At 48.0% G+C, this 273,341-nt stretch overlaps 24 protein-coding genes across 36 annotated transcripts in view; 17 read left to right on the top strand and 7 right to left on the bottom strand.

Moving 5' to 3' along the window:
- The window catches only part of SLC16A3 (solute carrier family 16 member 3), a 12,777-nt gene extending 8,459 nt beyond the window's left edge, over window positions 1-4,318 (bottom strand). The window contains exon 1 of the mRNA XM_066200598.1: window positions 4,230-4,318. The gene's annotated coding sequence lies outside the window, so the exon portion shown is untranslated. The remainder of the gene's footprint in view (window positions 1-4,229) is intronic.
- Window positions 4,319-7,364: 3,046 nt separating this feature from the next.
- CCDC57 (coiled-coil domain containing 57) lies at window positions 7,365-33,751 on the top strand. Its single transcript, XM_066200853.1, has 10 exons — window positions 7,365-7,870; window positions 10,678-10,782; window positions 12,854-13,016; window positions 15,937-16,123; window positions 17,017-17,117; window positions 18,580-18,808; window positions 19,465-19,601; window positions 25,736-25,855; window positions 26,222-26,450; window positions 32,949-33,751. The coding sequence occupies exons 1-10, from the start codon at window positions 7,365-7,367 to the stop codon at window positions 33,170-33,172; spliced, it is 2,001 nt and encodes a 666-aa protein (XP_066056950.1). The 3' UTR covers window positions 33,173-33,751.
- A 3,216-nt stretch (window positions 33,752-36,967) lies between these two features.
- On the top strand, window positions 36,968-78,662 carry FASN (fatty acid synthase). The gene is made up of 43 exons (XM_066200871.1): window positions 36,968-37,094; window positions 42,777-42,923; window positions 43,722-43,874; window positions 45,426-45,599; window positions 46,423-46,623; window positions 47,026-47,148; window positions 47,773-47,888; window positions 48,128-48,262; window positions 50,646-51,105; window positions 51,454-51,641; window positions 52,468-52,657; window positions 54,099-54,193; window positions 54,586-54,720; window positions 55,009-55,212; window positions 56,775-56,890; window positions 57,334-57,509; window positions 57,860-58,051; window positions 58,332-58,412; window positions 58,512-58,697; window positions 59,009-59,188; window positions 59,406-59,609; window positions 60,781-61,091; window positions 61,243-61,632; window positions 63,371-63,535; window positions 63,742-63,860; window positions 63,959-64,113; window positions 64,454-64,657; window positions 65,715-65,865; window positions 66,336-66,514; window positions 67,048-67,167; window positions 67,312-67,434; window positions 68,223-68,446; window positions 68,764-68,965; window positions 70,006-70,157; window positions 70,656-70,747; window positions 70,897-71,048; window positions 71,348-71,590; window positions 73,061-73,249; window positions 73,784-74,011; window positions 74,412-74,632; window positions 75,173-75,271; window positions 75,401-75,652; window positions 76,736-78,662. Exons 2-43 carry the CDS (start codon window positions 42,797-42,799, stop codon window positions 76,871-76,873), a joined length of 7,545 nt encoding a protein of 2,514 aa, XP_066056968.1. The 5' UTR covers window positions 36,968-37,094; window positions 42,777-42,796; the 3' UTR covers window positions 76,874-78,662.
- Window positions 78,663-81,351: 2,689 nt separating this feature from the next.
- DUS1L (dihydrouridine synthase 1 like) lies at window positions 81,352-97,114 on the top strand. 2 transcript variants are annotated; one of them, XM_066200820.1, is made up of 13 exons: window positions 81,352-81,704; window positions 85,150-85,258; window positions 86,149-86,199; window positions 88,394-88,446; window positions 89,214-89,296; window positions 89,460-89,563; window positions 90,507-90,651; window positions 91,258-91,354; window positions 91,717-91,805; window positions 92,597-92,763; window positions 93,322-93,359; window positions 96,361-96,436; window positions 96,769-97,114. In XM_066200820.1, the coding sequence occupies exons 1-13, from the start codon at window positions 81,468-81,470 to the stop codon at window positions 96,918-96,920; spliced, it is 1,401 nt and encodes a 466-aa protein (XP_066056917.1). In that variant the 5' UTR covers window positions 81,352-81,467; the 3' UTR covers window positions 96,921-97,114. The 2 variants fall into 2 exon arrangements, with proteins under 2 accessions (XP_066056917.1, XP_066056916.1); XM_066200819.1 differs by having other exon boundaries at window positions 88,334-88,446.
- Window positions 97,115-100,720: 3,606 nt separating this feature from the next.
- On the bottom strand, window positions 100,721-110,191 carry GPS1 (G protein pathway suppressor 1). The gene is made up of 14 exons (XM_066200817.1): window positions 110,107-110,191; window positions 108,401-108,493; window positions 107,912-108,093; window positions 106,960-107,124; window positions 106,656-106,791; window positions 106,442-106,519; window positions 106,077-106,137; window positions 105,611-105,696; window positions 104,968-105,062; window positions 103,762-103,867; window positions 103,333-103,413; window positions 103,070-103,207; window positions 102,717-102,851; window positions 100,721-101,971 (listed from the first exon to the last, which is right to left on the bottom strand). The coding sequence occupies exons 1-14, from the start codon at window positions 110,137-110,139 to the stop codon at window positions 101,897-101,899; spliced, it is 1,464 nt and encodes a 487-aa protein (XP_066056914.1). The 5' UTR covers window positions 110,140-110,191; the 3' UTR covers window positions 100,721-101,896.
- Window positions 110,192-110,197: 6 nt separating this feature from the next.
- RFNG (RFNG O-fucosylpeptide 3-beta-N-acetylglucosaminyltransferase) lies at window positions 110,198-116,491 on the top strand. The gene is made up of 8 exons (XM_066200821.1): window positions 110,198-110,735; window positions 111,567-111,615; window positions 112,130-112,232; window positions 112,612-112,765; window positions 113,818-113,906; window positions 113,997-114,162; window positions 115,488-115,573; window positions 115,821-116,491. The coding sequence occupies exons 1-8, from the start codon at window positions 110,385-110,387 to the stop codon at window positions 115,885-115,887; spliced, it is 1,065 nt and encodes a 354-aa protein (XP_066056918.1). The 5' UTR covers window positions 110,198-110,384; the 3' UTR covers window positions 115,888-116,491.
- A 1,997-nt stretch (window positions 116,492-118,488) lies between these two features.
- Window positions 118,489-122,103, top strand: DCXR (dicarbonyl and L-xylulose reductase). Its single transcript, XM_066200823.1, is given in 12 exon segments — window positions 118,489-118,590; window positions 118,592-118,639; window positions 118,642-118,704; window positions 118,706-118,780; window positions 118,783-118,867; window positions 118,935-119,032; window positions 119,124-119,278; window positions 120,494-120,536; window positions 120,852-120,951; window positions 121,091-121,155; window positions 121,244-121,361; window positions 121,815-122,103. Coding segments are annotated over 12 exon segments (1,056 nt in total). The 3' UTR covers window positions 121,919-122,103.
- Window positions 122,100-129,154, bottom strand: RAC3 (Rac family small GTPase 3). Of its 4 annotated transcripts, XM_066200825.1 has the most exons (7): window positions 127,190-127,307; window positions 126,723-126,800; window positions 125,032-125,103; window positions 124,648-124,765; window positions 123,953-124,015; window positions 123,311-123,470; window positions 122,100-123,200 (listed from the first exon to the last, which is right to left on the bottom strand). In XM_066200825.1, the coding sequence occupies exons 1-7, from the start codon at window positions 127,222-127,224 to the stop codon at window positions 123,070-123,072; spliced, it is 657 nt and encodes a 218-aa protein (XP_066056922.1). In that variant the 5' UTR covers window positions 127,225-127,307; the 3' UTR covers window positions 122,100-123,069. The 4 variants fall into 4 exon arrangements, with proteins under 4 accessions (XP_066056922.1, XP_066056923.1, XP_066056924.1 ...); XM_066200826.1 differs by lacking the exons at window positions 126,723-126,800; window positions 127,190-127,307 and adding an exon at window positions 129,065-129,154; XM_066200827.1 differs by lacking the exon at window positions 126,723-126,800 and having other exon boundaries at window positions 127,190-127,304.
- On the bottom strand, window positions 127,963-139,177 carry LRRC45 (leucine rich repeat containing 45). 2 transcript variants are annotated; one of them, XM_066200815.1, is made up of 17 exons: window positions 138,952-139,177; window positions 138,353-138,414; window positions 137,432-137,502; window positions 136,931-137,109; window positions 136,114-136,242; window positions 135,411-135,523; window positions 134,827-134,885; window positions 134,638-134,715; window positions 133,534-133,669; window positions 133,163-133,240; window positions 132,874-132,985; window positions 132,634-132,704; window positions 131,670-131,762; window positions 130,998-131,090; window positions 129,952-130,125; window positions 129,712-129,859; window positions 127,963-129,317 (listed from the first exon to the last, which is right to left on the bottom strand). In XM_066200815.1, exons 1-17 carry the CDS (start codon window positions 139,175-139,177, stop codon window positions 129,121-129,123), a joined length of 2,019 nt encoding a protein of 672 aa, XP_066056912.1. In that variant the 3' UTR covers window positions 127,963-129,120. The 2 variants fall into 2 exon arrangements, with proteins under 2 accessions (XP_066056912.1, XP_066056913.1); XM_066200816.1 differs by lacking the exons at window positions 137,432-137,502; window positions 138,952-139,177 and having other exon boundaries at window positions 138,353-138,606.
- A 94-nt stretch (window positions 139,178-139,271) lies between these two features.
- CENPX (centromere protein X) lies at window positions 139,272-142,431 on the top strand. The gene is made up of 6 exons (XM_066200773.1): window positions 139,272-139,333; window positions 139,410-139,461; window positions 139,544-139,597; window positions 139,852-139,940; window positions 140,076-140,376; window positions 141,604-142,431. Exons 1-5 carry the CDS (start codon window positions 139,295-139,297, stop codon window positions 140,088-140,090), a joined length of 249 nt encoding a protein of 82 aa, XP_066056870.1. The 5' UTR covers window positions 139,272-139,294; the 3' UTR covers window positions 140,091-140,376; window positions 141,604-142,431.
- On the bottom strand, window positions 140,562-185,362 carry ASPSCR1 (ASPSCR1 tether for SLC2A4, UBX domain containing). 2 transcript variants are annotated; one of them, XM_066200772.1, is made up of 16 exons: window positions 185,346-185,362; window positions 178,321-178,376; window positions 177,518-177,629; window positions 173,724-173,824; window positions 167,323-167,380; window positions 166,419-166,492; window positions 165,230-165,647; window positions 160,543-160,682; window positions 159,113-159,194; window positions 158,176-158,242; window positions 157,417-157,479; window positions 157,075-157,127; window positions 146,223-146,274; window positions 145,443-145,512; window positions 144,932-145,107; window positions 140,562-144,096 (listed from the first exon to the last, which is right to left on the bottom strand). In XM_066200772.1, exons 3-16 carry the CDS (start codon window positions 177,554-177,556, stop codon window positions 144,083-144,085), a joined length of 1,407 nt encoding a protein of 468 aa, XP_066056869.1. In that variant the 5' UTR covers window positions 177,557-177,629; window positions 178,321-178,376; window positions 185,346-185,362; the 3' UTR covers window positions 140,562-144,082. The 2 variants fall into 2 exon arrangements, with proteins under 2 accessions (XP_066056869.1, XP_066056868.1); XM_066200771.1 differs by lacking the exon at window positions 185,346-185,362 and adding an exon at window positions 178,460-178,556.
- Window positions 184,728-192,043, top strand: NOTUM (notum, palmitoleoyl-protein carboxylesterase). The gene is made up of 11 exons (XM_066200770.1): window positions 184,728-185,056; window positions 185,339-185,391; window positions 185,543-185,638; window positions 186,189-186,249; window positions 187,126-187,184; window positions 188,207-188,309; window positions 189,088-189,279; window positions 189,611-189,711; window positions 189,810-189,957; window positions 190,098-190,145; window positions 190,256-192,043. Exons 1-11 carry the CDS (start codon window positions 184,743-184,745, stop codon window positions 190,560-190,562), a joined length of 1,482 nt encoding a protein of 493 aa, XP_066056867.1. The 5' UTR covers window positions 184,728-184,742; the 3' UTR covers window positions 190,563-192,043.
- A 2,266-nt stretch (window positions 192,044-194,309) lies between these two features.
- On the top strand, window positions 194,310-198,463 carry MYADML2 (myeloid associated differentiation marker like 2). Its single transcript, XM_066200749.1, has one exon. The coding sequence runs from the start codon at window positions 194,376-194,378 to the stop codon at window positions 195,279-195,281; it is 906 nt and encodes a 301-aa protein (XP_066056846.1). The 5' UTR covers window positions 194,310-194,375; the 3' UTR covers window positions 195,282-198,463.
- A 1,040-nt stretch (window positions 198,464-199,503) lies between these two features.
- On the top strand, window positions 199,504-202,662 carry PYCR1 (pyrroline-5-carboxylate reductase 1). Its single transcript, XM_066200710.1, has 7 exons — window positions 199,504-199,663; window positions 199,773-199,843; window positions 199,940-200,119; window positions 200,720-200,941; window positions 201,413-201,505; window positions 201,887-202,050; window positions 202,150-202,662. Exons 1-7 carry the CDS (start codon window positions 199,597-199,599, stop codon window positions 202,298-202,300), a joined length of 948 nt encoding a protein of 315 aa, XP_066056807.1. The 5' UTR covers window positions 199,504-199,596; the 3' UTR covers window positions 202,301-202,662.
- A 2,111-nt stretch (window positions 202,663-204,773) lies between these two features.
- MAFG (MAF bZIP transcription factor G) lies at window positions 204,774-212,717 on the top strand. Of its 5 annotated transcripts, XM_066200805.1 has the most exons (5): window positions 205,226-205,325; window positions 207,757-207,881; window positions 208,575-208,636; window positions 208,722-209,117; window positions 212,586-212,717. In XM_066200805.1, the coding sequence occupies exons 3-5, from the start codon at window positions 208,601-208,603 to the stop codon at window positions 212,715-212,717; spliced, it is 564 nt and encodes a 187-aa protein (XP_066056902.1). In that variant the 5' UTR covers window positions 205,226-205,325; window positions 207,757-207,881; window positions 208,575-208,600. The 5 variants fall into 5 exon arrangements, with proteins under 5 accessions (XP_066056904.1, XP_066056902.1, XP_066056906.1 ...); XM_066200807.1 differs by lacking the exons at window positions 205,226-205,325; window positions 207,757-207,881 and adding an exon at window positions 204,774-204,885; XM_066200809.1 differs by having other exon boundaries at window positions 208,722-212,628.
- A 62-nt stretch (window positions 212,718-212,779) lies between these two features.
- SIRT7 (sirtuin 7) lies at window positions 212,780-216,912 on the top strand. The gene is made up of 10 exons (XM_066200802.1): window positions 212,780-212,875; window positions 212,951-213,088; window positions 213,561-213,665; window positions 214,545-214,615; window positions 214,713-214,785; window positions 215,239-215,337; window positions 215,817-216,053; window positions 216,297-216,377; window positions 216,508-216,614; window positions 216,702-216,912. Exons 1-10 carry the CDS (start codon window positions 212,780-212,782, stop codon window positions 216,910-216,912), a joined length of 1,218 nt encoding a protein of 405 aa, XP_066056899.1.
- Window positions 216,913-216,970: 58 nt separating this feature from the next.
- PCYT2 (phosphate cytidylyltransferase 2, ethanolamine) lies at window positions 216,971-227,701 on the top strand. 2 transcript variants are annotated; one of them, XM_066200804.1, is made up of 13 exons: window positions 216,971-217,056; window positions 217,534-217,622; window positions 218,397-218,558; window positions 220,350-220,416; window positions 220,891-220,975; window positions 221,997-222,041; window positions 223,303-223,441; window positions 224,030-224,112; window positions 224,295-224,372; window positions 224,972-225,037; window positions 225,276-225,341; window positions 225,794-225,882; window positions 226,545-227,701. In XM_066200804.1, exons 1-13 carry the CDS (start codon window positions 216,971-216,973, stop codon window positions 226,633-226,635), a joined length of 1,146 nt encoding a protein of 381 aa, XP_066056901.1. In that variant the 3' UTR covers window positions 226,636-227,701. The 2 variants fall into 2 exon arrangements, with proteins under 2 accessions (XP_066056901.1, XP_066056900.1); XM_066200803.1 differs by lacking the exon at window positions 221,997-222,041.
- A 333-nt stretch (window positions 227,702-228,034) lies between these two features.
- On the bottom strand, window positions 228,035-230,169 carry ANAPC11 (anaphase promoting complex subunit 11). 2 transcript variants are annotated; one of them, XM_066200897.1, is made up of 3 exons: window positions 229,851-230,169; window positions 228,964-229,095; window positions 228,035-228,510 (listed from the first exon to the last, which is right to left on the bottom strand). In XM_066200897.1, exons 1-2 carry the CDS (start codon window positions 230,028-230,030, stop codon window positions 228,985-228,987), a joined length of 291 nt encoding a protein of 96 aa, XP_066056994.1. In that variant the 5' UTR covers window positions 230,031-230,169; the 3' UTR covers window positions 228,035-228,510; window positions 228,964-228,984. The 2 variants fall into 2 exon arrangements, with proteins under 2 accessions (XP_066056994.1, XP_066056995.1); XM_066200898.1 differs by lacking the exons at window positions 228,035-228,510; window positions 228,964-229,095 and adding an exon at window positions 229,637-229,850 and having other exon boundaries at window positions 229,922-230,125.
- ALYREF (Aly/REF export factor) lies at window positions 230,143-234,210 on the top strand. The gene is made up of 6 exons (XM_066200895.1): window positions 230,143-230,407; window positions 230,574-230,705; window positions 232,517-232,664; window positions 232,802-232,865; window positions 232,987-233,164; window positions 233,933-234,210. Exons 1-6 carry the CDS (start codon window positions 230,180-230,182, stop codon window positions 233,945-233,947), a joined length of 765 nt encoding a protein of 254 aa, XP_066056992.1. The 5' UTR covers window positions 230,143-230,179; the 3' UTR covers window positions 233,948-234,210.
- Window positions 234,211-234,492: 282 nt separating this feature from the next.
- ARHGDIA (Rho GDP dissociation inhibitor alpha) lies at window positions 234,493-242,183 on the top strand. The gene is made up of 6 exons (XM_066200896.1): window positions 234,493-234,591; window positions 238,634-238,843; window positions 239,201-239,284; window positions 239,762-239,838; window positions 240,015-240,078; window positions 240,524-242,183. Exons 2-6 carry the CDS (start codon window positions 238,654-238,656, stop codon window positions 240,721-240,723), a joined length of 615 nt encoding a protein of 204 aa, XP_066056993.1. The 5' UTR covers window positions 234,493-234,591; window positions 238,634-238,653; the 3' UTR covers window positions 240,724-242,183.
- A 2,877-nt stretch (window positions 242,184-245,060) lies between these two features.
- P4HB (prolyl 4-hydroxylase subunit beta) lies at window positions 245,061-253,344 on the top strand. The gene is made up of 11 exons (XM_066200424.1): window positions 245,061-245,260; window positions 245,526-245,732; window positions 246,512-246,645; window positions 246,846-246,983; window positions 249,174-249,278; window positions 249,553-249,678; window positions 249,915-250,115; window positions 250,776-250,896; window positions 251,102-251,283; window positions 251,694-251,780; window positions 252,318-253,344. Exons 1-11 carry the CDS (start codon window positions 245,104-245,106, stop codon window positions 252,402-252,404), a joined length of 1,545 nt encoding a protein of 514 aa, XP_066056521.1. The 5' UTR covers window positions 245,061-245,103; the 3' UTR covers window positions 252,405-253,344.
- Window positions 253,345-255,482: 2,138 nt separating this feature from the next.
- On the top strand, window positions 255,483-257,576 carry PPP1R27 (protein phosphatase 1 regulatory subunit 27). Its single transcript, XM_066200587.1, has 3 exons — window positions 255,483-255,974; window positions 256,956-257,106; window positions 257,299-257,576. Exons 1-3 carry the CDS (start codon window positions 255,758-255,760, stop codon window positions 257,420-257,422), a joined length of 492 nt encoding a protein of 163 aa, XP_066056684.1. The 5' UTR covers window positions 255,483-255,757; the 3' UTR covers window positions 257,423-257,576.
- Window positions 257,577-257,683: 107 nt separating this feature from the next.
- Window positions 257,684-259,649, top strand: MCRIP1 (MAPK regulated corepressor interacting protein 1). Its single transcript, XM_066200475.1, has 4 exons — window positions 257,684-257,862; window positions 257,941-258,059; window positions 258,144-258,242; window positions 258,350-259,649. The coding sequence occupies exons 1-4, from the start codon at window positions 257,855-257,857 to the stop codon at window positions 258,412-258,414; spliced, it is 291 nt and encodes a 96-aa protein (XP_066056572.1). The 5' UTR covers window positions 257,684-257,854; the 3' UTR covers window positions 258,415-259,649.
- A 4,220-nt stretch (window positions 259,650-263,869) lies between these two features.
- Window positions 263,870-267,552, bottom strand: GCGR (glucagon receptor). The gene is made up of 13 exons (XM_066200474.1): window positions 267,345-267,552; window positions 266,969-267,065; window positions 266,667-266,774; window positions 266,364-266,485; window positions 266,160-266,266; window positions 265,916-266,069; window positions 265,571-265,730; window positions 265,434-265,494; window positions 265,140-265,209; window positions 264,901-264,989; window positions 264,685-264,823; window positions 264,551-264,592; window positions 263,870-264,484 (listed from the first exon to the last, which is right to left on the bottom strand). The coding sequence occupies exons 1-13, from the start codon at window positions 267,411-267,413 to the stop codon at window positions 264,191-264,193; spliced, it is 1,512 nt and encodes a 503-aa protein (XP_066056571.1). The 5' UTR covers window positions 267,414-267,552; the 3' UTR covers window positions 263,870-264,190.
- Window positions 267,553-273,341: the final 5,789 nt, after the last annotated feature.

Here is a 273,341-nt window from a genome sequence, read left to right as displayed (position 1 = left end):
GAAATAATAAGGAAGTAGTGCAGAGGTTCCTGTGCAAAATGTACAAATGAGAGGTACCACCTTTAGAAAACGCAGGTTTGTGGTTGATCTGCACAGGCAAAATTTTTACTAAGGATTACACTGCAGTGCTGGGATGCTATCAAAGCCTGCTAAGACAGAAGGCTACTGCCTAACTACTGCAACAGCTTGCTCTGCTTTCCACTTTTGCTAGCTCAGCCCTGTTTAGAGGCAAAGGATTACATTTAACTGGCTGTGGCTCCGTTTCATATCTCCACAACAGACATGATAGTATTGTCAGTATCTATCCCAGATTCCTTCTGCCATGAATGGGTTCTTGCTTTGGTATTGTGTAAAATAAAGGTAGCATCTGGGGCTTCATCTTCCTGATATTATCTTCTTGTTGTCATGGAAACTAATATAGACTCAGTTAGGAGGAAATATTAGGTAGCATTGTGGGTGGTGTGACGGTGTGGTTTCTGGGATGATGTTTATAAAAGGGGAACATCTGTATTATAAAAAGGAGCACCTAGAAATGGCAAGAATCTATTGTTTGTGTTTAGCCAACACTCTTATTGGCAACATAGTTGTTCTTCATGGTCAACACTATGGGTAGGAAGGACATTTATGAGCATGTACACTGACCTATATCCCTTGAGAATTTCCTGTTCTCAAGAAGAATTAATTTCAAGAATTCTCAAGAATAATTAATTTCTTCTAATTATGGCTGAAATCTACACAACCTTGAATTACTATGATACAAATAAAAGATGGTTATCAAAAACAGAACATAAGCTTCCAAGCAGGGAACCCAGTTCAGCCTAGACTTCAGTCTGGAACCCCACCCAGTTGAGAAATGTTTAACTACAAAATAAGGAAGATGGTTTAAGCTGAGCAATGTAGACATCCTCCTTCAGTTTTTTTATCTGTGAAACAAAGAAAATAATAATTCTTTCTTCATAGGATGTTGGGGGTATGAATACACTGAAAACCATAGGCTGCTCAATACTGTGTTAATAGGAGTTATAAACCTCCTGTATTTGCCAAAGGGTATAAAAATCTAAGCGGACTAAACAAAATATGCATGTTATTTTTGGTTTTAAGTGAGGATTCCTGAGACTAACCAACTCTACTAAAATTTTTCAGGAAATGATACCAGAAAAAAAATTATTTTAATATTCTCCAGACCCTTATGATAGCCCTCTACATATAGAACAACTACCCTTAGTGTTGACATCACTGACACCTACCTATTCAGCATGACTTTAACTCCTTCCTGATTCTCTAAAGTACAAATGCATCTATCTTCAAATCAGATTTTATTACAACAGATTAATTAGAGTAAAATTACAGATTTTATTTCTATCAGGTACCTCATAGAAGCCATTTAGATGGGCCACTGGTATAACCCAGTAGTGCATTTCCTGTAGCTTACCTGCTTAAATATCAGCCAGTTGAATCATCTGTTCATTCCAAAGGCTGCTGCAACCTTCTGTTCCCTACAAAATCATTACCACATTTACCAATGCCTATCCTGACCTCCTGTTCTCCCTGCAAGGCCCACCAGTGACTGCCACTGTCCCGTTTTGGCCTCCTCTGTTTCAACTGAGTCAATTTTCCAGATCTGCTGCCTTTCTTAAGGGTTTGCCAGTTTTCCCCATTCTCTCCTCTCCCTCTCAGAAATCATAGGATAATTCTGTGCTGTCTGGAGCTGCAAGTGATGATCCATACCAAATCTTGACTAATAATAATTCTCCAGTCCCCATTTAGCCTCAAAACATCTTAACTGTTCACTGCTGCTGCACAGTGAGTAACATTCATCACAAGTTATTAGCAGACTGCACTGACAGTAAATTCAAACTGCAATTTTATGGGTAGCACATAACACTAACCAGTCTAAATTCTATTTTCTGGGTAAAGTGCTCTATAGGGAAAGTTCTGACTATTTGTCACGACAGTTTAAAACAAGCACTATTTACTTGTTTTATTTTATATCATGAAAATGTTAGAATCCCGCTCTTTATATTATTTGGGAAAACAAATATACTAGTCCTATTACAATAGCATTGTCGACCAACAGAGTTACTGTGTCTATATCAAATGCTCAGTTTCTGGAGAAGTGGATTTGTTTTGCTAAAAGTCTGTGGTTTTTTTCTTACACCACACCCGTCACCATAAGTTCTCCATGTCAGCATCACAGCAGCACCTTAACACCAGAGAGCACATGCCCTTTCTGTGTTCACAGAAAAGTGACAAACATGCCTTCAGTTGAGTTGCAATTATCTGGCTGTTTTCCATATGCTTTCAAAACTGTAAGTTGCAGAATCCCAACTTCATTTAGGAACAACTTACAATTAATTTTCATGTGTCAGGAAAATAAATTTCAGCCCTGCAGCTATGATGGCTTTGCAATGTGTTGAAGCTTTAGAAAAACAGAAATGCTTGACAATTGCTTATAGTGAATATGTGTCCTTAAATTGTTCAGTATAAAACCAAAAAGTGACAGAGCTAGATAAAAACTAATTAAGGGTCTAGTCCTGTCGCCAGCTGGACATCTGCGTTTATTCATGCAGAATACCATGAAACCACCCTGATACATAAAGCGCTCGCATGCACATGCACTGTGTCTCAAGGAGGTGAGCACATGTAGCTGAATATAGTGAGAAAAGGTCGTCTGGCTCACAGTATCATTTTACACAATCACTTTGGAAAGTGCAGCTGCATGATAGGTTGTCATACACTGAGATATGTGAATTGCCAATTCAGTTACAATTTAAACTGCCACCTTTTTATTTCTATAATATACCTTGAGTTATACTTCTGACTGGACCACAAGAGGTGTACTGTACTAACAGATTCTGATTTACATTTCAAAACGGCTGCCACACTGTTTCTTCTGAAATAAACACTGCAAAACCGTACATGACTACTCTGTGACATCCTAAATTGAACGGTTTGCCCAAGAAGAGTGCATTTCCACTAGTGCTAACGGTCTGCGCCTGTGAGGAAGCTGAATTACTGAAATTCAACTCCTCCTTTGTGGATTCCACAGAATTGCTTAGAAGACAAGAGGCAGACCACTCCAGGTGGATTGCGAGCAACATCCAAAAAAGGCTCTTTCCCAAGAGATGGAGAGGGGCTGCGGAGACCGTTGCACGGGATGGGGTGGGAGAGGGGTTGGGGACACAATGGTGGCGGTCGCGACGCCGCCGCGGCCACGACGGCTCGCGCGGCGCTCCGGGGCGGGCACGTAGCCCGCGCAGCCCTCAGCCCAGACGGCTCCCGGCGAGAGCTCGGGCCGCCGCCGATGCTCACGTAGACCAGGGAGACGCCGCGCGATTCCGCGCCCGGGCTCCCCACCGTGCTTAGTGTGCTTGCTGAACCGAGTAGCAGAGTTCGTGGCCGGGGGAGCTGCGACCATGTCCTTAGGAGGGAACAGTCCCTCAGACTGCTCGTCGCTCGCTCTGACGGACCTGAACGGTCACCGCTATGATAAAGAACTCCGAAATTCAATTCCCGGGGCTCGACACTGAAACAGGAGGTGAGCAGTAGCGAAAGGACGGCGGAGGCGAGGCTCCCGCGGAAACCCACGTCCCCCAGTAGCGGTGTGAGGCCACGAATGGCGGAAACAAAGCCCGGGCTCGCGGGCGTCCCACGAGCCACCGGTGTGGCACTGTACGTGCCCTCGGGCCGGCGGCACGACGCGCTAGGCGTCACCCGGCTGCCAGAGGGGAAGCCGGGGGCAGCGCTCCCTCGTAGCAGCCGGAGCGGGGCTCGGTGGCCAGCACCGCTCAGCGCCCGGACAGCGCTTTCAGGCGGGCGGCGCTGAGGACGTCGGGCGACCCGTACGGCATCGCAGGTTTCCCGACGAAGAGGTGCGCTCGCGTGGCCCCATGAGCGAGGAGAAACGCAGCCGGCGGGGCGACGCTCGTGGGGCGGTGCCAAGGGGTGCGAGGAGAGTCGGCATCGTGCCCACGTCCCCACCGGCACCCAGCGCAGCCTCTGGGCAAGGGATGAACCCGCGACTCCTACGCCACGCTTTGCCCAAAGCTTGGGCGGCGCTCGGGCGCATCCCGGAGAGCCCCACGTAGAGAAGCTCCCTCGGTCAGCCCGGCGCTCTGGATTCCTCTCACCCGGCTCCGGACTCCCCATCCCGCGCTCCCCACGGCGTTCGTCCGCCTGGGCCAGGCAAGCACTCCGAAACATCACGCACGACGGCTCCGCATCAGTACCTGAGTCACGTCCCGCGCTTCAGCGTGAGGATGCCCCTGGTCGCACCGGAGCGCAGCCCGCTGTGCCCGTGTGCCCACGCAGACCCGCCCCAGCCCGTCTGGTCCCGGCGGCGGGGAGCGCTCCCGCGCGGCGGGTCTGTGGCCGCTCGCCCCGCCCCGGCACACGGGGCGCGCCCCGGGTCCTATCGCCGCCGCCGCGCTGGCGCTCCCTCCTCCACAGGTTCTTCCGCGCAGGGGCCCCGGCGGCCTCACAGGGCATCAGCATGAGCTTTGCGCTGCTTGCGTAGAGTGCAAGGCAGGGCTGGATCCTGCCGGCGTGGATGCTGCACTGGCTGTCCGGAGGAACAGGACCCGAGCGGTGGACTTCGACTTATGAATGGGTTTATGCGGTTGAGGTTTGTTCTGTGCTGCCATTTTTGTTTTCCCGGGAGCGATCACAGTTTCTTCACTGTCTCCTTCCGTGAGAATTACTCTTACGAGCTTCCTTGCTGCGTTGTTTTCTTCTTAGTAATTTTGAGTGTGATATTGTGCATTCTGTAGACAGTCCTCAGGCTTTCCTCCTTATCCTTTACCAAGGGAGCACTCCCTGCAAATATGATTTCATAACATACTCCTCCTTTTAAATCAATACGGAATGAGATTTCTGCATTCATCTCTTGTGACTCAACTGCGACTCATACAAATGTTGGATTATAAAACTGAGCGTGTGCTGATATTGCTCTTTAGCACCTATGAAAGTTGTGGCGGGGTTCTCAAGTGCCCCACAGAAAGTAGCACTCCTATGGCTACCTGGGGTTTAGGAAATTCAGGAATAGGTGCTCCACTCTTTTGTGTGCTTCTAGCACACAATCCGGTATGTAGGGGAGTGACACCACACCTTAAATCCTGTGTTCAGTTTTCGGCCCCTCAGGACAAGACAGACATTGAGGGGCTGGAACATGTCCAGGGAAGGGCCACAGAGCTAGGGAAGGGTCTAGAGCACAAGTCTGATGGACGGTAGCTGAAGGAGCTGGAGAGACTCAGCCTGGAGAAAAGGAGTCTCAGAGGACACCTCATCACTCCCTACAGCTGCCTGAGAGGAGATTGCACCAAGGTGGGTGTCTGTCTCTTCTCCCAGGTTACAAGTGATAGAGCAAGAGGAAATGGTCCCAAGTTGTGCAAAGGGAACTTTATATTGGGTGTTAGGAAAAATCTCTTCTCCAAATGGGTTGCCAAGCATTGGAATGGCATGTCCAGGGAAGTGATGGTGTCACCATCCCTGGAGGTTAACAGTTGGATTAGATGATCTAGGAAAAAAATTCTTTTCCAATCTAAACGATTCTATTATTCCTATAACCTATGTGGAGAGACACAGGGGTAGGGTTCTAACTAGAAGAGAATAGGTAGAATACAATATTGTCTTTTGAGAACTATGATATTGCACAGATTAATAGCTTCCAGTATTTTAAAACCTACTTGCTGAAATCATGTAATACCAAGGCAGGAACTGAAGCTCTTTCAATGACTTAGAAATTTTTCTTTTCCTTGCACATTATGTTTGCATTGGCTATTGGTTCAGTTTTGCTAAAAAATAGTACCCATTTGTACATGCTTAAGGATTCATTGCATTAATGTGTGAAGATGAGCAAGGCCTTGTGGTTTATTTTGCGTAGATAACATACAGCCAATAAGACCGATGCTGCTAATCTTAAAGACTAGTAAAACCAGTTTTTGACTGTCCACCGTTATCTGAATTTAGGCCATTCACTAGCACACTAGGTGTATTCAGGTTTCAACACCAATCTCCAAATTGACATTGTATAGACTGTAATCTTTTTTCTCACCATTAAAGTTTGTCTGTTTGGGGCACTATTGAATTACTGGAAGTCATCAATTACTGTTTGATGGTACACTGGAGACAGCTAATTTGAAAGGGGGGGCACGGATGAGGAAGGGTTGCAAAAGATAATGCAGTTGATAGGTTAGGCAGTGGCTGATACAAAGATGTAAATAATGTCAGCAGTCAGAATGGTGTATGGATTTAGACATTCGCCTATTATGTGCTGATTCTGATGAGTGCTCTTAGGGGCCCACTGCAGAATATAAATTATGCTGGGACTTGCACTATAATTTTTGCGTGTTCAGATGTAGAAAGTCGTTCAAAGCCAGTTTTCACTATTGTATTTTAAACCAGAGGTGATTCATATAAATAAATGAACTAAATCCCTTTAATAATTGCAGTATTCTGAAATTACAATAAGGTAAATGGAACTTGCTTTATTTCAAAAGTCAAATTGTTAGTTCTGATTCTAATTTTCATTGATAGTTACTGGTGAAAATAAAACCCTTCCTTCTTTGGCTGGTATGGGGCTAGGACACACAATTCCCTTCTGATGACATCCGGCATTATTGATAATACTCTATCTTCTCTAAATTAGTGTACTTCAGGTATCATTTGGGTGCAGCATTCAAGTTTCTGGAAGGCAAAAGCTGTTTATATGTCTATATATAGCTGCTTATATAGAAAAACAGAAGAGTGACAGAACATTACAGGAAGTTTGCCTCATGACTTCCAGACAAGCACGTCATCTAGAGTGACTAAGGGAAAATCATGCTTTAGGCCTGCTTCACATGTTACATCTCCCTCTGTCTCACCTAGACAATGCAAGGCAGTTTAGTTGATGGATACAGTTTTTAATAATTAAGGGCCTTGGCAGCAGAATGTATCTATCTGTTCTGCATGACCTTGTGTTACAGTTGGCCTGAGTTTGTTTTGCAAGCTTTTAAAGTTTTCTCACACGATGCAGTGGGAGTTCAGAGAGGATGGGAAGTTTGTTCACATCCCTACTGTACTTGAAAGGGGCCAAGTCTTCTTCCTGATCTGTGCTGAGGAGAAATTGTTTGATACTAAACAATTGGATAAACCAAATGTATAGGAAGACAAGTGAACGAAAGAGTGAGATCTGAGAGTATGGGACAAGTACTAGCTGTGTTTTGGGATAAGGTGGCCTTTACTAAACGAGACCGGGACTGCAAAGGAGCGTGCCCGTGCTCACACGGTGCAGAGAAGAGGCTGCTGCATCAAAGCAGTGAGGGTGGAACGGGGAGAATGTGAGGAGGGGAGAATACGCTGCCGGGTTCCTGGAAGTGAATGCAATGCGAGGAACTGAGGAAGGCCGGCTGGTGGATCAGGAGAGCAGCCGGACGCGGCCCGGCGCTGCCGCCCCGAGCCGGGCCGGGGAGGAGGCGGCCTCAGCCCCAGTGGGCGGAGCGGGCCCTGACGGCGGCGCCGCGGGCCCCATGGCGACGGCCCGCCCCAGGGCACCGGCCCGAACCACGGCACCGGCCCGAACCACGGCACCGGCCCGAACCAGGGCACCGGCCCGAACCACGGCACCGGCCCGAACCACGGCACCGGCCCGCCGCACGGCACCGGCCCGCCGCAAGGCACCGGCCCGAACCACGGCGCCGGCCCGAACCACGGCGCCGGCCCGAACCACGGCACCGACCCGCCGCACGGCACCGGCCCGCCGCACGGCACCGGCCCGAACCACGGCACCGGCCCGCCGCACGGCACCGGCCCGCCGCACGGCACGGGCTCCCCACAGAGCCGCGGCCTACAGCCGTGAGCGGAGGGACGTGCGGGTTCGAGCCGTCAGCAGGCGAGTCGTGACTGCGCGTCTCCGTCAGGAGGCGGTGCGGTCGCACGGCGTCCCGCCGTGCTGCAGGTTGTCCTCCGGAGCTCCCGGCGCGTCGCCTGCGCATCTCGCGCTCTTTTTTCTCTCTGGGGAGCCGCTGTCTTTCTGCGCCCTTCCTGCTAAGCGCCCTCTCTTGTGCTGTCCCTGAGTCCAAAGCATTATCTTGTGCTGCTCTTCTACTGCCTTCATCTAACGGGTTCGACCTCGACAGTCCGCCTGCCATCTTCTCTTCTGCCTCAGAACATCTCACCCTCGGGCCTCTGCACGGAATCCTTCCTTGTGGGCTCTGCGTCCTGCCAGCCAGGCGTTCGGTTGGCAGCGTTGTCTTTTGCCGACACTCGTTCGGCTTTTCCTCCCTCTGTGCACTTCAAATTTAATTAATCTTTTAAACTGTGGCAGGTACCTGATGCATTTGGAAGAAGTGTAGCTGAAAGTGTGATACAGAAAGAACAGATCTTTCAGTGTTGCATGTTATAGGCAGGGAGGCAGTACTACTCATGAATATCCACGATATTGTCTTTTTAAAAAGCCATCTACTTTTCCTTACACAAAAGAAGAAGATATTACTTACACTATCTCTGCATAGTAGCATGATTTGAACACTGCCAACAAGAATCAGAATATAATGAGAAAACACTATTTTAATTAACTTAGGGATAAATGTGAAATCTTGGCCAGCAGAATTAAAAGACCATCAGATCATTGTGTCCTTAAGCACGTTTTGTTCCTCAGTATACCTGGGAAGAGCAAGCTTGAATTTTTTTATACTTCTCAGATCTAACGATCAGTGACTCATGTTTTGATCCTAGAGAACTCGAGTTGTCTGGATTGTTTTTGCAGAAAAATGTTGTTTAAATTATGACAACCTTTAGCACAGAGATATTGCATAGCATTTTCTGGTCTGAAAATCTCTTTCATTTAAAGAGATTAAAGAGCCACTGTTTGAAAGACATGTTTGTCCGATTTGTTCTCTGCATCCCTGTGCTTATTCAGAAAGGATTATCTGCAACCAGTGACACAGAATAATAATGTACAGTGAGAGAAGCTGTATTGACTCCAGAGATTTTCCCAGATCTCTGGAGAGAGCTGAACAGAAATAACTTTTTTTTTTAAGCATCCATATTGCTTAAAAAAAAGTTGTGGGTTTTTTTTTTCTTCTACAGAATTTATAATTAGATATGAGGCAAATATGGAGAATAAACAATAGGAAGAGGTGGATGTGAAGCAAATAAAGGGTTTTGCCTGTAAAAGCACAGGCTCTCTGTTGGTCATTTTATTTTTAAACTAAAAGCAGGCAAATTGGACACAGCAGTTAATATTGTTAATAAAAGAGAAAGCTGAACAGTGCCTTTACTCATCATACTTATCTCAAAGAAAAGAGAAATATGTATGCAAGCTAGCAGGGTGGAAGGAATAACCACTCCTTTCTTGAGTTCTGTCTGCATATAATTCTTGTTTCATGTAACTACTGTCAGCAGCAATAACAGTCTCTTTGGGATTGTTCTCTGCTTAAATTGTATTTGTTGTAAAATGCTGTAAACTGTGCTGAATCCAACTACATTTATAATGTAGAGATGGCTGGGTAAGTTTAATTTTTTTGTTGTTGTTATTGTGGGTGATCTGGGCAAGACTCTTGAATTCATCAAAGATTATTAAATGTTTGATGTTAATGTGGTGTGTATGCAAGTTCATTTAAAGCCAGTTCAGGAGTTTTACGTAGAGCATATCCTTTGGGGATGGAAGGAGTTTGAGTCTCTTAAACCCGGCAATTGCCTCTTTGCCAGGCTGAGCTGGATACTGATCACAGTACAGCAATCATTCTGATCTGCCTTGCCCTTAGGGTTTGGGGATGAACAAGGGATGTATAAAAATGCATGTCTAGACTACACTGAGACAGCACTTCTGGTAGACTTGGTTTGTATGCATAAATGCTGGCTATAGGATTCAGATTACGTCAGGCGAAGTGTAAATTTAAAAGCAAAATCTAGCAGAATATGAAGGTGAGTATGCATTTAGCTGTTTGTTACTCTCCAGTTTTAGTTCTCTGTAGGTATTATATGATCAGTCTTATCTAATCAAATGCAATGGTCGTTCAGCTACTCAAAAAACCTGTAATATAGAGTTGAAAGTAAATAGAAGGTTGCAGAACAGCACAATAGCAATTGCACAATCTAGGTTTGTATGGCTGTGTGATGGGCTGCAGCAAACCTGTTAAGTCTTTAAGGGGTTAATGCAGAGCTTCAAAGGTTCAGTGTATCATTAGAGAACTTACTGGTCTTGGTAGCACTATCAGCTCCTCAGATTTGTTGAAATCCTGACGTTACTGGTACTCTTCCACCGGATCTCAGAGAAACTTTTTTGTTGATAGCAATTAAAAACATTGGGAGAGGAGGGGAAAAGATACAGCGCTGTGTCTTTCTATTTTTAAATGTATCTAAAAGGTTTCTGCTGGTCAGACCTTGGTTTGCATTTTTTTTTCTTATGTAACAAATTTTTGAGTGGAGGAAGAACTCAGACTTAAGTGGAGGTCTTGCACTACTTTTCAGCGGTTTCTCTATATTCTGTCTGCAACTAACCTTTTGAAGGATTGCTTTGGGAAATAACATATACTGTTATAATTGGTTTCCACTAACTTGTGAGAAAAAGGTGTTTGGGTGCCTGTTTCTTTAGGAAATTACAGCATCATCTATTAATAGTTACATGTTCTTGTTCAAAAAATTTTACATGTGGATCTCTCATGCTTTTTAATGTAAATTTATTTTTGTTTACAGCTCTAGGAATGGTTACACAGATCATCTGCCTGAGGATTATGTGAACCTGGAACTTCAGATGGAGCAAAAGATTCAAGAACTGGAAGACGCTGATGCCAGAAACTGGTATAAGACTGTTGGACAAGCAATGTTATGTTGCTGCAGTGCCATTTAGCAACAATTTTTTCAATTTTATTTTTTTTAGTTAGCATTGTCTGGGTTTAACATTGCTATAGTTGTAGGAGCTTTTTTTTTGCCTATTGTTTAATTCCTCTAAAAATTGATTACAGTTGTAATTACACTTTGGAAAATTATGCACTGCTTGTGTAGTAGCTGTTGCTTGGTTGGTTTGACAGCTGCCCCTTGTAAGGAACTGCCAAGAATATGTTTAGTAATGTGAGATCACATAAGATTATTTTATGTAGTAAGCACACTGCTAAATTCGTTAACTGTGAGACTGCAGGAAAGGTCAGCATATAGAAAGCAGAGGTAGCCTTAGGCAAGATGGATAATGTACAAAATGTCCACTGTTTATCATACTACTAATTACAAGACACTTTTTCCCCCCTTCTGCTTCTTATATTCGTGTCATTTCACTATAAAAGGATCATCTTACTAACGGTGAAATTTGATCTTCAACTGTGATACCCTAGGGAGGCATTACACCACCTCTTTCTATATAACAAACTTTAAAGAACAACAAAACTTTCCTTCTTTGTTTTTGTATAAAAATGGTTTTGATACTGGAATTACTTTTACTAATTTCCATATGAAGGTGTTCTGTTGTTAGAACTAGAACACTTAATTTTTGTCCTGTCAACCAAACCAATATATAAAATAAGTGGAAGTGGTAGTGTTAAGCAATTGCCTCTTCCACCCAACTCCTGCCAATCCAAGTCTTGCTGCCTTCAGTATAGTAGTCCTGCCAAAATAATTAATCTTCTTCCAGAACTCTCTTTCTCATGGGCTTCCCAAAGACAGTTTATGAACCTACCCAAAGAAGTATGAGAACCTGAAGAATATTTGATAACTGGCTTGGTTTGGAATTGTTTTATGGTGCATTCTGTGGTTCAACTGGTTCACTAATCCAGCATTACTTGGATTGTTCTCTGATGCCCATGTCCATGTGCTTCAGTGGCGTTGTTATTGATACCATAATAATTTGACAAATGGAGTTATAAAGAGGGGGAAAAAAATCCTCACATTAAACCAACTGATACCATTGAGAAAAACAGACAAGCTTTCAGGAAGAGGGCTTGTATACCTAGAAGTTTGCTGTCTTTTTCCAGCTGTGTTGGCTTTTGTGTAATAAAATAAATTATTTTTGCCTATAAACTTTACCTTTAGGGTAGCAAAAGGTTACCTGGCCATTAGTAGTATCCATGAATTGATTCCTGCATCTTGAATGTTGCACGATTGGAGTTTAATTTCTGGTTTGGTTTACTTGTCTCGGGTGTTTTTTAAAGGATGCTGCTGTAAAAATGGATCTAAAACCAGTTTGTCCTATTGCAGTCTTGACTATAAAGATTGCATGACCAACTGTTGTTCACTCAGCAAGAACTAAAGAACTGCAGCTGCATTTATACTTATTAAATGTAAGTTTGCCCACGTTGCTTACTCTGTGTCATGCAGTTTAAACTCTGATGGGCACTTCAGAAGAAACCTTTGATCTTTGCAATTTTCTGACATGATTTCTTGATTAGAGATCTCTAATACTGTTTCTAAAACTTGCACCTTCTAAATCTTTCTACACTGTGTTTTCAAGGTATGTAAATGCAGCAGCCTTTTAGCCTAGAAATTTTACCCTGACAATGCAGCAGTTTTATCTACTAGCTCTTTTGTATCTCATTTCTGATATCAGCAAAACAGAAACATGCTCTGGATGGAAGTACTGAGAGCAGTATGGGGCAGTTTATGCCACTTGAGCTGAAGTGACCTCCAAAGCTGATTCTAAATACCCATACAGATGGACCCTCAGAGACTACTGGGCTCTAAGCAAATAAAATGCACTAGCTCAGTAAAATGCTAAGAGTAGAATAGAACCAAGTAAAATGGATAATTTGTAAAATAGAACAAGGAAAGAAGATGAGGACAATAAACAAAACAAAGCCACACAAACAAACAAACAAAAAATATCCACAAAACATCCTTAGTATTTATTCTGCTGAAATCAACAGCTTTGCTCTGTGTATCATAGGTCTCACCAACACCTGTCTCTGGCAGCTGCGCGAGAATGGATTCTGAAACAGAGTGAAATGCAAACAGAACTGAACTGGCAGCCACTCTGTGAGAATGCTGGATGTAATTGGTATCAGAAATCAGAGGAACTAGCACATGGCCTGTCTTCATCAAGAGAGGAGGTGAGAAATTCAAATTAACACTGATAAGAATCATCTGTTGCACAGAGAGCTATGGAATCTTCCCACCATAGTGTTTCTTGGGGAAATATGTCTTTAGCCTTCTTTCAAAAATCCGTAAAACAGTAATTCTGTATTGTGCACAACAGTCCATCACATGTATTTTATCAGACCAGATTAATTTTCATGAACAATCTCTAATAGTGGCCTTTTCTCCCTTTCCATGTAATCAAGTCGGCTTGAGAGATGTTTTTCTTTTGCCATTGTAGCAAAAGAAGAAAGATGTCTTTTAGAGCAGCCCCAGGGAAGAAGGAATTTCAGATCACAGTACCACCTGAATTCTATCATGGGAACAATACTAGTTCTGAAAAGCTCTTGGGTATTTTTGTATGGCAAAAACCCCCTATTTTGTGTGGTGTACAAATTTTATTAGACAATGGTCTAACAGTTCTCAGTGCCCTGTTGTTCTGAACTCACAGGTACAGAGGAAACACTTGTTTGTGAAGTTCAGAATGCTGGCATTTACTCTAGTGTTTTATTTTATCATTGTCTTTCCAAAATGATTCATAGGCATCAATAGCTGTACCATGTGAACACATGAGGGAGATGAATCAGCATTTTCCATTTCACATAAAGAAGATAAGGGAATGATGCTAAATTATTTGTCTGTTAGGGCAGTTTTTGACAGAGAAAAAAGGGATGTGCTTAAGTCCCTCTGCAACAATTTAAGATTAGGGTTAAATATAAGGAAATGTTTATGGTGTCACCGTCCCTCGATGTGTTTAAAAAAAGACTGGATGTAGCACTCGGTGCCATGGTTTTGTTGATGAGGAGGTGTTAGGTCATAGGTTGGACTAGATGATCTTAAAGGTCTTTTCCAACCTAGTTCCTTCTGTGATTCTCTTTTAGCAACATTTTGATACAAATACTGGAAAGACATTTCATGGTCTTTTCCTTGTGGAAAAACATCTGATCTGAACGGCTTGTGAATTAGGATTTGTTTAGTGTCTGTAGGAGGATATATTCCTCCATTGCATCGCTTTCTAATATTCCTGTATCAAATATCTGAATTTCTTAAAAGGATGATGACACATTTCTGTCAGTGGAAGATGGTTTTACAGGGGTAGAATCTAAATTTTATATTCTCTATTTGGATGAAACTGGAGTTATAATACATTACCATTGATCAAACAAAACATTTAAAAATCCTTGCAGACACACTTTGAATGAAGAAACAGCAAAAGTAATTAATATTGTGACCCTAATATTCTGGTCTTTATATCTCATTGGTCCTACTACATATTTTTTCCTGGAGATTGTGCTGGAATTTCAAGTGACCAGGAAATGTGTTTTCCAATCAATGTCCATGTTTTCTAGATATTGTCCATTGTCCGGGTTATGTGGGTGTAATCCATACACTCCTTTCCCTTTTTTTGGTTTTGCAGAGGACATCCAGCTTCTTTGTGTTTACCTAGGAGTAAAGTGGGTTAAGTGTGGGGTTTTTTTGTTGTTTTGGGTTTTTTGGGGGTTTTTTTGTGAGGTTTTTTTTTTGAGTTTTTTGTTTGTTTGTGGCTGTTGTTGTTTTTTCCCCTCGGGAATTTTCTTCCCATTTGTTGTCAGGGTGATGGTGAATAGACAGCGATCCAGAGACAGACTGTTGTAACGGTTCTGGGGGAATGGGGGGGAAGGGTGGGGAGGGGGGCAGAGTTATTTTGGCAGTTTCTTAGCTGGGGGTGGGTAGTCTTTGCCCGGTTGGAAGCAGAGACGGTCGTGTGTTTTTTCTCCGCCTTGGACCTCTCCTGCGCAGCGGTGTTTCAACACTGCCGTGGAGCTCCGCCTGCCGCCGGCTTCTGAGTCTGCTGCTTGCAAGAGAGAAAGGGAGTCCCGGCTGTTCCACTGACTGGGACTTCGCCGGCTGCCAGCGCCGCCAGAGACCAGCCCAGTCCATGTGGGTGCGTGAGGAAGTCATTCCCTCCGCCCCCTCCCCGAACCGCCGCATGGAGCGCCTCCTGAAGCTGGAGCAGCACGTCCTCCGGACCTCTTCTCTGTACGACACCGCGGGAAAGCCCTGCCTCCCTTCCCAGCGTGTACCGGCTGCCGCTAGCGATGCCGACGACCGATCACCGCTCGCGTGGGTGCCTGGGCGAGGCACCCCTTCTTCCCTGTCCCCTCTGAGCTGCCATCAGCACCAGGGAGATCCCGGTCCTGCAGCTGAAGTGGCTCCGCGGGGAGTCACTGCGGCCCCTCCGCCTCGGCACCAGCCTACAGCGCCTCCTGCCGGTTGTCGTCGTAACTACACCAAAGGGCAAATGCTGGATGGGCGGGGAAAGGCTGTTACTGGGCTTCCTTCTTGTAGTTGCTGTTGTTTTTTGTTGTTTTGCATATATATATATACATATATATATGTATAAGTAGTCTAGTAAAAAACTGTTATTCCGTTTTTCTATATCTTTTTCTGGAAGCACCGTAATTTCGAAGTCATAATAATTTGGAGGGAGGGGGTGAGTCTTTCAAACCAGGACAATGTTATTGTCAACAGATGATCTCCAAAGACACTTTCAAGAATTTGACAGGTCAGAAAGGGGACTGCTGTTACTGCTGTTCAGCCCTTAAGTTCCTTGAGGAGAGGGATTACCTGCACATGGAAGAGAGATAAACCACACCTGCAGAAGAAGAGTAATAAAACAGATCTGGTGCCATGGTCCTCCCCATGTGCACCTCCTCCTAGGATGTTCTCAGTATAGCACTTCTTTCCCTGGCAAATCCTCAATAAACAAACACATTTACTCTCCTTCTATGGTACTTTTCTCCCACATATGTTCATGGGTTGAAAGCATTGGGATCTGTGTGTGTGGTGATGTGGAGAGAATATGTGTCGATTATTAATGAAGTGTTCTTTTTGTCTTGTACTTTTATTTTCCAGATGTTTCAGGATGATGATGGAAGTTCTCTGTGTAAAGATATCCCTGCTTTGGAAATAAAAAAGCTGCAGGAACAGAATGCCAGCCTTCGGGCTGCTATTGCACAGATGAGGAAGGAAATGGAGAGTCTTGATGAGCAGATGTTGTCTTCTCTTCCTCTAACAGAAGACAGACAGCTTGCAGAGCAAGGTGACCACTCTTGACAAAGAGCTTTAAATTCAGTTAAGAAGGTTTAGCAGTCAGGGTCACAACCTATGAGGACTGTCCAATCCACGAGTGTGTAAAAATTGTTATTGTGGGCTACTCAAGATTGCACCATACACAAGCACACAGTAGTTTGAGAGTTTGTATTACAAATTACTACAAAACAATTATTAGTGAAAACAGATACACACACGCACTATAAGTCACTACAAAATTATCAATAGAAAAGCAATCATGTATATATTTTGCAGAAGTAAAGCAATTATATGTATATTACAAATTATGACAGAATTCCTGATAGTGAAGCCAGTATATAGAATCACAGAATGGTTTGGATTGGAAGGGATCTTTAAAGATCTCCTAGTCCTAACCCCCCCTGCCATGGGGGTTTACAGTATATCTACTGAAGTGGTATACAAGAGGAGGTTCAGGGGGAACTTACCACTGTCTACAACTACCTGAAAGGGAGTTGTCATGAGGTAGGGATCAGTCTCTCTTTCCGAGTAATAAGCAACAGAAATTACCTCAAGTTATGCCAGTGGAGGTTTAGATTGATATTAGGAAAAATTTCTTTTGAAAAGTCTTATTCAAGCAGTGGCACAGGCTGCCCAGGGAAATGTTTGAGTCACCATCCCTGGAGGTGTTTAAAAGGCATGTATGTGTGGGCATTTGAGGACGTGGTTTAGTGGTGGACTCGGCAGTGTTAGGTTCCTGGTTTCACTTGATGATTGTAAAGGTCTTTTCCAACCTAAGTCTATGGTTCTTTGATTCTGTAACTAGATATATATATGCATGAGACAGTGTTCTGAAGCAGCTCTGCTATGAAAACTTAAACTCTCTATAAATACAAATACATTCATATTATCCTCCTCTCCTAGGTTCATTGAGCACAAACAAAATTTCAACTGGAACCACACTGAGCAACATCCAAGTCAGTTCAACTAAGTTGGATTGTATAGTAAACCCAAACACAGAAGAGGTATGTTGAGGTTTAAACTACCTAAAAATATCTGTATGTATGTCTATGTGTGTGTGTAATTAAATACCTAGCATATTATTTTTGAGTAAATATTATAAATGGAAGTAATATGTGCTTATGTGATTGAGAGCCAGCAAAGATTTTTCAGCCAAACTTACTCTTATTCTTTCTAGGCAATAAATTTTTACTAGTCATCCCCTGGCACAAGTCACTTCTGATCTTACAAGCCAGTCTTAATGTTTGGTTTTTTTCCCACTTGCAAATGCTTAAGCCCCTGTGTATCACCTCTTCAGGTTTTCCATTGTAAATCCATCTCTTTATGTTAAGCTTTAGTATGTCAATTTCACTGACAAAGGTAGACTCTAATAATTTGTGGCTACTTGTATTACTTGCTTTTACACAAATTACTAGGTGTGTGTCAAAGTCCAGTTCCTTTTCCCTTTCACTTTGGTGTCTGTCTTAGTATTTTTAGACTCTAGTCCTGCACTAATTTCTCTACCTTTCTCCCCCATACTCTTTGTAGGCCTGCATGCTTTTCCTGTGTGTTCTCAAGAGCCTTCCTTTTTATGTTAAAACTATCCAAAGAAATAAGAGCATGGGAGTTGCATGGCCCAATAAGGCAACAGTGATTTTTCTCAGTATGAATAATAGCTTTCAATGTGTACTTCTTGAATCACAGTGTTTAGGATGATTTAGTTGAAAACTGATTTGGATTGCACAGTTAGTGTAGTATGCTTCTAACTAGTTTATATGTAAAAAAGTGAACATACCAGTGAGTAATTGTAAAACAATTTTAATGCATATGATACATTTAGATACTTATAGCTATGTGTGAAATGTAAAATGTTTACAGGGACATGACTGTTCAGTGAATGATGACTATTTAAATGGATATCAAAAAGTCTCCTCTTTGGGGGCTGAAAGGAGACAGTACATAGGTCTTGGAAAACAAGGATGTGATCTTTTGGGTATATACCTTATCATTATGTTTATGTGCAGGTGGACTCAGGTTGACAGAAACAGAACAAATTATAGAATCTTTACTTTTTGGTAAATGTTTTAAGTCATATCTACCCCTTTTGTGTGTATGTACAAATGATTAAACAATGTACACAATGATCGAACAAAGAAGGATTTGTAGCAGATTGCTATTTGGTATGAAGAGGTTTTTTCCACATTTTAGCTTAAGATTAAGTGCTCTTTAGTTTACAGTTATACAGTGTTTATCCTATGTGTATTATTTTACACTTACAGTTTACAATATCTGTGGGAATGTCTCAGGCTGTTACAATGTTTTGCTCCACAGTTTAATTTGCCCTATACTGCTAATAAAATCTTGAAAATGGGCCCTTAAAAATTGACTGTAGCCTTCAATTTTACACTTTTTCTTCAACTGATCTCTCATGAACCTGCAGACCTCACTTTTAAAGTATTTATTATAAGCACTATCTGTTTTATTCAGGGGCCAGAACCCAAAGTTCTTGAAGAAAACATGGTAGATTTTGGACAACAGCTACCTGATGTAGGTACTGGTGTTGGTTGTCAGTATAGTGTCAAATGCACTCAACGAGGAATGCAAAATAAACTCAAGGAAGCAGCAAGAAAAATCTCAGTTCTGAGCCAAGAAAAGCGGCAGCTGATTGAAATGGGAAACAGACTCAGGGCAGAACTTGGAATGGTGTTAAAGGAAGGTAAATTTATTCTAAAGAAAAGTGCTAGCCTGTATATTTAGAATAAAATGGGGGAATCAGTTCATCTGTTGAGCTGGAGAAAGCTAGGCTTCATTATAAAAAAAAAGGTGCTGAACCTGACGGTCCTTGATCTGTAAAGCTCATGTGAGACTGGTACTTATCCTTGCAAGTAAGATTATCCTGTGATAGGAGATGCTAAGACAGAACAATAAGAGTCTGTATGTAGTGACTTTTGTTGATAAACATCTTAGATGAACTCCCTGGTGCCTACATGTCAGTGTGGGAACTGGAACTTTACTTTAAGACTTTGTTTATGAGCAGAAAAGAGGTAGTGTATCTCTTGGAATAAAAACTAATGCTTTAGGAAAGTGGAAGAGAATGCAGAATAAGCTTACTGTACAGTAAACTTCAATTAAGAATATATATAATATAAAAAGATTTCACTGTGGATATTTAAGTTCCATAGTTTTTCTGGCAATGAAGCAAAGGGAAAAAAGTACAAGGCCCATTTCTGCATAGCATTGAAGCCGTCTGCTATGAGAAGGCCTGTGTTCTGTGGTTCATTTATAGCTGTTGTAAACACTTCCTGAAAATGTAATATTGTTGACAAAATATCAGCAAGGAATGCCTTCCTCAGTATTTTGTCTCCTTTATAGGACTCCGGCATCCCGTTAGATCTAAACACTGCACGGTTTGTATTGCCTCTGGTAGTCTTCTTCCAAGAGAACTTGTCAAAAGAACACAGTGTCAGCTATCAGTTCTAAAGCATCTACAGCACAGACTCTCAACACAGGTAATTATATGCTGTTTGAAATCTAGCAATAATAAGCCTTAAAGCCAGTTCTAATTCCATTAGTATAACTTAGTAAGAGTAATTTAAATGCAGAATTTTAAGTTTAGCTCAAATCTATCTTTGGAAGATTCCATAGAAGCATTGCATATCTGGAGCTGGAAGGAACCCATGAGGATCTTTGAATCCTGATGTCACACGGGACAACCTCGAAGTTAAGCCATTTAACTTAGGGGCATTGTCCCAAATGTTTTTTTGAACACAGAAAGGCTTGGGGTCATGACCATGTCCTGCGGAGATTGCTCCACTGCTTGACCACCCTCTCAGGGAAGAATTGTCTGAATTTCCCGATGCTGATTTAAGCCATTCCTCCACATCCTATCACTGGACACAACAAACAAAAATCAGCTCCTCCTACTCTTCTTCCCCACCATGGAAGGAAGTTATAGAGAGCAATGAAGTCATCCACCAGCTTCCTCTTTTTTAAGCTGAACAAGCCAAGTATCCTCAGCCACTCCTCATAGATCTATCCATCTAGTCTCTTCACCATCTTTGTTGCCCTCCTTTGGACATATTTTAATATTTCTATATTCTTCTCATATTGTGGAGCCCAAAAATGCACACAGTACTTGAGGTAAGGCCATACCAATGCTGAGCATAGTGAGACATTCACCACTTTTGGCTGATTAGCTGTGCTGTGCTTAACACACTGAGGACACAGCTGGCACTCCTGGCCACCAGGACACGCTGTTGACTCACGCTGGGCTTGCCAACAATCAAAACCTCCAGATCCCTTTCTTCAGGGCTGCACTTCAGCCTTCTGTCCCTCAAGTGTATACAGACATTCATGACTATAATCCCCGGGTACTGAATCCAGTTTTTTTGCTCTCATTAAATTTCATGCAGTTGGTCATTGCCAAGAATTCCAGTTTATCAAGATCTCTTTGTAAGGTCTCTACCCACAAGGGAATCAATGAGTCCTTCTCATTTAGTATCATCAGCCAACGTAGTGTACACTCAATTCACGTGTCCAGGTCATTGATCAAAGACTAAAATTGAGCCCTGGGAAACACCATTAGTGACCGGCCACAAGCTAGAGGACTCCCCATAAGTTTAAAGGGTTTAGGACTCAAAAGTGGTATTTTTAAACATGATCTTCAACCTAGGTATTTCAGAAACGTGTGTTTATGCAGTGTAAATGCAATCCTAAATAACAAATTTCATAAGGCTTAGTTTTAACCAAGCAAGAAAGGCCTTCTGAAGGATTTGCACTATGTTCTAATATAAACTTTTAAAAGATTAATCAGTGAGGATATTTCCAAATACTCACAGTGGTGGGATTTTAAAGCACCCATGTCCAAATGACTGTAATAGCACCTTTTCCATATATGAAAGCAGGATATATAGTTAACCTGTCTCATATTTTGTAATTAAAATACAACCTTTAATAGTTAAATTGCAGCTTTTATCAGAGAGACTAATGAATAAATCCTGGCTTCCCTAGAATTTAGTGACCGACCTCCCAGTAAATCCGATAGTCAGGATTTCATTATGTACTTTACTTAATTGATCAGGAGATTTGTTCATGTGAGGATTGAGTCAGAGCAGTTGATTGTCGTCGTAGTTTTGAAGGTAGTAAACAGTGTTCTTTAGAGAGGGTGAGGTATAAAACTCCAGTAGAATTATTAACCAAGTTTATCTGGGGAAACACTTCCTCTGGGAACCACTCTGGGCATGCTGTTCTGTTGTTTGGTCACACTCGCAATAAAGAAGGCTGCCATGTGGTTGGGGTTTTCTTTCCCCTTATACTTAAGCAAGGTGTCTTGTACTTAACCTTTTTGCCCATTGTCACTTGGTCTTCCACTGTATACCACTGAGAAGACTCCAACTCAGTCATCTTTATTGCCTTCTAATATCCTCATGAGATGCTTTTACATGTTGAAAAGATCACTCTTAATCCATTGCTTCTGGAGGCCAGCAAGGCCAGCTGCCCTAACCTCTCCTTCTATGTCAGATGTTCCAATTCACTGATGATCTTTGTGGCTTTTTGCTGTTTTGCCGTTTGTGGCTGCTGCATTACGTTCACGTCTTTTTCATGCTGGGGACCCCAAAAGTGGACAAAATACTCTAAATGTGGTTGCACCAGTGCTTGGTAGAGGAAATAATCACCTCCCTTGACCTGCTGGCAGTACTTTTCTTGGTGCAGCTGAGTATGCTGTTAGCTGAAGGCTTCATGAATGCATTGCTGCTTCATCCACTCGTAGTCCACCGGGTTTCTTATTTCTTTTCTGCTGAGCTGCTTTCCAAACAATTAGCCTCTAGCATATTAGTTTGAAACTACAGTCTCCTCTGCCTTTGGGGGGAAAAATCAGCTTAATTTAAGCTAATGTCCTCTGTTTATGTTTAGCTCTCCCTTTACAAATTTCTACCTGTCTTAATTGAAACGAACAAATATTTGAGAGCCTAGACTAGAGCGGATTTTGTGGATTACTAAAGTTCATTTGGGAATATGTAAGAAATTAAAAGTTTAAGGTTTCTCTTTTCACCTACTAAGACCTGTAGAATTATCTCTAGATAGTATGAAACCATACAGGAAATAATCCCACTATGTGGTCAGATTGCACTCAGAAATCACAACTTTCAGCCACCTACTTGAAAATTTTATCATCTGAATACATTCAAAAATTGTCTTAAACATTTTCATACCTAGACACATTCTAAAAAGATGGAATAACCATGAATTTATGTTGAGCATGCCATCCTGTGCAGTTTTTAGCTTGTAATTATCACTAATTCTTCAGATGTTATCTGGCTGGCCTAGGTATATTAAGTATATGAACCATCTGGCCTGACAGTTTGAATGATAAAAGTGTTTAAAAAACAGCCAATGTAAATAAATTCTAATTAATATTTTATTTTTCTTACAGTTAAGAGTAATGCTAAAGAAAAAAAAAAAAAAAGAAAGAAAAAGCATATTAACCTCTGTTGCTTAGAATAAGTGCTACAAATCAGGTAAAGGAATGTTAAGTGACTCAGCTGGCCCAGCTAAATTTTTGGCAATTTAGTTATGCCAAAAGCAGATATATTTATTTTCCTGTGAAGTAAAACAGCACTACAGATTAGCCACATGATTGTACCCATCAGGGCTGTTAGCTGTAATAATTACAAAAACTTCTGGACTAGTAGATCTTAGAAAATACTGTAAAAGTTTGAAGGGCAAAGATCATCCAGCAATTAAATATGAGAACAAGTACTGACAGGGTCAAGTTCCATGGTGTTTAGGCAATCAGGTCTTTAGGCAAACAACTATACAGCTTCTGCACAGGATTGGTCTTCTCTTGGATAAAAAGCAGTAGTAAAAAAAAGTAGTACTTTTTTGGAGGGCTCACACATTTTAGTCTGAAAGGAAAAAGCTCTCCAAGCATCCAAAATATTCAGGAGTATTTCACCCACAAGAGGCATATTATTTGGGGAAGAAAATGAATACATATATTTCTTGGCTAAGGTGAATCTATCAGATTCAATCTATGGCAACATTTTCAAATATGTTCCAAGGGAACCTGGCAGGGACAAACACTGCATTTGGACATCCCTTCACAGGTACTTGAATTTCTCTTAGCTTCTTCATAGCAGAAGGTATCCAACACGAGGGGAACTCCTGTCTGGTAGAGAAAGGTTGCCTGAGATCCAAAAGGGTGTGCTGCTAAAGTCAATTATAACCAAATTTATAACTGATAAATAACTGATATAAATAATAACTGATTGTTTGAGTGAAAATAAGTCCCTGTTCTTCTTTACTACCCATTAGTCAATGAAGAAGTTTTAAAGGTTGCAGTGTGAGCAAACATTGTAAACCATCCATCTGACAGTGATAAACTGAGAACGCCATCCTCCTGTAGCTTTCCAGAGCTAATGGAGGCTTATTCTTCCCCAGATATTGCAGATAGTCTAAGAAAACAGAAATTGAGGACTGTAACAGGTCAGTCAGATAAGTGCAACGTGAGCTGGAGATTATGGTATATTTTATCAAATTTATCTAATCAAGTTCTTTTGATGTCAAAAGTATTAGTGAGTGCATCAAAAATGTGAGTGAAGACCTACCATAGTAAAAGCCATCTGGACTGTGAGAGTGGGGAAGATTCAAATTATTTGAGTTCTGTGACAAAACAGGAATGCACCACTGTTTTTAAGCTCTTCATTGACAGCCTGAGGACTTGATCAAGAGTTGTCACAACAGCACTGCCACAAGAAGTATTAGCATCTTGCTGTAGCGTGGGGAGGGTTCTCAGAGAAAAGAATTAGGGAGCATCAAATAGCCTCACTGGCATATCAGTGCTACATCCTAGGGCACGGTGGCATGGGCTGCTTCTGGAGCAAGAAACCTTTAACTTCTTGTGAAGTCAAACTCCAAGGTGAAAAGTTGAACTCTGTCCTAGGTGAGAGTCCTGAGCATTTGATTCTGACCTCCCTCTTGTGGGGTTTCAAAGAGAATAGGTGAGGCAGCTGTTACAGTGTGCAGGATGCCGGAATGTGGTCTGCCAACAGATGAACTTACTGTGGAATGCCTCAGCATGCTTGTGGATATATAATTTTTTCTGGATGCTTGTGATCATCTCATTAACGTAAAGTCACAAGCTTGGCTTTGTTCACTCGAACCTTCAGTTCTCTGTTTCAGAAATAGTGATTTGTTTATTAAATGTTAACACTGGAAATAATTTTTACAAAGGAAATTAGGGTTTAGCAAAACAGTTGAGGAGACCACTTGTAACCTGCCTGTTTCATCTGTGCACTGCTGGGACTGAGGTCTGAAAAAGATTAGCTAAATGCTTATACCAAACATATATAAAAGTGACTTCCAGATCTGGACAAAATTGCCACAATTCAAAACCACTCTTTTTTTCCTTTTCCACCTCTTTAATTATTCTTTCTTCCATAGCTCCTCTTAGAACTTAGCTGACCTAAGAACTTAGCTCAAATTAAGACCAATGAATCATATCCATCCATCCCAGCCTTCTCTTGCTTTATTTTTAATGAGCAAGATACTGTATTTGTAGTTTTCTACATATCTCATGTCTCCTGTGAACTGTTAAAAATCATTAAAGATGATTCTTGCTTATGTAAAAATAAATAGATTTTAAAAATACAGTGTGACCATGGAGCTTGGAGAGGTAGAATTTGACTGTGAGTTTCCAGATGGTGAACTAAACTCTGGGAATTCAACCTCTTCAGCTGATGGGTTGCTTGGAGGTCGTGGCTGAAGTGGCTGTCATCGAGGATCTTTCAGCCTCTGGAACCTTTGAGTTCATCATTTGTCCAGACTAGAAAGGATAGCCCTTCTTACATCCAAGCTGTTCTGTACACTCATTCCAGGCTGCTCTTTACTCAGAACATACCTGCTGAGGCTTCAGCTCCTACACTAAAGCTGAGCTCCAGGTTGACTTTCCCAAGACAACTATTATTGTAGTTTGGGTGTTTTTATTCTAGGTGATGACTCTTCCTGGCCAGGCTACATATGCTCCTGCATTCCAAGATCTTCATCCTTACAAAAAACCAAGATAATTTGTTACTTTCAGAGCTACAGGAATTTCACTGTCACTTATTTTACATAATGGGCTCACATTTTGTTTCTTTAGTCTTAAATACATAGAAAAAGACTTCGATGTTTATTTGCATCTCCTTTGACACGGCTGAAGCAGTTTGCTTTTCATCAAATCTCACTAGTTGCTACAAGTTGAAAGTTGGTGAAACTTCAAGAGGTAGTTTATTTTAGCTGCTGACAATTTACTTTTCCATAGCTGCTTCATTTTAATTGGGGTTTTAGGTACTGTTTTGGAGTTTTTCTTCTGTAATTTAATCATGGGAAAATACAAAAGTGAAGAAGGACCCTGACAATATAAGCTTGAGCAACAAGCAAGGTGATAGTAACAGCACCAGAAAACGTAGATTTTGAACAGATTTGATACTAGGTTTATTAGAAAGCTAGTTTGGCCCTGTTGATCTGAAGGGAATATAATTTTGTTTAATATTATTTATAACTGATTTTTTAAATCTAGCAGTGTAACAGCAAACTGAGCTATAAGAGTGTTAGTTTTAGGGACCGTGAGTTACTCATGTTAATGTAATGTTAATCACATTAGGAGCTGCAGTGTGCAAGGCAACAGCAACTTTCAAGGTTCTCTTCTCTTACTGCCTGCCCTAGCTTAAAGGAAGAAGTTCCAAGCAGCTGTGGGGAAGAAACAGAATTACCATCTGCTGAGGTACAGTGCAGTTTTATGATAAATGTAATTGACTTTCATTGGGATTTTTCAATTTGAATTGCTCAACAGTCATCTCCTGGAAGACTTAAAAACCTGTGTCTTTTTTAAATTATGCATTGTTCCTGTACAAAATAGTATTTGTTAATACAAAATAAACTAGGGTTTCTCAATCACTGCCATGATGTTGTAATTAATCTTTTGTACAACCTTTCAAAATTAAAAATAATAATTTTCTTTTGTCTTGCCTCTTGCTGAAACCCTCTGTCTTGCTAAGTCCAAGATGCCACTATGAAACGTAACCAATTTTCTGATGTCTTTGATGTGAAAAGTATGTACATCATTAAGATTGTGTTTGAATTTGAACAGGTTCAGCTAAGGTTCGACAATTTCTCTATTGAAAATGATGAGCCAGATACATTCTCAGGAGCAAAGGCAGATACATCCACAAAAATTGTTCAAACTCAGCTGCTCAGTCAGAGTCCTAGTCAAGTCCTGCAGGTCCAGCTTTCTTCGTCTAGAGCACATAATTTCTGTCAAATTTTAGACACGGGATCAAGCCTTTCTCTACTCAGTCCTCGAAAGAACAGCAGCCAGGGTAAGCTTTGTAAAGCAGTCACAATATTTGACTCTTGTGGAAGTGTGGAAGTACAGTGGATTCTGTCACTGTTCACTAATTCTTTTACGTACTGCTCCTGTAGTTACAGTCCTATGATCAGAATCTGAACAAGTTACTTGAAGGGAATTTCACGGTTGCCAGCAGAAGTAAGAATTAAGAGGAATGTCTGTTTAGCTGTCTGGTTTAAATGCCATCATTGCAAATACTTATTCACTTTTATTAAGTACTCCTGTAAAATGGAAATTCTGTTTTGACATACTCTAAAACTTAGCTGGGCCAGATATAAAAGTGTCTGTTTGAGAACTGCACACTTCATGTGTTGACAAGTAACTGTTAGATCAAATTGTAATTTGCAAATCCTTACTTAATTTTTGGGCTGGTTTATAGCTACAATACTGCTTAGAGTGCTAGGCCCTAAAAGCCAAAGGTGACATCACAGGCATAATGCTGATATATGCAGTGGGGATTCCCTAGAATTTTATAGCCCACTGCTACAAGTTGGAACAGGGAAAAGTAGAAGCAGGCACAATTTTTTATTTGTGAGACATTGTCCAGTCTTTACATATGAGACAATGTCGGGGTTAGGATTACAGGAGAAGGTAAACCTAGGTCATAGACTGAACATGAATTAGTGTTATACTTTACAAAAATCAACACATGTTCTTGGAAATTTTAGCAAGAACACCATTTGTAAGATATGTGCAGTAAAGTGTAGCTTCTTTACAGGGCAAGTTGTTAAGGAACTTTTTAATGGCAGCTATTATGTAATGAAGCTTAATGTTACATATTTCAAACTGCTGGTCTGTTCATTAAGTAATCCTTCATTGGCTAAACTTTGGGAAACTAACACCTGCTTAGATAGGACAAAAAATAATGGACTTATATTGTAATATGGGAAAAATTTTAGGGATGGATAATAGTGGAGTAAGTTCCCTAGGGGGATTGTAGACCTTTCTTTAATCTTTATAAATGGACAAACATTTCTCCAGAACGTTCCAGTAAAAGTGGGTTTTGGTTGTTTTTTTTTAATAAGAAGTGTAGCTTTCAGTAAGTTATTTCTCAAAACACTGTAGGGTTTATGTGAAGTGCTTGGGCTTTTTGCCTTGATATTATTATTTTTATCCTAATCATTACTCCTGAGATCTGACAGTATCTGTATAGTAATATGACAGCCATTTAGACTTTTCAAATGAGCTGTATTACCATTACATAGATATTCCTATGCTATTAATCACATACAAACTTCAGGAACAAGAATGCAATCACTGGATTAAGGAAAGTGATTTGTTCCCCTCAATTTGGTACTTGTGAGGCCACGGTGTCCACCTTTGGACCCTCTTGTACAAAAGATTGACAAACTGGAGTCCAGTGGAGAGCCACAAAATGGCTGGGGCATGGGAACACAATACACAAGAAGAGATTTACAGAACTGGGTTGTTCAGTGTGGAGAAGAGTCGGTGAGTGGTCTGACTGCTGCTTTTTAACCCCCCAGTGAGGGATTTTGGAGAAGACAGAACCAGACTCTTAGTGCTGCATGGTGAAAAGTGGCAGTGAACACAAGTTGTGTCAAGGTACATTCTGAGCAGGGAGTGATAAGCACTGTGACATTTCACCCACAGGTCCTATCCAACCTGTGTTACATCTATTTTTAAACCAGTGTATGGAGGCAATGAACCATCTTTAGTAGCTCACAAGAAAAAATAATACTTGAAAGGGCTTTCAAAATGAAGAGTGGATTATAAGTCTATTTATTAACAACAGCAGTGCATTGCAGGGACAAAGTAATGTGCACTGACAGACCTGCAGGACTGGAATGGACATAGTGCTGACACTCATGATTCATGTGCTTTTTTTGTGAGGCTAGGACTGAAATAGGAAGAGTATTTCACGTCAGACCTATATTGACAGGATAAGCAAAAGGATGTATTTGAAACATTACTGATAGTGCCATGCAGTTTCGTGGTGTTGTATGTGTGGTGCAACAGCTCTGGCAGCCTTACAAGGACATCAGTTTCTTAATGTCTAGAAATTTCCAGCCACTGTTGCAAAACTTAATGTAGGTTTTTGAAGATCTAGAAATAGCAAAAGGGACAGAGGATACTGCCAACGTGGAACAAGTGAAATGTGAATCAATATGGGATAATATTTTCCTGAGACCAAGTTTAATTTGATCTCTGCATCCAGATTCATATGAGGCACACCAGAATGGAACTTCTTACTCAAAATGCAGGCCCTGAAATACTGCATTGCAAGAATACAACTTTTTGCTCCTTCGCTTTCTTCTCCAGGAAAAGGTGTCCTTAATTCCACTGGACTGAATTCTGTATTTCAGAAAAAAAAAAAAAAATTATGAAAGCAAAATCTTTCTTTTTTTGAAACAGCATCACCTTAGAAGCATTATATACAAAATTTTCAAATTCTGCTTCTGACTTTTAGCAGAGGTTTGTATTATTTTTCAGGCTTCAGCTGTGGAAATTAATTCAATCTTTCCTGTTAAAAACCACTCACTTGAATTTAATACATTCATCAAAGACATTGGTACAATGGATAGAATTCTCATTGAGACAGAGTGACTTAGAACTGAGCTTTCAGGTGCAAGTGACACACACTGAGACTTCCAAGCTCAGTGACAAAAAATTATTTGCAACAAAGCATGCAATTTAGTTTCTTTATTCAAACCTTTTTTTTCCAAATTCAACTCCGTCCAAATTGATAACACCAATACATGTGTTTTGTGGGAATTTCCAGTTAAACAGAGAACTGTAGCTTGAAAATTATTTTTCTGAACTGGATGAACAGTTTCATTTTTTTTCATGTTATATATACAAAAGAGCCTACTGGCACTCAATATGGTTTGCTTGTCAAGTAAGGCCTGCAATTTGCTGTATTTCCAACATATTACACAATGCAATGACTAAATGTGTTTTGAAGAGTTAATGACTACATCTGAAGTGGACTGTTATATACTTTATTCATTTCACCATCAAATTCGTACCTTGTGTAAGCTTCCAAGCAAGTCAAAAGGCTATGAGATATCTTCTCTCTCCTTACTCTATGTGCTGATTTTCAATTTACTGTAGAAATTAGATAGATTTCATAGCTTGTATGTTAATTCTGAAGATAAGTAGAAGGAAAGTGTTTAGAAGGATCATAGGTCCCTTCTTCAGGTGTTTTTATTGTTCTGTATTATTGAAAGAAAAAGAACCTCCTAGGGATAGATAGGTACAAGCCGTGATGATATTGAAAGGCTACATAGGATGCATAGGCTGTACAAGTAAGAAATACACCTCCATATTTCTTCGCTAAATGTTCTATCCCGGAGGTTGAAAGCAGGTGGAGATTTTAATTGGTGATCCACATCATATGTACCTTGAATGCTGATGACAAGCCACCCTCAAAGGAAAGAAGAGCCTTTTTTGATTTTAGAGTAGATGATAGGCAGGAGGAGGGGAAGCTTTGTAAAACCTTTAGAAAATGGAAATTTATTTTCTTCTATTTATCTTGATAAGCTTACTATTTGCTATTGAAGATAGTTACTAGTTTTTCAGAGGGGAAAAAAGTAAACATCACCTACTGAAGTTCAGCTGTAATACTGCATTTAGCATGAAGCCAGTACTCTGAAGGGTGCTGTGTGGTACTGTGTGAAAACCTTATCAGCTCCACTCAGCTATCCTTGGGTCAGCAGAGGCTGGGGGCAGTGCAGGGGGAATAAGGGTCTAAGACAAGCTGTGTCCCCACTAGTCATTTGACTTATACATATTTAGAGTAGATGAAACTTTGTATTTTCATGTCCCACTATACATTTTTGAGAAACTCTACCACCACAAGTACTCAGAACAGTGTCCTGGGTTTAACAATTTGGGTTTACATTGTAGCCTAACAAAGAATGGGAGTGAGCTGCTTTGAGGTAAAGTAACTTTTTTGATTTACTATTTCAGCTTAGGTAGGGGAGTTTCTTGTACTGTAATTCTCACTGTAACTTGCAAAGCTCTGTCGTCTGAAATTCCACACTTCATGGATCAAAAGTTACCTTAAGTGTTTCCACACTAGACAGAATTTCAACAGCTTTGACATCACTGACAGTTCTACGAGCCAATCCGTGTGGGTAAAAAGCTGGCCAGAGAAAGAATCTGGTAAAATATTAACAAACAGAAACAGTGGTCTGGCTCTGGCTTCATTGCAGCTCCAATCAGAGAAAGACTCCTGGATCTCTCTTCTGCATTACATAGAACTTCATCTCTGAAGTGTTTCACAAATATTAACTAATGCCCTGGCTACATTTTCATTTCTATGTTCTTCTCCTGAATAGGAACTTGTTTGAGTTGGTGTTCCTTCAGAAGCACTTTTAGCCATAAGCAAACATCTAGTGACAAATTTCTTAAATGAAACTTCCTTCTGAGAAAATTTCAGTTTGCCTGTACAACAGGTCTACATATATCTCTTTCATTCTGGAAAAAAAAAAAATCTCAGAATGTTAATTTCTGACTGAAGTCAACACACATCAAATAGAAGATATGTTAAGCAGTTCAATACAATAAACATTTAGTTCCATTTTCAAAAGCAGTTTAGGTGCTTAGCTACACTTGTGAAAGTAAGTTGCAGGCCTGTGAATTTGGTGTGCTTTTTCATTGATGTGCAAACCAAACAACTGCATTTAAATAGTATTTCTACTTCTGGGGTATTGATTCTTTTCCTAATTTTTGGAACTAACCTTACAAGTTTGCAGTGGTTGGTTTTAAACTTCTGTGTTAGCACACATTTTTGATGGTCCAGAACTTAAAAATAGCCATGTAGAATGCTTGAGTTCTCTAGTGTCGTTCCAAATATGAGTATTTAAAAAACCAGACTGTCTGTAAGCAGTGTTAACTGCATGCTATGTGTGGATCTGCTCATTCCTGTTATTTAGACCACAAACCAGAAGCAGTATTATTCTGCTGTTGTTCCTGTTCAAGAAAGTAATCTCTGAAGCAATACCTTTCAGACACTGCTGCCTGCACTTTTCTAAATGGTCGATGTTGGGAAATTCTGCTTTCTTATATGCCAGACGTGGTAGAGGTATTCTAATGATTAAAGTCCATTTCCCAGGCAGGAAAATACACCCAACAATCTTCATGGGCCCGAGCATGCTCTTCCATATCTTCTACATCTGTAGGAAGCCACTAGGTGGCAAGCTGGACAACAGGATTTTGCATCCACAGCTCGAGTCCACTGAGCTTTTGTCACCTGTGATTCTCTGAGATCACACACACAAGAGAACAGCTGGTTCAATCTAAACCTGTGTATAAAAATTATTTTGAAAAGTGTCATGTTTTAACACTAGCCACAATGTCATGCTTTGCATAGAGCTATAAACCTTCAATCAATCAATTCATTCTGTAATTCAGGAACATGTATTTCCTTTGATGTAGAATTTTGGGCAGACTTTCTACCATGTTCAGTTGACTTTGAAAATTTACCTTCTCCTACTAGTAACTGATCTTTGTCAATTTGTGCACCTTTTATTCTTGCTGTGATTAAGTAGTATCTGGGACTGTAGCATATGATGCTTATAAAATTAAGCTAATACAGAATACTGTAGTGTGTGTTATCACAAATTTATTAGCACTACTTCTGCTGCCCACTTTGGCTCTCTATAGAAAATCTGAAGTTAAAGTCTCAATGCCTTGAAAAATAAGGGTTAAGTGGCTGGAGCCAAACAGCTGTAAATATTACCTGTAGTTTACAGTGAATAATGCGACTGAACGGTTCCCCTTATCTCACCTAAAGAAACCTGTGATAAGACTGAAGTTCATTTAGTTGGAGATAATAGTTTTTGGAGAATTATGTGAGGACTGCAAGATGGACTCTGACTGGTATTAGGACCAGTCCCACTGCTTCCCAAACAAAAATGTTTTTTTTTAAGTTAGTCCTCTCTGGAAAGACAGATATTTTAGACAACAAAAAGATTTACATACTCAATGCTTTCCAAAGTGAGAGAAGATTGAAAAAAGACCCAAAAGATAATGGTAGTAATGCAGCTTTGTCAAGGCAACAGAGTTACCTCTGAGCCTTTTATATCATGCATATCCAAACACTTTTTCACACAACGGAGAGAAGGATAAACTTGTAAAATACGATGTTTTAAAACAGCTGAACAGATAGGTAGTGCTTGACTTGAACTGTTACACCGACCTTCCAGCTGTCTTCCTCTCTTAAGCGGTCTGATGCTAATGGAGAATGAACATGTACAGATGAAGTGAGGATTGAACAGAAGACGCTCAATCTGCTGTGTTATACCCTCAGTATGGCAAGCCTTAATGGGCTCTTCTGGGCCTCCTACGTACAGAAATGGTCCTGGTAATATAAGATTTTGACAATGTGGCACTATGGCAGCAGTATAGAGGGAAAGAGTAAACCAGCTCTCTTCAACTATCCAATCTCATAATTGAATTATGAAAACATAACTACAAAGTATTTTTCTGTCTGTTTTTTGAGCAGTGGAGTTTGAAGTTGTACATTCTATCGAGCAATCTGAAGAATCTCAACAAAATATCAAAGCCAAGGATAAACTTGAAACGTCAGCTGAAGATTTGACAGTCAGAGGAACAAGACTGGAAGTTCAGCAGAAGTTAAAATCCAGGAGTTTATCTTGTGCTCATCTATTAAAACCAAAAATCTCCTCTAGCATGGCAAAAATCCGCAATTATAATATTAAAGACTGATTTCCATGTTAACAGCATGTTGTAGTTTTGTGCTTGCTATTAACTTACTTTAACATCTCTATATCAGGTCTAATTATCAGCCTCAGTTTTGTATGTTAGGTTAAGATATTTGCAGCCAGAAGAGAGAACAAAAACCCTGCTTCATACACTGAAGCCTAAAATAAAGGGTTAATCTGTGTACATTATGAGATTACAGTCTTCACTGTTAATACTGATTTATTTTAATTATATATGTTAAGATTTTCTTGCATCATGGATTTAGAAATGCCCAGTTAACACATAGGTAAAGCCTTGTGCCTTCAGGCAGGGCTTGCAGGATTTTAGCAGATATTTTGTTGAGAAACTGTAGATGTGACTTAAGCTTAGAAGTGGGATGCCTCACCTACTTGTCTTCTTCTAATTAACAATGCAACCGTTAATCCTGTGCAGCTATCTTTCTACTTAAGAAAGAAAGGGGTTTAAAAACATTACATCCGAGTCTGTATCATTTCTCATCTTCTGTAGCTCTTTCCACTTGTTCAGAGAGCATGAAAGAGTAAAAAAATTAAATTTTTACTGTCACACCAGATTGTATTTTCCCTTGACAACAGATTGTATGGATTTTAAAGCAGTGAGAAACACTGCTATCATGTTAGAATCATATCCTGAGAAGAATACAGACATGTCATAAGAAGTAAATCTTAAAACAGATGAAACTAAAAGAAAACTTGAATGAGTTGTGATGTAACAAAGGATAGCTACGTAGTAATGAACATGTCAGGACACTAATACAAGTAATCAGTGTACTTTTGTAGCATTTCCAGTAATGCTGAGCTGTCCTGGGATATTACAGAGATTAACTTTCCTATAAGTAAAGGAAATAAACATGAAAAATTCAAGAAAAAAATTTTAATTGTGAGAATGGTCAAGCACTGGAACAGATTGCCCAGATGGGTTATATGGAATCTGTCTGTGGAGATACTCAAAACCCAACTGGACGTGGGCCTGGCCAGACTGTTCCAGCTGACCCTTGAGTTGAGGGCTTGGACTAGGTGATGTCAAGAGGTACCTTCCAATCTAAGAGATTCCGTGATTCTGCAGGTGGTATCACTGAAGTGAATAATATTTCTCGGTTGCCACTAAACATATAAAATCTAAAAAGGATGAACGAAGGAAGAGAGCTACTTACCCGTGAGTGTCTTTTTTTCCTGGAGCTTTTTTAATAGAAATGCTTTCTTGATACTCTTTACAAAGAGGTTCTCTCTTCAGTACCTGATAATGTGGTAGTAATCCATTTGAGAATTTGAGTAGTTATTTTGTACTACCTGCTGAAAATATTTTGCTTTAGTGCAAAGGTGCAGTGATATTATAATCAGATGCCAAATCTGCAAGAAATTTCATGAGATGTTACGAAGCCAATATAAGGCCAGAGAGACCTTGTGAGCTTCTTTCTAAATATTTTCATTACTTGAAAATCCTGTCATTTGATTCAACATTGTTCATGAGCCAGGACAACATGATGCACTCCCTTGAACCGGCCCTGAAAGAGCTCTTTCTGTAGCACAAAGCATAGTGGTTTCTAACAAGTACAGGAATTTTGGCCCAGATCACACCAGTTAAAGCACTCACTGGTTATTTCTAGAACTCAATGTGTAAATTCCAAATTTTATAATAGCTGTAGATCATCCTGAATTTTTTTTTGTTATTTGCATGATTAATACTTACCTACGGAGATGCACAGTAGTTCGGTGGTACGAGATCCTGTGCATGTCTTAAAAGCAGTGTAAAAGAGCAGTTTGCTCCATGATATTTGTAATACTGCATCTGAACCTGGAAAACATTTCCCTTTATTCCTTACACTGTGGGTGTAAGCTGATGGGATGTAGACTTCAGAAATGCCTTTGTGTAGGTTTGATGCAGGTTTCTATGGTTTTTTTTCTTGTTGTTTGTTTGCTTTTTTGAAGGTTTTCTGGGTTTTTTTTGTGGTTGTTTGGTGTGGTGTCCCACTTACTCCCCATGTCCCCATGTCACCTGGCATGCCTGTTTATGCAGACCTCTGCCAGTAACACAGCTTTAATTTATTGAGTTTCCCTGAGAAACAGGTTTCTTTAAGTCAACTGTAGGTAAGGAAATACGATAGCTGGGTAGTTTCATTTTATTTTACTTGTGTTACAAAACAAAAGTAGTTCAGTTATTGTACATTTGTTTCAGAATATCTCTAAGAACATAGCATGTAAGTATGAAAATTAACAAAATTATTAACAAAAATGAACAAAATTTGTTATATAATAATAATATGAACATACTGCTTATATCCTCTGTGGGGAGGTTGTGCTAAGGGTGTACTAAATACAGCAGGAAAATTCTCATTTATTTCTCTTATGAACAAAGTATTTAACAAACTGGGCACTGATTTCTAAGAACCAGATTAGAAGAGTGGCAGCAAGGTAAAACTGTGGATACTATTGAATTGTACAAAGAAAGGAACTCCTATAAAAAAGAGAATTCAGGCAGATCACAGAGTACTGAAAAGGCAAACCAGGACATTATTTAGTGTTATCCTTATAAAAGGGTTAAAGCCCTGTTATGTTGAGGAATATGTAGAAAAAGGCAAGAGGTCTGCCCCGAGAAGGTCGAAATGGAGCTGTATTGCGAAGCGGCAGTGCAAGCGCTACCCGGGAGAGGGGCCGCTGCCCAGAGCCAGCGCAAAGCCATGAACGAGAGTCGAGGGGGACTTTCTTTCGTCCCCGCGTTCAAGCCCGCATTTGCCGACCGAAAGGCTTTTTTGTTTCGGAGTCGCAGTCGTAGGCAATACAGAAGAAAATTCAGCTTCGTTACTGTTCGGGTTTAGCTGAAGGAGTGCAAGTTTCAGGGAAAGTGGATGAAAGGTGCCCACACGCGGAGCGATCCTCCCCGTTCCGTCGGTGGCAAGGGGGGCGTAGCAGGGGCACGGCGGGGAGGGGATCTCCGGCGCCCGCCCCCCGCCTCCGGACTCGCTCTGCAGCCGCCACTCAGGGCGGCGCGACGGGCCTGGGCACGGGGCAGCGCATCCCTGGCCGGCGTGCCTGCTGCCCTGTGGTAACCCCGGGACCGCGCTCTGCCGGGGTGAACGACCGCCGCCACCGGAGAGCGACGGGCGCTGCTCGCTCTGCCGGCGGCCCCAGCCGCCCCTCAGCCGTCACCACATCGCCTTATCGCTTAGCAACACCGCACGGGCCGCGCCATTGGCAGGGTCGCGCCCCCGCCCACGTGCCCCCGCCTCCGCACTGGGTGCCGTCCCGGGATTGCGCGTCCGACCGCGCGTCCCTTCCCTTTGTGCGCCGCGGGTGCGCGCGGGCGCTGCGCGCTCCGGCCGCGCTTGGAGCGGCGCCCGCCGAGCCACGGTGCCGGCACGGCATGCTCGTACGCCCAACAGTGTACCTACCCGCGGGGAGGTGGGAGAGGGACGCGAAAAGGTCCGCGCCCACGGGGGGTCGGCGCTGCCTCGTCCCCGGCCGGGCCGGGCCAGCCCAAAGCCAGGCACGCCCGCAGCGCCTGGCCTTCCACGGCCTCCAGTACGGGGCGGGGCGTCAGAGCTTGGCCCGGTGCCGCGGGCGAGGGGGCCCGCCTGGGTCCACCCCGGCCTGGCCAGGGCCCCCTCCTCCCGTGGAGCGGCTCCGGCGGGCAGGGGTTGGCATCACCCCGGCTCTGACCGGGGCGGCCCTGCCCCGGCTCTCATTGGACTGCGGCGAGGCGTAAACTGTCAGCCCATGTGGCGTGGCCGCCGGAGGTGGCGACTGCTTAAATAGCGGTGGGAGCTAGAGGGAGATAGTGAGGGGAGCGCGGAATATCGGCCGTGCGCAGCTCGGCAACAGCCGCCGCAGCGTCCACCCGCAGCATCCCGATCCCGCACTGAGCTGACGACATTAATCTTACCGACACGAAGCCACCCGCAGCTGTGCAGGTATCGGCGGGACAGCGGGTGCGGCGTGGTCAGGAGAACGGCAGCTTCTGCTCCAGGCTCCGCGGGCCGCTGCGCCCCGCGGGTGCGCTGGGGAGGCTCCATCTTGCCCTCTACGCCGGGTGGGCGATGATGAGGGTCCGCGGGCTGGGCCCGCGCGACCGGAACGTTCTGCTTCCCGGCCCGGGGTTGCCGCGCCCTGTTGCTGAGGGCCGCTCTCCCGTGGCCCCGCGCGGTCGTTCCGAGGAGAGTCCCCCACCTCGGCGGCTGGTTACCGCGCCGCAGCCTCCCGCTCCGCCCGCCCGGCAAGGTGGTGCTGGCGCTCGGCCATCTTGGCGGCGGGCGGGGACCGCCGCAGCCGGGAGCGCTCACGGCCGGGCCGAGCCGGGATCGGGGTCGCGGCCGGGCCCCGCTGCCCGCGGCCCTCGCGCGCGCCCGGCGGCGTGAGGGGCCGCGCACACGGCGGCGCCGGGCGGCCTGGCCCTGCCGCGGTTCGGGCGCCGAGCTCCGCGCTGCCTCGGGTGGGCGCCGGGGCCGGACGGGCCCCTGTGCCCGGGCGGCGGGGCGACGGCGCTGAGCTCCCCACGCCGTCCCGGGTTAGCGCGAAGGCACGGTCGTGGCAGGCTGAAGAAGCTCGTACGAGAGGAGATCGGCGCTCGATGTTGGGAAGGGAGACTCGCCGATAGGTGCTGGGAATCCATCTGTAAAAACGTGCCGTGTATATTGCTAAACTATTTTTTCTCACTTCAGTAAAAACCAATGGCCCAAACGAAATCGGCCGGTGGTCGTACACCAGTATGGGTTTGCTGATGCGATTCTGTTTCGGACGTGGTCATCTTTTCTCTTTGGCTGTTATTGCACCTGTTTGGTTCTTATTCCACATTTCTTCCCTGGCGTATGGCCCTGTAAGATGCTGAATACATATTTTCCTAGGTAAAAGCTTTGTTTGTGTGCTTAAATTTAAACAGGCAGTATTAAGGCTGTGTAAATTAACTTGCATGCTACATCGGACCACCTTTGCGGGCTTTGGAGCATGTCTTGTCTTAAAAGATGGGAGAAGAAACCTCAAGCCACATGAGCAAAGGATTCAGCTTTCCCTGCAGCTTCTATCCTTCCTTCCAAACAAAGTGAATAGTACATTGTGAAAGGCTGCATTTAGTGGGTGAATTCAGAGAATGAGGGCAGTTATGAACAGATATTTTACAAACGTGGTATAGTCATACTTGGGACTTAGATTTTTTATAGTGGTAATTTCTGACCACTTGGGAATCAACCAAGTTGTGTTGACTCCATGAGCAAAATCTGACTTACTTCTTCTCCAATAACAGCTTCGAACCAGATAGTGTTTCCCACTAAGTAGGGGGTTTTCAGTACAAACACACTCTACTGTTTTTCATTTGTGCTGTGGTCAACAGGGCAAATACTTACCTGAAACAGAGGCATTTGAAAGGTCTTTGTTAAATTGAATCTGTAACATACAGATTGATGGTAGCCAAATGCTTTCGAAAGAATGAAAGCCAGACTGTGATTGCCTCTGTTCTGTGAAGGGGTTTTTGGAGGTAAGCATTATAGCTTTTCATAAGTGAAGTTTCTGTGTAAGGACAGCTTTTTATTACAAATTTTAGAAATTGTAGCCAGAGATTAGGAAACCTGGGTTGTGATGTAATCATACTGAAAAACAAAGAAAATAGTCCTTTTGTCAATATCTGTACTGAAAAGCTGTGGAGGAGTCATGAGTGTTTCGTTTTACAGTAATGAGAGCTCCAAAAAAGGTGAAGATTTGGACTGTCTAGAAACAATAACAGAACTGACTTTAAGAATTCTGCCCCACCATTATGACAGCTATCAAATAATAGTGAAATAAATATTTTTATCCTGTCTAAGAAATGTGCATCAGGCAAAACAGAGTTTGTGTTTTATTTGTCATTTCTTTGCGAACAGCTGTTTCTCCCTCCCTCTTCCCTTCCTTTCTTCACCAAACCCTAGGTGAACAAGTTACAGCAGAGTAAGTTTATATTCAGTGGTTGGCTAGTCATGTATGAGCGGGCGAAGGCACCAGATTTTACCTTCACTTTGATTTTTTGTTGGTTTTGGCTTTGGATTTTTTTGGCTTTTCTTTCCCTCTATAAGCTCATATGCTTAATGGTCAGGGAGTTATTTCTGTAGGGAAACATTAGATAAAAGTATGGTAAAAAAGTTGTACAGCTGCCAGGCATGGTGGAAAATGATGGTTTATACTTTCTTGATTAATTTTTTGGTGCCAAATTAGTGAGAAAACAGTATTTCAATTTAAGAGAAGCTTTGATACCAGACAGGATTGTTCATTATTACAAGTTACAAACTGAACGAGTCAGCAACACAACAGAATTGCTGAAAAATATTGTGCAAATCCAGCGAGATGGTGGTTTAGGCTTGACTGAGGTTTCTACTGCACTGATACTTCCGCAGAGGGAGGGAAGGTTGGCTGTGGTATGGTTGCTCTCTACTCAATTGAAAACACAAGCTGTTTGAGGAAAATTGCACAATTCAATTTAAACAAAAGCCTGGGATAAACTGAGGAAGAGGAATGTCAGATGTCTGGCTGGATTCAGAAAATACAGCCTTAAGAAATAGAAGACTCCTTTTTGTCCCTCTATCTTTGTCTCCTGATTTGACCTGTTGCTTTTGCACACTTTGCTCATCAGAGGTAGTAGGAGCAGTCTGTTTGTATGTTTGCTGTAGTCTAATCTTCTTTAAAATATGTGGAAATAAGTGTTCTTTCTGGATCTGTGGTATGCACTGTACTTGAAAATCTGTCAATCTACTGGGTTGCTGTGTATAGTCAAAAAATGCGCTATGGAAAACGAGTCTCTGATAAAATAATAACGCAATGCACCATACATTTGAGGGCAAAGTCAATCAACTTTAAAATGATCTACCTGCTTACTATCTGCCAAAGAAGAACGAAAACATTATTGGTACCTATAACAACTGCTGTAATCACTGTTTAATCAGGGATGACTTAATATTAATGACTTTTCTTCTGACCACTCTTATTTTCCAACAGCAGATCCTCTCTGCTGTCTGCTACCTAATCTGTAATTTGTATCCTATGTTAGATGTATGGATTTGGAGCTCTTTGTGGCAAGTCTAAATCTTTCTGGTTCTTTGTGTATTAAAATATTTTAACTTGTGGCTCTTCTTACCCACTTTAAAATTATCTTCTTGGCTCTTGTTCTTCTGATTTTGATTACTGCAGCACCTTTGACATAGTCTTGCTCAACTACATTCATAGCAAGTTGGCAAAAATTGTTTTGTTGATGAATTTCATTACTTCACTGTTAGAAAGGAATGTTTTGTTGATTGGTTGTACCTGGATAGAGTTTTTCTGATGCTCCAGGGAAAGAGATGTGGGATGGGAGGGAACAATCCCAGAAGTCATGTTTCCATCCCGTGAAATAGAAGTTACATTTCTCTCCCTAGAGATCATCACCCAAAGATCTGAGGTATAAAATTGAGTCATGCTTAAATTATCATTTGCATGTCTCATATCTTGAGCTTAAATAGTAAACTTTGTGCCCAAGATATCTCTTTCCCTGCCTCAGCACAGAAATGCTGAAAGTGTAGTAGAGTTGTGGCCCTTGATTGGTTTTTACAGGTACAGTGGTGAGGCCAGTAATAACACTGACTTACTAGTGTTGTGTGAGTGGAAAAACTGAGAGGTTTCTCCTCACTGAGTGGACTGGTCCTATTACTACCAACTTAAGTTTTGGGGACTAGTTTCTCGGTAAGGGCCTTGCTCAATTTGGGCCTTAGTGTTTCCTTTTTTAAATGAACAAGTGTGGCATAGACCTTCTGTTGTTTGGGTGTTTAGCACAAGACCTAGAAATCCAAGATGTCCTTTTGGGAGCACTTGTGTTTCTGCTCCCAGGAGGAATGGACTGGGTGAAGTAATCATCTCTTCTGCTCCAGTGTTAGGTGTTGCATAATTCCACAGTTACTCCACAGATCTGAATCAAGATTACTGCTGAAGGAAAGAAGGGTGAAAGAAATCAGGCAGCCTCTGTGGTGCTGGGTTCTGGCAGAGCTAAACCTCAGTGGTGCAGAGGGCTCTGCTGTCCTTCTGCACACCCCAGCAACCTCATGCAGCTGTGGGAAGTGTCACCATGTCACCTTGCCTGAGCAGTGTAGTGTGTGGATGGAAGAGGGGCCTGTTTCTTCGTCAAAAGCATGAGGAAGTCCCGAAAGAGGCTGCTAAACGATGCCCAAACATCTTGGGCTAGAAAACAGCCACTAAGCGCTCATCAGAGAGTATCCATTGGTGCTGTGTTTAAAGAAGACGATCAAGCACCAGCAGCACTTAAGCAATGGGCCTGCATGCCACTATGTAGCGTAATACCTTATGGAAGTCAAACTTCAGCTCTTTCGTAACAGACCTTTTCCTTCAAAGTTATTAAGGCAGACTTGTAGTTGTTTGAATGCCTAGTTTTCTTTGTGTTTTTTACTTGTTTTAAATCCCAAACATTAAAGAATATTTTACTCCTACTCACCAGAAGGATTATTTAAGGAAGTACTGTGAATGCTTACTATCTCTTTGGTTCCTGCAGCCGTACTTTTATTTATTTTCATATTAAAAAACTCCCACCATATATGTGGGAATTTACCCTACTCCTTTAACTTGTTTACTTAGGATCTAAAATTGTAATTTGAATTTAACTGAAGCATCAAGTTAACTTGCCTCGTCTCTACTTAGTTGTTAACATACTTTTGCTGTAATAGAAGATAAAGGAGTTTTGTATACGAGCTATCATTTGGTGCTGTGGTCTGATACAGGTGCCCTGTCATGCTGTGTTATGCAGCATCATGCTCTCTTGTGGTACTTGAAATTGGGGTCTTGAATGCAAATTTCTTGGGACAACAGCTGAAGTTTTTCATCCTGTCTGTTTTCCAGATCTGTTCTGCCAAAGCAGATCTTAAAGCACCACCCTCTATCATGTGTCGTCAGTTCTATGTTCCCAGTTCTTTAAACATGTGATATTGCAGGGTCCAGTTAGGAAACACTTCAGGTGTAATACTTACTTCTTCGGTTTTGGCATTTCAAATTATGCTAAATTGGGCGGGTGGGGGGGTTAGGGTTGGGTTGTTTATTGGGGGGGGGGGGGGTGATTTTGTGCAATCTTGCAGTTTTGTTTGTTAAAGGTTTCTTTTTCTTTTTTTTGGTGTCCAACAAATCTTTTGATTATTGATTCTTAAGTTAGCATTTAACTTTGGAATGATTGTAGAACTTGTTTTGCTACCTGTTAGGTTTGCCTTGTAATTATGTATTTTACTATGTGTGTATTTCATAATTTCTCCACCCACCTCTGCTCCAGCATGTTAATCTTTCTTTGCTGACTTCACAGAGGCTCTGCATTTAGTAGAGGTAGACTTACTCATTTTCTGGCTGTCATATAGAAACTGGTGGTTCTCAGACTCTAATGCTTCTTCAGGATCGTTTTTTTTCATCCTTATCAACTTCATGGATCTTGTGGTCTATTTGATTAGTTGGGATTTTTTTTTTTTTTAATATAGTATAGACTCCATGGGCTGTTCCTGTGTGGGTGTTCCTGCAAATACACTTGTTTGTCACAACATGTCAGGAAGACAAGACACATATACTTTGCTCTGTGTGAAATCTTACTAACCTTACTGCTTTGTGGATCTCAGCAACAGGGAGAAGTTAAGAGATGGAGGACGTGGTGATTGCAGGCATAGCAGGAAGGCTGCCAGAATCTGAGAACTTGCAAGAGTTTTGGGAGAACCTGCTTAATGGAGTTGATATGGTCACAGAGGATGATCGGAGGTGGAAACCAGGTGAGTGCTTATTGTCCCTCCTTTTGGAGCCCTGAGTTCTGAGTGTTTTAGAGGAATTATCCTATGAAAAGAGAATTTATAAGATTGAAATCCTGCCAGACGTGAATTAACTTCTGATAAATCATCAAGAAATTCAGTTACAGAGTACTTTTATGAAGGTCTCACGCAATCCATTTCATAATGTTATGTCCTGTGCAGTAGCAGCTTATAAATAATATGTAGCTTACTTTCAAAGGAAAGAGCATTCTGACAGAGCAGCTCGGCAACATTAATCCTGTACCTGCTCCTAGTAGCTGTGACAGTAAGACAGCTCTTGATGTTTTTTTGCATTCAAAAGTAGCACAGGGATTCCAGCGCTGTGGTTTGTGACTTTTTACAATGTTCCTTTTCTGTCTGGTGTACTTTTGAAGTGTTTGGCACGTGTCTACCTAATTTAAGCTAGTGATTTGCAGAAGTCAGAAGTAGCTTTTGTTTTTCTTCTAACTGGTGACTGACTGGAACGACCATTTAGACTATATGTGCTTGGTACAACTTGCCAAAGCAAAAATGGTTAAACTAGGATAGATGTCTTTTGCTGCTATATCCAGGAGATCCTAAAAATTACAGTTGTTTCTGCTAATGCATCATTCTTATTTCCAGATGAGGTAGATACTCATGCAGCCCTCTGGGTACTGCACATGGGAGTGAGGTTTCATGTGTAATTGAAAATCAACTGTAGTCATTCTCTACTGTGTCTCAGCTTGCAGCTGCTTTGCCATTGATGTATTTTGGGACTCAGTGTCAAATTTTTCTTTACAGGAATTTATGGGCTGCCCAAGAGAAATGGGAAGCTCAAGGACATAAGCAAATTTGATGCATCTTTTTTTGGTGTTCACCCCAAACAAGCTAATACAATGGATCCTCAACTTCGCTTGCTGTTGGAAGTTTCTTATGAAGCTATTTTGGATGGAGGTAAGTGGATGAATGACTGAAGAGGGAGAATTAAGCTGTATTGTCTTTCTGTAACAGGTGCAGACATGCACCTGTGTGATGAGAACTCCAGCAAGGGAAAGCCATCATATTAAAGAGGAGATCCAAGACATGGTATGGGGGTTATCACATCCCAGTATAAGGGTTAGAACAAAGCTGTTGTCTCTGGAATGCAGACAAGGAAATCAGTGCTGACTGCTAGGAAATCTGTACCTGCATCATATGGTACAACCAGTATGACAGAATCACTTTAACAGTCAACAGTTCTAGAGCTTTTCAATGTTCTGCTCTACCCTAATATTCTATAATAATTCCTTTGTAAGAGGAAAAGAAGGATGACTTGATTACAATTCTCATCCATGGTCTAAAAGAATGACAGATGTCCCCATGTATTCCTGTCTATTGGCCAGTTTCTTAGAAAGCCTGTAGCATTTGATCTGTTTCTACAGAAGGTTTTCCTAGGAAGTGTGCTTTCAGAAATAGGAGGCTCTCTCTTCTATCACTGCCAGTGTTTTGAGATTTTGAGTTACTTATCCACTGAGCCAAGAAGTTTATTCTTCATTTTAATCAGTTTGTTGTCAGAACATAAGCACATGAGGAAAAAAGTTGGAACCACCTCACTGGTACTGATTAGTTACAAATTGAAAGAGGGCAAATTTAGGTTTGATATGAGGAAAAATTTCTTTACTGTCAGGGTGGTGAAGTATTGGAACAGGTTGTCCAGGGAGGTTGAGGTGCCCCAACCCTAGCAGTGTTCAAGGCCAGGTTGGGTAAAGTCTTGAGCAGTCTGGTCTAGTGTAAGATGTCCCTGCCTATGGCAGTGGGGGTTGGGACTAGATGATCTTTTAAGGTCCCTTCCAACATTTAACATTCTGTGGTTCTGTGACTTACTGAAATGAACTTCTGCTTCTCTGCTTCTGAGCCTCCATCTGGAGATGGAATATTCTTTTTGTCTCCAGGACACCTGAAGCTCAGAGAAGTGACAGCAGAAATTTCTGACAGTTGACCTTGCTATGAGTCTTTTTTTTTAGAGCAAAATTGTTTCTTCTTCTGGTTGTTGGCTATTTTTGTACTTAAGAATTCTCATTTCTGTTTTGTACTCCAGATCTGGGCTGGAGATAGATATTGATGCGCTCACGTGACACTTCATGTGCCGTAATTTTTCTCCCGTTCAGTCTGCTCCTTTTCTCTGTACTGGAAGTCAGCTGTTAGCTTCTTCTGTCAGCGTTTGTACTTTTCATAGTCCATGCACTTTTTCACACAAGACTTTAGCAATGCCCATCTAGGCTGAAACCTTTGTCACGGGACAGTATGTTCTGGCCAAAAGCCAATACCAAACTTCTGATTGACTCTGTAGTATGACGTGTAAGGTCTGCAGTTGAAACAGTTAAAAGGTTTGTAAAGGTAAGGGAACAATGCTGCAGGCCTGCCAGAAAGGGACAATAAGTAGTTTTTGGTGAACTGGTGCTGGTGTATCTGGTATTTGTCCAGTTTGCCCCTCATTTACTCTAATCTACCTTCCACTCCCCGTAGGTATTAATCCAGGCACCCTCCGTGGCACAGACACAGGTGTGTGGGTTGGTGCCAGTGGGTCAGAAGCTGCTGAAGCCCTTAGTCAAGATCCAGAAGAGCTTCTGGGGTACAGTATGACTGGCTGTCAGCGTGCTATGCTTGCCAACAGGGTTTCCTACTTCTTTGACTTGAAAGGTAAGTGCCCCCCAAACCTATTGATGCTGATCAGCAATTGCAATTTCCAACATGATTGTACCACGGCACAGACCCCTTTTGGAAAGAGAAAATAGCATGTAGCTATTCTAAGAAAGCCTGTGAGAAGTAAAAAATACATACTGGCTATATGATAGGACTCCCTGTAAGGCTTTAACTCAGCTGCTGCTGCTAGGCATAGCTGGTGTTCAGTTGAAAGATGGTGATGTCAAGAAGCCTTTATAATAAAGTCCTTTCTGGTCTTTAGACTGCTATTTGGTATCAAGATGTGTGGAAGTTGGCTATACCAGAGATAAACTGCTACTGACTGTAGCAGTTGGCTTTATTTTGGGGAAAGAGGAAGAAGTAGGAGAGCCATGAAAATAATGTGATTGAAGGCATGGGTGTTATTCAATCCATGTATGGTATTGAAAGGAACAGAGAGGTGGAAATTGATGTGGATTGCAGCAGAGAACAGAGATAATGGCAAGGGCAGCAGCATCAGGAAGGGCAAGGGATTTTTATTGATGAGAATGGGTAATTAGGTGAGACTTGCCTGTAAAGTGTTCTCTTTTAGATGGAGAGACAGAATTTTTTAAAATGCCCTTAAAGCAATTCTGTTCACAATTTTTCCCCATTTTTCTCATGCCTTACCTTGTAAATAGGCAGAGGTGGTGGTTCTAGCCTCCCGTTGCATCGGGTTTGTCTGCTGTGTTCTGAAGCAACTCTTACTTAACCTTGTTTTTAATGTTTCTTGGAATCCCATTCTGTAGTCTTTGGAGAAGAATCTAGGAAATAAAGGTTGTTTTTCCTTATGTTTCTTAAGGACCAAGCCTAACTGTTGACACAGCCTGCTCCTCTAGTCTCATCGCTCTGGAAAATGCTTATAAGGCAATTCGAGGTGGGCGGTGCAGTGCAGCCCTAGTAGGAGGGGTCAACCTCTTGCTGAAACCCAACACATCTGTACAGTTCATGAAACTGGGTATGCTTAGTCCTGATGGTGCCTGCAAGGCTTTTGATGTTTCAGGTAAGGCATTAGTAAAAAAGCTTCTGTTGTATGAGAGTAACTTTCTGTACAGTCTGTGACCAGCTGCTCTATAAATACAGCAAAGAGCTAACCTTGTAGTTGTTCCAAGGTGCACTGTGTGGGACATACCCTGTACCTGATCTATGTTGCATCCTCTTGAACCTGGAAAACTGACTGTGGGGAAGAAACTGATACCATATGGTTCATCCCTCTGTCTCTGGGGAGAGAAATTAGCTGTCTGTTGACACTGTGTCTTTCTAGGTCATGACGTTTTTCTTTAAAATAAATAGATATATCAAATTCTCAAATCAGTCTATTGAAGAGGTAATCTTACTGCGTGGTGTTTGGCAACATTTTACAAAGCGGAGCAGGAGTCATGACTTGTTCTCTCTCTGCTCTCAGGAAATGGATATTGTCGCTCTGAAGCTGCTGTTGTCGTTCTTTTGACCAAGAGATCTCTGGCTAAGAGGATCTATGCCACAATAGTAAATGCTGGAGTGAACACTGATGGCTTTAAGGAGCAAGGTAGGTCTTGAGCTGCTGAAAAGTGAGATGCCTCCAGAACTGTTCAGTCTAGAGTCTTTGCCATTAAAAATGGTCTGTTGTAAGGTTCTTTAGATGTGTGAATGGTTTTTTGTGTTTGAGGGGTTTTTTTTCATTTTCTGATTTTGCTAATGCAAAGTTCAGGACCCTGTTTTGGAAGTGATTGTTTGTACTGAAGTAACAACGATGTACTCTTGCTAGTTTAGCATTCCTCATGACATCTCTGCAGTAACTTCTGCACTGATGGCAGAAATGTAGGTACAGTGTTTTAACTGTAAAGCTCTTACCGAACTGTTGTCCAGCTTCTGCTCTCCAGTTGTGGTGACACAAAGCTTCACGTTTTACTTAATCTAGACATCTAGTATTCTGCTAACCAGTATCTTTGCACCCTAGTCTATGTCATTGCTTTAGATTAATTTCTGGTCCCTTTGCTCCTCTTAGAAAGAGCCTGAGAGTTTGGTGCTAAGGACATGGTGAAATAGTCTTTAGTTTAGTTTTTTATTGGGGGTGGAGGGACCTGGCAGCCCAAAGCAAATGAAAGGATACTAAAATCAGAACAGGAAGTGCCTGATAGGTGAGTGGAATTGATGGCAATTCTGATCCTAGGTGTGACATTCCCATCTGGAGAGGTGCAGAAGCAGTTGATCACATCTTTGTGCAGGGAAAGTGGTATCAAACCTGAAGAAGTGGAGTATATTGAAGCTCATGGAACAGGCACCAAGGTCAGCATGGTCCCTTAGGGACTGAACGTTTTCTTCCCTTGCATCACTTGCCACACTTTTCTGTTAAATTATTCTTTGTTTTCCCAAAGTGAAATCCTTTTGCCTTCTACCAATTAGTAGAATATGTTCTGCTTCAGTACTTTTGGACTTTGCCCAAACACCATAATCTTCTGGATTTCTCTTTTGGGGTGTGTTTTGGAAGTGCTGCTTAATAGCCATTCTGATTCTCTTCATACTAGGTTGGAGATCCACAGGAAGTAAATAGCATTACAGATATCTTCTGTAAGTGTGAGCGGGAACCACTGTTGATTGGATCAACCAAGTCAAATATGGGTCATCCAGAGCCTGCCTCAGGGCTTGCTGCATTAGCCAAGGTAACAGGAAGCTTGAGAAAGAAAATTTGGAATGGTGGGGAATGCCGGTGTGTGGGGTTTTGTTTGGTTGGTTTAGGGAAAATCTGCATTGATTCAGGGTAAAATGTTCAGTGATAATGATGAGAACTGAGATGTTTCTCATGAACTACTTACTTCACATGTGAATACTTTTAAAAGCTCAGGTGGCTGTCCTGCAAACCACCAGATGCTCAGGTTGCCCTCTGCTGTGTGCACACATTGAGTTCCCACTTCCTGCTGAATTCTATAGAAACGTAGTTCTGCTCAGAATGAAGGCTTTGGGATCCTTTTGTTAATCCTTATTGATTACTTTGTCAATCCTTACACTGGACCTTCCAGCAGAACTCTGCTGCAAGTCATTTGGGTTTGAGGCACATACACATAGAGGGATTTAGATGTTTAGAGTAGTTGACAGTGAACAAAGATGAGAGGCAGTGTGGGCTTTCAGTGCCAAAAGAGCAGCTGATCCTTCTGGCTTTCTGTCAGGGATGTATCATCTCTTCCTCTTCTCTCTTAGGATGGCAAGAAGCCAGGTGAGTTCTCTGGGATGAGGCTACCAGCATGAATAACTCTGTCTTAGCAACCAGCTTGCTAACTACTGCTGTAGGCAGACAGTCATCTATTGGCTCTGGCTGCTAAACTGCTTAGCAGAGAGCTAGCTAATGTTCACACTTGCTTATAAGCCTATTACCATAGAACCCTGCAAACCAAAGTCACGTACACTGCCACTGCTAGAATTTTAGACTCTTCAAAGTGGTTACTTGTGACCCAAATACAACTTACTGTGAATAGCTTCACCTGCATGGCGATAGCAGTGTCCATCTCTCTGTAGAGAAAAGTTTAGGGTTTTTTAGTGCCTTTATCTCTGACTGACACTGTTCTTCTTAGAAAGACTGATAGTTCAGTCATAAAATAAACTTCTCAATCCATATTGTGTTTTATGTAACAAACAGTTTGTTTAGTGTGGTTCTGTGATCTGTCAGGACAGGATGATAACTTTGAGGTACCGTTGCTTCCACCTCTATACCAAACCCAGTGTTTCTTAGACAGTGACTGTCTCAGGATGTCTGCAGTTTGTGTAAATGTTTTCTTCCAGAATTCCATAAAATGCTGCTGTGTGAGGTGTCAGGAAATTAGATCTTGAAAGTATCAGATGTCACACTTGAAGAGAATCCATTAATTACATAGATAGGTAGGAATGAAACTAAGGCTTGCCAAGGCCTCTTCAGTCAAATTCTGGTAAGGAAGGGAAAACTCACCTGCATATTTGAATTACTCAGCCTGTCTAATCACTTGCTTTGCAACAAAGACAAAGCTTTTTGTTGGCACTGGTGGTATGCTCACTGTACTGTGCTCTCAAACCTAGAGAAATGGCAAACTTAAAAGTGCAATATGTATCAGTGTAAAGCAACAGCACATTCGAAGTGCATAGTATTGTAGGTGTAGGACAATATGCATGAAAATATTTAGACTACAGCTTTAAATATGTTGGCTGTGAGTTGAAGTTACATGTTTATACTGGTTGTTCTCCCAGGTAAGCTGCCATGTCTGATAATCAACTTGGAAGAACAGTTCCCAAGACAGCGTGTCTCTCTGACCATTCTGGGGTGATGAAGGAACTGTCAAACATACAGAGCACACTGTGTTTGCAGCTGACCTTGTAGTCTGCAATTTGCTGGGCTTGTTTCACAGATGAATGTGGGCTTGGTGTGATGAGCTGCATGTGGAGGGAAGCTACTGAGAGAAGGGAGCTCTTGCTTTTTTTGGCACAGATAATTTGTTCCTCATATTGTTTCAGTACTTTCCTTTGGCTCTGCCAGTTCTGCCCAGTCTGATGTTTCTGCTTTTTTGAATGAAGAAGACAACAAACGGGTGTAAAGCAGCAAAACAGCCTTCTTAACTAGTGCTTCAGCTTGATTCTTTTGCCACAAAGCAAGAAATAGAAGCATTTTGTTGTGATAAGGAAGAGGATTTGTGACTGTTCGGCTGGGGAGGGATGCAGTAGAGTGTGATAAAGAGATGGGATCTGAAAGGGGAAAAAGATGATGTGATAATCTTAGTATCTAGGCTGCTTTTCCAGCAAGACTGCATGGCTTGCCAGTTAGAAAGAGACTGGAAGCTAAACTTTGTGCTACTACACTCAACTTCCCTGCTGACTTCCTGCATGGTCGTAAAATTTGCCTAGGTGATGCAGATACTACCTCAGTAACATCAGTAATGCTGTTCTCTGAAATGTCCCTTTATCCAAACACAGAGAACTGCTTCAGAATATGCTACATGGTCATTTGTAGTAAAATAATAACAACAAAAGAGTGTTTGTTACGAGACAGTGTGGAGCAGAGAACGCTCTTGTTTTTTCTTTCAGGTCATTCTCTCTCTGGAACATGGACTGTGGGCTCCAAATCTTCATTTCAATACCCCAAATCCAGATATTCCTGCCTTACAAGATGGCTCCCTGGAGGTAGTTTGTAAACCAACACCAGTGAAAGGTGGCCTTATCGGTATCAATTCTTTTGGCTTTGGAGGTGCTAATGCTCATGTCATTCTGAGGCCAAATAAGAACAAATGCCAGCCTCTGAAAACTTGTAACATCCCAAGGCTGGTTCAGATTTCTGGCAGAACTCAGGAAGCTGTGGAAACACTAATTGAAGAGGGCAGAAAACATGGAGAATGCGGCCCATTTGTGAGCCTGCTCAGCGATATCTCTGCAGTTCCTGTGTCCTCCATGCCCTACAGGGGCTACACACTGGTTGGCACCGAAAGTGACATAAAAGAGGTTCAGCAAGTTCAAGCATCTGGTAGACCACTCTGGTACATATGCTCAGGTAGGTGTGCAGCACTGAGTCCAGGCTTTTCCATTCCTCTTTAGATCTAGGGCTTGAGCAATTGTATCCTGTGTTCTAATGTTATTTTACAGTGTAGCATGAGGAAATACTTTGCAATTCTGTGACATGTCTAGGAGTCTTGTGTTTTCTGTATTTTTTCAAAACCTCCTAACTGTCTTTGATTATAGCAAAGTCCAGCAAAATAAAAAGCAGTGCCTAATTTAGAGAATATAAGAAGTGTACGGTGTTTTGCTCTTAGAATTCTTTAACTGCCAGAGGAATTGCATTGTGTCTACTCCCGTTTCAGAGTATTACTAAAGGCTCACTTTCTCCTTGCCTATCATGCAGGCATGGGAACACAGTGGAAAGGCATGGGCCTGAGCCTTATGAAGTTGGATCTGTTTCGCCAGTCTATATTGCGCTCAGATGAGGCTTTGAAGAACACAGGCCTGAAGGTCTCAGACCTGCTGCTACAAGCAAATGACAACACTTTTGAAGACACTGTCCATGCATTTGTTGGACTAGCTGCTATTCAGGCAAGACTCAAAGGGCTAGTGGAGGGGGGTAGTGGACTCAATCCACATTAAGCACCTTCTGCTAATGTGTCTGTTTGGCTGGTAACACTTTATACTGATTAATGGAAGCTTGTTTTATGTAATCAACAAGTGGTGGCTGTTGGAAAAATTTCTCTGAGAAGAGGGAGTGTATTGTGCCCTTGACTGTTTTGGGCTTTGCCACTTACAGACTTTTTTTATGAACAGTCTTGGCCTCACTGTTTTCTTAACAAGATATTTGGACTAATATTGGTCTGAACTGATTTGCATGTGTATCTGTGTGTATATGTGGCACAGTTTCTTCCTTTAAGAGATTTAAGAACGTCTTTAATTTTTAGGCAAATGTTTGTGTCAAGGGGCAAGATTCCATTTAATGTCTTCTAAAATTTGTTCTGCAAATGAGCAGATTTCAAGTCAAGCTAAATGAAGCCTCTTCATGATTCTAAGTGTCAGTGTGGGATTTACAGTTTCTTGATAAACTAGAGGCCAAGCTTTTAAAGTGATCTGGAAAGCTGGTCTTGCCTCTTACTTTGTACAGACACATTCTTGGCAGTCTCATGTTGTTGGAAATACTTTCTTAATGGAAAATTACATGGTGAAAAGGCCCAGACAGTACTGGGGTTGCATGATGATCCTTGGGATTGCTTTGAAAGGAGGGTGGAGCTATAGTTGTGGGGTAAAAAAAAGCAGTGAGGCCAAGAATGTCTGTACCAAAAAGTTTATTATGAACTTGCTACTGCTGTCTACCTTTGAGGCCTGACACCTGTTTACTCTGGCATGGAATCAGTAATCTTACTTCTGCTTGCAGATTGCTCAGATTGATATGCTGAAGGCTGCAGGTCTGCAACCCGATGGGATTTTGGGCCACTCAGTGGGAGAACTAGCTTGTGGCTATGCAGACAACTCCTTAAGTCACGAAGAAGCCATTCTCGCTGCTTATTGGCGGGGACGATGCGTTAAAGAGGCCAAATTGCCTCCAGGAGGAATGGCTGCTGTTGGTAGGTACACCCTTACCAAAAGAGTGATACAGGAAAGTGCATCTGATCTCTGTTGTATGCCACTGCGATAAAATTGGTCTCTGAAATGATCAGGTCTGTAAAATCTTGGCCACTATTGCCTCTTCTTTGTTTTCCTCTGGTATCGAACAGGTTCTTACATACTTAAGTGGATGCAATGGCAGTGATGTCTGTTCTGGAATACATCAGGATTTTGGTAATTTAAGTGGAAATGAAGGGATTTATTGTCAGGTAACCAATGACAGGCCTGATAAATAACCACCTTGAAACAAGGTGAAGATCTAAAGCACTGAGTTTTTTGCCTCTTGATAGATATATATCATACATAACACAGATGTGTATATTTTTTGGTTCTTTGGTCTTTTTTTGTAATTTTCTTCAAGTGGAGACTTCTGATTGTCTGCAAGAGTAATGAAATGTGAAAACAGTAAGCCACTGTGATGTAGCAGGCTGCTGGCTAGTGGAATTTACTACAGCCTAATAGCACTTAGGAATAAGCTTTCTCCTGAACAAGCTTTGCTTTGTGTTTGTGCAAGTCATATAGTTTTGCCCACTGTCGGGTAAAGTTTTGGATCCAACAGTTTTGCTTTGTGGTGCGGCTTTATAGTAATTTACTCTAAAGTAATTTACTTTTAAAAAGTAAAATTATTATTGGTAGAACTGTTGTTCTTCTGTTTCTTATTGGACACAGTAGTCAATTAAAACCTGAAACGTTTGGGAGAAAAGCTCTTGGAGGTATAATGCAGTATATTGGGCTAGATCGCTTGTTACAATCTCAGATTTCTTAATTTAAATAATGCCACAAAGGACTGCCTACCTAATTTAGCTTTTTTCCCCCCTTGAGATTAAATAAATGACACTCTTATCATATAACTTTGAAAGCTGCGTATAGTATGTTTTTGACAATCTGATGTTGAGTTCAGCTTCTTCCTGTGACTTGTATCTGCGTAATGTATGACCAGATGCTTCATATGTCAACCTAGCATGCCACTAGAGTTACTGTTTTCTATGGATATTTTGTGTCTCTCAGCAATCCAAGCTAGAACAGGGGAGAGAACAAGTGGGCTTGACTCCTAGAAACCGAATGACAACATGAGACTAGACAACCAATTCTGTAGCTTCTTTGAAAGTGTGGTGGTTACCTTCACCTCATTTATTAATGGGATGGTGCAAAGATATGGCCTTCTGTTCTTGTGTTCAGCATAACTGTGATAAACGTCATGTTAAAGCTTTAGAGTAAATATTCTTAGCTTTTGCAGAATTACTTTGGAGGGGAGGGGGAGATACCAGTCAGTCTTTTGCAAGTACTTCCTAATTTGCAAAGAGCTGAATTGAGCACAGTGACTGTGCAGTTCCGATTGCCTCCTCTTATCAGGCTCATAACTAGAAACACTTATGTTGTCCTGTGGTCTTCCTTCTGCAGGTCTGACATGGGAGGAATGTAAACAACGCTGTCCTCCAAATGTGGTACCAGCCTGTCACAACTCTGAGGACACTGTCACTGTTTCGGGGCCTCTGGTGAGCATGGAACTGATACAGTGCGTACTGGGGATTGTGAGTGAGACCTGTGAAGTTGAGGTTTGAAGAAAGCAGGAAGCTTACTTAAGAGTTCAGCTGCTTGCAAAGGGGAGCTGAATTGAGGTGGCGGAGTGGACATTATACTTTGTATAAACTTACACACTCAAATAGCCTGTGAGAGGAAGTGATACTAGTGCCTCAGTAAGCTGGTAATAAAATATCTCTTATATCCGTGGGCATAGAGGATGATAAATTATAAGACTGTGAAAGGCAATAACCTCATCCCTGCTGTGGCACCCCTTAGATGGCCTTAAACTGCTGAAGGGTATGGAGGGACTACAGTGGCTCGTACAGATCCCAAGTATTTAGTTCATTTCTATTCCTCTTCTTAGGCCTCTGTGAGTGAGTTTGTGGCCAAACTGAAGAAAGACGGTGTGTTTGCAAAGGAGGTGCGCAGTGCTGGCGTCGCGTTTCACTCCCATTACATGGCATCTATTGCACCAGCACTGCTCAATGCGCTGAAAAAGGTAATGTTGCCAAACCATGGCTTGCATGGCCTATGCTCCAGCACCTAGGCTATGTTGAGCTTAAGGGGACTCCTTTCTTCAGAAGGAAGAGAAAATCTCTTGAGGAGCATGTAGACCTCTGTGAAATCTAATGTTTGAAATCACATGGTCTTGAGCAGAGCAATGTCCTCAGCAATCAACCTGGGAGAAATGACCCGTGAAAAGGTGGAGCTGCTTGCTTTTGTCTACTGTGTTGTTCTCTGTGACTTGTAACTCTTCCTCCTGTCCTTCTTTCTTGACTGTCTGTAGGTCATTCCACACCCTAAACGTCGCTCAGCACGATGGATCAGTACATCTATCCATGAATCTCAGTGGCAAACTGATCTGGCTAGGAATTCCTCTGCAGAGTACCATGTGAACAACCTGGTGAATCCAGTGCTGTTCCACGAAGGTCTGAAGCATGTTCCAGAGAATGCTGTTGTAGTAGAGATTGCTCCACATGCTCTTTTACAGGTATGATACTTGATCGTTTTAGTATGACACTATACTGATAGTATCATGCTGTTGCAAGGAGTTTGAGGGTCTGAGTTGAGGGTTTGAGGACTAGGGAAGACTGTAGGGTTTGTTTTGTTTTGTTTTGTTTTTTTTTCCCTAATTCTAAGAACATTTGCTTCCTTCAGTACTTTTGAGCTTTTCCCAGTTTTAGTGTTTGGTTTTTTTGTTTGTTTCTTTGTGGTTTTTTAGGGGGTGGTGTATGTTAATATTAAAAATTAAAAAATCCCTAACACATTACCATTTCCTCACCCAGACATTCACATCACTGCTGTTATTTGTTCCTGTGCACTTCAGATAACTGATAGCCAGCTTTCTGAACTGCATAATGAGTAAGGAAAGCATTTCATTGTTTGGATCTAATACAGAGTGTGTGCAAAAATTACAGTAGTGAGGCATGAAAAGACTTAACAGGCCTTCTCTATGAAAAAAATCTGTTACCATCTGTACACTGAATTTGGGTTGTTGTTTTGTCGTAAAAGGTGGTGCATGGCAGTGGTGTTTTCCACTCTTCTCCTAGACCAAGTAGTCTGAGACCGCAGGAGCTTTCTTTCTTCTTAAACTCCTTTCTCCCCACCCTATAAAACTTGATTCTTGTGGAATTAGCTCCAGAGTAGAGAATGCAGAACACGAGGTGCATTGGGAAATACTCGGTCCTCAGGATCAGTGGTGTGGTGTTGTCTCTGTCCCTTAAGTCTCAAGGACTGGTCTTTTATATTTGATCAGTGGCACGCAAGAGGAGAAGCCTTAGGAAGAACAGTAGTTACTCATGAATCAAGATAAATAGTTATACAGTACTTCTGAGTCTCAATCCTGTGTATTTTTACTACATCATGTTGGTCTTATGCTTTAAAAGTGACTTGAAGGGAGGATCAAGAGTACAGTTTTTAAATTGGGCAGATTTTTTTCTTGATAAAAATGAGACTTGATGAGACTATATGCCTCATATAGTCTCTTTGACATCATTGAACCATTTTGGACTCTGATGCAAGTGACTAAGACTTCATTGTCTGGGTTTGAGAGTGTTCTGATTTTCTCTTTCATTCCTTTCTTTTCTCATGTAAAGACCATGGGATCAAATTAAAGAGAAGATAAAAATTGGGTCAGGTGTTCTAGGCTGAGTTTTTTGGTCTAATAGCTTTTGCTTGAAAAATGCTCTAGGATACTTCACACTAGAAGGTGCTGCCCCTGGGAAGGGAGTGTGTGCAAGTGGGAGGCATGAGAAGCTGGCTTTGCAGTTCTTAAAGTGCAGGTTTTGATTTCAGTTCACAGTCTGCTTGGGAAAGGGGTATTTGTGTTTTGGCAGAGTTACATTAATATTCTGTAGGCTCTGCTCTAACAGATGTGCAGCAGCTTGGGTTGCTGGAAGGGTACTCTTCCTGTTAAAATGGTGTATGTGCCAGCAGCCAGCAGAGAACTCTTGGCACAGATGCATAAGTGGTTTGAGACCTATAGACAAAAACTAAGAGACAGAGTAGTAAGTAATGCCTTCCACCAGTGATTTATGGATTCTGCTTGACCAGGCTATCTTGAAGAGAACTTTGAAACCAACTTGCACCATTCTACCTTTGATGAAGAAAGACCACAAAAATAATTTGGAGTTCTTCCTAACACAGATTGGAAAGATTCATTTAACTGGGTAAGAAGACTAGGGGAGGTGGGTGAGTGGGATAACGGAAGGGAATTCAGGTCTCTTCTCTCATATGCATGTCTTCACATGGATTCAAGTACTCCTTTAAGAAACCTTGAGAAAAATGGGGTGTACACTTGTGCTTTACATACTTAGCATGCTCACTTGTGAAGTGTTCCTGTGGGTTAGAGACTGCTTGGACAGGGAAGGTGCCTTCTAAAGACAAGTCCCATTTTAAAGGCCTAGGAACCTGGAACTAGCTTCTGGAAGTAAACTTTGCATCTTATAGAATGTTAATTACAAAATTGGCTGCAGTAAGTGTTCATGATACATCTCAGACATGGAGTCTGAGACCAATTACTGCCTGACCTCTTAAATATTATACCCAATTTTTTCCTTACATTTTCTTCCCATCCCTTCCTCCACTGTCTTGATAATTTTTGTCTTTCTAGGATAAATGTTCTTGGAAATAACTTGTTTCCATCTGTGGAATACCCTGTCCCTGTGGGAACACCCCTTATTTCTCCATACATCAAATGGGACCACAGTCAGGACTGGGATGTTCCAAAAGCTGAAGACTTTCCAGCAGGTTCCAAAGGCTCTGCATCTGGTTCAGTCTACAACATTGGTATGTTGGTTTGGGGTTTATTATGTTTGTCACTCTCCTGCTTTACCTGTGTGTTTCCTTTTGTAAAACTAAGAAAAAGAATACTCAAAACAACATCCTGGAACCCATCCAAGCTTAAATGTTTGATTTGGATTGAGAAAAACCTGTATCTGTTTCTGAAATGGGATGAGAGAACATGAACTAACCAGGAACCTGAACCTCTGTTGCTTTAGACTAAGAGTAATTTTAAGTGCTCCATATTGCCAGGCAAGATAGTTGGGGAAACTAGCACCTCTTGTAGATACTGAGGGGTAAAAACCTCTCTATTAGGTGTTTTTATTATTTTTATTCTGCTCTTTGTTCTTTGACAGATGTGAGCCCTGAGTCTCCTGACCACTACTTGATTGGTCACTGCATTGATGGCAGAGTTTTGTACCCAGCGACTGGGTACCTAGTGCTGGCTTGGCGAACACTGGCACGATCTCTTGGCATGGCCATGGAGGAAATGCCTGTTATGTTTGAAGATGTCACAATTCATCAGGCAACTATCATTCCCAAGAAGGGTGAGTGAGGAGTGCTGGTATAACTGCACGACTTTGTAGTGAAGATGGAGGGAGTGGGAGGGAAGGAATGCATGGGAATAGTGAGGAGGAATGCAGGAGAGGGACTGTAAAGAAGAATGCAGCAAAGGAATGGGTTCATACAGTGAAGTAGTATACATTATGGTCATCTTTACTGTGTGTTGTGAGCTGTGAGTCTAGAGATAGTGAAAGAAGTAATTCTGCTTGAGGATGGTAGAAGTAAATGAGCTCACATTCCTGTCTTCCTTAATGTTTCTTGCAGGATCAGTACAGCTGGAAGTAAGACTCATGCCTGTGTCCCACTTCTTTGAGGTCTCAGGAAATGGGAATCTAGCTGTGAGTGGTAAGTGAAGGAAGTGTAAGTGTATATATATGGTCTTAGTAAAATCCATTATTTATAAAGATTGGTAATGATTGTTATTCTTGTTACTGTGCCCTTCAGGGAAGATTTCCCTCCTGGAAAACACTGCTGAGAAGAATGTCTCTAACCAGACAGATGGCTTTCGGACTCAAGCAGACAGGAGCTCAAAGCCTGGGCTCTTGAAAGAAGATATTTATCAAGAGCTGCATCTGCGTGGATATAATTATGGACCAACTTTCCAGGGTGTTCTAGAATGCAACAGTGAAGGTGAATTTCCTGTTAAATGAAGCACAATGAGCCTGGATATTGTAATGATTATTATTTGATCTTTTAATTCCATTTGTATTATCAGTTCAGATGACTGTGCCTTGTGAGGTAACTATACATTGTGTGATAAGAGAGAACAACCAGACGTTCTAATAGAGCATTGGGAAAGCTGTTCTCTCCAGTGTATAACTGTCTGGTGGAGTTTACAGGGGAAGCTGGGTACTTACACCAAACTTGGCATTTAATAAGCAATGACATTCCAGCATCTAATGAATGATGAAGTAGTGAGGCTTTCTCTTCCTCTTCTGCAGGAAGTGTAGGGAAAGTTCTGTGGAATGGGAACTGGGTGACATTCCTGGACACTCTGCTGCATGTGCTGATCTTACCTGAGGCTGGCCGCAGTCTGCGCTTACCCACGAGGATTCGCTCAGTCTGCATTGATCCAGTGCTGCATCGAGAGCACGTGTGCCAGTACAAGGACAACATGGAAGGTAATGTCTCTCATGCTGGATCTTTTGCTGGTTACTTTGGCTACTGGGTGAATGTGTGAATTCTGAAGTAGTAGGATGGACTTTGAGGGAGCCCTCTTAGTCTGCAAACTATTCTAAAACCTCTCTATGTAAGAACCTGAAATTGCACTGTTCATCAGATCACCTGGAACAAAGTATTTTTTTGTTTTCAAACTTACATTTCTTTCCTGACTTTCAGCTTTGGAAGTTTTTGTGGACCACTGCCTTGATAGCCTTAAATCAGGAGGTGTTCAGATCAATGGTCTTCATGCTTCTGTGGCACCACGACGACAACAGGAACAGATACCTCCCACCCTGGAAAAATTCTGCTTTGTGCCCTACACTGAAAGTAGCTGTTTGTCTTCCAGTGCCCATCTTCATGCTTATCTGGGGCGCTGCAAAGGTAGAGTGGGATTGCTTTCTTGTCATACTAGGAGAGTATTCCAGGCTGAGAGAAGCTGTTCATACTCCTTCTGAACATCCAGGATATTAAGTGTTGGTCTCTGTAGAAGACTTCAGCAAGGGTTCTCTGTACAATTGCTGGAAGCTAAAAGCTAGTTCTGCCTGAGATCTCTAGAATGTGGGAAAGAGTAAAAAGCCATGAAAAACATCTGTCCTTCTGTAACAGTCAGATGTGGTGTCAGATGGCACAGCCCCTTCTGCAAGCAGAGAGGCAGAAATCATCTTTAAGGAGAAACCCAACCCAGTTGCTTTAGACACTGACAGGAGAGCTTACTTAAATGAGTTTTTAACCTTGTTTTGTTTTTCCCTGTGAACTGCCAAGATAGGCAAGGTGACATCCTTGTTCCCATTTGATTGTGGGCACATATCCAAACAGGGAAAATTATATAGTGAAGCACACATCAAAACAATTGTTTGCTACAGGAATAGAATAGGAGCAGTTCAGTCCGTTGTGAAACTGGTAGCTGAATACATTGTTTTTGCATGGGGAGACATCTACTAAACTAATCACCTTAAGTGCCTTTTCATCAAAGAGAAAAAAGTTACTTGTTTAAAAAAAAATTTACTCTAGTAATTCATTCAATGTTGGTAGTGTCTTCATGCTCATCCTTAGATATGGCAATAGATTTTAAAGATTTCCCCTTTTTTTTTTTTTTTCTCTCCTTAGTTTTCCCCTGTAGTGTCCAAATACTGCCCCCACAGGGTTTTTTTCCTAGGCTGTGGTGGGAATATTTTATTTTTTGTAATCCAGTTCCTTATCCTCAGTCAGAATGAACTATTTCCCATCAGTTTATAAAGCAAAAAGGCATTTTTGTATCTGCAGAAACTTATAATTTTCCTCAGCTCCCTAACTCAATCAGAGGTTTTCTGTTAGTTGTCCTCTTTCAGTCAATCTTACCACAGGTAACTGTGGAGGTTTAGTTTGTTTTACTACGAAGCCTACTTACTTGGGGCAACTACTGCACAGTATGTAATCATGTGAATGTACAGAAGCTGCACTGTATCTGTAAGGTATGTGATGCTGATCAGCTGGTGTAGCAAGTGGAGGCAAAGAGGAAAAGAATTCTTGGAAAATCTTGACTCTTCCCTTCATTTCCCCTTCTATTCCGTAGGTCTGATCCGGAACTTACAGTCTAAGGTGGCAGTGCATGGGGTCAAATTAGTCATCCCTGGACTAGAAACTGCAGTGGCTGCTCCAGAGTCCTCATCCACAGAAAAGGGCCTTCAGCATATCCTCACTGAGATCTGCCGTCTGGAACTGAACGGAAACCTCCATTCTGAGCTGCAACAAGTTGTGATTCGAGAGAAAACGCACTTCCAGAATGACCCTCTGCTCAGTGGGTTGCTGGATTCTGCAGAACTGAGGACTTGCCTGGATGTGGCATTGGAGAACATGATCAGTCACAGGATGAAGATAGTAGAGGTTAGTTGGAAGCCTGGGGTGGGACCATAGCTAGTGTTTCTAGGCCTTCCAGTAACCTGATTACATAGTGCTGTTGTTCGGGTTATAATTCTGGACATCACTCATGTTTTGATTTGGTTTCTCCTTTTCCTTCCCCTTCTTTTTCCCACAGGTTAATGCAGGAAGTGGACAGCTGTTCTCTCGTGTGAAAAGTATTCTGAATGCTCAGCCCCTGTTGCAGGTGGACTACACTGCCACTGACTCCGTCCTGGAAAACCTTTCAGCTATTGAAACAGAGCTACAAGAGGCTGGTGTTGACTCTAAGCAGTGGGATCCATCTAGCCTTCCCTCTGGAAATCTGACCGATGCTGACCTGGTGGTATACAACTGTTCAACAAGTGTTTTAGTGAATACCACTGAAATACTCTCTAATTTGGCAGCTGCTGTGAAAGAAGGAGGGTTTGTTTTGCTACACACTCTTCTTAAAGGAGAAACTCTTGGAGAAATTGTCAGTTTCCTTACAAGCCCAGATCTGCAGCAGAAGCACAGCTTCCTAAGTGAGGTAAGCCTCCTGGAAGAACAGATACTTTCACCATGGATAGTCTGAGTCTGCTGCTTGCAGATGCCCTGATAATGAATGTATAGTAGGTGTTGCTTGCATGCCTTTCCATTGAGGCCTTCTGCAGAATTACCTAATAAATGCTTCTTTAGAGGAGAGGACTTGCAAATTACTATATATTAGGTTGAGAGAGTGAACTATAGGTTCAGTTGGGAAAGCCTTTCTTAATGCACTGAAAATTATTCATTGTCTTTTGTATATCTGTCTAACTTGTGTGAAAACACTGGCCAGGACAATTCCTTTATCGTTAAAATTGTGTGCTGTGTTGCTGGGTGAGGTACAGCTTTACCACTGTAGGATCCTGAAATGCTTCAGTATCAGAATCTCTCTCTTACTTTTGATACTACTGCTTGGAGTGCAATTGTACAAGGTAGTTAATTTCTTCTAACATTAAAGTGCTCCCAGAAGGAAGGCTTTTCTCTTCTATTTTTCTTTTCTTCCTTTCCTCTTCCCTACATTATCTGATCTCATAATGCGATACAGTAAAATAAGCCCTGAGAAGTTGCAGGAGGGAGAGAAGAGTCTCAGCATTATATCCTCAAACCAGTATATAATGCAGATAAAGTAATGCCAAAGCTGGCACAAGAGGAGGAGAGTGAATGGCAAGGGTAAGGGTGGAAGCTGGCGCATCATCTTCTCTTGGCAGCTGTTAGACCAAGCAGTAATGGAAAAATGCCCCTCTACAGAACTTAGGTATTTTTCCTGATTTGAGGGCATGCAGCCTCTCAGCTCTCTTCTTCTAGAATAAGAGGAGAGTAGTACTTCTAAGAGTTTGGGTTTTGTTTATAATTCTAGAGTGGGGTAGCTGGATTTTGAATTTTGCAATTACATGGATTCTAGCCCTTCACTTCCTGCAGACGTTTTCCAAGGGCATTTGGGAAGAAAGAGTAAGTTCTTTGCTCTACATCTTTCCCAGTAAACAGGGAGTTAAAGAGAAGACACTGAGATGTTACTGGCACCAATAACAAAATAATAGATCTGTCATTAGTGTCAGCAGCCTGGTATTAGCAAATCCATGGGAGAAGATACATGTCAGTTGAATGCACCTTCTCTGAAGGAAGTTATGCAAGCCAAGCAAGAGAGTACAGGACTTAATTTAGTTCTCAAAGTTTTCTAGATACAGACCCTGTCCCTGGCCGTTGATATAAGGGATCACACTGTAAAAACCTTCTGCTGGTCTGTGCCTGGCATATGAAAAGCAAATGGATGCTTTTCTGAGAGCCTGCAGTCATGTTTATTTCATTCAGACAGTAGATCCTCAAGTGTTTCTGGATATGCCATACATGTGTTTTCATTCTTTTATTTTTCTGAAAACGCCATTTCAGTGTAACTTAGACATATGGGTGCTCCTCCCCGTCTCCCTGTAAACAGGGCTTATGTGACGTAGGGTAGACACATTCAAATACCCTGTGGAATCTGATGGCATGGTCACTGCTCAGGTTTTTTGCACACCTGCTAGTCTGCTAAGACTGGTTCCCTTACCAGGACTTTGAGATACTTGTACTCCCTCTTTTGGAAGATCCTTTAGGAAAGAAGGAGTAGTTTAGATGTGGATAAAACACTGTTACATTAATCAAACATGTACTTGTACTGAGACAATGCAAAACAAGTTTTCAAGAAAAAGCAAGAAAATTTGTCTTTTTGACTTTGCTGTTAATTTGTTGCTTTGCTGATTTGACAGGCACAGTGGGAGGACTTATTCAGCAAAGCTTCATTGAATCTTGTTGCCATGAAGAAGTCGTTCTTTGGCTCAGTTATTTTCCTGTGCCGTCGGCAAGCTCCTGTCAAAACACCCGTTTTTCTGCCAGTAGATGAGACAAACTATAAGTGGGTTGAATCCTTAAAGGTGAGAATTCCTGTGTCCTAGGTATCTGAATTTTTGATAATAAAATCATTATTCTTTCTAAATGAGATACTTAGGAATGTTAAAAGAAGAATGTGTGTGTGTGTTCAGTTACTTTTAATAAAATAGAAGTTACTAATCTATGCCAAGGATTTGAGGGCTATTTTCTTTGTGGTTCCTAGTAAAACAGTTTGGGGTTTGTCCTGTAGGAGATCTTGGCTGACCCATCAGAGAAACCTGTGTGGTTGACTGCCACCAGTTGTGCAAACTCAGGAATTTTGGGAATGGTGAACTGCCTTCGCCTTGAAGCAGAAGGCCACCGAATCAGGTACGTAAGCATGCCCTTGAGTCGCATTTGGGAGACAGGATATCTGTTAGCTTCTTCTCAGGCCTATAGCAAAACAAAATGACAACTCTTGTCTTCAGGTGTGTGTTCATTTCCAACCTGAACCCTTCATCTACTGTCCCACCCACGAGTCTTTCTTCCCTGGAGATGCAGAAGATTGTTCAGAAGGACCTGGTGATGAATGTGTATCGTGATGGCAAGTGGGGCTCCTTCAGGCATCTCCTATTGGAGCAAGGTACAGCCTTTGAGAGCTGAGGATCATTTGCAAAGCCTTGAATCTGAATGAACTTTTAATAGAAAATATGTAGTTATTATTCCCATAGTTATCTTTTATTACTATTTTTAATGAACAATTTTGAATTCTTCTGCTCCATCTCGAAGTGAACAGTGGCACACTCCAGTGCCAGGAGGAAGGGATAGGCTATTTAGGGCATCAGTAGTATTGCAAAGCGAGAAAGGGCTCTCTGGGTAGCAAATGGAGGAGGAGTTAGAAATTGCACAAGGAATTGTCTCATTTTGGAAATCACATACCTTTGTTAATGTGTATTAAGTTCTTACTGTTCCTTCTTCTGCAGCACAACCTCAGGAGCTGACAGAATATGCCTATGTAAATGTGCTAACTCGTGGAGATCTCTCTTCTCTTCGCTGGATTGCCTCCCCACTTCGACACTTCCAGTCCACTGATCGCAATGTTTTACTCTGCAAAGTCTATTATGCATCTCTCAACTTCCGTGACATTATGCTGGCTACGGGGAAGCTTTCTCCAGATGCTATCCCTGGTGAGTTTAAGTTGCACTAGAAGGAATTGTATTTGTGTATTGTTGTTCTAGAATTAATCTCTTGATTGCTAGTTTAGCACTGGCTAGATTGCATGCTAGTATGCCAGAAGCATGCTTTGTAGAAGGAAGTACAGCCCTGCTGCAGGGCTGTACACCAAAAGTTTCCAAGTTCTACTGCCAGTTACAGTTCAAATTTTTTATATGGCACAATTAACAAACCATGCTCTGAGAAATGCTGCTTGCAGCATTGCATAGATAGCAAGTGTGAGGTAAAAACAAGTTGATGGAGGTTCCAGAGATGGGCATGGTAAATACCAGGGTGAGACTGTTGAAGTTGCATGCTGCCATGCTGTTGGACATGTTTGGATTTCAGGGAAGAAAAATACACAATGAAGTGATTACCTGTTTACAAAATGAAGGTGGTATTATCTTGCCTCATAGCGAGGTGAGAATTAATGTAATCTCTATGCAATGGTTTTAAAATTTGTATTTAAAAGAGAGGATGTGGAACATGTAAAAATTCAGTGATTTGAGTAAGTCTGGGTTCCACTTCACGACTGAACCACCTGGCACAATGGAAGGTGCCCTTACCCATGGCAGAAGGTTGGAAGCTGATGATCTTTAAGGTCCCTTCTAACACGAGCCATGCTATGCTTTTGTGACCGACATAAGTGTCTGCCTAAAATGTGACTTAGCAAAAATTAATATTTTGCAGTGTATTTTTGCAGTGTTGATCCTTTCTAGTTTATGTATTATTCTTTTTCTGAGGGACAGAATTGCCTCTGAAACAAGATGTTTTCATGAAATTTCTCAGATGAAAACTGGAAACTAAAGCAATGTCATCAAGGATAAATGCTTCAGATTTAATGAGACCAAGTCCTTTTTGGCTGCTCTTGGAGTCAGACATTAACTATGGCAACTTATGATCTGTGTACAGAATAGCCAAATCCCAGCACTCTTCCTGTCTCTGGGGTTTAGACTTTAACAGACTGCTGCTGTAGTAAAGGAATTTTAGAAGATATTTTTGTTTTTGTAAAAGGTGTTTATGTTCTTTCAGGTAACTGGGCTTTGCAGCAATGCATGCTGGGCATGGAGTTCTCAGGTCGGGACCTGGCTGGAAGAAGAGTGATGGGTTTGCTGCCAGCAAAGGGACTGGCCACAGTGGTAGACTGTGAGAAGAGGTTTCTGTGGGAGGTGCCTGAAAACTGGTAGGTCAACTTCTGTTTTCTAGTTAAGATTTGCCTTCCTGCCTGAGGCTGATGACAGCCCTGATCAAACCTGAGTGCTGCACAATGGGTAGATTCCCCTCTGGGAAATGTTAAGAGAGCTATAGTGTCCCAAACAGCTGTAGGATTTACTGCTGGGGTTCAGCACTAGTTTTCATACAGTGGCTTGCACAAGTTTCTCATCTTTTTTTGGGCTTTTACCTTCACATGTTTCAGTATACACTGGGATATCAGTGTTGGTCATGTTACTGGTTAGTTACTGAAATATTTTTGCAGAATGATGAAACCTGGCTATGCCTGGTACCTGTGGTAGACTGCTGTATGATTGACAGCCACTTACACTTTATCTGTCTCAGCAACAGAACCTTTCCATTGCATAAAGACACATTTTGTCAGGAGAATCTAGTAGTCTTTCCCAAGGCTAAAGATACCTCTTTCACTTTGCTCCTTAGGACTCTCGAAGAAGCAGCTTCGGTGCCTGTGGTTTATGCCACTGCTTATTATGCTTTGGTGGTTCGAGGTGGTATGAGGAAGGGTGAGAGTGTCCTTATTCACTCTGGCTCAGGAGGTGTGGGTCAAGCAGCCATTGCCATTGCCCTGAGCATGGGCTGCCGTGTCTTTACTACTGTGGGTGAGTACTGAGGGCCCAAAGTCATGGAGAGAAATAGATAATAAATAGAGGAAGCATGTGTACACACCTATAAGCATATATACGTGTTTAGGTATATGCTTATTCCCCCCAGTATGATCTGCTGTGGCTTTGATCTAGTTTCCAGGCTTAAAACAGGTTACATGGTAAATACAGCTACTGCCTATGTGCTTGAAAATTCCACAGCACAGTCAAATTTTTCTGTCTCTGTACTATATAATCAAAAGTATGGAAGAAGATCATGGCTTCTTCGTTTTAAATTTAGTAATATGAATCCATTTCCTGTCCATTCAAAGGCTCTGATCTGTTTCTGGTCCTTGCTCTAGCTCATAAATGAGCAATAGCAACCAGACAGCCTTTGTCCTAAAGTCTGACCATCTTGAGAGACTAAAAGCTTGGAGAGGGCTTCTCAGACTTGCAGTCCTTGGTGGAAAGGTGTGCAGCAGCAAATGGGCTGTTTCATCATAAAAATGAAATTAGTGACATCTTTCAACCTGTCTTCTACTTACTTCCAGGTTCCACTGAGAAACGTAAATATCTCCAAGCAAGATTCCCACAGCTAGATGCTAATAGCTTTTCCAGCTCCAGAGATACTAGCTTTGAGCAACATATACTTCGAGTTACCAATGGAAAAGGTGAAGTTCAAGAAACATTTTTCCTTTTTTTGTCAGCTAAGCCACATTTGGAATGCAGTTGTGCATTTTAAGACAGGATGAATCTCTAGAAGACAAGGTTAGGCTCTCAGCAGAGTTAAGTAGGTGCTTCTCTTTTCATTGCAGGTGTCCACCTCGTGTTAAATTCCTTGGCAGAAGAGAAGCTCCAAGCCAGTTTGCGTTGTCTTGCTCGACATGGGCGCTTCTTGGAAATAGGCAAATTTGATCTATCTAACAACAGTCGTCTTGGTAAGATGGGAAAACACCTTTCATTAGGTTTTAGCTGCTGCCCAGCACCCCCAGGTCCTTTTCTGCAGGACAGCTGTCCAGCCTCCCCAAAATTTATGCTTTACTTGGTCTCAGGTGCACAATTGGCATTTGTTAAATTTTATATCACTGATGATTGCCCGGTGTTCCAGTCTGTCCAGACACCTCTGCAAGGCTTCTTGTCCCTCAAGGCAGTTAACAGCATTTACCAGTTTTGAAGGCACAGGGCAAGATAACCCTGATTTCTTCTGCATGGGAAAAAATTTTTGAATGTTGTAAGGTGATGTGTTAGTGAAAAATTACAGCAATGTTCTCGTGTTGTAGAATGATAGCGTATAGACTCGACAGCCTGCTTTCTTATTCTAATTAAATTTCGAAAGTTCCTATCATGTTGGAACATCTTGCTATGAGGAAGAGTCTCCTGTGGAGATAGACATGATGTAGGATTCTAGCTCCCCTGTGACTCTGAATCAGTTGTCACTAGACAAAAAAGAATGTCCTTTTTAATATCAGACTGACCACGATAGAGCTTGTCCTCTCAACACACAATTTTTTTGGAGTGGAGTTTCTGTAAAACTGGTCTGCTTGTAAGAGAACAACATAATGTTATGTGTTGGAGACTGTGTGCAAGAATGAGTTTGGAAAATGTAGAATTCAAGCATCTGACTGCTTTATTCCTGTGACCTGCCCAGAAATGTTTCTGAAGCAGAGGATGGGCTCCATTTTGAATTGTCAACAGCGTCAGGTCATAACCAAGTTGCTTTTTCTAGGAATGTCTCTCTTCCTCAAGAATGTGGCATTTCATGGGATCCTACTAGATTCAATATTCGATGAGGGAAACCAAGAGTGGGAAGTAGTATCAGAGTTGTTGAACAAAGGCATAAGAGATGGTGTAGTAAAGCCTCTGAAGAGTACAGTCTTCAACAAAGAAGAGGTAGAAGCTGCCTTCAGATTCATGGCACAAGGAAAACATATTGGCAAAGTTATGATCAAGGTAATGACATCATGATTTTGATTCTCTGGTGTGTCTTGCCATCCTCTGGTGACTATTGGATATTTTGATCCATTTTGAGTTGAAGTTCTATGAGTAGGGCAGCACAGGGTCAGTTTTTACTGCTGACACTGTCACAATTATAACTGTCAGGTCTGGTACTGATTCTACAAGGTTCATTCCCATTGACTGGAGGAGCATAGCATGAAAAGATAAGACATGCATTTTGTATCTGATTATCTGATTGTAACTACCTTTTTTTTGTGTGTGTTGTTTCTGATTGATGGTTGGTTGTTTTTTTTTTGTGTGTGTGTGTGAAGGTCAAAGAAGAGGAAAAGGAGTATTCTTTAAGAAAGTCTGATCCAGTTAAAATCTCTGCAATCTCCCGAACCTCCTGTCCTCCTACCAAGTCTTACATCATCACAGGGGGCCTAGGAGGGTTTGGGCTGGAGTTGGCACAGTGGCTAGTTGAGAGAGGAGCACAGAAAATTATACTCACGTCTCGTTCTGGCATACGAACTGGTAAGCAAAAATTGTAAGGGAACAGGGAACATGACTGCCTTTAAACAGACTTCAGTTTGTAGTTTCTCCATTTTTAAGTGTCCTACTGGTGACTAATGATACCTTAATCTCTTTCCTTTCCTGTGTTATCTCACTTCAAGCTGTTGTCTCCTTTATTGTAAAGGAGGATCTATCTTTTCACTTGACCCTTTTTTTTCAAGTACTACTTTCCCCCTTTTTGCTTCCTAATTCTGTCAACCCATTTTCTCTTATACAGGGTTTTTTCTGTAGCCTTTCTTTTACCTTTATGGCCTCTGTAAAGTGGCTACTTCACTGACTTGTCCACTGGCTGTAGCATGTTGGATCACATGCCACAAGGGAGGGCCTAAAAACTCCTTCTAAGATACTTTGTCCCTCAAGTTACATGTGTGGATGCTCACTCTTTTGCCTTAGATAGCACACCTCTAAATATGGACCTTGCTATCTGATAGCATCCATAAACATTTTTACTCAGATTTAAGGCATTAGTTTGATTACAATGGCAGCATTGAGATTTATCAGTGGTAGTCTTCAGTATTTCCTCATACAAGTTCAGTCATAGCATAACTTCTGGCTCTACAGGTTTCTTCATTCTTTTGGCAAGTTCACAATCACACCACTTGGGTGTACAAATACATAGATCAAATACTACTTCTCAGGTTCTGGCTGTGCAACTATGATCTGTTTCTTTGCTCTAATCTAGCCAATTTTCCCAATCTTAGTACCCAAATTTTTGTTCATCTCTCTTCACAGTTGTATTTTTCCTTCCTTCCCCCCGACACTACTCTAACCCTTAGGTTCTCCCGGTGCCGTTCTCCACTTCAACTGTTTAGAATTTCTGAAATTCAAATGATTTCTAGCTACTGTTCAAGTTTTGTCCAATTTTTATCTCGTAGTTGAATCAGGAATTATTTAGCGATTCAGTCCCTATCTAGTCAGAAAAGCATAAAGGAGCAGTTTAAACCAAAGCCTTATGGTTGGGATGCTTCATCCCAGGACCTGTCCATCTTTATTTTTTCTAGGCTACCAGGCTAGACGTGTTGAAGAGTGGAAGGCACTGGGAGTCAAAGTATTGGTATCTACCAGTGATATTGGAACACTAGAAGGAACACAGCGATTGATAGAAGAAGCTTTGCAGCTTGGACCAGTTGGAGGCATCTTTAATTTGGCTGTGGTAAGTGACAAAAATGCTCAGGACTTGAAAGAGGCAAGATCCATTCATGTGACTTTTTTACTAAAGGCAGTCAGGCTTCATACAATTTTAGTTAAGTTCTCTGTGTTTCAAAGGACACTATGCTTTGGTCTTGCCTGGTGACCAAAGGCTTCTAGGTCTATTCCCGTGACCTGAGAAACAACAGTATTCAGCAAGCGAGTTCAGATCTGTGGTAAGACAAATGTTGCCCTAGACTCCTATGGACAAGAAAAGTCCCATGTAGAACTTGCCAGAATTTCTGCAGTGTCAATGCAGAAAAAATGCTGAAAAAAACAGACGTGGCAAAAGCTATTTTGTAATGTTTTGGGATATTCAGGATATGTCTGTACTGCGAAGTTACAAAAATACATTGAGTAGCAATATCCTCTCATATCTCACGCTATGTGGCATGTTTAAACAGAGAAACTGGAGATACTGAAACTACACTTTTTTTTTAATCCCTCTCCCCACCCCCCATAGGTTCTTAGAGATGGCATGATTGAAAATCAGACCCCAGAATTATTCGGGGAGGTCAACAAGCCGAAGTATTCAGGCACCCTTCATTTGGATTGGTAAGTGTCTGTAAAAGGGACAAATAAGAACTGCTTTTAAAGTCATGGACCTGATCAAACTTAGTTATTTTAGTCTTGCACTGGCCTTTTACAGTAATACAGTTAGCAGGTTTTCCTGATGGAGTTTCTCTCTCCTGCTCTGCTCCAAGGGTGACTCGTAAGAAGTGTCCAGACCTGGACTATTTTGTTGCGTTCTCCTCTGTAAGCTGTGGAAGAGGAAATGCTGGGCAGAGTAATTATGGCTTTGCCAATTCTACCATGGAGCGTATCTGTGAGCAGCGACGTCACGATGGGCTCCCAGGTGAGATGACTTTACTCATTGCACAATATAAACTATCTTGCCAAACATCCAGATGAGGACCAGTTCACCAGGAGCCTGTGCACTTATCTGGAGTGAAAAAGTATGTTGAAGGCTGTTTTCTGTTCCTAGATGTTACCCTGAGCCATTCATGTCTGAATGAATACTGACCATTTAACAGTACAAAGGAAATGCAGGCCTTAGCATAGCTTGTTATTAAGTCCTTCTTTTATTAACTCACTCCTGTTGCTGCCATGTGCTTTAGTTAGCTGCTTAGTGTGGTCTTCTAATTTCTTCTCCAGGCCTGGCAATCCAGTGGGGAGCCATTGGTGATGTGGGTATCTTGATGAAGACAATGGGAAACAAAGACATTGTGGTGGGGGGAACGATTCCCCAACAAATGAGCTCATGCCTGGAGGTGCTCGATGTCTTCCTGAATCAACCTCATCCTGTCATGTCCAGTTTTGTCCTGGCAGAGAAGGTCTCAGCAAAAGCTGAAGGAGGTGGTCAGCGGGATCTTGTAGAGGCTGTTGCTCACATCCTGGGTAAGTGCTGTCCCTCAGCCACTACAGTGGTGCTGCTGTAGGTGCTCTGTTCAGCATCTTTTCCTGAGCTCCTGTGGTGTGGCAGTGTTGCTGTTGTGAGACTGTTTGCTTTTTTTTTCCCCCCTTTACACTGCTCTTTCTCTCAAATAATGACTGTTTCTTATATGGGTTTTTCTCTGTTACTGTGTTTAACATAGATATGCTTATATACTCCAGTGTCTTGGGTTTTATTTAGAGTGAACTGGTACCTTTCTCCAATGGAGAATCAACAGGAGCAGCCCCAAGAGCAAAATTCTGGGACAGCACACACATAACTAACTTTCTGAGTATTATTTCAGCTTTCAAACAGTCACCTTGGTATGTCCCCATGCCACAAAAAGTAACTTTTCTCTACTTATTGCCTAACTGGTAGTGTATTCACTTACCAGCTCTGTCATCCCATGTGAACATCTAGTAACCATAGTTTAACTATGCATTACAAGTCCCACATCCTTCTGTCTTGAATCTACTTTCTTTTACCATTGTGTCTCTTATTTTTTTGTTGGTAGTGAATAATTGCTGTCACCTCTATCTACTACTGCCCACTTCAGTTGTCTCTTTTGCAGACAGAAAATGTTGATACTTTGTTTTCTACCAAAAAAGGTACTGATAAATGAAAGACAGTCTCCTGAGTGTTACCTAAGGAGTTGTGTGCAACTCACTGACAGCAAATCTGATCTCTCAGAGCAGATGTGGCTTTTAGAAGCAATAGAAAAGGGTCCAGAATACTGCACTAGCTATAGGGTTAGTTTGGAAGAAGAAAGTATGAAAGCAACAAAGGGAGGAGCTAGTAATGAAGACTAATAGTGGGAGGAGTGGCAACGTGGGGCAGCACAAGGTGGAGGAGGGGGCAAAGAGCTGTAGATGCAGCTGTTATATTATGAGAAGCTTTTTACGGGTAAGGAAAGGGTGAGAGATAGAACAGTGTGAAAATTGTAGGGGAAAAGGCAAATGAATCCTGAGCGTATCACCTCCTCCCCCAGTGTCATAGATATCAAGTGTTGCAGTAAACCATCACTGACACTGGTAACTTTCATGTTGTTGTAGCTGAGGACTAGTTGCATTAGGTCTAGGACTGCAGTTTTAATTAGAGCCTCCAGTGTGTGGAATTTGTCTAGCTGACTGACTGTTCTGATTGGTCTAGAGCTGATGTGAAAATACTCACAACTATTTAGTTAGGACTGATGTATCCACTGTCATAAATCTGTGCACATTTAATGTGTACTTTAAATACTAGATGCCATATGACAAGGTGGGGGTTGTAGAAGAGATGACTTATGAAAGTATTAGATGATCCTGGAAGGTAAACTGCAGCTCTGCAGCAGCAGCTTATTGAGGTTTTAGGAGAAAGAAGAAGGTGGAGAAGGCTGCTAGAAAGGCCTAGAGCTGAAAAGAAATTGGCCTTTTACTAGTATGCTCTTTTGTTCTTAGGGGTCCGTGATGTGAGTAGTCTGAATGCTGAGAGTTCCTTGGCTGACTTGGGCCTGGATTCCTTGATGGGTGTGGAGGTGCGCCAGACGCTGGAGAGAGACTATGACATCGTCATGACCATGAGAGAAATCCGACTCCTTACGATCAACAAACTGCGGGAACTTTCTTCCAAGTCCAGGACAGCAGAGGGTAGAGTGTCTGGATTAGGGTTGCCGTCAGTCACCTGAGTCCAAATAATTAAGCTCTTAATCCATTGCTTTCATCTCTAGTGACATGAACCTCTATCAGTTCATGAAATAAAGTTATAATTGAATAGCTTTTAAGTGACAGACATGTCACAGAAGTGTATTGACCGCTAGGGACAGGCCCATCATTTCTGGGGGCAGGGTGTACAAGCAAGGCCAGTGTGAAAGCTGCTTTCTTGCTTGGCTAGCAGCTGCATGCATGAGTACTCTTATGGAGCTGTGTGTGGGATGCAATTTGAGACCTTTTACTTGTCTGGGGAAAAACAATGTAATGTCATGCTTACAGGAAGCTAAAAGCATATGCAGTTGCTGCAGAACAACTGACAGTAGGAAGATCCCTGTGTCTATGATCTGGTGATGTAGTGAGGCAACAGGCTAATCTAGGGCAGGCTTGAAGTTGTCCTTTAGGATTATGGCTTCATGACCAAGATTGACCCTGAAGCTAATTGGGTTTTTCCTCGTGTGCTTTCCTTCAAAGAGCTGAAGTCATCCCCACTGATGAAGGCAGGCCCAGGCAAATCTCCAAAACTAGATTTGAACAACTTACTGGTGAACCCAGAAGGACCAACAATCACTCGTCTCAATGATGTTCAGAGCATGGAGCGCCCTCTTTTCCTTGTTCACCCCATTGAAGGATCCATTGCAGTTTTCAACACTCTGGCCTCCAAACTTCATATGCCCTGCTATGGGCTCCAGTGCACAAAAGGTATCTCAGTTCTTCAGTATCTTGAATCTACAAACATAATGTTCTGAACTGTGGTTGCTTTTAGAGAGACCTTTGTTTCTAGACTATTAAACTTGGAGGAGCAAGTATCAGGCCTATTGGTCTGCAGAGGGTCATGTCAAACATCCCTGGTATCGAGAGGAATAATACATTAAATTGAAGAGTGTATGTGTGCAAAACTCAAAGCATCCTGTTCAACCTGTCCTTGGAAAGCGGGAATATTACTATTACTTGTCCTAAATGCAAGTTGTTAACCCTAGTTTAGTAGTTTACCTGCAGAGTAACCTGGATGTTTCCAACGGGATTATTTGAGTGCATGAAAACATATTTGTCTCTGCCAGTGTCTTTTCACCGGTCTTTCTAACTCACTTCCATGTTCCAGCCGCTCCTTTGGACAGCATCCAAAGCCTGGCATCCTATTACATTGGTTGTATGAAGCAGATACAGCCTGAAGGACCTTACCGCATTGCCGGATACTCTTTTGGTGCCTGTGTAGCCTTTGAAATGTGTTCCCAGCTGCAAGCACAACAAAATGCTTCCCATGCACTCAACAGTTTATTCCTTTTTGATGGGTCTCATTCCTTTGTGGCAGCATATACCCAGGTAAGGGGCACAAAGAGAATCTTCTTTCTGGGAACCATCCTCTCTCATCAGGGCTTGTTTTACTCGAAACTAACTATTCTAGATAGGAGCAATCTGAAAAGCTGGCAGACTTTTATTCAGAGGGATTTTGGAAGACAGCTGTAGACAGTGGAAGCTTAGAGATGGCTGAAGGGTAGAAGCACATGAGAGGTGGTCTTCGTTAAATGGCAAGAGTTCAGGCACAAATGTTGCTCTTGCTATGATAAATCATAATATTAGTATGTCTTCTGGAAGATACTGGCACCTGCAAGTCAAGATCCTCTTGTAGTGGTGTGAGGAAACCTTGCTTCAGGCTTCCCTTTCATTTGCATTGTACTTCAGAGAATACTAGGCTCTTGGTAATTACCCCCTATAGATTTGCTTTCCAATCTGTCCTGAAGGGATTGCCCCCCTTCCTTTTTTACCCAGTTCACACCTTTGGTTCTGGTTTTTGGTTTTTATCTGACTTCTAACATCAGGCACATCTCTCTCATGTTCACATTGTATTCTGTTCTCTTCCAGAGCTACAGAGCCAAACTGTCCCAAGGAAATGAGGCTGCACTGGAGACTGAAGCATTGTGTGCCTTTGTTCAGCAATTTACAGGCATTGAATACAATAAGGTACTGTTTCTTATTTCCAAGATCTATATATCTTGATATTGCACAGGAGGGTGTATGTCTTTTTGTTTAGTGGGGATGGATTCTCAGCTGTTGAGACTAATGTGAAAAAAAAAATGTTAATATTTCCAGCTGCTGGAGGTTCTTCTGCCCCTGAAGGATCTGGAGGCTCGTGTGAACGCTGCTGTAGGCCTAATAACTGAGGTTCATACAAACATCAATCGTGAAGCACTCAGCTTTGCTGCTACTTCATTTTACCATAAGCTGAAGGCTGCTGACAAGTATATACCAGACTCCAAGTATCATGGGAATGTGACACTGATGCGGGCAAAGTCTCACAATGAATATGAGGAAGGTCTGGGTAAAGACTACAAACTCTCAGAGGTCAGTCTCAGGCACACTGGTAACTGTTGAGTTTCTTCTGATATTTGGGGAAGCCAAAGGAAAGCATGGGAAACCATCCTTACTGAGAAAAAAAGGACAAAACCAACCTTAAAGAAATTAAGTTCTGCAGTTGTTGTGCTCTAACAAGAATTAGCAGTCTCCAAAAGCAAATGAGTTGACTGGTTCCAGGCATTTTCTGTGGTTAGTGAGGGCCAAAAAGTATTGCCTGTATATAGGATGTGTTTTCTATAGCTGTTTCTTGCTGCTCTCTAGAATGACTTTGGATAATAATGATATTAAAAAAGAGCACCTTTCAGTCTCTCTTTGCTGTGGACCTAAAGTTAGTTCACTGAATGAGGGCAGCCTTCTGAGGAGCAAGTGTCAGTCTTCTGACAATAAAGGCTGCTTTTTCTCACCTTTTTTTTTCACTTAGAAGCTAGTAGTTAGAAGTGGGTTTCTTGTGGGCTAAAAAAGGTTGAGGTTTGGCCCATAGTCCAGATAAGGTCACTGTTCGTTAGCCCCTGATCACATACAAGGCTTAAGTTGGTGCAAATACTAGGGAAAAGGAAGTGATTTTCAAAATTCCCTTCCTGTTTCTGGCATCACCTATTCTTTCATTAGACATCTTAATTTAGTCATTATTGATTCCAGGCTAACTCTTATGTTATTAAAGTTACATAATGACCTTAAAGGAAGTTTCTGGTGGTGGGAGAAAGATGGGGGGGGTGTTTATTTGGTTTTACTTAAGGGCTTGGAAGTAGCTACTTTATCATTCATTCTTTCATATTGTAGGTAAATTAATCTTTTGGTATTAGGTTGATTAACTTCCTCCCCAGCTTGTATTTAAGTGAATCACCTGTCAGGCTGTCAAATTATTGTGCTTTAAAACACTGGTTCCAAACAGTGCCCCACAGCTGACCTGTGAAAATGTGTCAGAGTAAAAGTGGGGATGTTTTCAACTGAGTTTGATAGAGACAGTGGTCTAAATTATGAGTAACTTAAAAGACTAACAAACCCAAAGTGGCTAGGTGACCAGCTGGTTGTAAATTGTGAATGAAAACTTTTCTTTTTGTACTTACACAGGTATGTGATGGGAAAGTATCTGTCCATGTTGTTGAAGGGGATCACCGCACCTTGCTGGAGGGAGTTGGCGTTGAATCAATTATTGGGATCATCCACAGCTCACTGGCAGAGCCACGTGTCAGTGTCAGAGAGGGTTAACTTCTCCTTCCTCACTATCAGTGACGAAGAAAATGCCAACAACATTCCTAGTTATGACAGGCCCCAAGGAACTCTTCCTGTTCAACATCTCATCTGCTCTGCTGCCAGAACTGGGAAGTCCAGCTGGACTCAATTGGTGTTTTTCTGTCTCTTTCTTGCTTATCTTTTCCTTTTCCAACTTTTATGAGTTCTATCTCCTTCTTTTCCTATGGCTGTTTTTCCCCCTAGTCTCCTTGTCCATGTTAACTGTAGTGCTGTGACTCTGTCACTGTGCACTGCAGTAAGGGTTCCCACAGATGGTTGCTTCCTACATCCTTGGCAGTATAAAAACAGATTTAGGAGTAGATTTCTTGTGCTTTATATTGTTTTTGTCTTAACAGTATTCCAAAGGGTATGTGATAGCACTTGTTGACCAAGCCTAGTGAACAGGGAGAGGAGAGGAGCTGCAGCTGATTTTGGAGATACCTTTTATCTGTGAAGAATCTATCTGCAGTTTAGGTCAGAAAGATAATTCCATTGAGGGTTTTGTAACTATATTTTTTAATTTGCTATATTCTAAGTATTTATTGTGTCAAACCAGAGACTTCTTACTTGGTTTTAATTTATCGTGGGTTATAGGAGCAAAGAAACATCCCTTTTTGGAGGGGAAGGTTTATTCTACAAGGGAAAGTTGCCCATCTTTGAAATAAATCGGTTTCTTGTCTGGGGTTTTTTTTTTTCTTCCCTTTCTCCACTGCCCTGCCCTTTTCAGAAAGGAAGAGGTAGAAGGAAGGATTCTTGCCATCATGTGCTCTTCAGAGGAGAGAGGGGCCTGGGGGGATAGGGTGGATGGTTTGACAGATGCTGCTGTATTGAGCAGCCATAACTTCAGCATGATGAAAACAGGCAAAGCTAAAACAGGCAAAGTACCTAGGCAGATACTTCGTTTATATTTGTGCAAGGTTCTGTGGCCTGCTCTATCAGAACCTTAGTAAAGCATTAAGAGTATTGCTTTACCTTATTCCCTCTCACCTCCAGTCTTGCCACCCAATGAAAAATTTGGAATGGGGAAGGCAGGGAATAGAATTCCTTAACAATAACTGAACAAATCCTCCCACCCCTGCTCTCCCATAATCAAAGCTCAGGCAAACATACAAGTGTCTACCCAAAGCCACTATATATTCTATTTAGCACAGGGCTTGCTTAAGCCTTGTGTATTCATTTTCCTTTCAGTAATGAGACTGGAAATCCCACATAAGTTAGCTAAGTAATCAGTTTGATGGTCTGATTTTAAAATACAGTAGTACCTTTTTAAAGGAAAATTGCATAGAATTCAATTGAAAAAACTCTTGGCTTTGCTATGCTGGATCTGTCCTTTCTGAGATCAGTAAATCCTTGTTACACTTATGATACAGAGGAGACCTGGGTAGCAACAAAGCACCAACTAGGAGGAGCTATTGTGCTTCTCAGAACTGCTGTAACACCCCGGTTCTCTCCATCTTCATCCCCCAGTAAAGTATTCTGGTAGTACAGGAGCATTCCAGTCACAGGAACAGATGGCTCTTCACTGCAAGTTCTGACCTAGTGTCTTTTGCTTACACCACCCTCTGTTGATAGTGGCTGGGTTAACTGATTTTAGTTTTATAAAGTATTTCTTTTGTGAAATCTGAAATAAAACAACATAATGTCAGCTTAAACCATTTTGAAATGTCTTGTTCTTTTTTTCTTTTTTTTTTTTCTTTTAATTAATACTTTTTGGTCTGAAGAGTGTCTTTTTGGCTTTTCTAGTATTAAACAGAATTCATCACTGGTTGGCTTTTGAATTATTTTCTACCATTATTTCTTAATCCCATGTTTCACCTGCAGTCTCTCACTGCTTGGTATAAAGCACAACCTGCTGCTGACATCTGATTTGTAGTCTGTAGAAATAATAATAATAATAATGAAAATAATCATAATGAAGGCTTAGTATTCTGAAGTGTGGCTTCTGGTTGCCATGATTTTGGTACCTTAGATACAACCAAGTTACAACCATAATACTGAAGTAGAAACTTTTAGATGGGCTTTTATTTGCAGTATTGGACAAGCCATTAATACTCCTGCCTCAGTTTTCCCATCTGTAAAATGGGACAATAGTGTCTACCTTAGAGTCTCTCTGAGGGTTAGATAGGCAGTGGATATAAGTGCTCCAAAGAAAATTTTAGGTACAATGTCTAAGTGTTAGTAACAGAAGAAAGAAAGAATGTGATGTGTGAGGGATACTGAAGTGGCTGTATGAGCTGTGTGCATACAGCATGGGACTTCATTCCATCTACTGCACACTGTCCCTGCACCTACTGGCATTGGATACTACATGAAACAAATGGGGACTGGTTAGTTTGGTTTAATTACTGACAGTTGTAGTGAGCCTGAAAAAAAAAAAGGTGAAAGAATCCTACTTGTGTTGGTTATATTTAAAACTGGAAGGAAGAAAGGATTAAATGTAAAGCAAACGGGTACAATAGTGCTCTGCTAAAGTGTGTAATATCTGAATGGGCTGTGTGGAAGGAGCAAGGACTAATGCTGTCCCATCTGTTGAAGCAGGAGTTCCCTGTATAAACAAATATGCATGGTTTCATGTAAGCAGAGCTTGTTTTAGTCATAGAAGTTGCTGAAGAATTACTTGCAGCTTATATACTGTTAATGTTCTTGTGGTTGTTATTTGAAAAGCAGAAGGTTTTGTTTAGGGCTTTTTTTCCCCCATAATGATCTGATTATGAGCTGCTGCCATGTAACCCATTATATAACTGGCTGCTGAACACAGTGTGCCAAAAATAAAAACCTTGTTAGTGCTTGTATTGCTTGTTGTTTCTCAGTAGCCCATCAGATTAGACAGATATAGAATAGTATCAGAAGGCAAAATCCAGTATTGCAGTTTCTTGTCTTGAGAAGACAAGGACAGAAGTGATGTCCCTCTGTGAAACTGAAGTGGGGGTTCTTGTCAGCTGATGCATTCCATCCTTTTCAGATAACTTCTCAGAGGCTAAAACCATGCTGATCTTAATCTCAAAACTGAAGAACAGGACTCTGACCAGGGAACTGTTTAGGCTCACAAATGCACATTGCCATTTTGAAATGATAGACCTTAAATCTGCAGTAGAAAGAGTTCAAGAATGTATGGCACACAGCATATGCTGTCACCAGTATTAAAGCTATTATTTTCCTTTTCTAGTCTACCACCTCCCTGAAGGCAAAGAAATACACCTCTTTTGCTGAAGATAGCAGTAAAAACAACTAAGAAGAGCCACAGTTTAATAGAACTGATTACTTAAAATAGCACTGCAGAAAGTGAAGTTCTCTGGTGCTGAGATGGAGATCAAGTAAACCCCAAAAGATTTAAGGTAGAATAGGAAGCAGGTATTTGTTTCTTTCGCACTTAAATAAGTTACCAGACATCCTGCCTGCAAATCAGGGTCAAAAGAAAGAAAAAAATATCCCTGGAGCAGCTGCATCAGAGGAAAAGGGAGTGTTGCTAGCGGGGGGCAGAGGCTGTATATTTCAAGTAGCAACCTTGTTCTTTAGGCTGTGGAGAGGTAATGAAACATGGGAACACGTAATTAGAAGTTTGAAACATAATTATTTATTGCAGCAAGTTCATCACGGCCAAGAGTGCTAGAAAGCTGGAGAGTGGAGGAAATACAGGCTTCGACAATTAACTGGAAATGTGAAGGCTTGTCAGTGGACAGACTAACAGGCTTACTGAGCAATGGGGAGGGTACATGGAACTCTTCTTAGGCTATGGTGCTTTGTTATATGATTTTGTTGGAGTTTTTCTCTTCTGAAGAAAAGAAGTCCTGTAACTCAAGTTACATTGCTGTTTTGACTGGTGTAGACATGCAGCATTTTTTATATGCTGGAAGGTATTGGCCAAGAGAGGCAGAAATCCTCCACTGTGCTTATCCTGGAGATGGTCAGTAGCTTTATAAAATGATGGAGAATGAACGATTTTGTCATGGATGATGTCTTCGGTTCAGTCAGGCGGACCATTTTCCCCTCTCTGCCCCGACCATCCTGCACCAAGGACAGGACTCTGACTTTGTCCGAGCTCTTGCCGTGCTCAGTCACGGCGTTCCCCGTCGGCACCGGCTGCGGCGGAGGCCCAAGTGCTCAAAGTCGGCCCGGCCCGGCTCGGGGCTCCGGGACAAAGGACGGCAGGTGCTGCCAGGCGCGTATCGGCCGAGTGCCGGGGCTCCCCGCGCCGCCGCGACACCTTGGGGGGACCGCCCCGGCAGCCGCCCCGCAGCCGCCCCTCAGCCACCCTTCAGCCGCCCTATAGCCGTCCCTCAGCAGTCCGGCAGCCGTCCCTTCAGCCGCCCCGGGCAGCGCGGGGCCCAGCGGCCGCTGCTTCTCTCCCGCCCGCGGACCCTGCTGGCAGCGCCGCGGTTTCTGGAGGGGACGGAGCGCCGCTGCACCGCCGAGCCAGCCGGAGCGAGATGGCGGTGGCACCGTCCGGCGGCGGCGGTGCCCGGCCCGGGCGCGGCGGTGGCGGCAGCCTGCGGGCTTCAGGCCGCGGGCCCCGGGGCGGCGGCGCGGAGCGGCAGCTGACCGCCACGCTGCACAGGCGAGCAGGCGGGAGATGCCGAAGCTGCGCGGGGAAGCCTTCTGGAGGGAGACGCTGCGGAGCGCCCACTACGTGGTGGCGCCCATGGTGGACCAGAGCGAGCTGGCCTGGAGGCTGCTGAGCCGCCGCCACGGCGCCCAGCTCTGCTACACACCGATGCTGCACGCCCAGGTCTTCCTCAGGGACGCCAACTACCGCCGCGAGAACCTCTACGGCGAGGCCTGTCCCGAGGACCGGCCGCTCATCGTGCAGGTGAGCGCGGCCCCCGCCCCGGCTCCCCCTGTCAGCCCCAGCGCCGGGAGGAGCTGCCCTGGGCTCCCCTCGCGGTGCCCTTCTTGGCTAGCGTTGGGGACGCAAGTCAGCATCACCCCCGCGCCATCCACCCCGGTCGTGCTAACAAATCCCGGCGTTCTCCAAATGCGCACGGGTTGAAGGTAGTCAGTCTCATCCACGTTTTAACGTGGTTATATAGGATGACAGAAACCTCATTTTCTCCGTCTAAATACTGCTGAGAGTACTTAGCTCATGAAGATGTGTGGTTTTCGGTTTATCCCATGTTTAGCAGAGGTCTTGCTGTCTTAACCACGGGGGCCTGGAGCACTGGACTTCTCCCAGGTCCCCTGCACCTCATCTTTAGAAACAGATTACAGTTGGTCCTGTAGAGTCAGGGTGTGTCCTGAATCTGGTACCACTCAAGGAGGATCACAGCTTTTCGAGTAGTTCTCTGAACCCCTGAGCTCAGTGTTTAGCTATAGAAAAAGGGTGCAAGGAAGATAGGACAGACTTCAAAGCATGTGTTGCTTCTGCTTCTGGACTACTGTGTGATGTCCAGGCACTTCACTCTATCCCAAAGAGGGAAAGTGGTTTGCGGAGCTGGAGAATCATGCAGGGAAAGACAGTTGTCATGAGCAGAGGAATGACTGATTTCCACATGTGGAGCAGTTAAATGGATGAGGACTCTTTACCCTGGAAAACAAGTGTCTCTGTTGACTGAGGGGAGAGATGAGAGAAGCCTGTGGAAGTATTACTGACTTGAAGATGATGAATGGGAAACAAGTGCAGTGGTAGTTACGAACTGTGGAATTCATTGCTGTGGGATGTAGTGGATTCTGAACGATTACGTGAGTTTAGAAAGCAAATGAAGGAAAACACTTCAGGGTCTTTAGGTGCAACAAACACACCTTGTGCTTCCAAAGTCCCTACAGACACTTTTCCAGCTTCTGCTGTTCCCTATGCATTCTGGTGGTGATCTTTGATGTGTCTCAAGTTCAGCTTTCACAGAATCATGGAATATTCTGGGTTGGAAGGGACCCACAAGTCCACAACCCACAAGTACATTGAGTCCAACTCTAAAGTGAATTGCCTCTACAGAGATAGAACTCACAACCTTATTGTTACTAGCACCATGCTCTAACCAAATGAGCTAGTCTCAGCATCTTGTACGTTCTTCTTCTGTGGGAGGTAGTTTCTTTTGACACAGGAAAAAAAAATGTGGTGGAAAATCAAGTAATCTTAGAAAGCTGTAAGTCATAGATCTTGAGCTCAGTAAGCTGTGTGCTCTGGGTGACACTGCCTGAACAGGATCAGTTGCTGTGTTACCCTTCTTCCCACTGGCCACCACTGGACATAAGGTACAAAACTAACTAATCGTTGGATGGATCTTGTGCAGCAGTCCTTACAGATTCGGTCACAGAGTCTTGGAATTAGATTAGGCAGAGGTACATCTGAGCTCAGCCTGCTCTGAAGACACTGTTTACTGTTCTAACATTCTCATTATATGGCGTGGTTGGAGGCTTTCCATTGTTTCAGTCATCTCAGAGAAAGCAAATGATTTTTTTTATTTTAGTTGCTGTCAGTCATAATTTTATGTAGTGCTGTAGGGTTTAAGGAACGCCTTTTGCTCAGAAGTGTTTACATTTTGTTTCAAGTTTATGTAAAGTGATGGCATTGGTTTTTGTTAAAAATGCATTTAAGAAAATCCGTTTAAAAGCATGAATGAGAAGAATAGTCTTATCTCTGTCCTCTTCAACAAAGAAGCTTCAAATTAACCTATTTTATTAATTTGCTTTTTCTGCACTGTGTTTTAAATGTAATATTAATTACATTCGGTTAGGACTGAGCATTTGACTGTAGCCAAAGTGTCTGTTTCACATTCCATGGGAATTCATTTTAGAGATAATTGTACTTATTGATATCTACAAAGTCTGAGCTGTCTCAAGACCCAGAGGCATTATGAGTAACACTTTTCTTAAGCACCACCTTTCTGTATTAAAATGCTGTCTAGCTGTTTGTTCTACAGAGGATTTTAAAAGTTGTTTCCACTTATTCTTGGGTACCACATGTGAAATATTCACCTGATATTTCTTTGCCTCTTGAATGCTCATCTTTCTCATTTTGTCATTTGAAGGTTGAGGATCTTTAGCTGGTAAGTGTCACCTCCTTTGTTTGGAGGTTTTTTTCATAGAATCATAGAATATCCTCAGTTGTAAGGGGTTCACAAAGGCCAGCTCCTGCACAGAACAGCCACCAGAATCCCACCAGTGTTGTCCAAATGCCCCTTGAGCTCTAGCAGGTTTAGGGCCATGACCTCTGCCCTTGAGAGCCTGTTTCAGTGCCTGGCCACTCTCTGGGGAAGAGCCTTTTCCTGATATCCAGCTGAAACCTCTCCTGATGCAGCCCCAGACATTCGCTCAGGTCCTGTCGCTGGTCACAGAGACTGGAGCTGTCCCTCTGCTGCCCCTTGTGAGGAAGTTACAGACTTTTACGGAGTCTCCCCTCTATCTCCCCTTCTGTAGGCTCAACAAGCCAAGTCACAATAGTCACTCTCTGTATGGCCCCTCCAGACCTTTTGCCACCTTTGTAAGCTCCTTTGGACACTCTCTAACAGCTTTGGATCTTTCTTATATTGTGGTGTCCCAAACTGTCCCCAGGACTGAAGGTGATGCAGCCCCAGTGCAGGGCAGAGTGGGACAATCCCTTCCCTGTCCCCCAGGACACAGCTGGCCTTCCAGGGCACTGCTGACTCATATTCAACTTGCCATCAACCAGGACCCCCAGGTCCCTTTCTGCAGCACTGTTCTCCAGCCTTTTGTTCCCATCTGTCCATACATGCAGAGTCACCGTGTCCCAGGTTCAGAAAAGGCTGCTTGTCTTTATTAAACTTCCTATGGTTGGTGCTTGCCTTGCCCTCTGATTGTCCAGGTCTGTCTGCGGGGCTTCTGTGCCTCCCAGGGAGTGGATAGCTCCTCCCAGTTTAGTATCCTCAGCAAGGTTACAAATGTCAGTAAGGTTACAAGTACTTTATGAAGCTGTTAAAGAGCTCTAGCTCCATCTAAGATGGAGCCCTAGTCGTGTCTGGTCACCAGCCTAATGTCATCCCAGTCATTATAACCCTTTGCACTTGACTCATGAACCAGTTGTTCACCCATCACACAATGTGTTTATCCAGCTATAGGCTGGATATTTTGTCCAACACCATCCTGTGAGAAACAGTATCAAATGCTTTTACTGAAATCCAGAAAGATTACCTCACATCACTTCCCTTGATCATTTTGAGAAATAGTGTTTGGTATTATTAACTGTGCATATTTGCCTGTTCTCTGTAGCAGGTAGTTGCTTCATAACTACATCATAACATTTTGTCAGTACTTGAAGAAAGCTCTTGCCTGATTATTCCACTTCTCTTTGGTTTTCACAGTTCTGTGCCAATGATCCTGAAGTGTTTGTCCAAGCAGCACTGTTGGCTCAGGATTACTGTGATGCCATAGACCTAAATTTGGGTTGCCCCCAAATGATTGCAAAGAGAGGTATGTGCAAATCTGAACCCTGGATAAGCAGAGAAACGACAAATGGTGTTTCAAGTGTGAATGTTGGCAGTAAAATATCAAGAGGGCCAAATCAAATGTTGGGGGGGGGATGAAGTACTGCTGAAGTCAGACTTAGTTACACCCAGTGTAGCAGGTAACGCTTTGTAGTACCTAAAGCCAAAAATTACATATAATTAATTCTAATTTCTCTTAAATGACAGCTCCTGTGTCTAGAATATCCTTCAGAAACATTATTTTTAGTAAGAGCTTGATTTTCTTTCTGATTTTTGCTCACACCGCCTATTTTTGGAAAACTGCACTTAAAATTACATCATTGAAACACTTAGGATCTCCTATTTCCGTGATACTTGCACAGTTTTTTCACAGTAGTGTAGAAGAGGATGACAACTGCTGAATCCCTTAGATACATATGTTTGAAAACCAGAACCAGTGTTTGAAAATTTTGTATCAGTTAAGGTGCTGAGAAAATATTGGTTCAGTAACTGCCCATTCTTCTTCTAAAATGTCTTTCAAAGACTGATAGGAAATTATTAGTAGTGCAAATAGATCTTTCAGTCTGATCATCTGTTATCCTAATGGGATTTATTAAACAACTGGTATAAACCCTTAAAAGTTGGTCTTTGAGCTGCAAGTGTCAACACATCAGCCTTGGAGAGCACCAATGAAAGTAGGGTGTGGGGATTCCTTGTTTATCCTGTAAATCTGGGGTGGCAGGGAGAACAGAATGATCCCACTCTTCCAGCTGGGGCAGGACAGAGCAACTCTGTTTCTGCCAGTGAGGCATATGAATGTCTGGGTCTTTGTGAGAGTTTATGAAAACTGAGATCTTACTCTTCTGCACAAGTCTGTCATATGCTGTTTTATCATAGGTCACTATGGAGCATTTCTGCAAGAGGAGTGGGATCTTCTTCAGAGAATGAGTAAGTATTTAGAGAGGAAATAGGATGAACTAATTATTGAGAGGAGGTTTAGGGATTTTGGGGGAAAGGAAGTCATCATGGTTTTTTGGGAAGAGTTGTGTTTGGGTTTTGAAGGGGTGGTTGTGTTCTTTTTTTCTTTTTTCTTTTTTCTTTTTTTTTAATTTCGTACTGTATTCCAGTGGCACGCTCAAGATACTTGGTGGTATCCCACTGCAAACTCACACTAGATCTGTGAAAAGATTTTATACCTGAAACAGACTTCGGGTAAAAGTGAGTCAATTAAGTTGCAGTCTCATATGATAGTTTAGTGGCTCTCCAACTCTAGAAACAGGAGAAGTCCCAGTGCCTTTTCACTTTGAAGTTCTGAGGTGCCAAGAGTCATGTTCCTGCTTGAAGCCACAGTTGCCCTTTTCTGATCAACTCCGTGTACTCTTTCTGTCCACAGAATAGCAAATCATGCTTTTCTTCTCCTAATTTGTTAGGTTATTTTCAGGCTATCAGTAGCTTTGTGAACAGCTGTAATAATAATCAGCTGGGACTCAGTTTCCTCATGCAGGAAAAAAAAAACCCATTCTTTATTCACATAACCCATTTTATACAGTTTTTACAGGCCTCATGTTCAGCTCTAATTGGCTAGTATTTTTCTCATCACATAATTTATTGGTTAAAAGGTGTTTTGTGGGTACTTGCTCAGACTCTCTCTTTCACTCAGATGTTTACATATTTCTTTTGTGGATTCTCATGGGATAGAGCTATTGTTTATTCTGGTGCAGACTCATTTTTCTCTCCAAGAATAGGTTGCTGTGTTAATGAACTTTTCATTCCCAAGATTGTTTCACATGAGAACTTACAAGCTATTGCTAGCTTAGCTAGGGTAGCAGGGCCTAAACCATATTTTTTAAGACCTTTCTTTAATAATATCTTCACTTGTCTGCAACAAATAATATCATATTTTTTTAAGAAATACATTTGTAACTGATATAAAAAACAAGGTTTTGGTAATTTTGTAGAACTGAGAATGTGCCTTCATCCCTCTTCAAAGCAAGTGTTGGAACCATGAAGTTAGAGAGTCTTATTTCTGTTTGCATTCCCAGTGGTCTGGGGAATCTTGAGTGATGTTTGGTACAAAGACACTGCTGATAACCTGTAAGATAAGACAGGGCTTCCTTGCCCAGCATGTAATGTGGCTGTTGAGAAATATGCAAATCAGAATTGCCTCAAGGTGTGAAGAGAACCGAGGTCATCTAGTTGGGTGAGAACCCAGGCTGTCTAGTAAAAGAGTTGTTTTAGCTGTCCTCTTCCTTCTTTTCCCCAGCCACCTTTAAAACGATGGAGCACTCTTTTCTGCCTGCACCTGTGTACACCTTGCTTGCTCCTTTGAAAGGGTGATGGGAAGTACCTGTCATTAGAGCTCGTAGGATTTGGATTAGAAGACAGCAGGTGACTCCCTACATTGTATATCCAAGCTCTGGAAGAGAAGAGAATTTCAGATACAACATTACTCACTGTTTTCCTGTTGGCTCTCTTTGTTAGCTCTCTTTTTGGTAATTTTGTGATTCCATGTACTGTGTAAGGACTGGGAGTTTCCATGTTCTAGATTTCACCCTGACTCTATAACCTACATGTACGACTTGATTGCATCCCCAGCCTACCTCACTTGATAAGCCTCTGCTTGCCATGGATCTGACTATACTTATAATGATTATTTTGGTGATAATTTGCCAAGAAGTGAAACACCCTTTTATTGAGAAAGGTAGACAAGCAAGTGTTAGTGTTGGAGGAGTACAATAGCCTGTGATGATAATAAACTTGTATCAATAATTAAGTTGTGAGGGGGTGGTCTTTGAAAGTGAAGGCTTAATGCAGTAGAAGTGTTAGGGCTATTAAATGGGTGACTATTTTATGCTACCTTGTTAGGATGCAGATTCTGTGCTTCATGTGTGTTACTGTTACATGATTAAACGATGCAATACGGATTGCAGAGGACACTGCTGAGTTTTTAAGCAGTGAGAAACTGCATAGCAGTAACTTCTCAGGCTTTTGCCGTACCACACTCAGTATCAGATCTTGAGGAGAGCAGACACTTTTCATAGCATTGTGCAGCCCACTTACCTGTCTTTTCAATCTTTCTCAGTTTTACTGGCTAACGAGAAGCTCTCTGTTCCCATCACATGCAAAATCCGCGTTTTCCCAGACATTGACAAGACAGTGAAGTATGCACAGATGCTGGAGAAAGCTGGCTGCCAGGTAAGAAGGCAGCTGCTCCCTCTACTCTTGCACTGGACACATAACTTTGTGTAAAGTATCTGATGACCAGTTCTTGGTATACTGTGGAGATGAGTAGGCTGCATTATTTTGCAGACAGAGCAAACAGGATGCAGACAGATTGTGTGTTTGCAGTCCTAGGCCACAGGTATTGTGGTACAGAAGACACAGTGATTTCAGTCTCTTGTAATTACTGCACTGTGCAGCATCCTTCACTGTGGTTGAGCATCTCAGTCTTCACATAGTGCTGCAGGAGGCAGTGTGAATGCATGAAATCCACAGTACTGTAGAAGAAAAAGGGTATCAAAAGGTATCGCTAGAAGAAATAGGCAGCCTTCTAGGATTGAACTCCAATTAAATTGGAAGAGATGGTCTATAGTTAGAGACAGTACTGACAGGATTTGGACCTTCTGCTGAGGTTAAAGCTAGATAGATATATCACGAATTCCAAAGTGAGTCACAAATGGAATCCAGTGCAAAAGGAAAGCTGTAGGTTGTCCCATGATAGAATCTTATCATGCCATGGAATAGCAAGATGACAGAAGCTTAAGACCATGCCACGGTAGGTGAGCTGCTGATATCTCTGTGTTGCTAAACTCCTTCTGTGTTGCTAAACTCCCTGCACTGTTGAAATAGCAGCAGGAACTCAGTGGTATCCATAAAGTGTAGGGAGTGAAAGGAAGTTTTGTTCAGTGGGTTTATTCCAGTGGTTCATACACATGGAAAGTAAATGTAACTTTGTGTTCCAGCTGCTGACTGTGCATGGCCGTACTAAAGAACAGAAAGGACCACTTGCTGGCGTGGCATCTTGGGAGCACATTCAAGCTGTAAGGTTAGTGAACAGTACCAGTCTTAGTGGATTCCTACTAACACTCTGGATTTTAAACAGAATTTACAGTGGCACTGAAGAGCAAACAAATTTGTGTGACAGGAGAAGAATTTCTGGGTCGACTCTGATTTCCAATTTTATGTATCTGTTTTATTCACTGGTATAGAAAAGCTGTAAACATTCCTGTATTTGCAAATGGAAACATCCAGTGTCTCAGTGATGTGGAAGAATGCATCCGTAAGACAGGAGTACATGGCGTCATGAGCGCAGGTAAAGAAAATGAACTTTTACTCAGATGAGAATACAAATTATTTCTTTTTTCCTTACCAGCCCTGTATACATTTATTAAAAACTTATGTCAGATTGACTTGATGAACAGCTTTGCTTGACAGCTGAGTGGCCTTTCTCCCTTGTCTTATACTGGCCATCTCATACCAGGACCAGAAATCGCTTAAGATTTGTAAGAATTGTTATGTTGGACTTGCAATACCATTGATTCTTTGAGCTCAAATCATTGCCAAAGGCATATCAGGCTCCTGTTATCCTGGGATATTTTTGTGACATCCGTTAATCAATGGAACAGTTTTGAATGGTTCTCGATGAACTAAGTGCATCTGTGGATTAATATTCCTGCAGATGGTTCCCATTGGGTTGGGACAAGAAAGAATTAACATAACTTCCTGGAGGAAGAGCTAGGATAGGCATCAGAAAGAGCTTCTTGATCACTCACACAGTTAAAGAAGGGTTTTGTAGAATCTCGGTTTTTGAAAACGCTGGTTAACAAAAGACTTGTGAAGCCGGTAGAGAAAAGCACACTGAGAAGCTGGATCTGTAAACTTGGGCCAGACAAATATCGATACAGGCATAAGGCAAGACACCTGTCATTTCAGTATTTAACTGTTGTGCAACAAGAGCAGTGATTTCTCTATTTATTAATTGGTTTACTGTCTTTGTGTCAAGGTTAGATGCCTTTTTAGAAACTGTACTTTAATTAGGTATGAGCTGTTCAGTGCAATTAGGAATTGTATAGTGAAATACAGTATCCCAAGGTCAGGCTAGAGTTTTACGGACCCTGTACTCTTCTTGAGAGTTACGTGGGTGATGTGTCTGTGGCTGTAGAATCACAAAAGAGATGATCAAACTCCAGAGCAGAGATCTTGGCCTTTGCTTCAATCCTGAAATTAAAGTTTGAGTATTTCTTTTCATTCCCTAGAAGGAAATCTTCATAACCCAGCACTGTTTGAGGGCCGGAACCCGTTGGTGTGGGAGATGGCTGAGGAGTACCTGGAGATAGTGCGGAAATACCCTTGTCCATTGTCTTATGTTAGGGCACATCTCTTCAAGCTCTGGCATCACACGTGAGTATCTCCACAGAACTCTTAATGTTTTCAGGGCTCATCCTGCTTAGCAAGTGTCTGGGTTTTCTGGACAAGGATTTGTTTGGCCAGAATGAGTATGCTGCAAGGTTTTCTTTCCTGGACCTGGCTGGAGAGGGTGTAGGCTGAGGCCTTTACCCTTCATTTCATATCTGGGAAACAGAGCATGGGGAATGAACAAGTTGCCACAAGATCAGCCAGGGTGTGAGCTCACAGCACGCCAGTTGCAATGTGGTAACTGCCCATATGCACACACACACTTGATGGCAAGCACGAAGTTAACTATCTCCTTGTTCATTGTGAGGCCAAGTGCTCTTGTATTTATTGTGGAGTAAGAGCATGGCTATGGGCAGTTACTGAGAAGCAGCTGATGCACTGTACATTCATGGTTAGCTTATGTCAGAGTACTTTGGTTTTCTGCCAGGTATTTATCTGGAAGATATGTGTGCATTTCTCTGGACTTACAGAGAGGGATGTAAGCTTCTACCAAAGGCAAATGAATCAGGAAAAGTGTATAAAATGCTTTTATACAGTTATTTTTAGTTGATTGCAGCCTAAATATAACTTGATGTTTGGGATTTGCCTCAGGCTTCAAGTTTACCAGCAGCTGCGTGAAGAATTAGCAAAAGTGAAGACTCTAGAAGGCATCGTAGATGTCAACAGGGAGCTGAAACTGCGATGCCAGGTACCAGGATGGGCCCTAATCCCCCAGAACAGCACTGCCTGCACTTTGTGGGAGTGTGCCAAGTATGTCATAGAGTTGACATCCATTAGTCACTTCTCTGGGACTTTGTGGCTTACTAACCTTGATATTGGTAGCTTACTACAGCAGCATTCCCTTAAGCCTGCACAACTTTACATGGGATAAAGTTGATTTAGGAGTTACAAATGTGCTTCAGTTCATCTGTCTTAGTAGACAGTTTTTTCGCCTATATGTAACTGTCAGTAATTGTTAGCTTAAATTTGAGTTTGTGATTTCCTGGAGTTTGAGTGCTTAGTGTATTTTCTGACAACTCCAGGAAGACTGACTGTAACTCTATGCTGCAGGAAGAAATAGCTAATCAGAAAGAAGGAGAAAAGCCAAAAGAAGGGTTGCCTTTTTTCCACTGGATCTGTCAGCCATACATCAGGCCAGGGTGAGTTACTTATTTTGGTACTTACAGGTACTCATGGGCCTTTCCCACCCATATCATCAGCATCAGCCATTGAGTCTGTTCTAGGAGCTTACATTAATTTAAAAAAAAAAAAAAAAAAAAAAAGTGAAGACTTTGGATTATTTTTCTTCTAGTTTGGTTTTTTCTGAGTTACTGCTTTTTTTCCATGGGGATGTTGCTCATTGTTTGCATCTTTTCCTTTGGATCCTCCTCAAATTTCTCTCTCTCTGGAAAGTAAAAATCAGGAATCCCACTGCAGCTCAGAACAAGAATCTGATGCGCAGCGAATGTGCTGCCTGACGCTGCTTTATTGTTACATGCAACATGATGCTGCTGGTAACTGCTGTGGTAACAAAGATAAGAACTAAATTGTATTCTATAAGGGATGCTTGTAATGTATGGGCAAGCTTTTCAGATAGCTTATTCCCCTTCTGCTGAAAATTGGGCTGAAGAAGAGAACAAGTGTGTCACCATTAATACTTAAGTAAATACTTTAAAAAATGCTTAAGTAAAACCTGGGAATAACACGTGCCTAATTTAGCTGACAACCTCAATTGGTTTTCCAACTGATATATCTGATAATATGTCTGTCAACTGCCAGTGTTAACCAAAAATGCTAGTTTTTCCTATCCCACTTCTAAGGGCAATGACACTTTATTGTAGCCATGACAGAAAGGTTTATGGTGTACCCAGATTTCTGTAAACCAAAATAATGGTCAAGGAACAGCTGCCTCTTCCCTCCAGCCAATTTATGATGAAATTCACTGTTTCAGGCCAAAGGAGAGATGCAGGGAGAATGGAGATAGTGGAACTGAAAAAGGTGTGCGAGGGAAACGTGCTCTGGAGGAAGAGGAAGATGGAAATTCTGAGCTTCTGTCAAAGAATAAACAAAAAAAGAAGTTAAGAAATCCAAATAAAAGCTTTGATCCATCTTTAAAACGTAAGTTCCATTTATTGGCATAAATGTATGGAGAGTTACTGATACCACCTTTGGCATAACTTGCCACTAAGAATTTTCCTGGCTTGTGTACTTGTAGAAACTTCTTGGAAAAGAGGAGGAATTGTTGCTATTGAAATTTCAATAGCAGGCAACCTGATTCAAATAGTGTTCACTAGTAAAGGAAACAAGGATCAAAGTAGGGGGTCACTGATTCTAAGTATCTTCTTAAGATCAAAATGGTTTACAAACTGAATTGTAGCTGTCACTAGCATTTGAAATGGAAATCTTGTATGAATTTCAAGCTGAAGTCCTCCTGTTTGATGCTTGACTTGAGGATTAAAACTTTCATGTTTGGATTTTAGCATAGAGGCACTTAAAAATTCAAAGTATTTTTACCTTAGTGCTGTTATTTGAGGTAGTGTGTTTTTATTTCAAAAAACTCTCTGGCTAGAAAAGCACCAGGCTTTGTCTGGTTCTGATTTTTTTTTTTTTAACTTACTTCTTCCACATAAAAATACCATTGGTGAAATCAGCTTTCTCTCTCTCTCTCTCTCTCAGCCAAATATGCAAAATGTGATCAATGTGGAAACCCTAAGGTAAGTCAGTACAAGTGCCCATAAAAGCATTATGTTAAATGGAAATTAAATAACCATGTAGGGATCAATCACACAATGTCTGGATGGAGATAAGCGGCAAGTGGTGTCCCTCAGGGGTCTGTGTTGGAACCAGCACTGTTCAGTGTATCCATCTGTCCTGTGGACAGTGGGAATCAAGAGTGTCCTCAGCACATTTGCAGATGTCACCAAACTGAGTGCAGTGATGACAACCTGAGGGACAGGCCCATTCAGAGGGACCGGGACCAGCTCAAGCAGTGGCCTGTGGGAACCTCTGAGGTTTAACAGGGCCAAGTGCAAGATTCTGCACTTGGCTCAGGACAGCCATGGTATCAAATCCAGGATGGGGGGATGAACAGATTGAGAGCAGCCCTGCCCAGGACTTTGGGGTGCTGGTGGATCAGAGGCTGCTCATGACTCAGCAGTGCGTGGTCACAGCTGTGTTCTAGGCTGCATCAAAGGCAGCATGGGCAGTCAGGGGTGGGGGGTTCTGTGCCTTTGCTCTTGTGAGACCCCCACCTGGCCTACTGCATCCAGCTCTGGGGCCCGTGGTGCAGGAGACACGTGGAGCTGTTAGGGCAGGCCCAGAGGAGGCTACAAAGATGACTGGGGGATGGAGTCCCTCTGCTGTGGAGACAGGCTGGAGGAGAGAAGGTTCTGGGGAGCCTCACTGCCCCTTCCAGTGCCTAAAGAGGACTTAAAAGAAAGACAGGGATGGACTTCTTAGCAGGGCCTGTTGCAGTAGGACAAGTAAAAAGTTTAAAGTAAAGCAGAGTAGATTCAGGCAAGCTGTGCCTTAGATTAGAAGTCATTTTTTATGGTGAGGCAGTGGCCCAGGTTGCCCAGAGAGGTTGTGGATGCCCCATTCCTGGAAACATTCAAGGTCAGGTTGGACAGGGCTCTGAGCAACCTGATCTAGTTGAAAATGACCCTGCTCTTTGCAGGGGGTTGGAGTAGATGACCTCTAAAGGCTCCTTCCAACCCAAACTGTTGTATGATTCTATTCTGTTATTCCAAATTCTGAGGTAGGTCCGTGCCAGTGCCCAGTCACACAGGTGCATGCCAAGTCCTGCTGATAAATGTGTGTGTGGGGAGTAAAGTCCATAGTTGGGCAAAAGCTTTTTAACCATTAACTCTTACAAATCTCTGAGGTTGAAGATGCTGCACAAAAATCCTTAACATACAGAGGTTCTTGGAGAGATTTTGCCTTCCTCTCCAAAAGAAGTGCAGTCCTGCTGTTGCAGAGGGCATTTATTGCTAAGACAGTTGAGTGAGTTAGTTGAATTTCCCAAGATATCTTGGAAACAAATGTCCAGACTTCCACACATGTATGACATGTGTGTTTTACTGTGAAATGAAAAACAAACTTCTCTTACTATTAGTGGTGGGTGGAGTCTTCCTGCAAAGTGAAAATTGGAATAACTGGCGTGGTTCTTAGTGTACTAATAAAAATACTCCAAATGTAATCCCAGTAGGGCCTGCAGTGAGTGTCAGGCAGCACCTGCAGCTCTGGTTTGTGTTGTGTTTGGATCTCTGCCTTTATCCAAACAAGCATAAGCACCTCCTCATCCTCAGTTCTGCCTTTGCAGCAGATTAACATTGGCTTTCACTATTAGCAATGCAAAATGAGGCTGCTTGTTTTACAGGTTCAATTTGAAATTGAAATTTCAAATATTTTGATATTTGCAAAGAGTTCATTTTGCTTTTGTTTATTTTTTCCCTTGGGGAACATAGCTGTTTGCTTGACAGGGTGATGTTGCTGAGCTGTGTGAGCAGAATGTATTTTATTGCTGCTAATATACCTGTAAAGCAGGGTGTAAGATGCAAGTAATTTTGTGTTCTAGCTTAAAAATTTGCATTACACCTGAGAGGGCGGGGGAAGCCTGCAACACAAACCTGGGATGTTACTCTCTGTTGTAACACTGTTACCACAGCACAGCAGCAGCAGCAGAAGCAGCCAGCTGGGGCTTAATTTGAAGCTGCAGCTGCTGAAAAATATGGAATTTTTTTTTTTTTTTTTGCTGTGCTCATTATTGGGAAAGCATTGAGCACTGGGCTGGCAGGCTTTCAAAGCCATCCTGTTTCATAGCTAATCCAGGTGACATCACTCGGTGCATAAACCAGGATTGTCTGCACCAGGGCTTAGACTTATTTTTGTTTTGCTCTTGCATCCCTGTCATGTTGCAGGTAGCACTTGAAATCTTCTGGCCACGCCTGTCATTTTTGTTCCCCCCTAGATTATGTGTTTCTGAGCTGTGTCATGAGGTGGGGGTGTGGGGATGTGGAGGATGAGAAGGAGAAGGAGCTCAACTGAAGCCTCCCTAAACGTGATGATTTTCTGACTGGGGATGGAGGGAACCTCACTAAAAAATGTCAACCCCCTAAATTCTAAATTTAATTCTAAATCTAATTCTAAAATGTGTCTGAGCAAAGCAACCCAGAGACCCAGGCTCATGTAGCCACATCATCAGTTAGCCAAGATTCAGCTGCTGCTGTCTCTTAAGAGTCGTACATTATGCTTTAATAAATATGCAAGTGTATTTTAAGATACAAGTAGGGAAGTCATTCTGGTGGTAACACACTTCAGGCATAGCTGCAGACGGGAGCACATCAGGCACCGTGTTTCATGTTGCAGAGAACTAGAGCAAGCTCACCAGCACCAGATGTGTTTGTGCTTGTTCCAGAGGGCTTATGGCATGTGCCTGCTTGTGGTGGGGAACTGGAGCTGCCCAACAGGCTATGGGGGTTGCACAAGTTGAATGTGGAATTTTGTTGTTGGTTGGTTGGTTGGGGTTTTTTTGTTCTTTATGTGCAAACAGCAGATAGCCCCCAATACGACATCAACTCCATATTCATTAGCCTGAGTACTTTTTTTTTTTCCAAAGATGTGAAAGTGCAGAGCTGTGTTGTTACGTATTATAGTAAGCACAAAAAGTTTTATTTTCACTGACGCAAGCTTCTTTATATCGCTGTCCCAACCCAGGGCAATAAATGTGTGTTTAATATGTGCCGAGGATGCTGTAAGAAAAGAGCATTCAAGGAGGTAGCAGATTGTCCAGGTAAGTGTATCTGGCCTTACCAGGCATCAAGCAAACATCTCATCCATCTCCCATGTGTATTCCTTACTTTAATCTTTCGGTTATGGGGTGTAGGTGAGTGTTAAAATTTACATACTACTTAAAATGCTACATGCTATCTAAAAGTTTATAATACCTTTTAAAAAGCCTGTTCTTCCTTCTCTGTGTTATTGCTCCTGCTTCCAAAGCCTTGGCATGCAGTTTCCAGTCTGTAAAGACCCGTCCTTTATAAGGAATGAGGTATTCTGTTTACCACCATAGACATTTCAGGATATGGGTTTGGAAGGTTTTTTTTTCCCTTTTTGCTTTTCCAGGTCATGGATTACTTTTTAAGACCAAGTATGAAAAATCCCTTTCATGGCAGCACAGTCAAAGAGGAATTCAAACCCCAGAGATCAGTCAGAGGGGAGATGCAGAGGTGGGGGAGACGGCAGTGCTGAAGGAGGCTGGTGACAGTACAGGGTGAAGCTTTGGAAATGAACAGTCCAAGAGCTCCTGCCAGACCACTACTTCCCTGGGCCAAAGAATGTGTCATCTCCAGCTCACTGTCAGCTGTGTGAACTTTTTCCACATGATTTTCTGGAAAAGTTTTATTTAAGTAAAAAACTGCTTACTCAGGGAATTATCCTGCATTTGAAATAAAAGAGATGCAATTAAAAATGTCTCATGCTGTATTTGAAAGACTGAAAATCCTGCATTTCAGAGTGAGGCAATTTCTTTAAGCTGCCATTACACTTTGCCTCCTGTACACTCATTAACCCTTCATGTTGTGTTTTTAAGACTGGGGCCTAAATGTATTGTATTAGAACAATTAGGGTTACAGCCTTCTGGCTTACTTAGCCTTCTGGCACACTAAAAACAGCAATGTCAGTAACTTCCTCACTAACAGAAAACGTGTCACATCTGTTAGTGTTTTAGTAGGCCACATTTTCAGGGCAGAAAGGAATGCAGCAGTACTTGGAAAATGTGAATGTCAAACTGTAAGATCTTGCTATATCCACATTAACAATTACTAGTTTCTTACAGTGTGATGAAAGTTAACAGTCTTCCATGAGCCAGAGGCTGGGGGAGGATGAAATCTCTATTTTAACAGAGAGGGTTGTCTAAAAATATGTGGGAAGTTTCTTGTGACAGGTGAAAAATTAAAATGAAAGGCCTCATAAAATCAGGCCTGCTCTGCTAAATTGCCAAAGTTAGCCTGTCACTTTTTCTAAGTAATTTGCAAGTTCCCATTTGGAAATAACAATGTTGGTATGAAAATTCATTAGCATAACAACCTATTCCTGGGCAGAGAAACAAATGCACCTGCAATAACAAGGGATTTGCCTCATGAGAATCAGTAAAGAAAATATGTGAACGATCCAAGAATAAATTTGATGGACAAGTAGAATACCTTCTACTAACCAATGGAGTAATTGGCAAGAAAGCTATCAACCAATTAAAGTCGCACACAAGGTCTGTAAAAACTGTATAAAATAAGTTATGTGAATAAAGAATTGGCTTTTCCCAAATTAAAATAATGAAGTCTTGGCTAACTTATTTCAATAGAAGTCAGAACCAAGTCTATGAACATTTTCCTGCTCAAGGTCTCATACTTCTTTATGTGGTCATTTATCCTTCCCACATGATAAATTCTGAGAGACGTGTGACAAAACCAGATGCAGGTCCAACACATGCCTTTTGTAAAGATGGGAACTTAAAACCTTTATCTCTCCCACCTCCTGTGGAAATAGTCCACCCCTCACCAGGCATACATTCTAAAGCTGTCAAGTATTCTGAGTTTCCTGGCCTGTTTCCCCCTCCTCTAGTAAAAAAGCTAAATATTCATTATCCTAGAATTTCAAACTGCTTTAATTGACCTTTTCCCATTTACAGTTTCCCCCAAAAAATCAGAAAGCTCAGTCATTCTCCCGCTCCAAGTTGGCAAATACAAAACAGCCGGTTCCAGCACAAGAGAACTGGGGCTGAGTGAGAGATCTGGCTTATCTTCTTACCCACACACATTTTAGACCACACCTCCCTCTCATAGATACAGTCTCATCACAGAAGCACCGGTGTGATGGAACCATCAGGGTGGCTTTAGGCTCCTAAATTCAGGAGAGGCCTTACACTTGAGAGTGCTAATTGGACACCTTTCTGTAAAGAATTAGTATTTGAAGTATATTTGTCCCTCCCCCCATCCCAAGGCATTTCTGAACAAGCACAACAGGAACTGCAGACAGACCTTGTCTTGTTTGCTGCTGTCTGTGGCACGGCTAGAGGCTGCCACACTCCTGACACAGGGCTGGGGGACGGCTCTTTGGCACTGCAACGCGGATCCCCCTCTCTGCATCCAGCTACGAATCACCACGCGGACAGAAGAAAGTTTCAACCTGAGCTTTCAGCAGCCATGCAAGAGGACGCCAGCCTTGCGGTGACTAAGGCAAAGCTGTCCAGATGATCCACGGCTCACTAACTGGTGCTTGTGAACTCAGAGGCCCAATTACAACATGAGCAAAGCCAAGCCACTTACTGTTCACACTGAGCACACCTACACCAACAAGGGATTACTTTCAGGCTAGGCAATATACTAATGATCCTGTTTATCTCCAATCAAAAAAATGTAATTTGCCAGCTCAGCAAGGTCAAGGCCTATGTTGTTTCTGTTTCACAGGCCCTTAAGGAGATAGACACAGTTTAATTTTCATAGCGTAGGGGGAGGAAAAGGCTGAATGTAGAATGATGCTGAAAATGATGCTCAATCTTCAGGAAAACGGATTTTCCTATCTAAATTATTCTCAGAAGTACACAAGAAAAAGCTGGGATATTTCACCTGACCAAAGGGAAAAAAAAAAAAAAAAAAAAAAAAAAGCCAGTTGACTTTATTTGAGAAACAGGTTATGAAATGAGATAAAGACTTTTTTTTAATTAAAGAAAAAAGTGCATTAAAACAAAGTCTGAAACTCCAAGACTTCAGCATGTATTTATGGGGTACAAACTTTATATGCAGAGGGTTCACAGTTATACCAACTACAGGCACAGGGAGTACAATAGTCAAAGCTAGAGCTGAAGGCTTAGAGAACTGAAACAGTAGTGCCTGTAGGGTCAGGGACAAAAAGAATACCCAGCCTGATCTACTACCTAAGCCAGATTTTTCAGGTCCTGGCAATTGAGTTCTTGTTTGAATTAACTATCTCTTGCTAATGCAGCTGCCCCTCAGTCTGTAGCTTTACTAACTCTACTAAAGCCTAAGCTTGAATTATTTCTCTCCTGTCAAGAGACTTAATCCATTATGAACTTACCAACAATTGTACCAATTATTATACATTTCTCTTAGAGTTTGACGTGCCTATTAGCCAGTTTTTGTTCCCTTTCTAACTAATTTAGCCTGATCAAGTTATCCTATGACAGAATCTAAAGCACCCACGATGCCAATGCAATAAACAGAAATTCTCCTTCACTCCTAAAGAGGCTGCAAGCACTTTTGTCTGGAGGGACCAAGAAAACTTACCACCTCTGCCAAAGCTGGAAACTGCTGTTGCCACCTTGTGGGCCCCTTGTGGCTGCTGAGGGATGGAAGAACAGAGACTCCGCTCAGCTCAAGATTTCACTGACCACTGAGGAGCCCTGCAGCAGAAATCCTCCAGCAAGGGACAGAGATCAGTCAACAAAATCCCAAAAGTGGAAGTACACACAGCCACCTGGCACAGTGCACTTCACTGGGATGCAAAACCATCTTCTAAAGAGCAGAGTGTTAAGATCCTTTCCTTATAAATAGTATCACTGGCTCATTTGGGGAAGAAAGCAAGAACGTTTGAGTAGCATTTTAGGACTGGAAAGCTTTCCTTCAACATGAAAAGAAAGCATACCAGTGCTTTCCCTGCATTTCTTGTAAAGATGTACATCAATTTGCCCAACGACTCAACTTGCTTTTCTCACTAAACTGGCCATCAGTAATGCTCGACACTAAGTTCTTCCCTCAAAAATGGTAGAATTTTCCCACGCCAAATGTAACCAAAGACCTCACAGAAACTACTGCTTCCATTTTCAGCACCTAAGTCGTAAAAACCATGGGAAGCCAGGAGAGACCACTGTTGCTACTGGAATTTTGCTGTTCGAATGTTCCTTCAAATTGCACTTTCTTCACAGTTCATCCAAGCTGCATCTCCAACCAGACCCGAAAGCAAAACACAATCATCTATGAAACATCATGAAGCTTAGCAAAAAATCAGTGGCTTGAGATCAAAATACCTAAAACCCAACTTTAACACAAAACTCCACTCAGAAGCTTTTTAATCCTGCTATTTAATGCACTAGATATAACAACTTAATTTTTTTTAAAAAGGCATGAACACATTAAAAGTAACATCTGTAGTCAGTTGCCAGACCAGTCAGGGCTGGATCAAAATTCTAGGCTTGCCTGATGGATTAGATGAATACAAGGCTGCAGTGACTTCAGAAAATTCAGTGCATATCTCCTTTCATGAACACAGGAAGAACACACACACACACACAGGGCTGCCACATTTAACCCCTTTATAAAAGGAAAAGCAGAATAAATGCACCTGGAGAGTGGGCACCTAGACTGACTCTTTTTAGTGCCTCCACAAGACTTGAGTGGTGTTTTATGGCATTTATCCATTTTACCCAAAACAACTGTTGCACACGTGGGGAAACCATCACACACTAGGGCAGTAAGACTGGGCAAGAAGCAATATTTGCATGAAGTAGAGATTTACTGCTATGATAACACTGGACCCCAAAGCCAGGTCACACACAAGAGGGAAACACATCAGGAAACAGTTCTTTGAAAATAAGTGACCAGAGAGAGAGAGAGAGAACCTGGCTGCAGGTAAATATAAAACCCTTCAATAAAGGCCTGTGGCTGAACACACGAAAGTAATGCCATGTTTTCTAGTACAGGTGAAAATTCTCCAAGAGTTTCTCAAAGGAAATCTCCTCCCCCATCAGAACTCTAGCTCCATAGTTGAGAGCAATGCACTTGGTAAGTTTATTTGGAAAACAGAAAACTCAGCATTGCTCAAAATCAAGACAGTACTTTCAGGCCAGCAAAATTCATCTTATATCATGCCTGCCCATTCAACTAACTAGTATTTTTGCAGCTTTGAAACAAGAAAACTAATAGCAGCTGAAAAACTCTCAACTCAGCATCTGTAGGAATAACCAGACAGCTCTTTATGGAGTGGTGGAAGGAGAATGAAGGTTTTCTACCAAAACTGAAATGATGACCCATTGGCAGGGATGCTGTTTTTAAAAATAATTTCTTTTCAAGGAGAATTGAAGTTACTGGAATATTGGTATTATCCACCACCAACCCTGACTCTCTCAATCCAAGTAAGAAGTGAGGGAGATAAGGGACAGTTTGTGAAGCTCAGCAGTTAGTGGGTGAGACACTGGGTATAGTCCTGAGGGACCATTTCTTTTGGTAGTGCACGAAGTCTTTCACATGTTGGTGCTCATTCTGGATTGGCTGTTAGCTGGAGTGAGCTCCCCTTGGCTACCTTCCCTCGGAGGAGACTGCAACAAGACCAAAACACATCCTAGTTAGTGATGTGTAAATATTCTGCAGCCTGTCTCCCCAGAGACAAAACAAGGCACGGGTGAAGCACAGCAGGATGGCAGCAGGGGGAGAGCATACCCCCAGATTCATTAATTTTGTATTAACAACTTTTACAGCACACAAAAACTCCTCCTAAAAAAGTCAAACCGGAACTTTTAAGCCACTCTTATTTACTATGTACAAGGTGCTGTTGACCCCAGAAATTGAATCCTATCTGGCATTTAGTAGTCACAGGGATTCATATACAATAGAAATTAATGCATTCTGTGCAGATGGCCTATCCTCCCTAAAGGCATCCTCTTCAAACTGCACTCCAGAAGGAATACTCCTAACAATCAATGCATTTTGTACTTCCTCTGCTGAAAAAATTGCTTCAAACAATCTTTATTGAGAAGGTAAAAGATATGTCTATCAAGAACTGGACCAAAGGAATTATTCAGAATTAACCCAACCGTATAAGCTTCAAAGGAGATTCTGAGCTGTAAAAGCAGGCTAGACTGCTTTTAATGTCATGTACTGGCTAGAAACACCTGTTCCTTATATATTTAGTACTTACTATTGTAAGAATTTGTCCAATCGGGAACATGATGGATTCATTCCCTTCCAGAATCTTCAATTCACTAAGTTTTAGCAGTTTTAGTTAAAAAAAAAAAAATCAAAATCTTCACACTGCCTTTAAGCCCCCGTTTGGCAGGCCCATACCTTGACGTGTATCTGGTTGCGCAGGACTGCAGCTCGCAGGATCATTGCTTTGGCACGGCGCTGAAACTCTTTGCCCATTAGTAAAGACTTCTCAAAAGTTGTGCTGCGCTGATCTACATCTCGAGCATACAGGATCTGTAACCAATACAGAGAACTGTACAGGGGAGCTGTGCCAGGGTTCCACAGCAGCAAAACAGCTGAGGCATTATGGAGCCTGAGGTCACACACTGCTCACCCCTACTGAACACACCAGGCCCAAGAGATGAATGCACCTTCCAAGTGTCTCGGGAATGGAGAATTTCTACGCTTAGTAAACCTGTTCAGTCACTAAACCATGGGTGAAATGCCCTCACCTTACTGTGCGAGTCTATTCTGGCATTGATCAGTCCCTCCAAGATCAGCTGAGTGAGTTCATCTTCCAGAGCGGCCACTGTGGTGTTAAAAGCAGTGGCCATCTTGCGCATGTCTGCCGACACATAGGGGCTGAAGTACTAAGAAGAAGAAAATATTCAGTTGCCAAGGGCACTCCACCCTCTAAGGAATTAGGGGAAAAGCAATTGCAGAGAGATGGCCTAGCTCCCTGTTTATCCACCTCTGGGATGACAGGAACAATTACCTGGATAAGGGCACGATTTCGAATCTGGGTATAAAGTGTCCTGACATGAGGTGCAAGGTACATATCTAGCAGCAGGTTGTCCTATGCAAAACAATAAACCACATCAGAGGATGAGAAGCAATCTGGAAAAACATATTCCTGTGTTCTGGAACATTTTTGCATTTATACTTAAACCTTAAGAATATTACACTACAGCAAGACAATACAATAAAACAAGAATGAATAAAAGAATTAGGAATACATTTTAAATGTTTATAATTTCTCTCTACTAATAAATTACTCCCAATTTCCATGCACCACATCAGGAGACAAAGAAGACACAGAAGGGCTGAACGTTTAGTAGCTACTTCTGACAATCACCACTTCTCACAAAAGGCTAGGCAAAGGGAACTTTTAGGGTCTGCTCTGCACTGCTCTCCTGCAACTCACCTTCATCTCATCCAGCATCTTCAGGCATGAAGCATATTTAGATTCATAAAACTTGAAGATGATGTCACGAACCTGTGGCTCCAGCTCCAGAAACAATTTGAAGGAGCTACAGATAAAGATGGCAGTGATCAGACATTGGAACCCACCACTTAAATACCCCATAACTCCATCACTCCAAGTCGCAAGGTTAAAACCTCTCACTATCGTTTGAAGATTACAAGAATTAACCCTCTAACAGACCCGACAGCCCATTTTCAGCAGGGCTGTGAGCCTGGAACACAGAGAGATAGAGTACAGCATCAGAGCTGTGAGGAAGGAAGACAAAAGACTTTTGACAAACCAAGTAGTAGAAGTGTTTGTCCACACAAAACAAAATAATGAATGTGAATAGATCAAAATCAGGATACATCACCAGCAAACAAATGCCATACTGTAGTCTGTGCTGGCCAGTTCTGTGTCCCCTTTCAAAGCACAGCCTTCATTAAGTACAGCATGCCATAGACAAGTCAAGCATGCCAATTTCTCAGAGAAACAACTTACTGTGAGTGTGGTAAATCCTAGGGATGTATACTTTTACTCAGCACACTCCCAATTCTCTATTACAGATGTTTAAACCTTGGGATCTCACCCCACATATCAGCCCATAAAAAAGGGTAACAACCCCTTTTCCACAGCAATTTAAGATTACTGTTTCTGTACATCCTGCTGACAGGAATTCAGTGTCATTGCAATTCAATCTATATCACAAATATCCCCTTTCTTCCAAAGACCATAAATCTCTTAACCTTCTGTATGTCATAGTTAGATTACACTCCACGGTGTACTGAGTATTACTAAACTGTTTTAATGATTAACATACACCAGAAAAAGGGGCAACACAAAGGCAAATGATCCTAACAGCTGCCTTTGACAGAGGGCTGTGTCCCTCAATTTAATATCTGATATGAACTGCTGACAGACAGACAACAGGGCTATGCAGATGCTGGATTAAACCTGGGTTGGAAACTTACACTAAGAAAATTTCAGCTGTGATTAACCACTGTGTTTTAGACAGTGAAACTCCACTTAATACTAAAGACAAGCTAAAGCTCAGTGATTCTTTCTCTCCTGTATGAGAAATACTCCTGCCAGAATGGACTCTTACCCAAAGTCCCATGTTCCAAAAGATGTCCAGTACATACAAACAGCACTCAAGGCATCACTCACCTACTGGAGATAACATTTCGTTGCAGTTCCTGACGGTCAAATGTAGCAAGGGCACAGAGCCCACCATACACAGCCACATTGCTGGGAGACAACAGCTACAGAGAGAGGGAGAGACAGAGAGTGAGCTGCCACTGACTACCAAAATGGTGTAAGGGTGGCATTGAGTCTTCTACCCCAGGCCTTTCTTCCATATAGTGACAAGATTAGTCCTTATCAAATGCAGTGGGAGCACTCAGCTTGCTCTCACCCACAGTGTGAGGGGTGACAGGGCCAGAGCAGTAACATTGCTAAGAGAGCAGACACGAATTTCGGGAGATTTTGGTTGATTGAGCAATACGGAACTATAAATCTCATAAGTAACTCTTATGTGATCTAGAGTAAAACATTTAGAGAAGCCAAGAACAGAGACTTAAAAAAACCCAAAAACAAAAACCAAAACCGAACAAAAAACCCCAATAAAACAAAAAAAAACCCTACAAAACCAAAACCCAAAACCAAAACAACCAACCAGCACAATTCACAGCACCACCAAACTACACAGGAATGCTGCAAGAGTAACTACAATATCTGAATTTTATAACCTAAAACTTAGAAGAACTACATCCCCTCCAAGACTGGCACACAGCTCCCTCTTGGTCCTCACCTCAGGGAAATCACAATGATCAAATGATGCCAACAAGAAGCACTTTGCTGCCTGTTTGTACTTCCGGGCAGCTAGTTCAGCCAAGCCTAGGAACCAGAAAAAGTTAGTCCTTTTTTTATGACAGCATACAAATTAGGGAAAATTGAAAAATCTGGGGAGTAGGAAAGGCCCCCACATGGTTGCTAGTGTCTTCACTATTGAAGTAAAACAAGATCCTCAGACTGTATCAAGCATCCTTTCAACTACATTGACTCACACAGGTATCCTCTCTGAAGAAACTCAGGGAGAAGAAAGAGATGGCAAAAACCAGCAGTTCTATCTCACCAGCTTCATTATAATTTGCATGTCTGGTGTGGAAATACAAAGTCTGACAAATATGAGAGAAAAAATAAACCCAAGAGCCCTACGGACAGCTAACAGGTAGAAAGACAGGCAAACCATAGAGGAAGTTGAAGGACTCACTCACCTGCTGCACATTTCAGTTTGGTGAGAATTGCTTGTGTCTGGCTATCTCTTTCTCCTCTTTGCTAAAGCATAAAACAAAGCAGTAGTGAGCAAGCAGTATGAAAGCTATTTTGCTTCCAACTGTCCCCAGGATATTTCAGCCTGATAATTAACTTGCCAGTCTCAATGGCAAGATAACTTAATCTTATTTGTCTTGGGAAATATGGCAAAACTGAGGACGGGACGTATCTGTTCTTACATGAGTCAGATTTTGTACATATACATCATGAGAGAAGTCATAAAGGGGGAAAGGAAGAAATCACTTTACAAATTTTGGAAACAGAAAACAAAGGGAAAATGTATGCAATTTAAAGAGCAGGAACTTACTTCTGCAATTTCCGGTGTAGACTCGGCCTTGCTTACGTAGCTCAGAACATGAGACCAATTCTGGAGGTAGACGCTGACCTGCAGAGAGCCAGAAACAGTGTAGGTGCTCCTTAGATAAGCCACATCATTGCAGACACAAGAGTCAAGTACACGGGGCAACTTTGCAGCAGGTATCACAAAGACACCAGGTACCTTTGCCTACAAATCTTCCTACCTTGATAACATTGAGACACATGTTGATGACGTGTTTAGCACTGGTGCAGTAATCCCGGGCTCGTGAGTAACACTTCAGAGCATTGCTGAGGTCTCCACAGTCCAGGTAGTGATCACCTAAATCATCGTGGCCTCTCCTGGAGGATGGGAATTAAAACACCAATGAACTGTATGCTGAGAAAGAGACAAAGTCAGCTTTTTCTAAACAAGTAAGTCAACACACTGACCTAAGGGCACATCCCGTGTTAAATGCATGGAGGAGCAGAATGCTCTTCCCTGCTCCAGCAGAGCCTTCTGCAGCTCACCTGATACTCTCCTTGATGGAGTTCCCTTTGTAATTTTTCAGATCTGTATCGAGTTTCTCCAGTTTAAGAAGAGCTTTTTTGCGTGTAGCTTCAACCCAAGCTGTGTCAAGAGGAGGGGGTTCAATTCCACTGTCAGGGACAGCATCAGGTGTATTTTGCAGTTCTCTGAAAGGAAAGTATTTGAATGAGGCTACTAGGCTGAAAACATTTCAAAACAGAGGTCTGCTAAGTGCCTGGCACTGTTACCCTAACAAACAGTACTGCATACACAAAAAGACCAAAAATAAAAAAGATAAAATAAGGGTAGTGGGGAAAAAAGAAACATACTGCTAAAATCTCCAGTGCAAACAGTAAGACAAGCATCACAGATAGGTACAACTCCTTCACAAAATTATCCTAATGATCTTAGGATGAACATACTGTCACACACATGGTAAAGACTCCCCATTCAAAAGAGACAAGAAATCATGTAATAAGCACAACAAGAAAAATAATGCAAAGATGGGAAGCGTGGATGGGTAAGTGAGATATCAAAAGTTATCCTTAACAGCAAACCTGTTTTTAGAGGAGGGAGAAAGGAAAAAACAAATCAAAACAAGGCAAAGAGTTAGACTGAGTTTTAACTTCTGAAAACAAAAGCCTAGAACAGGTCTCCATAAAGTAACTCAGGAAAAACAAATATGTTCACTAATACCTGAGGCAGTTGAAAGACCCAAACTCACCTCAATATCTACCTGCAACTTTTTAAAGCACAAAGATTTCAGAACAAGATAATGCCTTCTGCGCTCTATCTTCTAAAAAAGCATGAACACACATTTCACTGCCATTAAATTCTAAGGGCAAAGACAATTTGTGTAAAGTACATGCTGGTATTACATACAAAGCCCTCCACTGTGGCACATCACTCAACCCTGTCAGGAAAGCTCCCCAGGTTCCCATGGCCTCTCAGTACCTCGTGGCCTCAGACAGCTTTCTGTGGATTTCTTCATACACATCGACATTGAAAGTCCTCTGGACAAAGGACAGAGCCATCTTGAGGGCTTCCACCCGCAGCTGTGGGCAGTGGTCAGCGATGAACTGCAGGCGCTCGATGCGCATCAGCCCGCTGTAGCTGGACGCGTACTGCTCCAGATCCTGCAACAAAACCCGGCCTCAGAACTGAAAACGGACACAGGGAATCAGGGCACCACACTGTGACCTGCACGGCTTCTCCTGCACACCTGACCCCCTCAAGGAGGGCAACACGACTCAAAAACCACTAAGGTTACTCCATGCCTGCTTTCCTAAAACACCAGTAATTTCCTCACAAATAAGTTTTGCACTACCATTTACCTTTTTTTAAATTTCATGGTTAAGACTACTCAGCTTTAAGATTTTTCAGAAGAGATTTTTTTGAAATTCTTGAAGGAAGAGATCACAACAGCCCTCAAGCAGCACATACCAGTGTGGGGTTCTCCACCACATAGTTGATATCAGGTGAATTTTGCTGATCTTCTTGTGGATCTACGTCAATCTGCATGGGCTCCACTGCACCCTAAAACAGCAAAACGAGGTCAAAAGTAGCTTATTACATTTGAGCAGGAAATAACTATGTTATTCAAACTACTGAGGACTTTCTTAAATACACGACAGATTTTAAAAATGAAAAAGCACTCCTCAGTCTTTTGATATCCTTGGGATTTTTCTCTAGCAACACCACCAGTCAGCATGATGTTTGGTCTAATGCAGGCAGCAGCATGGCTTAGCATTCCCGCAGAGCAGCTTATTTGGGTTAGTAAATTATCAAGCAAAAAAGTGAAGGGGTCAATAAATCTGATTCTACAAAGTATCTGAGGTATGCATATGCATTCCATTTCTCTTTCTTGAGCAAGAGCAGTTGTTAACACTCAGCTCAAGAAGTTCCAGAGGCAAAATGTACCAAAAAACTCACCACAACCTTTCAAAATTGCTTTAATGCTTAGAAGTCATATTTTTGGGGGGAGAAAGAAGCAAAAACTGTTACACTTCTTTGGAGTATTAAAAACCATGAACGCAGAATGACAATTTCAGAGTTTCCAACACAGCAAGGAACAATTTGTCTGCACTGCAGAGACCTGCCATTAGTCAAAGTGTCTTGCTGTAGCTTTCGAGTCCAGTTGCTCAGACAGAGCCTCTTTTGGAGAAACAACAGAATTTTATTCTCCCAGTATATCCTGCACTTCTCTGAGCCATAAGGACCCACACCAATGCAGTGACTTCAGCAGGTAACTGTAATTCCAGCTGGTGGAACAGAACAATTTGTGCCTTGCTACGCTGAGAGGCTGCACTCTGCACTCCTCACTTAACTCCCAGACAGGGAAAAAACACGACTGGGCTGCAAATCCCAGCAGGACAAGCAAACTCAAAACATTTCCAAGGTCTTTATTTTGAAATGGAGATGCAAGGTTGCCTTAAAAACTACTCACAAAGCAAATAATATAACAACAATATATAATTTCCTGAGCCCCGACGGGTACTCTGTCGAGGGTATCTCAGCAGGCCTCACACAAGCAGACAAACTGGTGCCTGAGCTGAAGTCTTCCGCTGCACTCGACAGGAATAGGTCAGTTGCTGGAGGGGGTGCAGTGCAGATATGCCACTAACCAAGGAGCTGAGCCGGATGCTGCACTGTCCCTTATCCTCTCCTCACGTCCCAAAGCCCCGTAGCCTGACACAGAATTGTTACTGCTAAAACCTGCAAAGGACAGGCTCCGCAGGTACCCAGCGTCACCGACCCACTCGAGGCACTGCAGACACTCGGTTCCTCCTCCCTGGGCCATCTCACCGCACCCTCCGCCACTACGCCAGCCCTGCCCACGGCACGGACAACGCGGCAATCAAACACGGGGCCACCGCAGCGGCGGGGACGCCACGGGCGCCGGAGGAAGCTCGGCTGAGCATTGCTCCTCGCGAACCGCGGCGGAAGCGACACAGACCCGACGGAAGGGCGAGCGAGGGCGCAGGGCCAGCCGAGAGCCGCTCCCTCCCCGTGGAGCGCAGGGAGAAGGCCGCACGGCGCCCCCAGAGGCCTCGGACGATCGAGGGCCCCAGACAGCACGCGGGAGGGACGCGGAGCGCGGCGGAGCGCGGCGAGGCCCGCGGGGCCGGCGGGAGGCGGCCGCCCCGTACCTGCAGGTTGAAGACCTGGACGGGCAGCGGCATCCTCCCTCACGCCGCCGCTTCCGGCCGCCCGCCCCGCCCTCTCCGCTTCCGCTTCCGGGCCGCGCGTGGCAGCCCGGCCGCGGCCGACAGGTGAAGCTCTTAAAGGGGCCGCGGCCCCGCTCGGCCCCGCGGCGGCGGCGGCGCGACCACGTCCGGGCGCTCCCTCCGTGGGGCCGCCGCCACCTCGCGGAGCGTGGGGCCATGAGGCGGCCGCGCTCTGCGGCGGGGGCCCGCGGGGCTGCAGCATGAGCGGTCCTTGCCTGGGGCTGCGCAGGGCCGGGGTCCTGCTGTCCCTGGGCGCCGCCGCCCTCCTGCTGCTGCTGCTGCCGCGGGGGCAGCGCCCCGCCGGGCCCCGCCCGCCGCCCGCCGCCGGGCCCAGCGCGGGCCCCGAGGGCTCTGCCGGAGCGCCGGGCGGCGCAGGCCTCGCGGGGAGCCCGCAGCTTGCGCGGAGGGGCCGCCTCGGGGCTGCCGGCAGCTCGGCCAGGGAGAGCCTAGAGCTGAAGGACATCTTTATTGCGGTGAAGACCACGAGGAAATACCATAAGAGCCGGCTGGACTTGCTCCTCCAAACCTGGATCTCTCAGGCGAGGGGACAGGTGAGAGCCTCCCCAGCCGGGAGCCCGGGCCCTGCGCTTTCCGGGGCAGCTGCTGCACTCTCGAGGAGTTTTTTCTTACTTGTGTTAAACGCGACTTTCTTTGTAAGGCTGTGGAAGGTCGTCTTATATAAAGGGTTGGTATGAACGTGCTTCCAAAAGAGTTTGTTGCTGATCAAGCCAGTTACCTGCAATATGGGATCGGTAGTCCGAGCAGACATAGTTTGCTGATTTTTGTATGACTGTGAAAAGTGCTTTCATGATACTGAAAGATTCATGGTGATGATGCATCTAAGCTGACATTTTGGACTGAGTAGTTCAGCCGCCTAAGTTTTCCTGTAGAACATAAAATTTGTTCCCTTGTTTCAGAATTTTAGTCCATTCGAGTATATTAATGGGATTTTGTCCAGCAGTTGGAACATAAACCGTTTTAACTGCCTGCCACTTCCCACCCTGACTTGCATTCTTTCTTCTTAAACTGCCTGACAGCTGTGGATGATTCCTAGCCAGAGAGAGGAAGTAGTACCAAAAAAGACCGAAATCTTTTCTGTCTGGAAATCAGTTGTCTGTACCCTGAGACAAGGAGGGTAAAATACAGCCTGCTTTATTTAAATGACACTCTTCTGGTTTGTAATGAAAAAAATCTAACAAATGAGGCAGGGGTTGAAGTTGCTGGAGGTCTCTGCACCCCTACTCCCTCCCCTGTTCCAGTGGATACTGTGAAACAAGCTACCAAGACAGACAAAACATTCTGAATTCTGACTGAAACCGAGAAACTTTAAAATTAGAATCTGAATTTCTTAAATGTGGACACATCATTTTTGTCTCCCACAGACATTTATATTCACGGACTGGGAGGATCGGGAGCTACGCCTGAAAGCAGGTGAGCTGTGCAGCAGCATAGGTGCATACTGTCTGTTATAACTGAGTTTTGTTTCTTTCATACTTCCTATAGAAGTCCTTATTTCGTGCTGTACAAGCAATTAAGGAAGTTAAGATGGAGAAAATAGAGAAAATTTCTCTGTAATTGCCACCTGGACAAGATGCCCGGAACCTCCAGAATACCGGGTTCACCTTTATACCTCCATTCCTCTTGTTAGAAATCTTAGGTTTATGTGGCCGTAAGTTACAGTAGATATTTTCTTTGCACACATGTCATTACACTGTTTTTATACCCTGGCTTGTCTTTACGCACTCACACAATTTTATGACCTCTGCAGCTTACGTGCCAGATGGATAACCTGTAAGCCCTGCCTGTCCTGCAGTTTCTTCTCCATGCGTGCACCATGTGCACCTCAGATGTACAGTATTAGGGCCAAAAATGCTCTTTTTTTTGTAGTCTTTTTTTGACTACACATGCTTCTCAAACCCAAAAGGGCTGATCTTTATTCTTCTAGGGGATCATATGATCAACACCAACTGTTCCGCTGTCCATACCCGACAAGCTCTCTGCTGCAAGATGTCTGTGGAATATGATAAATTCCTGGAATCTGGGCAAAAGTAAGTGAAACACATTGTTCTGATTGACTTTGTTTCTTCCAGTTCTGTGCTTACAGGAAACTTGAATAACCATCTCTGTTCCAGTAAGGAATGCGGTATTAGCTAAAATGTAGGGATGAGTGCAGGAAGGGGAGCACAGCATGAAGCAGTGTTTATAAACAAGCATCATCTGAAAGGCGGAAAGGATTATAATCTAAGGGAGTTATTAATTTCAGCCTTTTCACAGACTTAGCATCTGTGGGTGCTTTCATCTTTCCTGTTCTGTAATTCAGGACAATAAGAAATACTTTCTGCTCCAAGCCTGAAAAACTATGACTCAGTTGTAAACCTGTAATTCATTTCTTTGTCCCAGTAACTTCTTGCTTTGTTTTGTTTGAAGATGGTTTTGCCATGTGGATGATGACAACTATGTGAACCCCCGGACTCTCCTCCATCTCTTGTCTGCCTTCTCACACAGCCAGGATGTCTACGTGGGGCGCCCCAGTCTGGACCATCCCATCGAAGCAGCTGACCATGTCCAAAGTGATGGATCAGTAAGCAAACCTTTTCAGTTTATCTGAGAGACACCCTGATCTTTTAAGCCTTTTAAACCTTGACAATTCATAGGATTCCTCCATAAACTCAAGTGATTTAATCTGCAGGAAGTGAACCTGGTGATGGTCATTTTTAGAGGCAGGATGCCGGGTTAAATGCACCTTCAGTCTGATGTTGTATGCATATGTGTGTACAATGGAGGTTGTCTCCTGGATGGCTATCTGTTTCTGTTCCTTTACTCATGTCTGCTGTGATCTCCCTCACACTGACCTTAGCAGGGCCTCCCCACCTTGACTCCTGCTTTTCCTTTGGTGGCTTTGGGGGCAGTGTTCCTTGTTTTAGGGCTTAGGAGTTTGGGTGGAAGTTCAAGGGGTTTTTTATTTGTTTGGGGTGCAGTGTCACACACATTGTCGTCATCATCTTGAACCAGCCTCAGATGGGTAACAAAAGCTTTCTGGATAGATCAAGCACTCCAAATATAAAGTGGTTACTAGGTTTCCAAGAACCAGAAGCAAACATATCTCAATCACAAGATACATGTGCTAAGGAAAAAGTCCTAACCAGGTCGCTTGCACTTACAGGTCTCTTCAAAGATACATCAATCCACTGGCCAGAAAGTCAGTTATAAAGCAGCTTGTTAGGGAAGACTCTGCACAACAAAATATTCTTCTTGGACATGGAGTCAATATATACATGGACAACCTTTGACATCCTCAGTAACACTGAGCTGGCTCTGACCCTTGGTTAAAATGAACAGGGGATAGATGGAATTGGGTAGAAGTGGGACTATCATTTTCCATTTCATGTGTGCTACCTCCCTTATGCTAATTTGACGGTTTACCTGCTGTCTGCTTCAAGATAGTTTCATTTGAGAGAACAGCTAGCTGCACTTTCAGCAGCCTAAACAAATAGGGATTCATCTGTAGCCTTGTTCTGACTCAGATGTAGTAATGTGATATCAAATAGAACGTTGAGTTCCCTTCCCTGCCCAGCCAAATGCAAAAAGCTGATTATCAGTAACTGTTGTGTGTTTTTTCTTTTTGCTCTTCAGAAGACAACCGTGAAATTCTGGTTTGCCACAGGTGGAGCTGGGTTCTGTATCAGCCGAGGTCTTGCCCTGAAGATGAGTCCCTGGGCCAGGTAAGCACTGTTCCTAGCTGAGCTCCATTAATACGTGGTTGAGAGGCTTTAAAACACATTTTCGCTTGTCTCCTGTGCTCTCTGTCACAGCCTGGGCAATTTCATTAGTACTGCAGAAAGAGTGCGCCTTCCCGATGACTGCACTATTGGCTACATCATTGAAGGGCTGCTGGAGGTAAAGCTGCTACACAGCCCCTTGTTCCATTCCCACCTGGAAAATCTGCAGAGGCTGCAAGGCGAGTCTGTGCTGCAGCAGGTAGGGCTGTTCCTCATGTCCTGTTCTTACAATTACACCTCAGTCTGATCAGGAAGAATACTCTGTGCAGACTTAGCATTCCTCAGCAAAGAAGGATATCTACAGACTCACTCAGAGCTGTGTCCTGCTCCAGTCCTTCGTTTAGGTGAAAGGCACAGTTTTACCCTAGCCAACTAGGTCATATAGCTGGCCCCTCCTTTGGGGACAGATTCTGCTACGTGAAGCCTAAATAGGGTGTTCCCCATCTCCTTCTAAACCCTGACTTTTTGCGTGTAGCAGTAGTAGAAAGTGCAGAAGTTTGTTAAATAGTCTTCCTGGTTTTGCCTAACAAAGGTTTAGGCTTACTTCATGCTGTTCAAAAAGGCAGCTACAGTAAGTACTGCTTCAGTAGCTAAGACCTGTTTGATCATTTTTAAGAATAATTTGTCTGAATCTCAAGAAACTTAAAGTCGCTTCCAAAAAATCAAGTTGTTTTTTAGTTGCTGTGATACATTTTACCTCCCAGGCAGCAGATGGAGCCACAAGGCCATCCAGCAGTGTTGCCTGCATCACGCTGCTTGGCACCATAAGTAAACAAGGAGTATGGTTTTGCCCCTGCCTGCCGCATGGTTTTATTTTCCTGGCAGTTGTGTTAGGCAGCAGAAGTGTGCGCTTGGGGCCAGATTCCACCATGATGTAATCTCCTTCATGTTAGTGAATTTGACTGTAGCATTAATATATTGCTTCACTGGTGATCACTGGTTCCATGAGATGAAGACAGCTAACCCAAAACCCAGGAAATGTACAATTATAAAGAAAACATAAGTCTTCTTGTACCTGACACCTGAAAAATTTTTAATGCAGTGCTTGTGTAGAGGAACAGCCCTCATCTGGTGTTCCAAAGATCTAAATTTTGTTCCAGGTTTGAAATATGACAATCCTTTCCATGCCATTTAACATACAAATATTTGTATTTTCCCTAAATATTGCTATTGCAGACTTCAGGCAATGTCTGGTGAGGATGAACATGTTATTTAGTGAAGGTACAGACAGTAGCAGGATTAATGTCCTTACAAAGCTTACAATTGAAACTCATCTTGTCCTTCAGGGCAATGCAACTTCAGATCTTGTGTGTATTCTCCCACGTTACTCTTAGCGCCATTCAGTGCCAATGTTGCTTATGTCAGAACTAACTGCTGTCGTCCAAATGTGATCCATGTTCAGATTAGACAGCATCTTTGGAGACTTTCTTGGTACCTCATTAATAACCCTGCTATCTCCACTCTGGTTTTCTGCATTAGCATTACAAATACTGAATACTTATGAATATTTCTTTGTTTTGACAGGTGACCCTGAGTTACGGTGACCCTGAGAACAAGCACAATGTTGTCAGTGTGGGAGGAGTGTTCGGCCTTCAGCAAGATCCAACCCGGTTAGTGTTCACTTCTAAAACAAGATCCCTCTACCTTGTTCATGTTTGTCATCTGTAAGATGATCAGGCCCACTAATGGGGTTATTTTCTCATGTCAGCTCTTGTTACTGTGCCAAAAGCAGGTAGAGCCACCCTCTGCTCCATCAAACTGCTGCACGTTCAATGCTAGTATGTTCCATGTATGGAGAATTCCAATCTAATGCTGTCTTTTTTCTTTTCTTTTCTTTTCTTTTTTTTTTTAATACAGATTTAAATCTGTCCACTGTCTGCTTTATCCTGACACTATTTGGTGCCCTGCTAAGAAGATGTCATAATTCTTGACCAACCACTGACACCTGTGTCTTAGCTAGTTTGCTTAAGGAGTTGTGGAGTTCTTTGGTGGTTTTATTCTTCTTCTGGGAGACAACCAGTGGTATCTACAAAGGAGGCAGACAGACTCTGTTTAGAAAAGCAATAAGGTGTGGTTTTTTCAGCTGCAGCTTGGGACATTCCAAGAAGAATCTTTGTTCTTTTGTCTGGTGGCTCTTCATAAGATGACCACAGTCCTGTGTATAAGTCACTTTACACTTTGATCTGATGTCATGTGAACCTGTGCTTGGGCACATCTGAGGCAAACGCAGTACTGGGAGTGAGAGTGTTCTTCCTACCCTAAGGGGTTTTTAGAAGCCACTGTTTTGAAGCTGGAGTGCTAGAGCAGACTGTAGTCCCCATGGTGACAAGAGAGGGGAAGTTTTCACTCATCTTTCTTGGGAACGGAATTATTTAAGAGCTTCTGTGGCCTGCCAGATTAAAACTCCGGTGGGCCAGAATACAGAAATCCTGGAATCACTAGGGTAAACAAGGCTGAAATTCTTTGTCATGAGAAAACCCTGTGTGAGGGTAAGCTTACTCAGGACTGAATAAATTGCTTGCAATGTACATTCTCCCCTGTCATCCATGTGTACCTCCTGTGGAGGTAATTGTCATACCTGGCTCACGTGCCGACTGAATTGCAACGGTTGATGATTATGATCTATTCCCTTGATATTTGATATTGAAGAAATATTTGCCTGACAAGATGGTAATTGTTCCTCCCACTTGGCCAGTAGTTCTCCACATCAGCTGGAGAAGCTTGTGCTGGCCAAACACACCCTGTTTCTGAAGCAGTGTGAGGGGGGAGGAATGCTAGATAGCTGCAATGCACCGAGGAGGGTTTTGAGGGTATCATTTGAGGACCTTTAATTGTATGACCATGGTTACTCCAGCTTCTTCAGAAAATCTTTTAATTACCATAAAGTCAAGATCAGTCTTTGATTTTACTCCTTAATATTTCAACAAATAGTTCATGCAGTCACTAAAAGGAGATTGCACACTCACAAGCAGAAATTCAGTGCTCCAGCAGTGTCACCTGCTGTGCTTTAAAGAAAGTAAACTTAGTTTTGAAAGTGGAAGGAATGTGACTCCATATGTTTCCTTTTTTGTTAGCCCAGACTTTGGCCATGTGCAAACCCTACCTGACCTGAAGAATACCATTTAAAAATACCTTTGCAAAATCACTGTTTACTCTTATAAAAAATACTTGCTGGTTTAGTGCTAGAGTTTGAGGCAAAATTAAGGGAAGAATAATAGAATGCCATTGTATCATCTGGAGCTGATTGCTGGCTTGATTGTGGACCTCGAAGAAGTTGCAGGTTTTTAAATGGCTGTGCTCAGCTGTGCTGTGGGCTGCAGTTAGTTACTTAACTTCCTGGCAAATGCCTGTAGTGTATTCAAGTATGCCACTTAGCACATGTCAGCCTTCTGAAGTATACCGTGTTCCCTGCATTTTAACAAACCTTTCAGTCTTTACCTCAATACACTGTCTTCTTTACATGATTTTAGGTAGTTCTACTGAGGAGCAAACAAGCTGACTGCTACTTACTACAGTCCTGCAGCTCATTCTCGTATTTTTCCTTTCTATTATGTGTACTAAGGTACACATGAGGTATGGAAATAAGAAAGCTGCAGGGAACTGGATCAAAGCCCAGCTAGCACACTGGCTGTTCCGTAATGGGCTGTCAGTGTTACAGGTGTGCCTGTCACAGAAAACAGAGGAGGAATTTGTGGAATAGTAGGTTCTACCTCTTTATTAGGTGTTCTGCTAACTAGAATTGAGGCATCCTGTGGTTTAATTATTTGTCATTAATGGTTCTGGAGATTCCTGGTATCTATATATTTTTTTAAAAACACGTGTTAGGTTCTTGGTTTTAACGTCCTTTAGCAGAAAATTGTGAAACTTCATGAGCTCTTGAGGTGATTTTGTCTTCAAGCACTGCTTCTGAACTCTTCTGTTGGAACTTTTTTTCCCCTTCCACTGGGAGCAGCCTCTTGTAAGATGACGCAGACCAAGCAAGGACTGGGCAGCAATTGTGGCAAACTGCAGTTTAAAAATTACTACACTTTATACTGATGGCAGCAAAATTAAACAGTAGAAGTTTCACACTGTGGTCAGTGGTCACACTAGGTGTGCCAAAGAGGCAGTGCCCTCAAAGCTGGGAGTGTTTTTATGGAACTTAAAAAGGACCACATTCTCCTGCAGGGCAACAGGAAACTGTTCAGTGTGTTCAGGCTTGTTCCAAGGTTTCTTGTGTTGAGAATACAGTAAGCTGTGTGGATCTATCACGATGCAGCTTTTTTATCAAACTACTTTGTCATACATAAAGTGATTCTATAAAATAAATATTTAAATATGTCAAAGGCTGTGTTTTGTCATATTTCTTCACATGTGCCCTGTATCAAAAATATATCTGCTAATCCAGAAACCTGCTCTCCTGTCAGTCTCATGTGATGCCAAGGGCCAAAACACAACCTCAAGGACTAGGATGTGGAGAACAGAGATGGATGAGAAGAATCCTTGCACCTGCTTCTTAACAGAGTATAGTTAACGAATTGAGAGAATGAGGATTTTAAATGTCATCTTCAGCAGGAACTTTGAGGGGGCAGTGCTGGCAGGTCTTTTTCATCAGCCTATAAAGCCTGGTTTTCTGTGATCGCTCAAATAATACTTCATTTAAGAGTGAGAGCCACGAAACTTCACCTCTGTGTGCTTGTCTTGCTGGCTGAGCCTGCAGCCGGCTTCGTGCTGCGTTCCCTCGGCGCCGGGCAGCGCCCGGGCGGCCGCGGAAGCGGGCAAGGATCGCGCTGCTCGCTCGCCCTATGGAGCCGCCCCGCTCCCGGAGCCCGCCCCGGGCCCGCCCCGGCCACAGTCCAGCCGCAGCATGGAGACGGTTCTCAGCTTCCGCGGACGGCGGGCCCTGGTGACCGGGGCCGGCAAAGGTGACGGCGGGCGGAGGGCCGGGGGCGGGGGTCGGGCCGAGGCGAGTCTGACGCCGCGTCCCCGCAGGGATCGGCCGCGCCGTGGCCGTGGCGCTGAGCAGGGCCGGGGCGCGCGTCACCGCGCTGAGCCGGACGGCGGCGGACCTGGAGAGCCTCACGCGGGAGGTACCGGACCCCCTCCCCGCCCCGATAGCCCCGCAACGGGCCCCCGGGCTCCCCGGCGGCCTCCCGCCCACGCCGCCTGCCCTCGCCGCAGTGCCCGGGCATCGAGACCCTCTGCCTGGACCTGGCGGACTGGGAGGCTGTGGAGGCGGCGGTGGGCGCGGCGGGGCCGTTCGAGCTGCTGGTTAACAACGCGGCCGTGGCGGAGCTGCAGCCGTTCCTGGAGGTGACGCGCTCGGCCCTGCAGCGGTGAGTGGCCGGCCCGCAGGCGGCTCCCGCACGGGACCGCAGCTCCACGGGGAGCTCTGGGGACGAGGATGCCCGCCAAGGCCTCACAAAGCTGCGAACATCAAAAACGGTGCCAGAGCTTTCCAGAAAAGGGTGTTTTTAGAGGGGAAGCGGCTGGGAAGAACAAAGACAGCAACTGGTATAGAGACGCCAGACAGGCTGACATGCACACTTCTAGCAGTGTCCAGTGTTGTCGATTGTTACTGCTTATGTCCCTTTTCTTTACTGTCTTTTCATTCTTTACGTCATCACCTTTCACCCCTTAAACAGCAAAAGGAAACAAAGCAGTAGGTCTTACATCCATTTCTAAGTAGCCAGAACCTGCAGTGTCACTTCCAGAATGGAGGGGTGGACCTGCCATCCCACTGGCATGGGAGGAGAGTGCCTTTGCTGCCCATCAAGCTCAGAGCTTCCTGTCTAGTTCCAGCTCCGTTAAATTGAAAGGCAGTTGTTGCTAAGACAATTCAGAAATAGAGACAACAAAGTCAGGTAAGGAAGCAAAAAATCGTCAGGGTGGGAAATTAAATTTGCTAACTACAGTAACGTGACATCTTTTTTCCCTGAAAAGCTCCAGTTTTGCTGTATGCTTTAGCATACAAGCTATCTTGAGTCCACATCCTTCTGAGAAAATGTCTCTATGTTAAAAATGGGTGTTGAGAATCTACAATAAAGGTTTGTGACTAGAACATAAAATGTATGGATTCTACTAAGATCATTGTGCAGAACTGGCAGGTGGAAGCCTGACTAAGGAAGCACGATGTGGAAACAGAAGAAATGCTGTCTCTACTCACCCTAAAGCAGCTTTGCTTTACAAATCTTTGTGAAGGATTTACTTGACCTAAGAGTCATCTGCCCTGGCTGAGGCCCAGGGCTCTGTTTGAACTTTGACAGAGGAATTCCATTAGGCTACACAAGAGCAGAGTCCTGTGCAAAATGCGCCCGATGCATGCCTGCCCCTCCCCACACACTACCAGGCTTGCAGCCAATGGATGGTTCTGGTTCATTGCTGAGATTCCACCTGACCATTCTGGCTCTCCTGACAATTTGGCATTTCTGTCCGTGTCCCAGAGTATCACCAGTGTTTCCACAAGACTGGAAGCAGCACTTGTCCTCTGCTGCCTCCCAAAACAGCTCCCTGGGCACTGTCTAACTTAAATTTGACTTATTTATTTGTAGGTCTCTTGATGTGAATTTTGGGGCTGTGCTTCATGTTTCCCAGGTGAGGAAGAATTATCACTACAGCTGCCCCCATGAATAGCAGTGACTAAATTGTTGCACATAGTAGGGGTATGTGTCCACTGTGGGGGTTGAAAAGACTGCAGTCCAAAGTCAATCTGACAAACTACATGTACAGCCCCTTCACACTCTTGCTTTGACTCTTGTAAGCAGGAGAAAGTGAGGACTTGCTTCCTCCAGATGTTTTTGTTTTTTGGTCTACCATAATAGCCCAGCAAGATTCCCATGGAGTGAAATAATGATTTCTCTTGTTAGGATTCTTGCATTCTTTTTTTTTTCCTCTTCTCACCCCTCCCAGATAGTTGCTCGGCAGATGATTGCACAGGGGGTGCCAGGGGCTATCGTGAATGTCTCCAGCCAGGCGTCGAAGCGTGCGCTGAGGGATCATGCTGTTTACTGTAAGTGTGTGCAGCTTTAGCAGTGCCCCTCTCAGTTCTGACCAGCTGCAGACCCATAGTCACCAAGCTGCTGGCTGCCAGCTACCCGTGTGTTCCAGACCAGGTGCTGTGCAGTTAAATACCTCCTCTTCTCTTCAAGGTTCCACAAAAAGTGCTTTGGATATGCTGAGCAAAGTAATGGCATTGGAACTGGGACCCCACAAGGTAGGAGTCTGTGAGGGAAGAGTGTGAAAGCTGAACCTGAGCACAACCACAGCAGTTGAGTAAGACTGTTTGTTGCTCTTGGTCACAGATTAGGGTGAACACTGTGAACCCCACGGTGGTTATGACTGACATGGGGAGAATTAACTGGAGTGACCCTAAGAAATCTGCTGCCATGATTGATCGGATTCCCCTGGGAAAGTTTGCAGGTCAGTGATGTAGGTCTGTCCCCAGGCTATGCTCTCATGTTTTCTCCAAGCCTTCCTTCTCACTGACCAGAATTTGCTGATTTTTGGGCAAAGTGACAGTTCTGCTGAATGCCTTTTGGCTGAATTCCTGCAGTATTTTATCATGACAGGGTGAGAATCAACCCTCCTCTCGCTTTTTCTACAGCTTCATCTTGGGACAAGTGAAATGAACTTACTCTATTGTTCATAAACCTGACTGGATGGTTGCTGTGACCTAAGCACCATTTGATCACAAGGACACTTTGATGTCCAGCTCTCAGGCACACTGTCCCAGACACTTCATCAAGCACAGCTGGAAGGCAGAAACACTTTCTGGCTCTAATTACCTGTAGAGGTCAAAGGCAGACCTTTTTAGGTGCTTGTTTTTCTGGTACAATCTGAGGCGGGCATCAGATGTTCTCTGTTTGATTGCAGAGGTGGATGATGTGGTGAACAGCATTCTCTTCCTGCTGAGTGACAAGAGTGCTATGACAACTGGCAGCTCACTGATGATTGACGGGGGCTTTCTTGTCTCCTAAGATGACAGCTGCATTTCACACCTGGCCTCAGTTTTCATATGAATACTGCCTAGCTGTAAACTGGATAGAAAACAGTGACACAGACTTCTTCCTGGAGGGGCAGCAGGGCTGAAGACTGTACTAGAAGTGAGGCAGAAAATCAGCTTTGTAAGGCTGCTATATAATAAAGCTCACATACACCTTCATGGAGAATGTTTATTGCACCAAATAAGGTTTTATCTTGTCACTCTACATGATGATTAGAAATTGGACCTTTCTTCCAACCCTGTCCCCCCCCCCCACAACCCTTCAGAAGCTCTCCCTGTTCCATCCAAATCCACAGAGTCTGTCTGCATTTTCAGTGGGAAGGGAAAGAAGTTAGCAGACTCCTCATTGCTTCCTTTGTTGTCTTTAGTAGGAAAAAAAAAATAGAGGCAACAACCCCAGCCCTGCTCTGCAGAGACTGGATTCCGGGGGGAGGCCCTGCTAAAGACTAATGGGGGGGAGCAGCACCATGCTGTCCTAGGGTGTGCACACACAAAAAGGCAAATGCATTGATTGCACAGAGCTGTTTCACTCACAGAGTTTGGCTAGTACCCAACAAAGCACCTAATGATTCATTTTTCAGCTTGTCATTTACTTTGACCCCTTCCAGGGCTGGTTATGATTTCTTTAACAGTCTCAGGAAACATTCTGCTAGAGCACCAGTTTGTTAACTGTTAGCTACAGCAGGCTGGGCAAGGAGACCCTACCACCCTCCCAGCTATTCTTGTCTTTCAGCACCATTGAAATCAGCTCCCTCCCCACTCCCACCAGGATGTTCACCACCTGTTTCACCTGCAGGCTGTAAACAGGTGTTTCCAGAATAGGATGGATGTCTCAGCCCTTTCCACTTGGAGTTCAGGAGAGCCAAAACAGCTTGTTGCCCGAAGGAGCTACCTTGCCTTCCCCGCTGTACCTCCCCTGGGGGCTGTATAGTCCCCAGCTGGTCTCCTGTCCCCACTGCCCCTTCACATCAACACTGACGTTAAATCAAAGAGACATTTAAAAAACACTGACTTCATACATGATGAAGGGCCCTACACATCCCAGCCCCCTTCAGAAACACCCAGCTTAATATGCAATCTGTCAGAGGATGACAGCATGCTGAGCCAACACCTAGGCCACAGCCCTCAAAACATGGTACACTTTTTGCCAGGCTTCTTCACAGGCGGTGGGCAGAGCACAGCCCGGATGGCTTCATCAAAGACCGTCTTCAAGCCCCTCTGTGTCAGGGCAGAGCATTCGAGGTACTTTACTGACCCTGGGGAAAGAGAGCTCCAGCTCAAGCACTCCAGTTCTACCACCATCCGCTGTCCCTCACCCACTCACCAAGTTCAATGCCATCAACATCTGCCTGCTCATGAAACTCACCGATCTCCCGAGCCATGGCCAAGCCTTGGGGATAGGTGATGGGGGCCAGTTTCTTATCACGTAACCTTTCAATGGTGTCTTTATCATCCCTCAAGTCCAGCTTGGTGCCCACCAGGATAATAGGTGTATTTGGGCAATGGTGTCGGACCTCAGGATACCACTGAAACAGAGAGGCATGATAAGAAAAGTAGTTATATGAATGGCCATAATCATGAGGATGCATTCCTACTGTTGGGAATGAAGAGGTTCACTACTGACATGGTGGCGACACCTGAACAGGATACTACTGCCTACAGTTCTAATATGCTCTGCAAAAAGAGACTGGTGCAGATGTAATAATGAAGGCACCAAGACAGAATCCTAACAGACACTGCCAGCCAACTCTGCACACAGTGCTTCCCTTAACTGTATTTCAGCTTCTCAGACATCCCCTATCTTAAAATGCAAATTCAGAAAGGCAATAACTTAGCCAAAGAAGTAATGAATAAAAAGCAGGCCCCACTTAAAACCTGCAGACTATGACTTCCCCTCACCAAAACATTATTGTTGAAGTTTTGGGCTTGTAGGTGTGGTGCTGGGTGGGGCAGGGAGCATCACTGGTTCTTCCCTTCTACTGTTTCACCCAGGAGAAGAATACTTTACCTTAGCTCTGACATTCTCAAAGGAGGCTGGACTCACAAGGGAGAAGCAGATCAAGAAAACATCCTGTGTAAAAACAAGAGGGTCAGCTGTGCAGAAAAAAACAGCTAGAGTGAAGGGAGGCTGCAGAGGGAGCCTGAGAAAGGACAACCTCCTCCCACAAGCAAGGACTGCTGTGGCTTTAAGAAGTTCTTCCCCATTAAGGGTGTTAAACTAATTCAGAGAGGGAAGGAACGGACCTTGAGTGTATGATTACATCTTCTTTCACAATGCTGGGCTCTGCATGTTAAGAGCCTGAGGCCTCAAACATGTTAACAGTGCTAAGGGCTCCACCAGCAGCACAGGCATTAGGAACTGCTACACCCAGAAACACTCCTAGGGCAGCCCAATGGGGATTTGTCCTGCTGAGAGAGAATGGGAATATGGAACTGGCTATGCTGCACAGCAGCCCTACAGCATTCCTTTTACTTGAGCCTCCCCGGGGTACCCATAACCCTTCAAAGACCATTACAAAGAAAAGACTAGAACAGGACAGCCTCTTAGGAAAAAAATCAGCTGTGATACTTCTTAAACAACCAGAATTATGGGTGTAGCTGCAGCAACTCAGACTTTCCTCAAAGGAATGAAACGTGCCTGTCCTTGGGAGCCTCCCTGTCTCAGAGGGAGCAGTCACAAGCTAGTCCAGGCCCAGCACTCACCGTCTGTGGATAGGAAAGAGGCCGCAGTCGGTCATAGTCTTCTTGCCCTGCTGTATCCCAGAGGCCCAGGTTCACTGGCTTTCCATCTACCATCACATTGGCAGAATAATTATCAAACCTGCCAATGAGGAGTGCCCATTAGTGAGAATTTTATGGAGACCTTCACCTCTCTATACGGAATTCATGGGGGCAGTGAATCAGGAAAGGATACTGCAGCACAGTTCTAGTGGGGACAATCTGCCTTCCTCACACACACAGCCACAGCACCAGCCTTACCTGTCAAGTTCACAGTCTGATTTGCAACAGCCACCTCCTCACATACAAACCCAACTTTTACACATGCATGCATACAGATCAAAAATGAAGCCCAAGGCCATTACTTACACGGTGGGAATGTATTCTCCAGGAAAGGCATTTGTGGTGTAACTGATCAGCAAGCAGGTCTTCCCTACAGCTCTGCAGAGGGTAAGAGTGACAAGCATAAAGGAGGGTACAGCATGGAGCACTAAGGCAGTAAAACTCACGTTCCCCCACCAAAAACACATGGTTAGGCAGAAAGTTACCAAGCGAGAAAACAAGCCTGTTGCAGGCCGGAATTCCCTAGTTGTGACAGGCATGGCCTGAACCCAAAAGGTGCACCTTGCTGCCTGAGCACTTCCCTGCTCTCCGTCACTCCTTTTCCCTACCCATTGAGCCCTCAGCAAGACATCAGTCAAAATACAGCTGCTCCATGAACTAACAGAGGGAATAAATTAGGGTTGTGTACTGGGCTCAACAGATGCATGGTAATTTAGCAAAATGGATAAACAGTGAGGTTAAAAAACATGCAACAATGCAGAATTCTGCAAGCTCCTCAGATACAGGAATTCAGTATCAATAAATACAAAAGGGAAAAAAAAAGTTTCCATAAACAAAACTGGACTTTAAAATTGATCACTGTCAGTTTGGAAAAAGATTAGTGAAGAAGGATAAAAATACTGGCTCAGGATTTTGCTATAGGTTGGTGAGATTGGTCAGCCCAGCAGTGGCAGCTGGCAAGGGCCAGGCCAGGGCTGGCTGGCAACAGCATGAGCACACAGACTTTAAACAGTCCTGCAGATTTCCTAACAGAGAGCTTCACTGTAAGAACAGAAGAGTACCAGCAGTGTGAGCAACCTCTTTATCATGGAGAAAGTTGTCAACGGCAGACAACCTTCCAGAAAAAGACTGTGACTGCCAGTGCCAGGGACAGCTGGCCATGAGGTGCCTGGGAGAAGCTGAATATCTAGCAGAAATGCATATCCCGTACCCAATTCTGCAACCAGACTGATGTAAGGGAGGATGTCAGAAGAGAGTTGACAGTCCCCTGCACACACCCGCATGACAGAAAGCACAGAGAGAATGAACCACTATTACAACTCTTCTTCTGGATTAGGCCCCCTTGGTCTGAGAAGAGAGATGTTTTGTCATGAACCACTACACTGACTGGTCCAACTTTCCTCCTGAACTGTGACTTCTCTTTCCCACCAAACAGGGAAGCTTGTAATTCAAAAGAACCTGTGTATCTATGTCTTTACTATTTCTTTTAGTCTGCACTGTTGATTTGGTCTTAAGGCAAAACACAAGACAGCAAACCTTCAGCTGAACTCCTCTTCCAACATCCTGAGCTCCCAGTCATTCCTCTCCCTTCTGCAATAAGGCTGTTCTTTCTCCTACTCCCTTCTTTAGCCCTCACAGGCTGGAACCTGGAAAGCTTCACTGTAAATGTGTATTTGAGGGGGTGGCAAGCACGAGAAAGGAGAAGCCTTGTTCCTGCCTAAGATCAGTTCACATTTAGGTCTGAGTGCCACAGCTCTGTTCTTGCTGCGGTGAGCAAACTGGAATTGTGAGAAAAATATGCAGGATGTGCTAGGAAAGTTATAAAGCAGCATAAATCAAGTGCATGCCTACATCTTGGAGGCAGATGTGTTCCCCAAAAAAAGGCCTTTAGGAAGACCCTAAAGAAAAAAGCAAAAAGGGTGACAAGGTGCACGTGGTGAAATCAGAAAGAGCAACGCATTACACCTCGGAATAATCAACAAAAGGACATACGAGACCTGCGAACATCAAGATTTTCGGGAGGACTCTTGCCAGGAATAAAGCAGATACAATGAAAAATAGCAAAATATCGGCACCTAAATAAAACAACAAGGAGGCAAACGTAAAACCCACGAGAAGCCCGTGCTTGCTACCTAGCAGCATCCAAGTTGATGAACTATGAAAGGAGCAGGGCAGGGTTGCGCGGGCCGCGGCAAGGCCCCAGTCTCCCGCCGGGACCCAACGGCGGCTCGGCCCGCCAGCCCCGCTCCCGCCGGGCCCGGCGCGGCCCCACCCGAGCCAGGCCCCGGTCCATCCGGGCCGGACCGAGCCTCGCCGCCCGGCGCGGGGCCTCCCGCCAGCGGAGCAGCTCTCCCGGGACGCAGGCCGGGGCCAGCCCTCCCTCCTTCCCTCGGCGCCGCCGGGCCCGTTCGGTGCGGGGCTGCGGGGGCCGGGGCGCGGCCGGAGCGGCCCCGCCAGCACTCACCCGTCGCCCACCACCACACACTTGATCGCCTGCATCTGCCCGCGATGGCGGCGCCGCGACTGCGCCGCAGTGAGCGCCCGCGGGGTGGGGCGGGGCCGAGCGGAGCGGAGCGGGGCCGAGCCGAGCCGAGCCGAGCCGAGCCGAGCGCCGCGGGCAGGGCCGTGGCTCCCGCCGGCCCCGCCCCGCCGCTCTGCCGGGGCCGGACGCGGCTCCGCCGCGGGCGAGGGGACGAGAAGCGGCGGCCCCGCCCCACGAAAGAAGCGGCGGGTGCTGCTCGGAGCCGGTTACCGCACTGGGGCCCGCAGGCTCAAGGACAAAGCTTTAAAACCCGGCGACGTTGTAGCTGCACAGTTCACCGTCTTCTACCCAGAGCTGCGGAGGAACAAAGATGGAGTAGCCAAAATCCTTCAGGAAGATGGCTTTGGGCTTCCCCCAGCTCCCCAGAGTACCCCACTAGGAACAGAGGTGCCCACAGCAGTGGCCCGCTCTGAAAACAACAGTCTGCTTTTCCCTTACCTGCAGGTCTGCAGTGCTACCCAGCAGCCACAGACAAAGTAGCTTTTGCCACAGGCTCTCTTCCTTACGACTAGGGAACATCTTGCCAGCTTCTTTGCTTTTATCTTAGTTCAGAAGCAAAACCATCCCCATCTTATCCACCTGTAACAGCCTTTTAGCTCCAGGACAGGCTGACAGGGTCTTCAGGAGAAGAACACAGCAAAAGGCCCCACCCTCCACATCAGCCAAACATCCAGTTTGCCACTGTACAGTGTTAATGGCAAAATGCAAAAGTTCTTTATTAAGCAGAGCGAAACCCAATATAAAAAATCGTGAACACAAAGCAACCAGTTCACACAGAAACTTTCATTTTCCAGGTGTCTTTTAAAATATATACTCTAAGATAGGTTCCCACCCAGACACCCAGGGAGAACTCCCTCAGGGCTCAATACAGCGGACCTGACAATAGCTCCTGCTTTCTCCTATTCAGACTCTTGTAACCCCTTCCCTTTCTCCAGGTCATGCAAGGACCTGTGCTGTCAGGAGAGGAACCACCTTCTCCCCTTTGTGCTCTGAGAAGCAACTCCCTGGTGTCACACCAGAAGCGTCTCTCCTCTCCTGGTTAAGGCCACAGCACTCAGTTCTAGGAGCCTGAGAAGCCAGAACAGTTTTGCCATTGGCCGTAGTGAAACTAAATCCTGTAGCAATACTGGCCACAACATCTACAGCTAAGGGCTGCGGTTCACAGTGAAGCAGCACAGATGTTGACAGCCAATCACCCACCCACCCTTTCAGCACTGCCGAAGCCCAGCTGACCCACAAGGACACGGACAGCACTGCACCCAACGCCCCTCGGTACAGCAGTTTCTGTCTATTCTGAACGTGTATCTACTGCCACCAATACAGCCAGAGCCACAGCAGGGAGGGTAAACAGGCCAGAGAGGGCCCCATCAGACTCTGCTTCTGTCTGTAAATACTGTGTAAAAAAAGCACAGGCAGGTAATATCTGGTGTTTCCAGCAGTTTCAGGATCTCATTAGCAAGGCAAATTGCTATGGCTCACAGGGAACTGTAAACACTCCTGTCACTGTTTCTCTGTGAGCAGTCCTGGCATCCAAACAAATGCTGCAGCAGGACCCTGCCGGGGAACATACAAACTCCCCCAGTAACCAGTAACCCCCTGTACCAATAGGCTGTGGCACTGCAGTGGAGGGGGCTCCACATCATGGATTCAGACCCAAAAGCCTGGACGGTTGTTTCCTCCTCTCCTTTATGCCGTCAGGAGGAAAATTTCTGAACAGCAAGAGTATTTGTCTGTTTCCAAGCCCTTGTGTCACCCCACTCTGATAAAACTGCCCCATTTAGGAAGAAGGAGTTGTACCTGAGTTGCTCACTCTTTCCCTGACAGGAGGTATTTGGATCCATTAAGCCACGCTCTCACTTCCTAGAACTGTGGGTTCCCAAGGGAGATCCCTGCACATATGCCATGATGGCATTCTGCAAGAAACTTGCTCGCTGGGCCTCCTCTTCCCTCATCCTGGAGATCTCAGCTTCCTTCATTCTCAGCTTCTCCAGCAGCAGAGAGATCTCACCCTCCTTGTCCAGCAGTGCTTCACGGTGATTACTGGATAGGGCTGTGAAAAAGCAGCATTAATAAAGAACATCAAGGTATCCCTAGAATAAACAAGAAAAGGCCAAAGGCAATGGAAATGGTATGGTCAACAAGCACACAAGAGGAGCTGCATGAGACAAACATGAGAGGTTTTGCACAGACAGCATGCACACTTCACTGCGCAGGAAATCCGAACATTTTGTTTGCTGTGCAGCTTTGGGTGGTCATCTGTGTCTTGCTCTCTACAAAATGAGGACAGGAATCCCTACAAATACACATGGATGGAGAGTACAACTCATAGGTGTAGACACAGGCAGGAAGCACTTGCTGTCACTACCTGTAAGCACAGCTCAGTTGCAGGCCCAATGCAGGGTAATTCAGTGTTACCATTTAAGAGGCATGAAAGCATCCATCACCTTTCAGCTGTCTTTCCAGAGCTGCAATCTTCTCTCTCAGCCCATCCTGGGCTGTGCGTTCAGCCTCCAGGTGCCCAATCTGCTCCTGTAATTCCACTTTCACCTTATTTAGCTCTGTCACTTTCTCCTCTTCCTTCCTGTCCAGGTCCTGACACACAAAGACAAATCCATGAACAACCAAACAACTTCAGCAACTTGTTCTGGCCCCGTGGTGACTATCTCTACTCCAGTCCAAACTACCTGCTGAAGTTCATCCAGCCTCTTCCTGAGTCCATCAGCACACAGGCTCAACTGTTTGGCTTTGGCCTGGGCCTCAGCAACCATTTCTTTTTGCTTAAGGCAGCAGTTCTGAGCTTCATCCCTTGACTCAGTCATCAGCCGCAGCTTCTCTTCTAGATGTTCTAATCGTTGCTGCTGTAAGACACAAAGGAAAATGAAAATTGAAGAGTCCCACTTCATTCCTTGGAAGAGATTCTCCTTCTTTACTCCTAATACAGTAAACCCTTTACTGAGTCAACTGACACTGACAAGCACAGGACACAGCCCTGCTCCTTACACTCAGGTGTGACTCCTGGCTGCTTCCTCCTGCTAGGGAGGACACCGACAGAGACTGAAACACTCAGCTGAGAAACACAGACAGGTCCTTGGCAGATGCACCGATGCCACTGCCAGTGTTTACAACTAATGCTCCACCTTCACTTCCTCCATACCCCAAACGGCTCTCCATACCTCAAACGGCAACACCACTGCATGCAGATAAGCAACTGCTGGGTCTCACACAACAGGTTTGTATGTCTGTAACTCAGTGAAGCATTTTATTTTGTGATGTTACAAGTAAGTAAATATTCTAATAGTTTTTGTGTATTTTCCTCATCCCTTGTTCTCGTTCACAGGATATTAATTTCATTGCCATTTTCATGGAGTTCAACACTACAGTGACTTTATTTATCTACCAGCAGTAGCCACCTGAAGAAATTTCTCAGAGTTCAGAGAAACAGGAGCACCCCATCAAAGTTGCCATTAAATAGAAGGATCAACATCTGGTCATTGGCTTCAGATGTTGGCAACTTAAATCTGCCACAACAATATCCACATCAGTTCTGTTACTACTGAAGACAATTCAAATTAGACTTTTCAGGGCTCGTTCTTTAGCAATCACACCATTTGTGGGTCAGTGAAACCCAGAGAGAAGTTACTTAGCAGCTCCCCAAGACTAAAACATAGACTAGGTAGTCAAATCACTTCCTTCCCACAGGGGCAGGCCCACAGACAGGTCTTGTCCTTACCTCCTCCAAGCGTGCCTGACTCCGGACTTTTATTAACTCCTCCTCTGCCTGTCCTCGCTCAGTTAGTGCAGCTGCTTTGACTTGGCTCAGCTCCTGCCACAGAAATATGGAAAATCATTCCAGACAGAGAGGCTGCATCGCTGCAACACTGACCAGAGAACACTAGCAGCTTCCATTCACAGGCTATAATATGTTCTCACTCAGGGGCAGCAAAAGCAAACAAAGATGACAAACCTTTCCTCACTTCAAGACCGTTATCTAAATTCAACATGAATTTCAGTTATATGAGAGCAAATATTGGTTAAAGCTCTCCAAAATAAGGGAACAGGAAAGAGCAGTTCTGGATGTAGCTGGGGAAATAGATATGAATAAACATGCTACACTTGTGACAAAATGAGAAACCTATGAAGTCAAATCTTAGTAAGACTCTAACCACGTTCAATGGAATCCTTATTTTTGTCCAATCTGAATGCACAAGTTTCTTCTTGGAATCTTCTTCCTTAGTCCAAAGCAGTAAAAAAAATTTTAGCTGGTATACTGCTGTTTTCTGTTCCCCCTTACAGCACACAACAACAAAGGTCTGCAGTGGGAGACTCCACAAAGCTTTCCTGGCAGCTTTCTCTGTGCACTGCTATATGAGTGCTCAAACGTGCCTAGAGGACTTTTTCTCACCTCCTCCAGAGATATCCTGATGGCCTCCAGACTCTGGATCCTGTTGTGCATGGAACGTTCACTGGCCTCCATGTGCTGTGTCATACGACCCACCTGCAGAGCAGTAGAAACCATTTACACGAGTGACAGAAAACCATTCCCATCTCCAGGCACAGCAAGCAGCAGGACTACTTGCCACAGTAGTGAAGCATCCTCTCACTGACCACCTATCAGCAAAGAAAAATTCTTACCTCTCCCAGAACTCCACTAGGAAGTTGTAATACAGATAGAATCTACCCTCTTGAAACTGGGAAATTTTTAGACAGAGATCCTTCCCAGGCCATAAGGAAGATACAGTCCAAGCTCTCATTGTCAAGAGATTCATTTTCTAGTTGTAATGTTGGTAAAATCTTCCTGACCTGTGACTCTTATTAAAAGATTTCAGTATCTTCAGAGAACTCTATTAGTATAATTTTATTTTGGACAGATTTCAGACCTCAGTAAACACTGCAAAGAGAATTGGTTGTAGTCTGTTGGCCTGTCCACACTCAGACACAACCCCCTTTGAAACACAATAGAGAACGAACTAGCGTGCTGAGCGCTGTTAAAGGACTGCTTGTGTAGCAGCAATTAAAACATTAAAATATATTTATTTCAGAAGCAGAAAAATATTCCTTATTTATAATTACCTCTGTGCACAGACCAACACAAAGGCCAGCCTCTCAGCCTCTCTTGTAGCATCACACACCACTCTGGCCCATACTCTTAAAAGCTAGAAAATCTTACTAGCTGGTAGAAAGTCTTATGGTCTCTTCACTCAGGCTTTGCTTGAAGAAATGGCCCATTATTCCGAGAATTAATCTGAGCCCACTAAACTTTTAGTTTTTTTAAGAGCATCAGACAGCAAACAATGACCTCCAGTGGTAATGTATGTCAGGACCAAAGAAAGACTAAAACCAGGATGCTGCACAAACCCCATCTTTACCTCTTTTATCCGAAGGGATTCCATATCTTCAAGGCTTTGTTTAAATCTTCTCTTCTCCATTTCCAGACGTTCTGCAGATTAAAAGCAGGTATATCACAATTCTGGCATTCCTGCCACACAGCTGTATTCGTACTTTTTCACACTCTGCCAACCCTTTCTCCTTGCCTGCCTGTGCTGTTGATCCAGGACCAATGATCCCACCCACAGGCGTCCCCAAGCTGTTTCTACTCCTCCACTCACCTTCAGCCTCCACAGCTCGCAGCTTCAGTTCTGCTGTTGTGTTGGTCAAGTCTTGTTTTACCTGGAACAGCTGATCCTGCTGAACTTTGCACTTCCTCTCCAACTCATCCACCTACATAAAGAAATTACCACCACAAAAGTTTTTCTTTTCCTATTGGCAGAGAAAGTTGGCTGTACAGGACAGTGAAGAGACACCCAAAACAAGCAGCAAAGTAGAGGCCATATAAATATGAAGCAGATGTTATATACGTTCAAGTGTCACTTCTCAGACTTGGACTTGGTTTCCTACCTGGTTTCTCAGCAACAGATTTTTCTCACTGGCAGCAGACAAGTCGTGCAAAAGCCTGCCTTCCCGATCTGCACCTTCCTGCAAACAGAATCAAAATTAAAAACCTGTACTTCCCCTAGTTCTTGCACTACCAACCTATGCCAACCAACATCACACCCAGCTAAATTCAACCTACACCATAAACACCAGGGCTCCTCTTCATACCTGGCAACTATCTATCTAATTTACACAGAATTTTTGTCATGGTGCCTTTAGTTAAACCAGTCATGGTAAAAATCATGTTTGCCTACTGCATCCAGCATCCCCCAAATCTACACAATACAGTGATGACCTATAGCCCTGCTCTCAAAAGTAGGACTTATCAAGCTTACCTGCTTTTGTTGCTGGAGCTCCCTGAAGTGGCACTCAGCCACACAGTTCTGTTCCTGTTTCATGGCATTCAGCAGCTCTCCCAAGTTGCGCACCTTCTGCTCAGACAGAGCCAGGGCAGCTTCAGTCATCTGTAGCCTATAAAGAAAAGCACTTTATGGAGTATTTTCCAAGGCAGACACTGCAGTAAGCTCTCTATGCCATCTGGTACAAGGTGCTAATGTCCATCTTGCAGTAGATAAAATCAGGCTACCTAAATGGGACATTTTTTGCTTTTGGGAAAAGGACACCGCTGACCTCTCTATGCAGCAGTGTCTGCAGTGACCTGGGACTTCTCAGGGCCCAGTGTTCTCGTGTCCATTGCAATTGCCCTGCACTATCTTCCAGGAGCCACTTTCCCTGCCCAGACCCGTACAGGATTTGCCTGCTCCCACAGAACAAAGCTGGCTATTTTATATCACTGCAAAGCTGTTTAAAATTAGAGACAGGATTTTAAACGTGGGTAGCAGAAGCAATTTGCTTGTCCTGTCCAAGAGGGACATGTTCACATCACTGCATGGCATAATAACACTGCCTTTACCTAGCAGAACTAAACTAGGCAGGCTCAGCAGTGTTTGAAGTCAAACCACGGCCATGCGCATACGGCTCTGCATAACCTAACACTTCTTTTGTTTTTCCTTTTGTTCAGGAACACTTCTTTTGTTCCTCTTCCTCATCATTCCCAAGCCAGGCTCCTCCATACCTGCAGTGGTTCCCAGAGAATACTGTCAGCTGCCAGGGGAAGCAGGTAGAAATTCCTATCAGGCTATAAACCATGCAAGGAACACGCCCCAATCCCATATGCACAATCCTTTTTCTTTCTTCCCGCCTTCTGTAATTCACTTGCTCTTACACCAATGCACTGTAATTTTACTTAAAAGCAGACTAAGTATCTAGTGTGGCAAGCTCAAAGGCTTGATCTGACTGTAATTTCTAGATATTATTGCAGAACTAACCAAAATAGTAATCCAGCTACCCTACAAGATTATCCCCCTTCTTAGAAGCTCTGCTTGGCACTGCTTATACAGCACAAACAGTGGGAAGACAAAGGTTTTCCTCCTCCATACTTGGTTTTCAGTGAATTCATAATGGAGTACTGCTCATCCAATGCTTCCTGCAGCTGGCTGACTCGTGCTGCAGACACTCTGCATTTGGGAGGGAAAAAAAAAAAAAAAAGGTGGGTAACTTATGCCAGGAAATAGAGAGTGCTTAATTCTGCCATCAAAGAGCAGAGAACATTTAGAAATCTAACTCACTTCTCACTTCTGGCTCTTTCTTCTTTCTCCCTGTCTACAGTATCCACAAAATCCATGAACTGTGAGCAAGGCAAAATTCAGTGAGAAAATGAATATCAGCTACAGACTTTTACATTTCTCATCCTTCTCTCCCCAGCAACAGCTGAAGACATTTCAAGCCACTCTACTGAAAGCAAACTGGAAGTCTGATTGTTTTATTAGCACATCTGAATAAGGTCATCAGCTATAGAGATTCTGCATCCTGAGGTGTCAGACAGAAAAACAGATCTCTAGGTTTACACCATTTGGAAAATATCAAACCAAATGCAAAAGAAGAAATGAATGCACAAATAACCATAACTCCTCCAGAATCCAGAGTGAATATGTTCAGGAGAGACGTGTCCATACTCGTACTGTCACTTGATTGCTAGGCAACTTAGCTCAGAGAACAGACTCAACGTACTAAACCATGCTGTGTGCCTGCCCATAAAAATGTACTTGCAACTTCAGGTGCACAGTAATACCGTCACTGAGGGTTCTGTGGGGACCTCAAGGGAAAGCAAAAGATTCCAGTGACCCCATTTGAACTGCCAACATCTGCTGACCTGCTTCTTCTTCTCATCCTTCAGACTCAAAACCTCCTTGCTGAGGATGTTCACTTGGTTCTGGGCCTCACTCAGGATAACCTCACGGTCTTGGTTGTGATCCAAGGCTTGTTCTGATGCAGAGAGAGCAAGAAAACATGCACAAGTTTCTAAAGCAACAGAATAGCAAGCATTGCTGGGAGAGACAGCACTCAGGATGACCACTGGCTATCAGAAGCACCAGGACAGTTGTCCTTCTCAGGCTGGCCCATGTAGAGAGAGTCCCACCTTAGAGCATATGGTGGGATGGGATCAAAGAGAGCAGTGTGTGTAGGGTAATCAACACCCCAGCCTCAGGAAAGCTGTTCAACTCTGTTGTGGGCAGGACAATGTCACAGGATGTGCTGTGTAAGCCACACCAAAACTTGGCTCATCAGAGGCAAACTATGAGCAAAAGTCTCAAGTTCTCCCACATTCACATGGCACAGCAATCTCTAATAACTCAATCCAAATTATTTTTTTTGCTGGTGAAAGTGAAACTTCCAACTTGACTAGCCCTCACTAAAAGGCAAGAAGTGGTGACTTAGGGCACTGTGGAAATGCCATTGAGAAAGGGAAGGAAAGGCTTAGCTCTCTTCTGGAGGAGTAAGTGCTCTATAATCCCCCAAGTGCTAAACTGGGAAAGGAGTTCAGTGATTCATTACCGTACACACATCATACTTACCCACAGCTTTCAGGATGTCGCCAGGAACATTGTTCCCTGCCAGCTCAAGCTTCTTCAGGGTCTTGTTGTTGTGCAAGCAGTTCAGCAAAGCTCGACCACCCAGAAGCCCAATGTTATTCCATCGCAGATCTGCACAGAAAGCAAACTTTCACCATGGTAGTCACGTATCTGCTGAAAAAGCCGGGGCTCAAGAGAACCCATAGATCTACAAGCACGGTTAACTAATCCCAGATGGTCTCAGCACAAACACAGGTGACCCCCTTCAAGATGAATGACGGAGAAAAAGTGACAAAGCAGGAAAGGCAAGGCTATATCTTTAGTAAACTGGAGGAAGCCATGACAGTTGAAATTCTACACAAGTCTGCATCTCACATTTGGCTCTCATGAGCCTTACTTCCACAGACAGAATCTGCGGATGAGAAAGAATCGGCAACAAAAGCCACACTCTCCTGAAGGAAATTCCAGCAAAATTCCATATAAGGACAAAGCGAGTGTGAATTAAGAGTCTGTCACGAGGCAGGCCAATAGCAACCACAAATAGGAATGAAAGCATTTCCTCCTCCACTAAAAACTGTTCTGCTCCAAGTACACAATTTTTCATCTGCAGGTTTCGTTCCAAAGATTCCAGTTTCAGTTACCACTCTCCAAAGGCCACGAGGTTGTGCCCTCTCCCTGCACAAAGCCAGGAAAGCACTTCAGATTGACAGGAATTGGGAATGATACCGACCAGCTGGAAGAAACTAAGGCAAGAAACCAGACGATACAGGTGTGTTTGCAAGCATATATATACACACATATGTGGGCAAAGAACTCTTACCCAGCTCCTGAAGACTGGTATTCTGTGTCAGTGCCATGGCCAGCTCTCCAGCCCCTTGATGGTTGATCTGGTTATTGCGCAGATCCAGACGCTGAAGAACGTTGTTCGCTCTCAGTCCTTGGCAGAAAAAGGAGAAGCCCTCCTCCCACATGCCGAGGCTGTTCCATTCTAAGGTTAAGCTAGGGAAAGCAGACAGGATTGGTGTTTGTGGAGTGAAAGGACAGCTGTGTGAACTTGAACGACACATGGATCAGATCATGGCACACCCAGTCAAACACCCAGCCCTGTGAGAGGACTCGGTTTCAGCCAGCAGGATGCTGCCAGGGCCCAGCATCCTCCAACAGAGCACCTCCAGTTTTCATGCCTTTGCCTGTCCCACCCTTCACACGAAATTGCACCACTTGACATTCCTCCTACCCCAACAAAAAACACCCTCAACCCTTTTCAAATGTGCTCCACCTGGCAGGAACAGTACAAACAGAGGTATATACATTTTTTTACCTCCTGATGGATTTGTTCTGCCTAAGAAGTTTTCCCAAAGCCTCAGCTCCCATGCTTCGCAGGTTATTTCCCTGAAACAGAAGCCCCAGGTGATCAGTAGGCTAAGCCTGTCCCAGTCCACCTAGACCACAAACACCACCAGATGCATCCCAGCTGTAATGCCAATTTCAGTTGGGCAAAGACGGTCCAATCAACATTTGTTTCACGTTTCAGTCAGTCAGCCTTCCACAAAATGACAAACCCTGGAGGAACAGCAGATCCGTACTGCTCTTATGAGGGCACCGTAACTGAGAGCTTCCAAAAATCACAAAATAGCACAGGATCAGCATGGGCAACAATGGGACAGGAAAGGCAATTCTAGCTAAGCATGACTATTTTACTACACTTCATTAAGAAGGGCTCTGTTAACAGTACCACAAACGAAAAAGAAAGGACGCAGTTTGTGACTGTAAATTCAAGGGAATAGCTGTATGCCAGAGGAATACAGAGAGAAAGTCACTCTCAGGAGAGAGACAATCACATCTGAAGGCAGATGCTTAGTTCAAAGCCCAGGCTAGTCAAAAGACAAAAAACACAGGTAGAACAGATAGTAACTTACTGATCAATACAGAAATCCCTCAAAAGAGCCTATATATGCCTCACCTGCCCAAGCAGCAACTGACAAAAAATATATAGCAATAACTTCCTATCAAAAGAGAGTAACTGAATAAAAATAGATAATCTGCAAAGTAACTTCAGAAAACCGTAACATGGTGTTAACGAGTCAAGGAATGAGCCACTTGAGAACAAAAACCTTACAGAAGTATGCATCTTGTTGAACAATCCTGCACCAGGACTGTCCAGTTCTGTTTCTGATTAAACCTGTGCTCCTTTTTTCTTCTCCACCACAGAACGCTCTTAATCCTATTCAAACAGACTCACCTTCAGATCCAAAGATTTGACTGTGGTGTTGGAGCAAAGACCATTCAACAAAAGTCGTACACCTGAGCAGAAAAAAAGAGCTGTTTATTTCATCTATGAAACCCTCTGCCTAAACCAGCAGCATATCATCCCAGCGTATCATCCTGTTAAACAGCCAGCTCAGGAGACGTGGCTAAGATAAATTACTTGGTAAACTGCCACTGCTACTAGAAAGCGTGAGCCTGAGCTTTGAGGGCAGGAGACTGTTTATATATTCTCAAAAAGAAGCCCGGGCAGAGAACTACATGTCAGTTTGTGCATCTACCTGACTCAGCCCTGAAAAAAGCCCACGTCCAGACAAGCTCTGCGGACACAGGTGTGCTGCCCGCGGAGCCCCCTCACTGCCGGCCACTTCAACCAGCCGGACTGTCCCGTCTGTCCACGGCCAACAAAAGCAGAACTGCGCTCGCCGCCGGAGGGAGAGCCGAGGGGTGCGTGCCCGCCCGCACGGTAACGGCCCGGGCACCTTCCCCGGCCTCAAACAGGAGTGACCTCCCCCCCCACCGCCGCCGGAGGGGGCGCGGGCCCGCCGGCCCAGCCTGAGGGGGCCTGGCGCGCACCTTCCTCGCTCAAGCCGCAGTCGCCGAGCGCCAGCGCGGCCAAGGGCGCAGCCCCGGGCAGCAGCCGGCCCAGCGCGCCGCACGTCTGCAGCGAGAGGCTCTGCGCCGCCAGGTCCAGGCGGCCCCGCGCCCCGTCGGGCTCCCGCAGGCGCCGCAGCACGGCCTCCTGCGGGGCAGCGCCCGCGGCCGCGCAAAGCCGCGCGTAGTCGCGCCCGAACTGCTCCATGGCCGCGGGCCCGCCGGAACTGCTCCCGGGCCGCGCGGGTCGCCCCGGAACTGCTCCCGGGCCGCGCGTTCCCGCCCGCCGCGCGCCCCCGGGAGGCGGTCCGGCAGCGCGCGCGCCATGGAGGAGCGGGGCGGCCGCGCCGGCGGCTTCAGGAAGGTGCGGCCGCTTCGGGCGCTGCCCCGAGCGGCGGGCGCGGCCCCGGCCCCGCTCATCCCTTTCTCTCTCCGCGCAGGACACCGTGGATCGGCTTCTCCGCCTCCATTTCCGAGACGCGAGGACTCGAGGTACCGAGGCGGCGGCGGCGGCGGGCGGGTCCGGGCGGTTCGGGCCGAGCTCCCGCCTCCCCTGACCGCCCTGTCGTTGCAGTTAACGCTGACGCGCAGCTGCTGATGGCCGAGTTGCTGAAGGTCTTCGTCCGAGGTGAGCGCGCAGGGTCACCCCCGCCTTAGAGCGGTGGGCTCCCGACTCCTCCCCGAGCACCTGGCCCACCCGGGACTCCTCCCGTCCTGCTTCAGCCCTGCTGCTTCCCTGACCCGGCTGCCCGGACTCCTCCGGGGCGCCGGGCCGCCTTCCTCCCTCCCGGGACACCAGCCCTGCGCCCCGGACGAGACGCCGCCGGTGACAACTCCCAGACCCCTCTCACTGCCTTTCCCATTCTTTCACTTGGGCTGCAGAAGCAGCAGCACGGGCAGCTCGGCAGGCTCAGGCAGAGGACCTGGAGAAGGTGGATACTGAGCAGCTGGAGAAAGTGTTGCCGCAGCTGGTATGTAGCTGTGGGCCTGAACTGCGTGGGAGCAGGATAAGGATATGAGCTGAAACAGCCTAATAGTCATCGTTTTGGGAGCTGTTTTGAGAACCCAGCCTCTGTCCTGACTTACTTGCTGCTCTTTCCTTACAGCTTCTGGATTTCTAGAGGCTTCCTGAAGCACGTGTCACCTGTCAGCAGACAGTCCCAACCTGACGCATGTCTCAGCCTGAGAGACACTCTGGGACGAACTGTCTCAACTTTTTCTTCCTCTGCCATTTTGCTTTTGTTCCCTCTCTCCTTTACCAAGCACAACACAGCCCAAAGCAACGATGCTGTCAGATACTATTTTTGAGAAGAGGCTGCCACAGGCTTTTTTTGTTCAGCTGACTGCACAGCTGGTTTCCATCTTGCTGCCTTACTCCTGTAACAGAGACCTGTATTTCACAACATGGTAAGATGCTGCTGCTTTCTCAGCTAATGTGAGAAAGAGATGCTGCTTCACAGAGATGCATGGAAAGACTTAATGGCTGGAAATACCATCCAGCTTTCAGGCTCTCACTGTGTAACAGCAACTCCAGGTGCAGCTCTAAGCCTTTCTGATGAATAGGTCATTAACAGGAGCTTAGTCACAGGCTCTTGCCAAGAGCAGGTAACTGATCTTTATTTTATAAATAAACAGTGTCTGTCCCTCACTACCTTCAAGTATTTCTCCAGGGCTGTGACATCAAAGAATGCTTGAAACCTTTTAACCATTCAGTATTCTCCTCAGAGGCCGCTCCCCCTCTGCTATAAATTTGTTCTCACAAAGAAACATCAGTAAGTTAAAACCAAGTCTCCCTTCCTTGTGTAGGCTCTTTGCTGCAATTCATCATCAAAAGTCAAGTTGCTTCAAAGACTTGCAGCTTTCCCCTCACCCACCCTCTTCCCTAAATCTTTGTAGGACGAAAGGAAAAAAGGACAAAATAACAAACAGCATGTGTGAGAATCCCACATCACGGGACAGCCTGGCCCCTCTGGCAGCGGGGGGGCCACTGTGAAATAAGAAACCTTACACATGTGGGCAGGACCCACACAACCCAAGTGGCTCTGCTGGGAAATGCATGGCTGCCTGCACGGAGCTGCTTCACTGCAGCATCAGCAACAGCAAGCACTCCTTTTCTCAGGAGCAGCTGTGACAGGCAGAGGCTCAGTAGGTCACTGTGCACTTTGAGCTAGGAGCTATCAGGGTCATCCCTCAAGACACCAACCACTTGGAAACCTGACAAAAACTGCAGTTTTAGGACACGTTCTGGTGACAGTACCAGCTTTAGCAGTCTTGCATCTTCTCACCCAAGACAACTGTTCAGCTGTACAAAACATGCAGTGAAGGAACTGACCTAGTTCAACCTTCAGCCCCACAACCATTGGTAAAAAAAAGGCAATAGCCAAAAAAACCCCCAAAAAAACAACAAAGCAAGTGATACTGTCTTTGAATGCCATAAAACCCTGGGGATCAGTTCAGCTACTAGAGCAGAAGTAATACTGAAATAAAACCAATTAATCAGGTATCTGCAGGTACTGTTCTTTGGCACACCAGGAATCCTTGTAGCAAGTACCTTAGTGAAGAGCCCACCATTTTAAATGTGGGGGTGTCCTGTCCCCCTTAAAGAATTCACTCCTACTTCCTTGCCTTTTGCAGATTTCAGATCTTCATCTCTGCCTCCACTCTGACTCCCAGTGAAAGAGCAGTCCCAAAGTTGCTGCACTAAAAAGGCTCAAGTTCCCTTCCCTGACACACAAAGAGAACTGCCGATGTGGACATCCACAGTAAAGCAGCAACTGAATACAGCAGCAGCTAAAAGTAACTCTTTGTATAGGGAAGGGGAAAAAGACCTCTGGTCTAGCTACTGAAGGTAGCAATTTTTCATTCTTGTGGTTAAACTGGGTTTGATGCATGGCTAAGTTACACAAGGGACAAGCATGGGCAGAACTGCCTGAGGGAACATGGTCAGCAATGTAAAATCCCTACACTTAACCCATGAAGCTGCCCCAGGAAGAACTGATATTGCTGCTTATGTCCCTAAACTTGTTTTCCCATGTCAGGTACTTGCAGGGGATACTTATGGTGCTAACCCTTTACAAAAACTGACATAATTAAAACAGCTAAGCCAATTAGTTAAGCAGATTGTACAATTTGATGTCACCTGTGCCCTTCAAAAAATAAGGACTGGAACATCTGAAGGCACACTGCAACTTCTTCCCAATCACACTGCTTCTGCATGTTCTAATCCTGGAAACCAAAAACACCAGCACAAGTGTTTCACCACCAATCATTAGCAATGGCTCCTGGTTTCTCCACAGTATATCCTGTATAAATTCAGCAAAGCAGCTCTAGCTACTGTGTATCTCTGATTTGTGTGACACGAATGAGCCTGACACAGCACCTGAACCAAGATACCAACAGTCCTATGCAGCGTAGGCTCAGCCCACACTTAACCCACTAAACAGTAATAAACTTTAAACATTATTTGACTGGTTTTTTGGTTTGCTGTGGTATGTCTTTTATAGCCTATCAAGTGGCAGAAAAGCTTGCTTTCCACAGGGAGGATTTAGTACAGGAGCTGTACACAGTGCTCTCACATTCCCACTGCCAGTGGCCACACACGTTCCCTGTTTACGTTTGGGTGTCATATAAGAAATCAATCACCTTTTTTGCTAAAGCATTCTGCACTCCTTCTGCTTTGAATCTCCTTCCTCTTCCACCTTTCTTTCATGCCTCCCCCTCCCTCCAAGTTTCTTCAAAGCATCTGTGAGCATTTGGAAGTAATTAGACCTGAAGGGAAATGCTGGCCAGCCAGGGAGACAATGACAAGTGCCAGGAACCCAGGGTGCCCTTTCTAGCCACTCTGAAGTTCATTCAGATGGTACAAAGCTCCGTTTTGCTTTGTTGAAAAAAAAAATGGGAGGAAGGGAACGAGGCATGACAGGCCTATTGAAAAGAGAGCAGTTTCCTGTGAACTGACAGACACACCAAGTGCCAGGGCAAGAAGCTATCAAAGGGACCGACCAAAAGGGGCCCCGTGGCCACTCTGCTTTATTACATCTACAAATTGTGCAGATGCACATATAGTGCAGGGAGGAAACGAGGAAAATGAAAAGCATGGTATTACTGTAGCATGGAACCCCAGCTCTCCATGGATCACTGATCCATGGACAAGACCTCAAATAAAACCCAACACCACGACTGCCATGGCACAACAGAGTTCATCTCCAGTGGAAGGGCAATTCTAATCAATATTCATCCCCCCATGATGTCTGCAGGACACAAAAATCTGGACTGGGCCTTTTCCCTGTACACTAACTGAGCACAGCTACCTGCTCTGGGAATACTCAGGCCACCAATCAACTGTCATTTGAAAAGATCCTTTAACTGGATGTTTTCTCCCTTGCTGTAACTAATTACTGATGGTAATTATACACAGTAAAAATAAAACTAGAGCTTAGGGCAGAAAGGAGCTCAACAGGCATTCCATGAACAGACACCTGTGTTGCTTGTTAACAAGATTCTGGCAACTGAACACAATACGAGTGCAGCAGCCTGAGTGCTTCACAAGAAAATTCACTGATCTGAACTCATTTAAGTAACTTAAGTGCTTCCTCTTCATTAATTTTCCATCCATCTATGTCCAGAATTATCAGAACCACTAACCCTAATCACTAAGAGGCAGAGAGAAGTCTTGTTCTAGACACCACTTACCCATTATAGATAAAGCTGAACCAGATTATATTTTGCTGCTAGAATACAGGCAGCTAGACTCAAGTGACCTCTGAAGGTGAAATTGAGAGGATTTGAATTTAAAAATATGGATAGAAATAAGGTCCTTTGCAGAAAGTATATAGGAATCATGTCCCCCTTGATTCTCTATTCGTATTTGCATGCAAGAATCCTTACATTTAATCTCTAACCTTGCTTATGTAGTCACAAAGACCACAAACAGGCTCTCCACTCCTTCACCAGGTGCAACTGGTATCTCACATAGCCATTCTCTTTTTCTAACTAATGTTCATACAGATTTGATCTCTCCAGGGCCACCAACACATTTTGCACATTCTTAGTAAGTTCGTGGAGAAAAGGGCACAGCTGACAGCTGCACAGTGATCCAGCAGCCCAGGATGCTTCATCTCTTTCCACCTACAAAATAAACATAGCACCATTAAAACATGTAACATGTAATTATCACTAACTAATTTCTCAATAACACAATCTGGTGGCTGAGGGTTCTGGTCACTGCTGTGCTCAGGCAGCACTGGGGACCAGAAGTGAGCATTTGGGGAGATGAAATGGTAAATACATCACAACTTTTGGAGCAAGGAACTTCATGTTATCTTAATAATTCTTTATGTTATCAACAGGCATCTTAGAGCATATTATTAACCTTTCATAACAGCTGTTAAATGCAAAACCTGCTGAGGTAGGTGAGATGATATTTTGTGCTTTATCCAAATAATCTTGGAAAAGAAAAGTATTTCAAGTGCAATGCTTCAAACATACTAGAAATGGGAAACAGTGAAGATCCTGTTTCCCACTTCATCAGCATCTCAGCACCAATCTAAACCAGACCAGCCACAGCAGGGAAACACACTGACCCACTGTTGGCAGCCTTCACACCTTACCCTCTGCCTGCTGGAACTGATAGCCCTGCACTGTCTTCCAGAAACAAATACTAAAATTCTCGTCCATGAAGTTAACATTGGGCATTATTAGCCAGGTCACTCCATATAAGAATTACTAGATTTGCTGCTATTAAGAGAGCAGTGTTCAGAATCTGCATTCAGATACTTCTCCAGTAAAGGCTGAGCTTCAAGTCACCAACAAATTTGTGACCGACAAGCAGTGAACCAAATGTCCTGCAAGCATAAGCTGACATCTGCAACAATCCCATCAATATCCAACACATTTGGCAGAGAGGAGGCTGCCTTTTGGGGCAGTTCAGAACGAGCAGAGCTCTCCTATGATTCATTGATACCTGGAAGCTTCAGCCACTTGGGTATTTTCCCAGGGGTCTTTCTAAACACTTGTGGAGCTCCCTGAGTGCTGGCTGCTTCTGGCTCCTCAACAGTCTTTTTGTCACTTCCCACGTCTGGTTCAGATAGGGGTGGAGCCACTGATGCTAAAGATGATGAAGCAGAAGAAACTAATGATCTGGACAAACATTGGAGAAAGGAAATTAGCTAGTAGAATTAAGCTTCATTTTTCATAATAGCCCCCTGTACCACCACCATCTTTAAACTTTTAAAATTAGATTGAAAAAGCTCTTCTTTTTCCATGATAGAAGCACTAGTATTTACTTAAGTCACTGAAATCCTACTTTGCAAAGGACTCACAAAGCTATGAAGTCAAGTATGAGAGTATGACTGTTTTGTGGAGAGAAGGAAGTCCTAGTATCTTCACATTTCTTTGTAGTAAGATGGGCTCATTTCATGCTTCCCATTCCTGAAATACTAAGGCATTTGCAACTCTGTTCAACCCCAACATACCTGGCTACTAATAAATCAGCTTCAGAAGGAGAAACTGCAGAGCTCAGCAGGTTTGATTTCAGGTAACAAGCTGTTAAGAAATGAAACCAAATCACTTATCACATAGATACATCAATCACCACAGTATCACATAGCTCTCAGCTCAAAAAATACCTGCTGTATACTACAGTAAACCTACATCACCTTCTCCCAAATGACACAGGACATTACTAAACCATGCCAATTTCTTTTGTGACTCAGAGGTGTTCTATTTCATCATTCAAACCTCAAGACCTTGACATCTTTCAGTGCTCACTGCATATCAGGAACTTTTCTGTGAAGCCAGAGCATACTTTGGTCTCTGGGAGAAACAGGGATTCTAAGCATAAACCAGAGATGCCAAAGAACCAAAGATTCAGATCTGTCCCACCATCTCCACCCAGTCCACTACCACAGGAACTCTGCAAAAGCATTTCATAGACATTTGTCTAGTTAACATTTTGAACAACAGCATTTTTTTTTTAATGGGGTCACTCTTCTATCATTCTTGATCCCATGGCAGACAATGCCTACTCCCCAGCCTATCAAATCCCATAAAAGAGGTACAATGTCTACATCTGTGCTCAAGCTAACTGACCAAACCAGATCTGAAGAGCTTTAGCCAGTCAGACTGGGGACATTCACCAGCATTCTCAAGGACTGCAGTTTCTTTTGACAGAAGAACTCTGACAGTAAGGATGCAATACTGAGTCTACCACAGGAACTATACAGTCAGCTGAAGGAGAGAGGAAATGCACTCACCCCTGCACTCCTCCGATCCAAAATGAATGACAGCCGTTGGAAAAAGTTTAGCCTGCAGCAAAAGGGGAAAAGAAGGTATCATGTCTGTGGATACTTTCACAGTTCACTGTGAACATTAGAGGCAGGTTAGACAGCTACAGACAAATGCATGGAGTTCAAGCCAAGGTCACTAACCATCTGTAATTCAGAAAAACTTAAACTTGTGCAGAGCACAGGCCACTCAGAGTAAGACATGAAGGAAAATTTTATGATCGGTTCTTCCTAACAGGTGATGAGACCTCTAAAGCAAGTGCTCACTGCAGGACACCAAGAGAAGAGAAATCCACCTATGCCCTCCCAAAATCTATCCAAAGTCATTTTATTACATTTACACCTTGTCTATAGTTAAAATTTATCTAGTTTCACCAACTTTCCAGGATTAAGTATTTCCTTTTACAAATCCAACCTGAATTCCTAGTTCCTACTTATCAGAATAATTGCCATATTCAAACATTTTTTTCTATCCAGTGGGTTTGGTGGTTATTTCTTTTTTCCTTTTATTTCAATGGAAGTTCCTGTAATTCGTGTTCATTTCCTCTTGTCCTTTTACAGGGCACTGCTAAGAACTCTGGATCATATTGTTTGCTGTTTCCCATCCCTTTTACTACACATATTGACAAGACCCCCAGAGCTGCTTTTTTCCAGGCTCTCTCCCTCTCCCCACATGCCAGATGCAGGTCCCTTCACTATCTTTTGGTCCTTTTCTGGGCACCAGAGAAATTGTGAAACTGGACACTCTCTGTTCAACTAAGGAATCACAAATGTACCTGTAGGTATAAAGGAGGGACCTACCTATGGAGGTTGCTCTGCCACCTACAGTGTCAGACCACATTTTCAAAAAACTCAGTGATACATTACACAGCACTACACCACCACAGCCGGTGGTGCATCCACGTGTTCCCAAGGGAAACGCAGAGCAAGAGAGTCCAAGTTATTAAATTTCATGCTAAAAACAGAAACTACTGCAAGCTCAGGCTTAGATTTTTAAAAGGGTATGATATGCAGAAGATTAATATGATATGACATAACCAGTACCAGAACGGATTCTGAAAAAATAACCGTTGTTTTTATTACCTGCATTATATGCCAGTGTAATACCCCATAGAGAATAACTAGCTGAAACAATTCTGTTAAGCTTTTAGGAAGCCTTGTACTAAGAGACAGGTACAGGTAAAGAAACCAAATCATCATGGTGTAAAAAAGAGGCAAGTACTGCTACAGCCAGAAACTACAGCAAGTGTTAATCTATGGTCTACGTTTTCCCTGGCAAAACAGTAACACTAAACTTGTCCCTCTGCTCCAATAAATAAATAACCAGATAAAAGCAAGTCATTGCCCCACATGGTATCACTCATCTGTACTAGGGAACTGTGTGGGGCACACTGACTGCTCTGAAGTTTTCTTGAGCCTCTGTTGCCACCATCAGCCCAAGCTGGATACTGGAATGATGGTCCTTGGACCCAATCCAGCACAGCAATTACCAGAACTCAACAGAACCTTGATCTTCACAGACGAGGCTGTGGACTGCTGCCTAATATGGAGACTAATAAAATTGTATTAGCTGAAGGAAAAATGAAAAATCTTCACCTCTCTTCCTGCCTACAAGCTTCAGATGAGCATATGGTATCACGCATTTTTTGACATTAATCCAGAGGCCATAGGAGACTGTGTCATGCAGCACAGTCAACATCACGCTAGGCTGAAACAGGAGACATTTATCACTCTACTCCAAGACTCAGCTCCTGCTAAAGCATCCAGGCGAATTCACATCCTTGAACTGACACTTTAGCAAAAGAATTATTTATTAGGTCTTTTAACATTTCTTTCCTCAATCAACAGGGCCTAAGGTTGCCTGGTTGTGCTCCAGTCACAAAGACAGCTCACCATAAACTTTTTTAATTACAAAGTACCAGACATGGTTTAGAAACCCCAGAAAAAACTTTCACAAGAGCTTTGATGTTTCTACAGCATTCGTCTATTTAGGAAATGGGTGCCTTAAAAAGGGCCCCCCCAACACACATACACTCAAGCCCTTTTACACACAACATCCTTTTCATGCCAGCTGCAAGTTGGAAAATGAGGTTTTTGTAGTGTGTTAGTGTTGGAATTTTTTAATAACCTCCCCTCTCTTTTTTTTGCCTCCTGACCAATTATCTTGGTAAATAATTAACATTCTGAAGGAGATAAGTAAGCACAGAAACTCAGAACTCAAAGCCCTTTAGTTCAAAGCCCTGCCCTTTTCTCTTCGTTTCCCTGCTGTTGCCACTGAAACTTCCTTGTCAATCAAGCTCTGGGCACACACATCAAAGCCTCATGTGGGAATGGCCCCAAGGGGTCAGAGAAAATTCATGGCAGGGCCTGTGTGAGGCACAAAGAGAGAAAGAGAGTGAGAAACAGACCAAGAGCTAGACAGACTCAACCAACAAACACATAGACAGACTGAGCCCCAATATAAACCTCTACCCTATTTACTCCCAGGTCGTCAAATAACCACAGTTCACAGTTTCAGGATCCACGTCCACAACCATTTCCCAGTGCTGGCAAAACTTCAGTCCAAATGTTTCAGTTCAAAATCTTAATTGAAAGAAACTTAAAGGAGCTAGACAGCAGCCCTCAAGTACACAGAATGCAACGTCCTTCCCCTGGCTCCTTTCCCTGCATCCCTATTCCTTTCCTAGGGGTCAGCCAACATGGAGTCCCCTCTTTCCAAACCTCCATCCAATAAGTTATTTTTCTTCAATTCAAACAGACTATTGGCTCATGCACAGATCTCTTGGTCGAGCCTCCTTTGCGAGGAATTGTCAAGTACTACCCCAATCCCAGCACTCTCTGAGGGTACAGCACAGAAGGCAGCCAGCTACACCTCACCTGGGAATTCTCTAGCCAGTCACTGGCAGGACCAAATGCTGACCCAGAGTTTTTATAATCCGAAAGTACTTAAATCCGCAGCAACTTCACATTAAAAATAAAAGCAGGCCAGTAGAATGATCCCACTGTCCAAGGACTGTCTGAGCATAAAGATGAGGAGGTTTTAGTAGATTTCGTCCATGAAAACATACAAGCCCAAATGCCTTTAGCATTCTCTAACACACCTAAGAATGTAATGATCAAACACTGGGCAGACCATCACCTGAAAACTGTATCCTCAAGTCAGCTATTCTAATGGTTGCAGTTGTTCTAATGCATCTGCCAATGTTTCTAGAAGAACAACTCTGCAGTTCACTGCGTAGGGCTCTTGAAAGACAGAACAGATTTTGAGAACTCTGAGTCACACTGAGCCTGCCAGATTGACCAAAATAATCAAAGAATGTTTGAAACAAGTAATTCAAAACGCTCCACTTACTTATATGCAGATAATTACTACAATAGGACTGAGCAAACAGCCAGTTACTACACTCCAACACCCAGCATTTCTCTTCCTTGCTGCTTTGATTTCCAGCCAAAAAAACCCTGCCATTCTGATTGGGGAAATAGATGCTATTAATCCATTGAACCATAATGTTAAACCACACTGTGAAAGGCATATTTACAACATACAGTCAGATTCACTGCACCAATACCTAGCCAGCTGAAAATGGTGTCCCATTGTGCAATTATATGGATGAGATGTAAATAAAAATACTTCGAGTTTGTCGGTTGTTTTTATTTTATTTTTGTGGGTTTCCTTTTTTTGTTTCAGTTTTTTGGGGCTTCTCTTTTTTATCCAGACGAAAAACTGAGACCTAAAGAGATGACTTACTCAAGGTCACACAGGATGGCAGCAACAGCAATGAGAACTAAGTATGGAAGTCTCCAGAGCCCCATCCAAGATCATAATCACAGGACAGCTATCTTCTGAAGGGATTAGAAAGTCACTGAGGCAAGGAGAAAAGGAAGTCAATGTCCTGCCCATTACCCTCCTCATTTTGCAAGTGTCATTCTAAATAACCAGCTTCTCAGATTTTAAAAAGATATAACACAGCTTCATCCACTTGCTTAGTTACAGTTGCAGAAGTTTAAATGAACACTTTCTATTTCAGAGATCTGAAGACCAGCCTGTTACTCATAAAGCCACATTTAGTCTGAAACTATGCAGCTGAGTAACTCCGGTTTTACTAAGAGAGATAGCGAACAGTTACTTGGACACTGCGGTGGTGAGCGTGGTTTGTGACAGCATGGCATCCTGGCTGTGGAGTGGCACCACTAGGGCTGCTGCATCTCACATTCCATGATAAAAATATCCACTTCAGAACAACAGTCTCTTGTGAATCCAGCTGTGATACAGCAGAGACACATTTCTGCTTTGTTTTTCTGCATGTTTTACTAACTTCTTCTCTAGAACACAGAAAATATTTCAGGCAGAACCCTTCCCAAATAAGACCTCAATACTTCCTCTTTCTCAAACATACATATGCAAAAAAATCTTAGAGCAGAGCATTGCAGATGATGTACATTATTCCCGGGAAGTTGTTCTCTTCCTTGGCAGAGCAGTGCTGTCACACCAGGCAGAGGCTGCTGTGGAAGGGAACCTGCAGCTGCCAGAAGGAGCAGCATTCTTTCCGTTACACAATCCGAGAAGATCAGAGTGCCACAGGTCTGCTGTTAGACTGATGTTAGGAAGATGAATAAGAAAATAAGCACTTCAAAGGAACACGCACATGGAGGGAGAAACCCAAGCTACCAACATGAAATACTGCACAGTACACACACCCCAAACACATAAACTAGCTCTCGGAAAATTCAACTGGAAGGCCGGTGGATCAAAAGTTTCTTCAGCAAGACTGCACAGCATTGCTGAAACAGAAATAAACACCACAGTCATGGTGAAAGAGGCAGATCAAGCGGTTCATGTTTATAACCTGAGAACAAAGCTGCCCAATGTGGACTTCAACTGCCAGAGGAGATGGATATTCTGTGGCCAACATGAAGGAGGTCTGATCTAGCTAGGGCAGGGGACCTTTAACATTCATAAGGCAGAGATAAGATTTGAAAACACTGTTTTGAGATGGCTACTGATAACGTAATCCAAGTATAAAGAGCATTCAATTGAGACCTTGGTAGCTGAGACCCGAAAGATCTGGCCTTCCAAACTGACAGTAGCAGCGAACATCTTGGGCAGGATTTCCACTCCAAACTCAGTTGTGCAAGAAGCCTGACACTGGGACCGAAGAACCCAGCTGTCCTCAAAGCCAGCATCATGAGACAAGCATGGACAGCTTCTGCAAGCATAGGTAACAGACCTGACCACAAAGAGAAGGTGAGATTGCTACCAAATGCAGTCAGATGATAAAATCCTGGATGCAGAAAACTAAGACTTTTAGGTGAATGCCATCCTCTGTGCTGGATGAATTTCAGTATTAATTGCAATTTTCTTTGCTAGTGAGTGCAATAACCACAAGGCTTGCCACAGGAAATGCCTCTGATGGACTGACTCTGATGAAGTAATTTTTTCTGAAATTGCATTCAGACTCTTGCCAAAAGAGAAGGCTTCGTACTGCCTGAGTTGTAGTCAGGTTCACTGAACAAGCATGCCCAAACTGGCATTAACAAATAGGATATGGAAACAGAACCAAAGGCAAAGAAAGGAACAAACAGCTCATCTGGATTTCTGCCTCATGGTATGCAACAGAGGAAACACTCAGTGCACTCTAAGACCTGACTAGAAGACCTAAATATTTATGTGGAAGCCTGTGGATTCCTTTAGCTCCTCTGTAGACAGAGGATGGCCTCCTGCCCTCTCTGCTGCCTCGACTTTTCCAGTGACTGGTACTCCTACTTTCTGCTAAATCTTTCCTAATATTAACACAGCAATCAATGATTTTCTTTCCACTAACCCACTCCAGAAACCCACTACAAAACCGCCTATTTCTGGGAGGAGAAAGAAGCTAAGAAGCAACTCTGAAAAGCTCAGACAGCCTAGAAAAAACACAAACAAGCCACTGGAGCTATAAGGAACCCAGAGCCAAGTGCTACAACAGGGAAGCCTGTGGTTGATCAGCTCTGGAGAGCAGAACATTATAAAACACTTCAAGGGACATGAGGAGAAGGCCGCCAGCAAAAACAGCAACAACAAAAAATCAAAGCAATGCCTTGAAGTCTTTATGGGTTCCAAAAACTCCACACTGCTGCCAATCTGTGTGTTCACTATACTGTAAATACACACAGATTTTGGGAGAATTCACTTCAGACAGTTCTCTCAGTCCAAGTATCTTGGCAAACAAGTCAACAACATTTGTCTTTTTTCCTGGTTTTGCTAGCAGCGTAAAGGTTCTCCCTACATTGTAAGTGATCAAATGTAATGAATGTGGTGCCAAACCTGTCAGCCTGAATGGAGGGAGAGGGTGGAAAGAGCAGAAGTATTGGTAATATGGTACTACACCATCTGCAGTCGCTTCTTTTATTGGCTTCAGCACAAATTTCAGTAATTTATAAATATTTGAATCCTCAAACATGCTCACATTACTGACTCAGACACCATCCATTTTTCCTTACCAACAACACCAACACAGTCGGTAGAGTGGAGAATAGCCTACTGCTAACTTAAGACCTGGGATAACAAGAAAATTAAATGTTTAAAAAAAATCCAGAATGGCTAGATACACTATGGTAATACCTGCTTTGCAAAAATCAAGAGTCAGCTTATGTGCAGGCACCCCTGCAAGGGGGGCACATCAGGTACCAAGCATCCCAAGAGGCCACAGCTAACACGACAGACATGCAGCATTTGGGGCAAAAGTGACAAAATTTGGCAGCTGCATGATACAACCTGGACCCTTAAAGAGATGTATTACCACTGAAGACAAACTTCCTCCCACACCTTTCACACATCCTCCAAACCCAACAAAGATACATCAAAAAATTAAAAAAACTCAAGCAATTAGTTGTACTGTTACTTTCCCCAAGCTCTCTTTTTCCTATGGTGTCTGCAAGAACTGCATACTCCACAGCACTTCATCCACATTCACATCCTATGCACCACAACACTGTTATTCCAGAACAAGCTTTCTCACTACAGGGGTGCTGCATACTGCCAGGTCACCCTAGAGCAAAAGCTCCTCCTTCCCCAACCCCAAAGCCATATTATTGTACAAAGTACCTTAACCATCTCCCTCCTATCTTTACAGAGCAGATTTCTCTTTCCACCTCCCTCCTTCCAGATCAGGGAACAGAAGGGGAGCTCTGACTAAAGTACAAGATGTTTCCCTCCCATGAACCACAAGATGAAGGAAAAGGGGAAGGTCTCCACAAGCCCCACACAGAGCCTAGCCCCACCCAGCACAGCCAGGCACTGCAGCCTGAACTACAGCACTCGGTCTCGCAGCCAGTGGGGACCCTTGGCCCACACAAACCTCTAACCAGACTGAAGATTTCTCAGCTTTAAAGGCCACAAGCTCATGTGAGAAGCAGTGAGCAGGTCCCACCCCCAGCGCTGCCCCTTCTACTCCAGCACCACAAACATTACCTCGTTCATTCCTGGTCTGGGCCAGGGTTATTTCTACTGAGAGCCCCGAGGCTCAGGCAGTGCAGCCTCATTGGGAGCAGACACCTCTGAACATGGAAGCCAACAATGACACAGTGGGCATGGACACAACAGCTGGAGTGATTTCCACACCTGCTTCTGTCCAGAGAAGAAAGGCCCTTCGGCCCCTTTCTTCCAGGCACCCAGACCTCTGCAGAAGGGAGAACTTACCTGAGCAGGAAAATTATGGCACGGGGCCTGCACTAACATGGTGCAAGTTAGAGGAATAAGGATTTACATTGGTTAATGGCAGCAAAGCTCCTTCCAGAATCAGCCCGCCCAAACTGGGATAAGGCACCATCCTTGCAGGTCAGCGTTCTGCGGTCTTTGACAGCAGTTTGGGTAACCAGAACAGCATGACAAGTTCTCGTCAGGAATTGTTTTTTTCGTGTTTGATGCTTCATCCAAGTAAAATGTTTATAAACACACAGAATCATTCCTGCCATAACAGACCATGACCTGAAAGGGCTGAAGGGCCCCGAGCAAGGGACATAGGCTACACAGCCACTGACATTAAACACAGCTCTCCCAAGGACAGAAGAACCATAGACAGAGCAGAAGTCCAGTCAATCCAGCCAGTACCCTAACAGTGAACAAAAACCAGATGAACAGAAAAGAGTATCCTTGCTTATAAATGATTAGCTAGCAACGATTTTCAGTTTAGAAGCCTCCTGAGAAGGTTTCTATATATTAAGACACACTTACTAAATGTCTTCCTTGAACTTGTCCAAATTTTTCTCAGATCAGTACATACTTTTAGTATATAGCACCCTGTGACAAGAAATTCTATGCCTCAGTTTTCTGACACACAAACTACCTTCTTCCATCTATTCCAGCTCCTGCTTGCCTCACTTGATGCCACTCACTCACAGTCAAGAACAAGAACTCAATGCACTCCGGCTTCTCCTTGGCACCTTATTCCCTTTCCAGTCACATCTTTTACAGACTGGCCCAAGTCCTAACCTACTCAGTCTTTCTTTGGAAAGAAATGGGCAGGAGATATTGCAGATCTCTGCTGAACCTCATTCCCCTTCTCTGCACCTTCACCAGATCCTTTTGAAGATGTGAGACCAGATCTGGATGTTATTCAGACAAACCCTGGTCCATACACAGTGATGTTCTCTATTTTGCTCTGAATACTTTGCTTTTGGAAGAAGTTTGTTTTTGATTTGACTGCTATTCAGTAATGAGCTGATGATTTTATCACCTTAAGACTTTGCTCCAAAGCCATAATGATCAACACAAGAGCTCACTGGGCTGCATAGGAAGCTCAAATTATTTTCCCTGCACATCATATTTACCTATGTTGAGCCAGCTGGGTAAGCCAAAAATGCAAAGTCATGCAACTGTGAACTAATGTGATAATAATCTCTTTGCAATGTTACAATCCCTAAAAAATATTCTAAGCATGAGATTATACTTTCTTTCCATGTTTTGCAAGTAATTGTACTGATTTGGTATAGATAAGATTTGATTTAAAAACTTCATTTTCCTTTAATTATACCCAAATTCTCATCACAACCACTAGTTTAATTTGACTATGGTGTGATTACATGTGGCATGAATAAAAATGTATCTTAAATCAAGTTTGGATTTGACACCCTTTATCTTAGTTATTTCTCTTTCATGGTGCCAGAGAGGGTATGAGAAATGAGAAAAAATCCTTTCCTTAAACATTCAATTTCCAAAGACTTTTCCACTTTTGAGCATAGCATCTTGAACAGTCCCAGCTCCGTATCAAAGTCAAGGCTTTGCACCTTTGCCACATGCCACAGCAAGAACTGCAGTCCATGGAAGGCCACTGTAGATTGGAGATGTTTGACACTAAAATCGACCAGGTTCTTCACAAAGTTGTGATTTCTAATGAAGTCCCTAAGATTGGGCTGTAAGACACCTGCAAGTCTTTAAAGGGCACTAATTTAACATCTTTTCATGTTTCAGGGAGCTGAGCTGCCACAAAGAATGAATTTCACAGTAAATGTCAGAACTAGGAAACTGGGAAATTGCCACACATATAACAAGCACCAGTAATGGTGCCAGGTACAGAACAAAGGCTTTAATGCAACAAATTAAACAAAATTCCTGCCATAAGGTTTCTTATTTCAAAGACAACGAGATGTAATTATTCCTGTGGTGTTTTACTGAAGAAGTCGTGTTTCAGGAGACATCCAGAGAAATATGAGATGTGTACTGAGGAAGCAAAAATAAAAGAGCAATACTGCAGGGCTGGGGAGGCAGGCAAGGGGTAAACAGAGGTAAGCAGAGGATTTAGAACATTTCAGAAAACAGACCAAAGTTAACAAGGCAGACCAGAACCAGCATCAGAGAATCAACAAGAGGCAGATACAGGTCTAAACATTCAGTCATCTAAAAGCCTCTGTATGTGTATTTCTTCCACATGGCCTGGTCAGGAAGTTGTGGAACTTGGAAAACTCTGTTGCAAACCACTTCCGAGGCATGCTAATCACTACCTAACTCACCATGCTGCCTGAAAAGTCCCTTTCCCGATCCTTCTCCCCACTCCAGCCTTTCTGCTCCCTCAGGGGCAACAAACAAGAATTGTCACTGCTGCTGCACGAGCCTTTACTCTAAAAGATCTCTGGTGTATCAGTCTGGAATGGCCCATGCATTTCTGAATGACAGAACATTTTAAGCAGTGTGAGTCTGGGGCAAAGTCACTGGCAAAATCACTCAATCACTCCTAACACATGTATGATCTACACAGACAGTAGCCTCTGGCCAGGGGCTTCAAGACCACCTTATCTGACACTTGCAAAAAATCTCCAGGAAGCTGAATCTGAAAATCTGTAATTCAGTATTTTCAGAGAAAAAATACACAGAGAGAATGCATATTCCTCACTGTACATTTCCTCTCATATAGTGATTTCAAAAAGGTCAGATTTTTGTCTAATATGGCCTCTTGTTCCCACTGTAGAAATTGCACAGTTCCCTGTCCCCATCGAGTCTCATCTCTTACTATCCTAGTTCAGCTACAGATAGAGCACACTCAGCTCAGGTCTCACAATAACATTCCAGGTTAAATACAGCTCCAGCTCTGTAGGGCACCAAGCGAGTACCAAACAATGCGAATCCCCACCCCTGCCCCCAATGTGCCTCTGCCTATTGCTGCACAAGGTGGACCTCTTCTGGTGAAGAGCTTGTGCTCCTAAACACCTGGTTCCACTAGCCCTGGCTGAGCAGAAGCCTACAGGGATCACAGCATTATACAGCTTCTTTTAAAAGTAACTAAAGCCTGAGGCAGGGTTAAGGGGAGCACAAACCAGAGAGAATCAGAGCCCATGTGTGAGTCCTTACCTCAAACAGCGTCAGACTTTCATCGTTCAAGATGATTCTGGGAGGTGCAACAACTGAAGTTAAAAAACAAGTTATAAAACAGGACTACCTAGCAACCAGAACATCAAACACAGGTATGGGAGGCATCCCTGCTCTCTGAAGGGGTGACATGTTCATATGCCCACAGATCTTGCTTTTTAGGCAGAAGCATAACATGGCTAAGGGAGCAGTTACACCTCCTTTGCACTGTGAAGCTGTGTTTTAGGGAAGGCATTCCCTCCCAGGTCATATCTCAGCCATCAACATCCCACAGCTAGAAATAGGCTTTGCAAAGTAAGGCCAAATATTACCAACAGCACTCACACAAGTAAAATGGCAACTCTGCATCAGCAAGGTGGCTTCTTACAAAGTCTCTCAAAATGCCAACTGTGGAAATAAAGAGAGAAAGGTTTGCTAAGTAATATTTGGTTCTTCAAACGCTGGGCAAGAAGGCTAACTTGTAACAGCACAAATGCCCTCTAGAAGGTATGGAGACTGCCTTTTCCTCCAAACTACACAGTTTTCCTATCAAAAATTTCTTGTAGAAAAAATTCAAACAAAACAAATCACTTTGACATGCTGGTCCCTTGGAAAAATCTAAGGATGCCTACAAAATTATCAAAAAAGTTTGTGCAGGTAACCATGGTTGACAGCTGAAAATAAGTTGGTAAAGTTTTTGGTTTTTTCTCCTTCCTCCTTTTTGGTGTTTGTTTTGGATTGGGGAAGGGGGTGTTGTGTTTTCCCCAAAAACATTTCACACATTAACACAGAGGAAGTCTCCAAATACATCCCAGTAACACACCATTTAGACATAAACAAGTGGATAGCAAGTGGAACAGCTTCCGCACATGGACAAGTATTTTGCCATCTCCACCAGGCAGCCCTTAGCTAACCTAACTAGCCCAAAGTCTCTTCTAAGTCCTTTCAGGGGCCCTACAACGACAGTGTAACCACCGACTGCTGCTTTTTCAGAGCAGCTTTACTTTGCCAGGCAACAGAAAGATCTGTTCAGACACACTCTCTGCTGTAATGGTGGGAGCCATGAGTTACAGCCGCACAGGTTGAAGGGGTGATCAGCCTTACCAGTTTCAGTGGGATGGAAGAACCCCTGCAGAACATGGCGGTCTGGAAAATGAACTCTCAACACCACCTAAAGCAGAGACAAAGTCGATTAGGACAGTGGTTTATCACTGCTCTATAACACCTGTCCTTGGCCTAGAATCTGCAAGTTGGTTTTTTTTGTTTGGTTGGTTTTTTTTTTTAATGGGAAGACCTGAGGTATTTATGGGATAGAAGAGCAACCTGGCTTACAGTGCTGTGCAGTTTCTCAGGGAACAAGGGCTGCCTGGCTTTCCAGGGGGGCACAAGAGCTCATCTGTCAAAGCATTACGATGTAAAATGCAGCAGCACTTGCTCAGAGAGTAGGAGCTCCCTGTACAAAATGATGCACAAACAACAAAGACAGTCCCTTATGGACAGGTGCAGACAGTTTATTGGCATCCCAATGTGGCCACAGCAGCAGGAATCCTCCTGACATACCTCCCTGACCTTTGGACTTCCAGCTTGGCCAGAAAGCACTTAGCTTGAGAACTGCACAAGGATCATAGTTACAGAGTAAAATAAATCCAACTTGTAACATTGAATCACTTAACTTTCAATGAGATACTAACAAAATGTCTACAGAGGCAGGCAAGAAGGCTCAGTCATACCAACTGATGGGTGCACAACAGAAGGCTTTTGAGACATCTCTACTGCCTGTAGCAGTAGAGGTGTCTCAAACATCTCTGCTGAAACAACTCTACTGCCTGTCCCTCAACCAGTGACATATTACCATATTACAGTACAGCTGTGTTCACATGGCACAACTGTTACGCAAGTCCCACAAACAATTAATAGTGATGGGATTTCGAAAATTCTTCCTGTAAATAGCTTAAGGGCCTGTTGATCACAACTGCATCCCAAGGTACTCAATCCCCAAGTCTGGACTAGCCAGAGGGACTGGAAAACGAGCAAATACTACCTTTGGGTAACGCTCCAACTTCTCCTTCAGCTGGGACTCCCTCAAAGACTTTGTCATCAGTGGAGCTTCTTCCAGGCGTTTCCTACAGACATGGGAAGAAGGCAAGTCGTCTGTAATTTTACAATGTATTTTTACTTCATTAAGCTAGCAGAAGACCCAAGCAGGGCTGACGAGAACTGCTCAACTGCTCGATGCATCTCTCACAGCATTTTCCCTACCTCCTGAAACCACTGAACATCAGCAACAATACTATATAACATTACTTTTGTCATACAAGTTTAAAAGTTCACGACAGCAGATGCAAGAAAACATCCTAAGAGGACAGGAAAGTCTGCTGAGACTACTCAATAAGAGATGGACTTATTAATCCAATAAAGTAGAGACTAGGGTTGGACATGATTACTCCACATGGGCGGAAGAGCTACTGAACTTGAAAAACAATGCTGGCACAAAAAATTACTAAGTATTAATTAGCAACAGGGAAAAAAATTAAAAGCTTCAGATCATTCAAGAACTGGCATTGTGGGTCGTTATTAAAAGGAATAGTGGGTACAAAATAAAAGTCTTTTTGTATTTAAGATGAAGCAATAAATGTAAGAAAATAATTATATATTTGCCCATAAGTAAAGAAATTAGCTTAGACCAAACATATCCCATACTCAGCTTTAGTACCTTTACTTTGTATCCAAGTAACTGATGTGTAACTTGCCTTTATTTTTATCCCTGGCTGTAAGGGGAAAGCATCAGCAAATTTGGAAATGGGGTATTTTTGGGGGGCCTGTATTCCAGTAATCCCCAATCAAATGACTCTACATTTGTACCACTAAATACTCCAGACCCACAAACAGCAGAGCAATTTTCAGGCAATATTCTGTGTACTCAGCAGCCTGTGGGAAAAGAATCAACTCTAAGTAAAAAGTTCAACTTGGACTTGGCTATAGCATAAAGGAGACTGTTCCACAGTCTTGGAGAGTTATTGTAATGTTTAAAGGAATGCTTTGATCCACTTGAAACAAAATACATTCATGAAATTAATTTCTTTAAGGAACATAACAGACAGCAAAATGCTGCTGTGACAGGAAGGCCAGTTTATCTTCATCTGAGTTTTTATTGAACTGAAGTTTGATGAAGTAAAATCATGAATATTTGAAAGCAAGCTACCTGAACAGTGCAATACATTGTTAGTCAGCTTCCTATAATTGCTGTGTGTGTGTGTGTGTGTTTGTGTGTGTGCCTGCTCCAAACATTCTCAGGTCTTGAATTGTGGCTAAGCTGGTCTTTCTGATGAGGTCTAATAAAAGGTGAATTCTGTTACTTAGAATATAAGGTGTTTCTTACTGGCCAAAAATGCAACAAGCTCTGTTGATCTCTGTCACTCTGCTCAACAACAGGACACAGCAAATCTCACTCACAGCAGAAAGGGAACTTGCCTCTCATTCTGCAGCTGTGCCAAACGTTTCCGTACATCATCCACTGTGACTTCAAAAAATTCATCAGGAAGCTCTTCTGGGCTATCAGGAAGTTGTTCCAGTAGGTCTAGGTGACATATAAGGGGCTCTCGTTCTACAAGCTACAGAAAAAAAAATGCACTTCAATTAGTTTTAAATGCATTGCTTTGCTTATCTTATAAGGTTCCTGAAAAAGAGTAAAAGGACAATACTTGCAAACTGTCTTTTGATCTGTTCAGCTCTCTGAACTAAACCACTGCAGGGTTCCAGTGCACACCTTTCAAAATTTTACCCTGGTTTCTGGTGTGCAGAAAGATCCCTTAAACAGTGAAACCCTTTTGGTTTGCACTTACAAAGTAAGTACCTCACCCAGAGACCAGCCTTTGCTGCACCAAAGAACACAGATGCAGGACAGCAGTGCCCTGTAGGCATCAGCTGCAATAAAGGTACTCAATACATTTACTGGCAACTTCCCTCCATACCAGAGCTGAGCGCAGGCACTCCAAGCTGCACACAGACACCCGTCTCACCTGCCCAGAAGGGCACAGAGAGCCTGGCTGCCTGCTCCCCCAGCCTCCAGAGCCCAGAGTTGGGTGCATGGCAAACCTTCCAGTGCAACTGGGCCTAGCCTAGAACTGCAGTTGCAGTTAGGAAAAAAATCAAAACAAAACAAGCCAATACCAAGACTCACAATCCCCTAAAAAACCCAAAGGGAAGTCCCAACCACTGAGATCAAGAGCATTTGCCATCTCTGCAGGCAGCAGGACTTTAATGGACCCCTCCCCAGGAAAGGTTACGGGCTGACTACTCTCTTGCCCAAAGCAGCAGCCGTGCCTGCATGTGAATACAAACCACAGCCAGAGTCAAGCATACAAGAGGCAGTTACACCTCCTGGCTCTCAAACAAGTCAAACTTTTTAAATTCCAAAACTGTTTAAAGGAACAAAGCTTGCAAACATAGAGAACAGCATACTGAAGGCTACAGGAGATGCAGGGAGGACACAGCTCAGTGGCTGAAGAGGCTGGAAGGAACAAACATTTTGGTAGCTAATCCAGCATTTCCTCTTAGTCAGCTGCCAGTTTAACAATGCCACAGGTTCTGTGAATGAACCCCTTTCCCATTTCTTCTCCCCTCATTCTCTCATACTCCCTTTACAATGCTAATTAACACCCGGATGTCTTCCCTCCATCCACTCACCCCTCCCCTGGTTGTCAGTGCCAGGCACTGGCAACTTGGGAACAGGAGTCTTCTCAATTGTCTAAAGCATAACACAAATTACAAGGCAATGTTCACTCTACTTGTGGGCACTAAAGGGTAATTTGAGAAATTAAAAGATGGAGGTTGTGTGGGTGGGACCTATGGCTACTTTTAGAAAGTTGAGCAGGGTCAGCCCTAACGAGTGGGTAAAGGAGCCTGACTGCAGCTTTGCCCAGGCCTGGGTGGGGTGGGGGTGCCAGTGCTGCAGGAAGGACCCCCAAGTGCCCAGGACCATCTGCAAGGAAGAAGCAGGCTGCACCATGATCCCAACCACTGCCCACCGAGGCTCCAGTGGGGAAACATCTATGTCAGAGGCCAGAGGAGAATTAACCAGGACTCCCCAAGAACCACGTGTTCTTTAATCTCCTCAAACAGGCTTGAGTTTCATCTCATTCTAAACATGTAGTGAAAGCAGACGTCTTCTGAAAAAGCCCAAACCCAAAAGACTGAGGAGGCATATCCTACAGCATGTTGTGAAGGGTGCTAGGATACAATGGAGAGAACTTTGAAGACTGCATTAGCAAATCCTAAAGCCACCATTTTGTATTGGCTCTAACTAGGATTTTAGTTAATCCCAACAGCAGAGGGATTCCACAGGGAAAGGGCCAGCCCCTATCCAAACTATGGTGACAGCCAGTGGCAAGTGCCAAGGCATTGGCAAACATAAGATGGCACAAGGCAGACATATATTCCAGTCCTAAGTGTTCACTCCTCTTCCTTGCTGTAAGCTCCAACAATCCTAAAGCGCAGACAGAATCCAAAAATTAACTTCCCACAACGATTACAAAAGAGACTCCGGGAATATTAACTCACTTCCAAGCCCACTGCACACACAGTGTTTTCTAAAACTGTGATAAAAGAAAAGTACCTCCTGTAACAATAAATGGCCATCACACGGACATTCAACTTTCCATTATATAAACTGGAGGAAAGCAAGCAGTGCATTTTGCTGTCCTACTTCTTCCAGGAGCCAAAGATGCTGTGCTAAGGTTTGGCACCTCCCTTCTTCAAAGTCTGTTCTACTACCAAAGCTGAAATGTCAGGGACTTTACGCCATGAGGCTGAAGCCATATGTTCCCAGAAACATCTACATAAGTGTAGCCTATGTGACAAGGCCAGGTGGCAGGAGGAAAGCAGTTCACTCTGTGGTCACCATCCTGGTCCCAGGGAAGCAGGTAAGCTGAGGAAAACCCTTACGATTTAAGTGGAATAGTGGTCATTGTGCTTCCCACAGCAGCAAACTCTCCCCAGAGACCCACTTCCTCCCCACCACCTCTGGGAGCTCTAATCTCATGGTGAATCTGGTTTAAAGTTACCTTCTAATAATTAACATTCTGACATCAAAGTCAGCTTGCAGCTGTCTGTAAACCATCTTTAGCCCAAGAAACGAAGGGATGCCGGCACAGATTTTATCCAGCCTCTCTTCAGCTTCAAAAACCACACACAGGCAAAGCATTAATGGGAAGATTCTTTTACAAAAATGGACCTTTGATGTTTAAAAATAATTTGTTTTGTTTTGGGTTTTTTTCCTCAGGACTGAAAAAGGACAAAAAGCAGATGCCATGTGGCTAGCCCTACTTGGCTGTTGCTGCTGGGAGGAGAGTGGAAGATGGCAGGAGTGGAGGAGGGAACAAAATGTAATCAATCAGCAGCAAAAGTACCAGAGATCAAAGGGCTTGAAAGCAGCCGTCAAAATCACATGCTGTTTAACACAAGGACACAACTCCCCCAACAGAATCTGCAGCTGCTTCCAAAGCTGCTCTCAGAGTGGAAGGGCGGCTGGCTCCAGAAATGGTTTGAACTGGACTGCGATCCTGAGAAAGACATCACTTCATGTGAGTCCTTCAGTCACCACCACTCAGACCATGCCCAAAAGCACAGCTCCACATCAAGCTGTGAAGTCAGTGAAATGATGGAGTTCTTCCTCTCCCACCAGCACACAGAGAAGTGTGGGCAACAAGACTGGTGAAGGATACCACCACAAACCCTTGCACTTCTCCTCCCTTCCCAGACACAACGGAAACAACTCCTTTCCAAATCCTCCAGACAAGTGCAACTGATGCAAGCAACACATGAGACTGGACAAATCACCCAGAATACTGTTTCATTCTCCATGTTAAGGGTTTGTTCCAAAAAGTTAAATAACACTGATTAGGCAGACCCAAACCATGTTTCTAACATACTGAAATATTCACCACTGCAGGTTGGCATGGCCTTTTTCTACTACTTTCACAGTTCATAACTGCTCCAGAGTCCTTTCCAGGCTCTGGCTTCTGTTCCTAAACAGTTCAGAACCCATCAAAAATAGGCTGCAACCACAAAGAAGTCAACTAAGGTACAGTCTTTACATCAACGTGAAAGCATCCAGAGTCTTGCTAAATTTCTCCTGAACTAAGCTCCCTTTGAAGCTCCCCAGACATCCTTTCTGTCTACTTATAGCTTTCTATTGTTCAATCCTGGCGGGATCAGACCAGAGGAGATTCAACCCTCCAACTCTAGGAGGTACCAAAGAGTCGGAAACAACAAAGAGGATCTCTGAACAGGAAAGTTGGCCCCTGTGATGAGCCAATGGAGCAAGAAAAAAGCTGATCACTGAGAATCAGAACGGGAAACTCTCAGTTTCAAAGTAACAAGGAGTAAATAATTAATTGAATGGCTCCTCTACTTCATGTTACGCTACTTGCCAGACATACCCAACCTTCCTGAAGGCACCCAATTCTATACAGCTGCCCTACAGAAAACACACTTCAATGTCAGTCCCAGGTCACTCTGGGATGGCATCGCAGCACTTTTCAGCCATCAGTTCTGGTATCACAACATGGGCTCAAGCACTTTTAACAAACACAGTTTTATTTCAGAGACACCAACAATGGTGAGATGTGCAGTCTGTCCTTCTGGGAAATAGTTAGAGAGAGGTAGACTATTTAAGAAGGAAGATATTTTAGATTAAGACAAAAAACACTTCTATAAGCAGCAGAGATACAAAAGGGAAAGGATGGGAGGTTTTTGCTTCATCTGCAATACTAAGAAAATTAAGTCGCAGGGCTCAGGTAACAAAGTAGGCATCTGTTCATGAAATTTGAGGCACTGAGGTGGAGGGTCTTCTGGACTGTGATCTAATGCAGCTGTGTTGCCTCTATTTGAACTATTCATCAAGGATACCTAGAGATTCAAAGTTTTGCCTGCCTCTGGACAGCAAATTCTTAAACTCAAATCCTTCTTCCTTCCTACTTCCTTCCTGAACTCAGGCAGAAATGTATGTCATCAAGGCACCTAATCCTGTAACATAGGGGAAAAGTCCTAAATCTGGAAACATCTTTTTCCTCATGGGAGCACAGCCTCAGGCAAGTCAGGATTAAAAAAAAAAAAAAAAAGCCTTTGCTGCCCAAACTGCAAACATGTTTTCCCTTACCTGTTCTTGCTCCTTTCGCAGTTCTTGGCAGTTCTTAGACTTCTTTGGCTTAGAAGGGCCTCCAGGGCTGGAAAAAGTTGTTGGCAGCTTTGAAGACGGTACAGATACAGGAGAGTCCCCCAGACGCTCTCCATCTCCAAAAAAAGGGACAAATGGGGTAGGCTCAGGCTCTGGGGAATGCCATGGCTCCTCCAAGCTAGCAGGAGAATCTTTACTTGAGTCTTCCTTGTGTGTGCAGCTGTTTAAAGATACAGCCACATCCCTGTGCTCCAAGTCCTTTGGAAATGTGCTTGCTTGAGGTAGAGGCACATCCACTGCTTCTTCCATAGAGCTTTCCCTCACTGTTGGCTCATTACAAGGCACCGTGGCATCCACAACTTCCTCCCCACCAGATGAGCTGCATTTCTTCATGACAACTCTTAAAGAAGACACCAAAAGGAATAAAAATAAAATCATAATCCTAAGAGTACTGCCCTCCCTATTCTCAACGTGTCCATGACACAAAGACAACAGATGCTTCAAATACACCCTGATCTAACAACTTTCTGCTTCCAGATGCTTACAGAGAACAAGCTCCAGTTACTGTGAAGTGTGGGGTAGAGGGTCAGGGGGTTGTGCAAAACAACAGAACAGGGACCTGCTCCTCTGGAAGAAAACTGTCTTCCAGAGAAAAACAGCAGTCAGTTGTAAAGCATAGCTTCTAATCACTCCTGCCTTCTGTATATACTGCAAAGAGCTGGCCAGGAGATCACAGAAAGGTTGCCCCAGACCCAAACTCCCGCAAAAGCCAGCGGGGCCTGCAGAGGCTGGAAGTTAAATGCCTGAGATCCAGAGCAGGGAAGAATGAAGTGGTAGCTGATTGCCCTCTCAGAGAGACTTTTAACTTTGAATTGTCTGTTCCTCTCAAAGAAGAAAGAAAAAGAAAAAAAAAAGAAACAAACAAACAAGCTCTTTTAATCTGCACATGACTGGTCAGTGCCAGCATCTGCTGCTGTGCAAAGCACATCTGGGCAGCAGTTTGAGATAAACAGGCAGATGCAATAATTTCTGAGTGCTGCAATGTTTTAGTTTGGCATCTTTTTCTGTGACTTCTTTTTTTCTCTTTCTTTCTTTTGGTACTTGAAACAAAATTAATTCACCATCAGAGTGGAAAGGGAAAATAAAGAGGCCAAACTTTGCCTCTCCCAACCTGACAATGGCATTGCCTCCAATCAGGCCAAGTGATCTCAGTGTTGTCTTCTCCAGGGCATCTTTTCCTGATATCTGCAACAAAACCAGAAGAGAGTAATTATGGCCTCCGATTCCCCTAGGAGAGCATGTAAAGCTCTGTATAGAAAGAAGCCTGTATCCAAAGAAACACCACACAATGCAAGATACAGGTGAAAACCAAAAAAACTGATACAGGTGAAACCACACTCCTGCAGCTGGAAATCAGACCTGAATCCATCTGTATCAACCTGCACTGTTTTACCAAATTCAGAGCTTATTAAATCATCTCAATGGAAGATGACCTACATATATTTTCATTCCATACACACATCCAAGTGGGATCCAACTACAGCAAAGCTACTTTTATGTCAGAAGTTAAACAACAGGCAACATCTCAGAGCTGCAAGACAGACGATTTCCTTACATACACCACCTATCCATCTGTAATGACCTATTCCAGAATAAAGAGGATCTGTCCACAGAGGTTGGTGGGAAGTAGAGGGGACAGCTAGGGAGAGTGAATTCCATAATATCCACATACAAAATATTTAACAAAACATTAATAGCAAAAGATCAAAACAGAGAAAAGCAAATATTTACTAAAATGAAAACACTGTTTTGACTCAAGCTTTAAAAGAAGTTGGAAAGAAAAACACAAATAGGTCATTGAGCTCATTTTATGGGCTCAGAGGTCTCAACGGCACAAGGTTACGTTCCAAGAGAGCTTTTCTCCATACAGACACGTCATGCTTTGAAAAGACCAACATTTTTCTACTTCCCCTCTGAAGAAAGTTCAAAGGAAACACTTTCCAGGTTGGAAAGCAGAGCTAAGTTTTCATATGTTTTAGGGACATGAGACAGTTGAGAGGCCTTTGCTGCCTTACCTCATCTCGCATGTAAATACAGACTGGAGACAATTCACCATGCTGTTCCATCAACTCCCTGCAAGAAAAAGCAAAACACTGCAGCATCTGCAGAACAGCCTACCCCCTCCAAAACCAGTGCAGAGTAACAGTACAAAGTGAAATCAGCTGGCAACACTGTCATCCATGTTTCTCCATGGAGTTCACAGTTCACGGGATCACTATTAGACATTAGGTAAACAATTTGCTTCAATGCATTCACTTTTTCTTAAACACAGCTTAAAAGTTTAAAAACAAAGAAATAATTAAAGTAAATTCTGAAATTAGCTGATCTTTCTAGATAAATTTAGCTCATCACTGTTCATGTGCCTCAATACCCAATCTGAAACATTATTTAGTTGTATTTGCTCTTTTTAATCCAAGTTAAAAACTTCATTATGGTTTAGACTGGACTTTCACTGGGGAGAGGTCCATTTCTTCTCACATATGCACAGCAACAAACAAAGTTAAATCCTGCTCTAAAGCAGGTCAACTAAGAACAAGAAACTTGCCTTAGTATCATTTTTAAAAAAGAAAAGCGAAGGCAAATAAACAAAAACAAAGAGCATAAACTTTCAAAGACCATAAAAAAGTAAAGCCAAATGAAAGGCTGCCACTGTAGACAAACTGAAAATCAACCTGTATTTAAGCATTTCAGCAACGTAGGACACATATGAGCAATGATGCAAACTCCCAACAGCCCAGCTGTAGAGGAAGACAGAAATGAAGGACCCATAGCACTGAGATGGGGAAAAACCAGTAAGATGCTACTCTTCCCATTTTCCTCTAGGTAAGCAATTCTGAGGCATTCCAGTAAAAGAGAAGCTTTATTATACGTTCACTTGATCAAGTACGAAAGACGGACAGGGAAAGTACAATCACAGCCTATCACAGCATGTCTCAGTTCTCATCCAGCCAAGATAATGTGATTTCAAAAGGGGGAAAAAAAAGGATTGACACCTTCAGCAAGAAAACCTCAGAGGTCTATAGAGAAGTAAAAGGCCTTACACAATTAACCAGTACATTACGCTGAAGCACTGGAATCAGTGAGAGCATTATATTCAACACCAGAAGAAGCTGTCACCTTGGTCTCCACCTTCAGCAAAGCGAAACTCAAACTGAAATTAGACAAGGATATGGTAAAACAAGAGGCTGAGAATACTTTGCTTTTCATCCCAAGCATGCCAATCTAAAAGGTGACCAGGAAAACACTGTCCACCCAAAGACAGTGCTGGTTTGGAAAGATATACCCGGCTGAATTCTCAAAAGTATTTTTTCAGAATTTTCAGACTCAGACAATTCAGCCTACCTCAGCCTGGGAAACTACAAAAAGTGAGAACATTGCTCAGGATATTCCCCATCTACACAATGAGAACTGACAAGATTTATCCTTCTCCATAGACCCCAGTAGCTCTTCTAAGCACATTCTGTCTCAAACTCCCTGTGCTTGCAGTTGCACCAGGAGATCTGTTGGTAAAGAGCTGTATGTACCCTCTGCACTGCAACAGTTGGTTTATCATGAAACACAGAACAGCTGTAACTCCTCCTCATGTGGTAAACTCCCTTGATCTTACTGCTCTACAGTGCAGTCTGGGGGAGGGTAGGTGGGGGGAATGGCTTTCCATTCACCCCACCAGGAAACCATCGCCTACCACCCATGACTTGAAGAGAAACCACCTCTCTGCAAAGCAGATAAGGAAATCCACCTGGCAGCCCAGGAACATGACACATCCTTGCTCACCTCCTGAGGCCTCTGGAGCCAGTTCCCGAGGTCAGCTCAGCATTTTATGCCTGACTACACCAGTCTTTGGTATTGAACACCTAAGGAGCTTTGCAAATGACTGACTTACAGGATTACGTGAACACTTCCACTTAGCTGTCTCTTCAGCCATCAGATTATAGTCTCTGCACCGAATTTCATAGGAAAAACGAAAACCTGCAGGACCCCAGTGGCCCGAAAAAAAATTCCAGTAGTTTTCAGTGAAAATTAGAAGTTTTGGAAAGGTATTTCTACTTCACATTACCCTGCACTGTTTTTAACTCCCCAGTAGCAATAATAACCATACTTTCTCCTAAATACATCAGCAAAACATTGATCAACTTGGCAATCAAGTGTCACAAAATTTAAGCAGAAACTCAGACTGCTTCTACCTAGCACATCACTTACACCTATACTTGTACACTCAGGGTGCATTCCCTACCTTGTGCCTAAATTTGCGAGCATCATAACTGGGGCATGGAACAGGGTATAACTCTATGAACACAATGTCAGTGGTCAATGCTTGCTGCATTATGACTTTTCCTGGAAAGGAGTTTAATGAACAGAGACCCACCACTTAAAACACTGTGCCTTCAGCATCACACAATTTAAACACTTCTATTTTGAGATGCAATGTTACCAGAAACAAAGTTATGTCAAGGAGTTATGTAGGAAAAAGGATGCCTGAAGCAACAGTCAAAATCTACTCGGTCAATCAAGCGTCTGGTTCTGAAGTGACTGCACATTACGTGGTGTGTCTGCGCTGTGGCCACGCTGACTGCTGCTCTCAGAAAAGCTGGGAACTCCACAAACAGACATGCAACATACCCAGCCAGCAGGGAAAGACCACCTTAGGACACGGGTAACATTTCCTGTTATGGTAACAAGGAAATAACCTTTTGCACTTTAGCAACCTGCTCGCCCAGCAGAAGATCAGAGTCTGCATAACCAAACAGGTCTTATTGCTCTCAATGCAGCAGTTCCAATTAATGTTCAAATGAATATCACCATGCTCAGAACTACTTAACAGTTTTGTCAATATTATCCCAGTCTTACTGTTACATTCAAAATGCTTCCTGGAGAGGCATATTGGAAGAATGTATATACAATCATTGTATTACACCATATTGTAACACATACCTATTTAGCCCAGCATGAAGTGACACAAGAAACTGAACTGAGAGGGAGTCAACCAGCCTATGAAGTGGAAAATGAAGGGAAATAACCACTAAATTCCATGAAAATTCATCAAGGACATTTAAACTTAGACTCAAAACTCAGCTACAATGACATGTAAGTGAAATCAAAAGCCACTCAGGATTGAGAGCGCCACTGGAAAATTATGATACTCGATCTCAGAGTAATTCTCAAGAGCCAGAGAACATCAAGGGTTTCCAGCTGAAGGACGTGAGGAACCAAATCTGTTAAGCACAAACCAAAACTGAGATGTCTGGTTTAATTCTAGCCATCTATATGCCATCTTGATCAAATGGTTAAAAGCTTGCAACAGTACAGTGGTATGGGACAAGGCGGGTCACAAGGAGACCCAGAGGTAGAGCAAATCCAAACAGAGCAAGCTACAAAACCAGTCCTGAGGGTCAAATCTATCTTAGGAAAGTCAGCAGCTGAGAACTACTTCCAGACCAGTTGTAACACATTCCAAGGGGTTTACAGTACCAAGACTGTAAGACCAGTACTTCAGAACACTTCTCTCAGCCACCACAACAAATCCCATTGTGCAGAAAGTAAGGGACACACCAGAGCACCCAAAATACTATATTCAAGTCTCAGATTATGAAACACAGTTCACTCTCTGACTCAAGGTGAACAACCAAACCAACACTACAATAGGGTTGCCTATTTATGATCCTGCAATTAGTTATTCTCTTTCAGGAACAAAAAGCACTATACAATGCTCTGCAGGAATCAAGAGACTAAGTTGCTCATATAAAAGAACATTGTCTTGTGATAAAAGACCCAAGCTCCAACCTCCCTCACTCCTCTGGCAGCAGTACCTGAAGAAATTCCCAAAGCCAAGGCCTGATGATGAGAGGCAGAAAAAAAAATCTTGTCTCAGTTGGAGAATTGGAACAAAAGATCACCAGAGTGCCTTCAGCACACCACAGCAGGTTACTGCACTCAGACTTCTCCAGACAATCCAGGAAAGACACTCATCCCCACCTTATTTTCAATAGGTTTTGCTTCCAATTAAGACTAGCTATATCCCTTGAGGAATCCTCAATAACGGTGAACAAACGATAAAGGACTGAAGAGACACAGAGAAACAGTACAGAATGACAGAAAAGGCAGAAGAACAGCCCAGGGAATAAAAGCTTGAATCTCAGGCTGCTGTCTGTCAGGAAAGGTGGATGACAAACATTTAGGAGAAAAAAAGTCTTAAGCACAATGGAACATGTCCTCACCAAGGACCAATAGGAGAGGAAGCCGGTTTGACTTATAGAACCTGGTTTCATTCACTTTTCCAAAAAATGCTTTTCATTTCTATCCAAGCAACTCTTAGAAGAGTCTTCTAAAATATATATAGAAAATATCGAATGAATGATGCTATAGAAGTAGTGAAGAATCGTAATTACTATCAAAGATGTCCCTGAGTGTCCAAAGTGCAACTGCCCTATGGACAACAGCCCATAAAGCTGCTGAAGCTGCAAGGCAAGCAAGAATGGGAGATAGAAACGCAGGCTTCTTGCTCACAGGGCAGACAACACTGTGCCCTCAAGCAGCCTCTGAAGCACAGACTCCACGCAAAGATCCCCAGAGACTTATTTTTGTCTAACTCTTGGAAGCAGCAGGCTCCTCCTCCAGCTGCTGCTAATCCATTACATGCACCCACTGAGGCAAGCACACACATCAAACATACTGTCCTCTCTTTGATGTGCTGCTCTTCAGAAGGGGAACGGCAAGCAGATTAGATTCCTTCATGTAGTGATCTGACAGGGCCTGTAAACATCTTGTGCAAGGGTTGCCGCACGCTGAGAGGAGGAGCAGCCCTACAATAGCTTCCAGACCTTCTTCAGACCCAATTAGCCAAGATGGATGCTGGAAACCCAGGGGAAATTCCAGTGGATTTAGAATACTTCCCCTCACGCACTTAGAGCGGCTGAGCATTCCAGGAAAACATCTCCAGTTGGAAAGTCCAAGGAAGGATTCAGCAAACATCAACAATTAGCTGACTAGTTAGTCAACTGCATCAAAACACACTGAACAGCAACTCAGCCCATTAAATCCATACAGATGGCTGTAGATCCAGCTTGTTCTGTGACTAAATCACACACAGCACCTTTGCTGCTTGTTGAACTTAACCAAGATTGCAAAGTCCATCCAAACATCTGAACTATCTGAACTCAGCTTCCAGAGGGCAAAAAAGAGCAGCTGTGTTCTGAACTGAAGTTATGAATGCTTAGTACACTGCAGCAGTTTAAAAAAAAAAGCAGTTAAGAAAAGCTTAAGAAGAGCAACATGCATATTAACTAATAATATTACAATGACCTGTAACCAATAAAACTACTTCAAAAGAGCAAAATTTTATGAAAAGCTCAAAATTTAAACCGAAGAAACAACCAATTATTATGTGAGAAAGCCACACAAAGGTTGTCATTGTCAATAATTACTGCCTCCCACTAGTCTAGCAGTACCCAAACTGCAACAGCCACTCCTCTACTCACAGAGGGCACAGAGTGTATAGTAAGTGACAAGAGAGGTCTTTAAACACTCAGGAAAATTACACCTGTGTTTTTTGTCCTACCTCTTTCCTCAATTAAAAGAAAGATAATCCTTTTATCTCTAGCATTTGCATGAATACTGTTCCTTTACTTATGAACAAATGTCACATTGTAGACCTGGTCCATGATTAAAAACAGAATGGCTGTCACAGCTTCAAGGCTTCCTCTTCCAAACCATGAAAAATAGAAAAGAGGTGCCTTTCTTTGAGAAAACTTTATTAGCTTGACATTTCAAACAATACAGCCTTTTAAAATCAATGCTAAAGACAAGAGGTAGCACTCAATGTAGGCTGGACTAAAATAGTAAGATTTCTAACCCATGTACATATTCAAAAAATGTAGAACCAGAAATTCTTCCATTTAAACAGGATCTATTGAGTCTTCTGAAGATTCTACCTTAACCTGTTGAGAGCTCCAGATTTCCTTCCTTCCAGAAGAATTTGCACAACAGAAAGCCTCAAAAGCAACAGCAACCAGTAAGAAAGAACCTCCTGCACTACAGGGAACTGCAGCACAGAAATACTGGGGATCAAGATCATCCAGGCTTGACACACACATCTCTAGCACTAACTTAACTTCAAACAGGTTTGTGTAAAAGAAAGGTGGTGCAACATATCCCAGTATCTTCACAGCCTTAGCAGTTTGTTACAGTTTATGCCCTGAATCAGGAGTGGTACTCCTGGATTAAAAAACAGGAATAAAACTATGGATTGTCAAATCTAAAAGAGCAATGAAAATGCAAACATCTCTGTTATAAAGGAGAAATCGCAATCAAATAAATGCAAATTCTACAGATCTGAAGGATTTAGCTGGGTCACTGTAACAAGTAATTAGTAGCATGCAGAGATCCATCCAAACAAGTATTTTCTCACTGCATTGCTCACCTGATCTTTGCAAAATGGTTGAGAAGTTCCCACAAGGTCTGTTGGCAGAGGAAGGTGTCTTGCAAACGGGAGCCATCATCTAGTTGTAATGCTATCCGAACCTACAAGAACACCACAATGAATTCATCTGAAATTTGAAAGAAAGCCTATTGTTCTTCACAGCCTTTTAAAATATTTCAGTGCTTCTTGTTCATTTATGCAGGCATTCTGGCCTGAATTCCTGTTTGTTGGGATGAATGGCTCCTGAGCATGGGGGAGGCATCCTGGAATACTAACCAGCTTTCATGGGCCCTCTCCCCTGCCATATCTTGAACTGGAACATACTCAGAGAAAAGCCAATGCAAACATCCCAAATGATGTGCCATCGTGAGCAATGGAGGTGTTCTGTTCTATACCACATGAAACTTTACAGTAAGGAGTTTCACAGCTACATAAAACAAATTCCAATAACTCAGACGTGACTGATGCAGCTGCACCATTTAAAACACCAACACAGAGCTCTGTCAACTTCAGCATCATTTGCAGAACAACTTCCCTGGGACAAAACAGTTTACTTATATCCACACACAGAAACAATTAACACAGTTCTTATCTATTCTAAACAACCAGTCCAAAGAAATAACATTTGTAACTTGCAACTCACTAATGCTTCCTAACCATCGCATTTTGACATACAATTTAAGAGTGAAGTAACAAAAAATCTCAACAATAATTCTGGTCAGTATATCAAGTTCTTGAACGCCTGCAGAAAAAGGCAAGGGCCAGCCAGCAGCAGATCTTAACAGGTCCTTTCCAACCTAGAATAAGAATATCCATGTACATTATCAGGTTCCACACAAACTTTAGAGAATTGCTTCCCTACCTCTCCCACACAATCCATCAATCAATCAATTAATCAATCAGTCAGTCCAAGGCATTTCTAAAGTGAATATATGCTGGGGTCAGTCCTGAAGAAATTCAAACTCCTGATTGTCCCAAGGGAAAAGTTTAGCAGCTAACCAAGAGATAGAGAGTGGCAGAGCACTTCAGATGTTATCTTTATCTTTCAGAGAATATTCAGCCTTTTTCAGAATGCCTGACTCTTAAGTTTCCCCAACGAGCTCACCTGTCCAAAGAAAAACCACATTAAGTCCTCTAGCCACTAGATAAAACCTGGTTTCTCCAGTTAACTTTAGTTTTCCAAAGTCTACAAAAACTGGCCTTATTCCAGAGCCTGAGAAGGACATTAGCCCAAGACAGCCAAAGCCACTTTCCTTCATTCTGTGTTTTCACGTGTCCCTACTAGCACTCTCAGTGCAAGGTCTGTGTGCGAGCATAAGGGCAGGGGCTACAGAGAGATGGGAAAGAGACATCACACGTTCCAGCAATCCACTGTGATTTCCATGGAGAAATATGTTTGTCATCTGCCTTGGCTCCCACCAGTCCTCACAGGACTGCAAATGCTGATCTGCTGGAGACAGGAATTTTTCTACATAACGGAAACAGTGGCATCATTAATAATGAGCCGACAGTACAATGTCGTTTCATCCCACCACTAACACAACCTCCTGGTTTCTCCTACATGGGAGACAAGCCTTAGATTATCCTCAGCTACAGCAGAGCGATGACAGCTGACATCACCATTCTGTACGAATCCAGCCCAGAAATTCAGACTACCAGTTGCATCAGTTTTTGGGCAGCAGTTCAAAGTTAAACATGTCACGAAAGTCCTATTCAGTCCATTAGAAAAGTCTCTTCGAAAACCCCAGGGGCTACATACAATAACAGAGACCAGTGCCAATAATCGTCTAAGTTTACAAACATTTAAACAAGAGGCTGACAACTTTAACACCAGAGCTGTACTGATGGTGCTCCTGCGTCACCTGCCATCACAAAGGAAATTTGTTCCATTTTTCACTAAAGAATGGTCTTAGAGGAAACAATGTTTTCCACATGCAAAGGCAAATACAAAAGCCTTCTATTTTTAAAACATCAGATTTGGTGAACAAACTCATGATTTACCAAAACTTGTATTCTGGCTCCAGGGTAACTGCTGTCACTACAGGAAAGCACACCTACTTCCACGTATATAATCTTAATAGAACATACAATAACAAAAGACACAGAATCAAATTCATCCCAACATTACCACAGCTAGCTGGCAACGACTGAGTCCGCACCTCAGCTGCCACTACATCCCAGTCACAGTCACCTGGCTGTTATAAAATTCCCTGTTTTTTAACACATACTCCCTGTGGCAGGGAACTCTCCTTAGTCAGTTGTTCTGTACAAAGTCTTTTCTTACACTGTGAAATTCTCCCAAGTAAAATCTGCTCAAGTTTGTGGGGCAGGGACTCTGTTTAGACTCCACTTCACTGCACCCTCTCACCTTCATGACACAGCAACCAGCACTCTCAGGGAAGCCTCTCTTCTGCAGATTGTTCTGCTTAACTGCAACCAAAGAGTAACAACTTACACTTCTATTAACTCTTCTCATTAATGATATAAAGTAACGATTCCGCACTACAACCTCTCTCCTAACAGTGAACAGTCCTTCTTGCCTTTTCTCACAATATAACTTCAGGGAAAAAAAATAAAATCATTGTTTTCCTTCAGTACCTCCCAAACTGCATGCAAATGTCAGACATAGTCATCACTGCACCATTTCAAGAGAAACACTTTTCTCTGGAAGACAAACTCCATTCCACTGCAACATTTCACTGAAAATTCTAAGCAGATGCTACTGGTCTGTGGTATTTTTTTAAGTAAAGACGTCATTTGTAGCACAAATGTCTTTCTACCCCCAAATCAGAAAAAAGGCACTAGTGCCAAAACAAAGAACATGGAGGTTTTACAGACAAAAATATGAACACTAGGGACCCCCAAAACCATGTTACACAATAAACTAAAGCAGAAACTCCAAAGCCTTTTCACACCACTAAGTTCACTTTTCAACGTATCAGTTTCTCTCTGTGACAGCTAGAGCAAAACTGCCTTTAACAAACACCACTGACATTGCTTGGCTGACAGGCATTAAGAGATCAGCACCAATAGACCTGAAACTCACATGAAAATTGAGAAATTTCCTATGAGGAAGTTAACAAATAGCAAGATGACTGCTAATGATAGACAAATTTCCATTCTCAGGCTACTTAAGTAAGACCACACATCATTTTTACAACATGAAGAGTTCACTCTCAGTAACACCTATCCACGGCTTGAAAAGTTAGGCCTATGGTCACAGAGAAACATATAGAAGATTTTTACACTCCTAAAAGTGGCCATAATTTCTAGAGAAAACAGCATCCATAAGCCCTTTGCAAATAATACAAAATAAAGACATTTGGCCACTGATGAACACAGAACATGTCACAAAAGACCCTAAAGCTGTGTGAACACACCATGAACATCAATGCTGGGAAAGCAGCAAAAGAGGATTCTGTAAGAATCTAAGATTTAGTCAAAATCCAGAGCTGGACGACAGCAACTGAAACAGAAATTAGGAAAGGGAACTGAATTAGTCATCACTGATGTTTAACTTCTTAGCCATCCACTAAGCTATTTACTAGTTTTTCACCTCCCCAAACCATCTCACTCTCCTCCAGCACAGCTGCTACCAATGTTCATGGAGACTAAGTAAAGACTTTCGGCAACTTAATTACCATTTTCGACTGCATTGCAGCCAGTCTTCAGCTGGTCTCTCACACAGGGCATTGGCCAGGCCGGCCTGTGCTCTTGACCATTAGATTTGATGGGATCACATCAGCACAACTGGTAACTGAATAAATCAGGTCACATTGCGTAAATGAACATACCGTGGCTCCAGCTCCTGCTCTGTTAGAGACTGGCACCATTTCCAGTTTGGCATTGTTGGGCAGCCTAGCAAATCTCCACTGCAAAGACAGGTCCAAAACATTCCTCTGAAATCTGAAGGAGAACAGAGCCTATGAGCAATACAAAGTCCAGATATTGTGCAAGAGAATTCCCAAGAGGCTGACTAGAAGTCATAGAACATGATTCAATAATGAACAATTGATAATTATAAACGCATCATCAACCAAAGCTAACCTGCACACCAAAACAGCTGCAGTTTGTAGAGGTTGCAGAGAAGACACCCAACAGAGAAGATACCCAAAACTGTGTACTTCCTTTAAAGGTTTTAAAAAGATAAACAGCAACCAACTACATAGCCAAGCCTGGTTAAATACCAGTGGACTTTTTTTTTTTTTTTTTTTTTTTTTTTTGGTGCTACTCAGACAAATGAGCTCTCAATTAAGACGCCATGAAAGCGGAGGGTGAAACCCCCAGGTAAGAGGAGAGGCGGGCGTTGTTGGTCTGTGGCCTAGATGAGGTGCACGCGTGGGTGTCCCGTGGCAGCGACATGGGGCCTCGCCCTCTGTCCCAGCAGCGGAAGGAACGTGGCACAGGGACACGGGGCGAACCGACCTGAGGAGAGCTCAGTGTGTGCCCCGGCCCCTCGCACTCCCACCGCCCGCCGCGGGCTCCGCCGGGCCCCGGGCACCTCGAGGACGGGGCGCGGGCTCCAGCAGCGCCAGGCCCGGCGCGGAGAAGGGCCGCGGGCAGCCGGACCCGGGCCCGGCCCCACGGCGACACTCACTTGAGGCCGTACTCGCCAGGGCTGCCACCCTGCTTCCTGCAGACCTCCTCGAGGACCTGCGGAAAGAAGAGAGGCGTCACGGGCGGCCTGCGGCCCTGCCCCCGTCTTCCCCTCAGCCCCCTCCCCGCCGCGGACCCACCTGGAGCAGGACCGTGCCGGGCCCCACCCGCACCGTGACCCGCCGCCCGCTGGGCGCCAACACCGACACCGCGGCGCCGCCCCCGCCCGCCGCCGCCATCTTCCCCCGCCGTGCCAGCCCCGCGCGGCCGGGGCGGAGCCGGCCGGGGCCGTCCTGCTGCGGGCCCGCCCCGGCGCGCCGGGGCCGCACCGGACGGGAGTAGGACGGGAGTAGGACGGGAACGCTGCCCTGGCCCGGCCCGGCGGCTGCGGAAGCGAGCTGTCGCGGACGAGTCCCGGCCTGGCGGAGCCGGCCTGAGGCGGGACGGGCAGGCGGCTCTGAGGCCGGGGCGGAGCGGTTCGCCCGCGGCGGGCGGCGAGGACGGTTCCCGGGGCGCGAGGGGGGCTGGCGGCGGCAGCCCTGGGACAGGGCAGACGGTGGGCGGCTCGGGCTGCTCCCCCGGCACTGGGCGGGGGCTACCCCCGGCCCTGCCCGCTGGGCCGGGGCGGGGGCGGCTCCGGAGCCACGGTCTGGCGACTCCGCGGGGAGCGGGAGGGGAGCCCGCCACACGTCCCGCCGAGGCTGACGGCGCTTGTGTTGTCCCTCGGGCTTCCAGTGTCGGGATCAGCCACCTTCTCCAGGGAAATAAAACATTTTCTCGTTGTACCGGGACCGTGCCCGGCAGCGCAGGCGGCGACCCCGAACCCAGGGTCGGGCATCCCCAGGCAGCGCTGGTGGCCAGAAATCCCTTGGGCTGAAGGATTTTTGTCTCTCTCCCAAGCAGTCATACCGAAAATCCCTGCGCGTACAGGGAAGGTTTTCCTGAGCCAAATAACAGCCCTGATGAACGCCGCATGTCACAGGGGAATGGGGAGCATCCTGCCGCCTTCCCAGCGCCACGGGAGTGCCCAGGCAGTGCCACTATCGGGGCGCCTTTGGTCAGACAAAGCACAGCATCCTGCTAACCCTGAAAGCCATTTCTTCGGGGGAAAAAAGAGAAAAAAAAAAAGAAAAAAAAAGAAAAAAAAAAGTCGATTTGGAACCTCGTGGTCAGTGCTGCAAACTCAGATGGTCAGGAGAGATGGCTGCAGCCAAGGAACCTAAATTATTATACATTTCACAACACACAATTTCCCAGAGACTTTATTTCATTTATGGGTTTCCCCTTCAGTCTCAGCATGGCCTCTGCATCAAAGGCGCTCTCAGATTCGATGACAGTCTGTTTAGTTTGCTATCATAAAAACAAAACAACTCACCAAAAAAAAAAAAAAAAAAAAAAAAAAAAAAAAAAAAAAAAGCCACCAAAACTTTTAGTTTGAGTAACCACTGGAATTTATTTAGCCTAAGTTGTAACCACATGCCAAATAGTTTCTCTTTTCTCTACTTCTTCTATATTTATCCTATATGTTAAGCTTAAGTCTCCACCTCTACCCCCAGCACCCACAAAAATGTCTGGTGTGTTTGGCTTATAAAGGAAAAAGATCCTTTCAAGGAAAGACACTAGCATAAAAGATAACGTTTGCATTTACCATATCAGCAGTGCCAGAAAATGGAGAAAAATGGGAATTCTAATGATGGGGAGACTTACCCTGGCTTATGCATGTGGATGCCTAAGTCCACCCAATACCACAACTGTTCAGTGAGATGTAGAAACAGTAATAAAGGATGTCCAGGTGTAAAATGTTTAAAACTATGCTTTAAATTGTCATAACATTTTGTTCATTCCATTGGGCAGTATCATTGCCATCACATTTATAGAGCTACAGTGTTCAGGATATATAGTCTTCTACCTTTTCAATTGCCTTTTGCTGTAAATATACATGAAGAGGTGTGAGGACTTAAAGGCAAGATTTTTTGAAAGTTGACACACTTCTCCAAAAAAGGGTGCAACAAATATCTGATATTCAAGTACTTCTTCGTCTTTAAAATAGGGAGAAATCCAAAGCTCTGCAACTATCTCACGCATAATGAAGATATCCCATTTTTCCACTAATTAATACTTCTGCTGGAGGAGAAGAAGCAATTAGGATGACTTTGTTAACTGCAGTGACTATTGCCCCGCTCAGGCAGAGCAGCCATTCCAATTTGAATGACACATTTTGGGTTTCATAGCCCAAAACACTGGTCTCATTTCTGGATGGGTGTAGCTCCTATTTGATGTCTGATGCAGGTAGCTGTTTCCTTTTTTGCATCTGGAAGTGACATATCCCTTAAAGAAACGTTGCTCCTGTTAAAAAGACACCAATGTCAATTGAGCTGAACATATCCAAATTGTGAGATTAGAGATGATTCTGGTTATTAATAGTATGTCATAATCACAAAGTTGCATGGAGGTGAAGGGTCACATTTCTTACCCAGAGCCACTTCTCAAATATTTATCTGAAATTAGAAGCATCAGGAGAGAAATGGGGGAGGTGACTACAACCTGGAGTCTATTAAAGTGCCACAAAGAAAGAGGAACTCATTTGGGAATGGCTGAAAACACCCTTATATATCTGATTTCTGCTACTGTCAGGGTGGAGGATGCCTGCAAATCTACCAGGTGAGCCCCAGCCAAACATCCTGCAAAAATTTGTCTTAAATGGCATTTCATTGGTAATTACAGTGAACACACTGCAGAATGACCTTCCCTAATCCCACTTTTCAGGCAGCTGGTGCTTTGCATTCAATACATAGCCCTGGCACTGTCTGCATCTGCATTGTCAAAGGCATACAGGGAGTAATGCATATATGCTTCTTCATAAAGCAGCAAAACCTCACCTGCTTTTATTTTTTATGTCTTCTTTCAAAATGAATAGAAAATTAGCTGTGAACATCTAGAAATACATAGTAATGAGCTCCAGTACCTGATGCAGAATGAGCTGCTTATCACAGTAACAATTATTCTGGAGTGTTTCCTGCTGCCTGTACCAACATTGCTGACCACAGAGTGTCCTGGGGATGTTCAAGAGATGGTTCCTGCCAGAGCATCACCCAGCACATCACATGTGCACCCAGGCTTTAGGAGGGCTCTGCTGCTCTGCTGGAGTTCTTTACAACCCCTGGCCTCGGGGTCAGAGGAGGCAGCAGTAGCATGACAGTACAAAAGCAGGATTCTGTTGGTGAATAGTGCTGTATGGGTTAATTTACACACAACACAAGGCCCAAGCAATGAGCCAGGGAGCTTGGTCTGAGCCAGGGCTGCAGAGTGCCTCAAATCAGACACAAGAGGTGGCTATGAAGGGGAACCATGCCTGTGGTAGGAGCCCTTACGCAGGACCCAGGTGTAACCCTCTTGGTCCTTGGGTTTCCTTGGGAAATATCTGAAGGGCAAGTGCTGGGGCTGCTTTAATCCTGGAACGGTATGAGGGAATTCAGAACTGTCTCAAAAGCTTTTGTACAATATACTGAACATATGAGGACATATCTTGGGACATAGGGAAAGACATCATGCAGGACATTTCATTTTCAAGGGTATTAAATGAAAACAGTATCTCCCATAACATTGTTCCCAATTATTAAAAGTCTCCTGCTTGCCTCCTATGTGCCTCACTCCCACCAATAAAAATGCCAAATCTCCAGTGCCTGGAGCAGGACTCCAATTCTTTCAGATTTCTCTGAGCTTCTTTTTGTACTGAGGCCAATCTATTCAATGTAGGGAGGGTCCTATCAAAAGATTAAAACTCAGAGAACCTCTTGTGCTGAAGTATTACAGAATTATCTAAAATCTGTGTCACTTTGATGTTCAGTGAAGTTCAGTATGTCAAGGAGTTGAACGATACTAGATTTAAATGTTTAGAAATCAGAAAGGCTGTTATACCAGACCTACAGCCTTACATTCTTCCTCATAGCCCCTTGCTCAGCCATGAAAAGTAATACAACATTTTACTGAATTTTGGAAGGATAGCAGGAGTGCTCTGGACAAACCCTCCCCTGAGTGACCTGAACCAGAGGTCAGAAAGCTGAAGAGGGCTCAGTACAGCCAAGCCAGGCAAAATTTAAATTTCTTTGCTTCACTTCTTAGGACAAAGATCTGCAACTTTACCATGCATTCCTCTCTGCCATAAGATGCCTCCCTGGTGCATCATAATCAGTCATCCCTCAATGTGCCAGCTGGTTACCAAGCAAGGCATTACAGAGTACAGGAACTCAGCCCTCTGTGAAGAGAAAGAGCAGGGACACCAGGAGGCACAGCAGCCTTACTGTGAAGGATGGAGTTCAGCAATCTTACCCCTTCTGGTTTCTTGCTGTACCTAGTGGACTATGAGGTCCTGAAGTTGTTTATGCCATCTTTTCCAGGGACTTTGGAGCACTCTGAGGACTTACTGCTTCAGACTTTGTGTTAACTGACCACTTTCCAGATGAAGCTCTGCTCAGGCTGACTGAGGAGTTCTTAAACTTCCCATAAGTAGTCTCAGTGATTCATTGCTTGGGCATAGCATGGACAGTGAGAAAGGGAGGTTTAGGCCAGTGTAAAGAAAGATACAATGATGCAGAAATGTGCTGGGACCGAAAACTTGTCAGGGGATGAATGTAGTGCCCTTGAGGAGGTGCGCAGTCAATTGAGTAGCTTTTCTTGGCTTTAAAGATACTGTCGTCAGTATTAGCACTTAAATAAAACATTTGGGGGTAAAAATCTGAGTGAGAACAGAGCAAGAACTGAGAGTACATAAGAGTAACTGAAAGATAAAAAAACCAACATGGCAAGCAAACCAAAACCACATGCTACGTGTGTAGGAAACACAGAGCTGAGCCTACATTCAGAAAGTCCAAACACTGTAAGGTAAAAAATGTAGTTGCAGCAGTTGGACAGCCCTCATTCCAGCTTGAAAAAAAAACAACAAACCAAACCCAAAAAAACCCAAAAACAAAAACACCCCTTCCATGTGCTATTTTAAGATTACACTATTTTCACCTTTTCTGATCCCAGATAGATTATATTTCCCAGTAAAGACAATCTTCCTGCTCCTTTCTGGAGGGCTGGTGAGGAGCGTGAGTTGTCCTATTTCGTATCTAAATGAATTATTCAAAGCGTAGCATTTTCTCTGTTTTTCCTCGGTTTTTAACTCCGAGGTCTGCGATAAGGCCATTTCCAGGGAAATCCCCCTTTCTCATCAGATGACCGGCACTCTGGTGAAAACACGGCTTTTTCTCCAGGATTTTTCTTGCAATTCCTGGAAACGTCCGGGCCCTGGGGGAGAGCGGCCGGCGGTAAACCTCGCGAGCTGCGGAGAGCAACAGGGCACAGCCTCTCCGGCGCGGAGACTCCGACCCCCGGGAAACCCGCGCCGGCGGTCGGGGGCTGCAGGGGGGCCGGAACCGCCGCCTCCGGCCTGCAGTGACTGCGGCACGCCCGGGGCCTCCGCGTCCCCTCCCGTTCCCGGCAGCAGCATCCTCCGGCCTGGGGGGCGACCCGCCGCCGGCCCCGGTCACCCGCGGAAGCTAAGCAGACCGGACGCCGATGTCCGGGACCAAACGACCGCTTCCCGCTGCGCCCTGGGAGCCGCGGCCAGGCCGGAGCGCGGCACCGCGGGCAGCCCCCGAGACGGCGTGCGGGATCCCGCACAAGGGCGATCGGGGGCCGCGGGGCTGAGCTCCGCCGGTGAAGCGGCGGTGGCACGTCCCGGGGCGGGGCGGGCGGTGCCGCCGACGCGGAGCCGGGGAGGAGCTGCCGTCGGGGCTGTGGGGGGAGAGGGGCGGATCGGGGGGCGCGGCGCGGGCCTGGGGCGCCGCCACGGGGGCTGCCACGTGCGGGGTCTCGCTCTCGGGCGGCCCGACCGCCTCCCACCCCCCCCCCACCCCCCCCGCCCCGGCCCCGGAGAGAGGCCGCCCCGGGCCCCCGCCGCCCTGCGGGCGAGGCTGTCGGGCGCCGCCGCCACCGCCGCGGCCCCGGCGCCGGCAGGGGCGGCGATGGCGTCGCCGTCGAGCGCGGGGCGCGCCCCGACGGAGCGGCCCACCGTGCCGGTGCGGTGCGGCGCGGCGCAGACCCCCCGCTCCCTCCGCCTCGCTCCGAGGGGGCGGAGGGCAGGGCAGGGCGGGGGCTGGCCGGCTGCTGCCCCACGCGGCGCCCGGGCTGGCGGCGCCCCCGGCGCGCTCCCCGCGCACTCCGTGCCCCTCTGTCATGCTCGCCGCCTGGGAGCGGGCGGCGGGCTCCTGTGCCGGCAGCCGCGCCGCCGAGCCCGCGCCGCCGGCGCTACCCTCTTCGCCCGCCGCCGACCCCCGTCCCCGCGGGTGGCGCGGCGGGGCGCGGCGGAGCGCGGGCGGCGCTGCCCGCCGCCGGGGACTGGCTGCTGCCGCGGCGAGCGGCGGGTGGCGGCGGGCGGCGATGGGCACGGCAGCGGTGCACCTCCTGCTGCTCTTGGGGCTGCTGCACGCCGGGCCCGGCGGCGAGGGACGGAAGGGCTGGCGGCGGCGAGGCCCGGCGGTCCGCGAGCGCGGCGAGGCGGCGGCGGCGGCGGCAGCCGAGAGTTTCCCGCTGGACTTCACCGCCGTGGAGGGCAACATGGACAGCTTCATGGCGCAGGTCAAGAGCCTGGCGCAGTCGCTGTACCCCTGCTCGGCCCAGGCGCTGCCGCACGACCTGCGCCTGCACCTCCTGCACAACGCCTCGGTCACCTGCAACGACGGCAGCCCGGCCGGGTGAGTCCCCGCGCCGCGCCGGCCCCTCCGGGCGCCCCGGGGCTGCCCCGCGCGGCCGCCGCCGCTCCCCCCGGCCCCGAGGGCTGCGGCGCCACCGCGCGGCGGCGCGCGGCACCGGCGGCGACAGGTGCAGCGAGCGCCTCCCGGGCGGCGGCCCCGGCGCTTCCCCGGGCGGGAGCGAGCGGCGCCGCCGCCTCGGCGCGGCCCCGGCCCGACCGGCACCAGAGCCCTGCGGCCGGGCCCGGCTCCCGCTTAGGCGCTGCCCCTTGTCTGTGCCCGCAGCTACTACCTGAAGGAGTCCAAAGGCAGTCGGCGGTGGCTGCTGTTCCTGGAAGGTGAGCGCCGGCGCCCCCGACTTCCGCACCGGCGGCCACGAGCGGGGCGGCGACCCGAGGCTGCCCTCGGTGCCCCGGGCCCTGAGGGCCGCCGTCCCTCGGCCGCGAGCCCCCGGCCCTTCGGGGCGGCTGACCCCTGTGCCCTCGCCAGGAGGGTGGTACTGCTTCAACAGGGAGAACTGCGACACCCGCTACGACACCATGCGGCGGCTGATGAGCTCCCGGGAGTGGCCCGCGACCCGCGTGGGTGAGTCGCCCCCTCCACCCCGTAGGGCAGCCCCGAGGGACAGGGACCGGGACCGGGCCGAGGTAGCGCCCGCCGTCACCGCCCTGCGAGGTGACTGGTCGCTGCCCCGTGATGATCCCGTGCTGCGGGGACGGGCAGGCGTTTGGGTGCACAGCTATCGCCGGTCATGAGTGCTTCTCTCTTCGCTCTCTTCTCACGCTGCAGCCTCCTGGGTACCCAAACCTCCGTCACTCACCCAGATCGTCTGAGTATATTGGAATATACCTGCTAGGATTTGTCTTTTGGGGGGGTACTTAAATAGGCATCACAGGTCTTTTCTGTACTACAAGAAGCTTCTAGACAGGCTTCATCTGTAGGATGAATCAAATTCTGAATGTCAAATCTGCCTAAGGGCAAATTTAGAAATGTTCCTTCCACTTCCCTTGCCAATGTTTTTCATCATGGATGTTTGTTTTCTGTGTGGTCAGAGGTCTTGCATGAGGCTCCTACGTTCCTCTGAAATCACAGACTGTCATCTGTATGTTTCTTGTTTCTTTGTGCCCATCTGCAGGAACTGGGATCCTGTCCTCTCAGCCAGAAGAAAATCCCCACTGGTGGAATGCAAACATGGTGTAAGGAGGGACAACGGAGGGAAATAGCTTTATACTTAAACAGCATCTCCTGCCTTTTAGGCTAGCAAGAGTGCTGCAGAGACAGGTTAAGACTAATACTTGGAAAAGGAAATTGTGTGTTTCCTCATGTGCTGCAGTTCAGCTCTCTAACACATAGGGCTGACAAGGCTGAGAAACTCAAGTTCAATCTCCTTGGAGTTGTGGGGTGATCTAGTGAAGAAAAACTGGGGGTAGCTTAGAGAGCCTGCTCAAACAGCTGCAGTGGTGAATCCACCACAAGTGGTGGGCTGATAGTGTGTTACACATCTGACAATTTGAGAAGAATGTGGAGCAGCTCTCCTAGTTCAAAGAAGAGAAATGAGAGAGACCAGTTTATACATGCATCTATACAGAAGGGATGTTAATTTGTCTTCTGCAAAGCAGAGACATGGGAAGTTAATTCTTGCAAAAAACTCCAGTGATTGCAGTCAGCATTTACACTGCACTGACTAGAGTCTTCTCATTTTTCATGTGAAAAACTGAAGCATAGAGAGTTGCCCTGTTTCAGAAGGGCAACTTCTGTGCCCTGAGCTGGCAGAATAGCTGAGAGCAAAGTCATACTCCATAGTTCTGTCTACTGAGCTTAGTGGTTCAATTAGATTGATAAAAGACATGTTATTTATTGATTTATCTCAGTAAAACTATTAGTGTTCAGGAGAAAATTCAAGACAATTACAGTTGTCACTTGGTGTGCAGTAAGGTAAGTTGTCAAACTGGACAGAAACTCTTCCCTTTTCCCCTTCCCAGGATTTAATTTTCTTCCAGTTAGGTGACCCCATCCTCACCCTGTTGTGCGTGTCAGAGGCACAGCAGGACTCACACAGCTCTCTCTTACAGATTCATCCCATATTGCTCAAGTGATGTTTGGAGCGGTGCCTCTTCCAAGTCTGAGAAAAGTGAGTGTTGCTGATGGGCTGTTGCTGCTCCAGACATCACACATTAAAGGATGTGGCCAGACTTCTGTGAAACCACGTGGACAAGAAACAGGCTTTTTCTTGCTGAAGGGCAGGAAAGAATATCAAGCTACTTCCAGATAAAACATCCTGATCTCTTTAGCTCAGGCTGTTTTGACATAGTTCAGAGCCACTGCTTGAAGAGATGTTACACTGATGCAGTGTGCAAGGATTAGAGGACCAAAATTCTTTTTAGATGAATCTCCAGGTTCCAGCATGTAGCAAATTAATTGCTGTAGCTGAGGGACCATGGACTGTTGCATGTAACTTCAGCATGACTGACCTGAGAGGCAGGACTGTTGAGTTAAGTGTCAGACTTTTATCAGGAGGATATTTGGCCTTGGGTAGGAGCCATCATGTGTCAAGCTAAAGCTGTCTGCAGTTTTCTTTGGAAAAGTATAGCTCATCTTAATACGTGCTGCATTGCCATCCGCTGTCATTCTGGTAGTGTCACAGTAAGGGACCTTTTCACTTCATCTCAGCTCCTTGGGGCTGTTCCTATGGAGCAGTTACACATAAGCAACCACAGATTCTGGTGGTGTCAAGGAAGCAGTGTCCTTGTACATGTAACATCTTGTGAAGCATTGCTTCTCTGAATTGGCTTGATGAACTGGGAAAAAGGGGAAGCAGTAAGTTGGAACTGAGATTCCAGGTGGTAGGAAGGTGTGTGTTTGTTCCTCCAGCACCTTCCTTCTTGTTTTCCAAGTTTATGCATTTCTAAGCATTGTCATAGGAAGGTACCTGTGTAATTGAGTATTCAGTTCACTTGGTTCTCTTGCAGGGAAGAACATTTTGTACGAGGCGGGGGGAGAATCTCTTGTTAGGTGTATTTTGTATAGGTGGATAAAATGAGCCTGAGTTTAGGTTTGTAATCTCTTTAGAAAGTTCTTAAGCATTTTCAGAGAGGAAGTAAAAGTCTGAGCCTGGACAGGAAACAATTTTGTTGACACTGAGCTGTCTTCCAGATGAATATGCCTTCATGGGAGCACTGATCATACAGGAGGTTATAAAGGAGCTGCTGGGAAAAGGTCTGAGCACTGCGAAAGTATTGCTGCTAGCAGGGAGCAGGTAGGTATCCACAAGATTCTGTTTCATGAAGACAGGAGATTTCCACAGTATAAAGCTGTTAAGGGAGGAGATCTCAGCAGCTCCTGAAATATTTCTTCTAGGAGAACAGTAACACTAACACAGCAAACCCTGTATCTCTGGTCAGTTTTCTAGTGTAAGTGGTACAACAGGGGATGATACAATATTAATTCATCACCTTCTGGTCCAGATCCACTTAAGAGGAAACCCAGAAAATAACAAAGCTTTGTGTTCTTGTCTGCTCCAAGAATTCTGGTTCCTGTTGGCCCCCATCATGAGACACACACCTCCTGTGAATTGATTCAGGACACAGAAATAAAATCCAAACTTTCCTCACACAGGTGCTCTGGATCATCCTGTGTTGCACAAAGCTCTGGTACACTCAGTGTATTACACAGGAGTGTAATAGAGAAGTTGCTAAGAGTGAATTTGTCTCACTTCAGATTCTTTTAGTTTTTGAGCAGCAACCCCCTTGGAAATGGTACAGAGCACATGTATCTCCCAGGAAAGAGTTACAACGGGATTTTGTTTCTGAGCTACCAGGTTATTTATTACTCAGCACTGGCTTTATTTCTGAGTGTTGCAGAGCAAGGAAGTAATGTGGTGTCTACGAAGTTCATGGTGAATGGTTGGGTAGCTCTGCTGTGGGTAGATGAAGGTGTTTGTAGCATGTCACTGCTGAAGAAGGTGTGTCTGGTACCAAGGTCTGTCACGCCTGTGTGTGTGCCTCATGATCGCAGCGTTGCTGTTGCTGTTGCAGTGCTGGAGGGACTGGAGTGCTCCTGAACGTGGATCGAGTGGCCGAGCAGCTGGAGGAGATGGGCTATCAAGGGATTCAGGTTCGAGGCTTGGCAGACTCTGGATGGTTCCTGGATAACAAACAGTATCGCAGGACCGACTGTATTGATACCATAACATGTGCTCCAACAGAGGCCATCAGAAGAGGAATAAGGTACAGTCAGATGCTCTAAACTATAACGCTGCTATAAGAGGTTAGAGTGTGGAAAAGATGTCCTCCTTCGCTGTGTTCCTTCATTTTGATACTTAGGAGTATTTATTGTCTACATCAGTGTGTTTTCAATGATTTTATTGGAAAAGACAAAGTCTAAATGTGAGGAAGAATGTGTACAGTTGTAGGTGCCCTAAAATGTGTTGATGGGACAGCGCTGCCGAGAGAGCTGTTCTATCAGTTGAAATTCTAATCAGAACAGGAACTAGGATACGGAGAGGATACGTTGTTAGGATTGCCCTGTGCCTCCTATTGTTATTGCTTTGTCTTCTAGATACTGGAATGGCATTGTTCCCGAACGCTGTAAGCTGCAGTTTAAAGAGGGAGAGGAATGGAATTGCTTTTTTGGATATAAGATTTACCCCACTCTTCGATGTAAGTATCAAAGGAGAGAGATCAAATGGATTTAGGGTTTCCTCTGTATCTGTGACTAACTTGGAGCAATCCTTTTTTCAAATTTTTTGTCTTTCTAGGCCCAGTCTTTGTTGTCCAGTGGCTCTTCGACGAGGCCCAGCTTACTGTAGACAATGTACACCTAACTGGCCAGCCTGTTCAGGAAGGGCAGTGGCTCTACATCCAGAATTTGGGTAGAGAGTTGAGAAACACCTTGAAGGATGTGACGTAAGTGTTTCATTGAGAAAAACCTGGCACATTTGTTTCATTTTTGTGTAAAATTCCACCCTCTCCCTAGTCTGGAAGGTTTGACTCAGCAGGACTTACTTTGTCCTTCAAGACAATCTATGTTTCTTTTTTCCCTTCAGTGCGAGTTTTGCTCCTGCCTGTTTGTCCCACGAGATCATCACACGCAAGTAAGTGCTTGTGCAGATCCCATGAGAGGTGAAGGGGGATGTGGCTTGGGAATGAGCCTGTCCTGGCAGCCTGACCCCTCTGATGTGATCTGTGTGGTTTGTCTTTTCAGTCACTGGACTGACATCCAGGTGAAGGGGACATCATTACCCCGTGCCCTGCACTGTTGGGATCGGAGCCTCCATGAGAGCAACAAAAATGGGAAGGCTCCTCTGAAAGGCTGCCCAATTCACCTGATTGACAGCTGTCCGTGGCCTCACTGCAACCCCTCGTGCCCCACAATCAGGGACCAGTTCACAGGGCAGGAGATGAATGTGATCCAGTTCCTCATGCACATGGGTTTTGATGTTCAGAAGATGGCACAGCAGCAGGGCCTGGAGCCCAGTAAACTCCTGGGGATGCTCAGCAGTGGTAACTAGGGAGGGCTCATCAGAGGGGCAGAGATTAGATCAGGAGGAGAGAGACTGTCAGCCCTTCTCCCAAACTTTCTAATCTTCTTCCTTAATGTTCCTGCAGGCAGATACATGCTCATACCCATGGCACGCTCACACCTGTGCACTCACATGCTCCCACACTCTTGCACACTTATGGTGTGTCAAGGAAAAAAAAAAAAAAAGGCAAGCAGCAATTTCTTGCTTACACTGTTTGGCTGGAACTTGTTCCCTCCCTCCAAACTCCAGGGCTGAGTTTCAGCCGGACACATCCTCTTCCTGCGTTACACAAGGCAATCAGATACAGGGAGTAGCAAAGCCATAAATAGCAGCGATGAGAACCTTCCCCAGATCTGGGACATCTTCCCTTGCCATGAGTTTTACATCATAGACTTGTTACAAGTGGTGAAAAGAAGCAAGCACTGGATTTCTTCTGTCCAACTAGAAGTGAAGGAATGATTACATTACTTCCTGGAGGTTAGCATCTCATGCTGAGTCACAGTATACAGACCCAGGACATGTGCTAGGGATGGACACTCTTGTACTCAATTTATTTGTATTATTTTATAAAATGACTTTTTAATTACTTTTTTAAACTAAGCAAGAAATATAAAGGATATTGTAACATATTTTTTTTAAAATAACGAAAAAACCTCTTGCTACTTTGGCAACGTGGACATATTTATTTTAATATGTAAAACGCTATTTATAAGGGCTGACCAGAGAACCATACCTATGTCTTTGTAAAGTTGTATATGCTGCTCATTTGGATGGGTTATCCTGATGGTCACTTGTGCCTGGGAGAGGGCTAAGGGTGGTGTTGATGTTTTGTATTAATTAGATTCCTGTGTTCCCCTTGCTGTGTGCCTTGTCATTGTTTCTCTGATGAAGAGGTTGTAATAGAAGCTTTAAGTACAGAGACTTTCACCCAGCACCTGATGTTTGCAGACTTTCACAGCATTTTCGGCCGTGATTCCCCAGGTAGTCCAAGGCATTGCACTGTAAGGTGGAGGGAGATCTGGCTGTGCTGCAAAGGCCTCTCTTCCAGTGAGGGAAATGTTTGATCAGAGAGAGCATCAGAAGCATTTGGAGGAGAAAAGGCGGAGAACACAAGACAAGCACCAACATATTTCTCTTCTAATCGTTTGGGAACACACCCACCACAGCACAGAGAATCCCCTTTGATGGTAGTGGGAGGAGAACAAGGGAGGGATCGAGAATGCAAGACTGAGGCTGGAGAGGAGACGGTTCTTTGGGTGGGAGCACGTGGGCGGCTGGAGCAGAGCTTCACCCTGCGGCAGAGTGCGGGGGCGTGGGGAGACCTGCACCGGGAGCAGAGCTGCACGTCCCCGCCGCGCCAGGCCCCGCGACCAACTGTGTGTGCCTGCACTTGTGTCCATGTGCGTGTCGGCCACTGAGAATTGGGATCTGCTTTGGGAAAAATTCCCTGTACTTTCAAGACAGACCTTGCCGGGTTAGAACAGTGATGCTGCTTCTGAGATCCCTTGTTTTGGGTAAATAAACCCAAAAAATGAACTGAACTGTAGCCCCTTGGTTCCCTTTTTTTGGACTTCAGGAAAAGTCGGGTAGGACCTCCATGCAGACCACCACAATCAGCTGTCCTGCTGTGCATGATGGGATTAACACAGACTGAGGATAAAGAAAAGCTAAAGAGAAAATGGTTGGTGCTCCCAGTGAAACTGAAGAACAGGAAAACATCAGTGTGATCAGTTTGGAGATTACTGATATCCTTTATGTTTTAATGACTTGGGTATAAAAGTAGGATCGTCCTGATTACGTTTTTCATCTGTTCTCTGCTGTGCAGAAGCCAAAGACAAAAGGGCAAGACTGGAAGAATTCAGTGCCATGTGTCTGTACCCTGTGATCTTTTGACTAGATACGGTTCTTTATGTCTGAGGGAAAAGTGGCCAGGGTATGTCTGGTGCATTGCTCCACCAGTGTGATTTTGGGGACCTTTGCCCTCTGCCAGCACTGACCCTGGTGCTGAGGGCTCTCCAGAGGGGCACCACTTCCCATGGGAAAGCAGAAGCCGAGCAGCAGGAGCTGCTCTGCCCTGAGCCCCAGTGTCACTGACCGGGAGATGTGTCCCCAGGCGGGCCATGGAGTGTCCCTGTGCTTTCTGCTGGTCCCCGGGCAGATGGGAAGTGATGCACCAGAAAGTGCCACAATGCAGAAAGTGACCCACTGCCATCGAGGCCTGGAAAACTGCCGGGGGTGAAGGATTAATAGAGAGTCAGGTAGGGCAAGATTTCGGGATGAGAACCTGTTCACCTGGAGTTCCTCGGCTCTCCTGCATTTCCTGGTTATTGTGATGTTAATTGTGCAATTTCCACCCCAAATGAATGCAGGCTTTTGTACTTTTAGCACCACGGACCTTTCAAAGGAAAATGGAAGGGACTTGAGATGAATGAAAGAGACACTGAGGTTACAAGATGGTGACAAAGCTGAAAGTAGGCAGATTTTTATCATTACACCCAAGAATTTCTACTGTTCGCATGAGCCATTCCAGCAAATAAGTTTTTCTGCTTCCATACTGGGATGAGTACGGCAGGTGAGGAGTCAGCAGTGCTGCTGTGGGGTAAGGGAGGAAATTTTCTGCTATGTTGTGGTGAAAACATTCACCCATTCCCAGTCTGAAATTACATCAGAAGTTTTGTTTGGGGCTTTTAGAGATATAATTAAGAGACTTCTGGGTAGAGATGAAGTCTGTATACCAGGATTGTGGAGTGGCTTACTGTGAAAGCTTTGATCTCACAGGGGGGAGAGTTTGACACTATTTATTGAAATCTGTGTTCCAAAAGAGAGCTAAGAATATCAAAGCAATTTTTTTAAAAAACAATTGTATTCAGTTATTACATTCAGAGATACAAGAAAAACTGATTTCCACATAAAGTAAAAGGGAGACAGGGAAGAGTTTAAGGAAATGTTGAGGACGGGTGCTGTCAACCTTCACAGCCACAAGCTGCCACACAAAGCACAGCAGGTGAATGTATCACTGCTACAGATCAACTGCAGCAAAGTGAGTCAGCTTTTATTCAGCCTCTGGCCTAAATCCTTTCTTTTATAGGATTTGTGCTGCCTTTGGGCTTGTGCTCCCCACTCAGGGGCTCTTGGGTCTGCAGGACTGAGCTCTTGCTCCTGCAGCACGGCTGGATCACAGCCCACTGCCACAGCCAGACACCTCCCCTCAGCGTGGGGGGTGGTGTGGAGAACAGCAGCATTCCAGTGACCCCAGAGTTTCTAGAAGAACAGCAGAAGGATAATCAAGAGCCTTTGATGGAGCTCGCAGCTTCAGTGTTAAATAACACCCGCTCCCAACAGCTGAGTGGGGGCAGGACTCATTCCAGAACTATTAATAAAGCCCCTATTTATACTCCAGGTTCCTGTGAACGGTACAGCAGAAAGCTACAGCTGCAGAGCTAAAATGGAATAAATGTCAGCCTACAGGGAAAAGTACCATCCTGTGGGAAGGGAGACAACCAAAGGACAGCACAGGGGCAGGTTTCAGACCTGAGAAAGCAGAGAGCGAACGGCAGCACCCTGAGCTTACAGCCAGTGGGCAGAGCCAGCCAGTCACCTCCCTGCAGCCGCAGGTCTGTGCAGAGAGCTGCCAGAGATGCAGCGTCAGAGGCAGCTCCCACTGATGCCAGCAGAGACCAGCGGGATTTGAGCCGCCACTCCACTGAGTTGGGACCAGGTGTGATTCAGGGCAAAGGTGCAAGATCCGGAAAGGACGTCTGAGGAGGCTTTGAATGCATTGTCTGCTGGAGTGGAAAGATAATGGAGAGCACGGGAGGGCCGTATCTGAACACAGCTGCGGTGACTTCCCCTGTAGGAATAGCTCGGTTGCTGCAGATGACCTTTGGATGTACCACATTCAGCCTGGTTGCCCACCAAGGGGGATTCAGTGCTGCCTACGGCACCTTCTGCATGTTTGTCTGGACCTTCTGCTTTGCCATCACTGTGTTCATCATCGCCTGTGAGTTCACACACCTGCACAGCTGCCTGAGCCTCTCCTGGGGAAACTTCACCGCTGCTTTTGCCATGCTTGCCACCCTCATGTCTCTCACGGCCGCAGTGATCTACCCGCTCTACTTCGTCCAGGTGGGCTGTTACCCCATCGGCTGCGAGGTGAGAGATTTCCGCATCGCCGCCAGCGTCTTCGCGGGCCTTCTGTTTGTCACGTATGCCTCTGAAGTGTTCTTAACCAGGGCAAAACCGGGACAGGTCACCAGCTACATGGCCACTGTCTCTGGGCTCTTGAAAATCGTTCAGGCCTTTGTGGCCTGCATCATCTTTGGGGCACTGGTGAATGACAGCCAATATGGCAAGTACGTGGCGACGCAGTGGTGTGTGGCTGTCTACAGCTTTTGCTTTGTGGTGACAGTGGTGGTAGTGGCCTTCAGTGTCACAGGTAAGACTGCCTTGCTGTGGTTCCCTTTTGAGCGTTCTGTGGTCATCTACACCTTTGGGGCTGTGCTGCTCTACGCGAGTGCTGCGGTCATCTGGCCAGTGTTCTGCTTTGACAGCAAGTACGGCTCCCCGCGACGCCCCGGCCTCTGTGCCAAGGGCAAGTGCCCCTGGGACAGCCAGTTGGTGATTGCCATCTTCACCTACGTCAACCTGCTGCTCTACGTCCTGGACCTGGCGTATTCCCAGCGCATCCGCTTTGTCTCACACCTCTGAATGGAGGGTCAACCTCTGTGGGGGCATCTCAGTGCTGGGAACCACTGCGGATGCAGGGGGACGGGGTGAGGGGCACAGAAGTGCTGGGCAGGCATGCACACAACACCATCACCCAAACTTCAAGGTGAGGACTGACTACACTAACGAATTAATGACCTGGAGCAGGTGGGCTGCAGCTGATGCGAGGGACAGCCCAACTCCCCCACGGTTCTGCCTCACCTGCCTTGTGCCAGCGCAAAGGAATGACACAGCTGCACGTGCATCTGCAGATAGCAGGAATGCTTGTAGCCACAGCAGTGGGGCTGCAGGCTACCAGGTTACTGAGCCAAGTATTGGGAAAGACACCAAGGATTTTGAAACTGTTAACCAGTGCTTAACGGTAACTAAGTGACTACTCAGGAAGTGGAGAAGTTAAAACCTGCATGAAGGAACACCAGTTCAGGAGATGAAAATCAATCCCTTGGAGTTTGGGTTAGTTTGGACTGTGTTGTGAGACATGGAATGCCTGTAAGTGTGGGAAGTTCCAGTCTGGGTGTTTCTGAGAAGAACATCATAGCCATAACAGTATTTTGAAGGTTGCCAGTCTTTTCCCTTCCTCTCCTTCACTGACTAGCCCAGAAAAGGAATATCCTTAAAGGCACACCTTGGAAGTGGCCTATTTAATTTAATATTCCCATTTAGCAAACACTGAGTCACTACAGAAATTAAACTTTGTAAAGTCGGGGCTCTACTGCTGAGAATCAGGTTGCAGAGCAGAGGCAACCTGCAAACTGACGGTGTGTGACCTTGCCATCCTCACTTGAGCAGCACAGAAATACCCTTTGCACGTGCTCTGTCTTGATTCATGGGCCACCATTTCTTTACACTGGGGTCAAGGGTTTGTTGTTTTGTTTTTTTTTTTCTGGAGGCTTTGAGATAAATTCTGGGGGCATGGGAAAGGGGAGGCAGAGACTAATTGATCTCACAGTGCTGCACAAGAGACCAAACGAGGAAGGGAGGGGGCATGGACAGGACAGGACAGAACTTGTGCACAGTACCCCAGAGCAGCTCAGGCGCAGGATTCCTGAGCAGGCTGCATCACCGAGGAGCTGCATTTCTCAGACCCATCCCTGACAAAACACCCACTTTAAAGTTCCACACTTCTCGGCTCAGATTTCAGGCCCCATAGGAATCTTCATTTGTTCCAGGGAGAAGCCAGAGTGTCCAAGTGCTTGTGCAGCACATGCAGACTTGAGGGCTTTGATTAGAATCTCCACTAGCTGCCTGTCAGAAGCAAGATTTATTTTTTAACCAAAACAAAATAAAGCTGAATGGCAGATGTACGCTTACATCTCCCGAGATCTGTGTGCTGTCACCCTCCTCTCCCCACATTCATTGCAGCAGGCATGGCCCTTTCTGCATGAAAGCAAAGCTCACTTTATTCTGATGTACGAAGCCTGAACACAGGCCCAAAAAAGAACAGACACAACACAGCAAGACCTCTGAGTGGATTCTGTGCAGGAGAATGACTCAGGAATAAGGAAGGAAACTTACTTTTCATCAGTGAGGTTTGAAAAGCAAAGGGAAAACTTGTCAGATTATGTTGAATAATTCTGAGGAAGGACCAGCCCTTAGCAGTGGGGTGCAATAGCCAGGAAATGGGACAAGAATTGGGATCCAGCACAAAGGAACAGCCTTCCAAGGGGTTTTTCTCTTCTCCGAGTCCCAGTGAAGGGCAGGAAGTCTGGAAGATGTGGTCCAAAAGGAGGCTGGAAGGGCAAGACCCAAGGGTATCTGCTGTCGACATAAACCAGGAGCTTTATTTCTTGCCACCCAAAGAAATTATGGTTTGTCCAAGTACAAAATGCTGACTTGGAAAAGGAAATCCACTTGTGTTGGAGGAGTCAATTTCCAAGAGCCACTGCGTACAAAGGGACCTTGAGCATTCATGATGTATTCCTGTTAAACCCATCAACATGGACAAATTAAGCTGTGTCACCCTTGAAAATTACTTATTGTTATTACGGATCACTAAAAACCAAACAGGTGCCTGTGAAGGACCATGGCTTTTGTTATAAAATTCAATCCAGAGAACCCAGGAAAACTGCTTGAGGAAAGCCCCACACCACCCCTGAAGGCTCTGGTGAGGCTCTGGGAGGCTGGGGGTGCTGGGGAAGGGGGTCAGCAGGGGCAAGAGCCCACAGGAGGGGGGTGCTTGTCCCCAGGGGTGACACTACCAGGCAATGGCAGCTGTTGGGAAGCTCCTTGGCTGATAGGGTGTGGCTGAGGCAGGCACTGCTGGCTTCCTGCTGGGAAGATTTTGCACCAAGTAGGAGCAAGAACAGAAACATGGTAGAATCTGGCAGTGCCATGAGTTGATGCAACTTACACTGAGCCAGGGTCAAAGGGCCAGAGAGAAACTGGTACTTGGGAAACAACGAGGGCAAAATTGAGTGCCTTCACAATTAGGGGAAAGAGAAATTAACATGGAAATCAGGATCCCACTGACTGGAGGACTGGAAACACAAGTCATTGCCAAGAACAGCGTGTTCAGATTTAGCTTTCTCATCTGCCAGCCAAAGACTGAGCAAAAAATGTGAACATGGTCAAAATGGCAAAAAAAGATTGTGTGGACAATCCTCTCTTTTAGGAGGAAAAAAAAATAATTAAAAAAAAATCAAAACCTCATGCTTCAGTGGTTAAAACACTCCCCAACCATTGGAAACTATGAGATTGCCCAATCTAGGACAGAGAACATCTGATATCTGCTCAGCAGGATTTACCAACCAGCTCTGTCATGATTCAGTTCACCAAAACCCCTTCATTTCCAGAGTGTATCTATCCCCTTAATTAATAGATGATGATCAAGTAGCTCACCATGAACCAGGTTTCCCCAGTCACCAACCATTCCCAACCTCTTTTGGTCAACTAATGTTAGGAGGTATGTGTGTTCAGTAATTATGGACTTGTGGCTGCAGCCAATCTCGACAGTGCCCAGAGGATTCCAGCATGAAGAGATTTAAATCGGAGTTGTTAATGGGTTTGGTTTGGTTTTTTTCCCTTCTTTTCTGGAAGCCCGGGGTTCAGTATCCCCAAAAGATCAGCGTTTGGGAACATTTATCAACAGAAAAAACACTGAGATTTATTTCTGTCAATAAAGAAAAAAGAAAAACAAACAAAAAACAGTGAGGTAAGATGATACTTCGGAAAAAAAATCACTGTCTGCTGCCTGTTTTTTACAGGAACATTTCAGGCTGGCGTGTTCTCTGCACAGCCCAGGGCCGCAAGGCTCTGATGGAGGCCACCGCCGGTGCTCGGGGCACGGCGGGAGGCCGCACTGTGTCCGGGCCCGGACGGGAACCGGGCGACGGAAACTCCCTCCCCGTTCACGTGCAGGGAAATCCCTCGCGAAAACCTACGGGGAATTCCCAGAGCACGAGGCGCCGCCGCCCCGGGACCGGCGGCCCCTGGGCCGCTCTCCGCGGGACCCGCAGGGGCGCGTACGGGCCCGCCCAGGGAGGCGGCACCGGGCACCGGGGCGTCCCGGGCCGCCCGGGGCGGAGGGGTGGCGGGGAGTGGGAGACCGGAGCAGAGCGAACACACGGAGACCCAGAGTCCCTTCCGGCGCCCGCTGCGCCCTGGCTGCGCGGAGTCCCGCTCTCCGCGGGGAGGGTGGCCGGGGACAGCCGGGCCCACGGCGGGCGGTGCTGGCGGGTCAGTCCCGGAGCTGCAGTGGGCACAGTCCGGGGACAGCCGGGCCCATGGCGGGCGGTGCTGGCGGGTCAGTCCCGGAGCTGCAGTGGGCACAGTCCGGGGACAGCCGGGCCCATGGCGGGCGGTGCTGGCGGGTCAGTCCCGGAGCTGCAGTGGGCACAGTCCGGGGACAGCCGGGCCCATGGCGGGCGGTGCTGGCGGGTCAGTCCCGGAGCTGCAGTGGGCACAGTCCGGGGACAGCCGGGCCCATGGCGGGCGGTGCTGGCGGGTCAGTCCCCGAGCAGCAGCCGGCGCTACCCGGGACCGCCCGGCCCGGCCCGGCCCTCGGGGCTCAGGCGGGAGCACGGCGCCGCCTGGCGGCACGGGGCGGCACGGCCGACGGCCCCGCCGGCGGCGAATGATGCAACACCGGGCGCCGGTTGCCCCAATCGCTGGCGAGCGCTGCGCCGCTGGCCCCGCCTCCGCGCTCCGATTGGCGGAGCGCCGGCGCTGCCCCGCCCCGCCCCCCGCCGATTGGCTGCGCCCCCACGTCCTGCCGCGCTGCCTCGCCTCCGTGCGCGCGTGGCCACGTGTAGGGCGGCGGGGCCGGGGCCGGGTCCGGCGGGGTCGCTCGGCACCGACCATGAGTGTGGGGTTCATCGGCGCGGGGCAGCTCGCCTTCGCCCTGGCCCGCGGCTTCACGGCGGCAGGTGGGCGCGGGGCAGTTCGCCTTCGCCCTGCCCGGGGGCTTCACGCGGGCAGGTGGCCACGGGGCGGATGGTGCCGATAGCTCGGGCTGACGCGCGGTGTCGTTCGCAGGAGTCCTGGCTGCGCACAAGATCACGGCGAGCTCCCCGGACACTGACCTGCCCACCGTGAGCAGGCTGCGGGTGAGTGCGGCCGGGTAGCGGGGACCGGGTGGCGGCGCTCCCCTCCCGGGCCGTCCGGGGCCTGAGCGGTGCCGTTTTCTCCCCAAACCGGTGCAGAAAATGGGAGTGAACTTCACGGTGAGCAACAAGGACACGGTGAAGAGCAGCGATGTCCTCTTCCTGGCCGTGAAGCCACCCATCATCCCCTTCATCCTGGAGGAGGTGGGCCCTGACATCGAGGCCCGGCACATCGTGGTCTCCTGCGCGGCTGGCGTCACCATCAGCTCCATCGAGAAGGTGAGACGGGACCGGGCCGTGCAAGGTCGGTCATGAGCTGGTTCCCCTTCACTGACCCCCGAGGAGCCGATGCAAGGGGCAGACATTACTTGTGCTGCTCAGGACTAAAGTCACACGGCAGCAGCCAACTAGTTTTTTGGTCACCTTTGCCTGTCTTCATCAGCAAATGCTATTAGAGATTTTATCCAGCTCTTCCCACGTATGAGGTGCTGTCCGATCGTGTTTCTTTTAACAGCAGAGGGTCATCTCCCCTGAATTTCTGCAGATTTTATGCTAAGTGTCTGTAGGAGCTGTTTTGGAGATCGGTGGGTTGGTGTGGGATTGAGGCATTTGGGATACTGTTTCCAACCTGGCTTTGCCCAGCTGCTGCTTTGCTGGTACTGATGAAGGCTTCACATTCACGGATGGGCTGCTGTGGCTCAAAGCAGGGCATTTGAGATACACAGGTCTCTCTTTTCCTTCTGCTTGTGTTGTTCTTGCCCCTGGGGGGGGTCCTTTCCTGCAAAGCCCATCGATGAAAAATATGCACTAAAGCTCATTTTTCTCCCTTCTTTCCTTTTTTTTTCTTACTTTCTATCTTCAATAATTTTCTTCCCTAAGAAACTCTCTACCTTCTGCCCCACACCAAAAGTGATCAGGTGCATGACCAACACCCCTGTGATAGTCCGGGAAGGTGCCACAGTCTATGCCACCGGAACTCATGCGGATGTGGAAGATGGGAAGCTTTTGGAACAGCTGATGGCCAGTGTGGGCTTCTGCACCGAGGTGGAAGAGGATCTCATCGATGCTGTAACGGGGCTCAGTGGCAGTGGCCCTGCGTATGTATGTGCTGTTTCCTCAGCTAGTGACAGTCTTAGGAAGAGCAGTTGCCTTTGCCTGTCATAACATCTGTGGAACTTCAGCTTGTTGGTTTTTTGTTTTTTGTTTTTTCCCCATCACCCACAATGCTACATGTATTCCAGGTGTCCCAGTTTGGGACAGCAGGAAAATATTTCTACCAGTCAGATGAGTCTGAAGTCCATAGCCAGTGTGCAGTGTCCACATGTCCATGTTGAAAAATTTGGGCCTGTAGTTTGCATGATGCAAAAGCTGAATTTCTCCTCTTCCTCTGACTCCTGAACTGGAACTAGTGGGAGGGAAGCCTGGCAGGGCATCCATGAAGGAAAGGGGGAGGCTTTTGCCAAGTGATAGAAGTCACAGAACAGCCCTGAAGCCCTGGATTCTCTCCTCCCTGAGACTTACCAGTCCTGGAGCAGAGTCTTTCAGTCACCTTGTTCCTCTCTCTGGTCTCAGGCATTCACTGCCCTGGATGCTCTTGCAGATGGAGGAGTAAAGATGGGCCTTCCCCGCAGGCTGGCAGTTCGACTCGGAGCACAGGCTTTGCTGGTCAGTATTACCTCCTGCATAACAAATCTGAGTCTGTGCCTGCTCTGTGCAGAGGAATCTACACATCACAGTTTGAAATGACCTTGGTCCTCTCACAGAATCTGTTTTAAAGAATGTTTGGTTTGAATGCACAGAGGTTCCTGGTGAGGGGCTGTAGGAAGTGTCCACAGAAATCTGCTGGTGCTGCTGGTGGTGTGGGAGCTGGGGCCTGGGAAAATGCTCCTTTGCAGGCTTCGTCAGCTCTGAAAAGTGTTTCAGCAGCCTGCAGGAGCCCAGGTTTGCCTGTTGTGAGGGTTGGGGCTGTTCTGTGCAGTGGAGAACAGGAGTGTGTGACAGTGGCTTCCTCAGTCAGAGCTCTGGCAGGTGTTTTCCTTGTTACAGGGTGCTGCAAAAATGCTGTTAGAATCTGAGCAGCATCCTGGTCAGCTGAAGGACAATGTCTGCTCACCTGGGGGAGCCACCATCCATGCCCTGCACTTCCTGGAGAGTGGTGGCTTTCGCTCACTCCTCATCAATGCTGTGGAGGCTTCCTGTATCCGGACAAGGTGGGCATCTAGGAAGCCCTAAAGGGCTTGCAAGTCTTGCCCCCCACCCTCCCCATCTTCATGTTTTCTATGTCTTCCTCTCCCACTACCCCATTGTAGGGAGCTGCAGCATTTGGCAGACCAAGAGGAGATTTCCCCAGCAGCCATAAAGAAAACTTTGCTGGACAAGGTGAAGCTGGAGTCTCCTTCCCTGTCTGTGGCATCTGCTAGCAAAGTCAGTCTGTTCACCAACAAGAGTAAGAAGAACTGACCAGACTGCTGTATTCTGGCAGTGCTGAATGTCAGTGTCCTGGTTGCAGCCAGGGCAGGGTTAATTTTTGCAGTAGCCAGGAGTGGTGTGGCCAGCACCCTGGTTATTCTACAAATTATGTGTGTGGGCAAAGGGAAGACGGGGGGTTTGTGGCAGGGGAGGGGGGCTGAAGAGGGATGGGGAGAAGAGGTCCCCTCTGGTCGGATGCATGGAGTGAGTGGTGGGAGTAACATCATGTTACACATGGTGAGCAATCATGTGTGACTCCTTCGCCTCTCCTCTACACTCTTTAATATTGTTGCTGTTATTATTTTTTTTTTCTTATCTAGTTACTGTTTCCAGTAAATTGTTCTTATAGCAAACCATGATCTTTATCTCTTGTGCCTCCCCAGTTCTCCTCTCCAGCCCACCACAGGTGGAGAGGGACAAGAAGGGAGTGAGTGAACAGCATATGGTTTTGAGTATTTCAGTGGGAATGCTAATAGTGGGAATACTATTCCTAAGCCACAACTGTTAGTGTTCTCTGTTATTTTTATTTTGTTCAAGGAAAAATGCTTACTCTGCCTGCATACTGGTGTCCCCTGTGCTAGGCTTGTGGCTTGCAGCAGCTGTGGGGCAGTGCTGTAGCAGAGAGTCTTTAACCTCTAGTCGGGTTGGTGTGAGCTGTCCCTGGGACAGCTGTTTTGTCGGACAGGCGTGATACTCTCATCAGAGCTTTGTCCAGGAAATAATGTCTCCAGAAGCTTTGGGTACTTCCAGGATTCAAGCAGTATTTGTGGTGTCCCATGCTGAAATTTTTTACCCGGATTTTCTAAAGATGTTTCAGAACTTTTGGTTTCAAAGGTTTAATCTTCTCTGGCCCCATCTTGCATCTGCTGTCAGAGTTCATGTCCTGTCATGGCCGTTATTAGCTGGAGCAGATGCTGCCACACAAACACCATGCTGCGTGGTGCATCAGGGTCTGGGCCCAAAATCACCTCTTGGAATGGACCAAGTGCCTCTCCCATCACTTAGATGTATGGTGTGAACATCAGACCATGCTCCTTTTCTCTCCAGTGGCTGCCCCTTCTCTCTGCTCAGTCTGGTTTGGGGAACCATAACCCCTCACTGCCCCTCCTTTACTGCTGGCCTTGCTTGGGTGGTTTGACAGGTGGAGGGGTAGTGAGTTTTTACATTTCCTGCTGTCTCTGAGGTGCTGGTGATGGTAAAGTATTTTTAGTGTCAGGCTTTTGGCTGCCAGCAAGGTATGACCCTATAGGTGGGACAGATGGGTACTTCTCTTCCTTTACATAAAAAATTGCTTCTCTGATGAGAGCTGTGGCTAATCCCAACTGTTTTGACTGGAGGGATCTCTTGCCACTGGCAGTATACACTAGGTCAGGAGTCCTTGGGTGTCTTACGTTCCTCCCTTTCCTGCTGAGAATCTGTAATGCCTATGCAGACAGGCCAAGCTGGAAGTCAGATGGATGAAGTACTGGCTGATGCAAAATGCAAAGGATTGCTGTGGAAAGAGTTCACTTGGCTGAAAAAGTGGGATGCAGAATGAGTGGATGCCTGATCTTGAGCCTCTCTGCAGGGAAATGTAGAGGTTGCCCCTGGGTACTCCCAGAGACAGAGCTACAGATGAACTTCCTAGATGGTTATATACCTGTAACTGAGCTGGCCTCCACAGCAGATGGAAACCCAGCCTATTGGGGCTGCAAGGGCCCTGCAAGGCTTGTGGTCACATCCCCTGAGCAGAGAGCAGTGGTGCTGCTGCTGGATCTGACCCCAGCCAAGCCCCTGCTGCTCTCCTACGGAGCAGTTTGTCCCCAACCCCGGTCTGCCCACTTCCGTTGCTGCACCTTCCACTTGCCCCTCGCCCTTCTCCGGTGTGCTCATCTTGTCCTCCCTGCTTTGCCCGGAGCATGGCAACAAACAGTAGGCACCAGTGTGTGTTATGGACCCGGAGTTGTAGCAGAACGGCCGGGAACACCTGGAACGAGCCCGGCGTGGCCTGGGAGAGCAGAGTAGCGGCCCGGGTCCTAAGGCTGCGGGCAGGGCTCGCCGTGGCACAGGCCCCGTGCCCAGGGAGCCGAGCGGGGTCAGCGCCGACGGGGCGGGCGGCTCGGAAGGACTGCGGGCGCAGCTGAAAGGGAGCGTGAAGCCGCCGGTGCTAAGGGCCCTGCCGGTGCTAAGGACCCCTCCGGTGTGAGCGGAGGGACCGCGCGCTCTGAAACGCGCGATGTGCAACGTGGAGACCAGCAGGTGGCCGGTGGCCGCCGCCAGAGACGGCGGGAGCCGATCCGCGGCTGATCCGGTACTCTGGTGGAGCGGCAGCGCTCGCCCCGGGGCGGGAACTCGACGGCGGCGGCGGCAGGAGCCGGGGCGGGCCCCGCGCTGCCCCCGCCGCCCCCGGAGCGCGCGGCCCCCTTAAGGCCCGGGGCGGTTGCGCCGGGCGCTTCATGAATGGAGCCACGTGACCCAAATATCACGTGACGAGTCCGTGAGCGGCGGCGGCGGCGGCGGCTCGTGAGTCCCGGTCCCTCCCAGCGCGGCCTCCCCGCCCCGCCCGGCCCGGCCCGGCCCGGCGGCCCCGGCAGGAGGTGAGCGCCACCGGCTGGGAGGCCGGGCGCGGCCCTGGCACGGGCCGGGGCGGGGCGGGCAGGTCCCCGGGGGCGGGCCGGGGCGGGGCGGGCGCGGCGGGCCCGGGATGGTGGCCGGGGCCGCCGCGGGGTCGGCAGGTGCCTAACGAGGCTGCCATCGCTGACTCACGGCCGGGCTTCGGGGTCGCGCCGTCCGGCCCCCGCCCCGCCGCGTCCGGGCCCCGCTCAGTGGCCGAGCAACAGGTGCGCGGGGCGCTGGCCCGGGGCCTGTCCCCGGCCCCGCCCGCCGCCTCCCGGGTCCACCCGCAGGCATCACGGACGCATCCGGCCCCTCCCTCCCGCGGTTGCCGACTGCCCCGATCGTGTTGCAGACCGGCTGCCCTCGGGCCGAGCCTACCCCTCTCAACCCCGCCGCACCTTCGGGCGCTCAGGCTCCGCCGGTACGGGTGCGACCTGGCCCCCGGCGGGGCCTCGGGCCCCCCCTCCCGCCCGGCCGCCGCCCCCCGCCGCGGGTGTTCGCCGTGGTCTGTGGTTCTTCTCCCGAGGACGGGAGGGCCGGGAGGGTGAGGAGCCATCGGGGCGTCTCGCCCAGTTCCCAGAGCAGCGGCTCGGCCGCGGGCAGGACAGCCCCGCTGGCTGCAGTCGGTACCTTGTCCTCGGGCGGCTTGGTGGCTGCAGACGTGCGGGCGGGAGGTTCTGGCCCCTGTTCCGTAGGGGCTGCCCGGTGCTTGGCGCTGCAGTGTCCCCCGAGTGTCGCGGGGTTCCGCTCCCGCGGGACTGCGGTGCCCGGCCAGCACGGAGGGTCTGGGGCTGTGTGTTGTGCACGGGTCGGTCACGCTGCTCAGAGCTGGGGACGTCTCCGGCTGTCCGGGTTAAGTGAGGCTCCCAGCTGTGTGCTCGGAGGAGGGCACTGCCAGGGGTGGGAGGGAGTCTCTCAGAGCTGGCCCTTTGCTTTAGCAGTGTGAGAAGGGGTAAAGACATCTGGGTGGGCAGATTCCTTGAGGAAAAAATTGCTGTGGAAGTGCTCAGGGTTGGATGACTTCACCAGGGGACCCCCAGGGTGGGAAACACAGGAGCGTCACTGTCTTGGCTACACACGTAATTTGGAGAGTCACTGGATGAGACTGTGTGAGCTAATTTGCCAGCAAGCAAATAAACAGAGTATGAAATCCACGCTGTAAGAGAGTGTTGTTGTGCGGTGTGCCCTGTCACTGCTGGCAAACCACACTGCTGTGCCTGCCCGTGCTGGGGAGCCCCTGGGGGAGCACAGCCCTCGCCCTGCCCGTGCTGGAGCAGGTGACATCACCGTGTTTACACGGGGCTCGTGGCAGGGTCTGCATCGGGAGAGTGGAGAAGGGCCTGTGTTGGATCATGTGTGGTGCTGTCAGTTCCTGTGTGCTGCCGCTGAGCTGAGAGGAGAATTGGCTGTACTTGTGCTGAGTTCAGGCCTTTTGAGCTCTGGGGAAATGTGTCGAGGCTGCAGTTTCTTCACTGCAGCCGCGGTGTTTGGCGCTTTTCAGTGTGATATTTCTTCAGGAAGCTATCAAAAGCTGATCCATCAGCAGTCTGGAGAGTAAGGCGAAGTTTGGTCTCTGATATGTTGCCAGTTCTCTGGGTGTCCTCTTTGTGAGCTGCCAAACAGCCCGGTTGAAACAGGACCCAGGAAACTCTTTGGGTTGTTCTTCCCATTCTACAGACTGCCTTGTGTGTTGCTGCACCTCAGAGAGGTGGGATCACCAGATGTTTGGGGACGGTCCTGCTGCAGCACTGATGGCTGTTGTAAGAGGCTGCTGCCTCAGAGGGTGTTGTGTTAGAGTAGCTGCTTCTGCGTGTCTAGCTCTGCCAGCACCAGCCATTCCCCAGCCTGCTGAGGAGCACTCCTCCAGTGCCCTGCCTGATGCGGCATGCATGTGCCCTGTTTGTTTCCTTTTGGGTCTGCTGTAGTGAAGGCAGCCTGTGTGCTTGCCAGGCAGCTGCAAATTCTTTAGTGCCACAGGGCAAGCTAACTCCTGTGGTCCCACTGACCATACCTGCCCTTGATGCCTTCCACTTGCAAGAGGATGGGGCATGAAGTGCTGCAGGGGCATGCACATTGGTGTCTTCGGCTATTCCCTTTCCTCTTCCCTCTTCTCAGCAGACACATTGTTTACCAGGTAGGAACAGAAGGAATAAACAGCAATCTGGGCAGGAGGGAAGAATTTTTTTTTTGTGCAGCAGTTGCTCCCGTGCTGCCTGTCCTGCCTCATTGCAGCTGCCTTCCTTGGGCTGCAAATGACCGTGCCTGTGCCAGTGTGGTCGGGTGTAGCAGACATCTTGTTGGAAGGAGCATTGTCCTCTAGGTATATATAAATAGCCTGGCTCCTGGCAGGCTGCAGGCTTCAGGAATATCTCTGGTGGTGTTCTGGGGACTGCTAGTCCTGTTCACCTCTTGTAGATACACTGTAGGGAGCCTGTACCACAGCTGCTGGGACAGCACAAAGTCGTATTTGCTGATGTGTGCATTTGGTTCTGGTGTGTAACTGCACATCAGTCCTGCTGGGAGTAAGGCAGGGGCGAACAAAATTGTTATTTGACACCTGTGAGATGAAAGGGGCAGAGACACCTGTAGGCTGCACAGGAACGCTGGCCAGGGCTGAGTGGGTGCAGTCTGGGCTGAGAGGGGAGCAGAGTTTGGGCTGTTTGAGGCACAGCCATGTCTGTCAGGTAGTATCTGCGTGGATCAATTCCTTGGGCAGTGTAGTAGCATTCTGAACTGAAAAGCCTGAGAGGAGGAGGTATGTGGGGAAAGAAGCAGGAGCATAGGTATAAGTCTCTGCAAAGCAGGCCTGGGAATTGCTCTTACCAGTTCTGAAGTCTTGTCTTCTATGGCAGGGAAGGAGTCTGCTCTGCTCTGTTTTTCGGCACCTTTAATCTTTATTTTCTTGTGAGCACACCTTGGCTCTGAAGATAAGGAGGAAGAAGGTGTTTCTGGGCCCTGGCATGCCAGGGATTGACAGGTACTTTCTCATAGAAAAGATCTACAACTGGGGTCAGTTTTGCGCGATTGGGAGAAGTGAAGGCTGCTGAGGCATCAGCCCAAATTTCTGATGGAATTCCAATGTGTCCAAGGCTTGCCTAGTACCCCTTTGCTCAGGGTTGTATCTTATTGAACCATACTGACTGCATCCTTGGGGGCATCTGGAGTCGGGTAGGACTGGGGAGCTCCTGAGCTGTGCTTGAGCACCTGTTGGAAGGGTGTGTTAAGGTAACCTGCCCTGCTTGCTTGTGACACGGATGAGGCTGGGAACAAGTGATGCAGAGTGCCAGCCTGCTGAGTCAGCATGACTGGCCAGGAGCAGCCATGCTCTGGACCCTGCCTGCTGCTTGCAAGGCTATTTTTAAAAATGTGTCTTCCGTGTATTCTGACTCCTCCTAGTTTTTTAATTTCCCCCAGCATAAACAAAAAAACAGCATTGCCACAAAGTCTCCATGGGAGCAGAGGTGTGGAAGGGCAGCAGTTTCTGCTCAGGGACAGAGTCTGCTCCTTGTGAGTCCAGCTCAGCTGGCTGCTTGTTGAGTGTCTTCCAAGGGGGGGGTGAGTGGGAACCAGGATGTGGAGCACCATGGGGCGCTGCTGCTGGACCCTACCAGACGAATGCCGTGGGCTCTGCTGTGTCCCAGGTGCTAATTTGACCTTCCTTCCCTTCCAGAACCCAGCTGACAAGGCTGTCGTGTTATGACGACCCCCAACAAAGGAAACAAGGCCTTGAAGGTAATGTGGGTGGAGGAGAGGGGTGCAGGGATGGGCGTAGGTGTCTACCTCAGGTTTCACAAGTGCGTGCTGCCTTCCCTCCCAGGTGAAGCGGGAGCCAGGCGAGAATGGGACCAGCTTGACAGATGAGGAGCTGGTGACCATGTCCGTGCGAGAGCTGAACCAGCATCTACGGGGCCTGTCGAAAGAGGAGATCATCCAGCTGAAGCAGCGTCGGCGCACGCTGAAGAACCGGGGTTACGCAGCCAGCTGCAGAGTGAAGCGTGTTACCCAGAAGGAGGAACTGGAGAAGCAGAAGGCAGAGCTGCAGCAAGAAGTGGAGAAGCTGGCCTCAGAGAACGCCAGCATGAAAATGGAACTCGATGCTCTCCGCTCCAAATACGAGGCTCTCCAGAACTTCGCCAGAACCGTGGCCCGGAGCCCCGTGACCCCTGCGCGGGGGCCTCTCACTTCCAGCATGGGGCCCCTCGTCCCTGGCAAGGTTGCTACTACTAGTGTCATCACAATAGTGAAATCCAAAACGGACGCCCGGTCTTAGTGAAGCGAGCGTTGCCTGAGCTTGTCTGTGCAGGGCAGTTAGGCACAAAACCAGCCTGGAATCCCCAAAGCACAAGCCCTCCCCACATGGGTCCGGGTTCCTTTGACTTGGCCCAGGACTGGCCCGCTGATCGCTCCAGTTTATTTTGTTGTGTCCAGATTGGTATGAGCAGTGGTGATGCATCCCTTGTCCTGTGCAGACAGAGCTTCCCACCCAGCAGTCTGTAGCCCTCGGGTGCCCTGGGGACAGACTGAGATTGGTTTTCTACCCAAAGAAAATCTGTGCAGCGAGGCTGACAGAAGGGTGGAGGAGTGGCCCGAGGAAAGCTTTCTTCCTGGGGGCTGGGAACCCTAATTTTCGGTCACTTCCAAAGGCTTTATTTCATACTCTTCCAGGTGGTGCATCTCAGCGCCTGAACCTGCTGCTTTTGTCTCCTTTGGTACCTGTAGTTACAGTTGGGGTGTTCTGTGTCATAGGTTTTTATTCCTTTCTAGGTGTGCCTCTGTGCCCTAACCGTGGGTTTCCCTCAGACGTCCATGACGTTAGCTGTGTAAACTGGCAGTGGTGGAAGGACGATGCTGCTGTGTCCTGCCGCCGTGGTCCTGAGGCCCTGCAGGGCCCAGCACCCCGGGAGGGAAGAAGGGAGCAGCGGTACTGTGTTGACTGCAGGCCGGTTTTGTGCCTAATGTGTTGCACTGAACAAGACCAAAATCACTAGTTGTTCCCGTGTTTTGAGGGTATCAAGTGTCTCTAGTGTGATGGTTTACACAACCAGTTTATGTGGTTAAATAGCCCTTTATTTAAAGAGAGAAACATCATTTTAAGAGTTATTAAATTATCTAAGTTTAAAATTGGACAGAAGAGAGAGCGTATTTATAGTCAGCTTTTTTACCTGAGAAGGCGAGAATATTTGACCATATGAGTGGGGAAATATTCTCAGAGACTTTGCTAGTTAAAAGTTAATAAATAAATAATTTTAAAGTTTCTCATGAACCTCCCGCAAACTGTTTGTGGCTCTGAGGTTAGTTTTTATAAAGAGTTATCAGACTTTATTTATAAAACTTAGAAAAAGACAAAAAAAGAGGCAAGTCCTGTTTGATATCTTTTTGCAATTGTACCAAAAGTGACTTATTCTTGACCTTGCTAGTTTCTGTCGTGTCCCCTTGTGTTGGGCGCTCTGCTACCCGAGCTCTCATGCGGCGCTGTGGTGTGCTGGTGCCTTTTGCCATGTGCTGTCATTTCACACTGTTGTCATTTTGCCTAAACTTAACTGAGAGTTTGAGTTGGAATCTCTCTGAATTCTCCAGAAGGGTTCTGGTGCACAGGCAAAGGTGCTGCTGTTTTTGAAGACAAGAATGGCTGGCTGGTGCAGTGAGGTAGCGATGTCTGCCCAGAGATGTGGAGTGGGAGCACAGGCAGCTCCGGCTGAGTAGGCAGCACCAGGTTAGCTTGGTTATCTGGAGAGGAAAAACGCTGCACTTTCCTTCCTGCAGCAAACCTGTCAGAGAAGTAACATGAGGGAGACTTGTCGAGGTTTAGGAAAAGACTGATGGGATTTAGCTCTGGAATTAGATCCTGTGGTCAGAACTTGTGTTGTGCTCATACCTCACCTGAATAAGAGGGGCAGGTTTGCAGCAAGAGGGGCAGCGTGGGACAGGCTAGTCCCTGGTGTCTACACAGTGCTGGCTGGTGAGCCGTGGCAGGATCACTGTCCTTCCTGGGGCAGCTTCTGCCCAGAGGGTTAGGAGAGTGCTCAGACTAACAGCTGGGATGCAGTTGAGAAACTGTTGGTGGCTAGGCTCTGTTTCCACAAACACTTTATCTCCCCTCTCCCCTTCCCAAAGATTTGAGCTGATTTACTGAGTTTTAGAGAAGCAGGACGCGAGGGGGAAGCCCACGTGATCTCTTGGCTGCTGAAGATCTGAGTGGAGGGGGCAGACTGGGATAACACCAGTGAAGCCACAGTCTCGTGGGGAGGTATGGCCATCCTGGATTGGTTTTGGGGATGTTTCTCACTGCTGAACTGATACTGCTGTCCCCTGAGTGGGGGAGCAGGTCAGCCTGAGAAAAGCTGCATTGTGGCAGGAGAAGTGCAGGTAGTTGATGGGAATTTCCTGCTGGAGGAGGTCAGCTTTGCTCTGCTTGATAGGGAGTTGTTTGGGATTCATTTCCCAGTGAAGTTCCCAAAGGAGGAGCAGGTTAGAGCATTGCCTCCAGACTTCCCCATTCTGGCCCTGGACTTTCTCTTCTCTGAGCTGAAGTGTCTGATGTGCCACTTCCAGCCATTCACCACACAGGCCACACACTGCACAGCACTCAGCAGGCTCTGGTCTTCCAGCTGGTTGTGTGGTGACTGAAAGAAGTGAGATTTTACAGAACACAGAGGCATCCAGTTGTCGTGGGGTGTCATTCCTAACCCTGTCCCTCCTAGACCCAGCCTGAGACTGAATCAGCCAGAGCCCTTTGGAGCACAGCTGAGTCCTGATCTGGGCCGGAGGAGTGGGCAAGGAGTGTATGGTGCTGGTTAGGATCTTGGTTCTACAGCCGGAGCCTTTGCTGTGAGGAGAGCCCCATCAACAGAGCAGGCAACGATGGGCAGCCCTGCAGCCACGGAGAACTTGCTTTTTGTAGTCTCTGTGGCAGGGAGTGTGCAGTCCCTCCCACCTGCTGCCCGTCAAGGGCTGGTGTTGCTGTGCCGTGAGGGCTGGCAGCAGTGCTGACTGCACCAGCCGGCCTTCCTCCTCCTCCCCTGCACTGTCCCTGCTTGCTGGGAGCCCGGGTCTGCTTCACATGGCCTGTGTGTTCAATGAGGACAGGTCGTGTAGGGAAGAGCAGGTGCAAGGCCGGCACTGAAGGGTGCCACTGTGCTCAACGAGCTCTGCGGGTGCCGGGCTGGATGTCAGCGAGGCCACGGTCCCCTGAGTGTTGCTTCCCTACGGTTTTGGTTTTGTTCTCAGTGAAGTGTAGGGCCCCGAGTGCTGTATTTCCGCAGTTGTCCGAGGAGTCTCCCGCCTGGCTCCGGGGGATCCTGTGTCCTGCCAGCTGGTTTCCTGTGCCCGTGCGAGGCGACCCTTGCCCGAGCTGTCAGGCTGACCTCTCTCTCGTATATAGTGTTCTGGAGTGTGACAATTCTTGTTCCTGAGGTGCTCGTCCGTTTGGTTTCCTGCTGTGAAGGGTGTCGTGTTCCCTTTCTCCTTTTCCTGGTGCCGTTCCGGGGCGTTGGGGAGGGGTCCTGCGCCAGCCCGACTGGGGAGCGTCCCCGGCACCCCCGGGATTTGTGTATCTTGTGATTGTGTACGGTCGCTCCCGGCCGGAGCCGGGGCTGGCGGACAGAAGGGTCACCCAGAGGGCTCCGGGCTCGGCGCAGGCGGTATTTATTGCTAAGTTATTGCCGTTATTTATTCTGTACAGTGTCCGCCGCCTTTGTACGCGACAATAAACCGCTTCAACAGCCGCCGCCTGCGCGTCCTTGGGGGGCCGCCCGGCACCAGGGGGCGCTGCCGCGCGGGGGGCGGTGCCGGAAGCGGCGCGCGGGCGTTCTGACCGGAAGGCGGAAGCGGCGGAGCTGAGCCCGGTGGCGGCGGAGGCGCGGCGGTTCCGGGGCGATGGCGGCGGGCGGCAGCCTGAGCCGTACCGAGCGGAAAGCGGCGGCGCGCGCCGAGATCCTGCAGCAGGAGGAGCAGCGGGACCGCCGGAGACAGGTACGGTACGGCGCCGCTCGACCCGTTCCACATCGGCGCCGCGGGCCGCCGTGACCACGCGTGTGCACCGGGCAGGTATCCCGCATCTGGAGGAAGCCGCCGGCGGAGCGGAGCCCCGAGGAGTGCCAGGTGCTGAGTGAGAGCGAGGACATCGTCAGGGAGCTGGAGCGGCGCCGCAAGCGGCGCGAGCGGCTGCGGCGGCGGCAGGAGGAGGTGGGCGGTGGGGTCGCGGCGGAACGGGGGAGCCGGGTCGGTGACGGCGGGGAGCGGCCGCGGAGAGGCGGGGCGGAGGCCGCCGGGCTGGCTGCTGCCAGGCTCTGCAGCCGCAGCAGGCCTCGGTGAACAGCCGCTGTGGCCCAGTACCGGGAACGCGTCTGCCCTCCGGGGACTGCCCTGTGTTTGTCTCCGGACAGCCGTGCTGCCAGGCGCGTGTGGCTGCGTGGGCAGGTCTCCCAGGAGGGTGGGTCAGCAGCTTCTGGTCTCCAGGAAGCTTTTTCCCGTGATCCTTCCATGAACAATGCCCATGTCCTTTTCATTTGGAAACCACTGCTGATGTTGTGTTTGTGTTGCTTTTCCTGGTTGGCTCAAGTCCATCCTCAGGCTTTTGAGGAGACCCCTGCTCTTTCTGACTCAGCGGTGTAGTGTATCTCCGATCTGTGTGAACCTGCTGAGGTGTGTTTTTCAGGTGTGTGATGAACCAGAGGAGCTGCAAAGAAAAGTGTCTGAGCTGGCAGCAGCTGTGCGGAGTGCCAGGCACCTCGTCATCTACACAGGCGCTGGGATCAGCACGGTGCGTTTGGGGGGCAGCAGCTGGAGCCCCCCCAGGGGGCTGAGTTATGTTGCCTCAACAGCCACAGGACATGTGTGACGAGCCCGGGGTGCTGCATGAGTCCTGCAGCCAGCACAGTTCCCGGGCTGGATCCTGGGGCCATTCCTGCTGCCCAGGAGATCCTGTGGTTGCATTGCCTCTGACTGTGTGCAGGATGCACAGCCTGAGCAAGAGGGCACTGCTCTTGCCTCACTCAAGTCTCTTCAGTGACTTGGTGTAAAACCTTAAGCCAGTTAGCTCAGGAGTGTTATATGTGCTGTGAGACATGCAGAGACAGCTGGGGATTATAGGAACTTACAGACAGCAGTTTGAGAATTGTGTTGTTGCACTGGCCTGGGACAAAGCAGCAGTCTGGTTCTACTTCTTCTAATATGACATCTGTCACCTGGAAGTGAGCTCTGTGACTCCATTCTCTGTTGAAATGGAGCATGACTCAGGGCAGGGGGCTGAGTGCTCATGTCACCTGCATGTTTCCTAGAGATACCGAGTGTGAGGTGCCAGAAACAGTCTAGGGAAAATAAGAAAAGGCTCAAGAATGGAGTTCTGTGTAGGGAAATGGGAAGTACCAAGAATGAAAGAGTTCTGGAGGGATTCCATAATGGTAAAATTGGAGAAAGCTAAAACTAGAGGTGAAAAGGAGAGCTAAAATGTAGAAGAGAGAGAGAAAACATATGAGGAAGTTTCCCTGTGTTTAGGGAACAGCTATACTGGAAAACTCAGAGTGAATGAAAAAGCAGCCATGGATGGAGGTGTCTGTGGTTGTCCTGGGTTGGTTGTGTTTGTGTGTAAGAGCTGTGACAGCCCCACCCCGTCAGGCCTGGTTTTCTCTCCTGGTGACAGGCGGCTTCGATCCCAGACTACAGAGGCCCCAATGGCATTTGGACACTGCTGCAGAAGGGCAGGAGCATCAGGTGAGGAGCCAAATTCTGAACTGTGTGACAGAAAGCTGATACTGGAAGAGGTTAATAGCAATTCCAACTTTTTTTCCCCCCCCTTGCTTCTTGTCAGCGCTGCAGACCTGAGTGAGGCAGAGCCCACACTCACTCATATGAGCATTGCCAGCCTGCACAAGCACAACCTGGTAAGATATATTTTCCTCACCTCACTCACGTTCCTCTGCCTAAGAATGATAAACCCAGCATGGAAGAGAAAGCTTTTCAAAATGTTACCTGATTATGTTTTTGGCTCAAGTGGCTGCATATCCATGTAGGAAGATGTGTCCTAGCCTTCACCAGTGAGCTGCAGGCTGCAGCTGTGGCAGGTGTTCCCCTGGTACCTTTTCTTTAAAATGTCGTATTTGTACCTGGTGAGGCTGGTCTGGGGAACTGGTCACAAATCAGCCAAACCTAGAAATGTTCTGTTTAGCAGGAGGAGGCTTTCTATTTAGCTTTCACAAAGGTCTGTTCACCATGCTTCTCCCCTGTGGGTCCTGCTCAGATGTACAGGCTGTTGGTGCAGTTTGGGTCACACACATCACCTGTTTGGAGGGATACCTGTGTGATCTGTAGGAGCTCAGTGTTTTGTTCCCTCCAAGGTGCAGCATGTGGTGTCTCAGAACTGTGATGGGCTGCACCTGCGGAGCGGGTTACCCCGAGCTGCAATATCTGAGCTTCATGGGAATATGTACATAGAGGTGAGTGGCCAGAGCAGGAAAAAGTCAATGTTAAGTGGCCTCACAAACAGAGAATGTAAACTCTTCATCTGCCACTAGCTCAGAAGGAATTAGTACAAGGGCTCGGCCTGTGTGCAGTTCCTGTCTTCAGACCGTCAGGTTTGGGGTGAACTACTTAGAAAGTACCAAACTCTTAGAAATACCAGCTTGGTAGCTCTTCCTCTGTATGTGCTGGAGCCTTTTGCTTCTGACATCTCTTCCTTCAGCCCTTCTCTGAAATCCCTCCCAGCATGTAGCCAAAGGCTGCTTGTGGCTCCACTTGCTGGTTTTCAAAAAAACCTGAGGTTTTCCAAGTTAGCATCTGATCCCTGATGCTTCTGTCTACAACTTCTGTGTTGTCCCCAAAAATGCTTTTCTTCCAAGAGAAGAGGCTTGCTCCTGGCCTCTCGTGGCTGGGATGCTGATGATGTGACAGGGTTTCTGCTTTCGTCCTGCACCAGGTCTGCACTTCATGTACACCCAACAGAGAGTACGTGCGAGTGTTTGATGTGACGGAGCGCACAGCCCTGCACAGGCATCACACGGGCAGGATGTGCCACAAGTGTGGGGCACAGTTGAGAGATACAATCGTCCACTTTGGGGAGAAGGGGACATTGAGACAGCCCCTGAACTGGGAAGCAGCAACAGAAGCTGCAAGCAAAGCAGATGTGATTCTTTGTCTGGGTTCCAGCTTAAAGGTAACTTTAGAGACTCGGTGAAGATTGTTAGCAGCATTCCCTCTTGGTGATACACCTTGGTGCTGAGCAGTCTCCTCCCAAACAGACAACTGTAAACTCTGGTGTCAGGATTCGCCCAACATCTGTGATAGTCTCTCTTCCTCCCTCTTTCCCCTCCTGGTAATACATTCCTTTTCCTCTCGCTGATACGGTTCACGGCTGCGTGTGCCTGTGGCTGTGCTGATCTTCTGTGCTTTGTGGCAGGTCTTGAAAAAATACCCGCGGCTCTGGTGCATGAGCAAGCCCCCCACACGCCGGCCCAAGCTGTATATTGTGAACCTGCAGGTGAGATAAAGCCCTTGGCGCTGGGTTGGCCAGGTGTGAGCCAAGGGCCGAGCCCCTGCCAGGCCCCGCGCAGGAGCCCCCGCTGCCGCCGCGGGGAGCTGCCTGCAGCCGGCTCTGCTGTCGCTCGCAGTGGACCCCGAAGGACGACCTGGCCGCCCTGAAGCTGCACGGCCGCTGCGACGACGTGATGCGGCTGCTGATGGCGGAGCTGGGGCTGGAAATCCCGCGCTACGACCGGTGAGCGGCCCCGGGCCCTGTGCGGCGGGAGCCCCCGGCCCGGGGCCGCCTCCAGCGCCCACCGCCGCCCTCTCCTTCCTTCCGCAGGGCGCGGGACCCCATCTTCGCGCTGGCCGAGCCGCTGCGCCCCGGGGAGGAGGGCACGCACTCGCGGAAGCCGGTGGCGCCGCCCTGGGAGCGGGAGGAGCCCCGGCAGCAGGAGCAGCCCCGGGAGCGGGCGGAGGCGGCGGCCGGGCGCCCCGGGGGGTGGCTCGGCCGCGGCTGCGCCAAGGGCGCCCGGCGCAGGAAGAGCCGCTGAGCGCGGGGCGGGGCGGGGCGGGGCCGCCGGTGACGGGGCCGCCGGTGACAGCGCGGCCATGCTGCGCAACGGGGCGGCGGGCGGCGGCGGGGCCGCGGCGGGCGGCGGCGGCCACCGGCCCGTGCGCGTCTGGTGCGATGGATGGTGAGTGGGGCGGGCGCGGGGCCGGGTGTTGTCGTGGCGCCGCAGAAATAAACCGTGTTGGCTACGCCGGTGCCTCCGCCTCCTCTGTCACCGCCCGGGCCCGCGGCTGAGCGACGCTCTCCGCGCGGAGCTGCCTCGGGGCGCCGGGCGAGCGGGAGCGAACGGGACCGCTCCGGAGCCGGGAGCGCCCTTGGGCTCGGCCGCCCGACGGGCGTCGGTGGGGCCGGTCCGTTCCCCCCGGGCTACGGCCGGCACCTGCCGGGCAGATGCAGGGAGGGACTGACCCCTGTAGCGCCGGAGCCGGGTCGCCGCGGTGGGAGGGAGCGCTGCTGCGGGCCCTGATGTCCGGGCTGTACCGGCGCAGCTCTGCCCGGCAGCAGAGAGACCTTCAGCCCCGAAGCCTGGGGCAGTTTGCCCGCGGCTTCCGAGGAAGCGTGTCCCTGTGTGCCCGGGCTGACCTGGCCCTTCTTTTTGCAGCTATGACATGGTGCACTATGGCCACTCGAACCAGCTGCGCCAGGCGCGGGCCATGGGCGATTACCTGATCGTTGGGGTCCACACGGACGGTAAGAGGTTTTACCAGGTTTTATCTTCTGCAGCTCCTCAAATTGCCCAGCAGCATTAGCCCCAGGAGAACCAACAGTTCCTGATAAGGTCAGGCTTCATCCTGCATCTGCTCGAGGATCAGTAGCCTCCAAGAAAAAAATGTTCCTTCTCTGGTAGTGAAGTTACCCCTGTCACAGTTTCGGAGTGAGGATTAGATGGGTCAGATCTTGCAGGCTCTGAGGGTTAATCTGCGTTCTGTGCTATGAAAACAGTTGCAACAGCTGAAAATCAGTCTGCTTTTGCTGGTAAGAGCTGCACAACTTACATTCCAAAAAGAGTTACCTTGTGGAGAAAACTCATTTCAAAGCCATCTGGAAGTTAAGGGCCAGAAACAAGTTCTGCTGTGTGAAGATGTGTTTTAAATGGGTTTATGGACGCAGAATTTCCAGTAGGAGCCAGGTGTAGTATGAAGTTACTGTTTAAGAGGGAAATTTGTCCTAGGGGGGATGCCGGGAGGCCCAGTTCATCCCCTCAGGAAGAAGTATCTGGGTACAGGGAAGCACTGAGACCTTTTTCCCTCTAAGTGAATTCCAGGGCCCTTGTTCAGTGCTTAGGAAATGCAACTGAACTGAAGTATCTTCTGATCTGGGGCTTCCTTTGCTACCATATACTGATCCAAAGCTGAGGATAAGCCTGCAGTGAAGTTCACCTGCCTATGAAATGTGTGAGGCAGTGACTGAGAGTCACTGTAGCTGTAGGACGTGCTTCTAACTGGAATTTTGTTTCTCCCCCAGAGGAGATTGCCAAGCACAAGGGTCCCCCCGTCTTTACACAGGAGGAGAGGTACAAAATGGTGCAGGCCATCAAGTGGGTGGATGAGATTGCTCCTGGAGCTCCTTATGTCACCACGCTGGAAACCCTGGACAAGTACAGCTGTGACTTCTGCGTGCATGGGGGTGAGTGGTGTTTGGGACAGTGGCTGTGCTGACACGGGCCCTTGGGGCTGTGTGCTCCAGGGGCCCTGCTGCAAACCCAGCAATGTCCTGGCTGGTGCAGGGGTCAGGAGTTCCTGGTGTGTGTCGAGCTCTGCTTTCTCAACACCTGCACTGGGCAGCACAGCTGCTTCTGGTCTCGTGGTCTGGAAATACATGTCAGCATGCTCAAAATCTTGAGAGCGGCCAGGGCCTTTGGTTTTAACTTACAAAGGTGAAATGTGTCACTTAAAATTATCCCAAGGTTGCCCTTAGCACCAGCAGAAATTTGTGCAAAGGGGAAAACCATTTACAAAACTTAAGTGTGATAAACACTATTGAAAAGGAAAGCATGCAGAAATGCAATCATGTTTATATCTACTTATCCAGGGACAGGGTTAGATCTGAAAAGCTTCTCTCTTTATCCAGCTGATAAGCTGTTCAGTGGCTCAGCTGACTGTGTGGCCAGAGACCTAGTTCTTAGTGTGAACATTTTTTGGTGTACAGTTGCTGAAGAAAGAGTTGCTACAGTTCCTGCAGTGTTCTGAGGAAATGTTCTTGCCCTGGGACTCTGTCCCTTCCTGAGCTGCCGCCGATGCTCATTAAGCCTCAGCCCTTCCTCCCTGCCCTTCTGAAGGAATTTTGTTAGTTTGACCAGGAGTAGTCTTTGCACTCATTTAGCGTATCTCTCACCTGATCCCAGCCACCTGCTATTGATAAGTCAAGTATTTCACTAAGTGTAAATAAATCTTTAATCTTTAGAAGATAAATACGCTTTTTCCACGTGCATGGAGTGGTTATCAAATTCCTCGTTAACTTAATTGCCTGCCCTGAACGTGTTTGGTGTACGTGACCCCTTACAGGGCTGGGTGAGGGGTTGTGACAGTAGAGGAGTGCTTGTGGCCTCTGCTCCAGCTGCTCCATTTGTCCCCTCTGCCACGTCATTCCCTGCTGTTCCTGAGCAACACACCTGCACCGGCAGTTTTGCCAGGTTGTGTTTGTGCAAAAGCTGAGTTTGGAAATAGCTGAGCTTACCTGAGGTGATGGTAACCCTGCTGTTTGTGCCTCTCCTGGCATGCCAAGCTGTGCTGGCAGTGTGTGCTCTCCTGTTCCTGTGCTCTGGGGGGAGGGCTTTAGGAGAACTGAGCAGGACTGAGGCACCCCACTTTGGGAGCACACTGGTGGGCTGCCCTCTGACTGTTTTGGCAAAGGGAAACCAGCTTAGCTTTTGCTTGTGAAGGCTTTGTACCATCACCAAAAGTATGTGAGAGGTGTTTTTGCAGATGGAGTTGGGAGCCATGTGCCAGAGATGAACTGGAATGGCCTCTGTAGAAGGGTTGCTGGATGTCACTGTGGAAGTGCAGTTATTGAGAGGAAGAACTTTCCATTGGATGAACTGTTTCATTGACTGAAAATGAATCAAGGGTTAAAACCAGTCCCAGAAGAGCTAAAAGGTTCTTTTTTTAGCATTGATACAGATAGTGCTTATTTATTGTCATTCAGACAATAATCAGCTGTGCCTGCTGCTGCAGAGGGCCCAGAAGTGGACCAGATGGGTAATGGTGTTTAGTATCCAGGAATATCCTTAGCTCCACAGACACTGTAGTCTTAAAAAACCTCTGACATTCTTGTGGGACACAGGACACATCCCCTGTGTATGCACAGGGATTTGGATTGCAGAGTTCCAGTCTGGCTCTAGGTGTGTGGGGCCTGCACAGCTGCTGCTTTTGTGCAGGAGAGCTTGGGTACAGTTCTGAAGCTTTTCTCTCTCTGCAGATGACATCACGTTAACTATCGATGGCAAGGACACCTATGAGGAAGTAAAGACAGCAGGGCGATACAGGTAACCTCTTGCTGCTTACCTGTTAATCTTGTTTTGGGCAGAGTTTCTGGGTATTTGTGCCTTGAAGGGAAGTCAGGTGAAAGGGAAGTCAGCCTTCAGGTCACACCTGAATCTGGCTGTGTGTCAGAGCTTCAGTTGCTCCCAGCATTTTGGCTTTAGCCAAGTGGGGCAGACAGTCCTGCCCAGTGAGGCTGTCTGGTTCCTGGCAGGTGCTGGTTCGGGTTTTAAAGCCTCACCAAGAGCTGGCTCTGTTGGGAAGTCTGAGTGAGGGAAGCGTTCACATGAGCAGTTGCTGTGGCTTGAGGACAGTGCAGAGGCTCCGTGAATAAATGCTGTACTTGAGAAGGCAGGCTTCCTTAGGACAGCCCCTGGTTTGGATTGATCAGGTGTCACAGGTGTTCCTCTGGTGATGGTGGGCAGACAGAGGCGTAAGCTCCTGTGGCTTCTGCTTCATCCTTTGCTTGTCTCCCGCAGGGAATGCAAACGCACTCAAGGCGTGTCCACCACTGACCTTGTTGGCCGCATGCTGCTCATGACTAAGGCTCACCACAGCAACATAGTGAGTCAGAGGGCTCTGGGTGGGGGGTGGAGAACAGGGCATATGCCTGCTCTTCCCTTCTGCTGCCCCAGGAGGAGAGCAGAGGAGTAGAGCTCCTGGGCCTGGCTGCCAGGTGCACTGGAGAATGGGCAGTGGCAGCAAAACAACCTGCTTATGTTTGCTTCAACATGTCTGAGGTCACAGGGTGATGGGACAAAGACTCTGACGCCTCGTGATCAGTGTGGGCCTCGGGAATGTTAGGGGAGCTGCAGGCAAGCCCATGACTTCTCCCAGGGTGAAACCACACAGTGCAGGCACATTGATCTGTCAGCCAGGTGCTGCCAGAGTTGGAAACTCCTCTCCCTTCCCACTGAGCTTTATGCTTCTGCCTTCTATTGTCTCTAGTCTAATCAGACCTTTCTTGAGTCTCCTCAGCTCACTTTCTGGTTGGGAGCTAACCCAACCAGGGAAAAGCAGTGTCAGTGGTTTTATGTCAGGTAATGAGTTGAATTTCCTGAGTAATGAAGGAATCTGTGAATAGGATCACCTGGATCACTGCAGAAACAAGTGACCCACAGGGGCATGCAGGGACAGAGGGGGATGTTTTGGTATGCTGAGCTGTTAAATTGGCTCAGCTGTAACACATGAGTTCCCATGGAGATCTGCCTGGTGCTGCTGGCTGCTGCAGACACCTAAGCCTGCCTCTCATGAGGGTCTTTGGCAGGAGAAGGGGTGCTGTCCTGTCAGGGGCTTGCTGGGCTGAGGGAGGATGCAGCTGTGCAGCACTCTTGGGGCTGCGAGTTGGGCAAGAACCACCTTTGCTGGTGGTGCCAAGCTGGGATCAGATAAGGACACATTTCCTCTGACTCATGCTGGGATAGGACTCTGGTTTAGGTATTAACCAGTTTGTCAGCATTCAGTGCCCTGGATCCCTGGTCTGCGTTTTGAGCCTGGCCTTCCCAGCACTTCCCACACACAAGCAAATCTTGGTTGGATGAGCTGTGCAAGTGCTTAAACATTTTGACTCTTTATCTCCCTTCAGGATGAGGACCTAGACTATCGGAAGCACACTGACAACTTTGGGAAGGTAATGTGAGTTCTGGTCGTGGACGTCTGGTTGTTGTCCTGCCTGAGAAGGATTTCCAGTGTGCTTTCTGGCCTGTTGCAGGCTTGTTTGTCCTCCCACGTGTAGCAGTAATGTCCCAGAGAATGCCTGCTGTCCCCATATGGCAGTGCCTGCAGTGGGTGTGATGGGCAGGTGTGGCACAGGGCAGTGCATGAGCTGTCCTTCAGCAGGACCACAGGGCTGCTGTCCCCACTGAGCCTGTGCTGGGTTCCTTCCTTGCTTGTAAATTCCTTCCTGCCACTTCCCTTAGGATCCAAGTGCACGTGGTTCCAGCCTGGGGACAGCCTCTGTAGATGCTCCTCTCAGTGCCTGTGTTTTGAAGGTGTTGTATTAGGTTTGGGAGGTGTGGACACAGCAGGTGTGTGGCTACACTGTGTTTCAGAGCTGGAGGGCAGTGCAGCCCTCTCGGTGTTCCAGCTGCCAGGTCCAGCCTGTGGCTTGCACCGCTTCTAAAGAGCCGTCAGCCTTGTTTATTTCCTTGGCAGCTGGATTGTCCCTGCTTAATGAGCTGCACCAGCAGCTTGAGCAAGTCTTTTTTACTCACAGAGCTCTTGCTGACCCGTCTGAATCATCCTTAGTTCCCCACTATTTTGGGGCTTTTGAGTAGGTGTTTTGGGGCATATTGCTCCAGCATGGCTGTTTCCTGGGGCTCAGATCTGGGTAGAATGGATTAGGGCACTGGATACCCTACATGACCCTGACAGCTGAGCTGTCTGCGTGCTGCCCTTTGCAGAGCCTGCTCTGGCCTCAGCTGCAGTGTCGTGCCAAGTCCCGTGGAGCAGCTTTGGGTAGCACAGCAGGTGACTTGGTGGCTGTTTGCACAGCTACCACGTGGTGGGGACCGAGCTCTGTCCTCAAAGCTGAGGGGCCAGACAGGTGCCCTGAGGCTTGGCAGATCATAGGTTGGTCTCGTGTTGTCTCCCTGAGCACATCTTGCTTCTCATGGAAATTCAAACCTGCCCTGTTATCTTCTTCCTTCCTGAGCTTTCCTCTTGGCATCTCCTGAGCTGGCTGCTGAGGCGATGATTTAGACAGAGCATAAAGGGCTTTTGTGAAATTGCCTAAATACTTGATGTCAGGAATGTAGAAAGTCCAAGGTGCTGGGAGTTGTTACAGTTGCCAGCAAATTCAGATGAGCATATTGCCCAGCACTGTGCTCTGTGTTGTCCAAATCCCCTCACAGAGCCCAAAAAGAAGCCGTGTCTGGTGTATGTTTCCACAGGGGCCCAAAGGTCACAGTCCCTGGACTGGCGTCTCACAGTTCCTGCAGACATCCCAGAAGATCATCCAGTTTGCATCAGGGAAGGAGCCAGAGCCAGGAGACACCATCATCTATGTGGCTGGAGCCTTCGACCTGTTCCGTATCCTTGACTCTCTTTGGTTGCAGCACTGGTCTTTGTTTGATGTTCTCATGTTGGGAGGCACCAAACTGGATTTTTGTCTCTTTTTTTTGTTTTTTCCTTTTCTGTTAGCTGCATGTGAGGGAGCCGAGAGTGAGTTCTTCCTGGCAGTTTCTTAGTCACAGGATGTTGAGAAAGAAGCTATAGCTCCTCTGTGGAGCAATCTGTGACTGTTGGATTTCAGGAAAACGGATACTCTCAACGCTCTCATGATTGTGGTGAAGACTGGCTGCCGTAGCATCTGGAGCTGGCACGTCGTTCCTGGGGCAGGCTTTGAGGCTTTTTGCCAGAACCTCTGGAACAAGTAGAAATTCTGGACAGAGGCAAAGCTGAGTCCATGTAAGGTGGAGCTGAAAAAGTCTCTGGCTTTTGCCCAGAACTGGTGGAACCTGAGGAGGGAGGCAGCAACTGTTCTTGGAAATAGGCAATTAGTAGTGCAAGAATAAAATCCTAGGGATTCCTTTCTCCCACTGTTGTTTTTGAGTGACTATTTCTGTCTGCCTTCATCTATTTTCCATGTGAGCTTCAGTTCCTTAAACAGATCTGCAGATGTTGGTCACGTGGATTTCCTGGAGAAGGTTCACCAGTTGGCAGAGAAACCCTATATCATTGCTGGGCTGCATTTCGATCAGGTCCGTGTAGAACCTGTCCAAAGGCAGAACAGCCTGGGCCTGTTCTCTGGACCAGGCAGGCTGTGCTTCGGGAGACAGGACAGGGATGTATTGACCAATACAGGAATTTCATTCTGGGGGAGAGCAAGAGGGAAGGGAGTTGCTGTGTCTCTCTTTTGACTGTACCTGGTGCTTTGCCACAGGAGGTGAATCGCTACAAAGGGAAGAACTATCCCATCATGAACATCCACGAGAGGACCCTCAGTGTCCTGGCCTGCAGGGTGAGTGGGTGTCTCTGCACTCTTCCACTGCCTGGAGCCTGGTGGTGTTCACTTGTGCTCAGTGATCTTGCATGAGTTCCTTGGGGTGCCCTGAGAAGACAGGCAAGATGAATCACTTGAGGCTGCCAGAGGTGCTGATGAACCCTTGGGAGGCTCTGCTAGGCTCCTTGCCATCCTGGCTGATCCAAGCTGCTGATCCAACCCATCCAGCTGCTCTGCCAGCAGTGACAGGGCTGGCTGCTGTGTAGGGAGCTGTGTGGCTCTGTGTAGTCAGACATGTGCCACTAGAAAACTCTGCTCCCTGCAGCAGGGGAGAAAATGCCTGGGAAAAAATTGTGGGGATCCCCAGAAACGTGTGCCTGGAACAATTAACTTCTGGATATGCTCGATAAAGGATATTCTGTTGAGGAATAAAAAGCTGTTGTGTGACAAGCAGTTGCTGCTGATCCCACTTCTCTGTTCCTTTATTTGAACTTCCAATTCTATAGCCAGGTGACCTGCTCAGGTCTCTTTAAGAAGCAGATGACTTCTGGCTTGGGATTGGGTTCTTTTTGATGGGATTTTTTTAAAATCTGGACTCTACCTGGTTCCTTTTTTAGTATGTCTCAGAGGTGGTGATTGGAGCTCCCTATGCTGTCACTGCTGATCTCTTGGATCACTTCAGGGTGAGTCCTTGCATATGGATGGACATGAAGATGCTGGTGGGTGATGTGTGTGGGGAGCTAAAATGGTGCAGGACAACACAGGGATGCAAGGAGGGAGTGTCCTGCTCAGCCTGCGATTGCCAGGCTGCTGCAGGAGGGTGGCTTTGCTGGTCTCCACACCGTGCTCAGTGGGAGTAGTGGCAGGAAATGTCCCTGTCATCTTTTTGATGTTGTCAGTGACTTTTGTATTCTTCTTCAGGTAACACTTGTTTGTCATGGGATGACTGAGGTGGTGCCAGACAAGGATGGGTCCGATCCATATGAGGTAAAGTACCAGGTGCTTTGTCAGCATTTGACAGACAGAGCCTGGCTCTGGTTGTGTTCCTGGACTGAGGTGGTGTATTGCAGAGAGGCTACCTGGGTACAACTTTGGCAGGTGATGCAGCTTTTCATCCACCCTGAGGAGAGCTATGTGGAGCAGTCAGTAAATCATTCCCAACAGCTCCACTCTTCCAAGCATTGTTTTGTTCTGCCTGTTTCTGATGCCTTCATGGCAGGGTGAGAAATCCTGTGTACTTTGCTCTCTGTCCTGGGCAGCTCCTGTGTATATGGAGCTTTGCTTTCAAGCAAGGGTTTGTTCTGCCTCCGAGGAGGTCACTGTGCACCCTGCCTGTGTGGCCACCACAGGACCTGCCACAGCTCAGCTCAGCTGTCACTGGGGAGCTGCACACCCAAGTCCCACGAGTTTTCACAGCCCAGTGGTGTGTCTGTTTGCAGGAACCGAAGCGACGTGGCATTTTCCAGCTGGTGGACAGTGGCAGCAACCTCACCACAGATCTAATTGTGCAAAGAATCATCAAGAACAGGTTGGATTTGTTTGTCTCCCGGTTGTGTCAGATTCTGTTCCATCCAGAGTGTGTGGGAACTGATCAATGGGACCAGATAGGGAGGGAAGGTGTTACCTAAAGGCATAGAGTCAGCAAACTTGACCTTCCTCTTTCATAGCTTGGGCAGACTGTAAATGTGGTTGTACCAATCTGTACAGGGAAAGGAACAGCTGAACTCTGCTGTGTCAGAATGTGCTGCACAGCACATTTATTGGGTTTTCTTCTTTAATGATAAATTTCCTTTGCTGTATCCTGGAGGAAAGAGCATGTTGCTTCTTTCAGAGGTTTGGTCTTTTAGGCCTGAGTCCTTCACTTTCAGTGCTTTGGCTCACATCAGTGATAAATTTGATTTTGGTGTTAGAACACCCAGGACAGCCCAAGAATGGAATAGCAGCTTCTTCCACAGAGGGAGAAAGAGGTCTTGTGTGACCATTGTGGGAGTACAGGACTGCAGAGTGCTGGCAACAGCCATTGAAAGCTCTGGGAGAGGCTCTGAAGGAGTCTGGGGGCCCTGGGGGTTTTCTGAAGTGCTCTCAGAACAGAGCAGCATAGGAGAAGGCAGAGCTCTCCTGCTCCAGGTGCTTTTGTCTACAAGAGGTGTGGATGAATGAGAATCTCATGGCATTGTGTGATTTCTGCAGGCTGGAGTTTGAAGCTCGCAACCAGAAGAAGGAAGCAAAAGAGCTGGCTGTGCTGGAGGCCATGAGAAGGCTGGAGGAGGAGAAGCACTAGGCTGCAGAGTGTGGATGTGTGAGCCACAGAGTGCTGTAACTTCACCTCTGGTAGAGCAACTGCTCTTCAGGAAAGGACCCCTGAAGGGGGGCAGCACTGCTGGCACGCAGGACGTGCTGTCCTACCCTCTGCTGTCCTAGCTCCTCCTGCACTAATTATGCAGACATAACGAGTTGGGATTCTGCTGCCTAGTTTTATCGCCGTTAATCAGTCCCCGTCCCTTTACCCAGGAGGAGATTTGACAAAAAAAAAAAAAAAAGTTTTAATTATAACTAATGTTTTAACATGTTGATGTGCTTTTACCTTCTGCCATTTCTGGCTCTTAGTAGGAGGGAAGTGGAGGAGCTGCCCATGCCCCCTTGCCCTGCCAGACTTGGCTGTCCTGACCGGGGTCTGCATTCCAGAGCAGCCCCTTGGGCAGCGGTGTGGGTGGCTGGACACAGTGAGAGCAGCCTTGGGGACAAGACAGGGCTCACGTGGTTCCTCCTGCAGCTTTTGTTTAGGAACAAGGGGCTGGCTGCCAGAGGTGGTGCTGGGCTCTGGGGTTCACTGTGCTGCCTCTTCTCAGCTCCTGCCCTTGCATAGACCCAGAGCTACTCTGGGTTGAGCTGGGTAAAGGTGAACCTGTTGCTGCCCCAGTGACAGGCTGCAGGTGACAGCTGCTGAAGGGGCAGGTGGTGCTAGGCTGCTGGGTCAAGGCATTTGTCCACCTGAGGCAGAGTGATCCTGGGGCCTTTAACCAAAGGCTCTTCCATTTGCGAGGCAGCAGGACCTGATGCCTTGTGTGGAGTGTACTCAGAGCCCCACTTGTGCCCAGTGGCTTACCTGAGGGCAGGACCTGGCCAGTTTTAGGGTTTTCTGAGGGCTGACATGCAGCATGCCTGCCTCTAAGGGGAGGTGCAGGGCTGGGAGAATGAGTCCTGAGCTGTGAGCCCCTTTTGCCTCTTACATTCCAGGATACTGTGGTGGGTATCCTGAGCAGCTCACTGCACTGTGCCAGGCTGTGTCTGGTGTCCTCTCTCTTGTAAATTTCTGTTGCTGATCATTAATAAAATGTTGAAGAGTTGTGCATTGGTCTTTTTGGGGGGGAAAAAAGCAGAAAGGGGGCACAGGGAACATGTGCTACAACCCTACTGCACTGGTACTGAGAGTGCACCACACTCCCACTGCCTCCCTGGCAATGGTTTCTCAGCCCCAGAGCAGCTGTGACTCAGTCCTGCCGGCCCCTTCCTGGGCTCTGTGTGCACAAATTCCCCCTCTGCAGCCTGTGCCCTCCTCCCATGGGCACTGCAGAGGAGTTTGTCCTTGAGGACAAAGAGCTCAGCCTTGATGATGCACCTGCCCCGTGCTGAGTGCAGTGCTGAGTTGCCTCCAGGACATGGACAGGTACCACTGTTATTAAAAAATAATAGAACCATTTTATTGCTGCACTTGCTGGGCAGGTGGAGACATCAGCCCCACATGATGGTGCAGTGGAGGTGCTGTTCCTTAGGGCCGTGAGAGCTGCTGCTGAGTTTATTCTGAAAACTTTGGCATATGATCTTCCTTTCTCCCAGTGCCTCTGGCCCCTTCTGGTGAGCAGTTTACTGACAACACCTGAGTCCCAGGGCACAGCTGAGTGTAGAGCTAAAACGGGGGGCAGCTCTGTCCCCTGCAGCAGTTGGTGGCCTCAGTGCCACTGAGGCTCCTGGGCAGGCAGCAGCAGCCTCCACCTGTGGGCTGTGGGTGGTCAGGTCCATGCTGTGTCAGGGGTGCTGCTGGAAGAGGGGGGACTCCGTGGCTTCTTTCCTAATGAGTGCAGCAGCCACTGCCAGGCAGGGCCCTGGCCACCCCCAGGGATGGGGCCTGCAGCCAGGCTGTGTTCCTTACTCATCCCTGTGGAGGAGGTGACAACCATAGGCACCTGTCCAGGACTGCCCCTGCCAGGGAACAGCTGGTGTTGGGGGGCTGCTGCCACCCCACTGTCATCACCAAGTCTGTGTCCTGCTGCCAGAGCTGCCCCAGGACTGGGCAGAGGCTATGCCAGACCTCCTGCAGCACAAGGAGAAGCAGGGCCTTTCTGTTTGAGGGGGGTCAGGGACAGGAACCCCATGCCTACAGTCACATACTATCAAGCACAGCCCCTTGGCCCCTGCTGTCCCTGCAGCTCCCACAGGCATTGTGCCATCCTCGAGCCTAAGGGATTTTGTTTTGCTGTGTATCTGAGCAGCCTCAGCACCACAGGAGGGCTCAGCAGCCCAGAGCTCCCCACATCTGGGAGGGCTCCCCCATCCCCCCTCCCTACCCAAGGACAGACAAAACAGCCATGCCAAGCATGTTTATTGTCACCTTAGAGCCACCAGCACCGTCTCAGGTATGTGCACATTCCATGGGGTCCAGGGACACGGTCATGTCTGCCTTACACCGGAGAGCACCACGGGCTCCTGGCAGCTCCACGGCCACACCTGTCACACACAGCACCTGCGGGAGACACGGTCACACGGGACGGGGAGCCCCCAGCCTGCCCGACGCCTGCAGGGGTGGGGGCCCCGCGGGGTGACGGGGCTCCGGGACCTGCGGTGGGGGCACGAACCGTGCCCAGCCTCCCGCAGGGAGCGGCCCAAGCCCCCGGGGCGGCCCCGGTACTCACCGCGGTGCGGAGCCCCGAGGGTGGGTGGGCCGCGCTGGGCAACAGCACAGCGAGATCGGGTTCGGCAGAGCCGTCGGTGCCGGAGCGGCTGGTGCGCGGCGGGCGGCACGGGTCAGAGAGCAGCCCCGAGATTCTGCCCACCGAACGGCGGCGGGGCCGGGCCGTCGGCAGGTACCGGGGCTCGGCGGGGCGGCACAGGACGGGCAGCACCAGCCCCAGCCGGCGAGCAGCGCGCACGGAGCACCCGCGGCCCCCGATTCGGCTGCCGGGGCGGCGGAGCCCGCGGGGCGCCCGGCGGGGCCACCTCCCACCCCCCCGCTCCGTGCACCCACCCCGAGCGCGGAGCACCGGACACAGACACGGACACGCGACTGGCGTCCGCACATTTATTGAGCGGGCCCGGGGCGGGCCACGGCCCGTCCCCGTGCCCGGTGCCGCCCTCATTCCCGGAACTTCCACTCCTGGCGGCACATGGGACAGTGCTGCTGCACCTGCTGCGAGTTCAGCCACTTGAGGATGCAGTGCATGTGGAAGCAGTGCGAACACTGCCCCCACACCAACGGGCAGTCGTCGCCGGGAACCTTACCTGCGGCACGGACACACCGTCAGCCCCGCCCGGTGCGCAGTGCCCGGTGCCGGTGCCGGTCCCGCACTCACAGTCGGGGCAGCAGCCGTTGAAGGCCATCCGGCAGATGCCGCAGTTCTCGTCGTTCGCCACCCACAGCCAGGACGCGACTCCGTGCCAGCTCCGCACGCGCACCCGCATCTCCCGCTCCCAGTGCCGGTGCCGGCCCCGCCGGAAGCGCCGCCCGCCCCACAGAGCTCCGCGCGCCCGCCGCGCCTCGGCCCCGCCTTTTCCGCTTCCGGCGCGGGCGCAGCGCGGCCGGAAGTGCGGGTGGGAGCGGTGCCGCCATCATGGCCGACAAGATGGACATGTCCCTGGACGACATCATTAAGCTGAACCGGAGCCAGCGTGGGGCCACCCGGGGCGGCCGGGGCGGCCGAGGCCGGGGCGGCACCGCACGCGGGGGCGGGCCCGGCCGGGGCGGCGTGGGCGGCGGGCGCGCGGGCGGCGGCCCCGTGCGGAACCGGCCGGTGATGGCCCGGGGCGGCGGTAGGAACCGGCCCGCGCCCTACAGCCGGGTACGGAGCGGGCAGGCGGAGCTGGGGCCGTGGCGGCGCGGCGGGCTGGGGTGGAGGGTCCGCGCGGGGCGGGGGCGCGGACGCGGGCGGCCCTTTGTCCACTCCCGGCGCGGGCGCGGGCTGCGAGGCCCCGGCGCCGGTCAGCGACGTCCCGGTCTCATTGCAGCCGAAACAACTCCCCGAGAAGTGGCAGCACGACCTGTTCGACAGCGGCTTTGGGGCGGGGGCCGGAGTGGAGACCGGCGGGAAGCTGCTCGTCTCCAACTTGGATTTCGGCGTTTCGGATGCGGACATCCAGGTGGGGCTCGGGGCGGCGCCGCGGGGAGCGGGGGCCTCGGTCACTGCGCCCGGGTCGGGTGCCCACGGGAACCCCCCGGCTCTGCTCCGGCTTGCGCTCGGGGCCGAGGATTCCCCAGTGATGGGGTTTTGTAGTACGTGCTGTGCTGCGATCGTGGTGGTCTCGAGGGGGCTGGAAAATTCGGTTTATAACGGTGCACGGGGGACGGGGAACAATGCTGTGGCTCTGCTGGATCATGCTGTGATTGGAGAATTCACTGTGAACTCTGTGAGCTCCCGCTGTGCACAGCTGTAGCTGTCCTCATCGGTGGGCTCTGGTGCTTTGTCCAGTCACATTCTGTTTGGTGTCAAGGGGCTCCCAAGGATGCACCCATCGGTGTAACCGGGTAGTTATTTGTCATGGGAACAGCTTCCCTGCACTGCCTGGTGTCCTGTCCTGCACCTGTCAGAGCCATGCCCTGTTTGGGCTGCTCAGAGCCCTCAGTGCCTGCAGTCGGGTGCTTGGAGGCTGAGGGGTGTCACAGGGTCACGAGTGGGCTGTGAGCTGTGCAGGGATTGGGTGCCACGTGTGTCCCTGGCAGGGGCTCCTGCACCCCAGAGTGTTGCCATCACCCTGGCCTCTGGCTCTCATGTCCTCACCAGGGAAAACCAAACCACTGCTGTCAGACTTTCCTCATGGGTTCATTCATTGCAGCCTCTCCACGCACCAATCTGGCTGTGCCTGGGGGATTGGGAGGGAGCTCTGTCAGGTCACCTACTCACTGGGTAGTGTGCTGCACACCATCCCTTTTCCTCCTGCAAGTTCATATTGGGTTTAAATAAGTTGCTGTTTGTTGCAGTGAGGCTGCAGTGTGTAAAACCCAGCCCCTGTGCCTTGTGTGCAGCCAGGACTCACCTTCCTGCTGCTGCACAAGCTCCCGCTGGGGTTTGTTTAGCAGCAGGGCTGATTCAATGGCTTTGGCCCCCAGCCCCATAATTTAATGTTGCCTCAGATGTGGGATTGGTTTTGTTTGTGTGCTGATGCCTCGTTCTGTGGTGTGAGAGGCCGAAGGTGCTCTGGTCACAAAGGAGCTGTGCAGCATTGCTCCTTGTGTCCTCTGAGGCAGGAGCAGCTGACCTCGGGCTCTGGGCAAAGCTGACACAGCCCTGCTTGCCACATTCTGTCCAGAAAGCATCTGACAGGTGCCCTTTGCAGTTCTCCTTCAGCAGCCCTGCTGAGAGCCCTGTTGTGACTCAGGAGCAGGTTGACACTGGCCGTACAGTAACCGTGTTGGCTTCCTAAACGTAGTGCCCAAGAAATAAAATTGGTGGCTCTGTTGCTGCCTCTTTATTTCCAGCCTTTGAGGCAGCAAAGGACAGACCTCAGCTGAGGACTTTGTTGGTCTCTAGTTCTGGGGTATGTTCCTAATGGGCACAAGTCCAGCACAGTAAAAGTGTCATTGTCTTGTGGATCCCTGCACTCACATGGTCATTCTCCTCTGTGAGAAAGATATCTGGAGTATTTTCAATAGTTGCTGCTTTGACTCATCTTCAGCAAAGACCCCCAGTTCCCCTGGAAAGAAAAACAGGTGAGCATCCCTTGAATCTGCTTCACTGGCTGTAAACGTGCCTCCTGCAGGACACGAACGCTGAGTTCTGCTTGGTTTTGCCACTTGAGACAACTCCCTGAGATCTTCCTGATGGGCCGTGCTCCCCTCAGCCACTGGGTGTTTTCCCAGGCTGTCTGTGGTGGTTGGATAAACGCTGGAGCTGGCTGAGTGTCTGTGTTTGCAGCAGTGATAGACAGGCGTGCTCCTTTCTGTCTCCTCTCAGGAGCTCTTTGCGGAGTTCGGGACCTTGAAGAAGGCGGCTGTGCACTATGACAGATCCGGGCGCAGCCTAGGGACGGCGGACGTGCATTTTGAGCGGAAGGCCGACGCGCTGAAGGCCATGAAGCAGTACAACGGGGTCCCCTTGGATGGTGGGTCTGCCTGGCCCCTCTCCCTGACCTGTATCCCTGTCCCTCCCCACGTGCCCGTTTCCCCCCACACCCCCTGTCCCTGTTGCACATCCCCATCCCTCCCGTCCCGCGGGCTCAGGGCTGCTCTCCTCCCGCAGGGCGCCCCATGAACATCCAGCTGGTGACGTCACAGATTGACACGCAGCGGAGACCAGCACAGAGGTGGGGGAGCCCCTGCCCCCTGCAGTGGGCTGGGAAAGGGCAGGACCCCTCCCTGGTGGGGAACATGGGTCCTCTTTGGGTTCACTGAAGGCACTAAAACAGTTGCTTTTAAAACTTACAGTGTAAACAGAGGTGGCATGACCAGAAACCGTGGGGTCTCGGGGGGATTTGGAGGTGGAGGCAACAGGCGAGGGACTCGTGGTGGGAACAGAGGGAGAGGCAGAGGAGCTGGAAGAACTTCCAAACAGCAGCTCTCTGCAGAAGAACTAGATGCACAGCTGGATGCTTACAATGCCAGGGTAAGTGCTTCTTGGGCACATTTGTGGGCTCCCCACAGCATCTCATCCTGGAAAGTACTGGCAGTCTGGAGCTGGCAGAAAAGGGAAAGCATTTTCTGCGTCCTTGAACTGAAGCAGTCTCTTTCTGAAGCTGAGCTGTGCCTTGGCTTGGGCCTCAGCTATGCTTTCCAGAGCACTTTGTCACCTGTTCCTGATGGCTGAGGAACAGCCTCTGCTCTTGCCAGGCTTCGTAGCTGGAACAGCCACTATGAGCAGCATCTGCAGAACAAAACTCTGAGAGCTGATAGGTTGCAGGAATGGGAAAACAGAAAGGAAAATCTCATGTGGAAGAACTGTGTGGTGTGCTGCCGGGGGAGGGGTGTAATGTTGGTGGCAGAAATGAGCACCAGCCTGGGGAGCCATGGGCAGGTTGCAGCTGTACCTGGAACTTGCTCAGCCATAGCTGGGTCAGGATTCCAACAAAGCTGAGGCCACAAGGACGCCGCCACAGCAGAGTTGCTGGTTCAGGACCAGGATAAATCAGGGCAAGAACATCGAAGAAGTGGGATGAGCAGGATTCTAGAAAAAGCCTTGGAGCAGTGTAGGGGTGTGGTCTGCTGAGCGTGGTGTGCTTTGGCTTGGACCTGCCTGTTTCTGTCCCCCAGCGCTTGGGGGTTCACCAGGGCCAGGCTGCCTGCAGAGAAGTGGGTGGGCTTGGGTGCAGGGGGGTGCTACAAGGTGCAGGGCTGCTGTGAGGCACGTGGTGACAGTTCCTCCCCTCTCTTCCAGATGGACACCAGCTAAAGCGGCAGCAGTGGGCGCAGGGAAGGACTCCAATCTTGCTCCACACTCCCGGCAGGGGCTGCGGCTGTGGCTACTACTACCGAGGATGGGATTTGTTTTACTTTTATGTTCTGGGATAGGTTTTAACTCCTGTAAAGGTTTTTTTTAATTCTCAGCAGACCTGTTTTGTACCGAGTTATTTTTGGGATAAATTTTTCTGGTTGCCTGTTGGGCCAAGGTGGCTTTTTCACCTTTGCCGTAATAAAATAGAACCATGTCTAGAACTGTGGCTGATGCCTTGCCGCGCTGGGCCCCGCGCCCCCTCGCGCTCCCACACGTACCGTGGTGCTCCGTGCCGCTCTGCCGTGTCCATGTCCCGCCCCGCTGGTCCCGTTCTCCGTGCCGGGCCGCTCTCCCGGTCCCGGTCCCGCTCTGCCCCGCCCTGCCGGCCCCGCCCCGCTCCGCCTCGGCCCCGCCCATTCTTTCCGCTCCGCCCGCCCGCGCGCGCCCCCCGGGCCAATCAACGCGCGGTCCGCGGCCGGAAGCGCGGCGGCGGCGCGGCGGCGAGTAACGGGAAGTGCCGGGCGTGTCCCGGAAGTGCGGGGGCGCGCGGGGCCTGGGCGGATCCGCGGCGTTGGCAGCGCAGCGCGGAGCGAGCGAGACCGGTACGGCGGGAGCGGGCGGGTGGGGGGCAAGGTGCGGCGGGAAGGACTGGGCCGGGCGCGTCGCGCTGGCTCCGGGCCGCGGGAAGGGCCGGGCGCGGCCGAGGGGCGGGCGCGGGGCCCCGCGTGCCCTTGCGCGACCTTCCGAAGGCCGGGGGAGCCGCCGCCCCCGGTGGGGCCGTCCCGGAGCGGATCGCGTGGGGCGAGGGCGGAGCGCGGGGCGCGGGCGGCCCGGGCTGCCCGTGTTCCCTGAGGGGCTGGGGCAGCGCCCGCCGGGCTCTGCCCGGGGCTCGGTCTGAGGGGCGGTGCAGGGGATCGCCGCGCCCGACGCGTCCCGGGGTCGGCGGTGCCTCTGGCGCACACGGGCTGTCCATAAATGGCCGCTCGGTACGGAATGAGGAACTGGGAGACGCTGTACCAGAGTCGGGCTGCTCCGTGTGAAGGCAGGGCCCTTCCACCCCGAACGCCGCGGGCCGGGTGCGCTCCGAGCCCCGGCGGGGGTTTGCACGGGAGCCGCCGTTCCTGCGCTCCCCCACCAGCATGACCGCCGGGAGCAGCGGCGTTTCACCGGGAGTCGGTCTGAGAGCCGTGATCGCCGTTTGTTTGTGGTGAGGAAAGCCCCGGGCCGCCCTTGTTCCCCTGAGGGTTTCGGGTCCGCTTTGTTGCTTCGGTTGTCTGAACGTTTTTCCGGTGTGGAGGATCTTATTCCGTGACTGTGGATCGGGGGACAGTTTCACTGCTGTGGGCTCGGCTGCTGACACACACGGATGGGTCACAGTCCCAGCTCCAGGTACCCACGGTGCTGGTTTGCATCCCTGGTGTAGCACGGCCAGTGGCCTTTATGCTTCTAGAGTCGTTTGTGAGCCCTCAGTCTGGCTCTGCACAGTTCACTCATGTGAACAACAGGTCAGGGATATGTCAGAGCAAAAAGAAATAAAATCCTTTTTCCTCAGACTGCTGAGTTCCCACTGGGCAGCAGTGTGTCCCCCTGTTCCCCAAGTCCTTCCTGCCTGGGGCTGTGAGACAGCCAAGGCGATCAGGTGGGATGAGAATTTCCTCGGATGCTCTTACAGCTGGTACCACGGCTGGTGCAGCAGTGGTACCTGGATGTGCCCTGGCAGTGCTTGGCCTCAGGAGGCGTCAGCTGGGCTCGTGTCCCTTCTGTGCTGCTGCTGTCCCCCACTCCCCTGTGCTGCCCTGGGAACCATCTGAGCTGTCCTTGTGGAGCAGCCAGGCCAGGTGGGGCTGTTCTGGCTCCCCGTCCTGGCAGAGCAGACAGACAGGGCCCTGTAGAAACACTTATTTATTGCTGGGTCACATTCCAGCCGAGTTCCCCGGGTGGCTGCGCGCGGGAAGAAGGAAGGGTGGGGACTGCTGGAACTGGCACTGCTGTGTCCACGGCTGCGCTGGGGCCTGAGGGATGTCAGAAGCTGATTAGCTCATCTGAAGATACTCTGACTAATGCTGGCCTCGCTGGTGCCATGGGATCAGCATTCCAGGGAATGGAGTCAATGATTCCCACTGTCCGCTTGGACACGAGCAGGGACATTCCTGCCAGTGCTTCTGCCTGGCAGGAAGTGGGGCTCTCCCGTTAGCTGCTGCAGCTGCTCTGTTCTGCACAAACCATGCTGAGAATCTGGAAGAAGCTGCTGCTTTGAGGGAGCAGTGAAGGCACAGTGCTAATTCCCAGGTGGGGATTCAACCTCCTGCTGCCTTCTACAGGCTGCTGTGATCCTGAGGGTCTGCAGGGAGCCAGGGTCTGTAACTGAAGATCCAGGAGTCCTCCTGTACTCTGCTTCCAGCACAGGCTGGGGTTTCTTCCTGTGGCCATGGCAGTTCCCAAGGGGTTGTGCTGTTCCTCGGAGCAGCGGGATCCCAAGGATCTGTGGGTAAGCTGATAGGAAAAGGGAGGGCTCTTTCCCCAGAGCCAGGCCCAGCCTGGCCTGCAGTGCTGACTGGAATTATGCTGGTTCTGGTGTTCAGTCCTGGCGGGCTCCTGGCACCTTAGAGGGTTCGGTGGGTTGTGATTAATCTATGTGGTGGTATGCATGATTCTTTAGCTGTGGATCACAGAAGTCAGGCTGGAACAGAGGAATGTGACCAAAGAGCTGGGGATTTGAGTTTTTGGTTGGTGTAGGCTTTCTTCTGTGCCCTGTGTGTAGTGGTTGTTGCTAAATACCAGTTTGTGGGAGGGGTTCCTCGTGGGTCTGGTGGAGATGGGGCTAATGATGCATGGGAGAAAACTGTCACTGTGTGTGTTACACCAGGGGGGTCACCTGTCGAGGAGTGGCAGCTCTATGCTGACACCAAACTAGTGCATTTCCAAACTGCCCAGGAGAGGATTCAGGATCTTGGAGGTGAGCAGCCGCTGGCAGGCAGGGCTGTGGATGCCAAGGCTGTTCCCAGTCAGTGCAGCTGTCTCCCAGCCATGGGAGCTGTGCTGGGACTGGTACTGTTGTTTAGAGAGCACTGGCTCCAAGAGCTTCAGGTGCTGGAGCAGAGGCTGCTTTGTGGCTCCTGCTGTCACTGATCTGGCTGTCTGTGAGAGATTTTGGGAGTCTGCTTGGTCTGAAAATTGGAAGGTGGAGGGTGCCTGTGGATGCTCGTGCACAGAAGTGTACCCACCACTGTTGGAGATGGGTGTGTGGATGCTAGTGGATCCTCTGGCAGGTGTGATCAGTGTGCTCTCACAGAAGGTTCAGTCACAGAATTTGGGAGTCACCACAAGTTTGGGACCTTGGTTCTGTAAAGCTGAAATTCTGTTGCTCCCGCTCCTGGAAGGTGCAGATATCCTCAGAGTAAGGCAGGAGAGTTAGAACGAACCACAGACCATGGGAGGTATAAGCTAGCCCGGAGGTGAGCCACAGGACATGAGGAGAGGATTGGGCAGGATGCAGGGAGGAGATGGAACAGTGCAGGGTGTGTGAGTGAGCGTTTGCTCAGCACTTCTGGGAGTCCTCAAGCCTGGCAGCTGTTTGGGAGAAGCAAGGGACTGGGTTTGATATGGAGACACTGGCATGAAATCCCATCAGCTGTTCATCTGTAACATGAGACTAAATGTCCTTTTGAAGACAAATTTCCACATCACTCAGGGCGAGGATGTTGGAGGATGCCATGTGGAAGGGCCAGCTGTTTGCTGTGCTGTACAGGTACAGCAGGAAAAGCTCCTGGCACAGATGCTTGTGCCATGCAAGGCCAGAGCCCTGGTATAGCCCCATGGTGTCCCAGCATCCCAAAGCCATGGTGTCCCAGCTTTCTAAAGCTGTGCCAGAGTGTTCTGAGTCTTTAGAGAGTCCAAGTTGATATTTGCCATAGGATAACCCTTCAGACAACGTGCCCTATGGAACACCAAGAACTCCTGAATGTGTCATTGGCTTTTACTGAGGATTTTAGTGGAGTGTTGGCATCACCTTTGCCCAGCCCTTGGTGCAGCTGGGCATTTCCTGGGCAGAGTCCTGGGCAGCTGAGCCAGGCTCCACACCTTGTTTAATTCATTGCCTGTTTCCCTGGTTGTGTCTGCCACAGATCTTTGCAAAGGGCTGAGCCAGGTGTCTCATGCCACTCTGCCAAGGCACCTGTCACAGAGCACTGACCTGACTGAGTTACAAAATGTGAGCACCAGATCCCAGCAGAGGCTCCCAGCATTCATGCCCGTGGGTGAGACAGAGGCCTGTTCTTAGCTGGAATCCTGTTGTGGAGAGCAGAACTGTGTTTATTCTGGGCTCTGGTTTATTCCAATTGAAAGCCTCACCTGGTGGATCATGTGGAGGAGAATGTCTTCCCTATGGTTTTGGGGTATTTATATTACAAGCAAAGCACTGAGGTTGATTTTTTTTCTCAGTCTTGCCTGGGCCTCTGCAGGCTGAAGATGAGATCTGGCCTCTGGAGGGTTCTGCAGGGGCTGGGGGCCCTTGGCAGGGTTGTGTCTCCCAGGGAAGGGCCCCAGTGAGAGTAGGAGCCTGCAGTGTCACAGCAGAGCAATTCTGGAAAACCCTGCTGCTGGCGGGGTTGGCTGGGGCAGTCACACCTCTCCTCTCTCCTTCAGAGTGGGTCACGTGTGCCAGGATGGCGGAGCAGGAGCCAACGGCAGAGCAGCTGGCCCAGATTGCAGCTGAGAATGAGGAGGATGAACACTCTGTCAACTATAAGCCACCTGCCCAGAAGAGCATCCAGGAGATCCAGGAGCTGGACAAGGACGATGAGAGCCTGCGCAAGTACAAGGAGGCACTGCTGGGCGCCGTCACCGTGAACGCAGGTGAGCCCTGGGATGTGTTGGTCCCTTCTGGCCTTGCCTCTGCTCCCACCTGGGAGCTCTTCTCCCAGCTCTGTGTTTGGGCAGGAGCAGAGCCCAGAGCACAAAGCTGTGTCTGTGCCCCCCCGTGCCCATCGCTGGCCTGCAGTGTAGGGTGCAGGGGCTGAAGGGTGGGGGTGGCACTCTGCCTTTGTGGAGGACTGTGGGCTGGGCCCAGTGCAATGGAAGCCCTGACCCTAAAGAGTCAGAGGCTGTTTTTGCTAGTTTTGATGCTCTTTCATGAAGTTCACTAGAAGGAAAAGGAGCTGTGTTGGCCAGTGTCAGGGATGAGTGTTTAACAGCTTTTTCTCTTGTCCCTAGATCCCAACGCTCCAAATGTGGTGGTGACCAAACTGACCTTGGTCTGCGCTACTGCTCCAGGCCCCCTGGAGCTGGACCTGACAGGTGAGCTGGGAGGGAATTCCAACCCTGGGCAGAGCTGGCAGGAGCACTGCTGGCAAGGTGGGTGAGCCTTCCTGTGTCGGAAGTGCTGGAGGCAGAGCACACTGCTTGGGCCCCAGCAGAATTTGTACCTGGCGCCCAGCAGCAGTCCCGTGACACCTGGGTGTTTTGTAGAGGTGTGAGGGGCCAGATAGAGCAGGCAGATTGTTCCAACCTGTGTGGTGACATTCATGGCAGCTGTGATATGGTGACAGCCTTGGGGCAAACATCTGCAAAGAAACAATTTGGAATTAATTGCATGGTTGTGCTGCAGTGTCCTGTTGCAGGGCATTGCTTGCCTGGCTCCAACAGCATAGAGGGCCCTGTAGCTAGAGTCATTCCCTGCTCCTGCAGCTCCTGCCCCAGTTGCCTCATGCCACAGAAATTCACCCCAGAGCACAGCACAAAGGAGCTCTGAGCAACTCTCTCCCATGTCTGTAGGTGATCTGGAAAGCTACAAGAAGCAAGCATTTGTGCTGAAGGAGGGCGTGGAATACCGGATAAAAATCTCCTTTAGGGTAAGGATTCTGATCTGGAAATGGAACGAATGGAACCCCAGACTGCTGCAGTCCTGGTGTGGGGAGCGCCTGTGCCTTGAAAGTGGGGTTGTGCTGAAGGAATGGACTCTTCTTGCAGGTGGGGTGGGCAGCGTGAGTGGAGATGTCCTGCTCAGTCCCTGCTCCCCTCTCTGCAGGTAAACAGGGAGATTGTGTCAGGATTGAAGTACATCCAGCACACGTTCCGGAAAGGTGTGAAAAGTAAGTGCTTCTCTGTGACTTGGTCTGCTGTGAGTACTGCTCATCTTGCTGCTGTGACAGGGGCTGCCCAGCAGCTCCTCAAGGGAAGGGACAGTCCTCAGTGGCACTGGGCCCATGGAGCTCTGCAGAGGCTCCTGGGCCTTCAGTGGTGGGGTAGCCCATGGTCCTGGCTGCACACCATGTGATTCCCAAGCACATTTCCCCTCTGAGCTTGACAGGAAGCAGGTCACAGCTGACAGCATTGCCAGTGCTTCCAGGTCACTCCCCACAGGAGGGGCCCGTTCCTGGGGGGGGGAAGGGAGCTCTGAACTGGGTGCGATTGCTATGGTTAGAGTTGCTCTATGGATTGTTATAACAGTAACAGACCTTTCATTTGCTTTAGCCTTGCCCCAGATGCAGGGGAGGCTCCTGAACAGCCTCCATATACTTCTTTCTGTCCTTTTAGTTGACAAGACTGAATACATGGTTGGGAGCTATGGCCCCCGAGCAGAGGAGTACGAGTTTCTGACCCCCATGGAAGAGGCCCCAAAGGGCATGCTGGCTCGGGGCAGCTACAACATCAAATCCAAGTTCACAGATGATGATAAGACTGACCACCTGTCCTGGGAGTGGAACCTGACCATCAAGAAGGATTGGAAGGACTAGCCCTTCCTGAGGCCAAACTCCACAGAGAGCCTGAATCAGACAGTGGCTACCGTAGAATTCCCCCCCTGTACCAAAGTGCTGACATTGGAACCCTCTTACCTGTCACCCCCATTATCATTTGACCAGAGAGCTCAGTTTTTTATGTGCCCCCTCCCCAGAGAATTGCTGAGTGCATTGACCAAACCATGCTGTCTGCATCTGGTCTCCAGCTGCCCGTCCTGGGGCTGTGCTGCCCCAGCACTGAGGGGAGTGCCCACTCCCTTGCCAGGCCCTTTCTTGCTTCTCACCTTCCTTTATCCAGGAGGTGCCAAAGGGGAGGAACCCCCGTTAGGATCCTGTGCTTGGCTTTCCTGCGCACAGCTCAGGGTAGCTACTGCCTCCAAGTAGCTGAAGAATTTTGGTGCCAGGCAGCTGTCAAAATCAGTTTATTGGCTCAAGTGTTGTCTGCCTGCCCTTTCCACCCCATCAGTGTCCTGGGCAGCTTCATTTGTGGATGTTCCCTGTAACCATGATGCCTTAAATGTGTAACATGTATCCTCTAGGGAGGGGGTCCTGCCCCTGTTACACTTTTTAAACGCCACCTGCCCTCCTGTTCTCTTGGCATGGGCTCAGCTTGGTCATGCCCCTCATGTGTTATTAGGAAAGATTCACAACTTCCCACTTCACTGCTGGTCCATTCCTCACCTGAGACAGGACATCTCCAGAGGGGAGAGGGTGTGACATCCTGGGTGACGCCTGGCCGCCCTTCCTGGCACCCCGAGCACCGGCCTGGCTGGACCCCGGCCTTGAGCCCTGAGCTCTCTGGGTGCCCCTGCGGCACAGAGGGGGCTGAAGGGCAGGGCGGTGCAGGGGTCACCAATGTTGCCATCACCTCGCACTTCTCATTGCAGCCCAGATAGCTGCAAAGCACTGAAATTCCAGGACAGCATCTGCCCTCCCGGCTGTTTTGGGCTGAGGATGGACGAGTCTGTCTCTGCAGCTGCTCCTGATGCGATCAACAAAGAGCTTGCGATGGACAAGTGTTCTGAAGCGGTTAATGCCTTATGTATCTGTTCTGCCTTTAAAATCTGTGCCTGGCCTGTCAGTAGTTATTGCCTTGACACTCGGCCCCCCGTGCCTGCCACAGACCCGCAGCATGCCGGCCTCCACCCTTGGCTGCACAGCTGCAGCTCTTGGGGCACACAAGCCCCAGGGGCCCCCTGCAAGACCCGGGGGGCTGGGCAGGCATGTGCCACCTCTGCAGCCCTCCGATTTGGATCTACCACACTGAGGTTAGAACTGGGACCAAGTACATGTGGCTTTCTCGTAGCTACGTCTTTGCCTCTAACTCCCCTCGCCCTGCCCCTAGAGAGTTTTTTGTTGATTTGGTGCGTATTGTAAGTCCTAGACCCAGGTTAACAGGTTTGGAATCATCGTCTGCTTCTCCTTTTATGACAGTTAAATAAAATCTTTGAACTGACCGTGTACTGTCCATGCTGCATCTTCAGCATGAAGTGGCTGAACACGATTTCTGCAAACAACTAGGGCGGGAGAAGACCAGGATCTCTGGGCTTGCTTGAATGTGAGATGGGATCTGCCATCTCACATTCAAGCCCTTGCCAGAGGAGGTGAGGCTCCATGGCAGAATATGTGTGTGTGCAAGATCTATCCCTTGCTGTTTGCCCTGTTCTGCACTGCCCACAGTGTGAGGGGTCAGAGTGTGTGGGGCAGTGAAAACAGGGATTTCCAAGGGGGCGTCTCCTGCCCGCAGAGGAGCAGGCAAGCTCTGAACCCACAGCACGACTGCACCAGCTGCACACACAGAGGGAAATTCCTGGGCAGTCACAGGAATGAGGGAGGCGATCAAGAGAACACAATCCAGGAGAGGCAGCATGATAAGAGCCTGCGGATATTTACAGAGCCTAAGGCATGTTTGTGTTAAGGATAAGGAAAGTGTGGCCATGAAAAGGTCTTTATAGAATCCATGGTGTGCGAGAACCTGGACGAGGGGGCTACAGCTCTGCTTCTGGTCAAAGACTCACAAAGGCAACTGAGAACTCCATAGGCTCCCTCTTGTCTTTGGAGCTCACAAGCACAGACCCTTTCCTTGGTCGTTGGAAAACTTATAAAGGAGATGATGGGACTTGGAAAGGAAAAGGGCTGAAGGCAACAGTGTGGGCCAGGCAGAAGCTGGCACATGGCCAATGCCCACTCCAGCAGGCACATGTGAGTTGTGCTGCTATGGAGAGCGGTACCCAGCTGTGACCCCCCAGCCCTCTGCACAGTGTGAGGCCATGGAGGGCAGTGTGGGGACTGGAGCAGGGAACAGGCTTCACTTACAGTGTGTCAGTTAAGATAGAGCCCAGATATGCCTGATAGCCTGAACAAAGGCCCCCCTGTGCTGGCCCCCAACAGCCATTCTGCGGGCAGGGTCAGATGAGCACCCTGCTGATGCAACCCCAGCGCTTTGGCAAGAGTTTCCACACCCAGGGTGTGGAGGCTTCTGTTAGATTGTTTTACCATGGTAGGAGGCCTGGAGGGGCAGGACAGCTGTGCTATACTCCAGCTCTGGGGATTCTCTGCCTCTGTTCTCTGGCACGTCTTCCTCCTGGGGGGTGACAGCTGGGCTCTTCTGCCTGCTGCATGCCATGAGTGCACTTGGGTATGGGTGGCTCCAGTCACAGCTGGGTGGGACAAATCATTTGCATGAATTGTGGTTCCCAGAGTAAAGCCTCAGCCCCTGCCAGGTGATGCACCTTAAGAACCTCGGCCAGAAGTAGAGCAGGAGTAGCCCAGGCCATTCCCCTTTTCCAGTGCTGCAGCAGCCCCCTCTGACACCACAGCTCTGTGAGTGCAGCAGCCAGAGTCGGTGCAAGAGTGCTCATGCAGAACTACCCCGGGGCAAGGTCGGCCCTTTTAACAGAGACATCGCTGCAGGGCCCTCTGGCAGAGCAAGGAGCTGGGGCTCTCCAGGCAATGGCTTCCAGCCGTGGAACCAGACAGGCTCCGAGGTGGCCTGGACTAATGTAGCCGCTGATTCCCTCCCTACCAGACCAACGCACCTGTGCCTGCCTGGCCCTGGGCGGCCTCTGGTGCCTTCACCGTGTGCTCCTTCCAAAACCTCGCTGGACTCATAGCGGGCCTGACAACAGCGTCTAGTTCAGCACCGGCCGCAGTTCCTGAACGGGCAACACCTCCTGGCAGCACTCGGGGCAGTTGAATTCTCTACGGGGAACCGGTGAGCTCCTAGTTCCTCACGCCACTGTCCCAGGGCGCCGGGCGTGGCCCCTTGCCCGGAGCAGAGCAGCGGCTGTGCAGCAGCCCCAGGCTGGCATTCCCCAGGGCGCGGCCGGGAGCCCGGAGTCTGTCCCCGCTGCAGCTCGGCCCCTGTGTGCGCAGGAGCTGCCCGGAGCAGAGGCGCCGGTACCCTGGCACGGGCAGCGCCCGGGGGGTCTGCCCGCCCAGCGCACACAGCAGCAGTCGGGACCCTCGGCAGTACCGGGGCAGCGCAGGCAGACCTGAGCGACGGGATTTTCCCCTGCCACGGTCACCAGACTCTCTCTGCCGGCTCTCTCCACAGGCTCTGCACAGAACCGCGTGCTCTGATCTAGAGCCTCAAGGGGCCCTGCTCGGCCTGGGGGGCACGAGGAGCTCCCGCCTGGTGCCTTTTCCGTGAGGGCACGTGTGCCGAGAGGCCCCGCGACCCCCGCGGGGACGCCAGCGCCGCCTGAGCTCTCCCGGCCCACCTCCGTGACCGGCGTGCTTGCAGCAAAGCGAAACGGGGCCGTCCCAAGCCGCAGCCGGGCCGGTGACCGGCGCTAGAGGACAGACGGGTGGGGGGGGCACCGCTGCCGCCGTGACTCCGAGTAGCTGCCGGAGCCGCCCCGAGCACCGGGCGGTGCCTGAGGGGAAGGTACAAGGGGAGGGCGAACGGACGCGGCCGAACCGGCACCAAACGGCGGCTGCACCGGGCGGGGCGGGCCTCGCGCGCCGGGCTGGTCACGTGGGGCTCGCGGCCCAGTCAGGATCCACCACGCGCTCGTGGCCGTGCGCACGCGCAGTGCCGCCCGGCGGCGCTTCCCCAGTGCCACGTTCGAGGGCAGGGGCCACACGAGACGGCGGCGCTGACCAATCGCGGGCGGCACCGCGAGGAAAGAGGCCAATGGTGACCTGCGGGCGGGGAGCGGGGCCGGCGGCCAACCCGAGGCGGCGGGCGAGGGGCGTGCCCGGACCGCCAGCCAATGGAAGACGAGCAGTGGCCGGGACAACGGCGCTGACCAATGGCAGACGGGCGGCGCGACCAATAGCGCGCGGCAGCGACCGGCGGGGCGGGTTTATAAGGGAGAGGCGGCGCCGCGGTCGCGCGCTCGTCCCAGCTTGTCCCGAAGGCCGCCATCAGCCATGGCGGGGTTGCGCGCTCTCCTCCCGCTGCTCTGCCTCGCCCTGCTGCTGCCCGTCCGCGCCGCCGCGCTGGAGGAGGAGGATGGCGTCCTGGTGCTGCGCGCCAACTCCTTCGAGCAGGCGCTGGCCGAGCACCGATACCTGCTCGTCGAGTTCTGTGAGCGCGGCGGGGCCGGGCCGGGCCGGGCCGGGGGAAACGGGCGGGCGGGGACCCGGGGCGCGGCTGGGGGACGGAAGGGTCGGGCCGGGGAGAGGCGCTGAGGGACGGGCTCCCCCGGGCGGGTGTGGGGCTGGGCTGGGGCGCGGGGTCGGTGCGGCCCCCTGCCCGTCCCATCCCGGGGCTCCGTGAGTCCAAGCGGGCCTCGGTCCGCCCGGGAGTGGAATCGGGGGGGCCCGGCCGGCGCTGACGCCCCATCCCGCAGACGCCCCGTGGTGCGGGCATTGCAAAGCGCTGGCGCCCGAGTATGCGAAGGCAGCGGCGAAGCTGAAGGCGGAGGGCTCGGAAATCCGGCTGGCGAAGGTGGACGCCACGGAGGAGTCGGAGCTGGCGCAGCAGTTCGGTGTGCGCGGGTATCCCACCATCAAGTTCTTCAAGAACGGCGACAAAGCTGCGCCCAAGGAGTACACGGGTGAGGAGGGGCCGGACGGGGGCAGGGGGCAGGACACAGGTGATCCGAGTCTGGATGTGCCGCCAGGGTGCAGAGGGCAGCAAACGTGGCGCCGGGTCCCAGCACACGGCCCCGTGCTGGAGCTGTGCTCCTGTGCCTGGACAAGGTCCAGTGTGACAGCGACCTGGGAACGGTGCTGGGCCGGTGGGGAGCTGGCCAGCCTTTAATGGCCTTCCTCTGGAGAGATCCCTATGGTCAGCTAGAGTGGAGGAAGTTGCTTTTGTGTAGGAAAGCAAAGTGACTTCAGCTTGGTCTGTTGTGTGACTTGACTTGACTCAAGTAGCGCAGTACCCAGAACTGGAAACATGCCTGAGTTGTTGTGTGAGGAGGCAAACATGGGATGTGAGAGAGCTGAAAGGAAGGTCAAGACAGAATTCAGCTAAGCCAGGCCACACAGTGCTGGTAACAGAGGGTAACACCCAGAGTAAAGATCTTGGAAGGAAAAGGTGCTGTAATAACATAAGTAATGTCCTGGAGAATTGCTGCATTGCTGGTCAAAGTTTAAGGTCAGGAGGTGAGAGAAGAATGAATTCCTGGGAGCCCCTTGTACCTTGACTTATCAATTAGGGATTAGCTTAATTACACCACGAGTGAAAGGGAAAGAGTTGCGTAAATGATATCTTGAGTCTTGCTGGTCTCTTAACTAGCTGCTGAAAGGTCTTCTCTATCAAAGCTTGAGGCTTTTGTGCTCTGGGACTTTGCTGAGGGGGAAAGTGACTCCTTGTTATCTCCTGGTGTAGCTGGCAGGGAGGCAGATGACATCGTCAGCTGGCTGAGGAAGCGCACGGGCCCAGCTGCTGCCACCCTGGCTGATGTGGCTGCTGCAGAGACACTGGTGGACTCCAGTGAAGTGGTGGTGATTGGTTTCTTCAAGGTAGAGTTTGTGTTTCCCCTGGAGATGCTCCTGTGTGTATCCAGGGCTTTCCCTGCTTCCTCCTGGCTGGGGAACGCTCTGTGCCTTATGCAGTGCTTGCTATCTTGCCTTACTTGATCTTCCAGTTTTTGGGCTGTGCCCTGGGATGTGAATGCTTCAGGTGATGTGGCCCCTCTGAGACACCTTTCTTTACTCCCCAGGATTCAGCATCAGAAGCAGCAAAGGAGTTCCTCCTGGCAGCAGAAGCTGTGGATGATATTCCTTTTGGGATTTCCTCCAGTGCTGATGTCTTCACCAAGTACCAGATTAGTAAGGACAGTGTCATCCTCTTCAAGAAGGTACTGGCTGGTGCCAAGCCCGAGCACCACACTGGCGTCTGCTGTCTCTTTCCTTTTCTTTAATTAGTCAAACTCCAGCAAGTTCTGCCCTGGACAAACCAGCAAAGGTCCCATGCTGTTAGTGTAGCTGTTCTTGGGCCCCAGAGCCTGGGGAGGAAGAGTAGGGCCCATGGCCCTTTGTGGGGTGGGGTAGCCTGAGGGACCCACAGTGTGCAGCTGTGTCAGTCCTGTGCTGTTTTCCCAGAGCTGTTGGGCTGTGGGTGCAGATTGTTCCTTCACTCACTTGCCTGTTCCTCAGCTCTGCAGTGCAGCAGTGGTCACACAATCTCGGACGAACTCAAGAGAGCAGTAGATGAGCTCTCTGGCTGTTTGGTTGTGTCTTAGCAGAGTTGCTTTTCATTGCTCACTGCTGGCCTTGGCTGCCATCACTCCCTGTTGTGTCCAGGAGCTGCTCTGTCTCACTGCTGTGGGTTCTGCAGTGCAGGGATTCCAGAGAAGCTCCTAAGAGGATTTGCGGTTCCAACTGACTGGGCTGGGGCAGTGGGTTATGTGCAGAGGGATGCTGACTACCTACGGAATCACAAATGTACTAATGGAGGCATGAGAATGCCTGTCACTGGGGTGAATCTCCAAGTTTGAGCAGACAAGAAGAGGCTTGGTGGCTCCTCACCCAGAGGTGCTGTGAGGCAGGACAAGTTTGGGTTCAGACTTACTGTAATTTCATTAATCACAGTTCTGTCCAGCCTGACCTAACGCAAGGCTTTCATTTTGTTCACGTGAAGCAATTGTTTTGTTCTTCTATACCTCTGGTACTAGTTTTTTGGGTTTTTAAATAGTGATAGAAGCTTGTAGACTTAAATTCTGAGTCAGAGCCTCTCAGGTCAATGTGGCTGAGGGAATAATGAGCTCAAAATGATTAGCAAAATGGGGGAGAAGCGAGGAGTGTTTTGTTCTTGTCTCATTTAGTAGCTGTGTGCTATTGCATGAGTTGCTTTGTGTGCCCCACTCTTGGTCTTGGTAGGCTGGGCAGAGTTCTGGGCCTGGCAGCCTTTTGTGTGTGTGGGGAACGGGAGTAACGAGGCCGGGATGGGGCAGGAGTGCTTGGCTCTGTGGAAGAAGCAGCCTAGATCTGTCCAGCCATTGGGGTTCCTCCCTGTTCCTGTGCAATGGTGTGGCAGTGCTATGGGAGCTTCTGGACATATCTACTCTAAATCAAGGAGAAAAGGAACACCTACAGGAATCAAACACCTGGGCAGCAGAACTTGATGGCCTGTTTTGGGCTTTGGCTCCATACCATTATTTCGGTCTGAACTGAGACGGTTTGGCTCAGTGTTCTTCTCTCACTCTTTGTGAGTTGTCTAGGCTTGCACAGGCCCTTGCACAGCTGTCCTGATGGTGCTGAGAGAATCTGCAAAACTCCTCTACGTGTTTGCAAAGTTACTTTCTGATGATAAGTGTTTTCCCTGGCTTCTGCACCAGGGCTGGTGTGCCCCCGTAACAGAAGGTTGTCTGAGTCCACACTCTTCCTTCTGTCAGCAACTCGAGTATGGCCTTGCCAGGGCACTGCTGTGCCTTTCTGCACATTCTCCCTCTGACCTTGGTGAACCCTCAGTAGCTGTTCCTGTTTCAGGCTGCCAGTGTTCTGGGACTCCTGGTCAGGGATGATATGGGTTATGGCCCTGTAGAACAGGACCTGGCACCTCTGGTGTGATGTGCAACATGTGCTGTTGTCCCTAACAGAGACTGGAATGAACCCCTCAGCGCTGAGGAAGTCACTGCTTGCTGCAGGCTTTGCTGTCAGACATTCCCAGCACTGTCTGGCTACATTGTCTGCTCTGACCATTGGTTGCTGCAGAGGTGAAGCTGCCACAGGGCTGGAAGCAGCTGCTCAGGGTCCTTCTTGGTGACTGGCACCAGGAATGGTTTTGCAGTGGTGCAGAGCAAGGCTGAGATCAAAGCTGGCTGTTGTTGCCGCTTACCTGCTGGTGGGGGGTGATTTAAAGTTCTGCTTGCAAGGAAGATGGATGCCTTGATCCAGATTTTATGTGGAGATGTGGTAACCTTGTTGAGATGGAAGTCTGCTCTGATTGAGTGCAGCTGAGATCCCTTGGGGCAGTGACTGGTGTGAAGGCATTGAGAGATTGGTGTGGGATGCACGACTATTCTAATGCAGAATGTCTGTTCTTGCAGTTTGATGAAGGCCAGAACAACTTTGAAGGGGATTTCACAAAAGATAATCTGCTGAACTTCATCAAGTCTAATTCATTGCCTCTGGTCATAGAATTCACTGAGCAGGTGGGTCTTTAGATATCTGACAAGGCCCTTCCCATGGCTGCTGCAAGAATATAGCAAAGATCCGGTTGTAGATTCCATGGTCCTGTTTTATTGTGGAACTGACACTGGGGGTATGGAGGAGCGGGAAGGACAGAATAAGGGAGGTATGAGCAGTCCTGCAGTATTGGAGGCTGCTGTGGGCTAGTCAGCATAGTGGAGTTAAACTAGTCTGGATACTAATTTGCCTCTTTTCCAAAAAATAAAGTGGTTTTTTTTTTTTTTTTTTACTTCTCAGACTGCTCCTAAAATATTTGGAGGAGAGATCAAGACTCATATTTTGCTTTTCCTGCCAAAAAGCGTGTCTGACTACCAAGGGAAGCTGGACAACTTCAAGAGTGCAGCTGGGAACTTCAAAGGGAAGGTGAGATGGATTTCTTGGATCATGAGCTAAGAGACCACCCCCCTCCTGGAGAGAAGTGTAGCACTGTCTCTGTCTATGGAGCAGCTGTGGAGGAGGACTTCAAGCCAGCTCTCTCTTCTGGGGCAGGGGAGGAAAAGAACCAATTCAGCTACACGTGGTGCGAGCACGTGTGTGAAGTGTCAGTAGCCACAAGGTACTCGTGTTCACCTCCTGCCTTTCACATTTTTCCTTCCAAGATCCTGTTCATCTTCATAGACAGTGACCACAGTGACAACCAGAGGATTTTGGAGTTCTTTGGCCTAAAGAAGGAAGAGTGCCCAGCTGTACGTCTGATCACCCTGGAGGAAGAAATGACCAAATACAAACCTGAATCTGATGAGCTCACAGCAGACAAGATCAAAGAGTTCTGTGAGAAGTTCCTGGCAGGCAAGATCAAGGTATGTGGATAAACAGTACTGGTGGTGAATGAGGTAGCTGAGAGGGAACAGAAATGCTCCCTGTGAGGGGCTGGAGAGCCAGCTGGAGAAGCACCTCCATCTTCTGCATGGAACATCCCATGGGCTTTGTGATTAGGAATGGAAGGCAAAGCTGCTGGGGCCTGGAGGCTGTAGGAGAGCGAGCCAAGCAGAGGGGCTTGGGCATGGCCAAACAGTTGTGCTCTCCCTGTGGGGACTGTACTGTTAATCCAGATGCTCTTTCTGCCAGCAGTCTGTGGAAGGTGTGAATTCTGTAGCACGCGGAAAAGAGTTGTCAGCTCCCATCTGCTGGAGGGGGCTGTGTGTGGGGCCCTCATCCAGCAGTGGGGGTGCAGCAAAGCCCAGTTCTGTGGGAATGGGACAATGGGACTGTCAGCAGTGCTGCTTCCCTCCTGCAGAGCTCTGTTGCCATTCTCTCTGCACAACAGCACCTGCTGTTCCTGCTGGGTTAGGGTGGAAAGGAGACTCTGTAAGAGAAGTGACCAATCATTTAGTTGCTTACAGTCTTTTTGTCTGAGGCACCAGTGGGGTGGTGAAACCTGGGTTTTCCAGGATGTGTGATTGCATGTTCAGTCCAAGCAGCTATGTAGCAGTTTGTCTGAATTTCACTTTTTATTCCAGCCCCACCTAATGAGTCAGGATCTTCCTGAAGACTGGGACAAGCAGCCTGTCAAAGTTCTGGTTGGGAAGAACTTTGAAGAAGTTGCTTTTGATGAGGATAAGAATGTCTTTGTGGAGTTCTGTGAGTATCTCTCTACAGCTGATTCCAAGTAACTGGTGTGAATGGATTGCCAAAACACTGCGTGACCAGGATTAGGGGAAAAGTCTTTTGCAGCCTGGGCCCCAAAAGCAGTGCCTTGGTTGCAAAGATGTGTGAGAACTCTCTGGTTGGGGAGGAGTGGTACGTCGTTAGATTGTTGGTGCAACTCACTCTCTGTAATTAACAGATGCCCCATGGTGTGGTCACTGCAAGCAGCTGGCCCCAATCTGGGACAAGCTGGGAGAAACCTACAGGGACCATGAGAACATTGTCATTGCCAAGATGGACTCGACGGCTAATGAAGTGGAGGCAGTAAAAATCCACAGCTTCCCCACACTCAAGTTCTTCCCTGCAGGATCTGGCAGAAATGTAAGCAGGGAGCACGGGAATGCTCAGCTGCTTGCTCGAGTGGTTTTGGACAAGACCTTGGGGAGGGATCTGCATTCTGTCGGGATGGAACACAGCAAGTCTGCAGGGCACCCAAGACCGTCTGTGGGGTCTGGGCTGTAGGAAAGAGTTTGGGGGGCAGTGGGAAGTGGGAATGGGGAAAAGAGGGAGCATAGAGGACAGTGTGCTCATCTGCAGGCTATTCTTTCCTCGCAGTGATCTCTGAAGTCTAGTGGCTGAGCTGTTTTCCTTCGTCTCATATGGGTGAAGGTGAATTTTTAAATTCCCTTTTGCTTGGCATGTTCACTGTTGCTCAGAAAGAGAATTCTCCTCTCCAGGGGTGTGGGTCTGTAGTGCCCATAACCAGCATCCTTATGTTTTTCCCTGTGTAGGTAATTGACTATAATGGGGAGAGGACACTAGAAGGCTTCAAAAAATTCCTGGAGAGCGGAGGTCAGGATGGGGCAGCAGCTGATGATGTGAGTAATGTGAATGGAGTACTCTGGGAACAGGGATCATGGGTCAGATCTGGTTCTGTGCCTGAATCCTCAGTCCTAAATAAGATTCTGTTTTGTTACATACCAGGAGAGCATATTGCTGGTGAACAAAGTGCTCACATCAGTGTGATCTGTTCAGGTGCAGCCTGGGCTGGCTTTGGGCCTGCAGTGGGCTCCTTTTCTGGAGAGCAGCACCCTGTGTGTGTAAAGTAGCAGTGCTGTGGTTGTGCACTGCTTGGGCACTCAGCACCTGGAACTGGGTTGTGTGATCAATGCCACATATCTGTATATCTGCTGGGGGGGAGGAGGGTATGTGGAGGCTATTACAGGTGTACAGGTACCAGCTTCCAGGGGTTCCTCATCCTTAATGTCCTGAATCTGAAGCTCTTGGTAGAAGTCTCTGGATGTTTTGTTAGTATGGCACCAGAGAGCAGTGACCAGATGAGGGCTGCTGCCCAGTGCTTGGTTCTAGATCTGCCTCATATGCCAGAAACCAGGAACTGTCTGTAACCTCCACAGGATTTGGAGGACATGGAGATGGATGAAGAAACAGAACTTGAGGAAGGTGATGAGGATGAGCAGAAACTCCAAAAGGATGAATTGTAAACAGAAGACTGATCTACATCACCCAAAAAATCAGACACTAAATTGGCTGCTGTGATGCAGCCCAGTGAGTCAGAAACCCATTAAGATTTAAAGCAGAAGGTAAATGACTGGAAATCCAGGGATTGGCTTCTAAAGTAACGCTTTACCCTCACTTTCTGTACACTTACCTTTTCTTTCTTTTGGCTTTTGAAAAGGGAACTGTCACTAGGGAGCCAGCCCAGCCAGCTGGGCTCTTTTTTTTCTATTGTGATGTACTTTTTTGTACACAGCTTTTGTCTGGAGAATCTGTTCTTCTGGGTAGCAGGAGGTTGTGAAGTGGTACCAGGAGTTCAGTGGCCTGACAATCTGGAGCCTTGCCACTAACATCTTCCAGAACAGCTTTTTTCTATTTTTTCTTTTAAAACTAAAGCCCCTAATTTTCTGCACCTGGCAGGGTCCCTGATGGTGTCAGCTGTTCTTCCCTGGGGCTGGCATTCAGTATGCATTGGGGCAGAGGGCTGATGGCTTCCTGGGGAAAGGTGTATGTGAAGGTGCTTCTCTTCATGCTAGCCAGATGTTTCCTTTCCCTTCTCCTTTAAGACACTTGGAGATGACTACTCCAAACTCCTGGGGAGGTGGAATACTCTGTGCACTGGCTGTGGCAGGCTCTGAGGGTGGAGGTGGCTGCTGGCTCACCAGCTATGTTGACATCCTTTTGATCAAAGACAAGAGTTGCAATCCCTTTCCATGAATTATTTCGAGTGGGTTGACCCGGCAGGTGGGTGGTGGGGGAGGGCCTGATAAACAGATCAAACAGGACATTTGCAATTACTGGGGTTTGGGAATGTGACTGAGGGAGTGCCTCACAGGCCTGAGCTGCATCAGGCTGGTTCTTAGCATTCTACTACAATAACATTGGTACTGAATTTGATGGCCAAATAAAGTTGAGATTTTAATACTATTATGTCTTTGTCTTTATCAGAGTGTAGACTATTTGAACCTACCCTAGAAGGGGGGAGATCAGAGTTGTAGGATGATGCTCAAGGGACTCCACTGCAGTGGGGTGTGTGTCACTTCCTCCATGTAACTTGTAAAGGAAAAGAACATGCCAATGCTCATGTCCTGTCCAGGTTCTGTGGGCTTGCGCAGGTGCTGTTAGGAGGGAGCAGACCGTGGTTTGGCTCTGAGAGGGCACAGCCCCTGGGCCAGCTGGCTGGGCTGAGGGGACATTGCTCTGGAGCAGTGAATCAGGGCACGCCAGGGCTGCTGCAGCTCTGCTAGTCAGGCTCACATGACCTTGTGAGCCACGCTGCTATTTCCAAACCTGCTGCTTGTTGCTGAAGGTATTTTGGTTAGAAAATATGCTATAAATGTCACAGGGAGGGCACACTGAGGCTAGAGGACAACTAGGGGCACCTCTGTGCCTCTCAGCGAGTGGGATGTGTCTTGGAGCAGTGGCACGTGGGTGCTGGACAACACTTGTCTCTGTCTCCAGCTCCAGCTTTCTCCTGCTGTGCCCTGGGAGCTGAGCCCCAGCAGAGTCCTGATCTGGTGTTCCCAAGCTTTGGACACAGCAGCACCAGGGCTGAGGCAGAGCAGGCACCCACTCACTAAGGGATCAGAAAGGATTGCCCCTGACAGGACAGCAGCCAGGTGTGTGAGACCTGTACCTGCAGTTACATGGAGGAGGATCTTTGAAGCCACCTCCCACCAAGGGCTGTGCCCCCACATGACTGAAGGTGGGCAGTGGCCACTGCTGCACCCCAACAAACCTAGCAGTGCTGGTGGCCCGGACTGGTTGGTGACCGCTGCTTTGTCTTTTGGGGTGGGGAGGAAGGGAATCTCACTAGTGAAGTTCCACTGGAAGGTGCTGTCTAGAATTTGACTCCAGTTGGTCCATTTTGTACAGTCAATTGAACTGTGACCAAGTCTGAGCTCTGCAGTGGTTCTCCTCTGTTCCTGGGCAGAGACCCACTGTGCTCAGTATAGAGGAGGGGCCTCTCCTAGCCCAAGGCTTCCTGTGGCAGAGCAGGAGCTTAGCAGCCATCTGATGTAGATGCCTAATTACTGTTCCAAGAAAGCAGGCTGGGAAGTGTTCTGTCCCCAGCACTGAGCTTGGATGCCCTGTGCTGTGTTCAGGCTCATCTAACCACAAGCAGATGCTTGGCCAAGAGATTGATGCATTTGCCAGCAGACAAACAAGTGCAGGAGTTCTAAGGTGTGTGGCTGACGGTGCTGCTGGGGGTCAGGGCAAGGGTCTGCAGCAGGAGGGGCAGAGTGAAATCCCTGACTCCTAAAGCAGCATAGGGACTTTTTCTGACACATCCACCTGAACAATCTCCATCAGCATGACAGAGCACAAGATGCTTAAGTGTCTCATGTGCCCAAACTCTGAAGGGAGAAAACAGTGGTTGCTTGAACCCTTGATGGACCTGAATGATTCCGCTGTGGCAGGTGGTTGTTTTGGGTCATGGCAGTGTAGCTGGAGAGTATCAGAGGCAGGAGTTGTCTGGTGGTGGTGCTGTTATTCCGCTGTTCTTCTAAGGCTGCTTCCCTGTCTCAAGTAAGACAAGGAAAAGCAGGGACCAGCAATGCAGGGTTCTGGTTCTGCACCTGTCTTGCGATCACCAGCGGCACCTCTGTCCTTGCAAGGGCACAGGGGGCATCCTACACTCAGGTTGTGCTTCCATGCTGGGCTGAGTGCTGTCACAGCTGTGCCAGGCAGCACAGCTCCTCCTGCTCCTTTCAAGTTGTCCCTGCAGCTGCAGGAGGGTGACAGCTCTGCATGTGTTTGTGACCACAGCCCTGGCACATCTACAGCTGCAACACGAGCGGCTGGTTCCCTGTGTTGCTGGTTGTGCCTGTGCCCCTTCCTCCAGAAGGGCTTGATGTTGGGAAATTGCTTCCAGGCTTCCCTGAAGGGCTACCCATGCAAGAGTAGATTTGACCCCTTGGATGGGCACATCAACAGGTGGGTGGTAAGATGAGACACCAACTTCTGCCCAAAAGTGGGAGGCTGCAGGCCTGGGCGGCTCGATTACGAAGCATCATGGCAAATAGCATGAGCTGCATGTCCCCAAAATAGCCCAGGGGAGTCTTTATAATGTGGTGCTCCCAGAGAATCATCAGTCCTGGGCCAAGGGCCTGTAGGTGAGCTGCAAGTGCCAGGTGCCACGTCCTGCATGTGACTCAGGGAGTGCTGGAGAGCACCGTGGCCACCACTTCCCTGCAGCGAGGGGACACGGACACAGCCAGGGCACGGCTGGAGTGCAGCAGTGCGGGGCCAGCGCAGACCTGTAGCGAGGAGGGCCCCTGACAGGCAGAAGAGGAGACAGCAGTGCAGTGAAGGGCCGTGCTGAGGGCTGGGCACCCCCATGCCACTGTGCCTGAAGGCTCCCGTCAGCATGAGGGACGATTGCCCCTTGTCGGTGCCGCGGTACGGCCGGTACACGCCGCGCCTGCGGGCCTCGCGCACTGTGCGCTTCCCCAACGACGTCGTCTTTCAGGACCACATCAAGCAGGGGGACCTGGAGCAGGTGGGCAGGTTCATACGAGCCAGGAAAGTGACACTGGACACCATCTACCCTTCTGGTGAGTGCTGCTGGTCAGCAGAGCTGGGGAAGAGCAGACGCACAGCTTGGTGGGGCTGTGAGGGACGCCGGAGCTGGGCTGTGGACCACCTTCAGCAGCACTGGAGCAAGCCAGGTCCCTCCCTAGCAAGGAACAGGGCCCAGCAAGGCCCAAGAGCCCCAGGCCGGGGCCCCAACATCTCCCCTCAACACCATAGTCAGCACATGCTGTGGAAGAGGGAGCTTGGCCTCTGGGTCCCTGTAAGGCACAACCAAGCACCGACAGTGTGGTGGGACCTCACAGAGCGGCAGCAAGCACAGGCTGGTCTGTGAGCTCTGGGCAGGACCCTGGGGCTCCTGCCTTTTCCCCACATTGGGGAATCTGCATTTGTTCCTAGCTCTGCCTGTTTCTCACAGGCACTGCTCCCTCTTGTATGTCTGACTCTGGGGACTCATGGGGAAGGCTTTGTGTTCTGTTTGCACAGCCTCACCAGCAACTGTTTATGGTATGCCTTGATCTGTACAGGCTGATGCAGAGCCCAGATTTGTCCTTTTCTTGTGCTTGGCTTCAGCTTCTGGTCTCATAAGGCCATGGAGCCAGACGCTCAAATGACCCTGGGCTTCTTTCTGCCCATACTGACCCTTCATTAGTGAGGAGCTTCTGAAACTCAGGCACAGCAGGACGCCAGAGGCTGTTTTCATGTCTCTGTGAGTCCTGTCCAGGACTCAGAGCAGCTGCTCTAAGGGGCAGCTCCTCCTCCCTCCCTCTGTCATGCCTAGCTGGTGCAATGGGTGCTGTACCATCCCAGACAGGGTATTTCTGTTGCAGAAGGGCAACAGGAATCCACAGCAGCTCCTCTGGCTTTCCAAGTCTATGTTTCTTTCCCCACTGTCCTCTCCCTGAGGAGCATTCCTGCACCCCTTTCCTTAGCTGTGCACAAGCTGTGAGTTTAGCATGGAGAGCCCTTCCCCAGGCCGGGGCTAACACCTCCTGTCCCTTCAGGCATGGCAGCCCTCCATGAAGCCGTGCTGACAGGAAACCTGGACTGTGTCAAGCTCCTGGTGAAATACGGCGCTGACATCCACCAGAGAGATGAGAACGGGTGGACGCCGTTGCACATGGCCTGCAGCGATGGCTACGCTGACATAGCCAGGTAAGGGGCTGCGAGGGCCTGCAGACGCTGCAAAAAGCCTGAGAACGGCCAGCAGCGGGCTGGAGCAGAGTCTGTGTGGCTCCTCCGGGGGGTGCCCGGTCCCAGCGCCGCGCCGGCGGCTGTTCGGGCCGTGCCGCTCCTGGCGCTGGAGGCTGCGGGACCGGCCCGGCGCCTCAGCTCCGCGTCCTGCAGGTACCTCCTGTCCCTTGGGGCCAGCCTGGAGGCCACCACTGATGACGGGGAGAAGCCCTCGGACCTCATCGACCCCGAATACGAGGACCTGGTGCAGCTCTTCGGAGCCACCGCGCTGCGCTGAGCCGAGCACGGAGAGAAGCGGCCCCGGGGCCGGGCCGGGGGGCTGCGCCTGCCCGAGGGCCGCGGCTGCGCCTGGGCTGGGCCCGGGCGGCGGCCGGGCAGCGGCGCTGGGTACTGCGAATCGGGAACCACTTTGTACTTTTCCAATAAAGCATTTCGGGTAGCACCTCCGGTGACCGCCGCGCATGGGCCGGGAGCGGGGCCGGGCGGGGGGTGTGGTCGTCGCCGTGAGGGGGCGGGGCCGCGCCTGCGCGCTGCGGCGCTTCCGTCTGTGGCGCTGGCGCAGGCGGGAGGGCCCAGGTGAGGGGCGCGCGTTGCCCGGCGACGGGCGGGGGGCGCCGCGCGGCCTATCCCGGCCTCGCCTCGCCTTCCTCCCGCGGCCCCGCCGAGCCCCTTCCGGCCCCGCCGAGCCCCGCCGAGCGCCGCCGCCGCCATGGCCAGGTGAGCCCCGCCCGGCCCCGGGCCCAGCGCGGCCCCGGGCCCGGCTCAGTTTCCCTCCTCCCCGCGCTCCGCTTGCAGCTCCCCCGTGTCCCGGGTGGTGTACAACGGAAAGCGGAGCGGCGGCCCGCGCTCCCCCGGCGCCGGCAGCGAGATCTTCACGCCGGCCCACGAGGAGAACGTGCGCTTCATCTACGAGGGTGAGCGGGGCGGTGGCCGCCGGGTGGGGGGCGCGGGAGGCTCGGGGCGGCCGAGGCGAGCGGCCCGTGTCCCTGTCCCTGCAGCCTGGCAGTGCGTGGAGCGCGACCTGCGCAGCCAGATGGGCTCCGAGCGCGGCCTGGTCGAGGAGTACGTGGAGAAGATGCCGAACCCCAGCCTGAAAGGTGCGGGGGACAGGGGCACCGCGCCGGCTGTGCCGGCCCGGGGGTTGGTGCGCCCCGGGCGGGGGCTGTGCTGCCTCTGCCCCCAAAGTCTCTCCTCTCCCTTGCAGCGTTTAAACCCGTCGACCTGGGTGATCTGAAGAGGAGGAACACACAGGATGCAAAGAAGTCCTAAAGTGGATCCTCCCTGCGGATCGGCTGCTCTCCTGAGGTCCTCAAGCAGATTTTAATTTGAGATTTTGTGTTGATTTCCTCCTCTGGTCTGTCCTTCTAAAAGCCCGCGGGAGAGCCAGTCAGCTTTGGGGCTGGCTCTGAAGCTGCCTAAGGTCGAGGATGCTCAGGGCCTCACCGAGACCGCCCAGAGCCTGTTGCAAAGGATTCCAGCCCCCTGCTCATAGCTTTCTCTGGCCTCAAACTGTCCTTCCCCACTTCATGCTGAGCAACCCGATCCCTTGTTCCCCTCCTGTTGCTGCCCTCTGTGCTAGGCAGGGCAGGGCCGAGGCAGATGCGCTGTTGGATCAGACAGCACGGGGTCTCGCTTTCCCCTGTGCGCTGAGGCTCCACAGCTGCTGGGCTGGCCGAGGGCGGGAGGCACAGTCGAGTCTCTTCCTGTGCCTCCAGACACAGGGGCAACCCGTGTCCAGCCCCGCTGTGCAGCTGAGGGCTGGGCAGACCATAGCCAGGCTCCTCCCAGTTCCACTGTGGCAGCAAGTTGCTGCCTGGGCTGCTTGGTGCCGGAGCATGTGGGCCACATCTGAGGCCACATTTTCTACCTACTAAGATCAGGCCTGGTTTCTGTGGTGCTGGAGGGGAAGTTGTTCCTCTCCCTATAGATGGAGAGGTGGAGTGTCAGCACCAGTCTCCTGAGAGGTGCTCAGAGGGACCTGGGCCACCTGCAGCCCCACAGGAGACAGTGGCCGTGGGGGAAGCCTTGGGGCTGTACGGAGCAAGGCTCAGGAGCTTCTTTGCCCTGGCAACGCTGCAGTTTTGTACTAACACCATTTTCCAGATACACACCTTTGGAAGAGACCTGGCCCCTCAGCTCAGCCAGGGTGGCCGTAGGTGGTAGAACCACGCCAGGGGCGCTTCCTTAAGCCACTTGCTCCTGGCATTGCGTGGATGGTTCCTGTGTCCTTGCCTGAGCCAGAGAGAGTGACTGTGTCAACTTTGCCCACCTGAGCTGCTGGGCTGCTCCATGGGGAGGGGTGGCAGCCCCCTGGCCACCTGTGCTCCGAGAAGGCAGGGATGGGGCTGCCAGGCCTGCCCAGTACCAGTGGCTGTGGGGAGGGCTGCAGGGTCTTGGGGCTGCCAATACCTTTCCTTTGTTGAGTCCTTGAGTTGTACTGTACCCTTTCCTTTCTGTGGTATGTCACTTGAGGAGTGTTGTAAATAAACTCTGGTGTCCTTTTGGGGCTGCCTTGGTGTGGTGCTGCAGCCTGGCCCAGCTCTGGGGTGTGGACGAGGGGCAGAGAGCAGGAGCTGTGTTTATTTTTCGCAAAGGGGCCTTGGCCTTGCTGGGGCTGTTGATTTCCCTGCAGGCAGGTGCAGCGTGTTGGTGGCACAGTGCCCGTGGGCTCGGGAGCGCTCTGAGCACCCAGCATCCCGGGAGCTGCCGCTGCACCCAGGATTTAAATGTTGAGACTATTAATACCCTCGTATCCTCTTCCCTCTCCTGCTTTAATGGCATTTGGGCTATACTTAGCATTGCTAGAATTTCTGCTTGAACGCATCTTGACACTTGCCACGACCTTGCTTACCTCCCATCACCAAAACATTCCTGCTGCTTGGTTGTGGCACAGCAAGATGGGAACTCGGCCCCTATTTCCTCCTGAGCCACCCCAGGCCCTGCATCCCTGCAGCTGCAGGCAGTAGGGGACAGGTGCTGTGGGCAGTGGGGGACAAGGAGTGATGGTTGTCACTGTCATGGCCCCTCTCCTTTGACTCTCGTGGTGGGATGGGCCCTGTGGTGTGTTCAGGGAGCCTGAGAGGCCAGTGGAGCTGCCCTGCCTCAAAGCCCTTAGCATGTCCAGAGCCGTGTCCTGTGTCCAGGCAGGCAGCTGTTCAGCTGCCATGGAGCCCAGCACTGTCCCTCTGTCTGGCCATCCATTTGGGGCCATCCCACGTCTGCAGGACCCCCACATGCCCCTGGGCATAAGGGCACTGCTGCAGCCCCACCAGCCTCTGCCTTGTTTTCCTCTCTGCTCTGGCACAGTAAAGCCAGCGGCAAAGCTCAAGCTCTAATGAAATGTACAAAAGACATTCTATAAGCAGGTGATTTTTATAAAGACTGATGCCAAATTGCAGGGCAAGGATGGTGAGGTGGTAAGGGGAGGTGGTGGGTGTTAGGGGTGTGAGGAGTGAGGCCACAGGCCAGAGAAATCAGGCTGTTTACCCATAAAAATCGGCCTCATCAGGGTTTATTTCCCTGTGCCTTGGACACAGTGCTCTTCATTAGATTAAAGGGTGGGAGGAGGAGAGGAACGTGTTTGTCATCAAATTAGGTGGTGGGAAGAGGCCTGGCAGCAGGCAGAATCGACTTAGTAGACCAATTTGTGGTGCTCAATTCCCTTGATAAAGCGTGAGTTTTCCTGCGAGGCGCCGCGCCTAGGGGTGCCTGGCTGTGCTGGGGTGGGGGGCACTGCCCGCCGTGCCTGGCTGTGCCAGGAAGGCACTGCCTGGGGGACACGGCCCAGGCCACCAGTTTGGGGGTGAGGAACTGCTCCAGCCCCATTCCATGCCTTGGAACAAACTCCACAGCCAGGGACTGGCACCATGGCTGCTCTGTGGTGTCTGCAGAGGAGTTTCTTTGCTTAGGGCAATGAGGTACTGGCATGGGCTGCCTGGAAAGGCGGTGGGTGCTTGTGTGCTCCATCCCTGGAGACACTCAGCTTCAGGCTGGACGGGGCTCTGAGCAGCCTGGTCTGGTGCGAGTATCCCTGCTCCCAGCGGGGGCTGGGCCAGGGGACATTTAAAGGTCCCTTCCCACCCAATCCTGCAAGTCTGGCCAGGCTGCTGTCAGCACCTTCATCCCACTGGATACCAGGAACGAGCAGCTCCCATCGGGGAGCCGAGGGCAGCGCCTGCCAGTGTGTGTGTACACGTGAGTATGTGTACACGTGTGTGTGTGCACACGTGTGTGTGTGTGTGTGTGTGCATGTCTGCGTGCAGCTGTGTGTGTGGCGTATGTGTGCGTGCAGCTGTGTGTGTGTGGTGTAGGTGTATGTGCAGCTGTGTGTGGTGTACATGTGTGCACACATGTGCACACATATGTGTATGTACACGTGCACGCATGTGTGTGTGGTGTACGCGTGCATGCAGCTGTGTGTGTGTGGTGTAGGTGTGTGTGCAGCTGTGTGTGTGGTGTAGGTGTGCACACACGTGCAGGCTGTGCTGCCTGAGCTCTACCTCGGGGTGGGGGTGCCCCCAAGTGCTGGCAGGATGGACACGGGTGACACCACCGCTGGCAGTGCCAGGCCGAGGCAGGTCAGGCTGCTGTTCCTGCAGCTCTGCAGTGATGGGGAAGGATGGTGCTGCAGTCCCACAGGAGTTGTGTCCTTGGGCTGGGGCCAGGCCCCCTTCCAGGGAGGTCCCAGGAATGGTGTTTCCTCCCCACCCAGTTGTCTGGGGAGGCTGTAGTTACCATGGTTATTGGGTCGCTGCTGGCCAGATCATATGGCTCTGTGGGAGTTGGAGGTGACCAGGGCTGCGGACGCAGCCCTGCAGCACAGGCAGTGCCTGGCTCTGGGACACACCTGGCTGGCACAGGTGCTGTGGGACATGCCCTGGTGCAGGCAGACATCGTGTGCTTGCACGATGCTCCTGGGCACAGCAGACACCATCCCTCCTTGGGGCTGTTGGGTGATGGGGGTTGTGGGACATGGGGCAGTGCTGGGGGCTGCCCCTCAGCTCCAGGGGACACAGGACATTTCCACAAGACACCCATGGGCTGGGGCTGGCTTGAGGTCCCTGAAGGGTCCCCATCGTTGTGTCACACATAAGGCCACCCTTGCTAGGCAAGGTCTGGGGGCCAGCCTGGCCCCAATGGGGTTGAGGGTCCAGAGTTGTTGCCACAGCAACACTAGAGCAACAGGCGCAGGGCACAGCCCCGTGCCATGGCCATATTTACCTTCCCAGAAACTGCTTCGTGCTCCAGCAATTTGCCTCAATTAGGCTCGTTACCATGTCAGGAAGGCCGCAGTGACGGCAGCGGCTGTAGGGCCGTTGGCTCCGCGGGGGCTGCCTGGGCTGTTCTGGCTCCACGGCTGTGAGCAGGGTGATGGCTGTCCCGCTCTCTTTTCCTGTCCCCGTTCCTGCACTTGGGGGCCTGGGCAGACCCCCAACCCTGTGGTCCCCTCCCCTCGCCCGTTCTGCCAGTCCCTGAGTCCTCACAGCCCCACGGTGCTGCTGCCGCTGCCCCACAGTCCCGAGCCCCGCAGCCCAGACCCTCTGTCCGCTGTCTCCGCTGCTCCCATCCCACTGCCAGCGCTGCACTGGCTCTTGGGCGCCGGGTCCTGCTCGGCCAGGGCAGACAGCAAGTTGTCGAGTAAACAGAGGAAAATTACTGTGCGCTGGGCTGGGCTCTGCTGCCGGAGCCAAGCTTTGCGTGGCCTGGGCCATTGCTTCTTTCGCCGTGCCTCGCCAGCCCTCGCTGGTGCCTCTCCGCCCGCAGCAGACAGCGCGGCTCCTGACGGCTGGCGTGGGTGTCAGGGCCGTGGCCGTGCCGTGCGGGCGATGCTGCAGAAGGGAGGGATTTACCGAGGGGGCGGCCGCCCTCCCGGTGTTTACTGCGTGGGACTGCCAGGGCGCAGCCCCGACCCTCACCCCCTGCTCAGCACGTCCCCTGTGCCGGGCTGTGTTCGGGACGTGGACAACCGGGGACCGTCACCCGCTCGGGGCCAGATGGGGCTGAGTGAAGGGTGATGGGCAGTGCCCGTGGCCAGGTCCGTGGGCGGTGGGGGTCACGGCGGGGCGGCTGTCCGTCCCTTGGGCAGGGTGAACCCGGCCGGGGAGCAGCACCGGCCTAATCCCCACACACCAGGCGATTGTGGTGCCCAAAGCTGCGGCATCCGGGCTTAGCGCTCATGTGCGCAGCACAAGCCTCTTAGGCCAGCGCTGTGAGCCCGCCGCGGCCGGCCCGGCCTGTCGGCACAGGGGTCTCGCAGCCCCACACCCCACTGCCGCTCACGGAGTTCAGCGCTGCCGGCGGCTGATGCCCGGCCTCGGCCTGGGCCAGCTACCGGGAGAGCGGGGGTGCCGCGGGCAGAGCCAAATGATTTAATTAAGGGCTCCTGGCAGCGAGAGGACAGAGCCGATTAGCGGCCAAAGGAAAGCGCGTGCTGGGGGAGCTGGAGCCCCGGCCGGCAGCGCTGCAGCGGCTGCTGCTGCATGTCTGCCCCCATCACTTGTGCGGCACCGTGGGGCAGGCAGCGGGGCTGCTGGGCTGGAGGTCAGGCAGTGGGGCAGTCAGTGGGGCTGCCTTGTGGTGCAGCCCATCCCTGCCAGGTGACTCAGCTCCCCATCCATGGCTGTGGGTTGGGAGCATCCATGGGGTGCTTGGGAGCATAGTCCACCATGTCCAATGTCCCCAGTGTCCCCAGTCCCCACAGCCCACAGAGAGGCACACACGGAGCTGGCCCTGCAGCCCGGCACGGGCCCACACCTATTTACAGATATGACAGATAAATTACAGCACTGCGCACAGGGACTCGAAGGTGCACGAGGGCAGCACCACAGGACAAACTCCCCCCCCACAGATCCCCCTGGCCCCACAGTTCCCTCTTTCAGAGGTCCAGGTCCCACTTGCCTGCCTCACTGTGTCCATTGTCCATGTGCCCAGCACAGCACCCTCACCAGCGTGGCAGGTCCCAGTGCCCGCCAGCACCTGGGGAGGATGGGGCAGGGAATGGCGGCAAGGCAGCGGCTCAGCACAGCCCTCCCACCTGGCTGCGGGCTCAGAAGTGGCTCTCGGCTGTGGTCTCAGGAAACTCATAGCAGTGATGATGGCCCCCCAGGGCGAGGTGCTCGGCAGTGCTGCGCCCACTCCTCTCCAGGCGCTGGGAGCTGGGGTGGGGGGCCAGGCTGCGCCCCAGCCCGTTGGCACAGCCACTCACCAGCTGGTGCTTCTCGCAGGTGCTGCCGGCGCCGTTGCGGGCACTGGGTGCGTGGCTGTAGGTGTGCTTGTACTCCTCAGCCAGGTCCTTCCCCAGCTTCCAGCGCTGCCACCGCTTCAGCAGCTCTGCCTGCACCTGTGGGCAGCAGCTGTCAGTGTGACCCCGTGCCCCTGCTGCCCGTGCCCCCAGTGTCCTGCTCACCTCCTTGTTGACAAAGCAGTAGAGAATGGCCACCAGCATCCCCTGGGAAAAGGGAGGAGAGGTGTGAAGTGCATAACCAGACCTCAGTCTAGTTCCTCCTGAGATTGAGTCTCCCCATGGAGGGCTGGGCTCACCTGGAAGGAGCTCAGGAAGAGGTCAAAGAAGAGCTTGACATAGCGCAGCGTGCCCTGGGCATGCTCATCTGTGATGAAGGCGAAGACCACCTCGTGGATGCCCAGCAGCGGGATCAGTGTCAGTGTGGACTTGGCCAGCCTGTGGGACAGGGGTCACCAGGTGGACACACGTGTGTGCACCGTGGGAACACAGGCTGAGCCATTTCCAGCACCCACCTGAACTTGTAGTCAGTGTAGCGCATCTGGTGTGCACGGAGCTTGGAAACAAGGATCTGAATGATGCGGATGAAGATGAAGAAGTTGATCTGCAATGGAATGGAGTGAGCCATCAGGGGCACAGGTAGAGCCAGAGGCAGGGGCAGACAGGACACCTCTGTTTCCTTGCCCCCAGCAGCCCCTCTCACAGCCATCTTGGGGCCTGTGAGACGTTGAGCAAGGGGCTGCAGTGGGCTCACCAGGATGGCCAGGAACACGGGGAAGCGAAGGATCCACCAGAAGCCCATGTTGTTGTTCGTGGACCAGCACCTGCAGAATGGAGGGATAGGGACTGCCAAGAAGCCCCTTGACCAGGCAGGAGTCTGGCATGGCATTGGCAGCCTGAACCAAGCAAGCACTAAGGCCCAGCACTCTGCTCCTTGCATAGGTAACAGTGTGGAGTCTCCAGGGCCATCACAATGTCCCTACAGTCCCACATGCACCTACCTGTGCCCTGTGCCCCCCTCCAGCCAGCAGCTGGAGCTGGTACTCACTGTATGTTTTCGTAAAGGAACTTCACGATGACCCAGGGAATGAGGAACAGCATGGGCGCCCCTGAGGGGAAGTGAGCAGAGGACAGGTGAGGCACAGTGGGGGACAGGGTCAGGGGGGCCAGCCCACCCACACTCACCCCAGCCGATGCACAGGTAGAGGGTGAAGTAGCTCCTCTCGGAGAAGACGGCCACCACCAGCAGGTTATGTAGGTAGATGCCTTCCACCAGCAGCCAGCAGTAGTTGGCCACGATGCCGTACTGCATGAAGACCGTGGCTGCCCGGCAGCCTGCAGCTGCCTGTGGGCAGGGGTCAGGGCTGCAGCTCTGTCTGTGTGTGTGTGTGCCTGTGCCCACCAGTGCCACCACACCCCAGCCTCACCAGTGCCCCCAGACCAGCCAACCCCCAGCCCCACCAGTGCTGCCTGTCCCTGTCCCTGTCCCTGTCCCTGTCCCTGTCCCTGTCCCTGCCAGTGCCCACTGACCTCGTCACTCAGCCAGACTTGCACGTTGTAGCCGTCGATCTTGTCACTGTAGTGGGTCTTGAGCAGGGCGTCGATGACCAGCACAGAGACGCCCTTCAGGATGAAGGAGGCGAAGAGGTTCATGTGGATGTAGTTCCTCATGCAGTGCAGCTTGCTGCGGATTTGGGGACTGTTGTCAATGCCCCTGCATGGACCCCCGGGCTCCACCTGCCCACCCTGTGCACAGCCATGCCCAAACTCCCACCTGAAGCCCAGCAGCAGGGCCAGGGCAAGCAGCAGTGCACACAGGGACACAGAATAGCCCACAGTGTACATCACCTTGAAGCTGCCATAGGTCTTCGCAAATTTCTCCTGGAAGAGGAGGGAGCAAATGAGGGCAGGGGCAGATGAGGGGCAGGCAGGGGGGCAGGCAGGGACCACCACACCCCTGCTGCCCAGGTCTTCCCACCTGCGCCTTTAGGTCCTCGTCATCCTGCTCACACTGTGTGGCATCGCGCAGGGACTGTCCCCGTGGCCCTGTCACCCACTGTCCATCTGGCCCACAGGTCTTGAAGACGTATCTGTGCTTCACTGTGAGGGGAGGGGATGGTGGGGTTTGCCAGCCCCAGCACCCCCGTGGGCAGCGTGCACCGGCCCAGGTGTGACCGCCTGCAGCAGCACACCCACAGCGCACAGGTGTCCCCAGCACACAGGTGCACACATGTGAACACACTGCACAGGTGCACATGCACACACACCTCCCCGCCGTTACCTTTCTGGTACCAGGGCAGGAACCAGGGGCAGGGCACACTGGCTGTGCTGTTGGGCATTGTGTCGGGCCAGCATGAGAACTTGTCGAAGGTGCGGTTACAGACCAGCTCTGCAAAAGGACAGGAGCTGGTGGTGCTTTGGCCTCACCCTCTCTCTGGGTGCCAGGACCTCCACTGGCCCCTCTGTTCCACCCCCATCCTGCTGGGACCCTGAGTTGGCTGCTCTGCCCCATCCCTATCTCAACAGGTCCCTGTCCCCACCCCATCCCACCAGAGCCCCACTGGACCCCGCAGAGGCACTGACCTGTGGGTGCAGGCAGGCGGCTCATGTTGCGCTGGCACTCCTCGCTGTACTCTTTCCATCTCTCAACAACATTATCCGTGATCTGGGCACAGGGACCCTGTGGGCACCAAGGAGCATCACCCATCACACGTGTCCTGTTCACAGGGGCCACCATGCTGTGCCAGGCAGTGACCCCAGCTTGGGGACAGCCACAGGTGAGTGCAGGCTAATAATTCTGTGCCATGCCATGCCTTGTTGATGGCAGGGGAGGCAGAAAGGGGCATCAGCTGCTGTACCACATGCCGTGGTGAGGGGATGCAGTGGGATGGGGTGGATTGGTGGCAGTCCTGTGTGGGTAGCAGGCTGAGCACCCACGTGGGCGACAGCCCATCCTTACCTGGCAACAGAGCAGCAGCACCAGGAGGGTGAGGAGACGTGGCTGGGACATCCCTCCTCTGGACCACATGCATGGGACACAGCGCAGGGCACACGGCTTCCTACTGGCCCTCAGCAGCTTCTCCACCCTGGTGGTGACGGCCCTGGCATGTGGGCAACCCTGTGCAAGATGCCTGGTCACGGGGACTCCTGGGACAGAGCTGGGGGACATGGGGTGGGGGGCAGGTGGGGTTGGAGGCGGCCACTCTGGCACAGAGCCAGCCCCAGTCATGGTGCCTCACTCCTGTCCCCACCCTCACCCAGCCTTGCTTGGTGTTCACATTCAGATATTTGTTCGCTCATTTTTGCCCCAAGCACCTGTATTATCCTCCCCAGGATGGCACTGGGACAGTGACCATGCAGGTTCTCTGCCCACCAAGCCAATTTGAGCCCCTGTGGGCTGGAGTGCAGTGGCATTGTTGCCTCCAGATCCCCACAGAAAACCTGGGCTGGTGCCACTCCCCACTGCTGCTGGGACCCAGCTGTGCATCATTGCTAAGTCCTGAGAATGCAGGACTCCCATGACAGAAGGGACTCCTCCTCACACCTGAGTACCCTCTCAGGCAGAGAGACTGCCACCTGGGCTCTCCCTGTCTCCATGGGCTCTCATGCCTGGGCTGCCAACACCCAGCCATGGTCTGGCAGCAGCACCCACTATGGATGCCAGTGGCCAGGGAGCCACAGAGATCACGGGAGCCAGCAGGGATGGGGACACTGGCCATTAACCCACAGGGATCCTGGCTCGTGGGGCTGCTGTGGCTCTAGGACAAGCTCAGCACCCCAGGCTGTGCCTCTGTGGGTCCATCACCCCCAGCTCCAGCCAGTGACGTGGGGCCTTGCCTGACATGGTGTCCGGGTGCTCCGCAGACCATGGCTCACGAGATGCCCTAATTCCCTCCATCCCCCTAAGCCGGTTATGGGGCTCCTGAGTAGGATTTTGGCTCTTCCCACAAGGGCCCATTATGGCAGCAGCCCCATGGCAGGGCTGGCTGTGTGGGGTGAGGGCAGCCAAGCCAGGGGGGATGGGATGGACAGCAGTGCCAGTGCCACCACAGGCACCATGGCATCACCCCCAGCCCCTGGGCTCCCCCTGGCACCAGCCAGAGTGTCGTGCTCCCCGACCAGTTCTGCTCCCAGGGCTTGCTGCTCTGCCTGTGCCTATTTTTATCCCTGGGAAAGTCGTGTTTCCTCCATCCGTGCAGACCCACTTGCCATGTCGCAAGTGGCTGCCGGAGAAGCTCATTAATCAGCGCATGGGGCTCCAGATGCAGCTCGGGGAGCAGGACCTGCGATGGCCTTATTTAGCCAGTCCCAGGACAGAGGGAACTGTCTCCTGGGACAGCTCTCACTGGGTGGGCTCTGTGAATAGGAACCTTTGTTGGGTGCCCAGTAGCCACCTGATCATTCCAGAAATCCTATTTTTGTCATCACCCCAGCCCCACCCCGGCAACACTGTTGCCCCACCAGTATCCCTGTCCTAGTCCTTCTCCCACCTCAGGATCCCCGTCTCTTTCCTCCCATGCCACCATCCCTGTCCTTGTCCCCCTGCTAGCCTGATCCCACCATCCCTGTGCCCCCCTCCAGCCCCACATCATCCCTACCTGTCCCACCCCGCCACCACCTATGTCCCAGTCCCACGGGAAGTGCCTGTCCCTGGCCAAGCATCAGTCCCTGCCCTGGTTGGGAATGCTCCTCCAGGTCCTTGGGTCACAGTGACTTGCTGTCAGCCCCTCTGCGCAGCCGGGGAGCAACTTTGGGGCAGAGGTGTCGCTATTTTTAGTTGCTGCAGTGGGATTTAGCAGCAGGGAGGCCTCTGCCCTGGACTCCCCCCATCTGGCAGCCGCTCCCCAGCCCTGGCCCCACTGTGGCCAAGCCGGGCAGACTGCACTGGGTGAGGGGTCCTGGCACGGGGGCCAGTCATGCTCCTCACCCCAGCACTGGTCTTCCCCCTCACCCTGCCCAGGCCCTTTGCCCCAGCTGCCTGTGGTGCTGCACAACCGTGCACCGTGCCGGACCTCCACTACCCACAGGACGAGGGGTCCCTGCAACCCACAGACAGGGGCTGTTTCCAGCAGAGACGTGGGCGTGCAGAAGTAGCCATGGAGCAGCTCTCCCTGGTGTGGTGCCAGTGGGCAGTGGCAGAGAGGGAGCAGTGTCTCTGTGTGGTGGAACAGCAAGCTCTGGGGTGGCCGGGACCACTGGCAGCACAAGCCCCTCCCCAGAGCTGGCACTGCCCAGCAGCAGCGCCTGCAGAGCCTTGGGTAGCAGCTCTACCAGCTGGACGTGCTGCAGCCCCTCTCAGCTGTGCCCTGGGTGCCAGAGGCAGCACTGCATAAGGGACCTGGCCCCATATCCTCACCACCTCCTCTCACTGTGCTGTGCTCCCAGTGCCACATTCCCTGCCCTGGCACCTCATCCCAGCTGGGGCCAGGCTTTGGGTGATCCCCCACCACACCAAGTCATAAGCAGTGGGTGGAGGGTGCCTGACCTGTGAATTGCTGCCTCTGAGGGGCTGCAGTGCATGACAACGGGCGTCCAGGGGACTTTTGCCCCATGCTGGTGTTGGACAATGCAGTATGTTCCTGTGTCATGGTTCTGTGGCTGCTGACCTTCACGGAGCCCAGGCTGCAAACACCCAGTACAGCTCCATTGTAGAAGAGATCTGTGCTGGGAGAGCAGGAACAAGGAGCCAACACTGGCATGGCTACGTGCAACACCACTGCTGGTAGCCCCAGTGCTGGGGACCAGAGGGGTCAGACACAGGCACCATCATCTGCCCTCAGAGTGGGGCTGTGGCTGACATCTGCATTTGCCTATCCCAAACCAGCAGCCACAGGGGCAAAGCAAGGATCCCCGTTCCCCTGTGCCTCTATGGCCCCCAGCTGACCTGCAGCTCATGGCAGCTGCCCTTGGCCCCAGGGTGGTCAGGAGGCAGGGGCCAGCCCTGGGAGGGTGCAGGGCAGATTGAGGACCTGAGGGCACTGCTGCCATGGCATTGCACCAAGACATAGGAAATGAATGGGAAAAGGCTCGTGTTAGGGTTCTGCTCCCCACTGATGGGTGTGCAGCCTCCATACTACCCCGCAGCAGCTCTGTACCAGCATGGACCCTCACCGGTGGCTGAGTGCCCAGCCCTGCCTAGGAAGAGACTCCTCATCCCATCGTGGTAAGTTTCCCCTGGGGATTTTGCCACCCCAGCCCCCCTGGCTTTGCTGCCATTGCATGTGTGAGAGAATGAGCTCCACATCTGGGATCACTGCAGCCAATAGTCATGTGGATCAGTGACATGGTAAGGTCTCCATAGGACACTCATGGGCATCTGCAATGTGACCTGGGAGCACCTTGGCACAGCCACAGCCCTGCACAAGTGCTTTGAGGCTGGTGCAGCCCCCCAGAGCCGGGTCCCACAGGACTCCTGCCTACCCGGTGGGGTGGGCACCTGGCCTCCTGTGAGCACAGCCGTGCACCCAGAACAGCCCTGTGGGCTTGGAGGCAGCTGTGGGGGCTGTGCGGCCTCTGGACACAGGGATTAGCCCCCCGTGCGCTAATGCGGTGCTTTCCACGGCTGGCTTGGCTTCGAGCTTGGAGCTACATGCCAGCACGGCAGGGGCTTGGGCACTTGGCAGGGGAGGGGACGGTGCTGGGCCAGAGCTGATGCAATGCCAGTGCCAGCCTGGCCCTGCAGATGCTGCTCCACTTTCCACCAGGACCACGGCAAGCGGGGCAAGGCTAGGGGAGATGGCCATGGCAGGGAGGCCCAGGAGGCCTGTCCTGCACTGTCCCTGCCTTGTGTCCGTGCTGGAAACTCGGGGATGTTTCCTACTCCCCTTCTCCATTCTTTCCTTGAGAACTAAGTACAAGGAGCTTTGGCAGCAGAGGAGCAGCTGAGCAGCCCGGAACAGTCCTTGTGCTGCAAGGCTGTGACTTGTTTGCACAGAGCTACATGATTGTGGAAGCCCTGAGCAGCGGCACATGGAGGGAGCCCACGTCACCAGGCACTGGTGATGTCGGATTCTGTGTCACCTTGGACCAAGAAAACCCAAACCAGCCCTGACAGTGGTTTCATCAACAGCAGCATAGGATGCAAAGAAGACAAATGCTCTTTGCATCCCCTCTACTACCACCCGGCCACCACAAGGCACCTGCACAGCTGCCCTGTACCAAAGAGGCACCATGATATAGCCTGGCAGCAGCCAAATTACCTTGCTGCCCAGCTGGCTCTGCCAAGGGGATGCTGAGCCACACAGCACCTCATCCCTGGCTCAAGGAAAGGGGTGTTTTTTGTTCATCACGTTGCACGAAAACCTATGAAACACAGAAGGGAGGCACAAGAGGCATGGTGTGACACGTGTGGTCAGCATGTCACAGGGGAGGCACAGGGCTGGGAAAAGCCTAGGAAAAGGTCAATGCAGACAGGCTAGTGCGCACACTCCCCTGCACTGGGAGCTCCACAGCTGACTACCCAACCAGCAGATTCTGCAGCCCCAGGTACAGCCAGACACCAGCCCCAGCAAGGAAGGCGGTGCTGCAGGGGCCACACATGCCCAGCCATCCACTGGCACCTGCTATGCACAGGCATGTGCACTCGACCCCAATGCTGGGGTAGATAATCAAGGACAGGAGGATGCAGGACAAAGCAGGATGCAGTAGTGGAGCAAAAGGGGAAGGAGCTGAGCAGCCATCCCATCTCCCCTGTGTCTGGCTTCTCCTGTCCCTGTCCTTGCCTGGAGATGCTGTGCTCAGTGGCTGGTTTTAGCCCTGCGCTGCTGATCAGGGTTTGTGGTCACATTTTTTCATTAACTATTTTTAATCCACATTTTGCCTATTCTCCATTCAGCCTTTTCTCTTTTCCCCTCTCTAGGCAACAGAACATAAAAAACAAATGCACCACAGTGTGCGGAAAGGAGCAGGATTGGTGGGAAGCCACAGGAGCTGGCAGCTGGGGCAGCACTAACATGCTGACAAGGGGTCCTGCAGGCCCTAAATTTTCCTGCTGCTGCACAGACAAAATTGCAGGGGCAATCACTGAATTTGGTGTGGGTCAGGACACCCATGGCAGGCGCTGCATGGGGCAGGGTGCTGTGCCGCGGGATGCACGGCCAGGGCTGAGCAGAGCAGATGCTCCGTCCTCAGGCCATCCTGTGCGAGGGGAGCAGGCTGTCCCTGCTTCCCTCATCACCCCGAGGGGAGTGCAGTGCTGGGCAGAGGGGACCTGCAGCAGCTTTGGAGATGCACTTGCAACCAGGAGGACGGCAAGGTCACATACCCGACATGTCCTGGTTAAACAAAGCCATTTACCAACACCGTGTTGACACAGCAGAGCTCGGGACAGAGTCACAAAGGGCACTCGCACCAGGCCCCCGTAATACCCAGAGAGCTTGGGGAGAGCTGGGAGCTGGCAAAGTGTTCCCTGCCCCTCGGCAGGAGACCTATGGGCACTGCTGTGCCCACGGCAGGGAGACCACGCGCGTCCCACCCCGACTAAGGCTGCTCCGGGAATTACTCCCAACGCGACGGAGTTCAGCCGGAATCGCTGGCCGGGGGGCAGAGCCACAGCCAGGGCAGAGCCCAGGGGGACTGTGAGCCTGACGGCAGCGCCCCTGCCCAGGGACGCCAGCGGCAGCGCTGGGACGGGAAGCGGGCACAGACAGCCCTGCTGCGACCCCAGGACCAGAACACGCGTCACCCAGGGGCTCATTTTCCCTGGGGCCGGCGCCCAGCATCGGGGCAGCTCTGGGAGCTGCTGGTCTGGGGTCCCGGGGCTCAATTCGTAGCCCCGGGGTTGCGCAGTCGTCACTTGAATCCACATCCCCCGACGGGACGTGCGACATCCCGAGCTCCGAGACCGCGGCTCTGAGCGCTCCCTGCCCTCCTCCCTCCCTTCCCCGTACCTGTCGGGGCTGGACTCGCGGCGGCTCCCGAACGCATCTCGGGACCGGCGGGGACCGGGTCCGGCGCG

The sequence above is a fragment of the Chamaea fasciata genome, unplaced genomic scaffold (assembly GCF_029207755.1).
Source record: "Chamaea fasciata isolate MVZ Bird 193981 ecotype frontalis unplaced genomic scaffold, bChaFas1.0.hap1 SCAF_19, whole genome shotgun sequence".
NCBI classification, from domain to species: Eukaryota; Metazoa; Chordata; class Aves; order Passeriformes; family Sylviidae; genus Chamaea; species Chamaea fasciata.
The sequence above is the reverse complement of the archived record's forward strand: the minus strand, read 5'-3'. Positions and strand labels throughout refer to the sequence as shown.

Coding starts and splice junctions, on each gene's coding strand:
- PCYT2 (XM_066200804.1), top strand. CDS start 216,971: ATGCTGCGCAACGGGGCGGCGGGCGGCGGCGGGGCCGCGGCGGGCGGC. Junction 222,042..223,302: donor ACACTGACAACTTTGGGAAG/GTAATGTGAGTT, acceptor ATGTTTCCACAG/GGGCCCAAAGGTCACAGTCC. Junction 224,373..224,971: donor TCAGTGTCCTGGCCTGCAGG/GTGAGTGGGTGT, acceptor TTCCTTTTTTAG/TATGTCTCAGAGGTGGTGAT.
- MYADML2 (XM_066200749.1), top strand. CDS start 194,376: ATGGAGAGCACGGGAGGGCCGTATCTGAACACAGCTGCGGTGACTTCC.
- CCDC57 (XM_066200853.1), top strand. CDS start 7,365: ATGCGAGGAACTGAGGAAGGCCGGCTGGTGGATCAGGAGAGCAGCCGG. Junction 7,871..10,677: donor CGGGTTCGAGCCGTCAGCAG/GCGAGTCGTGAC, acceptor TTTTGTTTACAG/CTCTAGGAATGGTTACACAG. Junction 26,451..32,948: donor TCGAAAGAACAGCAGCCAGG/GTAAGCTTTGTA, acceptor TTTTTTGAGCAG/TGGAGTTTGAAGTTGTACAT.
- GCGR (XM_066200474.1), bottom strand. CDS start 267,413: ATGTGGTCCAGAGGAGGGATGTCCCAGCCACGTCTCCTCACCCTCCTG. Junction 265,731..265,915: donor AAGTCTGGCTGAGTGACGAG/GTCAGTGGGCAC, acceptor CCCTGCCCACAG/GCAGCTGCAGGCTGCCGGGC. Junction 265,495..265,570: donor CTACCTGTGCATCGGCTGGG/GTGAGTGTGGGT, acceptor ACTTCCCCTCAG/GGGCGCCCATGCTGTTCCTC.
- RFNG (XM_066200821.1), top strand. CDS start 110,385: ATGAGCGGTCCTTGCCTGGGGCTGCGCAGGGCCGGGGTCCTGCTGTCC. Junction 113,907..113,996: donor AAGATGAGTCCCTGGGCCAG/GTAAGCACTGTT, acceptor TCTCTGTCACAG/CCTGGGCAATTTCATTAGTA. Junction 114,163..115,487: donor GCGAGTCTGTGCTGCAGCAG/GTAGGGCTGTTC, acceptor TTGTTTTGACAG/GTGACCCTGAGTTACGGTGA.
- CENPX (XM_066200773.1), top strand. CDS start 139,295: ATGGAGGAGCGGGGCGGCCGCGCCGGCGGCTTCAGGAAG. Junction 139,462..139,543: donor CCGAGACGCGAGGACTCGAG/GTACCGAGGCGG, acceptor CTGTCGTTGCAG/TTAACGCTGACGCGCAGCTG. Junction 139,598..139,851: donor GCTGAAGGTCTTCGTCCGAG/GTGAGCGCGCAG, acceptor CTTGGGCTGCAG/AAGCAGCAGCACGGGCAGCT.
- MCRIP1 (XM_066200475.1), top strand. Junction 258,060..258,143: donor CGTGCGCTTCATCTACGAGG/GTGAGCGGGGCG, acceptor CTGTCCCTGCAG/CCTGGCAGTGCGTGGAGCGC. Junction 258,243..258,349: donor GCCGAACCCCAGCCTGAAAG/GTGCGGGGGACA, acceptor TCTCCCTTGCAG/CGTTTAAACCCGTCGACCTG.
- ASPSCR1 (XM_066200772.1), bottom strand. CDS start 177,556: ATGGTGCCAGTCTCTAACAGAGCAGGAGCTGGAGCCACG. Junction 160,683..165,229: donor TGCGAAAGGAGCAAGAACAG/GTAAGGGAAAAC, acceptor TTTTTTCTGTAG/CTTGTAGAACGAGAGCCCCT. Junction 145,513..146,222: donor TGGATCGGAGGAGTGCAGGG/GTGAGTGCATTT, acceptor ATTTCTTAACAG/CTTGTTACCTGAAATCAAAC.
- GPS1 (XM_066200817.1), bottom strand. CDS start 110,139: ATGCCGCTGCCCGTCCAGGTCTTCAACCTGCAG. Junction 106,138..106,441: donor CTACACCGGAAATTGCAGAA/GTAAGTTCCTGC, acceptor TTTATGCTTTAG/CAAAGAGGAGAAAGAGATAG. Junction 105,063..105,610: donor ATCATTGTGATTTCCCTGAG/GTGAGGACCAAG, acceptor CTCTCTCTGTAG/CTGTTGTCTCCCAGCAATGT.
- SIRT7 (XM_066200802.1), top strand. CDS start 212,780: ATGGCGGCGGGCGGCAGCCTGAGCCGTACCGAGCGGAAAGCGGCGGCG. Junction 213,666..214,544: donor CAGGCGCTGGGATCAGCACG/GTGCGTTTGGGG, acceptor TCCTGGTGACAG/GCGGCTTCGATCCCAGACTA. Junction 214,616..214,712: donor CAGAAGGGCAGGAGCATCAG/GTGAGGAGCCAA, acceptor GCTTCTTGTCAG/CGCTGCAGACCTGAGTGAGG.
- FASN (XM_066200871.1), top strand. CDS start 42,797: ATGGAGGACGTGGTGATTGCAGGCATAGCAGGAAGGCTGCCAGAATCT. Junction 63,536..63,741: donor AGTGGGTTGAATCCTTAAAG/GTGAGAATTCCT, acceptor TTTGTCCTGTAG/GAGATCTTGGCTGACCCATC. Junction 67,435..68,222: donor ATCTAACAACAGTCGTCTTG/GTAAGATGGGAA, acceptor TGCTTTTTCTAG/GAATGTCTCTCTTCCTCAAG.
- DUS1L (XM_066200819.1), top strand. CDS start 81,468: ATGCCGAAGCTGCGCGGGGAAGCCTTCTGGAGGGAGACGCTGCGGAGC. Junction 90,652..91,257: donor TTCAAGCTCTGGCATCACAC/GTGAGTATCTCC, acceptor GATTTGCCTCAG/GCTTCAAGTTTACCAGCAGC. Junction 93,360..96,360: donor ATCAATGTGGAAACCCTAAG/GTAAGTCAGTAC, acceptor GTCCCAACCCAG/GGCAATAAATGTGTGTTTAA.
- PYCR1 (XM_066200710.1), top strand. CDS start 199,597: ATGAGTGTGGGGTTCATCGGCGCGGGGCAGCTCGCCTTCGCCCTGGCC. Junction 199,844..199,939: donor CCACCGTGAGCAGGCTGCGG/GTGAGTGCGGCC, acceptor AAACCGGTGCAG/AAAATGGGAGTGAACTTCAC. Junction 201,506..201,886: donor TCGGAGCACAGGCTTTGCTG/GTCAGTATTACC, acceptor TCCTTGTTACAG/GGTGCTGCAAAAATGCTGTT.
- RAC3 (XM_066200824.1), bottom strand. CDS start 125,264: ATGCCTGTCACAACTAGGGAATTCCGGCCTGCAACAGGCTTGTTTTCT. Junction 124,766..125,031: donor GGAGAATACATTCCCACCGT/GTAAGTAATGGC, acceptor CCTCATTGGCAG/GTTTGATAATTATTCTGCCA. Junction 124,016..124,647: donor CTCTTTCCTATCCACAGACG/GTGAGTGCTGGG, acceptor GTTTTTACACAG/GATGTTTTCTTGATCTGCTT.
- ALYREF (XM_066200895.1), top strand. CDS start 230,180: ATGGCCGACAAGATGGACATGTCCCTGGACGACATCATTAAGCTGAAC. Junction 232,665..232,801: donor CAACGGGGTCCCCTTGGATG/GTGGGTCTGCCT, acceptor CTCCTCCCGCAG/GGCGCCCCATGAACATCCAG. Junction 232,866..232,986: donor CAGCGGAGACCAGCACAGAG/GTGGGGGAGCCC, acceptor TAAAACTTACAG/TGTAAACAGAGGTGGCATGA.
- NOTUM (XM_066200770.1), top strand. CDS start 184,743: ATGGGCACGGCAGCGGTGCACCTCCTGCTGCTCTTGGGGCTGCTGCAC. Junction 189,958..190,097: donor AACACCTTGAAGGATGTGAC/GTAAGTGTTTCA, acceptor TTTTCCCTTCAG/TGCGAGTTTTGCTCCTGCCT. Junction 190,146..190,255: donor CACGAGATCATCACACGCAA/GTAAGTGCTTGT, acceptor TTGTCTTTTCAG/TCACTGGACTGACATCCAGG.
- LRRC45 (XM_066200815.1), bottom strand. CDS start 139,177: ATGGAGCAGTTCGGGCGCGACTACGCGCGGCTTTGCGCGGCCGCGGGC. Junction 137,503..138,352: donor TCAAATCTTTGGATCTGAAG/GTGAGTCTGTTT, acceptor CTTCTGTTTCAG/GGAAATAACCTGCGAAGCAT. Junction 132,705..132,873: donor GCGAGCTGTGGAGGCTGAAG/GTGAGTGGAGGA, acceptor TTTAATCTGCAG/AACGTCTGGAAATGGAGAAG.
- ARHGDIA (XM_066200896.1), top strand. CDS start 238,654: ATGGCGGAGCAGGAGCCAACGGCAGAGCAGCTGGCCCAGATTGCAGCT. Junction 238,844..239,200: donor CGCCGTCACCGTGAACGCAG/GTGAGCCCTGGG, acceptor TCTTGTCCCTAG/ATCCCAACGCTCCAAATGTG. Junction 240,079..240,523: donor GTTCCGGAAAGGTGTGAAAA/GTAAGTGCTTCT, acceptor CTGTCCTTTTAG/TTGACAAGACTGAATACATG.
- P4HB (XM_066200424.1), top strand. CDS start 245,104: ATGGCGGGGTTGCGCGCTCTCCTCCCGCTGCTCTGCCTCGCCCTGCTG. Junction 249,679..249,914: donor CTGGGAACTTCAAAGGGAAG/GTGAGATGGATT, acceptor TTTCCTTCCAAG/ATCCTGTTCATCTTCATAGA. Junction 250,897..251,101: donor GAATGTCTTTGTGGAGTTCT/GTGAGTATCTCT, acceptor TGTAATTAACAG/ATGCCCCATGGTGTGGTCAC.
- PPP1R27 (XM_066200587.1), top strand. CDS start 255,758: ATGCCACTGTGCCTGAAGGCTCCCGTCAGCATGAGGGACGATTGCCCC. Junction 255,975..256,955: donor GGACACCATCTACCCTTCTG/GTGAGTGCTGCT, acceptor CTGTCCCTTCAG/GCATGGCAGCCCTCCATGAA. Junction 257,107..257,298: donor GGCTACGCTGACATAGCCAG/GTAAGGGGCTGC, acceptor CGCGTCCTGCAG/GTACCTCCTGTCCCTTGGGG.
- MAFG (XM_066200807.1), top strand. CDS start 208,601: ATGACGACCCCCAACAAAGGAAACAAGGCCTTGAAG. Junction 208,637..208,721: donor AAGGAAACAAGGCCTTGAAG/GTAATGTGGGTG, acceptor CTTCCCTCCCAG/GTGAAGCGGGAGCCAGGCGA. Junction 209,118..212,585: donor GGCCCCTCGTCCCTGGCAAG/GTTGCTACTACT, acceptor TATTCTGTACAG/TGTCCGCCGCCTTTGTACGC.
- ANAPC11 (XM_066200897.1), bottom strand. CDS start 230,030: ATGCGGGTGCGCGTGCGGAGCTGGCACGGAGTCGCGTCCTGGCTGTGG. Junction 229,096..229,850: donor ACGGTGTGTCCGTGCCGCAG/GTAAGGTTCCCG, acceptor TGTCTCCCGCAG/GTGCTGTGTGTGACAGGTGT.